This window comes from Nicotiana sylvestris, chromosome 6 (assembly GCF_000393655.2).
Source record: "Nicotiana sylvestris chromosome 6, ASM39365v2, whole genome shotgun sequence".
NCBI classification, from domain to species: Eukaryota; Viridiplantae; Streptophyta; class Magnoliopsida; order Solanales; family Solanaceae; genus Nicotiana; species Nicotiana sylvestris.
This window is the reverse complement of record NC_091062.1, coordinates 1,005,499-1,293,856: the sequence shown is the minus strand read 5'-3', so window position 1 is coordinate 1,293,856 and position 288,358 is coordinate 1,005,499. Positions and strand designations below refer to the sequence as shown.

At 36.6% G+C, this 288,358-nt stretch overlaps 8 protein-coding genes, 1 long non-coding RNA gene and 1 pseudogene across 10 annotated transcripts; 5 read left to right on the top strand and 5 right to left on the bottom strand.

Annotated features, from left to right (window-relative positions):
- Positions 1 to 9,413: 9,413 nt before the first annotated feature.
- Positions 9,414 to 14,671, top strand: LOC104225596 (homeobox protein knotted-1-like LET12). 2 transcript variants are annotated; one of them, XM_009777436.2, is made up of 6 exons: positions 9,414 to 9,910; positions 11,550 to 11,670; positions 12,607 to 12,806; positions 13,240 to 13,371; positions 14,246 to 14,382; positions 14,467 to 14,671. In XM_009777436.2, exons 1-6 carry the CDS (start codon positions 9,506 to 9,508, stop codon positions 14,501 to 14,503), a joined length of 1,032 nt encoding a protein of 343 aa, XP_009775738.1. In that variant the 5' UTR covers positions 9,414 to 9,505; the 3' UTR covers positions 14,504 to 14,671. The 2 variants fall into 2 exon arrangements, with proteins under 2 accessions (XP_009775738.1, XP_009775739.1); XM_009777437.2 differs by having other exon boundaries at positions 14,472 to 14,629.
- A 13,533-nt stretch (positions 14,672 to 28,204) lies between these two features.
- LOC104225597 (uncharacterized) lies at positions 28,205 to 31,422 on the bottom strand. The gene is made up of 2 exons (XR_710638.2): positions 29,554 to 31,422; positions 28,205 to 29,431 (listed from the first exon to the last, which is right to left on the bottom strand). It is a non-coding gene; the product is annotated as an uncharacterized lncRNA (long non-coding RNA).
- A 52,540-nt stretch (positions 31,423 to 83,962) lies between these two features.
- Positions 83,963 to 87,454, top strand: LOC104230827 (probable E3 ubiquitin-protein ligase RHY1A). Its single transcript, XM_009783720.2, has 3 exons — positions 83,963 to 84,344; positions 85,543 to 85,658; positions 86,941 to 87,454. Exons 1-3 carry the CDS (start codon positions 84,192 to 84,194, stop codon positions 87,254 to 87,256), a joined length of 585 nt encoding a protein of 194 aa, XP_009782022.1. The 5' UTR covers positions 83,963 to 84,191; the 3' UTR covers positions 87,257 to 87,454.
- Positions 87,455 to 100,664: 13,210 nt separating this feature from the next.
- On the top strand, positions 100,665 to 103,343 carry LOC104215435 (putative glycerol-3-phosphate transporter 5). The gene is made up of 2 exons (XM_009765253.2): positions 100,665 to 101,930; positions 102,427 to 103,343. The coding sequence occupies exons 1-2, from the start codon at positions 100,976 to 100,978 to the stop codon at positions 102,969 to 102,971; spliced, it is 1,500 nt and encodes a 499-aa protein (XP_009763555.1). The 5' UTR covers positions 100,665 to 100,975; the 3' UTR covers positions 102,972 to 103,343.
- Positions 103,344 to 104,568: 1,225 nt separating this feature from the next.
- On the bottom strand, positions 104,569 to 254,029 carry LOC138870097 (uncharacterized; annotated as a pseudogene).
- LOC104222161 (probable protein phosphatase 2C 27) lies at positions 106,673 to 111,172 on the bottom strand. The gene is made up of 4 exons (XM_009773354.2): positions 110,603 to 111,172; positions 109,042 to 109,245; positions 107,878 to 108,089; positions 106,673 to 107,519 (listed from the first exon to the last, which is right to left on the bottom strand). Exons 1-4 carry the CDS (start codon positions 110,780 to 110,782, stop codon positions 106,961 to 106,963), a joined length of 1,155 nt encoding a protein of 384 aa, XP_009771656.1. The 5' UTR covers positions 110,783 to 111,172; the 3' UTR covers positions 106,673 to 106,960.
- On the top strand, positions 172,950 to 175,954 carry LOC104222163 (protein RGF1 INDUCIBLE TRANSCRIPTION FACTOR 1). Its single transcript, XM_009773355.2, has 4 exons — positions 172,950 to 173,074; positions 173,212 to 173,457; positions 173,939 to 174,076; positions 175,591 to 175,954. Exons 1-4 carry the CDS (start codon positions 173,072 to 173,074, stop codon positions 175,939 to 175,941), a joined length of 738 nt encoding a protein of 245 aa, XP_009771657.1. The 5' UTR covers positions 172,950 to 173,071; the 3' UTR covers positions 175,942 to 175,954.
- LOC104222164 (heptahelical transmembrane protein 2-like) lies at positions 179,095 to 182,575 on the bottom strand. The gene is made up of 4 exons (XM_009773356.2): positions 182,206 to 182,575; positions 182,026 to 182,118; positions 181,881 to 181,941; positions 179,095 to 180,013 (listed from the first exon to the last, which is right to left on the bottom strand). Exons 1-4 carry the CDS (start codon positions 182,442 to 182,444, stop codon positions 179,336 to 179,338), a joined length of 1,071 nt encoding a protein of 356 aa, XP_009771658.1. The 5' UTR covers positions 182,445 to 182,575; the 3' UTR covers positions 179,095 to 179,335.
- Positions 193,074 to 197,149, top strand: LOC104240376 (AP2-like ethylene-responsive transcription factor At1g79700). The gene is made up of 8 exons (XM_070150121.1): positions 193,074 to 193,246; positions 194,157 to 194,239; positions 194,352 to 194,360; positions 194,474 to 194,562; positions 194,685 to 194,758; positions 194,890 to 194,940; positions 195,035 to 195,081; positions 196,572 to 197,149. The coding sequence occupies exons 1-8, from the start codon at positions 193,074 to 193,076 to the stop codon at positions 197,147 to 197,149; spliced, it is 1,104 nt and encodes a 367-aa protein (XP_070006222.1).
- Positions 254,030 to 259,559: 5,530 nt separating the features above from the next.
- LOC138870096 (NAC domain-containing protein 2-like) lies at positions 259,560 to 261,476 on the bottom strand. The gene is made up of 3 exons (XM_070147684.1): positions 261,326 to 261,476; positions 260,351 to 260,643; positions 259,560 to 260,255 (listed from the first exon to the last, which is right to left on the bottom strand). The coding sequence occupies exons 1-3, from the start codon at positions 261,474 to 261,476 to the stop codon at positions 259,560 to 259,562; spliced, it is 1,140 nt and encodes a 379-aa protein (XP_070003785.1).
- Between the last annotated feature and the right edge of the window lie 26,882 nt (positions 261,477 to 288,358).

The window sequence follows — 288,358 nt, the reverse complement described above, 5'->3', positions numbered from 1 at the left end:
TAACCTGAAATTTTTTCTCGCTGAAGACATTGCGTACTCTTTTCAAATGCAACCAAACTGTAAGCTTGCACAACAAAAATGAGTGATTTGTACTTTAGCAGTATATAAAATAGTCCAAGAGCTTTTTTTATTCCTATGAAAAAATCACATTTCAAATATGTCATACAATAATGAAAGTCTAAATTCAGACCAAGGATTATTGAAGGTTGGAGTATTTTTCAGTGTGTTTCTTGGAATATGGATGAGGTGCTGGAGAAGACAAGCAAGTTGTTCTGTTATGCCTAACTTGTTTACATCGACTGCATTTGGTAGACTTCAATGGTACTGATTTAGTCGCAGGGATATGCCTCTTATTTTTTCTTCTTCCTTGTAAAATCTCTATATCGGGAGGTTTTGTGATCTCAGATTGTACATTTTGTGGTATATCCCATGATTTTTGATCTCCCACGGTATTCACATGTCCTTCATATATTTTCAACCATGTTTCCTTGAATACCAATTTGAGTAGTAATCAGATTTCTGCAAATATCTCTTATTAATAGCAACAATTGCATGTGGACATGGCAATTCATCAAGTCGGAATTCCAGGCAGTCACAAGTTCTCTTCTTTAAGTCCACAATGAATTCTATTCCTTCACTATTTATTCTAAACAACATTGAATCAAGGTTGAACACCTAACAAGGAATAAAAAATTAAGATAAACTATATTAGTGTATTGTTGCTTCAAAAAGAAAAAGTATGAAGTTTTTTAAATGTAAGCAGTAAATCACTGCAACAAATATAAAAAGCTGAAGTTAATAAATATGCTCACAAACATTTTGCAAGCCAAGTCCATCTTCTTAGTCATCTCTTCTTTAGCCCATATTGATACTCTGTGAAAAGTTTCATTTGCCTTTTTTCTCCGTTCGTAAAACCACTCTCCCAACTTTTCTTGGATGAAATCTAACATTCTTAAAATAGGCATTCCTCTCCCTTTTAGTAAAACGGAATTCATTAATTCTACCATGTTTGTTGTTAGCACATCATAACGTCGCCATGGGAACCACGATCGAGCCCATCTCTCTGGAGGCTCTTCTATTATGTAATTGTATGTTTTCTTGTCAACACTTTTAAGTTGGGATATTAACTGATTAAAATCTTCACGTTTGTATGACCTTGCAATACTTTGAAAAAGATTTATTACCGTGACTTTTGCATATCTTTGCTTTAATTTTTTTCTCAAAGTGATAGAGGCATCTATCATGGTGAGCTTCAGGAAAATTTTTTCTAATCCCATTTGCGATCGATTGGTTTCTATCTGACAAGAAAACCAGTTCACAACGGACTTGAATTGCTTTTCTCATTTCCTCAAAGAACCAAATGTATGCCTCATTGTTTTCTGAATCTGCTACACCAAAATATAGAGGAAAGATTTGATTGTTTGCATCATTTGATACAGCAACAAATAGAACACCAAGATATTTTGACTTTAAAAACGTCGCATCTACTGCAATAACGGGTCTATAGTAGGACCAACCAGCTACTGATGCCACAGGAGCAAAGAATAAATCTGTACAGTGAAACACAAAAAAAAATCATAAGGTGTGAAGTTTTTTCAAATAGGAACATTTGAAACTTCAGGCTGATGGTTCGTATTGCTTTGCTTACCTATTCTGCCCATCTCTTTTTATGCTTGTGTACGTTCCTGAGTTTTTGTGCACCATCATGTGTAGGTATGAAGGAAAAATCTGGTAGTTCTCTTCAGGTGTTCCCCTTATGCAAGCAATAGCTTTTTGAATAGCGGCGCCATGCCTTGTGATAACCAATGTTAATCCCAATTTTTTTTTCATTTCATTTTCTACAAAGGCTGGTGTGACCTCTATTTTTTTTGTCTCGAACATGTTCTATAATTTGTTCACTTATAAAATTTAATGTTGCATGCTTCTGATCTAATTTTCTTGCATCAACCGAGCATTTATAGTTGTTATGGTATTTTATCACCCTGAATATTGTGGTATTTTTTATTCTGGTAGCACGTACATTCCAACCACATTTGTCCATGATGCATTTTAGCTCGTATCTCTTTGAATATGATCTAACAGTAGTGAATTCAACTTTCTGGTTTATCTCCAAGCTGTAGAAAAATTTAGTCATATATTGTTTGTTCTCAAAAATTGATCCGACTCTTACTTCCTCAGCCAATGCGTCGTGCCTAAGTATTTTACATGGTGGAGATTCTTTAGCTTTCTCCTCACTCTTTTTCTTGATTTCTGAGAAGCACTAGAAGTTTCAGCAATTTCTTCAATTCTATCTGATGTTATCGGTATAAGCTCCATGTTTACTTCATCTTCGTTGTTGCTTATCATTGAAGAAAGTAACAAAAAACTTTGTTGGATTGTGTATTGGTTGCCAATTTGCATTATTAGCTGTCCTTCTTCTTCTTGGTCATCGACAAACTGGTATGAATTTATTGGAGGAACGAGTAATTGTTGCAGCATTATGTATTCTGAAGCAGCTGTAATGTTAGAAGGTTGTTGCTTGTTGTCTACTTCCATTATTGGCTGTCTTACTTCATGTTGATAATCAGCAAAAGGTTCTCAATCTATCGCATATGCAAGAGATTGTTTGAATGCTGCAGATTCGGAAGGTTGTATTTTTTTTATGACGAAATAGCAATTCTTGTAGGCTGAATCAGTTGTAAGCAAATGTATACAGGTACTGAGTTCTTCATCTGAAGTTACAAGCATTCCTTTGCTTGTATTTAGTTTGATATCAAACCATACTTTTAGTGAATATCTGGTTGAATCAGTATTTGCAACTTCACTAATTTTCTTCAGGAAAGTATTGAATGATATATGCTTATTAAGTAGAACAAGTTTTGTATCATGATTCAAGTATTTGAAATCAAGAGTCCACCTCCCATTGAAAGTTATAACAACGCAAACCGAACTCATTCTGCAGATTCATGTTTAGTGGCAAATATTAGGAAAGTGAACAGAAGAATTTTAGGTTGTTTGTGGTGAAGTTTTTACAAATGAACTAAATCACTTAAGCACCTTCTGCTGAAGTTTTTTGAAAAAAGATGTATGACATAATTAATGAATCCTGCACAGAAAACTTCAGCTTATTAAGTGCTGAAGTTTTTAGAAATAAACTAAATAATTTCAGCATATCAGCTGAAGTTTTTTTGAAAAAACTGTATGACAACTTTCATGAATCCAGGGAAAAAAACTTCAGCTCATTAAGTGTTGAAGTTTTAGAAATGAACTAAATAACTTCAGCACATTGGGCTAAAGTTTTAGCAAATGAATTCAACAAACTTGAGCATGTTTCAGCATTAATTGCATAGTATACATGAGTAAACATAACAAACACAATTAAAGTAGTAATTATATTGCATTTGGGTTATGTGTTAGTGTAATAATTATATTTTTATCACATTCATGCACGCTTTTCATTAGACAACGTTTAAAATTCCTCTTTGCCTTTTCATATACCTTGCAGAAGTTTTTTCGCCTATATAAGTACGCTATACCTTGCGAGTTTATTCACTCAAACACATATATTTTAGCAGATAAAATAAAAAAGGGAGAAAAATGGATGCTGTCATCAGGTAAATAGTTGACGAAATTAAGCAAGACATCATTGAGGCATTTGAGTTGAAGCTTGATGAGGTCATAGAGAAGTACGACAGGGAGCTGGAAGAAATCAACAACAAGCTTGATACGCTTGTGATGTTTGCAAGATTTGATTATCTTGCTGATGAAGATGCTCGTCCATCTGGGAGTGACGACGACGATGATGATGATGATATGGACGATTAGTTTTTCTTTTCTTTTTTTCTATAATCCTTTAACTAAAAGGATTATAATGTTATTTTGTACTTTATGTAATTTAATTTATCTTTTTGAATGTTTAATGAAATATTTTGTTTTTGTTTTAAGTTTTTTGTGTGTTTTTTTTAAATATTAATTTTATTCAAACTCGAAAAATAACAGAGGAAATGAACTAAATAACTTCAACAAGAATCAACAAAAACTAATTCAAAAATTAAGCATTTTTTGGTATGAAGTTTTTTCAAAAAATCATAATAAAATACATAGTGCAGGATGAAAACCTCAGCTCCCTTTGCTGAGTTTTCAAGCATGAACTAAAAATTCTTTTCAAACTTAGAAAATAACAGAGGAATTAACAAAAACTTATCCGAAAATTACATATTGCAGGATAAAATATTAAGTATTTTTAGCAGATGAGCTAAAAAAACTTCAGCATACAAAAAATTATTTGAAAAATGTTTTACATATTTCTGAAAATATAAGCATTTTTTGGTATGAAGTTTTTCCAAAAAATGATAATAAAATACATAATGTACGAGGAAAACTTCGGCTCCATTTGCTGAAGTTTTTAAAGATTAACTAAAAAACTTCAGCACCTACGCTTAAATTTTTGTGCAATATGTAATTTTAATTTATGTTTTTTTTAACCAGTGTAGGAGGAAAACTTCAGCTCGTTTTGCTGGAGTTTTTAAAGATTAACTAAAAAACTTCAGCATACTGAAGTTTTTTGTGCAATATGTAATTTTAATTTATGTTTTATTTTTCTTTACCCAGTGTAGGAGGAAAACTTTAGCTCGTATTGCTGAAGTTTTTAAAGAGTAACTAAAAAACTTTAGCACCTAATGCTGAAGTTTATGTGAAATATTAAATTTTAATTTATGTTTTATTTTTTACCCAGTGTAGAAGGAAAACTTCAGCTCATTTTGCTGAAGTTTTTAAAGATTAAACTAAAAAACTTCAGCACCTAAGCTGAAGTTTTTTGTGCAATATGTAATTTTAATTTATGTTTTTTTACCCAGTGTAGGAGGAAAACTTTAGCTCATATTGTTGAAGTTTTTAAAGATTTAACTAAAAAACTTCAGCACCTAATGCTGAAGTTTTTGTACAATATTGAATTTTAATTTATGTTTTATTTTTTACCCAGTGTAGGAGGAAAACTTCAACTCGTCTTGCTGATGTTTTTAAAGATTAACTAAAAAATTTCAGCACCTAATGCTGAAGTTTTTGTGCAATATTAAATTTTAATTTATGTTTTATTTTTTTTACCCAGTGTAGGAGGAAAACTTCAGCTCGTCTTGCTGAAGTTTTTAAAGATTAACTAAAAAACTTCATCACCTATGCTGAAGTTTTTTGTGCAATATGTAATTTTAATTTATGTTTTATTTTCTTTTACCCAGTGTAGGAGGAAAACTTCAGCAACGAGCTGAAGTTTATAAAGATTAACTAAAAAACTTCAGCACCTAATGTTGAAGTTTTTGTGCAATATGAAATTTTAATTTATGTTTTATTTTTTACCCAGTGTAGAAGGAAAACTTCAGCTCTTCTTGCTGAAGTTTTTAAAGATTAACTGAAAAACTTCAGCACCTATGCTGAAGTTTTGCTAACGATGTAAATACTTTAAAACTTCAGCTCGTTTTGCTGATTTTTTTTAATATAAAAACTCAACTTGTTTAGCAAATAAACCAAAATTTTCAGCATATTATGCAGTGGAAAACTTTAGCATATTTAAATTTGTCGGATTAAAATGTTAGAATTCAATGTCAAACAGATTTAGAATGCAAATTCAGCATATCAGTGAAGTTCGTCAAACAACTTCAATCAATCAATCAGAAAACATATATCATGAAATCAACCAATTTCAAAAACTATTTTGAATTCTGAAGATGAATTTAAATATTTACAAAATGGAATTTGAATCTGGTTCAAATCTGGTTTGCGAGAGGTGATCTGAGGAGAGACGGAGTGATGGAGGAGATACGGAGGCGATCTGGAATTTGAATCTGGTATGCTTGATGCATCTTTTATATGTTTTGGAAGGGGTATAATGGTCATATTATTACGAATTTTTTATTAGTTGGTTACGAAATCAATAGTTTTTAAAAATAGGGTATAAATTAAAAGGTGACATAATTATAGGGTATGACTGCAAATCGCTCGTTAATAGTCACTAAACAATAGTGATTTCTGAAAATTCGAAAAATGAGGCACGTGAATAAAGCCCAAAAAAAGGGGTATTTATTCTCAAATGTAAAAAACTTGTCATGTTTTGGACTCTATGCAAATGGACCAAGCTTGCAATATAACTGCAGGCCCATCATACCAAAATTTATGCTCCAATTTGGGAAGGTAATTTCTTAAGGGAAATTACCAGGTATGTCCATTTATAGGTAACTCATTACAAAAATTGGTCAATTGATAAAATATTACTAATATTAGTCAATTAGCTATTTGTAGCAAAAAAATATCAAAATTTTGCTTCATTTTAAGTGGGTGCTATTAGAATGATTGGGTATATCTTAAGGAGTTTGAATATCAGTTCTGCGAAGATTTGGTGAAGTGTTGAGGTGGTTTGAATTGAAAATTCGAAATAAAAACTGAATATGAAAAAAAAAATGATATGTGTATCACACTATGTATCATTTGTGTATCACATATGTATCATATTTGTATCGATTGTGTATCACATGTATATCCATGTATACCTATGTGTGAGATACATGTTTGATACATGTGTCGCAGAAGAATTTTTTGAACTAGATTTAATTACGAATTTTGATGCAAAACTAGTCCAAATCACCTTCAATCTTCCTCAAATTTTGTATATTGACTTATCTATATGTTTTCAATGAATTTCAACTATACCCATTAAAAAAAAATTGTTTAAATTTTTGGAATATTGTGTATATATATATATATTGTATTTTATCACCTTATTTGCTACCTCATCCATGAAATTTCCTTTTCGTCTTGCATCTAATGTTGCTAATCACGCTTAAAATATATGGAAGATGATTTTTGCATATGATTTTTTGAAAGAAAGGACCTTATTTATTTGTTTTTTCAATTTTTATATATGTTTGACTAGTTTTGATAAGTCTATGACTAATGGCTAGAGGTTGGTAAGTTTATTTGCGACATTTGTGTAAGTTTCCCATTTCTTACCGTGGTGTTGCATCAAAAACTTTATTTTTCTTCATATATCTTATTTTATACTTGCAGTTTAATTGAGAATTGAGATTCATCAACTATTAGTCTTCAACTAATAAAGAGTGAACATGAAATTAACGGATTGTATGTGTTCAACTTGACTAGCAAATGGTACGTTCTAGAAAAAAGAAAATAGTGAATTTCTTTTTTATTTTTATAACGTTGGTATCGGATAATTTTACCAGATATATGCTATCTTCTACCAGCACAAGTATCAAATAACTCTATCCATCAAAGCTTAAATATATGAAAAGAACGGAAAGAAGAAGCTCAATATTTACACTAAACCAAATAATTAGAGCGCGAAGATATATCATTTAACTATAATTAAATTATGAAAGCTGGTAAATATTTGCCCGCACCTAATAAGATGCAAAACTAAGCAAAAATGGAAAGTAGAGGTGTTATAATAATTGAGATGCTACTAAAATTTCAATATGCTAAAAGAAATTTCCATCACTATCCATTGATTAGAATAATTAAGCATTATAATACTTCAGCAAATCACAACCAGAAACGTTAACTCTTTAAAGAACAAAAAGACAAGCCGTCACTCCCATGTCTGATTTAAATAGCTAATGGCATTGTGGTCCTAATTCTTATTAATTAATAGTAATAATCTTTCTCATTATCTGATTGTCATTATTATCAAACATGATCTGTCAAGTTGCCGACGGCATTTATTTTAGAAGAATTAACCCAAATAATCGCTCATCCAATCATTAAACTAAAAATAATCGATTGAAATATAATATATGTATAATTTATATATATGGTTAAAAAAAGTAAACAATGAATATAGCCGATTATTCGTGTAAAAATCCCTTTATTTTACTATATAAAGTAGCATCAAAACAATAATAAAAAGGCATTGGTTGTAACAAACAGAAAGATTTGCTAAAAAATACGATATTGAAAGATATTATATATATACTATTCAAAGAAATAGTTATACAACATATAAGATGTTTTTTTTTTAATTTTTTCAGCTGATATTTTTGAATTCATGAAACTTTAATTAATCAAATGGAAAATCCGTATTTTCTTGAATATAACTAATTAGGTAGATAAGGTTAGTTGAAAAGAGGTGCCAAATGAGACTTAAACTCAAATGGTTAATTATTTAATTCATCTATTTCAAACACCAGCTGGTAGCTAGGTCATGATTTAATTATCATTGCTGGTGAAATTTCATATTATATTCGATTATTTGAAATAGTATTTGTGACTTTGTTATGACCAAATAATAGTATTAACCTTTTTAACTTATAGTATCTCAACTGAAATGTATGTCTAAATTACTACTCCTATCATCTAAAAATGTAACATTGTATATAAAAGTACTAGAAATTTTAAGTTTAAGTTTCACCGTTATTTTAGTTTTTATTAAAAATTTACAATATACTTCCTTCGTTTCAATTTATTTGTCTAATTTAGCTGGATATGAAATTTAAGCAAAAAAGAAGATTTTTAAAACTAACGGTTTTAAATATTTCATAATATTTGTGTGAACTTTTATAACTTATGCTTAAATCTGCCATAATATTTGTGTGGCCAAATTGATAAATATGTCATTCTTCTGAAACTAACTTGTAAGGAAATAATATGGTAAAAATAGCACGGTATAGCCAGTTTTCGAACTGGTCATTCAAAAATAGCCAGCGTTTACCAAGTTAATGAAAAATAACCACTATTTTGCTACAACAGAGACCGGTCCAGCATAATATACTAGAGTTCGGTGCACCTGTGTATGAACTCCAGCATATTATGCTGGACCGGTATACATTACTGGTTCCAGTATAATATACTGGATACTTGAGCACCGGTGCTCCAAACTCCAGTATATTATGCTGGACCGGTATACTTGCTGGAACTCCAGTATATTATGCTGAAGTTCTAGTGTACTTATGGTAGAATTCCATCATATTATGCTGGAGTTCCAGCATACTTATCCTGGAACTCCAGTATAATATGCTGGAGTTCAAGTATACTTATGCTAGAACTCCAGCATAATATACTGTCGTATTTTTCGGGTTTTGAACAGTGTTTTCGCTTAGATTTATCTTTACATGAAAAGTGGCTAACTTTCGATTACTTTTGAAACTGGACTATTTTTGAACAACCAATTGTAAATCTGGCTATTTTTGAATTTCTCCCAATAATATGGGGTATTATCACTTTTTAGCCTGCGCTAGAAATTATTTACATATGGTAGATGAAAAAGTATATAAAATTTGTATAATTTTTGTATATAACATACAATATATATATATATATATATATATATATATATATATTATTTTTCGGCTATTATTTTTATAGCGGCTATACATTGTCATTTTTTCAAATAAATATCATTCTTTTTTAGAGATACACGACTATTGTAGTAAACGTTTTTTCTTTATCTCTACGTTCTCTCTCACTTTCTTTATTATGTATGAAATGAGCAGACAACTGTAAACAAAAGCTCTAACCATAAACCATGGCGTTTCAGGACCATTTTTCTCAAGAATTAGCTCTACAACAACACCAACAACAAAACGTCGACGACGACGTTTCGGATCAGTCGATGAGCTTCTCGATGAAGCTAAGTCAACAATATAGAGGAGAGAGGGTCGACGAGGTCAGTAACAACAACAACAATAATAATAATAATAATAATAACGACAGTTGGGAAAACGAGAAATATAAAGCGGATATTTTGAACCATCATTTGTGTGATCAATTGTTGTCGGCACACGTGGCTTGTCTGAGAATCGCGACGCCGGTGGACCAGTTGCCGAGGATCGACGAGCAGTTGACGGAGTCTCAGAATTCGGTGGCTAAGTACTATGTTGTTGGCCAAAGTCAACGGCCTATCGATGATAAAGACCTTGATCAATTTATGGTAATTAATTTTCTACTTTAAGCTCTCTTTGTTTAATTTCCATGTGTAAATGGATACGTTCTATATATTACCATCTGCATATGATTATATTATGATTTCATTGGGAAATTGGATGATGCAGTTTATATTTTTTTTCTCGTTGTTCCCAATGGAGGAGAGTTGGTGTAGGTTCGGTGTTGAGGTCGAAAATTAGGGTAGTGGATTAGTAGGTAGTTGAACGTTTTTTCTTTCAATACCAGTAGTTCTATTATTATTCTCGTATTTCCTTTTTCTAGATTTCTATTAATATCTGATATTGCTTCTGCTTCGATTTTATTATAATCTTGTTTGTTTAATTTTTTTGGTTAATGATTGGCTAATTCTGGAAAGTGTGTTTCAATCCTATATATTGAAGATTTTGATTGATTTTCTTTGAATAACTGAGAAATCCCTAAAGGTTAGCCGCTCATGAATCACATTAAGTAAATAATTATGGGCTCCCTTCTGTATACTTATTCATTTAATTACCATGCTTTTTATATGCGATAAAATTCAAACTCGTGACATATGCCTAATCCAAATATCACATCATGTGTTACACGCTTACTACTAGACTAAAGCTTCGAATTTTGGGGGGCAAGATTGTGGTTGAATTTGTAACTATTAGGGATGTACATGGACCGGGTTGTTTCGATTTTTATCAAAATCAAATCAAACCAACTATATCGGTTTGGATTGGTTCGATTTTGTCGGATTTTCGGGTTTTTCGGGTTTTTTGTTACTTAAATATTATTTCAACCTTACTTTGTTAAATTTTTATAAGTAAATATGTGTTTATTAAAAATATAAAAAAATTGACAAACGTTTATCTATTAAAATATTCTTATGAGAGAATTTTCTTAGTAACACATAATAATTATTTTTTTAGTCGTCTGAAAATAATGTTTCGTTGATTTACACTTTCAAGGTTAACCGAATTTAGTAATTAAATATAAAATTCAATATGATACCTAAATAATAATAATCACTTCACATTCGAAAAAGATATAACAATTTAATAGATCTTAACATATGATATGAATATGGAAGAATAAAGAGATTAACGCATTTGAGTAACACTTGATGAGAAAGTGATCATACAACCCATTATTTAAGGTTAATAAATATGGAGCACTTCATATATTATTAAATATTATATCCCGCAAGAGAATCCCAAATATTTTTAGACATTTTTAAAAGAAAATTCTATGTAAAATCTTAAAAGAATATATAAAATTTATATATTTATATGTCGGTTTGGTTCGAATTTTTTTACTAAATGCCAAACCAAATCAAACCATACCTAGTCGGTTTTTTTAATCGGTTTGGTTTGACTTTCCAGTTTGGTGCGGTTTTCCGGTTTGGTTTGTACACCCTTAATAACTATAGCTTTCTTTTATGTGATCTTCTAGTCATGTTATATTAGTCATTCATTAAAATTAGTAGCTTTTGCTTGAGGTTTACCTCTAGGTTTAAGAATGTTTTTATCTTTGTTAAGTCTGATATGATAACCTGATAAATTAATAATATGCTATAATAAATTAAATTACAGTAATAGTATAAAAATTCTTTACACTGTCAATATATATAACTTAATCTATCTTGTTTTTTTGTGATGTAGACACATTATGTTCTGCTGCTCTCTTCCTTTAAAGAGCAACTGCAACAACATGTTCGTGTCCATGCAATGGAAGCAGTCATGGCTTGTTGGGAGATTGATCAATCTCTACAAAACTTAACTGGTCACACAATATTCTCTACTCTATTTTTTTTTCAAATTTCTCCTACTGCCGTCAAATCTCTTTATAATAGTCTCATTTGTTCAGAATACTTTTGGATGTTATAACGAAGTGCTGTTATATAGAACATATATTATAACATAAGATGAAAATTGATTGCGGAAAAGCTTGACTTTTATAGTGAAGTATTTTTATATAGGGATGTTGTTATAGAGAGGTCTGACTGTATAACTAGCCTATCTCACTTGTTACTTGATATTTTGATGAAATACTCATCACCTATATTAAAAGTTCACGCGTTATTGGAATTATTGCCTGAGCCAAAAATTTTATTAAGGGGTGTCAGAATATATAAATGAATCATATAAATAAAAATAAATTTAATTTGTAACCTAGCTAAATATCATAACTTTCCGGCAAAGGAGTGTTAATTGACACCCCTTAATATAAGGTGGCTCCGTCACTGACTAAAATAGAGGGAAAAGAAAAACTCTTCTCCATCTTTTCAACCATTACATACACATGTGGCAAAGGTAGAGCGTAGATGCATTTTATATTTTTCGGATTCAACTGAATTCAATATTTTCATTATAGAATAATATTTATAGATATATTTCATATATTAATATGTTTTTTTAAGATCCTATGTTTTCAAAGAGTCTTTAACCCTGTTAGAGATTCTGATGCCAGTAAGAAACATCAAGAACTTCCACTACCTTTCATTTTTATTTTTAACTTAAATGGAGAGCGTAGTTTAGTAAAGATTCTTATAGCCGCCCCAACTTGTTTGTTGTATTAAAGTCTAAACTCATAATTTCATAAGTAAAATAAATTCAATATTAAAAACCTAATGATTAAATTCGTCAAGTTTGACTTCTAGATCCATTTTTGTGTCAATTTTGAATGGTAGAGTGATGATTGGATATGATTTGCCAACAGGGGTAGGACCAGGAGAAGGTACAGGTGCAACTATGTCAGACGATGATGATGACCAAACAGAAAGTGAGACAAACACAAACTGTTATAATGGAGTTTTAGATGTATCAGATAGCACTGGTTTTGGTCCTCTTGTACCTACTGAAAGTGAGAGGTTCTTAATGGAACGTGTGAGGCAAGAATTGAAACAGGAATTCAAACAGGTAAAGAATCATAAACTGGCTCTGTACAATGATTTGTTAGTGTGAGAATTTAAGACGGATTCTACAGGTTTAATTGAACCCATTGCTTTCGACTCGAGTTATGTTCACATACGAAAATAGAGTTCGATTAAAATGTATACATATAATAACATCACACTCGTCAGCTACCGAAGCTTTAGAACAATAGTAAAGTCGTCTCCGTATGATCACGGACTCGCGTCGTGAAATGATCAGCCACTACTGATGCTTGCATCAGTGTATGCTGTCTATATCACGCTTTCTTGGAGTGCATTCCTTTCCTGAACCTTGCGTAAATATGAATGCTTCGTGAATCAGACTGCCCCTTTTTTATATTTCTTCTATCTATTAATTCTAAATTTCGAATACGCCTCTATCTGTTAACTACAATTAGTTTCCTCTTTTTTCTTTTTAGGGTTACAAGGAAAAGATTGTTGACATTAGAGAAGAAATTTTACGCAAAAGAAGAGCAGGAAAGCTGCCTGGTGACACTACATCTGCCTTGAAAGCTTGGTGGAAGTCACATTCCAAGTGGCCTTATCCTACAGTAAGTACACTGTAATTCTTCATAATTAGTTTGATATAGTAATACAACAACAACATACCTAGTATAATTCCGTTTAGTGAGGTCTGGAGAGGGTAGTGTGTACGCAGACCTTACCCCTACTTTATGGAGGTAGAGAGACTGTTTCCAATAGACCCTCGGCTCAGGCAAGCATATCTATCACAATAATAACAAGAAAACAAGACGGGACAACACCGGAAGACCACGTAAAAGTAGCATACATAACAAGATAGTAAGATAATCGAAATGCAAAAAAATGACAGGTATTCAAATAAGCCTACTGTCAACAAAATGTGAGAGTAAGTAACACTACCGATATGAATAATCTAGACTAACTAACCTACTATCCTAATCTTCGATCTCTTTACCTTCCTATTACAGGTCATGCATGTCCTCGGTCAGCTGTAGCTGCGCCATGTCATGCCTAATCACCTCATCCCAACTCTTCTTCGGCCTACCTCTATCTCTCCTAAGTCCCTCCAATGTCAACCTCTCATACCTCCTTACCGGAACGTCTGCGTGCTTCTCTTCCTCACATGTCCAAACCATCTAAGCCGTGCTTCCCCATTCTTATCCTCAATAGGGCCACACCCACCTTGTCCCGAATAATTTCATTCCTAATTCTATCTAATCTGATGTGCCCACGTATCATTGATATTATAAGTTACATGATGTTATAGGTCAACCTTCGTTTCTTGATAGTGTATAAATTTTGACACGTTAAATTAACCTATAACATCATGTAATTCTTCATAATAAGTCAAATATGGTATTAAATTGCACTGATAGACCAAAAGATTCTTTGTATTAATCCTTTATAACATTTATTCACTATATGGGAACAAAACTATATTAGGAGGAAGATAAAGCAAAGTTAGTGCAAGAGACAGGGTTGCAACTAAAACAGGTCAACAATTGGTTCATCAACCAAAGGAAAAGGAATTGGCACACTACTCCATCATCATCTTCTACACAGAAAAGCAAACGAAAGAGGTAGGATGATTCACTTACTGTTATAACTTTATCATATTCTTTACAAAGTTTATACTTGCTAATTTTGGTTTTTGGTAAAAGTAGTGCAGGTGAAAAATCAAGGAATGATCACTTTTCATGACGGGGAACACGAACTCAAAAAATGTATTTGGTACAATGGAAGTCATTTTATGTACTGACTGTCACAAAACTTAGACCGTACTATATCGTATACTTTTAAAATCAAATTTTTTTATAAAAAGATATGTGTATCAATTAGAAGTGCAGCCGGTGTCTTTATCTGGATCTAGACCAATGTATTATAGGTTTTGCAATTTTGGATGCTTCAATTGCTCATTTTTTAAATAGAACCAGTTGCAGATTATGAATAGATCATCCAAGTATCTCTTTTCATGGTCTCTATGTCAAGAAAGGGTCCTTGACGTAACTGGTAAAGTTATTATTATGTGTGTATTAGTGAAAAATAGACTCGTCGCGTGGGTCTATTAAATGGCGACACATATCAACAAAGTTTGGAGAAAAGTGAAAAATGACTTGTAAAGATGATATGTGAAACACCCCCGGGACCAAACATACTCGTACCGTGCCTGTTAGCCTTGGAATTGATCATCATAAAACAGCCCGGATCAGGTGCGGGAGAATATCTCATAATTACAAATGAGGAAGGAATCAATTAATCCCGGATTATATGGGATTTACCATCATTACACCATTAGTTACAAATCAATTATATAACGTACAATAAATGCAATAAATAATTGTAACGATCAGAACAAGGCAATCAATTACAAGATTGACTCAACAGGCACGTGATTAACTCATCAGTTACGGAATTCCAGCATTTACACACCTGATACAAATCTTCCAAAAGTAACAGATGGATTGAGTAAATGCTCATAATGGACCCATAATTCAAGGAGAATAGTTACTCAGATTTAGCCGAAATCAAATTTCAATCTCTAAAACTAAAATGGACCTTTGGATCATTACGTGCTTATGCTCAAAACGGCAAAAATCTTCCAAAAACTCTTCCAAAACTTATCCGAGCCTCATGTGACCCCGACTAAACATGCCAACACAGCCCATAACATCATTCAAACTTTTTCCAATCAATACAACACCTCAAACAACATCAAAACCATCAATTCACATCGAATTCAAGCCTAAGTTTTCCAAAAACTTCCGAAACACGCATTTGATCAAAAACCCGACCAAATCACCTCCGAATGACATGAAATTTTGCACACACATCCCAAATCACATAATGAATCTACAAAAACTTTCGGAATTCCATTCCGACCCTTGGATCAAAATCTCACCTATCAACCGGAAATCGCTAAAATACTACTTTCGCCAATTCAAGCCAAATTCCACACCGGACCTCCAAAACCAATTTCGATCGCGCTCCTAAGTCATTAATCACCTAATGGAGTTAGACAAATCATAAAATTTCTGATCCGAGATCATTTACACATAAGTCAACTCTTGGTCAAACCTTTCAAATTCAAAGCTTTCAACTGAGATTATTCTTTCAAATTCATTCCGATTTTCCTGAAAACCAAAACCAACGATCTACATCAGTCATAATACATAACACGGGGCAAGTCATGCCCGAGAACTGGAGATCAAAGCGTAAAAGCTCAAAACGACTGGTCGGGTCGTTACAGAATAGTACCTAAAGCAGAAAAGGAACTGCAGGTATTTAACGGGGCTAATCCAGGAACATGGACTCTATTTACTAATGGCTCCTCGAATGTAAAAGGAGCGGGTTTAGGCATTGTTCTAATCCCACCTTCGGGAGAAACTATAAGGCAGTCAATAAAATGCCATCTCATTATTAACAATGAAGCAGAATATGAAGCTGTGATTGCAGGTTTGGAATTGGCATGAGATCTCGGAATAGTACAGATTATTCAAGAGTGACTCGCAACTTGTAGTTAATCAAATGCAGGGACTTATATAGCCAGAGAGGCGAGGATATAGCAATGCTTAGAAAAGGCATGAGAATTAATCAGACAATTCCAATCTTGGAAAATCATGCAAATATCCAGGGAGCAAAATGATGAAGTAGACGCGCTAGCTAATCTCGCATCTGCTGCAGAAGCAACAAATGAACAGAATGCTTCCGTAATACATTTGTTTCATTCGGCACTCGATCAGGACAAAAATGAGGTAAATTTCAACAATTTAACTTGGGATTGGAGAAACGAGATCGTTAATTTTTTGCAGTACGGGATTCTACCTGAAGATAAGAAAAAGGCTCAGCCACTTCGACGAAAAGTTGCCCGTTATTGTTTGGATCGAGGCAACCTATATCGAAAGATGTTCGATGGACCTTTAGCGAGGTGTCTCGGACCTTTTCAAATAGAGTATGTGATAAGAGAAGTACATGAGGGACACTATGAAAATCACGCAGGAGGAAGATCCTTGGTAAAACCTCTAATTAGAGCATGATACTATTGGCCAAAGATGCAAGAAGATGCGGAAAGCTTTGTGGCCAAATGTGATAAATGCCAACGAAATGGTAACAACATGCATCGCCCAGCAGAGTTATTACATCCGGTTATTGCACCATGGCCTTTTATAAAATGGGGGATCGATATCGTGGGTCCACTACAATAAGCCAAAGGAAAGGTACGATTTTTACTAGTACTAACCGATTATTTTACCAAGTGGGTAGAAGTCGGTGCCTTCAAACATGTGAGGGAAAAAGAAGTCAAGGATTTCATTTGGCGAAACATCATATGCAGGTTTGGAGTTCCAAAAGAGATCGTATGTGATAACGGCCCGCAATTCATAGGTGCGAAATCATAGAATTCTTTTAGAGTTGGCAGATTAAAAGAATAACTTCAACACCTTATCATCCTGTGGATAATGGACAAGCTGAATTGACAAACAAGGTTATTATATATAACTTGAAGAAAAGATTAGAGGAGTCAAAAGGTAAGTGGCCAGAAGTGTTACCGGGAGTTTTATGGGCTTACCGCACGACATCGAAATCAAGTACGGGTGAGACTCTATTTTCACTTGTGTATGCTGCTGAAACATTAATCCTAGTTGAGATAGGAGAACCAAGCACGAGATACACCCAAGCAACCGATGAATCAAATGAGGAAGAGATGCGAATAAATCTCGATTTGCTTAAAGAAAGGAGAGAAGCAGCTCAGAAACAAATTATCGAGCGATATTACAATCGGAAAGCTCACCTTAGATACTTCAAGATTGGGGACTTCGTACTCAAAAAAAATTCCAATCGTCAAAAGCGGCCAATGCAGGAAAGTTGAGTCCAAATTGAGAAGGACCTTACAAAATTCGAGGTATTGCTGGAAAGGGTGCATATGAGTTGGAAACAATGGACGGTAAAGTACTCCCATCAAATTGGAATGCTGTTCATTTGAAGAAGTACTACTTCTAAAAGAAATACCTCGGGTCAGGTATCACTTAATTGCGATTTTTTTGTACAGTTAAAATTATAATAATAATTTTAGATGATAGGAAAAAAGTAAGCCCACACAAAATGATGGTATTAGACCTGAAAGACACGCAGATGCAAAATTATTCCTGGTCTAGGGTTACAACCTTTCTAATGGAAATAAAGGATTAAGAAGTCATCATCTAATATATATATATATATATATACCTCCTAGTCCCGTATATGTTTCCTTTTCAGGAAATAGACCACATGGAAGGAATAATAAAGTGCTCGAGATTTCATACTTCAAAACTCTAACACTTGGGGGACTATATATATGGAAGGCAAAAAAGACTAGAAATGTCAGAATTCGAGTCAAGCCTGAGGCAATCTACCCAACAAATTGAAAGTTAAGAGCAAATCAAGAGCCAAAAACACAAGCCTGATTCAAAAACCTATGATGAAGTATACACTCGCAGATGTAAATTACAAAATCTTACGAGTATCTAGGTTAAAGGCAATATTTAGTCGTGGGTTGCAAGATATACCCTTGAATTTTGTAAAATTTGTTATAAAGAAAGCAGTTATGAAAGAGTTGTAGATGTTATTTGAATACATATAAAGTATACAGTTTGAAAGTTCAAGAATACAAAACTTCCTCAAATTATTCAAAGAAATATATATGCTCCTGCTTCTTCTTTCGTATGTTTACACCAATATGAAGTTGAGACGTCTTCTTCATTAAGTGTCGTTTAGAAAAGGGCCCTCTTTTATAATTCATGCTTATTCAAAAAAGTCACGGAGCATTGACGCAATTTTAATGCAAAGTTAAATAAAAGAGAGTGAAAAAAAAACCTAGACATTAAAATAGGCGTAAAATAAAGCCAAAATTTATATATCAAACTTTGCAAACATAAGGCAAACATTTGTCTTCAAACCCCAAAACAAGACAGGGGTAAACCAACCGATTATTGACAAAAGGAACATAAGCGGTGAAGTTGTCATCTGAATCTTTAAGTTTTGCACTCTTTTCTCCTTCGTCCGGTTATTGGGTTTTTCGGCAAGGTTTTTAATGAGGCAGAGGCAAGGATGAAAACGATAAAATCTTTCACTTCTCGGTCACATCACAGTGAGTAACTGAAAAGTGGGGGGACTATCTGTATTACTGAAAAATAGACTCGCCACATGGCTTTTTTAAATGGTGACACGTGTCAGCAAATTTTGGAGAAAAGTGAAGAATGACATGTAAAGATGATATGTGAAACAACCCCGGGACCGAACATACTCGTACCGTGCATGTTAGCCTCGGAACTGATCATCATAAAATAGCCTGGATCAGTTGCGAGAGAATATCTCATAATTACAAATAAAGAAGGAATCAATTAATCCCGGATTATATGGGATTTACCATCATTACACCATTAGTTACAAATCAATTATGTAACGTACAATAAATACGATAAATAATTGTAATGGTCAGAACATGGCAATCAATTACAAGATTGACTCAACAAGCACGGGATTAACTCATCAGTTATGGAATTAACTCATCGGGTATAAATTTAACTCATCAGTTACGGAATTAACTCATTAGTTACAGAATTCCAGCATTTACACAGCTGATACAAGTCTTCCAAAAGCAACAGATGGATTGAGTAAATGCTCATAATGGACCCATAATTCAAGGAGAATAGTTACTTAGATTTAAATAGATATACTTTTACGACCATCAGGGGAATCTAATTTTCTTCTCTATAATTCTATACATTGTAATTAATAGCATCTTGCTTCCAAGTTAGCCATAGTTTGGCCCTTCAAGCTATGTTCAGCTCATTATCCTATCAAGGATCATTCAATAAGAATTCTTTCTTCTCTGCTTTATTTTTATTATATTATCTGTCACTGAATTTATTTTCTACTTCTCTATCACATTGTATTAGCAAAACTTTATATCATTCGGATTAAATTGGTTGTTTGTGTCCCGTCATATAAAATTATTGCTATGATCTTGAAAACTATTTTTGGGTTATACAATCTAACCAGGAGGTCACGGATTCGAGCCGTGGAAATAGCATCTTACAAAAATACATGGTAAGATGCGTAGAATAGACCCTTATAGTCCAGCCTTCCCTGGACTCGCACATAAAGGTGTCAAAGGGGTGGGCCGAGTCGGTCCGGGCCGAGAATAAAAGTGACCGGCCGGTCACTAAATCGGGCCAGTTACTGGTTTTTCCATACCGGGATTAACGGGTCCGGCCCATCCGTGTAAAAATTGAATCGGAACGGTTATGGGTCTAAGGAGCTGGGCCGGGTTTATGTAATTTTTTTTGGTATTTTGTATAACTATCATAATTTATATTAATACAAAGTAAAAATATAAAACAAATAAACAATCTTATAAAAAGAGTGTTTGAATAAAGGATGCAGAGGCTTTAAATTTTAAAATCCTTGTATTTGAAAAAGTTCATTACGAATTTAAGATAGTACAATGAACATAGAAAAAATATAACTTATAGTATAAATCTTATACTGGACACTAGAGTGTTATAATAACTTGACATATAAAGATCAAGTTTCAAAGGCTTTCATAGTTTCATTTTAAATTTTCATTGCATAATAATATTTCAAATTAATCTAACAAACTAAAATATTAAGCATAAATACGTCTAATAATTTTAAAATAACATAATTGTTTCAAATCAACTTAAATATAAATTTCTGGAGGACGCTCAAGACAACTCTTCATATGCCTCTTTAAATAACCTGTGCTCACCCACTTTAGACGAAGATTTAAGACTCGACCACAGTTCTTGCACTTTACTTTGTGAACTTCTTCATTTTTTTACCACCTCAAAGTGTTCCCAAACATATGAGCGCACTCTAGAAGTACAGTGCATGATATAACTTGAATTGAGAATTTGAGTTTGAGAAATGAGAAGTGAGTGAAGAAATAAAAAAGGAGAGGTGTATTTATAGTTTTTCAAAAGGCTAAATTAGTAATTACCTAAAGCGTTATTATTAAAAAAAAAAAAGCACCCAAAAAGGGTTATTCTTGCAAAATATATGTTGGCAACGGTCAAATTGGAAGTTGACCGTTGCCAATGGTCAAATGGATTTTTTTTTAAAAAAAATTTAGAAAATATTTGTTGAATCGGTCCGGACCGGGCCGGTTAACCGATTCAACAGTGTTTTTCCTTGATCGGGTTTGACCGATCCGATTAACCAGTAAGAAAAATATAAACGTCCCAACCCCCTAAACTCCCAAACCCAATCCTACCCGCCCTCCTACCATCGGTCCGGGTTAATATCAATCTGGGCCGGTTCGAAAATGAGTCAACCCAGCCCGTTAAACACATTTACTCGCGCATAATGTGAAGTTAGTGTACCATGCTGCCCTTTTTATGATCTCATGATTAAATAGTGTACACTTTACAAGAATGAAGCTTATCCATTTAAGTGGAAGTTGCTTTCATATCTTAACTTTTGTGTTTCAGATTTTAAAACGATAGTTGATTTCCTGTGCTATGCTTTTTTGCCGTTGGGATAGGACACAATAAGATCTCGTATATAGTAACACTAAGCTCGTATTTATGCAGATAGTAATTAATGCTTTCACAATTTTACTTATTTTGTGTTGCTTACAATCAGGATGAATTTAACACCCTTAGCTAAAAAATTATACTTTTTCTCTCCACGCTTATAATATAGTAATACAAATTACTTTTTTAACATTATTTGATTAGTACTTGGTTCATAATATTAGTTTGACTAGTGCATTAATTAAATAAAATTGGAACAAAATATGATACTCCTAATAATGATTGAAAAAAATTAAATTTATAGGGAGAAAATTCACGTGAAATTATTAGTAGGAAAATTGTATAAGCTCAATATAACGATGATATCAAACATTTTAAATTTTCTTGTAATAGAAGGGTGTCACATGATATTGGAGTTATCATTTTAAATTTCTCGTGATAGTAATTAATGCTTGCACAATTTTTACTTATCTTGTGTTGCTTTATTAGGGATGAATATAACACTCTTAGCCAAAAAATTATATTGTTTCTTAATGAAATTCCTCTCTGTGCTTAATTAAAATTATAATTACTTTTTTTCACTATTTAAGTATGGGGTTCATAATATTGTATGACAAGTGCATTAAATAAATAATATTGGAATAAAATATTATACTCCTAATAATGATTGAAAAAAATCAAATTTATAGAGAAAAAAAATCACGTGAAAATATTAATACGAAAGTTGTATAGGCTCAATAGAACAATGATATCAAACATTTTAAATTTCTCGTAATAGAAAAATGTCATATAAAATTGGAGCTATTATCTTTAGCTCATACGTACTAATACTTTTTTTTTTCTTTTTTCCGAGCTATAAATCAATAATAAAAATTTCCTTATAATAAACCATCTCTTTTTTGACTAGTACTAGTAATAGGGACAGCGAACCTAGATGAGAAATTACACAAAAACCCATCTTCTTCAACACGAGCTCCATCATCAAAATTCAAAGCATAACTTTGAGCATCATATTGAAATTGGGTTTTATTTGATTTCTTCAATTTGCAGTATATTCCAATTTTCTTTACCAAATTCTTCATAATCTTGATCTTTTTTACTAGCCATGACTCTTTTTGCTCTAGCAAAGACCTGCTGTAAATTTCATGGGCTTGGACCCAATTGAAGCTAGAAAACTTTAAACAATCACACGACCCACACCCAGTTGGAGAAGATGACGAATAGTCTTCGTAAATATTGCCATTTTTGTGGCCTTCTTGTTTGTGCTCTGCTATGGGAGTATAACTATTCATGATATTGAATGGATAGGATTCTTGCTCTGACGGGAGGTTTTGGTTTCGAACCCTGGTTATAAAAAAAAATTCCGTTAGAAAGCGCTTTCCCTGTAGGATTCTTGGCTTTTAACAAGAGGTCTTGGTTTTTGAACTCTAGTTATAAAAAAAATCTGTTAGAAAGCGCTTTCCCGTAGGATTCTTGGCTTTTAACAAGAGGTCTTGGTTTTTGAACTCTAGTTATAAAAAAAATCTGTTAGAAAGCGCTTTCCCGTAGGATTCTTGGCTTTTAACAAGAGGTCTTGGTTTTTGAACTCTGGTTATAAAAAAAATTCTGCTAGAAAGCGCTTTCCCTATAAGATTCTTGGCTTTTAATGAGAGATCTTGGTTTAAACCCTAATTATGAAAAAAAATTCTGGTAGGAAATGCTTCTGCTATAATAAACCTTACGTAGTGCGGATATGAATTAATCAGATCTAAAGCGGATAACGAATATCGAGCGAGAAATGAGAATAATATTTATGTGTACGAAGGAGGAGAAGGATGAGAAGTAGAGAATGAATGGGTGTTTACTTATAATGTATTTGTAAGTGCGTGTGCAATGTGTGTGTGAAAGGAAAAGGGGAGTGAGAAGAGGGCAAGTGGCTGCAAAAGGAAGATTAGAGAAATAAATAAACCAATAAGATTTAGGAGAATAATTTCTTGTATTTATATAAGCAAAATCTAATAGGAAAAGGATTGATATTTCCTTATCCACATAAATAAAGGAAAGGGGTATTAATATAAACAAGGAGTAAAAGGAAGGTTCCCTTTTAATCTCAGCAAAATTTAATATGCAAAAAGATATTTGTTTCATATTCACATCAATAAAGGAAACGGGTGTAGGTTAAAGAGTAATATAAATACAATTTATGTTAGTTGAATAGCATTTTTAGATGTTTTCCAAAAAATTAAAAAGGTCATTATATTTTGATTGTGTTTATATTGGAAAAAATAAACACAGTCAAAATATAATGACCTTTTTAATTTTTCGGAAAAGGTCTAAATAAATGACATTCAACTAACATAAATATCCGTTAAAAGGTCGCCCTATTTATGCCACTAATGTTATACTTTTGGCATATTTATGTCATTGTCTATTAACCGTTTCATTTTCTGGTTTTTACCTAATAAGAATTAATTTTTCGACCCCATCTTTGCCACATGCCTTTATATTACTGGTTCTTCTTTACTTGACCCTACATTTCTTTTAACCCTGATTATGCATAATTAACCATGCCCAACCCGATAAAATCCAGCCATCTTTTAACCCAACCCCTAATTCCTTGTCACGATCCAAAATCCAACTAGTCGTGATAGCACCTAACCCAACCCGCTAGGTAAGCTAATTAATAACTATCCAATTTAATGAGTTTTTTTAGACAAATAAATGATAAAATAACTGAACCTTAATACTTTTCCCAAGGACCAATAGTACAAATCATGAGTTTCTAAGATTTAGATTTTTACAAATTAAATTGAAATAAACACAACATCGGTTTCAAATAAATACAAATCATTGAACACTGATCTCATCGGGTCGTGACAAGGAATTAGGGGTTGGGTTAAAAGATGGTTGAATTTTATCGGGTTGGGCATGCTTAATTATACATAATCAGGGTTAAAAGAAACGTAGAGTCAAGTAAAGAAGAACCAGTAATATAAAGACACATGACAAAGGTGGGGTCGAAAAATTAATTCTTATTATTTAAAAATCAAAAAATGGAACTGTTAGTCGACAATGACATAAATAGGCCAAAGTATGACGTTACTGCATAAATATGCCAAAAGTATAACGCTGGTGGCATGAATAGGACGACCTTTAACGGATGGCATAGATATGTCATTTATGTTCGTAAGTGACATTTTTTTTTAAAACTATTTGGTATTCATAAGTCAAAACTCACTAGTACGATTAATTCAATTTCGTACCACTTCAAGAGTAACCAAAAATTATTTTATTTCATAAATTCGAACCTGAAATCTCTGAATAAATACCTTGTCTTCTCCCGGCCGCCAAAAATATCTTATCCGTTAGGTATAGTAATTGAAACAGTGTTGTGGCTCTGAATGTCGCGTCCACAACGTGTGGAATGATAAAACATGCTTTATTTCTTTGTTGGATCCACTTGATTTAGAATTAATTTTATCATAAGGACAACAAAAATGAAAAGACATATAAAATCTTTATCAACACTCATTTTAATTAAAATAACTTGATACAATATATTATTTAACTTACATATTAAAAGTCTTTTTTAATATTTTAATTCCCATACTCAATTGAATGCCTTCGTATGAAATGAATTGGGATTACTATTTTAAGTCTTGTTCTTTTTTTTTCCCCCTCAATTTTTCCTTTTTGTATGTGAGTTTTTTTGGGGGGGAAGGGGGATGATTGGGTCTAAAATCGTGTACATTTTTTTCCTGGAACCCCAAGAAAACCTGCAGTCGCCAGGGACGGATCTACATGGTTCTTTATGGGTGCTCAAGCACCCACTAACTTTAACAAGATTTGGTAAATTTGTATAGGCAATTATAAAAATATTTAGATAAAAATTGAGTGAGCATCCATAACAAAACTCATTTTTCCTCTTCTTTCAGAATTCTTATCGGTGAGCACCCACAACTTTAAAATTCTGGATTTGTCACTGGCAATCGCTATAGTATCTGCCCTTCGGGTGAGTACTTCGTGCGCATTGGATAAACCTCACACTATATAATAGCCTGCAAACTATTTATGGAATGTAAATCGCATTAGACAATTCCTGCGTGACGGGCTTAGACCCTAGAATAGTGTACATTGATGTTTGCTTTTATAATCAAGACATTGAACTGATACTAATCAAGTCATTCATTAAGTAAAGTGTACTGTGAATTATGCCATATGCACATCATGATGCTGACTAATGCCCACCTTCATCCAAATATATGCTAGCTATTCTTTTGTGTAGGGTGTACACGAACCGGGTTAGTTTGGTTTTTATCAAAATCATATCAAACAAATTATATCGGTTTGGATTGGTTCGGTTTTGTCGAGTTTTCGGGTTTTCAGATTTTTTGTTACTTACATATAATTTCAATTTTACTTTGTTAAATATTTGATAAGTAAATATCTATTTAGTAAAAATATAAAAAATTGGCAAATATATTACCGATTAAAATATTCTTATGGGAAAATTCTATTAGAAACACATAACAGTTATTTTTTTAGTCGTTTGACAATAATTTTTTGTTAATATACACTTTCAGGTTAACCGAATTTAGTAATTAAACATAAAAATCAATATGATACCTAAATATTAATAATCAATTCACATTCGAAAAAGATATAAGAATCTAATAGTTTTAACATATGATATTAATATAGTAGAACAAAGAGATAGACGCATTTCAGTAACACTTGATAAAGTGATCATACAACCCATTATTTAAGGTCAATAAATATGGAGCACTTCATATTCTATTAAAATTTATATCCGGCAAGAGAATCTCAAATATTTCTAGATATTTTTTAAAGAAAATTCTATATAAAATCTTAAAAATATATATAAAAATTATATTTTTATATGTCGAGTTGGTTCGGATTTTTTTTACTCAATACCAAACCAAGTCGGATTTTTTAATCGGTTTGGTTTGACTTTTCGATTTGGCACGATTTTTCGATTCGATTTGTACACCCCTCCTTTTGTGTAATCTAATACTGAATCTTTTACTTTCTCTTTCTTTTTGTTTTTCCCTTTTTGCCGACAAAAAACAACATACTAGTGATCTTACAAAAAGTATGAGTCATATGCAAGTCATATTCTTATCCAATGACAGAGTCTACTATGGTCTTATATTTAAAAAGAAAAAAGAAAAAAAAAGAGGGAATTCTCTTTTGACCTCTTTAGCAGAAATACTGCAATGCGCGATTACCATCTTTACCAAACAATCTTTGTATTGCGATTTATACAATGATACTAGTCTTGCAAAGCCCGTGCTAAGCCCGGGCCCAAGATCACGGCAATAAAGTCCATAATATAATAATAATAATAATAATAATTTATTACGTTTTTAAGCATAACATTCGCTTCTTAACCATTTATTATTCTTTATTTATATTTTCTAATCATCTCATTAGATAATATATTAGAAGAAATATTTACAAAAAAGCAAGTGTACTAAGGAATAAGCAGATATCAAAGGGACAAAGGTAACTTGATATTATGTAACATAATTTAAAGTATGAAAAATGATTCTAAATGGACAATAATCATAGATTAAAGAAGATATTTTAATATTTTATGAATTTGTGAGTATATAATTTATAATTAGATGTAGAAATAAAGAAGATATTGTAATAGATTATTTTAGTATATATTGATTAACTATTCATAATTTCATATAACCATAGTTTATGCGAGAAAAAATATATTGATTAAAGTCTAGGTTTTGATGAAATTCATAAAGATCCAAATTCATTAAAACAAAGTCCAAAAATTACTTAGTTTGTCATTAACTCATAAATGATTTATTTTAAAAGAAAATTTCGCTGCCCAATCAATTAAGGATTATATAATTTCTGACAAATTAAATTATATATATACCTTTGTTTCGATAGCATGTAACCATCAGCCGTATTTAATAAATGTGAGATTACAAGTTGATCACTTGCTAAGAACCTCTCCATTTTCTTCTGTTCTATCCCACTTAATTAAGTAAATTGGATAAAATTTAAATATTTTTTCATTTTATTTTCAAGATTCTAATCTATTAATTTTTAAAAAGTTTTAAAATTTATTTTTCTATTGTATAATTGTGTTAAATCACTAAATCTAAATTTATATTTTCAAAATAATTTTTTTATTAAAAATAAGATCGAAGAGAATTCAATTATAATTTTAGAAATACTAAGAAAATTTGATCGGCAGAGTACTCTCCTCATATCAAATGAGTTCTTCAAGGTTATTGTTATTAGCATTTTAGATTTATCTTTGAGCATAATTATTCTTCACTAATAATTTTTCAAGCATTTTAAGGCTCAAAGTTTATAATATTTACCAAATTAAATATAGGAATCTAAGCAAAAAAAGAAATAAAGTAGGGGCAAAAAACTTATTGATAAATACTTCACCTGTAAAAAATTAGGTTAAAGAGCTATGTATTACCAAAATAGGTTTGAGAGTATCTTGATTTATTGAAAATATACTTTAGTATATACAGTAATAAGATACTTTAGTATATACTTTAGTAACTAAGAACTACAAAACTCTTTACATGGTCCCTTATATATAGTAGTAATAAACCATAAAACAAAAAATAAAATTGACTTTAAAAAATAAGATCAGGACCTAGAAGTAATTAATTGAAAAGTTCACATTTCATTGAAATTTTTTGTCAGGACTACCAATTCTGTCCATACACTAATTCGAACCGTGGTTCAAACAAAATGATGATAATTATGTAGAAAAGAATAAAGAAAGAAACCATTACTCACCAAATTTTAAACCGCGCCAGTGAATATTCAAACCTAATATTAAAAAAAACTACCAAAACAAAATTCAACTCCCTCTATACCATTGAATTAAGAGCTCCATCTATTAAACTACTGTTTTCCAATAATAAAAGACGACAGTAGGAATTATTCGAAAACATTATTTAGCTGAATCTCTCTGCAGCAGTCCATAATCTCAAGCAGCATTAAACCAGCAAAGAAGAACATGCCTTTGTTAGGGAGCATTCGGATTTAGTCGGGCCCCAATGAGGGTACCAAACACCGGATGGATTATGGAAGACAAAAAAAAAAGGCTTTTGACGAAACTAAAATACTAGCAGGTGGATAACTCTACTATGAAGATGAAATACATGCCAAATTCAGCAAACAGAAATTTCAAATCAAAATTCAACATGTTGCTGAATTCTGAGTTAATACAACCCAAACAAGAAATAGAGAGGTAATAACCTTGTTAAGGTTACAATTTTGTACACTTACCTCTATTTCACTTACAAATGATAACCTTAACAAGGTAAAAGTAGAAAAGAAAAGAAAGTAGAAAAACAAAAATACAAGATTTTTAAGATCAAATTTATGTACAGAATCAAACACAAACGTGTCATTTTACCTCCACAGAGTGCTATGTCTCATAGGAAGAAACTGATTAAGGAAACAAGTTTCTTCTGGAGGCTCTTTAACATGCCACAGAATTTATGGTCACAAGTCCTCATTGGTAAGTACTGCAACCCCATTGAAACTACATTTAGTAGATTGCAAACCAGCACCGTACCTCGGCTATTTGGAATAACATCCAAATATTATATCTATGGCCCCTTAAATATCCAAGATCATAACCTAATGGTCAGTAGCATGATAGATAATGGAAAATGGTTGCTCTCAGTCTCTCCTTTGAGCTACCTCATGAACTTCTACAGGCTATATACAACATTTGTCCTCCCTTTATCCGGAAAAACAAGATTCACTACTACGTCTGCCAGAACCATGATAGAACCAACAGTCTCTTCTTGCAAGGATTTCATGGATTTGGAAACAAGATACTCAAAATAATATTAAATTTTTCCTATGGGTTTGTTATCATATAAATAACCAATGCCCAGTATGTCACATGGACCTGGAAAATACTATCCATATTTTCTCTTACCTGCCATATTGCCCAGCAGTCATGCCTGACATTTCCCCAAAATAGAAAATTCCCAGAATCACTGGTTAAATGTCATCAAGGATATTAATTACCAACCGACCAACGCAACTTCTACACTTGGAAGGAATTGTTTCCCTTCTCCTATGGTATCTATGGAGAAACAGAAAGAACAACCATTATAATAATCTTGATAACATAGAAAATGTGCATATGAGAGCTGCGGAATTTAAGCTGCTAACTGAGAATGAATGAATGCACAAGTCTATACTAACCTTTTAGGTAAGATAGCATCCACCACTAGCTGGGTTTTTGTTTTCTTTTGAGAAAGGTAGCAATTTGGATTGATAATAAAATCAGCACCAGTTCAGTGCTGATAACTGTATGTACAACTCAAAACGAGCAAAAGAAGAACACTTGATGTAACAGTTATTTACAAGCTACCTATTAAATCTATCAGGTCTCCTACATCATCCAAAAATTCCTGTTTACACCAAAAATAAAACAAGGAGAGACAATCCATCTTAATCTTGTGAATGGAACTGCTTTTGTCCGCTAGCTGGATATTTTTAACTTAATGTAGATGGAGTAGCGAAGGGACATCTAAACAAAGGAGGCATTGGCGGAGTAATCAGGAATAACAGAGGAGCCTGGTTGTTAGGCTATTACAGTAGTCTACCCGAATCAAATCATACACAAGCTGAAAGTTCAAAATATAGTAATGCTTGACGGTAGGTTGCTGATGAGCCAGCTGGGGAGGGGGAAATCGAGCATAGCTTTCTAGAACAAAATGCAGTAGCAGACATACTGGCTAAGGAAGGAATTAAGGGGGTAAATCATTTTGTTTTCGTGCACCTACCAGCTCCACCTCATTTTGTACTAAATAGTTTAGAAGCAGATAGGAAAGGAGCAACTTCTGCTAGAAATATTTCTGCATTTACTTGTAATATTTTGTCCCGCATGACATACTACTATGCTCTAGAAAGCATAAACTCTCCAGTATGTACTAGATTTAACTAGTTATCAGTAATATATTTCTCCCTTTTACCAAGAAAAAGAAAGAAAGAATATATATATAATATATATATATATAGAGAGAGAGAGAGAGAGAGACCCCTAAGTGTTTCAAAAACTACCAAAACCAAGAGCTATTGAACTATAGGCTTCTGTCTATCAAATATAAAAGAAGATATAGGAATAATTTCAGAGCATTATTTAGCTGAATCTAGCAGTCCATAAGCTCAATTAGTATTAACCACTAAAGAAAAATACTAGCATTTAAACCAAAATACCTGATAAATAAATCAAAAAAGGAGCCTCTTTAACCAAAGTAAAATGGCAGGTGGATGACAGGGTAATTCTATGACAATTTACAGGTGAAATTTACTTGAATATGAAATTCTATGACAAATTCTGCAAAAAGAAAAAATTTCAAAATCAAAATTCAATATGTCACTGAATTTTGAGTTCTTTCTCCCCCTAATTTTCTACAAGCCAAACAGCAATAGAGGTAATATACAAACAATCTCGCATACGCAAGAAGGTATAAAAAGGGCAAAAAGGCAAGATTTTTACGATTAAAATTTAACCTATGTACAAAATCAACCTCAACTGTAATAAAAAAGAGCAGAAAAGGTAAAATTACTGCTAATAAAAAACACTCACTATTACTACGCATAAATTACTTTAACTAGCAGCAGTAACTTCTCTCACAGACATCGGTTTCACAGGCGGGGAAGGAGGGAGTCGAGAAGTGAAATTACCCAAAGGGGTTTCTTCATCATCAAACCCATCTTCAAAATTAAGCGCATAACTCAACGGATCATAACGGAACTGATCAGTTGAGGAGTGTTGTCTCTTGTGCCGGTTCGATCCAAAGTTGAAAACCATTAAAACCTTGTCTTTAAAATTCGGGAGGTTATTGGGTTCCCAAATCAGCGACGGATTCTCATCGGAGGATGACGGCGGTGGTGGAGGAGAAGGGTGGCGGTGAGGAAAACAACAGGAGAAGCAAAAGGAGTTCTTCAACTTTTGCTTCAGAGATGGAGCTGAATTGGGTATAGAGAAAGGATGATTTTCGTCCATAGGAGGAAATTTGAGATTTGAGAGTGAAAATAAAGGAGAAATTGAGGGGTTTTACACAGTTTTTGTAGAGAATTTTTTTTAACTATACCGAGGTACTTTTACTTTTCCTTTTTTTAACGACAAAATTACATAATAATGCACTCCATAAGTTGATCTTGCAATATTTTAGCTCACTTAAGGGTCGTTAATTATAATAATAATGTAATAATATTGAATATGGTGTATTAATAATGTTGGTATTAGTTATGCTGGTATTAGTTATGCTTATATATTTCTTATCCATTGTTTGGTTTGATGTATTAAAGTATTGCACAATTTCTAAAAAAATTGCTTGTTTACAAAAATACCCTCAAAACTAGTCCATCACTCAAATTTTTTAAAAGAAACATATGTTGAGAAATATTTTTATATGAAAAAGTTTAAAAAAATTATTTTATTTATCTACCTATATTGTAAAATAGAACTAAATATTTATTTATAAAAAAGAAAATATGCTAAGTATTTATTTATTTACTAGAAATATAATTTTATTTCTCACTATTTGAATTATTTTAAACTTGCATTAATATAATAACTAGCATATTTTAATCAAGCATAAATTTTAAAGGATAATTTTGTCTTTAACTAAGCTAATACATGCATTAAAACTCATTGCATTGCTAATACCATGGTTTTTTATGCATTAGTTATGCATAGGATAATACCAAATAGGATGTATAACTAATGCTTGCATAACTAATGCATAAGTTCAAAATGTCTACCAAACAAGGTATTATTAATACACAAAGCTAATGCAAGCATTATTTTATCTAATGGATCCTACCAAACGACCCCTTACAAGTTTGCAAATGTGTAGCCAAATATCAATAAGTTTAGATCTAACTTTTTCCCCCCCTTTTTTTTTATTCTCTATATCTTCAAGCGTGAAATATTTCCATTCTCCTTTTTCCTCAAGTTTCTACATACCTATCACAACTACGAAAATTCACAAACAGATGCGAGAAATCTAAAATCTCATCTTCTTTAATGCTAATCTTGTTAGTTTTTAATATGATTTTGTGAGAAATTTAGAGTGGGTATCGTTTGAACTTATTAAAATTACTTTAAGTAGACTGTATACAAAGTTTGAAGTTATTTAGTGGAGATTTGGAATAGTCTTAATCAAGAATTGCAAGTTAAAATTGTACAAAAAATTCATCAGAGATGCTTATATACTTTTATACAATATTATACACTTTTATACAAAGAGGTATATTATATATATAGTTGTATAAAAGTGTATAAAAATGTATAAGCATAGTAGTGAAAATGTTAGTGATACACCATGTATATAGGTGTAGCAGTTGAAGAAGAAGAAGAAGAAGAAGAAGAAGAAGAAGAAGAAGAAGAAATGTGAGAAATCCACCAAATACATGTAGATAATGTATTAGCCTTGTATAAAATAATGTATAAGAGGTGTTTATACACGATTATACATTACTTATACATTATTATACAAATGAATCCTATCAATGGAGCTTCACTGGTTCTTCTTCTTCTTTGGGTATCTTTTAAAATTCAACTCAAATCTACCTCAAATCTGCTTCAAATCACTTCAAATTTGAGTTTTGACCTCCCCTTGACGATGTCAATCAATTGGGCCAACACCCAATCCAAACAACTAACAAAATCGAAAAATCCAATTTCTGAAATTGAAGCTTCGAATGACCTTTAATGGTGACACCAAAAATAATAATTCTCTTAAGTGGTATATTTTCTTCTCATCTTAATAGTGATTATCAACTTTGAATCTGGAAGGAGAATTGAAGAATATATATAATGGTAGAGAAATTTTGGGGTGCAAAGTCGTGAAAGAGGAAGAAAAAGAACGAAGAAAAGAAAAAAATAATTAAATAGGGTAGGCTAACTGGTGAAAAATAATTTTCAGATTATGTACAACCTGGGTCATATCAGATAAGGACTTCAAACGTGGGCCATTTTTTGATGGACTGTTGGGCCAAGTGACAAGGAGCGTAATTCCCCCCTTTTTAATTGCAGAATCTTATTTAATTCAGTTGACATGAATTACCCCTGGTAGAAGTACTAGTTACGTTTGACCCGTGCTGCGCCCGGGCCCAATTTTTACGTTGAATTTTTCTTGTTACAGGCAAATTAGCTAATGTATAAGTTTAAATTTTACTCAAAATTATTTTTCCTGCATAATAATTAATTGTATCTGGTGCAAAAAAATTATTCTCAGGTCTGCAGTCAATATAAATTAACAAATTGTAGCATCTTTGAAGCTTCTTTTAACAATTCATTTATTTTTTTTCTTTTAAATTATAAAGTAAGCTTATGGAGTTGTCGATATGATGTGAAAAATGAGTTGAAACAAACGAATATAAGATATTTTTCTAATAATCAAGTGTAACATTTCCTTCTGTGATTTTCTATTGAACTTTTTTTCATATTAAACCAAATAAAAGCCTTAAGTTCCTTACAGGTATCCATAGAACTGACAAAAAAATTGACCTTTATTTTCACTATCGATATCCATCAAATATGAACATTTGGTAGTAATTTTATTATCTATAAAATTACCTGACATGTGAGTGAAAACATTAAATTCTCTGTTATGCAAATTGCAAATATTTTTCCGAACTTTTTCTAACTTTACACTTAGAATTAAACTGTAGTATTAATCTAGTACATACACCATATGAAGGTAAAAATATTTTTGGATGTACGTGTAATTTTCGCAATTATTGTTAGTCCTAATTAATTTGTTGCATCTTAACGTTTCAACTCCACTTTTATTGACATGTGCAAAACCAGAATTTAGTGCATCTAATTTATGTTAAGTATTTATTTTTGGGACTCCTAAATGACATTGGAACATCAACAGAGAGGTTCGTGAATAGATTGGCTATTGATTGGGAAAGATCAATGGAAGATAGACAAAATACTCTTTAATAATCAAACTTCAAGGCAGAAGAATTCCTCACCAAATACTGAAACAAAAAATTCAGGCCTTATGGAAAATCGGTGATCATATACCTCTAATTGACCTAGGCAATGACTACTACATTGTTAAACTTCAAAAAGAGGAGACCATGAACCATATCCTACAAACAGGACCATGGTTTATCTATGGCAATTTTCTATCTATTCAGAGATGGGAACCCAACTTTGTGGCGTCAGAATCTAACAATCCTTCACAACAGTCTGGGTTAGACTCCCTCAACTCCCTATTGAGTTCTACGATGGAGAAATACTAAAGAGAATAGGTGGTGCTATAGGAAGGCTACTGAGGATAGATGCCTGCACATCCTCTTCATTGAGAGGACGATATGCTAGGTTATGCATTGAAATCCCTATCGAAGAGCCTGTAAAGAAACATATCTTCATAGACACCCACAAATAAAGCATTCAATACGAAGCTGATCATTTTCTCTGCAAAACTTGTGGAAAACTAGGCCATAAATCCACCTCCTGTGCACAAATAATTTCTCCAACAAAAGATAATACTCCCTTACCAACAGACATATCTTCAAAGGAAAATCAAAAAATTGTTCCACCACAAGAGGAAGAATGGTCCACGGTCCCGTTCACAAGGAGCAGAAAGCCCAGGACCAAAAAATCAAGCGAGGTCCTTGAAAAATCCCAGGAAGCAGGTAATAATGTTAAAATGTTCAATGCATCGACAGGTAAGTATATTATAACTCAAAAATTAAAATATTTGCCTAAGTCTTCTAGCAACATTTCCTCCATTAATAATCAATCTTATTCATATCTCCCAATGACCTTCCCAAAACAGGTAACTAATAACCTCCTTAATATTAAAAATAGATTCTCATCTATTAATAATTCCCAGCAAGAGGATTTGGAACAGAACCCGGTTTTAGAGAATACCACCACCACATATACTCAAAAAACCACCAGTATCTCCTCAAAAACCACTAGTAACCAGTGCATAAACCGGACACAAGAGACAAGAAAAATCTTAGAAAATCCCTTCTCACTAAAAGACAAAGATGTTAATAACCTATCAATATTTCCTAATGATTCTACTAACCAATCAGAACATAACCATAACCCCGCTCAAATATTATCTATGACTGGCCAGCTAACCCCCCTAACAACCTAATCAACCAATTAATCGATAACCCTATTATGCATGCGGACGTCCACTCGTCCAACCAAACGAACTCATTGAGACAAATGTCTCAAACTCTAATACACGTGCCTAATCATACGCATGCTATCAATTCTATTAAACTAAACACGCTAAACCCTTCAGATGCCATGCAAATTGAAGAAATCATTACCCCTACATCTGCTCCCAACTCCTTATATCAACCTCACCATTCTCTCAAATATGCCAAGACTCACTTTAGGTCACCAAAGGAGGAGGTACAGGTTGATTCAAATCCTAAGGAACCATCATACTGCAGCGATGGAAAATCTCCCCCTTTTCCCTCCTCAACTTCCAAACATGCCAGTGATCTATGCTCAACCCCCTTCCTCAGGATCACCACCCAACTTCCTAGATAGAATTAGGGCTAATGGGCAGGGGAGTATCTCTCCAACTCAACATCAATGGGCAGGAGAATTTCATTGTGATCCAGAATCCTTAATTCCTAGCTCAACTAGTTTCCGAGGGCCTTCACCTAGCAATGAGCCAACTACATGAATCACATCTGGGTGAACAATATAATGCAACCACTGGCACCAGGCATGAACAACAACCTGGTCCATGCCATAGAGCCCAGTGGAATTTGCCACTCAACTACAACCAGAACCCTTACCTACCTCAGAACATGGGGTTGGACCTTCCATTCTTCCCACCTCAAGAGATCACTGCTCTCAACCCTATCCTAATGAACTGGGATCCACTCTTGAACAACATGCAACCTCAAGTGCCAATAAACTTAGGTCCTATGAACCAGGAAGTCCCACCTCCTCAGATGAATCAAAACCTAGGAAATCCAGTGGAGGAGGGAATAGAAGAAGAAGTCAACTTAGTGGGGGAATTATTGGTAGAATCCACAAACCTAGACGAAGTAAAGGTCTATCTCTTCGAGGAAATGCAGGAGAAGAGGCTCATTCTAGCCTGTCCAGTTTCACTATTCAAGTTCACAATGGACATGCGTCCACCACAAGACCTAACAGTGGGGAAGATTGCAATGATACTAGTACCATCCCTGAGGAGGAACCCAATCTTCCCCCAAGGGAGTCAATGGTCAGCTACAACCCCTACCCCAGGCCATGAATCGTGCTAAAATTTTTATCATTTGGAACATCGGGGGGGGGGACAATGATGAATTCAAAAGGAATTTCCATGATCTAATAGCTAATCATCATCCATGCAAGGTAGCATTACTTGAGACTAGGATGACAAACCATGGCAGTATTATGCATGAGTTTGGCTTCTCCGACATGATTGAGGTTCCTGCCGAAGGTCAATCAGGAGGGAATGGTTGTTCTATAGGATGCAAGCCTTGTATCTGTGAATAATTTCATCAAAAGAAACAACGAGATCCATGCACTGATAGAGGTACATCCTATCTGTCATAAATGGTTATTTTTCACTATATATGCTAGCTCGGTCACCTCTAATAGAAATATCATGTGGGATAATATTTCTAATATTTTTTATAATTACAAAGATGCTTGGCTTCTAGGGGGTGATTTAAATGATATGTTAGTTGCAAATGGTAAATGGGGAGGGAACCCTATAAATAAGAGAAGAGCTGCAAAAATTTTGTCAAAAATTAATTATTGCAAACTAATGATTTAGGATTTAAAAGCTGTAAATATACGTGGTCTACCCACACTAAAAATATTAGTGATCGTATTATGGAGCGATTAGATAAAATTTTTGCTAATGGTAAATGGGTGGAGCTTTTTCCCAATGCTTCCATAATTCACCTTCCAAAAACTCATTCGGACCACCACCCTGTTCTCATTAATCTAATCCCCAAAGTAGAAGAGTCTCTCCACAAGCCTTTTAGATTAGAAAGCTACTAGAGTGGACATCCCGAATTTGGGAAAATAGTGGAAGAATGTTGGCATAACAATAGCTTTATTGAGGCTTCTAACACCTTTAAACATCGTATAACTAACTGGAGCAAAATTACTTTTGGTGATCTTTTTAAAAAGAAAAGGAAAATTTTGGCCACACTTAATGGGATACAAAATTCCAGCTCTTATGGCTATAGCAATTTGAAACCTCTCTTAAAACTGACTATAATAGTATTCTTAGGATGGAAGAAGATTATTGAAAAATGAGGTCTAAAATAAATTGGCTTAATGAGGGCGACTCAAATACAAAGTTCTTCCACATTAGTGCTACTAATAATAGAAAGAGAAACGAAATTATTTACTTCAAGGACCCTTATGGTAATTGGATTGATGATCCAAAACAAATTATGGAACACACTCATTCCTACTTCCAAGATATTTTCTCTACTAGCCATAACTATTCAGACTGGTCCTCTATTAAAAATGATACCCCTAGTCGTCATCAAATAGATTTATCAACCCTTGATACTAACATATCCCCAGTAGAAATAAAAAATGCTATTTTTTCATTCAAACCTTTTAAATCCCCAGGGCCAGATGGTTTACATCCGTTCTTTTTTCAAAAACACTGCCTTCCCTTAAATCTTCAGTAACTTAGCTTATATGACAATCCTTCGAAACTGGGAAACATCCTGATGGCATAAATGACACTTACCTATGCCTTATCCCAAAAATCCCCAATGCAAACAATCTGAAAAAATTTCGACCTATTGGACTATGTAACACCGTCTATAAATCTATTACTAAAATAATTGCAAATAGACTTAGGACCTTCCTAGAAAGGTTGATTAGTCCTCACCAAGTTAGTTTTATTAACGGACGACGTACTTGTAACAATACTATCATAATCCAGGAACTTATTGTCACACCTCCTTTTTACCTACACCCCGTAGAAGGGAGTATATAAAGGGAGTTTTTTCCAACTTAAAATGACAATCAAAACGGAATTATTTATTTATTAAATTTCAGAGTCGCCACTTGGGATAATTTTATGGTGTCCCAAGTCACAGGTTCAAATCCCGAATCGAGGAAAAGATTGACTCTGTATTATAGTCCGCGAACCAGAAATTCGGGTAAGGAATTCTGTTAATCCGGGAGAAGGTGTTATGCATTACCAAGTTCCGTGGTTCTAGCACGGTCGCTCAACTGTTATAATCGGCCTATTATATGATTTTAAATACTTTTGAACCTATGTGCATTTTTACTCTTAAAACCGCTTTTATTCATTTTTAGGATGATTTCAGCGTTATTTAAAATATATTTCGAACCGCGTCACATAAATGCACCCGCAGTCCACAACACATTTTATCTAACGTAGAGATTTGGATTTGGGTCACATAAATGTGCGCCCGAGTTTAGAAAGGTAAATTATTAGAATGACGCGCCTAAAGCAACTACGGGTTTGCAACTTCGCGAGGGCCATGGAAATTCAATTAGATGGCAAGCCTCGAATTCTAAGGATTAAAACAAAATTAATTAAGCGAGGGCCATGCAATTGTCAAATTATTTGGCACGGCGCACCCTAATTCTAATTTTTAAACAAAAGAAAGAATTCAAATTACCTTTGGAGGGCCACAACTATTTATGTTATTTAACTAGCTCACCTCAATTTATTTAAAAATAAAATCTAATTAAGCTCGGGAGGGCCATGATTGTTTTTACTAATCAACATGGCACAACCCCAAATGACTACAAAGACTTTGCTAAAAAAACCAATGAAACCAAAGTTGAAATTAACTGGGAGTTTAAAATTATGACTAAGTGAGGTCCAATGACGTAGCGGAATCACCATGGCACAAAGTGTTGGGCCCTGCAACAAATTTTGTTTGAGCCCAAGCGGAGAGCCCAGATCTCATGAGGCCTGCTCAAGTCAAAGCTCGAATGGTCTCATTTCGAGCCCGGGTACTAGCAGTAAGCAATTTAGATTTGAAATATAGAGTGACAAGAAAGTCCAAACATCACATATCCAAGAATTCGATATTGAACAACCCCAAAATCCGAACTAACAATTACTAGACATCGAAACATTGATGATAATTGAACAGACAATTGTTCCAAGCCATTTTTAGTTCCAACACATTCGTGTGCTAATCCATGAAATACTATGAATTAGCTACTACTGAAACTTGTAAGACTAAAATAAACATGCTCATTTCTGAATTTTCACATTCAAGCCAATCGATTAAACATTTCAAACTTTTACACCATTTAAACTAAAATCACTCACATGCTATTTGACAATACATCAGCAGTATCCTGATTACCCTTAGCATTTTTAACCCCCACTCAAACATGAGATTAACACCCAAAATAACGATTACTCATCTTTATCCAAGGATGAAACAACCTCACTACATTTTTAACCTACTCGAAGTCCTTAATGCAACATTCCAACAGTCCGAAATTCAATTACATCATGAAAACTTGGCTAATCAAACAGAGACCAACTAAACGACATTATGAACAGATGACTAAACACATAAACATCATGAAAGATCAGTACTGCCTTTATTCCATCTTCAAATTGAAATCTACATCATGAAGGATTTAGAATTTATACCTGGAGATTAAAAGGAAAGAGATGAAGAAACAGTAACAGCAACAGAACAATAGCTTTAACAAACCAGTTCAAACCAGGAATTTAAGATGAAACAGTAACAAAAGTAACCCCAATCGAGCTGGGACTACATCAACTTCAAACCAAGCTTTTTAAAATCCAAATTCAAACCATTTCCATATCAACTGAATCCAAATTATCTCAGAACTGAACAAATCAAAGCCTACTAAAAATGCAATGGAACAGTACAAGCGCTCAACTATTTGTATTTTTCAGATTTTTTTTTCTCTCCCGTCCTGCCTTGAAAGGCAAGAAAAGGTACCTTTATAGGCAAAAGAATAGGGCATCATTCAAGAATTAGTTTTTACCTCTTAGTCCCTTTCCAATTTTGTTTTTTTTTAACTTAGAAATCCGTAGCTAATTTTCCTTTTTGCTTAACTACCCCTAAGGTAATTATCAAACTATCAACATAGACCCTTCCCACCCTGCTTCATGGAAGCTTCCTAGTTAGTTACAAAGAGATTCCCCTGCCCAATTACCCCAAATTACCCCTAATTCTTCATTATTTACCCCTGGACCTCAAATGGGTCATGAGTCAATGACCCAAAGGCTCAGGTCCAATTGAATATATCAGATGAACCTAAAGCCCAAACCAAAGGGGTCAGGAATCAAGCTAAATCACTGATAAATAGAAAAAAGAAAAATTCAAGTGATTTCAACACTCAGATATAGACCAACAGGTAATGAATTTCAAATTAAGCCCAATCATGCTAAATCGAAGTGAGAATTTAACCGCAGTCCATCTTAAGCTACTTAACAAAAATGTTCATGATTAACTGAAGGAAACAAAGACAACAGAAAAACTTCGCAAAAAAAATCTGAAAATCCAGCCAACTAAACGAACACTAATATAACCAGAAAACTGAAACCAAAAGCGGAGAATTCCTAACAACTTCCTAGTCAAGAACAGAAAGACAAAGAAAGGGGGAAACAGAACGTCACATGCAACTAAACAAATTGAAAAAGAAGAGCAATGATGCATTAAAAGGAAAATAAAGAAACCGGAACAATACCTAAACTGATCAAATGCAGACTTAAAAAAACCCTCGACGGATCTTTCGATTTCTTAACCGGAATAGAACCTAACCGTGTGTTTTTATGCAAAAACACACGATTATCGTCTATTACGATCCTGAATCTTCAAATAGGCACGCTGATTTGGACTTGGGATTTTAGGATTGTCTCTTCAAATCAAGATTCGAGGACTTCCAGGGTAATTCGAGGGAAGTGAAGTGGATATTTGGAATGAGGGGAGGAAGGGGGTTTTAGGATGTTAATTTGGTGGCATTTGGGGTAGGCGCCGCCACCGGATGGCGATGGGAATTCAGGGCGCCTGGCTAGGGTTCTTGGAGTGGTCTCTGAGATACAGGGGAGTGAGGGAGACGATATAGGGGGTAGTGGAGTTCAGACACTTTTATATTTAATATCCCCCACTTCTGAGCCGTTAGATCTCAAAACCTCGACGACTGAGATTAAGGTTGCACGGAATGGGGTCGTTTGGTCTTGAGGGGAGACGGATCGGGTCAGGGGATGGGTATTAGGCTGGGACAGGCGGGTTTGGACGAATATTTGATGGGTAACATTTGGGCTCCAAACCAACGGCCCAAATCTGATTCTCATATCATTTTAATTCCTCATCATTTTTTCACAAATTCTTTTTTCTTCCTTTTCCAAAATTAAATTAAAATCTAAATTAATTCCTAGAATCTAATTAACCTAAAAAAATACTAATTAGACCTAAATGATAATTAACACAACTAACAAATTAAAAGGAAAATAACTAAAATCAAAATTAACATTAAAATGAGTGAAATAACTATTTTTTGTGATTTTTTCATTTTTATAAAACAAATAATTAATTAATTAATTAATCCTTAAATGTTAAATTAAATCCTAAATGCAAATGTACCTATTTTGTATTTTTCATTAATTAAACAAAAATAAAAATGCACAGACAAATGCAAACAATTATCAGAAAATGCCACAAAATCCACAAAAATTGAAAATAATGAAAAGAAATTATTTTGTTTTGAATTTATGGGAGTAATTCATATAGGACAAATATAACATGCTCACAGCTGCCCCTCTTTGCCCGGAAACACGAAGAGTTTTCGTGCAAAGATAAAATGAGCGGATACGAGCGATTTTTGCCCATTTGAATACTCCGTGGGAAGCATTTTGAAAGATTTTACCGCACCCTGCTTCCGAGGTTGCCTACATATCCTTGGCTGAAAAGGAATCAGGTCAGTGTAGTTCTGGAATGTCTGGTAGCTGGGACTACCATGAAGCTATGATTTCACTGTTGCTGCTGCTGTTACTGCTTACTGAACCCCTTATTACACCTTGTCAAAATAAAAAGAAGCTAGACTAAGCTATGATCTATGCATTACGAAATCCTATCTATATCTTCAAACTTGCTCTTGCGGTTCTTGTTGACTTGTATTCTCCTGGTGGAATCCCTTTGTTGCCGCCTTGAATTATAATTTGAGATGTTTCCTTTTCTCCAGGTGGATGTCTGACTGTCAACTACACTTTGAGATATTTTTCTTTTCTCCATGTGGACGCTTGACTACTGAACTTTAAATGTATTCCCTGCTCTCCAGGCGGGATCCTGACTTCAACAAAATAGACAAAAGCAAAGAAAATTTTTGCCCCCGTTTGGGTATCTGGGCACACATGTAAGTGTAAAACGGATCACATTACCAAATATCAATAAGGACTTGAAAGCTAAAACTTGAATTGTACTCCCTTGTTCTCCAGGCGGGCTCCTGACTGCTGACTTGAAATGTGTTCCCTGCTCTCCAAGCGGGCTCCTGACTACTAACTTGAAATGTATTCCCTGCTCTCCAGGCGGGCTCCTGACTGCTAACTTGAAATGTATTCCCTGCTCTCCAGGCGGGCTCCTGACTGCTAACTTGGAATATATTCCCTACTCTCCAGGAGGGCTCCTGACTGCTGACTTGAAATGTATTCCCTGCTCTCCAGGCGGGCTCCTGACTTCAGCGAAATAGACAAAAACAAAGAAAATTTTTCTGCCCCGGTTTGGTGGCTGGGCACAGATGTGAGTGTAAAACTACATCATGTTATCAAGTATTACTAAGAATTTGAAAGCTAGGTCCCATTATCCAGGAGGGTACTGAAAACTCCTAGCTAAATGATGGCTTTTAAAAATCTAAATTATATCTTCTAAAGGTGTGACTCTTGCTAAATCTTGTTATCTGAGAAGGTCTTAAAACTACATCCCATTATTTAGGGGGGTCCTGAAAGTCAAACATCAAGTGTTATCTTAAGAGTGACAACTTTTACGGCTGAATTATACTACCCTATTGCAAAACTTACGCTAAATGTTGTTATCTAATTGAAATCTTAAAATAAGTCCCATTATTCAGGAGGGTCCTGGAAACTCCTAATTGAATCTTATCTCGAACATGCAAACTTCTAAACCTGCTTATATTCCTTTGGGATACATTTATGCTTGATTATGCTATTTTTGAACTTTACACTAGGTCTCATTTTCCAGGAGGGTTCTGAAAATAAAAAATCAAACCTGTTTGGTGACCGCCTTTCTCCACGGAGGGTTTCTCCGAAACAACCGAAATTTCCTGCCCCTGTTTTAATCAAAGAAAAATTTTGTCAGTTTAAAATGTGGTAGTTAGTTTACGACATTCTTGCTGAAGGTCTCTCCGCTGCATTGTTTGTTTTGACTGGCTTCCCCAAACTGGCCCGGAACCGCTTAACTTTTCGACTGATTTTCAAACCTCCATGACTTTGGATTACCCGAGTGTTCTATTCCCGAACCGTTGTTTCACACCTCTGACCCCCTTTAACTGAACCTCTGCATCTCCTATGAAATTACTAAATCATTCTACCGATAGAACTTTTGCTGGCACTTTATCCCACTTTACATCATGCTATCTTTGGTATGCTCTGGCCGCATCGTGCTTTGCAATCTTGAAGCTGGTAGTGAGCTTTGAAATTCCTTCTTATTTGCTTAAAGAGTACTGACATTGGGAACATCTAAGAGAAGTAAACCCAAAAGAAATGAAATGCAATGACTTTCAAAGTTAAGGATAAGAAAATCCAAAACTGGAAGACTATCTGAAAAGGAAAAAGAAAAGAGACTTATCTGAGTAGAGTAGCTGGCACCAATAATCATGACATGCACTTCGGATTAATCGGCCCAGTTTGTCCAACCAACCAACCTTTCGTTGCTATACTTTGTTGTCCCAGAATTTTCATAACCTGATTTCTTCACCCAAAATCCTGACCTTGTTCATCCTGCAGTGCCTTGAAAGATTTTCACCAGCATATCTCTCTCATTCGTTCATCTGTCAACTCACTTTCGCCTCAAGGTGCCCATGAGGGTTTTCACCAATAAGACTCTCTCATTTTTATTTCTCTCTGCTCCTGTCGCCTTACGGTGCCCGTGGGGGTTTTCACCAATAAGACTCTCTCATTTTCATTATTTTTCTGGTTGGACTAGAGTGTTGCTCCTGATATGAATTACCTCTCCTTGCTTGACTTGGCATCTCTCGAAAACTGATCGGAAGGTCTTTCTTTGGACCGTAACGTGGACTTTTGGATAGGGTTAAAAAGATAGGATATCAAAGGCTCAAAACAATTTACATGGATTCAAAATTACAATTTTCGGAATCAGATTTCTTACAACAACTACAACTTCTGCCCCAGTTTCTTGCTTGGGGACTTTTGGATTTTTATTTTGATGAGATCGAACCGTGAGGCTGCCTACGTATCCTTAAAAAGAATCAGGTTGAACGTAGTTCATGACATATGAATTACTTTGTTGTTGTGATTTTCTCTTTTCTCTTTCTTTTCTTTCTCTTTTTTGCTTTCTTTTTCTCTTTTTGTTGTTTTTCTTCTCTCTTTTTTTCTTTTCATTCTTTTCTTTCTCTTTTCTTTCTCCTTTTTTTTCTTTTTTTTTTTTGATTTTCATTTTTCTTCTCTCCCTTTTCGTTCTTTTCTTTTCTCCTTTTCCTTTACTTATCTTTCACACTTGTGTTTCTGATCTTTGCTACTGATTCCGAAAGAGGGGTATGAAAGAAAATAAACAAGGCTCAAAGGGGTAACGAAGGATAAGGTGTTTAGATAGCAGAACAAAATGCCTTCGTCATTCCAATCTTCAAAACATGCCAAGTACAAACAACACAATTAAACAAACCAAGGAAAACATTCGTAACATCTTTTGATTGCGCCAGACTTGATGACCATATCCACACATTCGCTTTCTACATATGTTACATACAAAGCACCATTGGACAACACTCTCACTCTCACTACCACGAATGGCCCCCTACAAATTTGGGGCAAACTTGCCATTATCTTCACCCGATACAGCATGATGCATTTCAATAGTGTATTTTTATGTTCAATCTGCCCTAGTTTCACACAATTCGGGCTTGAAGTGATCTCAAAATGCCTTCACTTATTTCCCTCAAATGTCCCTACATTTTCAACATTGTTTTGTTGCTTCGTGACTAAACTGATTTTTAAAACCAGGTTGAGAATTACGCGTGCATATCATGTCACTAGAGTCAATCAGGAAAAGAACTATAAAAAGAAAAGGGAACTAAATGAAAATGACTAGAAATTACAGAAAACAAAAAATTGCATTTGATAGATGGTGAAAGGGTTTGAACAACAAAACAAACAAACTAAACTGGGGTCACAAACCTAGAACAAACCTAGACAACACTAGACGGGCTACTATGACTAAACAAATTAGGCAAATTAAAAGGATAAGAGGGTTTGAGTCACAAGACAATATCCGGATTACAACACTAAAATAACCCGGACAACAGAAATGATAACAAAATAAACCACCAAAACTCCTACCTAACTAACCAAGAAATGAGCGTCTTTCCAATTGTCAAACTCGACATCTTAGCCACTGAATTCCGCATCAACATTATTAGGACCCTCACAAACCTCGATCACATTGTTCTTAATAAATTACTTTTGGGTTCCCTTTGCTGGCTCGTTCTTAAGATCAACCTCTGATAGCACTGAAAACTTTGCAGCGCATGATATTCGAGGATCTCAGAAGAATTCTCATATTCCTTTTCAAAACAAATCATACTCACCATATGCATCTCATTACGAACAGGCGATGGACTTTGGCTAGTGTCTGCTGCATCTGGAGTTTGCACGACAATGTCACCTGCATCAATAAGCTTATGAATTGCTTTCTTCAGATTCCAATACTTCTCTATGTCATACCCCTGGGTATCTAGAGCAATATGCGCACCTTTGAGAAAAATCAAACTTCTTTGACAGATGGTTTGACATTTTTATATGAATCGGCTTCAACATGTCCAATTGCTTCAATTTTTGGAACAAACTGACATATGATTCTCCAATAGGGGTGAAAGCCTTTTCTTTTTTCAGCAACCTCTCATTCTTAAATGCTTGATTGGGCCGGAAACATGATCCAGGAGGTTTTCGGTAGGCTCATGGGGGTGGATAGTCATTTTGTGGAGCTGGGTACTGGGAAAGTGATGTACGATTTGGGAGTTTCATGGAGAGAAGTGGCATTGGGGAGGATCATCTGGCACACAAGGATATCCACAGGGATGATGTCGAGGCTGGAAGTGTTGATCGGGAAAGCCCATCGGATCATCTTTTCTGTTTCTCTTTCTTCTACCCAAGCTTACTGGGGTGTTCTGAATGTCTTTCGAACAACTCATGATTTTGCCTGACTTGATTCCCTCTTCCACTAGCTCCCTTATTTTTAACACATCTTTGAAAGGCTTTCCCAAGGCCGGGATCAAATAACTGAAGTATGTGGGCCCCTGGGCTTGTAGGAAAAGCTCAACCATTTCTTCTTCACCAATCGGGGTATTGGCTCGAGCAGCTTACTCCCTCCATCTGAGCCCAAACTCCCTAAAGCTTTCCTCCGGCTTCTTTTCCATTTTAGATAGGGAGGAGCGGTCTGGGGTAACACCTGATCTGTATTGAAAGTATCGAACAAAATCTTGAGCCATGTCACCTAATGTAGGCCACTTACCAACATCTTGACGATTATGCCATTCCAAAGCTGCCCCAGTCAGGCTCTCACTGAAGTATGCCATCAACAAATCATCTTTCTCACCAACACTTCTCATTTCACCGCAATAATCCCTCAAATGGGCTACCGGATCTCCACACCCATCATACAGGTTAAATCTTGGCACTTTGAATCCCGCGGGCAGGCGAACGTCAGGGGACACAAATAGTTCTTTGTAAGCCATGCTACCCTGGTCTCCCCTTCCTTGTTTGTTCTTTAAGGATTGTTCTATGCCTTTCAGCCTCCTGGGTATCCCATCTCGGCCTTTTCTTCCTATGAACTCTTCATTTACAACATGAGGCCCATCTCGCGGACCTTGCTTGTATGAGTTGGGAACCTTGTGGGCAACCTATGAGGGGTAATATTGGGCATCATGAGCTTTGAGTGGGTGTTCATTGTTGGGGATGGTGGATAAGACTGGAGTGCAATTTTTGGGAAAGGTAATTGGAAGATGAGTGATGGATCTACTAGGGCAGTTGGGAAAGCCATGATAAGCGGGTGGATCTGGAGAGTATGGGGGATCATCTGGCACTGTGACTTGTGTTTGGGTAGGGGTAGCATTTAGGAAGCTAGGTGGTGGCGGGGGTGGTGCCTTCCCAGTCATCCAGGCCTGATACATGTCCGCCATGTGTTGTCTTAACATCCTCACCTCTTCAACCAACCCATTGTCCTGTTCAACCAATTGCTTTTGGGCACCTGTATCAACCAACTCAGTTTTGTTGTTGTCTGCCATTGCCTTTTGACTTTATGTTGTGGAGAGGAGTTACTACTTCGAGGACCACAAACCAACCACTTTTCTGCTATGAAGATATCAAAAGGAACAAAATGGGATCATCCCGTTAGCGTTAGGGCATTTAACACCAGAAATATCACATTGTGTGTAATGCACCTAGCAACAATTAATGGTTCTAGAATGACTTCGAGGGTCATAAGTTCACTTGGAATCATCTCAATCTGTCCATTTGAATCTTCTCTTTTCTTTTCTTTCCTCGCACTTCTTAGCTCGCTTATTTTATTTCCTCTTTTCTTTCTGATTGTCGCTCTTTTCTTCCTTCTCAATTCTCACCTCCCATAATTTCACCATCTTTTTCTCTCTTTTTTTCTTTTCTTTTAAAAAAATAAATAAAAATATGATTCGATCGAACCCTATGTAAGTTGCCTACGTATCATGACGCCGCATGAATCAGATCTTTGTGTAGTTCGGGAAGATCAGGAATAAAGGAAACAAACTGACGTTCTTTGTTTCTTTTTCTTTTTCTTTTCTTTTTACTTTAATGACTACTCTGCTGAAAAAAGAGAAATAAATGAAGCAAATCTTTTTTTTGAATTTTCTAAACTTAATGTTCTATAACCTATTTTAAACTCGAGCTTAACGGATTTTTTTTCCTTTTCTTTGAAACAAATACTCTATTAAGGAAAAACTCTAGAAGAGAAAGATATTTTTTGATTCCTTTTTTTAGGAAGAAAATCTAAAGAGTGAACCACAGAAAAATATTTAGAATTTTCATTTGATATTCTGATGCAAGGTTTCAAAACAAGCAATGAAAAAGATAAAACAAAATATTTTTGGATTTCAATTTTGATTACCTAAAGAAGAATTTCTAATGATAAATAAAGGATAAAGTATGTTTTTTTTCTATGTACAATATCCTAAAGTTCTAATGAAAATAAAAAGAATTTTTTTTTCATTTTTCACTAATTTTCCCAAGAAACACCTCAAAAGAAAATCTTTTTGGATTTTGGAATTAATACCTTAAAGAAGGATTTTAAAGAAGTACTAAAAGAAAATTCTTTTTTTTTTTGAATTTTGGTCCTAATATAGTAGAGGAAATATAAAAACAATTCATTTTAAGTCCTAGATATTAGTTGTCTAAAGGAAAAACAATCTCAAAGGAGAATTTTTTTATTTCTTATAACAAAAACGCAAAATTTCTTCTTTTTTTCCCCTGGATTTTCGACTTGTAACACATTTTCATATACACAATAAGAAATAGAATAACAAAAGGCTCGGTAAACTTAACCTGACTATTACAAACTCTAACATCCCTAAAAGACTAAATACGACTATACAGGACTAGAAAATAAAACAAAAACAATTGACTCAAAAACATAAAATGGCTCCTCGAGCAGCTCCTGAATGCAGTGATCCTGGGGTATCTGTCATGCTCAAACTCCAGTAAGTAGATCCACACCTGTATGAGAAAACTTAAACTAGCACTATGTGAGACAATAACATTCCCTAAGAAACATGCAAGACATGATTGAGGCTATTTTTGCAAAATGGCTTATTTGGCCAAAAAGTGATTAGAAGTACAAAATTTGGCTATGACCCCGCAAAGCCAAGAACCTAAGATTTATTAGGAAGACCGGACCCTATGTGGGTTGCCTACGTATCACGTCCCGAAAGACGAGAATCAGGTATGCGTAGTTCGGGCAGATAGGATACGGGCGAGAAATAAAAATAACAACTAATTTAGAGAAAATATGTTTTTTTTCTTTCTCTTTTTTTTTTGAAAAAAATGATGAAACATGTAAACTTTTTTTTTTTTATTTTCTTTTTCCCCTTTTTTGATTTTTTATTTTTGAAAAATGATGAAAAAGTACAAAAATCTTTTGAATTTTCCAAGCTCTTTTTTTTCTCTTAACAAAATGTAACAGAAAATATAATTAGGCCCCACTCGCTTTATCTTCACACTTCGCCGTCTCTTTTTCTTTCTTCTTTCTTTTTTTCATTGTTTTTTTTTCATTTCTTCATTTACCCTCAGCTATCATTGGTCCGCCAAATGACTCTTTTACCCTTGAATAAATGCAATATGTAGCACATAAGATGCATCAGGATGGTCTTTTATTTTTTGGGATATACCTGTCCTAGACGGACCCAACCCCTGTGTTGAGTCCCCTAAGTCAAGTGCACATGATACAAACAAGCGTTCCTACTAGGGATCCAACATGAAGCTGAGTTATTCTAGGTTCAAAACCTGGGTATTTGTTCTAGACTTGTGTACTCGAGCGGACAACTCGAGCCGAGGAGGGGGCTACGTACCGGGAACCAAAAGGTCATCCAACTTTGTAACTTGTCCGAGCCTCTTTCTTATTTCAAGGTATGACACTAACAGAAGGAGGAGTCACGCCAGCATGCACATCCCCGAAGATGAGAAGAGAATGGTTTCGTAGTAGTTTATATACAGTTCAGATAATATCAAAGCGGTAAAAAGTAACATTTAGCACATTAGGCCCAAACATGTAATTAAACCAGATAATAAATAAAGCCAACTATAACAATTATTCTAAGCTCGAATTCTGAACCCTGAACCAGAGATTCTGGGTTCGATCCCCAGCAGAGTCGTCAGAGCTGTCACACCTCCTTTTTACCTACACCCCGTAGAAGGGAGTATATAAGGGGAGTTTTTTCCAACTTAAAGTGATAATCGAAACGGGATTATTTATTTATTAAATTTCAGAGTCATCACTTGGGATAATTTTATGGTGTCCCAAGTCACAGGTTCAAATCCCGAATCGAGGAAAAGATTGACTCTGTATTATAGTCCGCGAACCAGAAATTCGGGTAAGGAATTCTGTTAATCCGGGAGAAGGTGTTATGCATTACCAAGTTCCGTGGTTCTAGCACGGTCACTCAACTGTTATAATCGGCCTATTATATGATTTTAAATACTTTTGAACCTATGTGCATTTTTACTCTTAAAACCGCTTTTATTCATTTTTAGGATGATTTCAGCGTTATTTAAAATATATTTCGAACCGCGTCACATAAATGCACCCGTAGTCCGCAACATATTTTATCTAACGTAGAGATTTTGATTTGGGTCACATAAATGTGTGCCCGAGTTTAGGAAGGTAAATTATTAGAATGACGCGCCTAAAGCAACTATGCGTTTGCAACTTCGCGAGGGCCATGGAAATTCAATTAGATGACACGCCTCGAATTCTAAGGATTAAAACAAAATTAATTAAGAGAGGGCCATGCAATTGTCAAATTGTTTGACACGGCGCACCCCAATACTAATTTTTAAACAAAAGAAAGAATTCAAATTACCTTTGGAGGGCCACAACTATTTATGTTATTTAACTGGCTCACCTAAATTTATTTAAAAATAAAATCTAATTAAGCTCGGGAGGGCCATGATTGGTTTTACTAATCAACACGGCAAGACCCAAATGACTACAAAAACTTTGCTAGAAAAAACCAATGAAACCAAAGTTGAAATTAACCGGGAGTTTAAAATTATGACTAAGTGAGGTCCAATGACGTAACGGAATCACCATGGCACAAAGTGCTGGGCCCTGCAACAAATTTTGTTTGATCCCAAGCGGAGAGCCCAGATCTCATGAGGCGTGATCAAGTCGAAGCTCGAATGGTCTCATTTCGAGCCCGGGTACTAGCAGTAAGCAATTTAGATTTGAAATATAGAGTGACAAGAAAGTCCAAACATCACAGATCCAAGAATTCGATATTGAACAACCCCAAAATCTGAACTAACAATTACTAGACATCGAAACATTGATGATAATTGAACACACAATTGTTCCAAGCCATTTTTAGTTCCAACACATTCGTGTGCTAATCCATGAAATACTATGAAATAGCTATTACTGAAACTTGTAAGACTAAAATAAACATGCTCATTTCTGAATTTCCACATTCAAGCCAATCGATTAAACATTTCAAACTTTTACACCATTTCTAAACTAAAATCACTCACATGCTATTTGACAATACATCAGCAATATCCTGATTACCCTTGGCATTTTTAACCCCCACTCAAACATGAGATTAACACTCAAAACAATGATTACTCATCTTTAGCCAAGGATGAAACAACCTCACTACATTTTTAACCTACTCGAAGCCCTTAATGCAACATTCCAATAGTCCGAAATTTAATTACATCATGAAAACTTGGCTAATCAAACAGAGACAAACTAAACGACATTATGAACAAATGACTAAACACATAAACATCATGAAAGATCAGTACTGCCTTTATTCCATCTGTGAGCACGTGATTTTTGCCCTATGAAGGAATTACTCCCAAAAAATTCAAAATAAAACAATTTTCCTTGGTGTGCAATTTTTTTTTTGGAATTTTTGTGGTATTTTTTAGATAATTATTCGCATTTGTCTGCGCATGTTTATTTGTTAAATTAATAAAAAATACAAATATATGTCGCATTTTCATTTAGGATTTAATCCTACAATTGTTAGTAATTAAGTTTGTTTTACAAAAAAAATGAAAAAATCATAAAATAAATGTACGTTGCATGTTTAGCATTTAAACGTCTAAATTGTGCGATTTTTGTCGTTAATTACTATTTAAATGTGCGATAATTATTTTTAGATTTAATTAGTTTTTTTTATAAGATAATTTAGTTTGTAATTTAATTTTAGAATTTTAGTTTTATTTATTAGGAAGTAAAAGAAAAGAGAGCAAAAATACAAAGAAAAATCAGATTGGGTCACTTCTTCAAATTTCAACCCCAGGCCCAAAAAATACCCAACCTTCCCCATGACCCGATCCGTTTTAAACCGGGTCGACCCAGTCCATAACCCAACACCCCTATTATCTTACATTTTCACAAAAAAGAAAACAAAAAAAAAAAACCTAAACCTAAAAACAAACAGCATCCGCCACCCCCCCTCATTTTCTTTCTTCTTCTTCAAGCTCCAAATGACCTCCATCCATGGCTGCCCCGTCTTCAGCTTCTTCGTCCCAAGCTTCATCTTCATCGTCAAACAACATCCGCCATTGATGAGCTCGTCAAGCTCCCATGGTTGTGCATCTTCTTCTCCTTCTTCTTCGTTGCGTCGTTGTTTCTTCTACTGCTACTGCATCTGCCATGGCTAGCTCCCTCACGTCCATAAACGACCAGCCCTGTCGTTGTTGCTTCATCTTCTTCGTCGCACCATGAACACCCAGCTCCAAACGACCATCATCGTCATGCCCAACAGCAACCACTGCTGCTGCTCCGCCGCTGCTGCCTGCTGCTGCTGCTCCGCCGCTGCTGCCTGCTGTAGCTGCTCCACCACTGCTGCTCCACCATGCTGTTGTTGCTCACTTGCTGCTACGTCCATCACGTTCAAGCAAACCCCATCGCCACTGCTTCGTCAACCAGCTTCACATCGCCATGGACGCCGCTGTTTCTTCTTCATCGAAGCCCAACTCCATCGCGCTACTGCTGCTCCGTTCACTGCTGTTGTCCGTTGCTTCTTTATTCAAAATCTTCGATGGTCCGTTCGGGGTCGTCTTCGGCGTCGATTTGTTTTGGTGCGGTAATCGCTTTCGGATGGATTTGTTTTCATTCAAGTTCTTCGTCGTCCGATCCGGTTAGTTGGTTTAAGTTTTGTTTCTGTCCGTAATTTGTTTAATATTTTTTGGATTTGAAATCAAATATGATTGATATTAACTTCATGTTCATCGTTTTTTTTTTATTTTCTTCAGTTTGTTTCATTCATTTTTCTTGTTTATTTTAGGTAGAAATTGATTAGTTAATTATAATGTTTTTAGATTTAAGTTGAAGATTCAATTAATTATTTTTCAGTTTGTTTTATTAATTTAAAAGGATTTAATGTTAATATAAAAGAATATTAGTTTAAATCGTTTGAATCCGTTGTTTGTTGTAGATTAAATTCGTGTTCATTTTGTTTAAAGTTAGTCTTTAATTTAGTTATTTAATGAGAAGTTATGTTTTGGTTTTTAATTTTTTTTGAATCATGTATCTTTGTTATAATTTTATTGGAGTTAATTAAAAAGATCAATTGATTATTTGAAGTTTAGTGATTTGAATATGTTTATTTGTTTTGTTTAAGCTTAATTCGAATTTGAATAAAACTTGCTTGTTATTGTTGTTGAAACTTTTCATTTATGTTCATACTTTGTTTGATTGTTCTTGAATCCGAAATTAGTATAAGTTTGATTTTCTTGTTTGTTGTTTATCATTTATGATTATTTCTTCAGTTTGCTTCATGATCTTGTTTAGTTTTAATATAGAAATTGTTGGTTGTAATGTTGTTAGATTTAATTTTAAGTTCAAATGATTATTTGAATTTAGAAATCTGAATATACATGTTTGTTGTTGTTGAATCTGAAAGTAGGTTTGTTTGTTGTTAAAAATATTGTTCAATCAAGATAATTTTAGTTGTTTCTTTGTTGTTCATCATTTAGTTTGAATTTGTTGTTAAAAATTTGTTTAGAAATTGGTCATATTTGTTGTATTTTGGGTTGAAATTAATTAGGTGAATTGGTTATAGCTGATGGGGTAGTTTGGTAATTTGCAGTACGTTCAGGGGTAAAATGGTAATTTCAGTAAGGGCAGAGGGGTATTTTTGAAATTAAAATTCTGAATAATTATTTATTTTGAGTGTTATTTCCATTAAAATTAAGATAATATTAAAATAATCAATAATGGAGGGACAAGATATAATGGTGGGGAATAATGCATTTGTTTAATATAAGCATGGAGGACAAGATATAATGAGGTATTTGTTTAATAAAGTGGGGGACAAAACAATAGGTAGTGGGATTAAAAGAGGGATGAGTGGAAGATAGTGAGTTTTAATTTATTTTTTTTTAATGCTGAAAGATGTTAATAAAAGGAAGGACTTGATCAGATTTTGAAAGGTGGAGACAGATAGGGAGAGAGAGAAAAAAAAGAGTTGAATATTTAAGAGAGAAAGAAAAATTCCGAAAAATATTAAAACTTTTAAGAAAAAAAGAAAAGAAAAAAAATACAAATAAAAAAAGGAGCTGGAAATTAGAAGAGAGAGTAGCACACACCTGATAAATATTCTGATATACGGGTTTAGAAATTAAGGGTTAAACATTAATTAGCCTTTCAAATCTGAAAATTCCCTTGGTTTCTGTCCGTTGTTTGTTGTCGGTGTTTCTGGATTTTATTTTGATTTTCAAATCTGTCACTGGGATTTCTGTTGACTGGATTGCTGGTTATTATTATTGTTGCTGTGTTACGTACTACGTGGCTGACTTTCTTCTTCTTATATTGGCAATATCAGGTACACAACTGTAATTTTGGCATTTTGTAAGCTGAAATGAAGAATGGAATGTTAAATTTCTAATTTAGTTTTAATCTTTTTTTTAATTGTATTTAGATTATTTTATGTATTATCATTCTGTAAATCATTGTCATTTGGCATAACTAGACATGTTGTAGCGTATATTAAACAATGCCTTAACCTGATTATTAGGTAGTATATATTTAAGCCTGTTCATTACTGATTAAACTGTCTAATAATTAGAGCGAGAAGAAAATAACGTAAAAAATGACTTTATTGAATCAGTTTGGCAAAATTGATTAAGTTCCTTATTTATAAGGGTTTTAGCATCACTAACCTTAAGTTATTCGAAATCATGTAGCTAAATTTAGATGAAACAGGAATTTTTTGATTTTGCGAATCAAGTATTATAACATGATTTGAATTAAAACAAGGTTAGTTAAGGTTAAATTAATTAAATTTTAGAAATACGCATTAGTAATCAAGATTGTTTCTAATTCTCCGTAATTGTAAATAATTAATTTCAATAGCTCAAGTCATCTAACAATGTGAATTTAATCTAGATGGGATAATTAGTTTCTTTTAAAATATTATTTGACAATTCCATATTGTTTTTATAATTACATTTTTAGTGATATTTCATTTCGTTAGATATTTGTCTTAAACTAGTATTTAATACATTATTTTAAGTATGTAAAAAATTGATTTTTGTATTTATAGACAAGTTTAATAAAAAGAAATGTAGTCATTTTAAGATATTCATAAAATAAGAGAGGATTTCGCTAAAAATAAATAAATATAAACAATACAAAATTTGCAGGGTCCTCCAATCTTATTTATTTTTTTAAAAAATACTTAGATTCCGGGATGGGCCATTTAGTAAATTTCACAGTCCTACCTAATAGTATAATAACGCGTAGTATTTTGGCGCATATTTAATAAGGGTATTTTCTTAAACATGGGTGTGCATTTATGTAACCCAAATCCCAATCTTGGCAGAGTCAAAATGCGTCAACAAATCACGTGTACACTGGTTGTGACGTGGTTCGAGATGCGTTTTCACGACGTTGCAATTCTTGTATAAAATAATAAGAGGAATAATGATAAAAGCGGTTTAAAAGCTAAATTTGCATATAAGTTCTTAATTATTTAAAAAATCAGATAAATAAGCCAAATATAATAGTTGAACGACTGTGCTAGAACCACGGAACTCGGGAATGCCTAATACCTTCTCCCGGGTTAACAGAATTCCTTATCCGGATTTCTGGTTCGCAGACTATAATACAGAGTCATTCTTTTCCTCGATTCGGGATTAAAATTGGTGACTTGGGACACCCTAAATCTCCCAAGTGGCGACTCTGAAATAAATAAATAAATCCCGTTTCGATTATCCTTTAATTGGAAAAAACTCCTTCGCCCCTCGCGGGGCGGAAAAAGGAGGTGTGACACCATCTTTAAATTGAAATCTACATCATGAAGGATTCAGAATTTGTACCTGGAGATTAAAAGGAAAGAGGTGAAGAAACAGTAACAACAACAGAACAACAGCTTCAGCAAACCAGTTCAAACCAGGAATTTGAGATGAAACAGTAACAAAAGTAACCCCAATCGAGCTGGGACTACACCAACTTCAAACCAAGCTTTTTAAAATCCAAATTCAAACCATTTCCATATCAACTGAATCAAAATTATCTCAGAACTTAACAAATCAAAGCCTACTAAAAATGCAATGGAACAGTACAAGCGCTCAGCCGTTTGTATTTTTCAGATTTTTTTTCCTCTCCCTTCCTGCCTTGAAAGGCAAGAAAAGATACCTTTATAGGCAAGGGAATAGGGAAGCATTCAGGAATTAGTTTTTACCCCTTAGTCCCTTTCCAATTTTATTTTTGTAACTCAGAAATCCTTAGCTAATTTTTCTTTTTGCTTAACTACCCCTAAGGTAATTATCAAACTATCAACACGGCCCCCCCACCCTACTTCATGGAAGCTTCCTAGTTAGTTATAAAGAGATTCCCCTGCCCAATAACCCCAAATTACCCCCTAATCCTTCATTATTTACCCCTGGACCTCAAATGGGTCATGGGTCAATGACCCAAAGGCTCAGGTCCAAATGAATATATCAGATGAACCTAAAGCCCAAACCAAAAGGGTTAGGAATCAAGCTAAATAACTGACAAATAGAAAAAAGAAAAATTCAAGTGATTTCAACACTCAGATATGGACCAACAGGTAATGAATTTCAAATTAAGCCCAATCATGCTAAATCAAAGTGAGAATTTAACCGTAGTCCATCTTAAGCTACTTAACAAAAATGTTAATGATTAACAGAAGGAAACAAAGACAACAGAAAAACTTCGCAAAAAAAAAAACTGAAAATCCAGCCAATTAAACGAACACTAATATAACCAGAAAACTAAAATCAAAAGCGGAGAATTCCTAACAACTTCCTAGTCAAGAACAGAAAGACAAAGAAAGGGGAGAAACAGAACGTCACATGCAACTAAACAAATCGAAAAAGAAGAGCAATGATGCATTAAAAGGAAAATAAAGAAACCGGAACAATACCTAAACTGATCAAATGCAGACTTAAAAAAAAAACCCTCGACGGATCTTTCGATTTCTTGACCGGAATAGACCATAACCGTGTGTTTTTATGCAAAAACACACGATTATCGTCTATTACGATCCTGAATCTTCAAATAGGCACGCTGATTTGGACTTGGGATTTTAGGGTTGTCTCTTTAAATCAAGATTCGAGGACTTCCAGGGTGATTCGAGGGAAGTGAAGTGGATATTTGGAATGAGGGGAGGAAAGGGGTTTTAGGGTGTTAATTTGGTGGCATTTGGGGTAGGCGCCGCCACCGGATGGCGGTGGGAATTCAGGGCGGCTGGCTAGGATTCTTGGAGTGGTCTCTAAGATACAGGGGAGTGAGGGAGACGATATAGGGGGTAGTGGAATTCAGACACTTTTATATTTAATAGCCCCCACTTCTGATCTGTTAGATCTCAAAACCTCGACGACTGAGATTAAGTTTGCACGGAATGGGGTCGTTTGGTCTTGAGGGGAGACGAATCGGGTCAGGGGACGGGTATTGGGTTGGGACAGGCGGGTTTGGACGGATATTTTATGGGTAACATTTGGGCTCCGATCCAACGATCCAAATCTGATTCTCCTATCATTTTAATTCCCTTTCTTTTCATCATTTTTTCACAAATTCTTTTTTCTTCCTTTTCTAAAATTAAATTAAAATCTAAATTAATTCCTAGAATCTAATTAACCTAAAAAAAAATACTAATTAGACCTAAGTGATAATTAACACAACTAACAAATTAAAAGAAAAACAACTAAAATCAAAATTAACATTAAAAGGTGCGAAATAACTATTTTGTGATTTTTCCATTTTTATAAAATAACTAATTAATTAATCCTTAAATGTTAAATTAAATCCTAAATGCAAATGCACCTATTTTGTATTTTTTATTAATTAAACAAAAATAAAAATGCATAGACAAATGCAAACAGTTATCAGAAAATGCCACAAAATCCACAAAAATTGCAAATAATGAAAAGAAATTATTTTGTTTTGAATTTATGGGAGTAATTCATATAGGGCAAAAATCACGTGCTCACACTTATGTTAAAAATGCACAAGCAGTTAGGTACCAAGGCAAATATGGTCCTAAAAATTGATCTTGAAAAAGCTTTTGATCGATTAGAATGGTCTTTTATCTATAGGACTCTCTATTTTTTTTAAATTTCCTCCTAAGATCTCTACTCTCATTATGAGTTGCATAACAACTAGTAGAATATCTGTCCTTCTAAATGGTAGTAGAAGTAATTTTTTTACTCTGAGTAGAGGCATCAAACAAGGTGATCCTCTATCACCTTATATTTTTATATTATGTATGGAAATGTTATCCATCCATATAAATCACTATGTAGACATAGGATACTGGACACCTATATCAATGGGAAGTAACAAATATCAACTATCTCATCTCTTCTATGCAGATGATTTAACATTAATATGTAGAATTGATAAAAAATCTCCGACAACCATGCTTCAATGCCTTAATTATTTCTACAAATTATTTGGCCAACTAATCAACCTCAATAAGTCGAAATTGATAGTGTCCAGAAACTGCCCAAAACATACTTCCAAAGAGTTGGTTAAGCTTTTCAATATCAACACTAGCAAAAGCTTCTGAAAATATCTAGGATACCCCATCACTAACCACAAACCTAAGTCTTGAAGGGTAACTCTAGCTCGTGCCACTTTAAATAGTATGCCAAATCACAACATGCATTACAACTTCCTCCCCATAAAAATCCTCAACCACATTGACAAACTTCAGAGAAACTTCATCTGGGGATCGACCTTAACTGCTAAAAAAATTCATCTAGTAGCCTGGGATACAGTTACCAAAGATAAGTGTCATGGTGGGCTGGGTATTTGAGCTGCTAGGCATAAAAAATCAGTAAATTTGGCAAGTCTTACTTGGAGAATTATTCATAATGTTGATCGGCCATGGTCAAAGCTACTAACTTCTATATACGGCTCCAAAAGCAATTTTTACAACACTTCTTACGTATGGAAAAGTATTATTAAAGGCTGGTACATGTGTAGCAAAGGGTTAAAATGGATCCCTGGATCTTGTTCAAATCTTAATATTTGGGAGGCCAACTGGATCCCTAAGTCTCCGGAACTAAGAAAGGTTATTGTAGGTCCTCTTACAAAAAATAACTTTAATTTTTCGATAAAAGATATTTGGACTGAAGGTAAGTGGACGTTAGGGAAAATTCATTTCAATCTCCCCGTTGACACTACGAACTGCATTTTGACTCTTCAACCAAAGGTAGGGCACACTGACAAGATTACTTGGGACCTAACGGGGGATGGTAAGTTCACTACCAAAAGTTGCTACAACCTTATTACTCCCAGTACTCAATCGCCTATCGATTTTAGTTGGATTTGGGAGCTCAAATGCCCCCAACAAAATGAAGTTTCTTTTATGGAAATGTTGACACAATGAGCTACCCACTAGATCCTACCTTTCTTATATTGGTATGAACATAGATCTCATATGCCCAGTCTGTAAGAATGATAAGGAATCTATAGAACATATTTTTTTGCAGTGCAATGCAGTCAGGAACATCAGGAATAGGAATGGATTCAACTACAACCCAAATTCTGATAATTTACATTGGTTAGAAATCCTGCACAATTTGGACATCACTACACCCTCAACCCACCTATCATGAAAAGGTTACTATCTTTTTCGCCTATGGAGTATGTGGCTCAATATAAATAACAACAACCATCTAAACACCAATTACTATCTCAACCCCAATACTGCTATAGCCCTAGCTATAGAGTATCTTCTAATAACTGAGAAGGAAAAAACCACTGTTCCTACCCATGCAATCAAGATAGGTTGGCATAAACCCCCTCCCCACAGCTACAAACTTAATATTGATGGGGCCTTTAATGACAAAGAAAAAGTAGGAGGCCTAGGAGGTCTCTTTAGAGACCACAATGGTCATTGGTTATTAGGTTATCAACACAGATGCCCAGCAAGATCTCTACATGTAGAACTTCAAGCTCTTAAGGAGGGTTTCAAAATCGCCCTAATGAAGGGCTTCACCCCTTTGATCGTGGAAACAGATGCCACACGGGTAATAAATCTTTTAAAAGATGGCTGCATTACTCATGAAAAATCATTGACTCTTGCAGATTGTTAATGCTCCAGCTGAGGGAGCTGAGGATCATCTATAACTTTAGGGAAGGGAACATGGTAGCCCACAAGATGGCGAAGGAAGCGCTGAAGGAAGGAACTGAGTTCCAACTCTTGGACAACCCACCCTCTTATGTAATAAATAATCTAGCTTCTGATAGGGCTTCTTGTGTTTATTTTGTTAAAACTATGGCTGTGTCTGTTTGTGCCCAACTAGCCGAGTGGGGTAATTTGAACGTCCTTGAGACGTGCTACTATGTAGGTGATGTAATAGACGCTAACCGGTAGTATTAATATATTATTATCTCCTTTTGGTAAAAAAAAAAAAAAGTAATTATTCCTGGCATACGTTTTTATATTGGTCACGTACTAAAAAATATGTCTTATTAACATATTACGAAGTTGCGGTTATACAATATCTTCTAATTAATATGCGTTTTTAGTTTATTTTTTCGAGCCTACTATAATTTATCTTTAGTTACGTAAAAGATAAAAATTATAAACAAAAGAGGAGTAAATACAATTATGCAGGCAAAGTAAAAGAGAAAAAATACAACAACAACAACGACGACCTAGTATAATCCCACAAGTGGAGTCTGGGGAGGGTAATATGTACGCAGACCTTACCCCTATCCCAAAGGGTAAAGAGGCTGTTTCCAGGAGACCCTCGGCTCAAAAAAGCAACAGGAGCCGATATATTAGTACCATAAAAATGCATAATAAAATAACAACAATATAAGAGATATGAAATACAGAATACGAAATACGAAATAGATGGCTGGTACAGTAAAACTAGCAGGTAAAGCCCTACATCAATAGACGACCAATGACATTCTTAGTCTAACTCCTAACTGGCTAGTCTCACTCTATTGTGCTGTAGAAATATTCACAACTTTCCCTAACCTACAACCTTAATGCTCGACCTCCATAATTCCCTGTCAAGGGCCATGTCCTCAGTAATCCTAAGTCGCGTCATGTCCTGTCTGATCACCTCTCCCCAATACTTCTTAGGTCGCCCTCTACCTCTCCGCGTGCCCACTACAGCCAGTCGCTCACACCTCCTCACCGGTGCATCAGTGCTCCTCCTCTGAATGTGCCCGAACCATCTGAGTCTTACTTCCCGCATCTTGTCCTCCATGGGGGCCACACCCACCTTCTCTCGAATATCTTCATTCCTAATCTTATCCATCCTTGTATGCCCGCACATCCACCTCAACATCCTCATCTCTGCTACTTTCATCTTCTGGATGTGTGAGTTCTTTACCGGCCAACATTCAGTTCCATATAACATGGCAGGCCTAACCACTGCTCTATAAAACTTACCTTTTAGTAACGGTGACACTTTCTTGTACCTTCAAGATAATGAAGATAAACAAGGAGCTTGTGAAACATTACCCAACGACCAAAACCTCAATAGCTTATCCAGTTCAATAAAGGCTATACAATTATCTATCTCGGAAAAAGAAAGACTATACTCCACATGGAAATATTCACTAATCATAAAGCTCTTTGGAAAAAGAATTATGCATCACTATCTAAAATCAAAGATACAACATTTATGGAACCCAACAGAGCAATTCCCACTAATTGATCTGGGCTCTGACTATTACATAGTGAAATTTACAAAGGAGGAAAACATGAATAATGTCCTTAACAACGGGCCTTGGTTTGTTAACGGACACTTCCTCTCTGTGAAGAAATGGGAACCCAACTTTGTGGCTGCGAAAGCAAAACAAACGTATGCAGCTGTCTGGGTTCAATTGCCACAACTACCAACAGAATACTATGATGGAAATCTACTCAAACGTATAGGAAACTCATTGGGCACACTACTGAAGATCGATGCATGCACCAGCTCCACACTGAGGGGAAGATACGCTCGTCTATGTATCCAAGTTTCACTATAAGAACCAGTAACCACGTGCATTCAAATAAACTCTCACCTTCAACAAATTATCTATGAAGGGGAAGGTTTTCTTTGTAAGCTATGCGACAGATTAGGCCATACAAACATCCACTGCCCTCACCATCAACGAAGCACTCAACCAACGCTAGAATCACCACAGGACAAGGAGGCAGCAGGTCAAGCGACAAACGAAGGCATGGACAATCCACACCAAAGCCACCAAACCCTAAACAACAACATCTATGAATGGCACACAGTCTCATTCGCCAGGAGAAGGAATAAAAAGAGTCCAACACAGGAGGTAAGAAAAAACAACAAAGACAAATAATCTCCAAACTCTCCAGGTATGGCTGTTAACTTTTACCCAAGAGAACAAGGTACGTCTCCTAATCCTCTGGCTATGGCCTATAAACCTAAACCTAATAGGACTCGATTCAATTACCAGTATCTAAATTCTTATGATGTAAAACCCCACACGCCTCTATCATTAATTACAAATACAATCATGGAACCTCCCCCCAATACTGCTCCTACTAATTATCAAAAAATGAAATTACCCAATGAGCAATGTTTAACCAAATCCAATCAAATTGCAACCCTTTCTCTACCCAATATGGATTCTGAGAGTTTTGAGAAAACCATCACTTCTCACGCAGTCTCTAACCCTGTCACGCACCCTCCACCCCTTTCGATACAAATAAGAGAAAATAGTTCCAGCACTCAGCCACGTGGGACAAACGTGTCCCAGTCCAAAAATAAGACTGCCACTACTCAATTGTATAAAAATACATTGCCAAGTAAGCATCAACGTGTATCCTCAGGAAAAGTTGAACACTACCCCTCCAATATCTCCACCCCTCCTTGCCCATCACACTTGGCAAATTCCTTTGGCCAAGTAGACATGCAACTGGATTTCCCTTACCTGGACACCACCTCCAACATGCCAAGCTCCCCCAATACCAGCCCTAATATATTTTTAAACAAAGATTTGCAATCATTGTCTCCCCTAAATCCCTTCACATATCTTCTGATATTAACCAGCCCTCTCTCCCCCAAAATGCAATGCCAAAGCCAACTCATGCACACAACAACTCCTCATCTCCCTCACTCACGCTTTCATAGACTCACAACCATCACAATGAACAACCTCCCACCCCAACTAGCACACCACCAGTTGGTGTATGCAATACAAGCACTTCCTCCACTTCACCAACTTCAATCTTGGATCGAACAAGGAATCCAAGGTCAAGCTGTCTTCTTCACAATGGTGATAAATGGAGTGGAAGTTCTAATAATCATCCAAAATCCCAACTTCTTAGCACAATTGATAATAGAGGGAATGAGGCTCGCCATGGACAACTACATGAATCACATATGGTTGGCAAATATATTGGACCCACTAGCCCCAACGATTGCCACAGCACTATACCTCAACATGCAACATCAATGGAACTTGCCCCCACACTTCAACCCCTACTCAGTATGAACCAAATTTATGATCTCCCCTTCTTCCCTCCTCAGGAACTGCTGAATATCAACCCTTTGTTCTTCCCTTGGCAGCCCCAGCAGTTTCAATACCATGTCCAACCACAACAGGCTCCCATACAAATGAACCAACAACCTCCTCCTTCATCACAGGAACCAGAAGAGATCGATATAGTAGAAGAGATGCCACCCCCCGCGGGCTCGTTCACATAAATCTCAAGACTCAGAGACGCAAGCCTTATGATATTCCCGGAGAGAGGACAAAAAATACATCCTCAACTGTCCAGTTGCACTGACAAAGTGCTCATTCGATCTGCGTCCAGAGATGAACAGAGCTTTGGCCAAGTATGTAGTGGTAATGAGCCCAACCCTAAGGGGGAGCCAATTTCCTGTGAAGAAGAGTCGGAAAACTCTACACCCCCCTCCCCACCTTCCCCTCATGAATCGACCAACTAGTTTTATAGTTTGGAATACCAGGGGGGCCATAATGATGCCTTCAAACGAAACTTCAGAGAGCTTCTTACTACACACAAGCCATGCATGGTGGTTTTGCTTGAAACTAGGATGGAAAGCCATGTGGAACTCAAAGATGAATTCCACTTTGATGATTTCCTTGAAGTCCCTGCCCAAGGTAGGGCAGGTGAGATCTTGCTCATGTGGCTCACAAATATGGTCACTGTCACACACGTTAGGCAAACAGACCAAGAACTGCATGCTATGATCCAGGTATGGCCCAAACCCCTTTACATGGCTATTTAGTATTATCTACGCAAGTACCAACCTTAGCAAACGTAGACTCCTATGGGACTGTTTAGAAAATGTTGCTGACACTAATAGGGGTCCTTGGTTATTAGCAGGAGACTTTAATGAAGTTATTAATCAAGACGAAAAATGGGGGGGTCGGCTTATTAGTCGAGGTAGATCTCACAGCTTTTGGTCTTGTTTAAATAATTGTAATCTAATAGATTTAGGATTCAAAGGGAACCGCTATACTTGGTCTAATCATCGTAGAAGACGCAAGGGCTTAATCCTTGAATGCCTTGATAGATGTCACGCCAATGAGAAATAGCTTCAACAATACCCTAATGCCATAGTCACTCATCCCCCTAAAGTGCATTCAGACCACAACCCTCTCCTAATTAATACTAGTACTAAAAATTTTAGACCTACAAAGAAACAATTTAAATTAGAAAGCTTTTGGTGCTCTCACCCTGATTTCCATAATATTGTTCGGCAAAGTTGGCATCAAAACGACCTTCCACAAGCCACTGCCACTTTCCAAAATAATATAACTACTTGGAGTAATGCAACCTTTGGCAATATCTTCCGTTAAAAAAAGGAAAATCTTAGCTAGATTAGAAGGCATTCAAAATTCCTATTCTTACCCGACTAGCAATTTCCTCCAACATTTGGAAGCAGAACTCATTCGTGAGTTTAATAATATTCTACAACTAGAGGAAGACTATTGGAAAATTAGGTCACATGTTAATTAGCTAAACGAAGGAGACGCAAATACCAATTTCTTCCACCTATCTGTTATTAACAGAAGAAGAAAAAAATAGAATCTCCTTCTTCAAAGATGAAAAAGGCAATTGGATTACAGATCATAACCTATTGACCCAACACCTATTGACCCAACACACGCTCCATTACTTTCAATCCATCTTCACCACGGAACACACCTATAGCAACTGGAGTGATATCCTTAAGAGCCCCTCTAGCTACCACAAACTAAATCTATCACCTCTTGATACCCCCTCTCCACGACCAAGAGGTTATTCAAGCAGTATTCTCCTTCAAACCCTTTAAAGCACCGGGCCCAGATGGCCTCCACCTCTTCTTTTATCAAAAACACTGGCCCATAGTAGGAGAGTCTGTACTTACATACTGCCACCAAATTTTTAGATCACAAAAGGTTCCTGAAGCTCTCAATAAAACTTTATTATGCCTTATCCCGAAATTTAAGAATGCTAACAATTTAAAGAATTTTCGACCAATAAGGCTTTGTAACACAATTTATAAAGTTATTACGAAAGTCATCGTAAACCGTATTAAACCATTCTTGCCTGATCTCATTAGACCCTACCAATGCTCCTTCCTCAAAGGCAGAAGAGCAAGTGATAATGTTATCCTCGTTCAGGAAATCCTTAGACATGTTAAGCGCTCAAAAGGCAGTAAAGGCAAACTTATGCTAAAGATCGACCTTGAAAAGGCTTTTGACCGCATTGAATGGTCTTTTGTCTGTCGTACTCTTCACTTCTTCAAATTTTCCCCAAAGATCACCTCCCTCATTATGAACTGTATTACTAGCAGTAACATTGCTATTTTGGTCAACGACACAAAAACTAACTATTTTTCCCGTCAAGAGGCATCCATCAAGGCGACCCTTTGTCCCTCTACATTTTTATCATGTGCATGGAACTTCTCTCTACATATACTAACCACCAAGTAGACCTCCAACTCTTGGACCCTATCACTCTTAGTAATAAGAGACCCCAACTATCTCACTTATTCTTCGTAGACGACTTAACCTTCATGGCCAGTGCCAATCATAAGTCGATACACTCGATCCACAATAGCCTACGATACTTCTGCCACCTTTCGGGACAAAAAATCAATCCCACCAAATCCAAAGCTGTCTATTCCCCTCAATGCCATGAGGAGACTAAACAACTTGTCTTTCAACTCCTCAATATTAAAGCTACTGACAATTTTGGCAAGTACTTGGGCTTCCCAATACTCAATACAAAACCAAAGGCCTCCGATTTCCAATACATCATTGATAATATGAAAAATAGACTATCTAGTTGGCAAACAAATTTCCTTACACCAGCAGGAAGAGTCACCCTTGCTAAATCCACCTTAAATGCAATCCCAACATATGTCATGCAATACTTCCTCCTTCCAAAATCCATCTGCCACAAAATTGATAAAATTCAACGAGACTTCATTTGGGGGACCTTTCCCCAAAAAAGAGAATTCATTATATCAGCTGGGACGTGGTAACACTTCCAAAAAATCAAGGAGGACTGGGTCTTCATAAAGCCCATGACAAAAATATGGCCCTTCTAACGAGTCTCTCATGGCGTCCGTTTTTGAACCCTAAATCCCTTTGGGCACAAAAATTAATCAATAAATACACCCCTATACGGAACACTACCTCTCATTCTTTCATCTGGGCAAATGTTCTAAAAGGGGGAACGTATTGCATTAAGGGAATGGCTTGGACGCCTAGGACTAACTCCTCAATCGACATATGGAACTCAAGGTGGATCCCCCGATCCCCTCCACTTAGAGCAATTGTCCATGGCACCCTAACCCAAAATGAGCAAGACTTGAAACTCATGCACTTATGGAAAGATAATGAATGGGACGGGCGAAACTATCTTTCCAAATTCCCTGCGAGACTACCCTAAAAGCCTTAGCCACATCTATTCCGGCCTCTACTAGCGTTAAGGACACACCCTACTGGGCCCTCAACACCAATGACATGTTCACAGTTAAATCTGTTTACTCTCTCTTTCACACCAGCACCCCAATCCACTACAACTTCTACTGGATCTGGTCATAATAGGTTACTTACAAGAACGTACCTTCACCGCATAGGCCTAAATATAGAACCTATTTGCACCATTTGCAACACCACACAAGAAAATATCCACCATATATTCTTCGAATGCCCGGTAGCAATGAAATTTTGGTGAGACATGGGCCTGAACATTCAACAGCTACCATACCATGATGTCCACTGGCTACAACTCTTAAAGGATTTAAACATCTCGCTCCAGACTCACCATCTTGAATGGCTTGACTTCCTACCTTTTGCTCTATGGCATATTTGGGTTAATCGAAATCATAATTCCTTTGAAAACAAACGTTAGCTGTAACAGCCTGCAAGCTGATAAAGAAGCAGTACCTAAAGAAAAAATAGTTTCAGTTTCTGTATGTAGTAACTTGGCAAAGCTTGGAAATCAAAGTGTTCTTCATTTAGAAGACACCACTACTACCAGTACTTTTAACTTTGTAATGATGGCTCATAATAGAGCACCTGAAACAGTTTAGTAGTATCTATAAAATCATCCTATTAACCAAAAAAAAAATTATGATAGTTAAATTTTTGTATGTAGTGTCCAGTATAGTCCTAATTACAGGACAAATAGTAAAATTCAGTCATGTTTATCCAATTAACCAAGGGCTAAATAAATAAATTTTGGTTAAAATCTCAAATTATATTATTATTTTTTGGTTTATCTTAGTAGCACTATTACAATTTTCGACAAAAGAATTATTATTAGTTCTCTAATTAATTACGTTAAAATTCAAATTGTAAAATAAATAGTCAGATTAGTCCAAAGCAGAAAGGCATAATAGTCAAAGATGAAAAATATTTTATTAAGGAGCTACATTACGATAAATATTCATGAATCCTCTAACGAATATACAGAGAATCCCTAAGTGAAAATTGTGCGTGAATATTAGCCGTTGACATATCTATAAAAAGCTATGTATATTTTGTCGTTATCAACCTCTCTTTCTATGTAACATACATATTTCTAACGTGATATTTTTTTTAACAAAAAATCTTTATTTATTTTTGTCATAACAAATACACTCGTCATGTACTGATTTAGTATTCCACTGAAAAATCTTGTACATTCTTGAATTTTTTATTGAAAAAAACAAACAATTACACAATTAAATGCATACATAGTTGAAAAAATCAATGTATGTACTCAACGGAAAATGTAATATTCCACTACGAATATGCAAAAATTCCATTACAAATTTTAGTTTTATTTTTATAAAACAGTCATGTAACCTTATCTTGATCATGTATGCAAACGAATAATTTTATCCTTTTTAGTAAAAATTTAGAATGCAAAATTCATGTTGATGTATATAAAGATGCAAGTTCGGTGCAAGAAATAAGTAATTTTTTCAAGCCTGAAATCACCCACGAATATTTACATCAGGGTAGGCTACTTACATCACGGTCCCTTGGAATAGAAGCTTTCCCTGAATCCTGCATAAATACGGGATACTTTTTGCACCGAACTATTTTTTATATATTTTAAGTTATATTACTTGATCATGAAATATATAGCGTAAAAGGATACAATAAGGAAAGGCAAAAACTCGAATCCTTTCGGCCCTCGTCACAATTCTTAGTTTGAACTCAATTTATGTAACTGTTTTCTAAAAAATAAGTTATACTCCAAATGTGACATAGAATTATTCAAATAAATAAATAGAAATGTCAAATGATTTAATTTAGTCAGTTTATTAAAATAAGGGAAAAACGTCCGTGAAGGCCAAGTTACTGACAACTTTCCATTTTCTCTTCTACATTTGATTTATTGGTTATGTTTTGTACATTTGCTATATCAACTGTATTTTGTAAAACCAACTCAGTATCACACAGATGCTAATTAAATAGACACGTCGTCATAGAGAAAACAATAAAAAATAAGTTATTGGACTCTACCAAATTGTTTATCCAAAAAGATTACTAAAGGAAACAGCTAAAAGTTAGATCAACCTTAATTTACAATAATAGAAAGAGATCAATTTTAATTTACAAAAATGAGCTTTCTATTGTTCATAATGACATTTAGTAATATTACCTTAGAGAAAAAACATCTGCAATTTTAAGGATGGGAAGAGGTTCACGCTTAAGAAAGAAAAGTTTTGAGACCACATATGCTTAAATATAAGCGTTTATTATTCAAATGGTCACTCAATTGTCCGAATTACATAATAAAGTCATATTTTTTTTAATTTACAAAAAGGGCATTGGAAGAAAGACAGTCCGAAGTTGAAGAATAAGACCAAATATAATAATGGAAAGGCCATTATGGATTCAAATGTAGCTGATTGTGATGATTCAGACTTCTCATTAGTTACAACAGAGTCATCAACATCATCAGACATATGGTTGATGGACTCGGCTTGTAGCTATCATATGTGTCCCAACAGGGACTGGTTCGTGGATTTTCAAGAAGGAGAATATGGAATCATTCACACAGCGGATAACGGCCCTCTTACCTCATATGGGATTGGTTCAATACGATTAAGGAACCACGATGGAATGATCAGAACATTAACAGATGTTCGATATGTACCAAACTTGAAGAAAAATCTCATCTCTGTGGGAGCCCTAGAATCAAAAGGGTTCAAAATCATTGCAGAAAATGGAGTGATGAGAGTATGCTCAGGTGCACTAGTGGTAATGAAGGCTAATCGGAATAATAATAATATGTACCGCTATCGTGGCAGTACAGTTATTGGGACAGCGACAGTGACATCCAGTGATGACAAAGAAGCAGAAGCAACCAAGCTATGGCACATGCGCTTGGGACATGCTGGAGGAAAATCCTTGAAAACTCTATCAGATCAAGGATTGTTAAAAGGAGTAAAGGCTTGCAACTTGGAGTTTTGTGAGCATTGTGTTAAAGGGAAACAGACAAGGGTTAAATTTGGTACAGCGATCCATAATACTAAAGGCATTTTGGATTATGTACACTCTGATGTTTGGGGTCCTTCCAAAACACCTTCATTGGGTGGGAAGCACTATTTTGTAACCTTTGTTGATGATTTTTCCCGAAGAGTATGGGTGTATACAATGAAGAGCAAAGATGAAGTGTTGGGAATTTTTCTCAAATGGAAGACGATGGTGGAGAATCAAACAGGCAAGAGGATCAAGTGTATTCGCACAGACAATGGAGGTGAATACAAAAATGATCATTTCAATAAGGTCTGTCAAAATGATGGCATCGTCCGACACTTCACTGTCAGACATACACCACAACAGAATGGAGTGGCAGAACGTATGAACCGGACCTTGCTGGAGAAGGTACGGTGTATGTTGTCCAATACTGGCTTGGGCAAAGAATTTTGGGCTGAGACAGTTACATATGCATGCCACCTCATTAATCGCTTACCATCTGCTGCTATTGATGGCAAGACACCATTTGAAAAATGGTATGGAAAGCCTGCTGTAGATTATGACTCTTTGCACGTGTTTGGCTCAACTGCATATTATCATGTGACAGAGTCAAAATTGGATCCAAGGGCAAAGAAGGCTATTTTTATGGGAATTACTTCTGGAGTCAAAGGATATCGCTTATGGTGTCCTATGACAAAGAAAGTAATATTCAGCAGGGATGTTACCTTTGATGAATCTGCTATGGTAAATAAGGTAACAGAAGATACCAAACAAAATAAAGGTGCTTCTAAGCAGGTGGAGTTTGAGGGAAAATTTATTTTTCCTACACAAGAAGCAGAGGAGGAAACAAATGAAGATTACCCTCTGGAAGGAGAGCCAGTAGAGGAGATTCCAACTCAGGAACCTCAACAACAACTTGAATCAATAGCAACCAGCAGGCCAAAAAGAACAATAACGAAACCTGTTCGTCTCATAGAGACGGTTGCTTGTGCAACCTCAATTGTAGCTGATGATGTTCCTACCACTTATAAAGACGATGTCCAAAGTTCAGAAGAAGATAAGTGGAGGATTGTCATGAATGATGAAATACAGTCCCTTCATCAGAATCATACATGGAGATTGGCCAATCTCCCGAAGGGAAAGAAAGCAATTGGGTGCAAATGGGTATTTGCAAAGAAGGAAGGATTTCCTAACCAAGTAGATGTTCGCTACAAAGCAAGATTGGTGGCCAAAGGATATGCTCAAAAGGAGGGAATTGATTACAATGAAGTGTTTTCTCCAGTTGTAAAACATTCCTCCATTAGAATTATGTTGGCTTTGGTAGCACAATTGGATTTGGAACTAGTTCAGATGGATGTAAAAACTGCATTTTTACATGGAAACTTGGAGGAGGAAATCTACATGACTCAGCCAGAAGGATTCAAAGTTGCTGGAAAAGAAAATATGGTATGCAAACTTGAAAAATCGTTGTACGGATTGAAACAATCTTCTAGACAATGGTACAAGCGATTTGACGAGTTTATGTTGCGGCAAGGGTACAAGAGAAGCAAATACGATCATTGTGTGTATTTGCGCAAGCTTAAAGATGGTTCCTTTGTATATCTTCTCCTATATGTTGATGATATGTTGATAGCTTCCAAGAATTCGGAAGAAATTGATAAGTTGAAGATTCAACTGAAGAAGGAGTTCGAGATGAAGGATTTGGGTGAGGCAAAGAAAATTCTTGGCATGGAGATAATTAGAGATAGACGTTCAAAGAAACTCTGTTTATCTCAAAAGGAATATTTGAAGAGAGTACTTCAACGTTTTGGCATAGATGACAAGACTAAGCCAGTTAGTACTCCACTTGCTTCCCATTTTAAGCTAAGTACTACTATGTCGCCAATGGATGAAGCTGAACGAGAGTATATGTCAAAGGTACCATACACAAATGTTGTTGGTAGCTTGATGTATGCAATGGTTTGCACAAGGCCTGACATTTCACAAGCTGTTGGAGTTATTAGCAGATATATGCACAATCCAGGGAAGGAGCATTGGCAAGCTGTGAAGTGGATTCTACGGTATATTCATAATACTGTAGATGTCGGGTTAGTTTTTGAGCAGGAAGACAATCAGTCTGTAGTTGGATATTGTGACTCAGATTTTGCGGGTGATCTGGACAAACGAAGATCAACTACTGGTTATGTGTTTACTTTTGCAAAGGCACCAGTTAGTTGGAAGTCTACTTTGCAGTCAACAGTTGCTTTGTCTACAACAGAGGCAGAGTACATGGCTATTACAGAGGCTGTGAAAGAGGCAATTTGGCTTCAAGGATTGCTAAAGGAGCTTGGTGTTGAACAAAAAGGTATCACAATTTTTTGTGATAGTCAAAGTGCTATTCAATTAGCGAAGAACCAAGTTTATCATGCAAGGACGAAACACATTGATGTTCGGTATCATTTCGTACGAGAAATCATAGAAGAAGGTGGAGTCACGGTGAAGAAAATTCATACTACAGAGAATCCTGCTGATATGCTGACAAAGGTGGTGACTGCGGTCAAGTTTCAACATTGTTTGGATTTGATCAACATTGTTGAACACTGAAGATTGAAGATGAAGACACAACCAAAATTTGTTATTGAGAGAGAATTGAAAATGTGGAATTTTGCCAAGGTGGAGATTTGTTGAAGTTTGGCAAAATGCCAAAGTCCCACATTGGTTGGGAGTTAAGTTTGGGGGGGATTTTTCCCCTATAAAAGAAGGCCTAATGTTTAGGATTGAAACACACCTCTCATTTGCCTTCTCATCTGTTTAAGGCATTTGTATCTTCTCTCTTTAGTATTATTTCACTTGTATTTTGGAGTGGAATAAAATATTGGTTGTGTCCGAGGAGTAGGCAAAATTAGCCGAACCTCGTAAATTCTGGTGTTCCCTTTATTGTTGCTTTATTGTCTTATTTATTATTTGGTGGTTGTCATAATTTTTGGTATAGTAATTGTGACTTATTTACACTATATACATTTGGCTTCCGCAACGATGACATCAAAATATACGCAAAGAACCATACTATTGTGCAAGAAAAAACAAGAACTAGACTACCAATAACCAGTTAAGTAATGCGCTATATCACTGAAAATTGAGAATGCAACTTAACGTCCGTGAAGGCCAAGTTACTGACAACTTTCCATTTTCTCTTCTACATTTGATTCATTGGTTATGTTTTGTACATTTGCTATATCAACTGTATTTTGTAAAATCAACTCAGTATCACACAGAAGCTAATTAAATAGACACGTCGTCATAGAGAAAACAATAAAAAATAAGTTATTGGACTCTACCAAATTGTTTATCCAAAAAGATTACTAAAGGAAAAAGCTAAAAGTTAGATCAACCTTAATTTACAATAATAGAAAGAGATCAATTTTAATTTACAAAAATGAGCTTTTTATTGTTCATAATGACATTTAGTAATATTACCTTAGAGAAAAAACATATGCAATTTTAAGGATGGGAAGAGGTTCACGCTTAAGAAAGAAAAGTTTTGAGACCACATATACTTAAATATAAGCGTTCATTATTCAAATGGTCACTCAATTGTTCGAATTACATAATAAAATCATATTTCTTTTAATTGTAATATGAATATCACTTAACTATGCCTATACAGTACTCACGAGGTTACTCAATCATATTCTCAAATTTTTTGGTAGTCGAATATCTATTTTACCCTCTTAAGAACTTGAAATTTAATTTTGTACTTTTTAAATATTATGATATTTTTTCTCCTTTTAATCTATATTAGGGAATTACCTATAGGAAAAATAAATCATATATTTAAAAAATAAAAATATAAAATATTTTCAAGCCAATATAGTTATATTTTGTATTACATTAATGGAATATAATGTTTTAAAAGCATTCTCTTTCGTTTTCAATTGTGTAAATAAATTTTGGGGTTTTATTGGTACGAGCATATTATCCTAATTAATTTTGTGCTTAATCATTTTATTTTTCCAACATTATATATGCTTGATTTTTTGAATTTTTTACTTTATAATAAAATTTATATGTTTTTAGGTAAGTCCATAATATAGATTAAAAAGAAAAAAATTATCATATAATTAAAAAATTTAAAAAATAAATGCTAATAATTTGGAAGTTAAATAGGTATTTAGCAGTCAAAAAGTTAGAAAAATCCGGTTGAGTGACTTTTTGAGTGTTATATGTACAGTTAAGTGATTTTTGTGCTACAAACAAAAAAAAAACATGACTTTTACTAGGTAATTTTTGATAGTTGAATGGTCATTTAATAACAGACTCCCCAATCACAACGAAACTCTCTTTCAAAAAGAAAGAAATTTATTAACTAGTTTTATTAGCCAACCGTTAACTGAAGCTTACTAATCCAATTAAGCATAAAAGTTGTTAATTATTTGTATTACCTATTGGCAAAAAGGCCTTCTGGCCACTTAAATTTGCACCTATTTATCATTCCGATATATAAACGTAGACCTTTCCCATTTAAACACTTCTACTTCCCAAAAACACAACTAATAAACACCTCTTACAGAATGTGTTCCACAATCGCGATGACATGTATGACGGGTCACTGTTTAAGCTGTCACATACTCATTTTAAAAATAAATTTAGACATTTATAAGTCAAAATAGCACGGTATAGTCAGTTTTCGGACTGGTCATTCAAAAGTAGCCACCATTTACAAAGTCAACGAAAAATAGCCACTATTTTGCTGCAAAAAAGACCGGTCTCGCATAATATATGGGAGTCTGGTGCATCTGTTTACGAACTCCAGCATATTATGCTGGACCGATATACTTTGCTGACTCCTGTATAATATACGGGAGATTGAAGCATCGGTGCTCCAAACTCCAGTATATTATACTGGACATTTATACTTGCTGGAACTCCAGTATATTATGCTGGAGTTCTAGTGTACTTATGCTGGAGTTCCAACATAGTTATCCTGGAACTCCCGTATAATATGCTGGAGTTCAAGGATACTTATGCTGGAACTCCAGTATAATATACAGGCGTATTTTCCGTGTTTTGAACAGTGTTTTCGCTCAGATTTATCTTTACATGAAAAATGGCTAAATTTCGATTACTTTTGAAACTGAGCTATTTTTGAATGACCAGTCGTAAATCTGGTTATTTTAAATTTCTCCCCGTTTATAATTGTGGACCCTACTTCTGTTGTAAATCTGCGTCTGCTTCACCCGTTTTGCCCCATTTCCACAAGTTGCCACAAATGGCCACCACGGTAGTAAAAAGAACTTAGGAAAATCCAGAAATTTGAAATTCACACTCCAAAAATCATATATTTTAGATTCACATTACGGCAAGCCAAACCAAGGGCAAAGTATATTTTCTTACCCAGATTAGATGGTAAACAATAAATGTGAATATTCTTCATTATATTTTACTTATAAATCGTTTTTCTGATTTTAGATTTTAAAATTAAAACAATCATGTTCACACACGCTTCATAGGTGTGATTAACACTCACTTTGGCCACATCAGCTATGTCGTTGCCACATAAGCACGGTCAACGATGTTTAGATGGTTGAGTAGAAGTGTTTAAATGGGAAATGTGTACATTTATATACCTGAATGACAAATGAGTACAAGTTTAGATGGCCAGGAGGCCAATTTGCCTTACCCTATTTCATATGCGTAGTTTCATGTGTTATCAAAAATAATTTATTTTTCAATCGTTAATTTGTTAGTTTTAGGATTTTTGAACTTTTAATTAACAGAAAATGAGTGAACATAACCTTTACAATTTGAATAGAAGAACATCATTTCAAACATAAGTTAATTCTTAAAAATTAGAATTACCTATTTAAAACTGCATAAAATAAATCTGAATTGTGACGTATGGTTCTTTGCCTAACTTGTGTTGAATATTGATTGATTCTTGTAATGTTTCCTTCTCCAGCATGTAGGTTTACTTCATTATATATGCAAGTAAATTTTTATCAACTTTTAAAAAAAAAAATTTGTTATAAACATAGATGTGTACCTTATATATTATATTTATTTTTAAAAAAATTGCATTATTCAAATCTAGCTATAGTGTTTTAAAGAATTATAATTATAGGATTTTAAATGTAAAAGAATTTATAGTTATATGGAGTATTTTTTTTTTTACCAGATGCGAAGTAGTACTTACATAATTTGAATTAAGATAACAAAAGTTCCTAATATAATTGCATATGATCACTAACCGAATTAAGTATGATAACATGACAATAAAAGATATTTTTTTTTAATTTTAATTCAAAATTATCCTTATATATATATATATTTGACTAACATAGTCAAATATAGAATAAAGTTATCATATACTATCGATATTTATTAGTTTGCCATTTGGCTTAACTACATAATCAATTATATCTGGCAACTTTATAGCTTTATATTATATATATATATATATATATATATATATATATATATATATATATATATAGAGAGAGAGAGAGAGAGAGAGAGAGAGAGAGATTGGAGTAAAATAACATTTTCTGTTAATTAAAGGTTAAATATAATTAGTCAAATATCATCAGGAGTAAAATTGGAATAAATTAAACTCAACATCAAGATATTTATTTTTTTTTATAAAATATTTATGAGTTTTACTAATTTACTACTAGTATATGATTTTAGTAGGTTAATTTGTCTCTCTCTCTCTCTCTTTTAAAAAAGAACATTTTATGTGCACTCATTTTTTAAGTCTATTTTAGAAAAAAGGATAATGATTTTCTTTATTTGAAAGTAATTTAATTTGAAACTTTTTATTGTACTCTTAATGACGTTGTATAGTTATAGAAATATTATAATGTGTTTAAATTATAAATTTGTAAAAAAGAAAAAATTTCTTATTAACTTTCTGTTTAGTCGAGTACCGTCACATAAAATAAAATATAATATAATATATAATAAATTAGTTTGATCAATCTTTGTTGAGGCAATCTCAACTTGACGCAGATTTGACGAAATGGATAAGGCAACTTTTCTCGGAAAAACATTGCCTAAATTACCTAATTTCAGGCTTTTATTAGTTTATTTCTGTAATATCCCATTATTTTAAAACAAGGACACATTGATCATTTAACAAACTAATTAAGTTTTAAAAAAGGAAAAAAGAAAAACAAAGGGAAGTGAGATGCAAAAAAGGGCCTGGCAAAAAGTAAAAGAAGAAAAAAGGAGTTAAAGGGAAAGGGTACGCAGCAGACAACAGAGAAAAGGAATTTGGGTAAAATCCTAATATATATATATATAAAAAATAAAAATAAAAATAAAAAAAACTTTACAAAGAAGATAGAAGAAAAAGAAGGTTTTACTCTTGATGCTTGTTCATAATCCTTTTAGCGCAACCTCTTCTCTGGTTAAAAGGTTCACTTTCTTTCTACAATTTTGGTTGAATTATTTTTTTTTGTCTATGCAATCTTATTTGGTTAGAATTTTTTTTATAAGATTTAATGCCTATGAGAAATATTATGGAAAATTTATGTTATTTTCTGGTTTTGACAAATTGCTTAGAGTAGAAAAGAATGTCTCCTGGAAACAGCTTCTCTGTCCTTCGGGATAGAGGTAAGGTCTGCGTACATATTACCCTCCCCAGACCCCACTTGTGAAATTACACTGGGTTGTTGTTGCTTAGAGTAGAAAAGAGTCGTATGTAAAGAAAAAGGAAAGGGAAAAAAATAGTGTAGTAGTTTGGTTTCTGCTTAAATGGATATATATGTTGATTTTTATCAAATTTGAGATAAATTACTATATTAAGATTTAGTTTGGTATTTTCCTATAATGGAAAGAAATAAGAAACTTAAGGTGTTCTTATAATTACTATTAAACAATCTATTAGACTATAATGTAATAACAAAATTAATGTAATGATCCAAAATATCATTTTTAAATTAAATAATCATCTTGGTATTTTAAGACCTTGAAAAGCGCTATTAATCATTACTTGACTTGCGTGCACAGTCCGTATAATTTTCCGAAAGGTTTTTATGTGAAAAATGGATTAAAATGTGAATTAGAGCTTTAAAACTCAACTGAGTTAACTGCGGTCAACATTTTAAGCAAACGAATCTGGATCCGAGTTTTGACCATTCTGGTAGTTCCGTATCGTGATTTGAGACTTGGTCATATGCCCGAAATCGAATTCGGAGGTCCCTAGCTCAAATTATCGTCATTTAACGGAATCTAGAAATCTAAGGCTAAAGATTTCTTAAGTTTGACCGGAGATTTGACTTTAGAACAAATGACCCCGGAATGGAAGTTTGATGATTCCAATAGCTTCATTTGGTGATTTCGGACATAGGCGCATGTTTCGGATTTGGAAGTCCGTAGGACAATTCAGCACATTTTGGCGAAAGTTGAAAAATTGAAGATTTTTGGAAAGTTTGACCGAGAGTTGACTTTTTGATATCGGGGTCGAAATCCGATTCTGAAAATTGAAACAACTCCATTATGTTATTTATGACTTGTGTGCATAATTTGAAGTTATTCCGAATTAATTTGATATGTTTCGGCGCAAAATGTAGAAGTTGAAAGATTTGAAAACTCATAATTCAATTTGATGCGCGATTCATAATTTTGGATTTGTTTGACGTGGTTTGAAGCCTCGATTAAATTCGTATTATATTTTGGAACATGTTGATATAATTGGTTAAGCTCCCGAGGGCCTCGGGTAGATTTCGGAAGGTTAACGGAATGGATTTCGGACAAAAGAAGCTACTGGAATTTTCTGGTGCTGAAACTGTTTTTGGACAGCAATGGGTGCAATGGTGGAGCCTATTTTGGAAGCTTATATCTCGCAATTTATAAGGCATCCGCAAAATTGCAAAACATAAACGTTGTAGCCCTTTGATTCTATTTTCTAGAAATCTAATCCATTCATCATTTGGACATTTGTACAGAAAGTTATGGTCGGTCGAATGAAGGCCGGTAAACCTATTTTGTAATTTCCCAAGAAATTTCTGATGCAAGGAGCCTACTTTGGAAGCTTATATCTCAAAATCTATAAGGAATATGTATATTTGCAAAACATAAAAGTTGTAGTACTTTTATTCTAGTTTCCAAAAAGATAAACCATTCATCGTATAGAAAGTTATGATCGATTGAATAAGGGCTGGTAAAGCTATTTCCAGTGGACTTTTAGTGACGAAAATGGACTTTTAGTCACAGGTGGACGGAAACTTAAGGATCAAAAAATGCTCATTTCCTTCATTTCGTTTTGGATTTTTGGAGCACGGTTCTTGGGTGATTTTTAGGCGATTTTCATGTGAGAACATTGGGGTAAGTGTTCCTTATTCTATATTTATTATATTTCATGATTTCATACTCATTTACATCAAAAATTCATTAATTCATGGAAGAAAAATAAGATTTTTAGCAAATCTTCCAGTTATAAAAATTTAAGATTTGAAAGTCAATCTGATGTCGGAATTCGATAATTTTTGTATGGTTGAACTCGTATCGGAATGGGTTGTCGGATTTTATGAGTTTTGTCGGGTTCTGAGAGGTGGGCCTTATGGGCGATTTTTGAGTTTAATTTCGGATTTTAATTCGGAAAATTAGAAAATTCTTATGAAATTAATTCCTACGATTTGTATTGAGTATATTGAATTGTTCATTACTAGATTTGAAACTTTTAGACACGAATTCGCGAGTCAAAGATTTATTGGATTCTTGAATTTGGTTGCTAAGCGAGGTAAGTATCGTGATTAACCTTGACTTGAGGGAATATGATTTGTTTGCCTATTTGCTATAAGTTTAGATGTTGGGTGCAACGTATAGGTGAGATGACGAGTATCTATGTGTTGTTTTTGGGTAAAGCATGCAGGTGGGACTTGATATTTTGTAATTATTGCTTTCTTTGATCATGTTATTTATATTTAGACTAGTATTGTTAATTTGATCGCTTTTATCAAGTTTATGTATTTTTTTGGTGATAATTAAGTATCGAATTCAAAGTTGAGCTTGATATTGTAGAACCATATATTGAAGTAAGACTTGTTGATATTTCTATCTCTCTGTTGATATTGCTCATTGTTTGGGTGAGGAAGAGTGTAAAGTATGAAGGGTGATACCGTGCCATTTTATATTCATTATCATGTGAGGAAGAGTGTAAAACACGAAAGGTGATGTCGTGCCATTTTATATTCATTATCATGTGAGGAAGGGTGTAAAGTACGAAGGGTGATGCCGTGTCATTTCATATTCATTACCATGTGAGGAAGAGTGTAAAGCACGAAGGGCGATGCCGTGTCATTTTATATTCATTACCATGTGAGGAAGAGTATATAGCACAAAGGGTGATGTCGTGTCTCAGTTTTTGAGAGTTTTCTTTTCTAGGGCAAGTTTTTATGTTTTGGGGACGTAGGGGACGAAATGAGGCTAAAAAATGACTTCCCAGGTCGTCCACCGCGTCTCGGTTGGCTCGACCGTGGTAAATCGCTGAGACACTGCCTCGCTACCGCGGCCGCGGTAAAACGCGGCAGGACCGCGGTGGTTGCACACCTCTCTGTAAAACGGGCATAACATTTTGCACAAAGCTTTGTTTGGACTCTACAATATATCGTTGGAAAGATATTTCAAAGGCCTACAACTTTCATGCTTTGGGTGTTTCTAAATTCCTTACACATTTTCACTAAAACCTGCTGGAATACGAACTTTCTATAAACTTAGTCGATTTTGTCAAATCTTATGCACCTCACTTTCCATCTTGATTTTGAAATTACTATTTTCACCCATAATCATCCCGATGGGACTTCACATGATCAAAATATATCCTTACTACTCCTTTAACTCATTCATACCTAAGCCGAATTTTTACGGGGTGTTACACAAGGTTACTAATTATTTTCTCCCAGGACAGAACGAATTACACACTGGTGTAGTGGTACTTGGGAAAATTGAAGAGGGTAGTTTAATTTTCAGTTACACAACTGAAAAACGGATTGGATTTAATATTAATATTTATTTTAATATTAATATTTTGTTATTAAAATAAATATTTAATAATATTTCTGTTAATATTTTACTATTAACAAATAAATTTGGTCCAAAAAATTAATTAATCAATTGATCATTTGACCGAAGCGAAGCCGAGCGACGACGTCGCGAGGCTTGCCTTCTTCTCAACTCTTTAAGAGCTAGAAAAAGAGCAATTGCTTATATACCCATAAAAAACCTCTTCCTCTTCCAATATGGGACAATGTCCCTTCATCAAAGAGAGAATCTCAAATGAAACTCAAATATTTTATTTTCTCTCCATTTCTCATTCACCCTCTTTTAAGTATTAATATACTTTAAATCCCAACAGTTAGTGGGTGGATTATTAATGGTAGATATTTGTTTTGATTAATTGATAAAGTTATTATTGTTTGGATTGATATTAAGATGTTTGGTTGCTGATTTGAGATAGGAAAATTTTCGGATAATCCAAATATATGAAAAACTCTATCCGATAATACCGATAAGGCTTATTTAAATGCAGTTACTCTTACGTGTCGGTCATGATCCAACAAATAATAAATACAAGTGCAATCAATTAATCAAATCCTTCAAATATAAATTGTTCGCCTATAAATCATTCAAGTAATAATCTCTAAGATAATATATTTTTCAATAAATATATTTCGAATATATTTCCTTCAAATAAATATCTTTCAGATAAGCATCTTTCGATTATAATTCTTAGTGCCGGTCATGATCCTATGTGACAATTTCCTTTTCCACTTTTTGCCAAACTTTTTTCGAATTTCTCCACTGTCTTTTTTTAATGTTCTTGAAAAGCTACACTTTTAATTAAATATGATAAATTTGATAATGCAACTCAGCGTTGACTATGGTGATTATACCAATGAATTCAGCATAGAGGCAGTCGCACCTACCATTTATTTTTTTATTTTTTTTGTATACTAACTTGCTTACACAAATTAACACAATAATAACAATTGTTTCTCCATCGCAGTTTATTTAACAAGATTTCTTTTATTTTCTCATCCCAAAAGAATTCACACATTTTTATATGTATAAGTTCTTAATATTTGATTTCAGTTTTGCCTTAACCTTTAATAAATTTTGTGTCCACCTCACTTTACACATGTTAAAGTCGTGAATAATAAATCATATTCTGTAACTCCGTATCCAGTAAAATGAACAGGGATAAAGTAATAATAACATATTATAATTTATTTTATTACTCAATTCATCTTATTTTATGTTATCCTAATTGACTGGATACAAAATTAAAAATTAAAAAGAAAAAATAAAAAACTTTTATAATTTATAGTATCAAATACGCCTTACCTTTTGTACGGTTATAAAATTTTATTATCACAAATACAATAAAAATTACTATAAATTACATTAATTTAAAATTTAACAAATTGGAAAAAAAAATGATCACATAAACAGAAACAAATGGAGTACAAAAAGGTGTCTTGTAGAGCTACATCTCACATTTTTCCTATATCATTTTTTTTTTTGGCAATCTTGATGTTCGGGTCAATCTCGCATCTCGACTAATTATACAAGATATATACTATCTACCCGAGGTATCGATACAATGCAAATTGAAAAGAATTACTAATATATTTTTGCCTCACCTATGAACTTAAATCTCATGATCTTAATCATTTTATGAACTACCGGGTCATATATATATATATATATATATATATATATATATATATATATATATATCAAGGTGAATATAGGCTAGTGAGAATGAAGAAGTTCTCTATAAAAAGTAGGAACCCAACTTCACAGCAAGTGAAGCAACACAAACTAGATCAACAATGGATATACCTTCCACAGTTATCTACTGAGTTCTATGGAAAATCAAGAAAGAACAGCGCAGAAAGCAATGGACATAATTGGGAAATTCGTAGGAGATGGGACTGAAAGGTTGGGGAAATGCCATGTCACAGACTAGTTTATATTCATTTTTCTATATTAAATAAGTGGAAGGGGAGCTTTGGTGTAACTGATAAAGTTGCTGCCACGTGACCAGGAGGTCAGGGGTTCAATTCGTGGAAACAGTTTCTTATAGAAATGCAGGGTAAGGCTGCGTACAGTAGACCCTTGTGGTCCGACCCTTCCTCAGACCCCGCACATAGCGGGAACTTAGTGCACCGGACTGTCCTTTATATTAAATATGTGGAATGATGATAACTTATATATACTATAAAATGAGTAACATGAGTGGGGAATGCTTTTTGTATGCCAATAACTTTTAGGTCCTGAAATCTGCCAAGATTCAGAGCAAAGTTAAGACTTCTGCTTTTCAGGCGAGGGTACTATATTCTTTCTTTTTAATAGGGAAAATGAAAATGATGTTGACGTGTATCTTTATTGATTGTTATCATGTTCTGTAGCAAGAAACTGATCAGTATAAGCCAAGAACTTTCTTCTGTTTTATAACAGCAAATTGTCTGATTTTTTTCTGTTCTTGAGTTTGTGTAAAAATGGCTGGTATGCTTCCTGGTATTGAGCATGCTAGAAGGAGGAGATTTCATCAAAGAGGAAGTTGGTTGGATTCATCAAATACAAGGAGGTCCTCTTTTTGCATCTACACAAGCAACCATGATCAGTACCATCTTAGTTCAAGCTGTTCCAAGGTACTAGTAAATTCCTTTGACTACTACTGCTCCTTGTTAGTAGAAATTTTTTGTTTCCGTGTCACGTATAGGTATAGATTACATGTTCGAGCCGTGGAAGTAACCACTAATATTTGTATTAGGATAGACGGTCTATATCACACCTCATGTGGTACAACCCTTCTTTGGACACTGCATAAATGAGAAATGCTTTGCGCACCTGTTGTTTTATACTTCAATGTCACACAAGAGGGGAGGGTGATTTGTGTGGTGTCCAATTTTTACGTGTACAGATTATAGAAGAATTTGGTTCTTCTATATGTTCCTTATACTACTATTGCGGAAATAATATATGGGGAAAGTAAAGAACACAAGTATTTTTACGTAAAAACACCCGGTTCAAAAGGTAAAAAAAAAAATCACGATCTACTACTCTGTAGGATTTTCCCCAACACTTCACTAAATCACTGAGCCAAAACAGCATTTACAAAATTCTTTGTAAACCTAAGGATTACCTCTAATCCCGTTGTGGCAACCATCATCTAACTGTTGCGACAATTTCAAGTTAACTCTAACTTGAATACTCAGAGTACCTAATACAATTGTTTCTAGATAAAGTTGAAAGGTATAATTTGAAAATATCTACTTCAATGAAACTAGAATAAAAGACAGACACTTGGAACTGGTTCTTCTATCTGGTTCATGTAGCTTCAGGTTCGCACACTTGAATCCCACGAGAATTGCTTGCAAAATGCCTTGTTATTTTGTTCTCAACTCACGTTTAACTTCAGCTTTTGTGCATACCTAAAAAGTGAGAACATCCCGAAATATATAGAGTTAGTAAAATAGGAAATAACTGGAGTTTCAATGCTATACTCTTCCTTGTCGAGTTCCTTTGTCAATAATCAAAACAAACTCCACTTGGCCAACAACACCGGACTATTCATTTAATATTAGAAATAATTTACTAGTCAGATTAATCTGGATTTCTGTGCGTAGAGTCTACCAAAGAGTGAAACGCTCTTTACTAAGAATGGTTCTTCCTTTTCGGAGTTTGAGCTCGAAACCTCTAATTAACCGAGGAGGAATCTAACCCGGCTCACTAGTACTCTTGCCGGTGGTTGATAGAAAATTTTTGCAGCTGCATATTCAATATTTTATGTGGACAGAATAAGTTGATACTAATTCTTATGTCCTTATCTTAAAACTGAATTAACAGCAAAGAAGTGCAGCAAGCCATGTATACCAAGATGAGAAACTAGTTGAAATTGCTAGAGAAGCCAAGCAAAGGTTGGATGAAAAGCTAAGTGCACAATGGAAATCAGAAAAGAAGAGGTAAAAGTCCAAGTTTCCCCAACCCCTCTTTTTACCCTTTATCTACTTAAGCGGATAAATAATTTAAACTTGATGTGTTCAACATATTGTGCTAATGAAATATATGTTCAAAATTTGATTCTTGTAGTAAATTCAATACTAACTCTTTCACACATATATATATATATATATATTTATATTTCGTGTAGGGATGACAATAGGGCGGTGCGGGTTTAGACACATGCGGGGTGGTGCGGGTTTAGACACATGCGGGGTGGTGCGGGTGTAAACATATGTGGGTGTGGTACGGGTTAAAATAAAAAAAATTAAATCTATGCGGGTGCGGGTTTAAAAAATCATCAAAGAAGGAAACTCAACTTTTTGGCTTTCTAAAGATGAAATTGATTCCACGTAATATATTGAAGCAAAATAAAGTCTCATATTGTTTGAACTTTGAACCCAATGCTTGAACGTCAAGTTCTTATTTTTTTATGACAAGTTCTGATAATGTAATATCTAATACATAATTATTAATTACTAAATTATTTATAAGGTAATTAATGATGAGAAATTAATTGGTAATTCGATATTAATGTTACTTAACCTTCTATCACATGTCACAAACTCACAATTATATTAACGTATGAATATTACAATGTCAATGTATATATATTACTTAATCCTTATTATTATATATTATACAATCAACTACAATTCCACAGGGCATAAATATTACTCCACATTAAATTCTATGATAAATCGAAACACGAGATTTTAATATGTTAAGATCATGACTTGATCTTACGTACTCTTAGTAAATATAGTATATACAAAATTTTGATATGGTAAGATCATGACTTGATCTTTCTCTTAGTAAATTATAGTAATATATCTTATTTTCACTTTTCCCCCCTTTCATTCTTGCATATACATAAAAGCAAATTAATCAATAATCATTAGTCACAAATTTTCGTGATACAATTTGAAACGAATTGACAGTGGATACATTAGCTATGGCGAAAGATTTAAAACTAACAAAATGAAGAAAAACAGTTATGCGGGCTGGGGCGGGGCGGATGGACGCGGGTGTGGATGCGGGACGGGTGAACGCGGGTGCAATTGCAATGCTGGGCGGAGCGGGTTAAAATTTTGCGGGTTAAGAGAAAACCCGCACCCGCACCGCCCCGCACTGCTTGCCATCCCTAATTCCGTGTCAAAAATGTCAGATTCAGTTGAAGCGATCAGCCCATATTCATCTCACTTACCACTGATTGCATATTTTATTTGTTGCAATGGAATCCAGGAGTACAATCAATAATAGGCCACAAAGGCAAGGATTGGTGGAGATTAAGCCAATATTGGGGATGAGTGATTTGCATAAAGAAGTGTTTAGATTAAAGAAAAGTGTGTCAAAGAGGTTTATCAATTGGGCAAAGCTGGGGTGGAAGTCTTTATTAGAACAAGATGAATGTGCCATTTGCTTGGACCAATATAGGAAGAGGGACAACCTCATACAATTGTCTTGTGCCCACAAGTTCCATTCCAATTGTTTGGTGCCATGGCTTGAGTTTAATTCGCATTGTCCTTGTTGCAGAATGGAAATCTTCATGACCATTTGATAATCTTCTCTGTATCGTACCAATTTTATCGGATGTTCACAAAGGACGTCGTAACTATCTATTAAGTAGAAAAGAAACAAGGAAAAAGAGGCTGCATCTTTCTATTTCGTGCTCGAAACTTGTAAAATAGTAATATCAAAGCTTTCTTGTTGTCAAGTTTAGTGATGTTGAGTAATTGAGATATTTTGTATGCATAAATTGTGGACTTAATTAAGATATAGAATTTGATCATTTCTACTAACTATCAGTTAATTAACACTTGATGTTTATAGCTACTCTCAATCACTTAAATCAAATGAGCTCTATTTTGGCACAAGATCGATTTCCTAGGACGAAATAAATTCTATTTATTTCTATTATCAAGAACTGCATAACTTTTCCTATCTCAAAATATTTAAATTCAAAAATTTAAGAGAGCAATATCCGAAAATTCAAAGTTAGGTGAAGAGATAGTCATACTCCAAATTAGGGGTATACATGGACCGGGTTGATTCGGTTTTTATTAAAACCGAACCAAACAAACTATATCGGTTTGGATTGGTTCAGTTTTGTCGAGTTTTTCGGATTTTTGGGTTTTTTTTTATTACATGAATATTATTTCAATCTTACTTTGTTAAAATTATAGATAAAGCTTTGATAAGTGAATATATGTTTAGTAAATATGAAAAAAAATTGACAAACATATGATCTATTAAAATATTCTAATGGGAGAATTTTTTTAGTAACACATGATAGTTATTTTCTTAGTCGTCTAACAATAATTTTTCGTTAATTTACGCTTTCAAGGTTAATACATGAGAGGATCCCAAATATTTCTACATTTTCTAAAGAAAATTCACTATAAAGTTTTAAAAATATAAATAAAATCTATATATTTATATGTCGGTTTGGTTCAGATTTTTTTACTCAATACCAAACCAAGTCAAATCAAATCTAATCGGGTTTTTTAGTCGGTTTGGTTTAATTTTTCGATTTGGTGCAATTTTCCGGTTCGGTTTGAACACCCCTACTCCAAATTTCGTCATCTTTCTGAAACGGAGGAAACACTACTCTTTCATTATATTTTATACACGATAAAAAACACATTAATCTAACCATATTTAACTTTTACCTTTAAGTTTTAAACTGATTTATTAAAAGAACCGAGCTCAAAAAATACAAACTAGACTAGTTTATGCCGATTTAGTAGAGTAATTCCAACATGTCTTAAAGAGCTATTTACTTCTAAATGAGAAATATGATCCTATGAACCATATTTCCAGATTTTTAAGACTGATATAGCTTGCCTTAAAAAAAATACGAATTCATATTATCATATATAAAACTAATACCGGACTATAGATTAGTTTATACTTTGAACCAAATATTCTGACTTAAAAAACAATTAAAATCATAAGGAAATAAAATTTTAAAATCGATAAAAGAGGCAGATCACCAAAGATTGTGATGAAATAAATATAATTCTTATATTCGTAATTATAAGTCTAAGATTCGACATAATGAACGTTTCCTCTTTTAATAACGTTAGGCATTTCGAATCTGAATTAATCGTGTCTCAAAGTTGAGATAATATACTTCAAAAATTACAAGTCTAAGTGTGACGATCCGGCCAGTCGTCTCATGAGTTACCGCTTCATTTCCCCCGTTTCTACTTTATTATGCTTCGTTATTCGTATTTTATGTGATCGAGTTGAGTAGTTTGCGTTCGGAGAGGATTTGGTAAGAATGAGACACTTAGTCTCTTTTAAGAAGGTTTAAGTTGGAAAAGTCAACCTGATGTTGACTTATGAGTTAGAGGACTCGGATGTGAGTTCTGATGGTTCGTTTAGCTTCGGGGGTGATTTATGACTTATGAGTGTGATCGGAATTGGTTTTGGAGGTCCGGTGTAGAATTAGGCTTGAATTGACGATGTTAGTATTTTGGTGATTTCTGGTGGGTAGGTGAGATTTTGATCTGAGGGTCGGAATGAAATTCCGAGAGCTGATGTAGCTTCGTTATGTCATTTATGATGTGTGTGCAAAATTTCAGGCCATTCGGACGTGGTTTGGTTGCGTTTTTGATCGAAAGCGTATTTCGGAAGTTTTTAGAAAACTTAGGCTTGAATTCAATGTGAATTGATGGATTTGGTGTTGTTTGAGGTGTTTTGATGATTGGATCAAGTTTGAATGAGGTTTTAGGATATGTTGGTGCTTTTGGTTGAGGTCCCGGGAGCCTCGGGTGAGTTTCGGGTAGTCAATCGGACCACTTTTGAGTTTAGAAAGTTGCAGAAAAATTGATCTCAGCAGTTGCAACAATTTATCTCTTCGCGTTCGCATAAGGGTCCTCGCGTTCGCGAAGAGTAAGCAAAGGAAGGTGTGAAATTGGCCTTCGCGTTCGCGAGGCAGGCCACGCATTTGCGAAGGGGAGTGAGCTTGGTGTATTGCGTTCGCGAGGGGTACTGTCGCGTTCGCATAGAAGGATTCGAGTCAGGGGATTAGAAGTGAAATTGTGCTTCGCGTCCGCAGGTGTGATGTCGCGTTCGCGAAGGGTCGCCTAGGCAAAACATCGCGTTCGCGAGTCTTATGTCGCGATCGCGTAGAAGGAAAATCTGGTCAAGATAAGTTTTGCATCGCGAACGCGAGAGTTTGACCACGTTCGCGAAGAAGGAAAGTCAGAACTGGGCAGAAAGTTCATAAGTTATTTCATCCGTGATTTTGAGTTATTTTTCCACCATAGTTGATCATTTTGAGAGCTCTTTGAGGGAGATTGAAGATGGATTCAAGGAGAAGTGAATGGAGGTAAGATTTATGAACCTAAAACGTGATTCTACTGTGAAATTAACCTAGAAATTCATGGAACTTAAGCTAAAAATGGAAGAACTAAGGCTTGGGATTTTGAACTTTTGAATTGGGATTTGAAGGACCATTTGAGGTCGGATTTGAGAACTTTTGATATGTATGAACTCGTGGAAGGATAAGAAACCCATTGTTGTAAAATATTTTGAGTTTCGAAAAGTGGGCCCGGGGTTCGGGTTTTGCTATTTTCGGGATTTTTGATATTTTTCAATTGTTTTCGCTTGGGCTTTGTTCCCTTAGCATATTGTGACGTATTCGTTCTGCTTTTGGATAGATTCGACGCGCGTGGAGGCCATTTCGAGGGGCAACGACATCGCGAGCTAGAGTTGTAGCCGGTTCGAGGTGAGTAATGGTTGTAAATGATATCCTAAGGGTTTGAAACCCCGGATTGCACATCGTAGTGCTATATTGAGGTGAGACACGCGCTGGATGATGAGCGTGGGGTCTTTTACTACTGGGGATTGAGACTTGGTCCATCCCGACTGATGATTTTACCGCGTATTTGACTAAAACTTATTTGTTATCATCATGATTTGGGGCTAATTGCCATATTTGGGCTTCGTGCCAACTATTTGAACCCTTCGAGGATTTTGACTGATTTTTCCTCACTATACTTGTTAAAAATCATATCCTCGGTCATGTTTCTATCTGTTTTAAACGATTCGAGCCGGTTTTATCATACTATTCCTAAATGAGAGGAATTTCTGGGCCGAGATCCCTATCTTCTATTATTGTACCCGAGAGGCTGTGAGGTTAATGATTGAGAGGGGTTGAAAATCCAATGGTGAGGATATTATATATGTTATGGATCGGGCTGCACGCCGCAGTAATACTTATATGGATCGGGTTGCACGCCGCAACAATATAGCGCTTGGGCTGTAGGAGCCCCTCTGGAATCTGCACACCCCCAGTGAGCGCAGTCGACTATCTATATGGATCGGGCTGCACGCCGCATCGATGTACGGATTGGGCTGCACGCCCCATCGATGTAAGGATCGGGTTGCACGCTGCAACGCTTATTCTGATTTCTGTTATTATGAGAGATATGTGGGTCGAGAGTTGAGAATGAGCACTAAGTGATGAGAGTGAGCCCGAGGAGCTGATATTGTTCTGAGTGGTTGACACTGTGCCCGAGGGGTAGATTTCTACTTGTTATTTACCTGCTAAATTACCCGTTTTACCTGATTTAAAAAGATTTCACTTGACTTCTTCACTGATTTACTACTTTAAGTGATTTTTACTGCTTGATATAGAATTGCTTTGTGCCTTTACGTGTTTTCTTGCTTTCAGCCATTATTTATGATTATTACTCACTGAGTTGGAGTACTCACATTACTCCCTGCACTGTGTGTGCAGATACAGGCATCGCAGAGTCTGCTCTTGAATGTTGATCCTCTCAGTCCAGGCAGTGATTTCGGAGACTACGAGGTAGCTGTTGGCATCAGCAGCCCCCGTGCCTCCCTTATCTTATTATTTTCATGTCCTTGAACTTCTGTATCGGATTTCGTATCTAGTAGACTGGTATCCGGATTTATTAGTCGCTCATGACTTGTGACACCCCGGTTTGGGCTGTGTTAGAATGGTTTCTACTGTTGTTAATATTACTTCCGCAAAATATGGTTATTATATCATGTTTTAGAACTATTTATGGTATTTAACTATTTAAATGAGGTGTTCTGTTTTGGTCTGGCTGACCTTGTCTTCACGAGAGGCGTCATCACGACCGGGTTCGGGGTTAGGGTCGTGACAAGTTGGTATCAGAGCCTAGGTTACATAGGTCTCACGAGTCATGAGCGGATTTAGTAGAGTCTCGTGGATCCGTACAGAGATGTATGTATTTATCCTCGAGAGGCTGCAGAACCTTTTTAGGAAAAACTTCATATTCTTGAAATTCTTGTCGTGCGACCTTGTTGATCCGGAAACTAAACTTCTGTTATTCTTTTCTCTCACAGATGGTGAGGACGCGAGCTACCGGATGAGGTGGACGACCACCAGTGCCACCCACTGAGGCCACCAGAGGCCGTGGATGTAGTCATGGTCGTCGTAGAGGCAAAGCAGCGTGGGCAGCAACTGTTGATCCACTAGCTGCCCCAGCTCCGGATCAGGCTCCAGCAGTACCAGTTCAGGCACCAGTTGTGCCCATCGTGATCCCGGGTCTATAGGAGGCCTTGGCACAGATCTTGACAGTTTGCACTAGCTTGGCTCAGGCAGTTTCAGCCACTACAGCAGCAACAACTACTTCACAGGCCGAGGGAGGCAATTAGACCCCTGCTGCTCGCACACCTGAGCAGGTAGTGCAGGGAATACAAACACCGGGGGCACCTCCAGCCCAGCCGGTTGCACCAGCTCAGGAGTTTGTTGTGCTAGTTATGCCGGATTATGAGCAGCATCGTCTTGAGAGGTTTGGTAGACTCCAGCCTCCGTCATTCAGTGGTGCTGAGGGCGAGGATGCCCAGGGTTTTCTAGATAAGTGTCAGCGGATGCTCTGTACAACAGGGATTCTTGAGTCTAGTGGTGTGGAATTTACCACATTTCAGTTTATTAGGGCTGCCTTCACTTGGTAGGAGGCATATGAGAGGCGTAGGCCTGTGGGAGCAACGCCCCTCACTTGGCAGCAGTTCTCCACTCTCTTCTTGGAGAAGTATGTACCGCAGTCCCGCAGAGAGGAGCTGCGTACACAGTTTGAGTGGTTGTGACAAGGGGATATGACTGTGTCACAGTATGAGTCGAGGTTTTCTGAGTTGGCTCCTCATGTCGTTTGGATGGTTCCGACAGATCGTGAGAGGATCAGGAGATTTGTTGATGGCCTTAACTATCATCTCTGTATTCTTATGACCCGAGAGAGGGTGTTGGGTTCTACATTCAAGGAGATGGTTGATATCGCTCCCGAGATTGAGACGGTTCGCCGTCAGGATCGAGAGGAGATGAGGCCAAGAGGACTCGAGGATCGAGCAGTTATAGTGGTGCTCCTTCGAGGGGCCAGTTCCAGCATGGTAGAGGTCGTTCTTTTAGGCCCGCTCAGTCGGCCCGTCCAGAGTATCACGAGGCATCTTCGGGTCATGGTCATCATGGATCTCAGCGGGGCCAGTTATCACTCAGTGCCCTACCAGCCTAGAACTCATCACGTGCCCCATCAATCCAGGGTTCTTCCATGTCAGGTCCTTCTACTGGTCATTCCGATGCCAGGGGTTCCCTTCAGTCCCTATCTCCAGCACCGGGTAGTTGTTATGAGTGCAGAGAGTTTGGACATATGAGGAGGCAGTTCCCTCGACTTCGTGATGGTCAGATTTAGCAGAGGGGTCAGCCCTCGACTTCTGCTCTAGTTACTTCACCACCCGCCCAGCCAGCTAGGGGTGGGGGTCAGGCAGCCAGGGATCGCCCTAGAGGGGGAGGTCGATCAGGCAGTGGCCAGGCTCGTCTTTATGCTATTCCAGGCAGGAAGATGTTATTGCTTCAGATGCTGTCATTACAGGTATTGTTTTAGTCTGCCACAGAGATGCCTCTGTATTATTTGATCCTGATTCCACCTTTTCCTATGTGTTATCATACTTTGCTCGTTATTTGGGTACGCCCCTTGAGTTTCTTGTTTTACCTGTTCATGTATCTACCCCGGTGGGTAATACAGTTATTGTAAACCGTGTGTACCGGTCATGTGTGGTGACTTTTGGGGGTTTGGAGACCCGAGTAGATCTATTGCTATTGAGCATGGTGGATTTTGATGTCATTTTGGGCATGGATTGGCTATCTCCGTATCGTGCTATTCTAGACTATCATGCTAAGACAGTCACTTTGGCTATGCCGGGTGTACCGCGGATCGAGTGGCGTGGTATGACTGATTGTGTTCCTAGTAGAGTGATATCTTTCTTGAAGGCCCAGCGTATGGTTGGGAAGGGTTGCCTTTCATATTTAGAGTTTGTGAGGGATATGGGAGCTGAGGCTCCTAGCATTTATTCTGTTCCAGTTGTGAGGGATTTTCCCCATGTGTTTCCTGCAGATCTGTCGGGCATGCTACCGAACATGGATATTGATTTTGGTATTGACCTGGTGCCGGGCACTTAACCTATTTCTATTCCGCCATATTGTATGGCACCAGCGGAGTTGAAAGAATTGAAGGAGCAGCTTCAGGAACTCCTAGATAAAGGATTCATTTGGCCTAGTGTGTCACCTTGGGGTGCGCCAGTACTATTTGTGAAAAAGAAGGATGGCACCATGAGAATGTGCATTGATTATAGGCAATTGAACACGGTAACAATTAAGAACAAGTATCCCTTGCCTCGCATTGATGATCTATTTGACCAGCTTCAGGGAGCGAGAGTGTTCTCCATGATTGATCTCCGTTTGGGCTATCACCAGTTGAAGATCAGGGATTAAGATATTCTTAAGACTACTTTCAGGACCAGATATGGTCATTATGAGTTTCTTGTCATGTCTTTCGGGCTGACCAATGCCCCAGCAGCGTTCATGCATTTGATGAACAGTGTATTTCAGCCTTATCTGGATTCGTTCGTTATAGTATTCATTGATGATATTCTGGTGTACTCTTGTAGTCAGAAGGAGCACGCGGAGCTTTGAGGGTTGTATTGTAGAGATTGAGGGAGGAGAAGCTTTATGCAAAGTTCTCCAAGTGTGAATTTTGTCTTAGTTCAGTGGCTTTCTTGGGACACGTGGTGTCCAGCGAGCGTATTCAGGTTGATCCAAAGAAGATAGAGGCGGTTCAGAGTTGGCCCAGACCGTCCTCAGCCACAGAGATTCGTAGCTTTCTTGGGTTGGCAGGCTATTATCGTCGGTTTGTTCAGGGATTCTTATCTATCGCATCACCCTTGACCAAGTTGACTTAGAAGGGTGTTTCATTTGTATGGTCGGACAAGTGTGAAGAGAGCTTTCAGAAGCTCAAGACAACTTTGACCACAGCTCCAGTATTGGTTTTTCCATCATCTTCAGGTTCATACACCATATATTGTGATGCTTCAAGAGTTGGGATTGGTTGTGTATTGATGCAGGAGGGTAGAGTTATTGCTTATGTTTCTCGTCAGTTGAAGCCTCATAAATAGAACTACCCCGTTCATGATTTGGAGTTGGCTGCCATAGTTCATGCATTAAAGATTTGGAGGTATTATTTGTATGGCGTATCTTGTGAGGTATTCACCGATCATCACAGTCTTCAGCATTTATTCAAGTAAAAGGATCTTAATTTGAGGCAGTGTAGATGGTTGGAGTTGCTTAAGAATTATGATATCACTATATTGTACCATCCGGGGAAGGCCAACGTGGTGGTCGATGCTTTGAGCCGAAAGGCAGTGAGTATGGGGAGTTTGGCATATATTCCAGTTGGGGAGAGACCTCTTGCAGTTGATGTTCAGGCCTTGGCCAATCGGTTTATGAGATTAGATATTTCGGAGCCCAACCGGGTGTTGGCTTGTGTGGTTTCTCGGTCTTCCTTATATGATCGCATTAGAGGGCGCCAGTATGGTGATCCACATTTGCTTGTCCTTAAGGACAGAGTTCAACATGATGATGCTAGAGATGTGACTATTGGTGATGATGGGGTGTTGAGGATGCAGGGCCGGATTTGTGTGCCCAATGTGGATGGGCTTCGGGAGTTGATTCTGGAGGAGGCCCATAGCTCACGGTATTCTATTCATCCGGGTGTCGCGAAGATGTACCAGGATTTGAGGCAGCACTATTGGTGGAGAAGAATGAAGAAAGATATTGTGGGATTTGTAGCTCGGTGTCTCAATTGTCAGCAGGTGAAATATAAGCATTAGAGAACGGGTGGCTTGCTGCAACATATGGTTATTCCGGAGTGGAAGTGGGAGAGGATTACTATGGACTTTGTTGTTGGACTCCCATGGACTTTGAAGAAGTTTGATGCTATTTGGGTGATTTTGGATCGGCTAACCAAGTCTGCGCACTTCATTCCGGTGTGTACTACCTATTCTTCAGAGCGGTTGTAGGAATTTATATCCGGGAGATTATTCGGTTTCACGGTGTTCCGGTTTCCATCATCTCAAATAAAGGTACTCAGTTTACTTCGCACTTTTGGAGAGTCGTACAGAGAGAATTGGGTATTCAGGTGGAGTTGAGCACATCATTTCATCCTCAGATGGACGGGTAGTCCGAGCGTACTATTCAGATATTGGAGGACATTTTGCGAGCTTGTGTTATTGATTTCGGAGGTTCATGAGATGAGTTTCTACCGCTTGCAGAGTTTGCCTACAACAATATCTACCAGTCGCGTATTAAGATGGCTCTATATGAGGCTTTGTATGGGAGGCGGTGTAAATCTCCAGTTGGTTGGTTCGAGCCCGGCGTGGCTAGACTATTGGGGACAGATTTGGTTCAGGAGGCCTTAGAGAAGGTGAAGGTGATTCAGGAGAGGCTTCGTATAGCGCAGTCGCGTCAGAAGAGTTATGCGGACCGGAAGGTTCGAGATGTGTCCTACATGGTTAGTGAGAAGATCTTGCTGAAGGTGTCGCCCACGAAGGGTGTTATGAGATTTGGGAAGAAGGGAAAGTTGAGTCCGCGATTCATTGGTCCTTTCAAGGTGCTTCAGAGGATTGGGGAGATGGCTTATGAGCTCGCTTTGCCACCCAGCTTATCGAATGTGCATCCGATATTTCATGTTTCTATGCTCCAGAAGTATATTGGGGATCCGTCTCATATTTTGGACTTCATAACGGTTCAGTTGGATGATGATTTGACCTTTGATGTGGAGCTAGTAGATATTTTGGGTCGTCAGGTTCGAGGACGAACGTTTGTTTAAGTTGGGGAGGATGTGACGACCCGACCAGTCGTCTCATGAGTTACCGCTCTGTTTCCCCCATTTTTGCTTCATTATGCTTTATTATCCATGTTTATGTGATCAAGTTGAGTAGTTGGCGTTCAGAGTGGATTTGGTAAGAAATGAGACACTTAGTCTCTTTTAAGAAGGTTTAAGTTGGAAAAGTCAACCGGATGTTGACTTATGAGTTAGAGGGCTCGGATGTGAGTTCCAATGGTTCTTTTAGCTTCGGGATGATTTATGACTTAGGAGTGTGATTGGAATTCGTTTTGGAGGTCCGGTGTAGAATTATGCTTGAATTGGCGAAGTTAGTATTTTGGAGATTTCCGGTGGGTAGGTGAGATTTTGATTCAAGTGTCGGAATGAAATTCCAAGAGTTGCTGTAGCTTCGTTATGTCATTTGTGATGTGTGTGCAAAATTTTAGGTTATTCGGACGTGGTTTGGTTGTGTTTTTTATCGAAAGCGTATTTCGGAAGTTTTTAGAAAACTTAGGCTTGAATTCAATGTGAATTGATGGATTTGGTATTGTTTGAGGTGTTTTGATGATTGGAGCAAGTTTGAATAAGGTTTTAGGATGTGTTTGTGCTTTTGGTTGAGGTCCCGGGGGCCTCGGGTGACTTTCGGGTGGTCAATAGTTGCAGCAATTCATCTCTTCGCGTTCGCATAAGAGTCCTCGCGTTCGTAAAGAGTAAGCGGGGGAAAATGTGAAATTGGCCTTCGCGTTCGCATGGCAGACCATGCGTTCGCGAAGGGGAGTGAGCTAGGTGCATCGCGTTCGTGAGGGGTATTGTCGCGTTCGCATTGAAGGATTCGAGTCAGAGAATTAGAAGTGAAATTGTGCTTCGCGTCCGCAGGTGTGATGTCGCGTTCGGGAAGGGTCGCCTAGGCAAAACATCGCATTCACGAGTCCTATGTCGCGATCGCGTAGAAGGAAAATCTGGTCAAGATAAGTTGTGCATCGTGAACGCGAGAGTTTGACCGTGTTCGCAAAGAAGGAAAGTCAAAACTGGGCAGAAAGTTTAGAAGTTATTTCATCCGCGATTTTGAGTCATTTTTCCACCATAGTTGATCATTTTGAGAGCTTTTTGAGGGAGATTGAAGAGGGATTCAAGGAGAAGTGATTGGAGGTAAGATTTATGAACCTAAAACGTGATTCTATTGTGAAATTAACCTAGAAATTCATGGAACCTAAGCTAAAAATGGAAGAACTAGGGCTTGGGATTTTGAACTTTTGAATTGGTATTTGAAGGAGCATTTGAGGTCGGATTTTAGAACTTTTGATATGTATGAACTAGTGGAAGGATAAGGATTCCGTTGATGTAAAAATTTCTGAGTTTCGAGAAGTGGGTCCGGGGCTCGGGTTTTGCTATTTTCAGGATTTTTGATATTTTTCGATTGTTTTCGCTTAGGCTTTGTTCCCTTAGCATATTATGACGTATTCGTTCTGCTTTTGGATAGATTCGATGCGCGTGGAGGCCGATTCGAGGGGCAAAGGCGTCGCGGGTTAGAGTTGTAGCCGGTTCGAGGTGAGTAATAGTTGTAAATGATGTCCTGAGGGTTTGAAACCCCGGATTGCACATCGTAGTGCTATATTGAGGTGAGACATGCGCTGGATGATGAGCGTGGGGTCTTTTACTACCGAGAATTGAGACTTGGTCCGTCCCGAGTGATGATTTTACCGCGTATTTGACTGAAACTTATTTGTTATCATCATGATTTGGGGCTAATTGCCATATTTGGGCTTCGTGGCAACTATTTGAACCCTTCGGGGATTTTGACTAATTTATCCTCACTATACTTGTTAAAAATCATATCCTCGGTCATATTTCTATCTGTTTTAGACGATTCGAGCCGGCTTTATCATACTATTCCTAAATGAGAGGAATTTGTGGGTTGAGATCCCTATCTTCTATTATTGTGCCCGAGAGGCTGTGAGGTTAATGACTGAGAGGGATTGAAAACCCAATGGTGAGGATATTATATATGTTATGGATCGGGCTGCACGCCGCAACAATACTTATATGGATCGGGCTGCACGCCGCAACAATATAGCGCTTGGGCTGTAGGAGCCCCTCCAAAGTCTGCACATCCCTAGTGAGCGCAGTCGACTATCTATATAGATCGGGCTGCACGCCGCAGCGATGTACGGATCGGGCTGCACGCCGCAGCGATTATTCTGATTTCTGTTATTATGAGAGATATATGGGTCGAGAGCTGAGAATGAGCACTAAGTGATGAGAGTGAGCCCGAGGAGCTGATACTGTTCTGAGTGGTTGACACTGTGCCCGAGGGGTGGATTTTTACTTGTTATTTACTTGCTAAATTACCCATTTTACCTGATTTAAAGAGATTTCACTTGACTTCTTCATTGATTTACTGCTTTAAGTGATTTTTACTGCTTGATATAGAATTGTTTTGTGCTTTTACGTGTTTTCTTGCTTTCAACCATTATTTATGATTATTACTCACTAAGTTGGAGTACTCACATTACTCCTTGCATCGTGTGTGCAGATTCAGGCATCGCAGAGTCCGCTCCTGAGTGTTGATCCTCCCAGTCCAGGCAGTGATTTCGGAGATTACGAGGTAGCTATTGGCGTCAGCAGCCCCCCTGCCTCCCTTATCTTACTATTTTCATGTCCTTGAACTTATGTATCGGATTTCGTATCTAGTAGACTGGTATCCGAATTTATTAGTCGCTCATGACTTGTGACACCCCGTTTTGGGCTGTGTCGGGATGATTTCTACTATTGTTATCGTTACTTCCGCAAATTATGGTTATTATATCATGTTTTAGAACTATTTATGGTATTTAACTGTTTAAATGAGGTATTCTGTTTTGGTCTGGCTGGCCTTGTCTTCACGAGAGGCGCCATCACGACCAGGTTTGGGGTTAGGGTCGTGACACTAAGATTCGATATAATGAACATTTTGTCCTATACATCTTGTTTGGATGATTGTTACCTATTGTATTGTATCGTATTATTACTTTAAATATAATGTTTGTTTTGATTGTTACTTAAATTTTATTATATCGTATCATTAAATCTGACGTTACATAACGACGAAAAGTGTCACTTTGTGGAACAACGGATTTAGTGTGGTGACGTCGTTACCTTACTTTTTTCTCTCATATTGTCCTTCCTTATTATTAAATAATCATACTTTATCCTTTACCATACTCTTTTATATAATAATTCTTCTCCTTATCCTTTTTTTCTTAGTAATATTGCAAGTTTATTTTTTATATTATTGGTTCGTGACATCATGAAACGACGACAAACAATACAATCTATCCAAACGTTATATTCATCAACCCATAGGCGAATCTAGGATTTTTACAACATGAGTGCACCACTAAAAAAAAGGAAAAAATAAAGTATTAAGCATCAATTGATCCCCCTATAGATAAATAAATTAACATTCAACCTAGTGCACCATTGAACCCTTTTGGAGCATGGGTGCCAGCAAGTAATATTTTATCAATTTTAAAAAATATATGCATAAAATACCTAGTTTGGCCGAAAGAACATGTGTTCACGTGCCCCATACACTGAGTTATAGATATGCCCTTGCCGATTAACCAATACAGTATTATACAATACAACACGATATATTATGAAACGATATAATCACCTTAGACATTTCGAATCTGAATTAATCGGGTCCCAAATTAATACGTATATCATATACTTCAAACCCCCCCCCCCCCCCCAAAAAAAAAAAGAGAGAGATAGGGTGAAATATTGTTGTCGTAGGGGGTGGGTGGGTAGTGGGTGTTGGGGAGGGAGAGGGCAAAGGTTTGCATTTCGTGGGAGGTTCCCGGGAGGAAAGACAGTCAAAACTCCCAAATTCCTCATTCCTTAACTTCTACGACATAGAATCATTCAAACTTTTCGATCTGAACAAACATTGTCCTAAAAGAAGAAGAAGAAGAAAAATTCATAAACCCCCCTTTGCACAATTTCTTCTTCGTCTTCTTCTTCCAAAACCCTTTGCACAATTTCTCAGTAAATACATAAACCCATATACAAAACAAGACCCAAATCAGACAAAAAAAAAACACAAAAGATTGGATTTTTAAATCAATGAAATTAGAAAAAACATGATGGAACTCAAACCCCTTAATTTGGTTCCACCTAATAGACCCCCACCAGGTCTCAATTTCTTTCCAAACCTCAATCCACCACAAAAGACTTTAACTTTCCACAAATTTTTAGTCCTTTTTCTAACTTTTATAGCATATGCAGCTTTTCATGCCTCAAGAAAACCTCCAAGTATAGTAAAATCAGTTCTTGGACCTGAGATCAAAGCCCAAAATGGCACTAATGGGTGGGCCCCATTTGAGGGACCAAGTGGGCCCCACCGTTTAGGGGAGCTTGATCTTGCATTCTTGTTAGCATACTCAATTGGGATGTATTTTGCTGGACATATTGGTGATAATATTGATTTAAGGCTTTTCTTGACTGTTGGAATGGTTGGTAGTGGCATTTTGGTTATTGCTTTTGGTTTAGGTTATTTTCTTGATGTGCATTGGCTGTTATTTTTTGTAATTGTTCAGATTTTATGTGGGTTGTTTCAGTCTATTGGTTGGCCTTGTGTTGTGGCTGTAATTGGAAATTGGTTTGGGAAGGCTAAGAGGGGGTTGATAATGGGAGTTTGGAATTCAAATACCTCAGTTGGTAATATTATTGGTTCTTTAGTTGCTTCATCTGTATTGAGTTTTGGTTGGGGTTGGTCTTTTTTATTGCCCGGGATATTCATTTTGGTCGTGGCAGCGTTTGTGTATATGTTTCTTGTAGTGAGTCCTGATCATATCGGTTTAGAATTGGCTTCAAAGGAGATTGAGATGAATGTTGAGGGAGTTGCATTGGTTAGTTCAGAGACAGGTGAAACTGAAGAGGAGGGAGTCGTCGTCGAACCCGAAACTGAGGGTGCAATTGGGTTCTTGCAAGCTTGGAGGTTACCAGGAGTTGCACCCTATGCATTCTGCTTATTTTTCTCTAAGCTAGTGGCCTACACTTTTTTGTATTGGCTGCCCTTCTACTTAAGGCACACAGGTACTCATTTCGCCGAGCTTTTACTAGGAAAAACTACTTTTTGATGCTACTTGATTGAGTTGAGTATTGTTTCCATTTTGGTCGTTGACAACGCTAGCATCCGATTTTCTATATGAATAACTCGACTTGAATGATAAGAACTTGTTGTTGCTTTCCTTTTACACTGGAGTGTTTGAGATTGGAGATGCGCTTGGTTGTTTCATTGCATATTGTGTTTATTTGCTTATGCTAGACGAGCATAGGGGTAGCAAAGCCTTCGCTTGCTTAGTTTGGGGTTTGAAACGGTTATGGTGTTCAAAATCAGCTCTTAATATTCTGAGCTAATGATATTACATACAATTGCTCTGTTTATGAGTAAAGTCTTTCCCTTTTCTACATTGATGAGCCTAACAAAACCTCTTTTTTTTAAAATCTTATGTCATTTGTGAAAAAATTTAAGCTTCGTTTTAACCACTCCTACATGGGTTGCACACTTACAATTTTGTTGTTATTGCAGTTGTTGCTGGTGTGCAGCTATCTCACAAAAGTGCTGGGATCCTTTCGACAGTTTTTGATATTGGAGGAGTCGTTGGAGGGGTTTTGGCAGGGGTCACATCGGACATAATTGAAGCTCGTGGGGTTACTTCCATTATATTCTTGTTGTTATCAATGCCAGCCCTTCTTTTTTATCGCATATATGGGAGTGTATCTATGTTTACCAACATCGCTTTGATGCTCGTTTCTGGTGCACTTGTTAATGGTCCTTACTCCCTTATTACCACAGCAGTTGCAGCAGATCTTGGTACTCAGAGCGACATAAAGGGGAACTCTCGTGCATTAGCTACTGTGAGTGCAATTATAGACGCTACTGGTTCAGTTGGGGCAGCTCTTGGGCCACTTTTAGCAGGATATATTTCAACAAGAGGATGGAACAGTGTGTTTGTTATGCTAATTCTTTCAATATTCATTGCAAGCCTATTGTTAATCCCAATTGTGAAAAATGAGATTAAAGAAAAGCTGAGTGAGGGGAAATGGCTTTGGATCAGCATGATTAAAAGGTGACTCGGAACCTCTTGAAGGCAAAGCTACAAATACCTCTATTTGATTATGAAAATGGTTCACGATTTGAACCTTTGAAGTAGTGCAGGAGCCCCTATTTTTTTGTATAGAATCTTAAAGCTCTCTATAGAGAAATGAGGAATTCAACATTAGACTTCTGAAGCTGTCATTCGTATATGTCCTTTTCTGGATATCTCATTTTATATCTTTACAATTTTCACACAGAAGAGAGAATACTTATACAACTACTATTATTCTGTATAATTGAGCTGACTTTCGAGTATCATTTTTGTGCCTTTTGGGATTTCTTGTAGCAGAAGGTGTGAATGTATTGCTAGTCTCTTGAAACATATTGATGAAATAGTTTTCTCAGTCTCCTCTCTATTTATTTATTTAATTATTTATATATATGAGCTCTGCTAGGATTTGGTTTTTGTTGATTGATCTCAAAACTTAGTTTTGGTACTCTGTATTGATGGTGTAATGGTACGCTGTAAATGGCGGTCTAATTAGGATTGACGAAACCTCGGGCAACTCACTAGAAGGTGGTTTTTTTGTCATTCAATAGTGCAATGTGGGAAGCATTGATATGTTCTGCTCAATATCTCTATTTCCAAGTTTCATGCCCAGCTAATTGACTTGCAGTTCCTGTGTATATCCTGTAATGTGTTGTCAATTATGGTTTCTTGTGATTGTACCTCTATTTCCTGGATTTCTTTAGGATCATTAGTCACTTTAACTTGATAGCAGGTCAAGATCCTAAAATGTTGCTAAAGACAGTGTTTATATTGCCTCAAGTAAAGTTGCTCCAGTTGAAAGCAGATTTCTCTGTTGGCTCGCCTGGAAGTCTAGAAATAAAGGAAGCTTAACTGCTTCTGAAGATATCAGAGGGAGTTCATGCTCAGTCAAGAGAGATAGGAATATGACCAAAAAGGTACTCCTCAATTTATTTTGTTATCCTGGTTTTGGTATAAGCATGTTGTATATGCGTGTCAAATTGATTAATAAAAATGCTTAATTTTGATTATATTTTGGATCCACAAACAAGAGAGGGCTCGAAGTTGTTGGCTTAACAGCAACAAAGATGCAAGAAAAGCATACTTTGAGTCAAAGCTAATTTCTCTAGCGAGGCAATAGATGAGGAACATAGTACATACTGACTTTCAAAGATCTACAAGCAAAAAAGTCCGGTATTTTACTTCTCAAAGAAAGGTGTATATTATTACAAAACAACAATATGTACCTCTAATCTTGGTGAAAGCAGTTTACAAGAGGAAAAGAATGCTTACGCAGAGTCTGCAAAACCTCGTATTTGCTATTTGCATGTAACTACATTCAATTCATTGAATGCATTAAACAAATTAGTAAGCAAAAATAGAAATGAGAGCCTTGGCATAACTGGTAAAGTTGTTGCCATGTGACTAGGAGATTACGAGTTCGAGTCGTGGAAACAGCCTTTTGCAGAAATGCAGGGTAAGCCTGCAAACAATAGACCCTTGTGGTCCGGCCAAGCGGGAGCTTAGTGCACCGGGCTGCCCTTTTTAGTAAGCAAAAATAGACCTGCTTTTAAAAAAAAAAAACAATAAAACAAAATAGACCTGCTATGTAAATTAAGACAGAAATCTTATGTGCAAAATCTCTGCCAGTCTGCGTTTAGTTGAGCATGAGAAATCAAATTTTAATAAAGGTATTCAGGTTAGTTAAAGTTTCAGCGACAAAATACTATTGTTCTTGTTATCATTTAGTAGTTTACTTTAGCTTAGTTTAGTTTCTTTGGTAGATCAACAACAACAACAACAACAACAACCCAGTATAATCCCACTTAGTGGGGTCTGGGGAGGGTAGTGTGTACGCAGACCTTACCCCTACCCTGAGGTAGAAATGCTGTTTCCAAATAGACCCCCGACATCCTTCCCTCCAAGAACTTCCCACCTTGCTCTTGGGAGACTCGAACTCACAACCTTTCCAAATAGATCATTGTTCATTTATATTGGTCAACTATTTATCTCTGAGAGAAGGGGGTTTTCGTGATACTATTTTGCTAATATCATCTTCATGTTGTAAGAATAAATCTAATTTAGTTATGTATATGCAAGCCGGAAAGCAGGGAATAGCAGTTGGATACTGCCTGTATCTAACATTGGCAAACCAAGATGCAGTTACTGTCATCTCAGGAGCTGAGAACAAACTTGTTTCTACCTTATAAAGCAAATACATGCCCGTTTCATGCCCCTTTGACAAGTTCTAGCACATGGTCAAAGATGGTTGCAGGTGATATATGCGTAGGCAGGTCTTTATTGCAGTGCTATCTTAAGGCAGTGCCGTTCTGTTACAAAGCCATAGTAAATCTGTAATCATATAGTAGTATTTTTACTGCTCCTCTGACTATAAGCTTATGAATATATTGTAAAAGGAAAAAAACGAGGTGTTCTCTGCTTGTGGAATCTCGTTGAGAAAATGATAAGAATCTTTGTTTTTGTTTCAATACTTTAGTTGTGTACGATTTATAAAGCATTCAGAGTATGTATGATCATCTTTCTGCCCTTTTGGTATTTTCTACTGCTGATAGTTGCACGTATAGATGGATGTAATATTTTGATCACAAGTTTCATCCTGTTCTTCTCATGCACCTCTTGTGGAGCCTCGAGAGTTCGCGTAGATGAATTTAAATGGGGAACAAAGTTAGTGAGGATTCATTCAGTCAAGTCGATTCTAACTTGTTTGGCACTGAAGCGCAGTTGTTGTAGAGAGTCGAGAGGATGCCACTAAGGTCAAATATGCCTAGTTTCGTTTTGGGCATTGCTAAAAAACTATGGATGAAATAAAGAACACCTTCGTGTTAAATATGGTTAATACTTAACCGGTTTATGCGACAAAGTTAGAAACAAATATAGGCAAGAAGTTAAGAACAAACAAGAAAAATAATAGATAGTAGATGTTAGATATCTCTTTCTTTAACACATAGGAATATGTTTCTGTTCTGCTCACCTGATCCTCGAATGTATTTTAATGGTCCATGTAGTAACGACTCTATAACGTCTCTATACAACAACCAGTCTAAAAACCAAGTTTTTTTCGGAACCGATTTTCATGTAATATTACAACATATATCCTATATAATAGCACTTCACTATAACAACCAAAAATATCAGAACAAACGAACATGTTATAGGTAGGTTTGACTGTAGAAGAAAGCTGCTAAATTGATCAAGCAATATGAGCAAAAGCAAGAGCGTTTAAAGCATAATTGTTTCAAATTTCGTCTAAGCCTTTTGAGATTTAAACAAAGAAAATTTATCGGGGGAAATTCAAAAATAGTCAAATTTAAAAGTGGTCATGAAAAATAGCCACCGTTTAAAAAGTAATCGAAATTTAACCACTTTTCATGTAAAGATAAATCTAAACAAAAACACTGTTCAAAATCCGGAAAATATTCCAACATAATATACTGGAGTTCCAGTATAATATATCGGTTCAGCATAATATACTAGAAGTTCATACACAAGTGCTCCAATTTCCAGTATATTATGCCGGAATTTTTCGCATGTTGGAGTTCCAGCATAATATGTTGGAAGTTCATATACAGGTGCACCAATCTCCAGTATATTATGTTGGAACTTTTCGTGTTGCAGCAAAATACTGGCTATTTTTCAATTACGAGTCCGAAAACTGGCTAGTCCGTGCTATTTTTACAAATTTATTACTCATTGATAAATCTAAAGCTTATATTACCAGAAAATTGAAGTTCAGATATGTTCCCTTTAGTGTAAAGGGAGCATACAATTGAAGAATGATATATTTACAAAATTTTTGGTTCCTTGGCTTGCTCATTTCTCCCTCAAGCTTTATTCCTTCTGCTTGAATTCTAAATTGGAGCATTAAAAGGTAGAACATATCCTACCTCTGAGGTATGTACAATGTACTCCAGAAGAATGTAGTAACTGGCATTATACATTTCCTAATGCCCGAAGTGGTAACTGCACACGACAGCTCTACCCGTCGAGTAAAGATCTCAGGTTCTGAAGTCCTTCTGCAGATATACACTTCCTAATTCTTGATCTTTGGAATACAATAGGTGGTGGTGGTTCAGAGTAAAAACATACCATGACTACTGTTAAGTTGTCGATAGCACCACGTTTTTTGGCCTCGTCCACGACTTCCTTGCAGCATAATTTAGCGTTGTTATGTTCTTGCAGTCTCCTTCGAGCAAAATCCACTGCGTTTTGGCTTCTGAAAACATCCCATATTCCATCACTACCGATGATCAAGAACTCGTCCTCCTTTGTTAATGTAAGCAGCTTTAGTTCTGGTTCAGCACTCAATGGTCCACCCTTTTCGACTTCCTTTAGTCCCTTAATATGCCAGTCACCCAATGCCCGGGTCACGCCTAACTGTCCGTTCAAATAACCATCATCGACAAATCCACCCAAGGACTCGACACGTGTTCTTTCACTGACACAACAAGGTCTGTGATCCTTTGACATTTCTATAGCCAATCCACCTCGAGAGAGTACTGCTCGACAATCGCCAGCATTTGCCACGAGTAATGATCTGTCCATCAGATATTAGTTCAGAAAGAAGCTAAAATTAGATACAAATAACCAATGTAGACTAATGAAGATAAATTGGTAAGGAATAGGATAAAGAATGAATTTAACCAAAAAAATTCCCTACTCAAAGAACAATACACCTCAAAATGTCACCCTATGGAGTTATCAATATTTACTTAGATATGTGATACCATATGTCTAATGATCATATACCTAGGTAGTACTAGCAACAACCTAAAAAAGCTTCACGACACTAAGACATCGTGCTAGTTGATTGAAACATAAATTGGAAGTCAGGATTAAAGGAAAACAGTGAAAAGAAAATGAAAAGAAAATGAGATGAATGCATAGGAATCCACCTTCCAAATATCATAGCAGTGAGTGCAGTTGTGCCCGAGGACAAGTCAGAATCAGCGGAGCATGACTTGGCAAAAGCAGCATCTGTCTCCAAAAAAGATTTACTGACCACTTTCTCAAGTTTCAAAGGGAAATCTGCATCCTCAACAATGATTCTTGGTAAGAAGTCACGAACAAAGAGTGCTGCTCCCTTCCCACCATGGCCATCAAAGACCTGTCACTAAAACCATTTACATCAGTGGTCGCCTGGTCGGAGAATATCAGATGCTAGATGTGCTAAGAGTTTGTAGTAAACTTGGCTTATTATCTCTTTTCAATTCTTCTCCACTCCTCAGTCGGAAATCCTATTTTATATGAAAGAGATGTGTGATTCTTAATGAATAACTAGTATAATAATTAGACATTATATTTGGTCCTAAATAGGAAACTAATAAGATAAGCTACTTATACCCTGCAGGTCCAAGTGTGAGTTCCTATGCCACAAGCAAAGATGCTTAGACCTCCTGCACTTCAGCTGTTCAGCATATACATTTTCCAATACAAGTTCAAACTACAATGTGTCATGGTGTTTTTGATTCGCGGTGTTTTTAGTTGGACTACATTTCTGATCATTATGCTATCTCATCATTTGAGTAGAGTGGTCTCTTTGTCTCTTTTATGGTGCAAAGCAGTGACATGATCTGATAAGCACGACAGGAGAGCTCTAATTCATCAGTTGTCACTTACGGTTTTATACATTTGTTTGATAGTTAATAACTAATCCTGTACCATTTTGCAATAGCACAAGGCCAGCACCATGAAATCCGTAAGCGACATGTTTCATCTCACAACCCTGAGGAACAAGGCACTCCTTTGTAGTTTTTTCAGCCCTTTTGTGCAGCAACAACAACAAACCCAGTGTAATCCCACCAGTGGGGTCTCAGGAGGGTAGAGTGTATGCAGACCTCATCCCTACCTTAAGAATGTAGAGAGGCTATTTCTGGTAGACCCTCGGCTCAAGAAAGATAGAGAGGCTCTAACATTCTCATCAATATACAACCCATGTTCCCTACATCAATACCTAAACTAAATTTTATAGTAAGGAAAGATACAAATGCACCTACTAGTAAAATGAGAAAATTGCAAAGGATGAATATCATGATGCCAAACGAGTTTAAAGAACTTACTCCATAAAAAGAGACGGCCTCCTCCTCACCAAGAATACTTTGACCAAAATTCTTAGCCAGGTCCGCAATACAAATATGAGTATCTTCCATATCAAGACGACCTCCAATATCGGACCACTCTCCAGATCTAAGAGTAGGGAGGAATTTATTGGAGAGTATCTGCTTACGGTCTGCAATAGTTGTATCCTCAGAAATGCTTTCCATCTAGAGAACAAAAGGAAGAAAAAAGGAAATAAATCACTTATAACTCAATGAAGAAGTTCATAGCCACGCAACAATCAGCTTAGATGTTATATTGTTCAAGTGAACTTTCTATTTAGGATTAGTTTAGGAAACAATACCGAAGGAGCATAAGGACATGAAAATGTGTGATACTACTCAATAGTTTTACTGCAGGAACTCTCAAAGAAACACAAGATAAATGCAAATAAAGCAACTTCAATGATTTGCTACCTTATCGAAGAAGAAAAAACTTCATTGATTTACTATGTCACATAGCAAAAAAACCACGATTCTACAAATGTGCCACGGAGAATCCATATCATTCAAATTAGTTTCCAAAGGCAAAGATTTCCAAATTTCCTAATATCATCAAGAATATCCATTTACCGATAACTTTTCTACCAGAAAGATCGATAGCACTCTACAACAGATGAAAAGAATCTACCAAATCCATCTAATACAGGAGCCTCTCCGACCAGTCCCACACTTATAGCCTCTCCGACCAGTCCCACACTTGTTTTTTCTTAAAAGTACTTTTGGTGAGAAAAACACTTCTGTGCAGCAATTGCTGTTTGACCAAGCTTTTAGAAACTGCTCCGATGCGTCCCACACTTAACCAGGAGAAGAAAGGATACCAAGAATTGCAAATCACAAAAGATAAAGACCCATAGCTAATAAATAGACCATCTAATAAAAAAGAGTGAGGAAACCAAAAAAAAAAAAAAAAAAAAGGCTGATTACTAAGATAGCAACCAGTAGAAAAGCTTGACAGCCCCAAGCCACCAAAATAATAAACCATAATTGACAAACAACCCAATTATATTTCTTCAAAGTACATCTACAATAATAACTACACCAAAAAAGGAGAAAAAAAATCAGATCTTTGCAATTTGCTAGATTGACAAGAGTGATTTCGAGTCATCCCAAGAGCAAGTGGAGAGTTTTTGGAGGGAGTTATGCCGAGAGTCTATCGGAAACAGTATCTCTACCCTACGTCAGGGTAAGATATGCCTACACACTACCCTACCCGGACCCACTGGTGGGATTATACGGTGTTGTTGTTGTTGTTGCAATTTGCCAGATTATGGAACACTCCCAAATTGACCAAATTCATTATACAAAAAAAGCAACAGCTCTCAACATCCATTTGCAAACCAAAGAACAAATCTAAAGTATAACTACAACAACAGCTACACCTCAATCTCAAATTATCCATATAAGTGGAGATTAATGCATAAGTAGACCAGAAAACAAAATTATATAATATTGAAAAAATTCCAAAGCTACAAAATTTACAAGACCAATAATGGTAGTAATAATTAAAGAAAGAGATCCTTACTGGGAAAGAGTTTCTGATCACAGAAAAGCTAGAAGATGTGTTTTTTTCACAATTCTCTTTTTGGGTATTTCCCAATTCATCTTCTACTTGTAAAGATCCAATCTTTATATTCTCATCACTCTTTGAAATATCCAAATTCTCCATTTCCTCACTCACTTCCTCTGACTCTTGGACACACATTTCTTTTTTATCAGTTTTAGCAAACAAAAAAATAACCAAAATGTTTTTTTTTTTTTTTTTTTTTGGAGAATCAAATTGGAATTTTTTTCACTTTATTTCTGCAAGTTGAAAACTTTATGTAGCAGAGAATATATATATATATCAAGAATTGGAAATTGAGGAGAAGATTCTTGGAATATGTGAGGTGATGATAATTAATCTCAAGATTATATATATACTGTTTTAATGCAAAATAGTAATAATAATGTAGAAGAGAGACAAATGGAAACTTGAGTTTTCCAGATTTTTTCTAAGAAAAAGTGTGGTTATAGCTGTATTATTACTGTGAAAGCAATGAAACAGAAGGGGCTTTTTCTTTTTTGTTTTTGGAGGTTTTTAGGTGTAGATCTTTTTATTTCTCTTTTAATATTTGTTGGTTTTGCACCTACTTTATAGGAAACTTTGGGGTACTACTGGCTTCTTTTCCTGTTAACTAGTAGTAGTGCCCGCGCGGATGCGCGAATACTAATTATTGTCAAATATTTAAGTTATTTGGATTGTATGTAAATAATTTTAAAATCTACACTTTCTCAGTAAATATAGATAATAATTGGATATTAACTACATCAAAAAAGTTAATCATTTATTTTATTTTTCTTTTTTGATATCATTCTTACCAGTGTCATTGGATCCTAAAAATAGTCGGGAAGCAAAATAATAACTCATATTTATGGCAAAACAATCAAATGTTGAGACAATGAATGACTCAGACTTAACTCTTTTATTACTACTTGAATCTTATTTGGTGTGTTGATATCTCTTAAAAAATATTTCTTTCTTAAAATTTCAGTTTCTAAAACATTATTTTTCAATAATAATTATTTTTATAATAATGTAATTGAAAATATTATTCTTAATTCAAAACTTATTTTAGTTGGCTATCTAAAAATATATTTTAAAAAAAAGCTAGTGAATTTATTTAACTACATTTTGATATTTGACATTAACCATGTTAAATATCTGAGTTATTTAAATTATATGTAGATAACCTTAACATTTAAACCTTCTAAATAATTATAGATAATCGTCATATATTAATTAAGAAACACTACATAAAAAAGACAAACACTTTCTCAATTCTCGTAGTGATAATTTTATTTTTGCACTATTCTCATAAGTAGACAAGAGGGGTTGCTCTGATGGTAAGCAACCCCCACTTCCAACCGAGAGGTTGTGAGTTCGAGTCTCCCCAAGAGCAAGGTGGGATGTTCTTGGAGGGAAGGATGTCGGGGGTTTATTTGGAAACAGTCTCTCTACCCTAGGGTAGGGGTAAGGTCTGCGTACACACTACCCTCCCCAGACCCCACTAAGTGGGATTATACTGGGTTGTTGTTATTGTTGTTATTGTTGCACTATTCTCATAAGTGTCATTAGAACCTAAAATAGCTAAAAAGTGAAATAATAACTCATATTTATGGCAAAGCACAAAGTCTTTTTTTTTTGGTAATTAAAGATTTCTATTTACCAGGAAAAATATATACAAGAGAATTCAGAACCCATACATTCCATCATGCTATTCTATGCCCACATCCCTCCTTTATCTAAAACATATACATTTATCTATTACAAGGGTACCAATTAAGACTACTCATCCTTTCTTCTATATATTTGTGACTTCTGCAATGTAACTCTTGGATAATCTTCATACACACTGCTTCCCATCCCCTTGATTTTGCCTGAAAAATTCTCACATTTCGTTCCTGCCATACGTAGTACACTGTTGCAGCTAAGGCCATTTTGAAAAGTTCAGCCTTTGGAGTCTTCTTCCTGGTTATATTTACTGCTCATGCAAGTTCTTGCTCCCATCCCAAAACTCCCATATTCATTCCTTGCCAAACTAGTATCCTGCTCCATAGTGCTTTAGAGTATTCACACTCAAAGAACAAGTGTTGGATGCTCTCTTTCTCTGTTCTACAAAGTACACAATCTTCTTCTACATGCATGCCCCACTTCTGCAGCCTATCCCTCGTGTACAGTTTACCATGAGCTGTCAATGTTAGCATGAAGGTCCAGCGTGGGCAACCTAAATTCTGGCATACTGTCTTCTTTCATCTCACCTTGTCAAATGTTCCACGCAACCTGTGATATATAGTTTTGATGTTGCATTTCTTAGTTCTCCTTATTTCCTCATGATTAAAGCCAGCTTTCACGAGTGTCTCCTGAGCTTTGAGTATCTTCCCAACCATCCATGATGCTTGCTTCACCTGGATACCCCATACTTCCTTGCCTTTGATGTAGTAATTGTGAATCCATTGGATCCACAATTTGTTCTTTTCTCTGCACAGGTCCCAATAATGTTTACATACAGCTGCTTTATTCCATAGTGCTATATCAATTATGTTAAAGCCTCATGTTGTCTTAGGCATACATATCATTTCCCATGCTAGTAGGGCCTTTTTAGTTACATTGCTCTCACTTGTCCATAGGAAGCTTCTGCAGATTGCCTCTATTAACTTTGTGATTTTCTTTGGCAGCACAAAAATTTGTGCCCAGTAAGTCTAAACTGAGAATAGGACACTTTTAATGAGCTGGAATCTTCCAGCATAGGATAAGAACCTTGTTGTCCAGAATGTTATTCTGCCTACTATCTTCTCTACCAAAGGATGGCATTGTGCTATACTGATTCTCCTGGTGCTCAATGGGACTCCTAAATATCTCACAGGTAATTCTCCCTTTTGTATTCCCAGGAAGCTTATTATCTTCTCTTGGTCTTCTTGTGTAATCCCTCCACAGAATAAGGAACTTTTGTTTTTGTTAATCTTCAGTCCAGATGCTTGTGAGAACTCTTGAAAGCCATTATATAGTAGTTGGACTGACTTCAAATCTCCCCTGCAAAACAGTAAAAGGTCATCAGCAAATCCAAGTTGCAAGATTTGCATCTTTGCACACTTGGGGTGGTAATTAAAATCTGGATTGTAGTTGAGCATTTTCAGCCTCCTTGTCAGGTATTCCATGGCAAGCACAAACAGATAGGGGGACAGTGGATCTCCTTGCCTCAATCCTCTTCTTGCTTCAAAAGGTTTTATTTGGACTACATTAATCAGTATAGTATATGTGACTGTTCCTATGCAACTCATTATCCACCTTACAAACTTTGTTGGGAATGCTAAAGCATATAGCATTTATTCCATAAACTCCCACTCAATTGAGTCATAGGCTTTCTGCATGTCTAACTTCATCATACATCTTGGGGATACACCTTTCCTCCCATATCCTTTAACCAGCTTATGACTCAGAATAATATTGTCTGTGATAGCTCTCCCAGGTACAAATGCAGCCTGAGTATTATCTACCAAGTTATCCATTACACCCTACAGCCTTCTAGTTAATACTTTTGAAATCATCTTATAAACCACTGTGCAACATGAGATTGGTCTGAACTCCTTTATACTTGTAGGATTTTTTACTTTAGGAATAAGAGTAATAGCAGTACAGTTCACTGGTCTATACATTTGTGCAGTACAAAAAACTCCTCAACTGCTTGAGTAACCTCACCCCCTATAGTACCCCATGCTTTTTTGAAGAATACTTCATTAAAGCCATCATATCCTGAAGCCTTCATGTCACATATCTCTTTCAGAACCTCCCCTATTTCTTCCTTGGTTACCTGTCTTATCAGGTTCATTTGTTGTTCTCTGCTAAGGATTGTTCCCATTATGGTTACATTGGGGTTGATAGCTGGAATGGATTCAGTTTTGGATCCTAGGAGTCTCCTGTAATAATTAAGGATTTCTGCCTCTATTTCATCGTCAAGTACTAGTTGCCTACCCATATCTATTAACATCTGGATCCCATTAGTATTGTTCCTATGTTTCATTTGAACAAAAAAGTATCTTGAGTTGGAGTCTCCCAACTTCAGTCACTGCACCCTTGATTTTTGCTTATATACACTCTCCTCTATCATCATCCACTTTTCCAACTTTTGTTTCAACTCTTTCTCCTTTCCAATTAGCTCAGTATCTAGCATTTTGTTGCTCATATCCTCCTATATTGTATGCAGCTCATCTCTTGTCTTTTTGATTCTGTCTTCAATCCCCTTGTAGTGTTTTATGTTTATCTCCTTGCTCAACTCCTTAGTCTTCTTTAGTTTCTGCCAAACTGTTTCCATCTTTCCAAATTCCTTTCTTTCCTTCCAAGCCATTTCAACTTGTTGGATAAATAGAGGATGGTCAGCTATGCAGTTTAGGAATCTAAAAGTCCTGCTTTTCTTTGTCTGCAAATGTGTGATTATCAACTTCAAAGGAGAGTGATCTGATATTAGTGGCTCTAACACATGTATTCTCAAGCTTGGCGTGGTCATCATCCAATCTGCATTCACCAGTCCCCTATCTATCTTGATATATGTGTGATGATTAGTCCATGTATAGTCCCTTCCCACATACTGCAATTCATTCATTCATGTGTCCATCATGTATTCCTTTAAGTCTTTTACTTCTATATCCCGCACTTCAGTCCCATGTTGTCTATCTGTTACCTGTAGCACAGCATTGTAGTCCCCCATTGCAATCCAAGGTCCTTGCTGAGTGCTATTGATCTGTCTCAACTTTTGCCACAATGTTTTCCTGTCATTGATGGTATGAAGTCCATATACTGCTGTGAAACCAAAGCTGATTAGTTTTGATTTCACTCTAATCTGTCCATGAATAATCTGTTCATCCATATCACTAAGATTAAAAATGTAGATTCTAGGATCCCACAATACCCATATTCTTCCTTTATGCCCTGTTCTTGCATTTAAAATCCATTCCCAACCTGGAGCTATTTTTTTGATTATTTCTGTGGCCTTTATTTCTTTGACCCTATGTTCTACTAATGCTATAACAGCTTTATTGTTACCTCTAATGAATTCCTTTACTTCTTTCTGCTTGTAAACTTTATTTAATCCTCTTACATTCCAAGTAATTACACTCATACTGGAATAAAATAAGAATAGTGTAAATACCCCTGGTCTCCTTGGCTACTAGGTTGGCTATTACTTGCTTCTTCATTTCTTTGGTTATCCATCAAGCTCTGAAAATCATTAGTTTTGTCAACACTATGATCTTCATTTTGTTTAGTTTTGGCTGCTCTAGCTGCTGATTTGCCAACCACAGTAATCCATCATGCTTCCTTGCTTTGTAACTCCTCAGCTCTTTGTTCCAGTACTGCCCTCTTATTGTTTGAATTCTCTTGTGTCTGTTCATTTTCCTTTGCCATATTGCCTCTTTCTTTTCAGTTCTAACCCACATCATTTTGCCTTTAGTTATCTTCTTCTGCTGCACATTTCTTAGTTGCTGCATTGGCTTCTTATTTTCATCACATTCATGTATTATTTTCAAGCATTTACTGCAATACTTTGGCTCCCAATCATACTCCACTTCCTGGGCTAATTCCTTCCCCTTTGGATCCTATAACTTCACCAGCCTTGGAAGGGGCTTGGTGATGTCCATCTCTATAAGTAGTCTAGCATATGAAACTCGAACTCCTCCTGTAGTACACTCATCAGCATAAATGGAATTACCAAGGGCACTACCTATCTTACTTAGAGCAGTCATACTCCACCAGTTAATGGGTAGGTTTGGTAACTTAACCCATAATGGAATTGTTTTAACACTTCATCATGGAGATTGAAGTCCTCCGACCATGCCTTCATGATAATTGGCTTATTATTGATCGTGTGTGGCCCAAAATACAAGACTTGGTTCCTTTCCTCTATACTAGAGAATCGTATAATGAAGTAATCTTCGTTATGATAATAGATCTGTGGTTTCTTAGAATACTTACCCACTGAAGTCACAAATCTGCCCATAGCTCCTATAGTTGGGGAATCCCCTATCACATATATGACAATAGCATTCTTCCATTTCTCTGTCTCATGCTCTATGTCCTTAGCTTCAATTTTTACAATTTTTTCACCATTTTGCACGATTTGGGCATTATACTGAAGGTTCATACCCTTCATGGCCAATTTGTTTCCCCCACCACATTTGCCCAAGTTTTAGCCCTAGTTTCCTCCTGCTTGCCATCTTCTTTTGCTTTCTCTGCAGTACCATAGTTGCATGGTACTGTTCCATCAGTATACTTCTTAGTTGTTTGTTCCTTGCTTCCCACCTCATCTCCTCTAGCTTTAACTGCTATTGGAGCTGGCAAAGCACAAAGGTTGACACGATATAAACGGTTCTTTGATTACGACGTGACTCTTATATTACGACTTGAACTCTTATTTGGTATGGTTTTATCTTTCAAAAAAATTTTCTATTTTGAAATTTCAATTTCTAAAATTATATATATATATATATATATATATATATATATATATATATATATATATATATAATAATTATCTTTATAATGATGCAAGTGAAGATATTATCCTTAATTTAAAATTCACTTTAATCAGCTATCTAAAAATTTAAATATTTTTTTATTTTAGTATGACTCCACTTTAAGTTTATCGATATCTCTAGCCCCAGAATATGAATTTTTTATACTCTACATATACAAAAATTTTGTTCTTTGAATCATTAAATGTTAAATTAGTTGATTATTATTATAAAACCTTGCACATATTATCTTAAAATTGTCAAGTAGTTTATTTTTCGATACCATACTTGGTTTAACCTCAATGCAAACTACTCAAAGTGCATTCCAATCCAAATTCGAATATCATATCAGTTTGTTAGTAATAGTGACTTTTTAAAAATGACACATAATGTAAATTTTTAAAAATATTTGAAGATATCCTTATCTTATAATCTATGTATTTGAGTTGAAAAAAAATATATTTGGAATCGATGAGATTAATTTCAAATTTTTTATACTCAACAAAGATGAAGCGTAAGAAGAAATTTGTTGTCATCTTTTATTTCTCGTTTTTAGACCTTTCTAATATTTTTTTCAATATTTATTTTCTTTTATCTTATTTTTTATGTCATTATTTCTGTTGTTACAAAAAATTAATTTTCACTATAAAATGGTGAGTTTTAATAAAAATTGTGTACATATGAACTTTAATTATATTTTTAGTCTTTGGTTGAAATTATTTCATATTTTATTTTGGCTTTATCTAATCAGCCTAAATAGGTGCTTACCTGACCATTTAAATTAAAAAATTGAATAATGTGTAATTTATATATAATTCATATATAATATATGTATAATCGTGTGTTGTCGGTATATGATCTATTTATATTAGCTATAAAAAGTAAACAATGAATATGGCCGGATATTATGTAAATATTCCAGAAGATTTCGGCTTTTTGAGTTTATCCATGATATAACTTCTATTATAATAATTTTAAAACTCTCTACTAATGTTCAAAAATATCTTATCTTTTTATTATATTTGAATTAAAAAAAGTAAAGAGATTTTTTGAAATAATTTGTTTACATTTAAAAAAAATTCACGTCATGCCAATTTTTTCTTTATATATACTCTTTGTTACACTTAAAAGTCGTCATAGAAACTATCAATTAGAAAGCAATTTATCTCTTGTTGAGTTTGAAAAAAAAAACCTTTCACATAATCTAATGATTCAAAACTAATATTCTTCAACGAAAAAAATATTATACCCTTGCAATATTGGCTTGACTACAGCTAAATGAAGGGGTTTTAGCTTATACCCTTCAATTCCTTGAATATGCTAAATTGATTTTAATGATAGCAATTGTATAGCCAAAGTTTTGTTATTTGTTTGATGTCCATTTATGCAAATTGACTCTTCAAACAAATATTCTTCAAGAAGAAAAAAGAAACAATTTTTTTTTTTTTAATATTGACTGATTTTGTGATGTTTTGTTCTCCAGCATGTATGTTTACTTTATTATATATGTAAGTAAACTTTTATTTGGTTTTGTAAACTCTTTTTTGTTAATTAGATAAACATAGACGTGTACCTTATATATTATATTTATTTTAAAAGAATTTCGTTTTAGTTACAGTGTTTCAAAGAACTATACTTATAAGATTTTAATTATGAAATAGTTTTATAGTTATATGTCGAGTTTTTTTTGCTAGAGGCGAAGTAATATTTAAATAGTTATAAAAAATAACAAAAGTTCCTAACATGATTACATATGATCATTAACCGAATTAAGTATGATAACATGATAAAAAAAGATAAATTTTATTTTTAATTTAAATTCGAATTTTAGAACTTTATCTATAAATTCAAAATTATCTTTTAATTATCTTTTAATATACTATTCAAATTTATATATATATTTAATTAGTCATTGTCAAACTTAGGAAAGGAATATATATATTATTCTGTATTTCATCTGTATATACAGTCAAATTTCTTTATAATAACCTTGTTTGTTCCGATATTTTTTGGTTGTTATAGTAAAATGCTGTTATAGAGAATATATATTATAACATAACAAGAAAAATTGGTTCCAAAGAAAACTTGGCCGTTATAGTGAAGTATTGTTATAAATAAGAGGTCTGACTATATCATTATTTTTTTAACACATTTCCAGTACTTTAAATTATGAGCCCGTTTGGCCATGAAAAGTTTTTCACTTTTTTCAAAAAACAAATTCACTTTTTTTCGAAATAAGTGTTTGGCCATAAAAATTTTAATTTTCATTTGAAGAGAATTTTGGAATTTTTCGAAAATTTGAAATTCTCCAAAAAGTTATTTTTCAAAATTTTCACTCAGATCACTCACAAAATTTCAAAAACAACCCAAAATTATAATCATGTCCAAACACAACTCTAATTTTCAAATACCATTTTCACTTGAATATTTTTCGGAATTTTCTTGGAAAATACTTTATATAGTTGCATCTTACTAGGATTAAAGAAATATTTTGAGCACAAGTTATATATTTTGTTCTACGAAGATTTTACCGGGAAAAAAAATCCAAAAAACCCCGAATAACGAGAAAAACCGAGAAAAGTCGAGATTTAAAAATCCAAGTTGTATTGGTTTGGTTTGGTCTTTAGATTTAATAACCCGGCACAATTGGTTTGGTTTGATAATTATAAAATCCGAACCAACCCGATCTATATACATCCCTAGTACATATTATTACATTGTTTGATACCATTATCCTTATCATTGAACTGCTTAAACTCGATTATGTTATAATTTAAAATATTGCTTGGTTTTCACTTGTCGTATAATATTCGTTTTGAAGTCTCGACTAATCTAGATTTGTGTCGTGTAAAACCCATTAAGGAAAAAAAGCTCCTTGTCAAGATTTTTTGTATTCTCATAGCTCAAACCGGAAACCTTTGACTAAGAATATTATTTTACTTATTGTAAGATGTACAACACTCCAAAATACTCGAGTATTCTAATATTTCACAAGCAATAATTATGAAATGATGAATCAGGAAGCAATGATAAAAAAATGAAATTAAAAAAAACACAACCATATATAGATGGAGGAAGGAGGAAAAAGTAAAAATATCAAAATCTCTCTAGGAAAATAACAAAAACATATTTAAATATGTTTATTTGTTTGTAAATTAATGCACGTCAAGAAATGGAAGAGAAATAAGAAGTAGAAAATATAAGAAACAAAAGTTGATGAAAGTAGAGGAAGGGGATGATATACCTAACTAAATGAAACGTGTCTGCGATAAAACACGTGGTAAATTAAATCCATTTAAGACTTTTAGCATTTTAATTGAGTAATTTCAACTTACAATTTATTGTTGTTATTATTATTAAAGCCGGAACAATTAATTAATCCACAGTTATCTCCACATAATAAACGTGTACCATAGTATTTCATTGGAGTTGAACTCACATCATGACATATCTTGACAAAAGGTAAAAAAATCAAAAAATAAAAGAGGAAATCGAAAAAGTTCATTTTACTTGTTCTCTTTTTGGAGGGGGGGGGGGGCGCAAGGAACAACAACAACAACGACAACGATCCAGTATAATCCCACAATTGGGGTCTGGGGAGGGTAATATGTACGCAGACCTTACCCCTACCCCGAAGGGTAGAGAGGCTGTTTCCAGGAGACCCTCGACTCAAAAAAAGCAACAGGAGCCGATATATTAGTACCATAAAAAATGCATAATACAATAACAACAATATAAGAGATATGAAATACAGAATACGAAATACGAAATAAATGGCTGGTATAGTAAAAACTAGCAGGTAAAACCCTGCATCAATAGACGACCAATGACATTCTTAGTCTAACTCCTAACTAGCTAGTCTCACTCTAGTGTGCTGTAGAAATATTCGCAAAAGGAACACTTATATTTTTAATATCTGAGTTAATTTTAAGGTTAAATTAGGTCCAAAATCTATTTTCTCACATAATATTAGATTTTGACTCATTGTTCATGTTGTGCTAATGCTAAGCCGCACTTGTTAGGTTATTCCATGCCCCAAATGTCTGGTTTGACTTTGTCACATGGTGTTAGAATTCTCATCGACTAAGTGTAGGGGTAAGGTCAGATGGAGCCGAGGGTCTTTCGGAATCAACTTCTCTACTTCCTCGGGGTAGGGATAAAGTCTGCATCCACACTAGGGAGAAATTTAAAAATAGCCAGATTTATAACTGGTCATTCAAAAATAGCCCAGTTTCAAAAGTGATCGAAATTTAGCCACTTTTCATGTAAAGATAAATTTGAGCGAAAACACTGTTCAAAACCCAAAAAATACGCTCGTATATTATACTAGAGTTCCAGCATAAGTATGCTTGAACTCCAGCATATTATACGGGAGTTCCAGGATAACTATGTTGGAACTCCAGCATAAGTACACTAGAACTCCAGCATAATATACTGGAGTTCCAGCAAGTATAAATGTCCAGTATAATATACTGGAGTTTGGAGCACCGGTGCTCCAGTCTCCCGTATATTATACAGGAGTCAGCAAAGTATACCGGTCCAGCATAATATGCTGGAGTTCGTACATAGATGCACCGAACTTTCGTATATTATGCAGGATCGGTCTCTGTTGCAGCAAAATAGTGGTTATTTTTCATTGACTTCGTAAACCGTGACTATTTTTGAATGATCAGTCCGAAAATTGGCTATACCGTGCTATTTTAACTCCACACTATCATCCCGACCCATATCTCACTAGTGAGATTTTACTGAGTCGTTATTGTAAGTGTAATAGTTATAGCCATCCCCTAATATCATGATCTTTACATGATCCTCACCACTTGAACTATCATGGAGATTGAACTAGACGTAAGATTATTTTTTCGCAATCGTTTCTTTATCATGAAATAACAATTTAATAATCTAATAAAGAATAATATAAACGTTGGATAGTTGGTATATGTATACACACATCAACAGTTGCCTTAAGTTGTAAGAAAAGGAGATAGAGATTACTTAGTTTTATTTTATTTTTGAAATATGGCATTGAAGAAAATTGACTTTCTTGTTTGTTATGTCTTGGCAGCCACGTTACCCTTAATGGTTTTGACATAAATTATCGCAATTGGTTGTCATCATATGTGAACGTTTCTTCAATTGAATAAAAAAAAGGAATTAATGCCCGTTTGGACATAAGATTTTTTTTACCTTTTTTCTGAAGAATTATCACTTTTTTTCGAAATCAATGTTTGGCTATAAAATTTTTAATTTTCATTTGAAGGTGAATTTTGAAATTTTTCGAAAATTTGAAAAACTCCAAAAAGCTGTTTTTCAAATTTTCATTCAGATCACTCACAAAACTTCAAACAACCCAAAATATATTCATGTCCAAACACAACTCTAATTTTCAAATAACATTTTTACTTGAATTTTTTTTTCCCTTTTTTGGATTTTACAATTCTTCTGTCCAAACGCCCACTAAAGAATATCTTAAGAAAGCTACATCTAAAAACCATTTATTTTTTCTAAGGTTCAAATTTATGCAAAATTTTTAATCTTGCTCCAACTGGGAAAAGGAATTCTCGTCAAAATTTTAATATTCTTATCGGATACCTTTAAACTGGATAATTATTGTATGTATTTGTTAAAGAAAGTAAAGTGTATAATGTTTCAGGAAAAATGGACGTATTAATTAAGTAAATATACGAGTTTTTTTTTTTTTTTTTTTTTTGTAATTTACCAAAAATGAAAACGAAATAGTAGTTGTAGACAAGTAGTGTTGCCCTTACTAAAAGTCATGACGATTAAATTAAGAGTCAAAATTTGCTAATTAGTTATTCCAATATAATTGTCAGTGTGAAAGCAATGGAAATGATGTAATATAAGATTTTCTCCATTATTGTTATGGGAAATTATTGGGCCACGAATTTGGGAAGGGATGTAATTAGCCATTTTATTTGTGTAACATGGAAAGACATGCCAATAAGCGTTAGTGATGGTCTGATGGAGCGGTAATTATTTCTTCATTCTTAATTATATATTTTAAATTCGAACTCTGAATATGAAGTCAAATTTATTAGAAAGTGCTTTACCTTATTTAGAATTTTTGGAGTGATTTCGAATTTAGTCGACCTCAATATAAATATCGAACACAAGGGAAACAAAAAGAAATGGAAGAGACAAGATACTTATTCTTTTTTCTTTCTTTTGATGATGAAAGAACATGACATAAGATTTTTTTTGGAACCGAAAAGGAAAAGATAGTGAGGCATAATTTTGAAAAGATAAAAGAAATAAAAGGAAATGCTTTCATGTTCGATGGTCCAAATAACAAAACCGAAAAGAAAGAAGATGATATCTTTTACTCACTCTTTTTTTTTTATTTCTCACCCGGTATTATAACGATCCGACCGATTGTTTTGAACTTTTGCACTTCGCTTGCCAATTCTCGGGCATGTCTAGCCCCGTGTGATGTATTATGACTTATGTAAATCGTCGGTTTTGGTTTTCAGAATAACCGGAATGAATTTTGAAGAACAGTTCTCAGTTTGAAGCTTAAAGTTTGAAAGGTTTGACCAAGATTTGACTTGTTAGTAGATGACCTCGGATTGAAATTTTTATGATTTGGTTAGCTTCGCTAGGTGATTGGGACTTAGGAGCGTGGTTGGAATGTGTTTTGAAGGTCCGGAATAGAGTTAGGCTTGAATTGGTGAAATTGAAATTTTGGCGTTTTCCGGTTGATAGGTGAGATTTTGATATAGGGGACGGAATGGAATTCCGGAAATTGGAGTAGGTCCGTTATGTCATTTGTGACGTGTGTGCAAAATTTCAGCTCATTTGGACGAGGTTTGACAGACTTTTTGATCGAAAGCGGAATTTGAAAGTTCTTGAAATTCTTAGGCTTGAATCCGATGTGATGTTGGTGTTTTGGTGTTGTTTTGAGCGTTCCGAAGGTTGGAACAAGTTTGAATGAGGTTATGGGATATGTTGGCATGTTTGGTTGAGGTCCCGAGGGCCTCGGGTGAGTTTCGGGTGATTAAACGGATCAAATTCTTGTTTTGAAAGTTGCAGATTTCTTCAAATTAGTGTTGTAGAGTTTTGCTCTTCGTGTTCGCGAAGAGATGTTGAGTGAGGTAGGCCAGTTGCCCTTCGCGTTCGCGATGTTGGTCCTGCATTCGCGAAGGTTGAGTCTGATTGAGCATCGCGTTCGCGACTGAGGTAACGCGTTCGCGTAGGCTAAGCTGAGTAAGGCATCGCATTCGCATTCGCGTAAGAGGAAATTTGAGCTATGAATTATTTGTGCTTACGCGAGGCTTTGACCGCGTTCGCGAAGAAGGAATTTTTGGCCTGAGCAGAATTTTTAAATAGCCATTGTCCGCGATTTTGGGTCTAACTTTCACCATTTTTGAGCGATTTTGGAGCTTTTTTAGAAGAATTGAAGAGGGAATCAAAGGAAAACACTTGGAGGTAAGATTTTTGAACTCAATACTCGATCCTATGTTGATTCTTACTTGTTTAAACATGAAATATGTGGGGAATTAGGGCTTGAATTTGGAAAGTGTAAATTGGAAATTTGAGGGGTCATTTGAGGTCCGATTTTGATGTTCTTGGTATGTATAGACTCGTGGGAGGATGATGATTCTATTGATATAATTTTTATTGGATTTCGAGACGTGGTCCTGGGGGCCGGGTTTGACCAATTTCGGAATTTTTGAGTTAATTCGATTATTTTCGCTTGAGCTTTTTTCCTTTAGCATGTATTAATAATGTGGAACTGATTTTGATTAGATTCAGAGCAATTGGAGACTGATTCGAGAGGAAAAGGCACTGGGGGCTTGAGTTTTACCGGATAGAGGTCAGTAATGATTGTAAATGTTGTCCTGAGGATATGAAATCCCAGATTTCACATCGTTGTGCTATATTGAGGTGACACACACGCTAGATGACGAGCGTGGGGTCGTGCACTGCTGGGGATTCAGACTTAGTCCATCCCGAATGACTGTTTTACTGCGTATTTGATTGAAAACTGTTTGCTATCATCATGTTTTGGGCTGAATGCCATATTTGGGCCTCGTGCCAACTGTTTTAGACCCTTAGGGGAATTTTACTTTTATTCCTCACTGTTTAAACTTTATACTTGTACTCGGTCATGCTATAATCTATTGTTTTCATAACTCAGCCATTTTTACTCCATTTTTGACATTTTAAATGATATTTTTGGGTTGAGCATCATGTGTTACTGTTGTCCGAGTGGCTTGAGAGATTTCTGACTGAGTGAGGCCGAGGGCCTACGTTGTGAGGATATTATGGGATCGGGCTTCGCGTCGCAGCAGCGTGGTACCGATTTATGATTATGAGGCCGAGGGCCTGATTTGTTACGCCACGAGGTGGCTTGATATGAGGCCAAGAGCCTGTTTGATTATGCCACGGGATGACTTGATATTGTGCTTGGGCAGTAAGGGGCCCCTCCCGGAGTTTGTACACCCCTAGTGAGCGCGGGTACCATGAGGGAGAGATATATTGATTATGTCACGAGATGGCTTGATATGGCGCTTGGGTCGTAAGGGACCGCTCTAGGAGTCTGCACACCCCCAGTGAGCGCGGGTACCCAGTGTGATATGTGATATAACCCGAGGGGCTGATGTTGTTCCATGATATTGCCCAAGGGGCGGTTCTTGATTTATGTTATGCCCGAGGGGCTGATTACGAGTGATTGTGAGGTAGTCCGAGGGGCTGGTTCTGTTGATATTATGCCCAATGGGTGATTTATGATACATGTTTTGCCCAAGAGGCTGCTTACGTTTCTATTATGTTTACTCACTGTTTTATCACTCGTTTGAAACTATTGAAATTTCATTTTAAAAGGTTTTACCGGAACTGAGCATGATTTACGAAGTAAATGATTTCTGTACTGTGTTGGAACTATCTTGCCTTGTAGCATTTTGACATGGTTTACGTGTTTTCTTGCTGCTCAGCTTTCATTTACCTTTATTACTTACTGAGTTGGAGAACTCACATTACTCCCTGCACCTTATGTGCAGATTCAGGTATTTCTGAATCCGGTAGCGGGTGTTGATTGCTCAGAAGCAGAGTCATCGGAGTTTAACAAGGTAGTTGCCCGGCGTTTGCAGCATTGTTTTTCTCCCTCTTGTTTTTATTAGACTGTATTTAGTATATTTTCAGACTTTTCATTATATTCAGACCTTAGTAGGTGCTCGTGACTTATGACACCCCGATGTCGGGCTTGTATATTATTTCTGCACTGTTCATTTAGACTTACATTATGAAATATTTGTTTAATTAAAGGCTTAAAAATAATTCTTACTGATTAATAGTTAATTTGAGAGTTGTGTCGGCTGACCTAGTTTCACGATAGGTGCCATCACGACCGGGTCGGTTTTAGGGTCGTGACAATATCCGGTACCCATATTGAGCCCGACCAATCTGGATTCGCGTCGGGAAGTCCCACTTTGAGGGTAAAGCGTTTTTTTACAAAGGCAACTCCATAACCAAGAACTCGAAACCTCTGGTTAAGGATGAAGGAGTACTTACCACTCCACCACACACTACAAGAATCTATCTTTTAGTGCCGACCAAAGTCGCCACAAAATCATTAATTGTCGCCACTAAATGTTTACAGTATAGACTATGGAACTGCTGCAAGTACTTCCATTACTGAATGTTACTAGTGGAGACAACATGAGGTCGCCACAGAATGTACACATTTTGTGATGACCTTGTCGCTATAAAAACTAAATGTACTCGCCACAAGAAAGAGTTCTACCAGATGATTTTATTGAAGTCGCTACTGAAGAGTAACATTTAGTGGCGACTCAGTCGCAACAAAAACAATTAGTCATTAGTGGCAACTCTAATAGCGCTATTGTAGAGTGATATTTAGTGGCGACTTAGTTGCTACAAAAATAGTTAGCCATCAGTGGCAACTCTAATACCACTACTGAAGAGTTACATTTAGTGGCAACTTAGTTGCCACAAAAATAATTAATCATTAGCGGCAACTCTAATAACGCTACTGAATAGTGATTTTTTGTGGCAACTCTATATCGCTACTGAATAGTGATTTTTTGTGGCAACTGAAACTCACCATTAATATTACTTTAGTAGCAACTGAATACTAGAGTTTACATTAATATATAAGTTTAAGATCATCCAATAGTATTTAATAAACACCAAAAGAATTTCCTAAACCAAATACTAAACACATCCATTACTAAAAGTTCAGTTACATATATACCATGCAATACTTCATTTTCATTGTACGCATATACATATAATCAAATGCAAAATATTGAGTGCCTTAGCTTCAAGCTCCTCCCATATACACTACGTAATACATCATTGTCATTGTACGCATATACATATAACTAAAAAGCAAAATATTGAGTGCCTTGGCCTTAAGTTCCTCCGCATATGTACTACGTAATACTTCATTGTCATTGTAAGCATTTACATATAACCAAAAAGCAAAACATTGAGTGCCTTAGCTTCAAGCTCCTCTAGTATTTCCCCTTAGCTGCAATTGTGGCTGAGATGTCGCTCCAGACTGCTAGTGATAAGATCTCTTTATGTGCCTTTTCATTTCGTTATGGCAATTAGAAACACTTCTTCTACAAAGGGACAAATACATGAGCTACAACAGACCTTTAAGCACAACCACCTGCCTATTGTCAATTTAATGGGAAAAAAATTGTTGTGAATTTACTGGCAAAGATGAGGTTCATCTATTAAGCATGTTCGAAATTTAAAAATTTGTAAATCGCACACCGACCGAATAACCGATTAAATCGAAAACCGAACAATCGAAAAAAATATCAAGAAAAATGAAGACCCATAACACCTAACATCACATTTCACGGTTTTGAGTGAAATACCAAACATGCAATCATCAAAAGGTCTAAAATTTCAGAAAGAAGTTTTCAACTTACCAGCGAAAGAGCAGTAGACACTGAGAAAGAGCTTTAGGCGTTGGCTATTCAAGAAAAATTACTTATGATTCCAGCATATTTTCAAATGGGTTAGAGAAATTAAAGGTGAAATAGAAGAAATATTCATTCCCGCTAGCTGCATGTACCTAAAAACGTAATTGTAAAAACTGTTTTTGCATTTGGAGATTCAATTGTGGATCAAAAATCAAATCAAAATCAAATTAATCATACTTAAAAATCAAAATCAAAATCAAAATTAGGGATTTGCTACTACCCCAGTTATCTCTATAATCTAAGCATAAACCTAAAAACAAATCGAAAGCTACAACCTTAACAAGCACAGTAAAGAAGAACCCAGAATTATTTTTAGGATTTGTAGATTAATATTTAAAGACCAAAACCCCAAAAATCAGAAACAAAAGAAAATTAAGTAAAAAACTTACTTAATTTGAGAATATAAGTAAAGACTGATAAATTATCTATCTTAAAGTTTTATATTGCAAATATCGGCAACCACTTCAACGTTTTGCAGAAATCACTTGGCATGTCCCTTCTTCTTTTTAAGGTTTAGTTGTTATATGTAAATTTAAGTACAACTGGGGAAAATTAGTTTTAACAAACTTTTGATTCAGTCTTTAAGGTAGATACTTTCTCAGTCTTCACCGAAATCGAAAGCTCGGATCAGAAAAACCCACAATTATTTTTAGGATTCAAACACATACCTAATTTGAGAATATAATTTCTGATTAGGGCTTTTATCGGTTTACATTTAAAATATAAGGATAGATTCAAGAGATTTGGGGGAATTGGACGGATAATTTTTAATAAGAATGAGAGAAAACCCCTTTTGTTGAGAGAGATAGGAGGGAAGCTACAGAAGTATACGATGTTTCTTCTCTGTAAAGGTGTTTTTGTTTTCTTTCTTTGCCTTCTTTTTATTCAGTTAATGTTAAGTGGATTTTTTTTAATTATAGTAGCGACCTAGTCGCTCCAAAAGACCTACAGAAGTGATATTTTTTAAGTCGCTACTAAAATATTGGAGCTAAATTTTTGTTAATAGCGGGAACTAAAATTCAGGATTTAGTGGCATATATTATAGGCGACCTAAGAAAGTCGCTACTAAAAATAAACCTTTTGTAGTGACTTTTAAGAGTCGCCACAATAAATATGATATTTGTAGCAATAAATAAAGTCGCCACTAAATATTGCCACTAAAAGACAGATTTCTTGTAGTGACAACCATTGTTGGTCCTTTCACTCACTCCATTTCAAAAGAATGGTTTTATTATCATTTGAGGAATCAAAGTAAATATTCTTTATTTGCGTTTTAAAATATGCACACAACTTTTAAAGTACTCCAAATGCTTACTTCTAATGTTGGATTTTCAGCGCGAATTCAAATTTAATCGGATCCCAATATCAATGACACTAAGTGAAAAACCAAAGAAAAATAATCTAAATATTTTATTTTATCTAGATATTCAATATTTTTTATCTTAAATAAAATAAACTATAATAACGTAACCAGTGTAATCCCACAAGTATCTTATTTTAATATACACCAAAAATTATCTGTGAGGCTTTCAAGCGTCGAAGTGAAGATAAAATGAGAAAATGTCATTTGAGATGATTTGAGAGTCGAGCCTCACTTCCAAGGGTCTGCGTTCAGCCCTTTCCTATTTGCCCTGGTGATGGATGCCATAACGCATCATATTCAAGTTGAGGTGCCATGGTGCATGCTATTTGCTGATGACATAGTCCTAATTGACGAGACACGACGCGACGTCAATGCGAGGCTAGTGGTTTGGAGACATGCCCTTGAGTCTAAAGGTTTCAAGCTGAGCAGGACGAAGACGGAATACCTCGAGTGCAAATTTGGGGCCGAGCCGACGGAAGCAGGAGTGGAAGTGAGGCTCGACTCTCAAGTCATCCCTAAGAGGAGTAGTTTCAAGTACCTTGGGTCAGTTATTCAGGGGATCGGGGAGATCGACGAGGATGTCACACATCGTATAAGGGTGGGGTGGATTAAGTGGAGGTTAGCAACGGGAGTCTTGTGTGACAAGAAAGTGTCACCGTTACTAAAAGGTAAGTTTTATAGAGCAGTGGTTAGGCCTGTTATGTTGTATGAGGCCGAGTGTTGGCCGGTTAAAAATTCACACATCCAGAAGATGAAAGTAGCAGAGATGAGGATGCTGAGGTGGATGTGCGGGCATACAAAGATGGACAAGATTAGGAATGAAGATATTCGAGAGAAGGTGGGTGTGGCCTCCATGGAGGACAAGATGCGGGAAGCAAGACTCGGATGGTTCGAGCACACTCAGAGGAGGAGCACTGATGCAACAGTGAGGAGGTGTGCATGACTGGTTGTGGTGGGCACGAGGAGGGTAGAGGGAGACTTAAGAAGTATTGGGGGGAGGTGATCAGGCAGGACATGGCACAACTTAGTATTTCTGAGGACATGACCCTTGACAGGGAATTGTGGAGGTCGAGCATTAAGGTTGTAGGTTAGGGAAAGTTTGTGAATATTACTACAACGCACTAGAGGGAGACTAGCCATTTAGGAGTTAGACTTAGGATTCTACTGATCAGCTACTGATGCAGGGCTGTATCTGTTGGATATTAGTATACCTTACATCCTTTTCTCCATCCTTTTCGTATTTCCTATATTTCTTATATTGTTGTTATTTTGTTATTTTATATTATTTTATGTTATTTATTTTATGTTATTTACTATGAGTCTATTGATAGTACTAATATATTGTCTCTTGTTGCTCTCTTGAGCCGAGGGTCTCCTGGAAACAACCTCTCTGTCCCTCAGGGTAGAGGTAAGGTCTGCATACATATTACCCTCCCCAGACCCCACTTGTGGGATTATACTGGGATATTGTTGTTGTTGTTTGTCATTTGAGATGATTTGACATATCCTATGCCAACCTACAAATGTACGGTTCCATATGTGTGAAACTATAGTGAGTGGGTATTAAAAGAGAACGAGATAGATTTAAAATTACATAGAAAAAAGTTGTCTGACTAGATTGTATAATTTCTTGAAATCATTGCATATTTAGTTAAAGATGAGGCATAATAAAAAAAGATCCATATAAGTTATATCAACTAGTCGAGAATTATGTTTTAGCCTTATACATTGTTTTTGAACCTATTGCTTTTCTAGGAGTATTTTGACCTTGACAAAGAGTTATTTTCCATTAAAAACATAGAGAATTTTTAATTGTATTTATTTCTTATTATTTATTAAAATTTAACATATTTTCACTTTTATTTTTATTTAGTATGACAATAATTTAAATTGAGGTTAAATGAAGAAATTCGATCAGAATTCATATAATCAATCAAAACTTATTTAAGATTAAGATATAAATGTTGTTGGCCTTCTCTCATCAAACTCTATTACTTCATTTGTTGAATTCATATTACGTGACATTATTTCTTTAATCTCTTCCAAAAGAAATAATATTTTTTATACCGTACTTAATCAAATATTATCATATAAATTAGAACGAAAATGTATTTTTTATTTTTATATTTTTTATATCGTACCTAATTAAATATTATCACATAAATTAGAACGAAAAAGTATTTTTTATTTTTACTTTTTTTCTCCGAAGGAATGGAGGGTTTAGTTAATTAATATTATCTTGTCTTGTGCTCCCCATACCACAAAGCCTACGAGAATCAATAGCCACACGAATCAAGAATTGCGCATGGTCATAAAAGCACTAGCAACAAAAAGTTGACAACTTATTGATTCATTCTTAGAAGACAAATCAAGGTATCTTTGATACGATGTTATCAACTTGTTAATCTTGAAATTATAATTTTCCTTCTCTTTTACGTATCGTTTCATAATGTATCGTGTCGTATCGTATTGTATTGTAATATACTGTATCGTCTGATGAATATAATGTTTGGATGGATTGTGTTGTTTTACCGCCGTTTCATGGTATCACGCACCAATAATATGATGAATAAACTTGCAATATTATAAAGAAAATTATGATACGGTATATAAAAAGGTAAGGTAAATGGTAAAATAAAATTATTTAATAATAATGAAAGGTGAGATTGAGAGAAAAAGACAAGGTAACATCGCAACCACACCAAATCGGTCGTTATATAAAGTGGCACATTTCATCGTTACGTAACGATAGATTTAACGATACGATACAATAAAATTTAAGTAACAATCAAAACAAACATTGTATTTAAAGTAACAGTACGATACAATACAACAGGTAACAACCATCGAAACAAGCTGTTATTATTTTTGGGGTTTGTGAATCTAAAATTTATAAACTCTTATTAATCTTAGACTTAATCGATGATATACTCATTTTTTTTTATACCTTTTCTTAGTTGTTGCTATAGCGTGTCACGTACACTCCTTCACTATGAGCGAGATTGTATAACTAGGTGATTTTTTATTTTTTTAATTCTTTTGGAGATGGTATCTCCCCTCCTCTTCCCAAAAAAGTCCAATTAGAAAATAGAAAAAAGAAAAAAGGGGAATCTTTTTACAAGAAAGTAACTAAATGGATTAGATATTTGTTGTTACTTTTGTAACTAGATCGACTTATTTACATGTGCATCTCATTTGAAGGGAAAAGATCATATTAAGAGCCAAAAGACAAATTAAGGAAATTCCATTTTGGAAATTTAGTGAGTCCATTAAATTCTACAGGAATCTCTTTTTGTTGTATAAACTATGGTGAATGGTGGAAAATGCAGTTGATGGAACTTGGCGTGGCCTAATTTTGTCCCATTATTTTGGGCATCTAAAGCAAAAATATATGAATCTGGAATATCAAACCAAAAAAAAGTTACATAATTTATTTCTTTTGTGGACCTTTTGGCTTTTAGGTTTTCTTTCACAGATTCTATTGTGACTTTCATTATATTTCCTATACTATAGAACTACCAAATATAATGGTTGTTTTGTCCAAAATAGTCCTGCATACTTGTGAATGAACAAATTCATAATGTTAAAGTAGCTTACATAGTAGAAAATGACAAAACACAAACCAGACCATTGAATATAAGTTGCTAACGGAACGTGAACCCAGTGGCGAAACCAGAAATGTTTTCAACGGTATTCAATCTTGAAAGAACTAAAAAAAACTTTTCGACAAAGGGTGTTCAATATATATTTTATACATCTAAAATCAGTATTTTACTTATATACACAGTGTAAATTTTCGTAATATTTCGGTGAAGGGTGGTCAGTTGACCATCCTTTGTTAAAGATGGCTTCGCCCCTGCGTGAATCCAACTAGGATAAAAAAAATTGATTTAAAGTTCTACTGGATCCCCCCTCTTCCTGGTTACATTGGTACAAGCTAAATATTGATGGAGCCTTCAATAGGAATAATGCAACTTGTGGCTTAGGAGGTATTTTTAGAAATCGAGGTGGAGATTGGACCTTAGGGTTCACTTCAAAAATAAACTCAAGAACCCCAATCCACTCAGAACTCATGGCTCTACCAAGGACTTTGTATTGCTAAAGAAAGAAAACTATTTTCGTTGGAGATAGAGACTGACGCTACATAGGTAATTAAATTCATCAAAGAAGGATGCAAAACTTAGGACTCTATTATTTGCTCATGCAAGTTGCTTCTTTTGCAAATGGACATAGTGGTGATGCACCATAATTTCAGACAAGGAAATGAAGTAGCCCACATGGCAAAGCATACAGGAATCCTTTCAACCTTTAATAATATTGAACTTTTGTTTTTGCCTCCGCCCTTTGTTATGACGAGGATGTTGGCAAACAAGGGTGGACATATTTATGTAAAGACTTTCTCTATAACTATTTGTAGTCAACTAGCAAAAATTGGTAATCAACATGCTATGCATGGATTATCAACTACTACTAATCCCCCGGGTCAGACCTATTATAATCCGTAGTATTCTTTTTATGAAATAAATATCTAGTTAATTAAAAAGAACATGCTTGGACATGGAATGAGCTTATTAAAACCCTCTAGAGAAAGAAATAGTAAGTTCTTTTGTTGGTTTAAAGGTTTGATCTTAGAAAATTTTTGAGATTTCCAATTAAGTCTACATCTCTTTCAATGTCTCGTTGTGCTTTTCTTAAACGATTTTATGACTTTCTCCATCCGTGAAGTTATAACAAGTTCTTCACAAATTCAATGTGTGGGTAAGGTCTGCACCCACATTACTTTCTTGAGTCGAGGGTGGTCAATTGGAAATAATTTTTCTATCTTAGCGAGAGGTAGGGGTTAGATCTGCATACACATTATCCTCCCAAACCCCGCATTATAGAAATATAATATACTAGTATTGTTTGACCCAAAGTATAGATCTTGGTTCAACCAATTAGATTTAAATAAAGAAGTGTCAATTTTAGCTAATAATAATATCCAAAAGATAAGTTATCGATTTTATGACAGATAATGTGTATATTTGACCTTATAGTAATGAACATGAACAATAACATCAGTATTCAATGATCCAAAAAGACGAAAGATAGCATTAAATAATAATAAACAGCAAAGAATGACATCTAAGTAAATAAAAACGTGCGAGTCACCCAAAAAGGAGTGGGATCTATAGATGTTCTCTCTGATAATGAAGAATGATTGATGAGCCTTAGAATAATCACGTTGTTCTTAGATCAAGTGGAAAAGCTTAGACAAGAATCTTAATAAAAAGGTTATTTCTGTATACTTGTAGTGTGGTCAGATTCTCTCTATAAAGTCAATGTGTTTTCTTACAAGTGAATATATCGCGTCCCCTATCATTGTATCTCTTTATATTTGTAGGGTACATGTTCCTAGAAACCTTAATAGTACAGGTGCAGAGAATATCCACTAGAATATTCTCTTTCATGTCTTGTCTTAAAACTAGCTATTATAACTCTATCTAAGATGCTCGGCCTCGACCTTGATCTACAATGACTTCATGACCTTGATTTTGTTGACTCTTTGACTGTACCCTTCATCGCTCTGAGGCCCCTTCGACCTAGGGCAGATCGTTGTTCTCATCTTACTAATAGCATGTGGCGGCCGGTGAAGGCTATCATGGTGCTGACATTGCTTGCCTATATCAAAAATATTTTTTGGCCCATATAGTTAGTCCTTCCGCTTATCAAGATTGTCCTCGCGGTCGAGGTCGATATGTGGATAATGTTGTTTATTGTTGAGCTTATCGAGCTGGCTATACAAGTCGTGTTCGTCGTAACGATCAGGCAACGTGGCTCTCTGAGGGCCGTATATTTTGAATTCTTTGAATTTTCCGGGAAGTCTGTTTGAGTCATCTGGCCCAAGAGAAAGAGTGATGTCATGACGTCATGTGTCATGATAACGTTGTTTCCCGAGACTTTGCGTCAATTCACGTATGACCATTTATTGGTTCTGCCGTTTCGATCTTCGTACTAATAATGGCCTGCCGTTTCGATTCTGGTGCCCCCAAGCCTTATTAATAGGGGAGTGATTTGTTGATTTTGAAACTATTCCACATTCCTTCTACTTCATAAGTAGAGCTTCCTATTTTCCTTCGAAACCCCCTTTCACCTCTCTATTGCTTTCTCTACTTCTCTATCTCTTTCCACAGTAATGTCGGACCTCCCATCAGATATCCATATAGAATATCATTCTATCCCTTTAGATGTTGTTTTCCCTGACCAGGGAGAAGACGACAGAACTGCTATTGAGGAGGAAATCCATCCTACTGTATAGGAGATCGCACCATGATACCTCGATGCTAAACCCGACTTCCATAGGGCACCGGAAGTGATGACAGAGAGGTTTAAATATACGATGACGGTTGAACGATTAGCCAAATTCAAGTCTATGCTCGGCCTATCTGGTTACATGGATGTAGTCCCTACGGGCAACGATGAAGTTCAGTTTCATCGTCCCGGCTTTTGCACCCTTTACGTCTATCCGTTAATAATTGGCCATTCATTCCCTTTGCCGCCGTTAATAGAAGAGTTATTCCACTACTACAATGTATGTCCAGCGTATCTTGCCCCTTATATCTTTAAGGTGGTCAAAATTTTGACGAAATTCACTGAGTTGGCCGGTGTCGAGATAATATTAGGCCACCTGATCCTTCTCTTCGCCCATTATTTCTATCGAAGGACATTGCTCAATCTTTGCCATTGCGGGAGGGGGGGGAGGGGGAGGGGAGGGGAGGGGGATGGAAATGCTTGGTGGTAAGGATGGATGACAAGGCTAGTCGGCATTTCTGGCTTGACTATTTCTTTGTCAGGACAGAGGTCGTAGTGTCCGCCGCTGCTGGCTTCCCTGTGGCTTGGAGCCCTACTCATAAGTGCTCATTTTTATTTTTAGCGTTTTCCTTACTGTGGATTGGTCAATCATATTTTCCTTTTCTGCAGCTACTGTTTGACCTCTCCATATGGTCGAGTTTTTCTCAAAGATTTAAGTCATTTCTTCCCTCGGTAGGTAACCTCTTCCCTGCCGTTGACACTATGGTCATTTCACCTATGTCTGTTCCCTTTGCTGATTTCTTCCTTTCCCATTTTTCTTTAGGTTCGGTCAGACTACGAGGAGGTCGAGATCCCCCACGCCCTCATTTCGGAAGAGGAGGGGCACTATGCCTTCAATCTCCGCCCCTACCTCGGCTATGACTGCTTCTACCTTCATTCCAATTCCACAGGTCATCGCTTCCACCTTTATTTTTGCTCCGACCATTGAGACTATTGCCCCTCCTCTATATTCACTCACCTCCTCCATATTCACTCATTGGCGAGGACGGTGAGTATTCACCCAACGACGGGGATCTTCAACCTTGAAAAAAGAGGTTTGTGGATATGGTTAACGGATTTACTCTGGTCGTTAATGCGGTGGAAGGGACTTCTCATTGCATGAGACAACGATGATTTTTGTAAGTGATGATGTTGAACCAAGTATTGAGGATCCGAGGCTGGTGGAAGCTGATGTAGGCGTGTATCTGCATTCCGAAGGGATGAAGACCGAGGGGGCGACTGTTGACAGCTATGAACTTTCACAATGAGAGGAGGCTTCAACCTCTTATAAAGACGTAGATGCTTCTTTGCCTACTGAATATAGGGGAAAAAGTGTTGCTGAAGAGGGCTACGAGTCAGGTTCCTATGTCGACTTAGATAACCTAAGAATGATCGACGAGGGGCTCACCCAGCTTAAGGTAAGGTTGGAGGGGGTTCGAGAACTATCACGATCCCGATAGATCGTGACTTGTTGGTGGATACTGAAGAGATAATCCCTTCCCTCGGCCCTCTCTGTTCTGATGTTGAGGGTAAGTCCCTCAAGGAGATAACTAACAATGCCTTGTCGAGGAGCATCGCCGGCCTTGCTCTCAGGGTAAGTATTGTCATATGATTCCTACCTAACTCTTTAGAACATTCCAAGTTCTAACCCTTTATTTTTGTTTGCATATGGTGATTCTGGAAGTTGAGAGCGCCCGAAGGGAGAAAAGGCGCAAAGAGATCTTTATGAAGCTTAAAACGAAATACACCGAGTTCCCCAAAAAGCACCGAGATCTCTGAAGTCAGATTCAAGAGGGCGGCGATGTGCAGGCTCTGAGGGAATATTTGCAAAAAGATGGACGAGAAGCTGGTGCAGGTAATAGAGAAGTGCAGCATCCTTAAATGGACGTTGAGAAGTAGGGAGGATGAGTTTGAGGTTAGTAGGGGTGTAGAGGCCTGATGCAGTGATCTTTAAGACCAAGTGGTTGAGTTGAGAGGACAACTTGATGAGTGTCACTTTCAGTTGTAAACCCTAAGAAGCCACCTTATCGAGAAGCAGGAGGAGCTCGATAAGGAAAAGTCCTCTCATTTGGATGCGCGGAGGAAGGCGGAGATCTTCGAGTTGGCGAATAAGACTCTTCGACCCGAGCTGGAAAATGATCAATCAACAGTGAGGGCCAAGGGAGACTCGCTTGAGAAGAGGATCGGGGAGCTGGAAAAGGAGAACTCCAACCTTCATGATCGAATAACTGCTCTAGAGGCCGAGAAGGCTCAACTGCTTGCACGGTCGTCCTCTTCCAATACTTCTGATTTTCCCAATGTACCTCGGGAGTTATGCGAATAGTGGATCCATAGTGAGGCCTGATTAGATGTGTTTCGCGATTTGCATGCAGCGGGCTCCATTTTTTAGGCTACCTTTAAGGATGCCTCGTGAAGCTGGGTCGCCTGTGGATATGATCTCGCCGCACCTCACCCTGACGAAGAGGATGGGAAAGATGTCATAGACCGGCTTGAGGAGGATTCCTGGTATGATACTGTTTATCCTTAGGGCGAAGGTGGTGAGGATGCCGGGGATCGAGATAATGAGGGCACAGGGGCCGTGATGGCGAGGGCCAATAGTCTTTTTTTTAGAATATTTTGTATATTTTTGCTGGCGTCTTTAAGAGCCCTTGTAATGAACTCTTTATGAATGTTTAAGTTTTTTTCTGCGCATTCTTCCATACCTGCCACTTGTTTCTGCACTTATATACTTTGCTTTTGTTGTTTGCTTGTTATGATTTATGCTTTTATTATTGTTGTTGTCTTCTAGTTGGTCGTAGCCTTGTTGACGACTATTTATGGGCCATATCTGTCCATTGTTTATATAGGTCAGGTGTGCCTCTTTATTTAGATTTGGCTGATAGGTGTTGTTTGAACTTGGTTGATTTTGATTTTTTTGTCAAGTTGTGGCCGAGGGCCGGTAGGTGGTTGTTCGAACTGGGTTGAACTTAACCTTTCCTTAGATCGTGGGCTGAGGTCCCGTAGGTGTTACAAGAACTCGGTTGAACTTAACTTTTGTTAAGTCACGGTCAAGGGAAGATAGGTATTGTTCGCGCTGGGTTGAACTTAACCTTTGTTAAGGTGCGGCCAAGGGCCGCTACGTGTTTGATCGAGCTGGGTCAAACTTAACCTTTATTAAGTTGCGTCTGAGGGTCGATAGGTGTTATTCGACCTGGGTCGAACTTAACCTTTGTTAAGGTGTGGCTGAGGGCCGATAGGTGTTGTTCGAGCTGGGTCGAACTTAACCTTTTTAAGGTGCATCTGAGGCTAATAGGTATTGTTTGAGCTAGGTCGAACTTAAACCTTGTTAAGGTGCGGCCGAAGGCCGATAGGTGTTGTTCAAGTTGGGTCAAACTTAACCTTAACACAAAAGGTGTTCTAATAAATGTAAGTTTATTATTACTTTGATATTGTTGCTTTAATTACATGATTGGAGAAAGTTACAGATTTTGGCTGGCATTCCACTCTTAGTCTATCTAGTCCCTTCATTGTTCGACTTAGAGAGTATTGAGGAGTTGGGCAATGAAAGAGAAAAATAGTCCCTCTCTCGCATACTTAGACTCGACGTGTCCTTTTTGTCGCATTGTCAAAAACCTCTTTTAGAAAACTCTAATAGGACAAAACTCAAGTGAGGGAAAAAGAGTACGACTTGGGGCGCCTCTTCCTTTTGGAAGTTGAATTATTTGAGGTGGATGATGTTCCAATTGTTCAGTATTCCTTCCATCGTCTCTAATTTGAATGAACCCTTGTTTTCTTTGGCTATAATTTTGTACGGGTCATCCCAGTTTGTTCCTAGTTTGCCTTCCCATGGATCTCTATTTGCTTGAGTTTTGGCTTTAAGTATGTAGTCTCCGACTTTGAGCGGCTGAATCTTTGCTTTGTTGTTGTAGTAACATTCTGCTTGGTGCTTTTGGACGACCATCCTTATGTATGCCATATCTCTTCGTTCATCGATCTCATCGAGTTCCTGCCTTCTACTCTCATCATTACTAGTATCCCTTTCGTGGGAGTACCTTAGGTTGGGTTCTCCGACTTTGACTTTTATGACTGCTTTGGTCCCATAGACTAGAGAGTAAGGTGTCTTTCTTATGCTCGTCTTCAGGGAGGTTCTATACACCTATAATACTTATGGGAGTATTTCCGGCCACAGTCCCTTGGCGTATTCGAGCTTTTTTTCATGATATTTAATGTGGACTTATTGGAGGTTTTCGTCTGCCCGTTACCCGCCGGTGATACGGTATTGAGAGTATTTTCTTAATATGCCATTTCTCGAATAACTTCACGGTTTTCTTTCCCGTGAACTGCAGTCTATTATCGGTGATCTCCTTGGGTAGGCCGAATCAGCAGATGATGTTTCTCCATATGAAGGTGATCAACTCTTGTTCGCATATTTGGGAGAAAGCTCCTACTTCTACCCAATTAGAGAGAAATAGTTAGTTAAAATAAAAAGGAATCGTACATTACCTTACCCTGTTGGAAGGGGGCCTACGATGTCCATTCCTTACATGATGAACGGCTACGGAAAGGTGAATGAGTGGAGACGTTTGCATGCTTGGTAATTATTGGGGGCATATTTCTGGCATTGCTCGCATTTCTTCACAAATTTTAAGGCGCTTTTTTTCATAGCGGGCTAGTAGACTTTGCCCGTATGCGACACCTAACGAGTGCTCGATCATCAAAATGAGCGCCACAATGGCCTCCATGGACTTCTTCGAGGATGCGCTAGGTTCAGTTTGGGCCTAAGCATTTCTCTAGAGGGTAACTGTATGTCCTCTTGTATTGGTCTCATGGAAGAGGTTGTATTTGGCTACCTGTGTTCTGAGTTTTTTGGCTTCTTTCTTGTCGTTTGGGAGTGTGCCATCCTACAAGTAGGCGATGATACAATTACGCTAATCCCAGGTTAAATTTACAGATCTTACCTCGATTTGATCTAGCGATGAGTTGAGGAGGTGGACTATACTTTTATCCCTAGTTGTGAGGATTTTGGTGGCTGCGGCCAATTTGGCGAGGCCATCTACTTCAATATTCTACACATGCGGGTTATGGTCTAGCTGGTATTCGTCGAACTTGGGCAACAGCTTATCGATTTCAGTCTGATACATTTACAACCTTTGTTATTTGATATGAAAAGTCCCTATGACTTGGTTGACTACGAGCTAGGAATCTAAACGGAGTTTTAACCGCTTCGCCCCATATTTGAATGCTAGTCTCAATCCTACGTTTACGGCCTAATACTCGGCCTTGTTTTTAGTCATATCTGGGCATCTTATAGACTAGCTAATTACTTTGTCGGTAGGGACCTCGAGTATGAGTCCCATTCCGGATCCGGAAATGTTGGATGCATCGTTGGTGTATAGGACCTAGAGGTCTTGCGCTTGGAAAGAAGCTTGGGCAACTTCCTTCTTGACCTCATGCATTATTTTTGCACTGAAGTCTGCGACGAATACAGTAAGCACTTACGACTTTATCACTATTCGCGACTGATATGTGATATCGTGCTCGCTTAGCTCGGTGGACCGCTTGGCTAGCCTCCCTAATAATTCGGGTTTATGTAAGATGCCTCTCAGGAAAATTGGCAACGACTGAGATAGGATGGCACTGGAAATAGGGCCTAAACTTTCGTGAAGTTATGACGAGTGCCAAGGCCAATTTCTCGAGGTACGGGTACCTCATCTCGGTATTGATGAGTGTTTTGCTAATGTAATAAATGGGAGATTGCATATCTCTACTTTCTCGGATTATGACTGCACTTACTGCGACTTCGGAGATGGCCAGGTAGACAAGAAGATGAGGTGATGGCATATACGCCTTCAGTTCTCACAGAGCTTGTACGCACTCGGGCATCCACTCGATATCGTTATCATTTTTTAGTACACTGAAGAATTTGTGACATCTGTTAGATGACCGCGATATGAATCTCAATAGGGCGGTGATTCGACCAGTCAACCTATGGACTTGCTTTTGGGTAGTCAGGACTTTCGGTATCCCTTCGATAACTATGATTTGGTCTCAGTTGACTTCAATCCCCCGTTGCGACATTAAGAAACCCAAAAATTTTCCCGAGGCTACGCCAAAAATGCATTTATCCGGGTTTAGTTTCATTCCGTACCGTCTCAATATGTCGAAAGCTTCCTTTAGATGGTCGATATGGTCCTCCGCCTTTACGGATTTGACCAACATGTCGTCGATGTATACCTCCATGGTCATGCCGAGTTGATCTTTGAACATTTTTGTGACCAATCTTTAATAGGTAGCCCCAACTTTTTTCAGCCCAAATGTCATGACTCTATAATTATATGTTCCTCGATGGGTGATGAACGTGGTTTTCTCCTGGTCCTCCTCTTCTACAAATATCTGATTATAGCTTGAGTACGCGTCCAAAAAAATCAATAGCTCGTGCGCGACCGTTGCGTCGATGAGTTGGCCGATATGTGGTAATGAGAACGAATCATTCGGGTGCATGCTTTGTTCCAGTCCATGAAGTCTACACACATCCGCCATTTTCCATTTTTCTTTTTGACCATCACTACACTGAAGATCCACTTGGGGTATTTAGACTCTCTGATGGAGCCATTTTCTGATAGCTTCTCCACCTCCTTATGGACGACATCATTAATTGCGAGGTTGAATTTTTGTCTGACCTGCCTTACTGAGGGGTAGAGAGGATCGACATTTAGTTTGTGTATGGCGATCTCCTTGGGGATGCCCGATATATATGCATGGTTGAAGGCAAACAAATCCGCATTAGCTATTAAGAATTGATTAAATTTACCTGGTTCTCGAAGTTTACAACTGATGTAAGCCTTTTTGCTAGAGTCGCTAGGGGCTAGTTGGACGGGGTCTACGTCCTCTATAGTTGAGTCTGCTGCTTCAACCATTTCGGGATCCACGATGACGTCCCTGGTGTCTTGTTGTGTTGACCTCGACCCTATTGATTGCTATGCCTCTTTCTCCTTGTCTTTATTCTGTTGGGTTATCGTGTTGTCTAAGGCGATGCGGTAGCATTCCCAAGATATGCGTTGTTCTCCTTGTATGTTGAATATCTCCCAAGGTGTTGGGAATTTTATTACTTGGTACAAGCTGGAGGGGGCGGCTCTCATGGGATGTATCCATGGTCGTCTTACTATGGCATGCGGTGCCCTAGTCCATGATGTGGAACATTGTCTCCAGAGTTATACCGCCAGCCAAGATGGGGAGTGTAATTTCATCTGACGTCGTTCAACTATATTATAAAAATCGGTTAGTGTGATATAGCGCGACACTATCTTGTCCTCGAGTCTCATCTGGGCGAGGACTCGGGGATGGTTAATGCACGCTCTACTCCCGTTGTCTACCATGATACATTTGGCATCAGTATCTAAGATTCTTAAAGTAATGATGGGAGCATCATTATGAGGGAATACTTTCTTCGAATCTGTCATACCGTTCGTAGGTAAACCCTTTGAGCTTTTGAGTGGCGGCGAATTTGACGCAATTGATGGAGGCATCTTCGCTGTCGCCAATGATCATGTTGATATTGCGAGTTGGTGACGGCGGCTTCGGCGAGCCTTGGCTTTCACGATCGTTGGTGAAGTTATTTCTTCCCTTATCGCTCAATAACTCTTTGAGGTGTCCCTGCTGCAATATGTTCAAAACTTCTTGCCTGAGGGCGATGCAATCTTTTGTCTTGTGTCCACGCTCCTGGTGGAATTCGCAGAGGGCGTCAAATTTTCTAGTGCTCAGGTCACCTCATCTTTGGTAGCTACTTCACCTTCTTTTGAGTTTTTCCAAGGCATAGACTATTTCTGTAGGTGATGCACAAAAATTGTGAGCAGACAATTATGGGGCATACCTCTCTCACTCCGGTGAGTCCCCATCCACGACCTTGGTAGGCCTTCATCATAGCAGAAAGAGGGCGGGGCAAGGTTCCTGACGTATGGCTGATGTTGTTATCTGTTCGGTCATGAGATCAGGTGATCTCTCCTTATTTTATCTCTTCGTTCTTTCCTGGGCTCGGCTTTTACCGAGACGAGCCATCGAGTTGGTCTATTGAGGTCGTCATTATCTGCTCGGACTTCGGCATAGTAAGAATTGTGGATTTCCTCCCAAGTGGTTGGAGGATACTTCATTAACCGACTGAGCAATTTTATTGTCGCTCTTGAACCCTCTCTACTCAACCTGTTTTGAAAGGCTGCAACTTTCATCCCTTCAGTCATGTTTGGTAGGGTCATCCTTACCCTATTGAATCAGGTGAGAAAGCCCTTCGGTCCCTCTCCCAAGGACTGCTTGATGGTGAAAATGTCATTTACTCTTGATTCGACTATCTTATCCCTATCATGTGCTGTCATGAAGTTATCGGCCATTTTCTTAAAAATTTCTATGTAGTGGGTTAGTAGCTGTGGGTACCATGTTAACGCCCCTCATGTAAGGGTTTCACCAAACTTCTTCAGTAAAATAGAGGACACTTGTTCCTTGGTGAGGTCATTGCCCTTCACGACAGTGATATAATGATTTAAGTGATCTTCGGGGTCGGTTGTTCCATCATATATCCTGAGATACGATGGTATTTTGAAGGTCTTTGGTATGGTATGCGGGGCTGCTTCCTCGCTATACGGTTGCTCTACAAATCTACCGGCGTCCCTCTTTGGCAGTAGCTTAGGGGCGCCTGGTATCTTTTTGGCTCATTCTTGATGTTCTTTCATTTGATCTTTGAGCATTTTATTTTCATTCTCCATTTATTCTATCCTCTTTAGAACAATAATGAGGATGTTGTCACCTATATTGTTAGTTACATTGTGACTCATACCTGGTATGGGAGGGTCGGGTTGGTTGCCCTGATCGTCTGCTCGTTGCACTGTATGGGTTCTTATGGTCTCTGTGGTCGTGCATGGAGCAGGTTTTTTGAGCACGCTTGCTAGCGTATCATTCAACCATGCTTCTAGGAGCTTTTTCATGGCCAGAGGCGCACCCTCTCCTGTGGATGTGGAGGCCCCTTTTCCATATGGTTCTGTTATGCTGCAGTGGGGGGGAGGGAGGTGAACTCTCGCGCCTGGGAGAGGCAGTGGGTGTCACATCGTCGCCTAGCATTTCATAGCTCTTGTTGATAGGATTCATGAGGTTGCCAAGGAAGTCACTTGTCACTTTAGTCATATCTCCTTGGTTACCTGCCATGTAGGTTTCTATACGTGCAGAGAAAGAGAAAGATCTTGTGGTTTGTTGGGTTAGTGACTTACGTGAGTTGTAGATCTAAAGGAAACTAAAAAATAAGCTGAAAAGTCTCCACAAGCAGCGCCAAACTGTTTGACCCAAAATATAGATCATGGTTTAACCAATTAGATTTAAATAAAAAAGAGTCAATTTTAGCTAATAATAATATCCAAAAGATAAGGTTATCGGTTTTATGACAACTAATATGTATATTTGACCGAATAGTAATGAATATGAGCAAAAATAACAGTATTCAATGATCCAAAAAGAAGGAAGATAGTATTAAATAACAGTAAATAGCAATAAATGACATTTAAGTAAATAAAAATATGTGAATCACCCGAAAAGAGTGAGATTTGTGGATATTCTCTCTGGCAATGAAGAATGATTGATGAGCCTTAGAATACTCAAGTTGTTCTTGGATAAAGTGGAAACGCTTAGACAAGAATCTTAGTAAAAAGGTTATTTTCGTATGCTTGTAGTGTGGTCAGATTCTCTCTATAAAGTCAATGTGTTTTCTTACAAGTGAATATCTTACGTTCCCTATCATTGTGTCTCTTTCTATTTGTAAAGAACATGTTTCTCGAAACCTTAATAGTAAAGGTGCAGAGAATATCCACTAAAATATTCTCTTTAATGTCATATCTTAAAAGTAGCCGTTATAACTCTATATAAGATGCTCGTCCTCGACCTTGATCTATGATGGCTTCACGACCTTAGCTTTATTGACTATTTGATCGCACCCTTCATCGCTCCGAAGCCCCTTTGATGATAGGCCATAATTGCAAATTTTAGTCGCTTATTACACTCTAATTTACTGTACTTTAATTGAGTTTGAGTTTTAATCGCTAGTGTTTTGCACAAAATATGTGTTTTATGCCTTGTAGGAGTGATTCCAAGTTATGTAGATATTATGGAATGAATTCAAGTGATTTGGACCTATGAAGTCTGAGTAAAAGCCCAAGGAATTAAGCTGGCATCGTGTTCAGGGATCAACGGATGATAGTTAAGAACGAACGAAGAATCGAGTGGGCATACGGTGCATTGTCTAGTAAAATGCACATAACCTTTTTCTCAGAACTCCATTTGGGCTCCACAATATATCGTTGCAAATCTATTTGAAAGGGTTTCATGTTTTGCATTTTCGCAAATTCTCAATACCATGACGCATGGAGCGGTGTAGCGTGCGCCACGCCTTTGAAATTTTCTCGCAGTCCATCAGAATCAGCTCTCTGAACTTCCCCACAAGCACATAGCATAGTGCGGCGCGCTTGTGCAAATTTTACAGAGCCAAGTCCTATTTCACGCAGGAAAGGGTGTTTCGTTTGGGCCCGACCTATCATGACCCGAATTTTTCACCCTCGGGAGTCATGATGGCGCCTACTCGTGGAAGCTAGGCAAGCCGAATATTATAAAATCATTGCCCTTTTTATTAAACATGTTCAATAATTTAAAATAATAAGTTATTAAACAGTGGAATAAATTAAATAACCAGAAATGCGGACGACGAAAACTTAATAATTCAGCCAAACACTGCTACATAATCTGAAGTACAATACTACCTAGAATTTGGTGTCACAAGTCACGGACTATCTAAGAATACTACAAATAAGGTCTGAACGGAAATACATAAGTCTGTCTCTGAATAAGTAAAAACAGAAAGAGAAAAGATAGGACGAGACGCTAAGGCCCGCGGACGTCTACAGGACTACCTCGGGTCGTTTGAGTGGACCGAAGACAGCACCCTTACTTCGGTCCAAACGCTCCGGTATTAATATCTGCACACAGTGCATAGTGTAGTATCAGCACAACCAACCCCATGTGTTGGTAAGTGCCTAGCCTAACCTCGACGAAGTAGTGACGAGGCTAGGAGCAGACTACCAAATAAACCTGTGCAGTTAAATCATATACAACGGAAATAAAAGCAGATAATTACAGCTAAAGTTGGGCGGGAGAAACATGCTGCGAGGAGTAACAGATAACAACAAAATAACAGTAGAAAAATATAAGGAACGCTATAAATCAATTACCAGCAAAAGATAAGGAAATAAGGAAAACAAGTACACATGTAATACAGTTGCAGGCATGCAACCCGCTCCCATTTCACATATTACCGTTGCAGGCGTGCAATCCGCTCCCATTTCATATATTACTATTGCAGGTGTGCAACCCGCTCCCATTTCATATCTTACTGTTGCAGGCGTGCAACCCGCTCCCTTTTCATATATTACCGTTGCAAGCTTGCAACCCAATCCCATTTCATATCTTACCGTTGCAGGCATGCAACCTGCTCCCATTTCATTTATCAACACCAATCATAAAAGAATCTCGGCAACGGAACAATAGTATAACAACAACATCCCGACAACGGAACAATAGTATAACAACAACATCCCGGCAAGGGAACAATAATGTATCAACAATATCCCGACAAGGGAACAATAGTATAAAACAACATTCCGGGAAGGGAACAATAATATTACAACAACATCCTGGTAAGGGAACAATAATATCACAACAACATCCCGACAAGGGAACAATAATATAGTTCTTATATGAAGCAGGAATAAACCACAACGGAGTCATAAAATTACAATACAAGACTCACGGGCATGCTTGACACCGATGTATAGTACTCGTCACCATTCCTATACATCGTACTCCACAGTTAACACGTAGCAATTAAGACTAGACTCCTAATCCCTCAAGCTAAGGTTAGACCAAACACTTACCTCAAACTTCCACGGCCAACTCAAGCCTCAAACACCGCTTTTCCTTTAGAATTCGCCTCCAAATTACTTGTATCTAGTCCAAATTAATTTAACAACATCAATAAATGCTAAATAATTCAATCTCAATGCTAAATTATAGGTTTTCTATCATTTTCTCCAAAAAGTCAAAAATTGACCCCAAGCCCACTTGGTCAAAACACAATGTTCGGACCAAAACCCGATCATCCATTCGCCTACGAGCCCGAATATGTAATTAGTTTCGGAATCTGACCCCAAAATGAGGTCTAAATTCCAATTATTCAACAAGCCTTAACTCTACCTAAATCCCCAATTTTCTACCCTTAAGAACATGATTTAGGCCTAGAAATCTAATGGGTATTAATGAAAATTGAAGAAAACAAGTCTAAGAACACATACCTATGGTTTTGTGGTGAAATCCCACTTAAAAATTGCCCAAGTTCGAGTTTAAGTGAAAAAGTTATGAAGTTTTGAAGAAATCACGTTTTGCTACTGTTTTAAAATAATTAGACAGGGAACCTATACGTTCGCACCCAATTGAATGCGTTCGCATAGGGTAAGGGGGGATGGGCATTGCAATCACGGGACAGGGAGTGCTATCGCATAGAGGAAAAATAGGTTTCCCTTCCCCAGGCCTAGTTAACTCAGTGCAATAGCGTGAAAAGCCTTGCGTTCGCATAGAACAAATGGTGACCCCCAGAATTAACTCTACGCGATTGCAGAAGTTGTTATGCGATCGCGTAGCATAAAATAGGGTCCCCTGAGACTACACTATGTGACCGCGAACCTACCTATGCGAGCGCATAGCACAAAAATCTGGACACCAGCAAACTGCAAAAATACCAGATTTTCTAAGTCCAAAAACACTCTGACGCCTATCCGATACTCAGTCGAGCCCTCGGGGCTCCAAATCAAACATGAACAAAACCTCAAAAACATACTACGGACTTACTCGTGCAATCAAATCGCCAAAATAACATCTTAAACAACGAATTTAGCATAGAAATCTAAGAAAAATCTCAAAACTTTCAAAGTATCAAATTTCACAACTACGGGTCCGAATCACATCAAACGACTTCCATTTCTTACCAACTTTCACAGACGCATCTTAAATGCCACATTGAACCTGTACCGGGCTCCGAAACCAAAATACCGGCCCGATACCATAAATTTCAAATATAATCAAATTTCCAAAAACTCTTATATTTTAAGTAAAACAATTTCTTTCAAAAATTCATTTCTCGGGCTTGGGACCTCGGAATTCGATTTCGGGCATACGACCAAGTCTCATATTTTCTTACGGACCCTCCAGGACCGTCAAATCACAGATCTGAGTCCGTTTACCCAAAATATTGACCGAAGTCAACTTAAATTCAATTTTAAAGGCCAAATTAACATTTTTATCACATTTCCACATAAAGGCGTTCCGAATATATGCCCGGACCATGCATGCAAATAGAGATGAGGAAAAAGGAGACTTCTAAGGCCTCAAAATACAAAATTTACTCGTAAATCAAGTGATGACCCAAACACGACCCTAGTTGGTATAAATATATATATAACGCTATTTTTGAGACTTTTGACAGATCTTAGACCTAGGGAGACCATTTTGGAGAGGAGATGTGGGGCAACACACACCACGCTTGGAGGAGGCTTCTAACTAATTTTTCTTCTCTTCTCTTCCTTTAATCTCATAGTTTATTAGTTCTAGAATTGTGGGGTGCTACATGAACATTGTAGTTTGAAGCTTGAATTCTTCTTATTATTTTATCATATTGGTTTATTTATTCAATCTTGTGCTTAATTATTTGATTGCTTGATTACCAATTGAATACTATCTACAAATCTAGGATTGAACTAGAGAAAGGAAATTCTAGATTGCATATAAGATTGAGTAGAGCAAGATCTTAACTCTGAGGGGGAGGGGGAGGATTTGCGATTAGGATAGGAATATACCTAATCGCCTTGCTTGGTTAGTATACAGGAATTATTAATGCATTCTTGTTAAATCTAATTCCATAGGAATATAGGCATTAGATTAGCTTGAATAGGCGAGTTGTACTTCGGGAGAAGGCTACGAGTAATATTAACCCTGTCAACCAATAAACCAGATAAATTAATTAGATGATTTAAGTGAAAAACTCAACGAGATTGTTAGCTAACCCATAGCTCTAGAATATTCACTCACATCGAATTCATCTCTATAATTCGCTAACTTGTTTTCTTTAATCTCTTAGTTTACTACTCTAGATTATCTTTAGTTAAATATTCATACTTTAGAATTCGCTTGAATAGATTAATTGTTTTGGTTTAATTTAGTTGATAGTTAATCACAAGTCCCCGTGGATACGATATCTGGACTTACAATCCTATATTACTTGTTGATGATAGGCTATAATTGTATATTTTAGTCGCTAATTACACTCTAATTTACTGCACTTTTATTGAGTTTGAGCTTTAATCGCTAGCGTTTTGCACTAAATATGTGTTTTATGTGCTATAGGAGCGATTTCGATCTATGTAGGCGTTATGGAATAAAATTGATTGATTTGAAGCCTTTAATTCTGAGTTAAAGGCAAAGGAACCAAGCCGAGATCATTTTCGGGGATCAACGGATGATAGTTAAGAAGGACACGGAGAATCGAGCGGGCATACGGTGCATTATCTAGTAAAATGTATATAACTTTTTGCTCAGAACTGCGCTTGTGCTCCACAATATATCGTTGGAAAGCTATTTGAAAGGGCTACAACTTTTATCTTTTGCGTTTCTGCAAATTACCATTATCGCGGCGCATGAGGAGCCACATGGTGCGGCACGCCTGTACAAATTTACAGAGCCAGAGTCCTATTTCGTGCAAGAAAGGGTGTTTCGTCTGGGCCCGACCCTACTTTGTATAAATACATATAAAAATGCTATTTTGAGGACTTTTGACACATTTTAGAACTAGGAAGAGCACAAAGTCGTCGTGGAGGCCGGGTTTCATCTTTTCGTCAACCAAACTTAGTAATATTTATATTTCTTTGTATGATTTGTTGTTTTGCCACCATGTCTATGTGGAGCTAAACTTCACGTTCTAGGTTTGTGGTTCTTTCATGACTATTGTTATTCGGATATTGATTTTGATTTCTTAGTTTATCATATTGATTTATTTATTTAATCTTGCGCTTAATTATTTAATTGCTTGATCACCAATAGAATACTATCTACGAATCTAGAGTTGAACTCGAAAGTGGGAATTCTAGATTGCATATAGGATTGAGTAGAGCAAGTTCATGAACCTGGGCATCAGAGAATGGATTCGCGGTTAGGATAGACATATACCTAATCGCGTTGCTTGGTTGATTTACAGAAATTATAAATGCGTTCTTGTTGATTCTAACTTCGTAGACATATAGGCATTAGGTTAGCTTGAATAGGCGAGTAAGAACTCGACAGATTCTTATGAGCACTATTAACCCTGTTAACCAATAAACTAGATAAATTAGTTAGCCAATTCAATTGAAGAATACAAGAGGAATGTTAGATAGCTCATAACCCTAGATCGTTTTCATTACATTGATAACATAAAAATCTGCTCTTCCTCTGTTCAAAAGTTCATTATTTATATTTATTTATTTAATTAGTTTAGAATCAAATACTTCTAGGTTTAATTCTTGTTTAGATAATTAGGAGAGTCTAATTTAGTTAATAGTTAATCACAAGTCTTCGTGGGGTTGACATCCGACTTTTAGTCACTTTATTACTTGACGACCGCGTATACTTGCATGTGCGTTTGGGAGCAACACTTGTCGACCACGTATACTTGCGTGTGCATTTGAGAGCAACAAGTTTTTGGCACCGTTGCAGGGACTTAGAAATTAACTATTCAACTAGATTGGATTTCTACTTTTTGCCTATTCAAGTTTTTATTTTTTTTATTTTTAACTTAGTTTAATATTTTATTATCTTTGTTGACATGGCATCTTAGAATGATAATTGGTCGAATATTGGTTATTCTTATTATGGTGATCCTTGTATATATTGTGGAGGACCACACTTAGGGCAAAATTGTGCATCTCAATCTGATGTGTGGAATTTTTGTTGTGTGTGATTGTCAAGGTGGCCATTGGGATGGTTGTTCTAATTCTTATTATCCTTCTCAGAGTTCTTATTATAATATTTCTAATAATGTTTATGAGTTTGATAGGAGCAATGAAGTGGAGGATATGGAAAGCGTGGCTCGTATTATGGGCATGATGAGGCAAGTAGCCGAGCAACAGGACATGATGATGAGGCAAGTAATTGAGCAACAAGATGAACATCGAAAGGCTATACAAAGAATTAGTGCAACAATCATGAGAATGAAGGCCGAGGCGAAGGAAGTGGCTGAAGAGAGCGAGTTCCCACCAGAAGATAATTTTGAAGAAGCAAATATAGTGAGCCAATCTTGGCTAGATGAACAAGCTCAACTGATAAAATCTCATGAGTTTCTCCGTGATGGTCTTTCAAATATAACAAAACAACTGATAGAAGGAAGAACTGAGATCAGGCAAGAGATAGACCAATTTAGCTTAGAAATCCATGACCTGCATGATCAATTGAATAAAAAGGTTGAGGCGTCTAATGCCTTACAACCAATTTTTGTGGATACTGGCTAGCTTGAGGAGCGGAAAGAGGAACTTCAACTATTCGACCAAAATATTATTAATGATGCCAAGGTTGACGAAGAGTGCAAAATAAAGGATGTCAAAAATAATGCAATTTTGGAGTTGGAGCACATCATTCTAAACACTTTTCAACATTGTGTTTAGTTGGTGATATGAGAATTGATCCAGTCGAGCATATGGAGGAGTCAATGGATGACGAACAAAGTGTTTATATTCTAAAATTTGCCATACCAAGGAGGCAAAACGACATTCTTTACTTAAGGGCCAAGAAGTGCAAGATGCGATATCTATTGCTTGGTTCCTTTATTTTTACACCACTGCCCTAGGAACGTGACAAAATAATTGATGCAAAATTGGGGGCGCAATTCATATCCTCAAAGTAGAAGGAAAAGTGGTGAAAGTGATAGCTTCGTGCCGCGACGTTAAATCAAGCGCTTGTTGGGAGGCAACCCATTTTTACTGTTTTCTTTTAGTTTTATTTTTTCTTATTATTGTTGTAGTATTTGTTTTTGTTTTGTAGGATTATAAAAATAAGAAGTGTAGCCATTGAAAGAGTGCAAAAGCGAGTTAGATGGTAAGAACTAAGTGTGAGGTACTCGCACAAAGGACCCTACTTGGGGGACGTCTGAGTACCCGTGAGCCGCTATTGCTTCGGCCTTTGGCCTTTCTGGGAGTTTATTGTCCACCCTTGTTATTGTTTTGCTTTATTTGTACATTGAGGATACTGCACTCTTTTAAGTGTGGGAGGGAGAATTCTCTATATGATTAGTAGTGTGTGGAAAAAAAATGTTAACTTCTTAATTGTGATTTCGTAGTTGTGTAGTAATTGTGTAGTATTTTAGTAGCTATGAAAAAGATACAAATCGAAAATATATATATATAGAAAATTGGACTTTTCCCGACGATGGATCTCCTAGACAATTTTCTTGAGGGATTTAACTCTAAAGAAAAAGGACAAAAATATTTTCTTTGTAGGTAGTGTAGCCATTCTCCCTTGGTTTTTTTGTTGCCGCGGTTCTTTTTAAAGGGTTTTGTTTGAATCGGTTGTAGTTAGTTTGATTTTTTTAGAAGTAGAAAATCTTGTGCTATGTTTTGAATTCAAGCAATGTCTTTTAACTATGTCATGCCTTGAGAAGTGAGTACTTTGGTGGTAATGCTTAGGCTCAGTTTTTGACTCTTGTATAAGTACCTTAAATTGTATGATCTTAACTTTGCTTAACTTTTTTGACTAGAGTGTCTTGATGAGTCCAATCCTGAGTGAGTTATGTATCATGTGTGTGTAAGGTTTTGTATTATTCTGTGCATTGCATTTGAGGTCTAGAACGTGCCCCGTGTGTTTGCAAAGCGAATTAGTAGTTTTGTTCAGTCTTGAAAGTGATATAGGTGTTTATTTGTTGAGCCATATATATATTTTACCCGTCTAATTATTATGTATCATAGTTAACCCCTTTGAGCCTGTAATCCTGTTTCTTTGGCAACTACATTACAAGCCTTACTCATTTGTTTGAATTAACTATCTATTTGAACATTTTCATCTCTCATGAGCACTTGAATTGTTATGAACTTTGTAAAAGTTAAAGTGTATGGTGGTTGGTTTGGCTTTTGAGTGGAACTAATGAAATAAAGAGAAAGGTGCAGTATTTTTCAGGAAAAAAAAGCAAGAGCCACTTGAAAAGAGAAAAAGAAAAGAAAAAAAATATTTGTATTGTGTGCAGATATGCACTGACAAGTGGTAACTCTTGATGTAATTGTGCTTAAAGAAGTGGGGAGTCAATATATATTGATATAAAGGAGGAGTTATGGTTTGACATAAGTATGAGGTTTTAAATGTTAAAGTGTATGCATTAAAGTGCTTTGGGATATGTAGTCACTATTATATCTAAATGTATCCTACCCGGCCCGGAGCCTACATTACAACCAAATAAAGTCCTACTTGATCCTAGACAGAATGAGATCGATTAGTAGAGTAGTACACTACGGACAAGCCTATGGTGCATCTTTTGTGGCATATGAATGTTATTTCTGAGAGTGGATGAATTCTTTCTATCTTGAGTTCCTAATTGTTCTTAATTCGTATTGTATGTGGAACTACTCTCTTTTGTTGTGTGAGGTAACTTGATTCATGAAGGAAAGGTAATGTCAGTGACCTCTATATTAGAGTAAGCGGGTGAGTTGTGAATAATGTGTGGTACTTGTGAGTCAAATCTTGAGGTGAAGATGTTACTCTTTTGTGCTTAGTCTATTTTAAATATTTTTGGTGTGATGAGTTAGGAGAATTGTTTAAAAATGTCGCATCTATATAAAGAGTAGTTTGATTGCTCGAGGACGAGAAATGGTTTAAGTGTGGGGTGTTGATGATCGGCTATAATTGCATATTTTAGTCGCTTATTACACTCTAATTTACTGCATTTTAATTGAGTTTGAGCTTTAATCGCTAGTGTTTTGCACTAAATATGTGTTTTATGCCTTGTAAGAGTGATTTCGAGCTATGTAGATATTATGGAATAAATTCAAGTGATTTGGAGCTTTGAAATCTGAGTAAAAGTCCAAAGAATTAAGACGGGATCGTGTTCGGGGATCAACGGATGATAGTTAAGAAAGAAATGAAGAATCGAGCGGGCATACGGCGCATTGTCTAGTAAAATGCACATAACTTTTTGCTAGAACTCCGTTTGGATTCCACAATATATCGTTGGAAAGCTATTTGAATGGGTTACAACTTTTATGTTTTGCATTTTCGCAAACTCTCAATATCGTGGTGCATGGAGCGGCGCAGCGTGTGCCGCGCGTTTTGAATTTTCCTGCAGTCCGTCAGAATCAGCTCTCTGAACTTCCCCACAAGCACACAGCACAGTGTGGCGTAGCATGCAGCAGCATGTACAAATTTTACAGAGCCAAGTCCTATTTTGCGCAGGAAAGGGTGTTTCGTTTGGACCCGACCCTACTTGGTATAAATGCATATAAAAATGCTATTTTTGGGACTTTTGACAGATCTTAGACCTAGGGAGACTATTTTGGAGAGGAGACGTGGGGGAACACACACCACGCTTGGAGGAGGCTTCTAACTAGTTTTTCTTCTCTTCTCTTCCTTTAATCTCATAGTTTATTAGTTCTAGAATTGTGGGGTGCTACATGAACGTTGTAGTTTGAAGCTTGAATTATTCTTATTATTTTATCATATTGGTTTATTTATTCAATCTTGTGCTTAATTATTTGATTGCTTGATCACCAATTGAATACTATCTACGAATCTAGGATTGAACTCGGGAGAGGGAATTCTAGATTGCATATAAGATTGAGTAGAGCAAGATCTTAACTCTGAGGGAGAGGGGGCGATTTGCGATTAGGATAGGAATATACCTAATCGCCTTGCTTGGTTACTATACATGAATTATCAATGCATTCTTGTTAATTCTAATTTCATAGGAACATAGGCATTAGATTAGCTTGAATAGACGAGTTGTACTTCGCGAGAAGACTACGAGCAATATTAACCCTATCAACCAATAAACCAGATAAATTAATTAGACGATTTAAGTGTAAAATTCAACGGGATTGTTAGTTAACCCATAGCTCTAGAATATTCACTCACATCGAATTTGTCTCTATAATTCGCCAACTTGTTTTGTTTAATCTCCCAGTTTACTACTCTAGATTATCTTTAGTTAAATATTCATGCTTTACAATTCACTTGAATAGATTAATTGTTTTGGTTTAATTTAGTTGATAGTTAATCACAAGTCCTTGTGGGTGCGATATCTGGACTTACAATCCTATATTACTTGTCTACCACATATACTTGGGTGTGCGTTTGGGAGCAACAAGTTTTTGGCAATGGCATCTTGGAATGATAGTTAAGATCTTGAATTAAGAGGTACCCACAAAATAGTTAGAAGAGCAACAAAAGAGGGAATTCTAGATTGCATATAATTCGTCTCTGTGGGGGTTTTGTGGATATTCTCTGACAACGAAGAATGATTGATGAGCCTTAGAATACTTAAGTTATTCTTGGATCAAGTGGAAAAGTTTAGATAAGAATCTTAGTGAAAAGATTAATTTTGTATGCTTGTAGTGTGGTCAGATTCTCTCTATAAAGTCAATGTGTTTTCTTACAAGTGAATATCTCATGTCCCCTATCATTGTGTCTCTTTCTATTTGTAAAGAACATGTTCCAAGAAACCCTAATAGTACAGGTGCAGAGAATCCACTAGAATATTCTCTTTAATGTCCTATCTTAAAAGTAGTCGTTATAACTCTATCTAAGATACTCGACCTCGTCCTTAATCTATGATAACTTCACGACCTTAGTCTTTATTGACTCTTCGACCACACCCTTCATCGCTCCAAGGCCCCTTCCACCTAGGGCAGATCTTTGTTCTCACCTTGCTGATAGCACGTGGCGGCCGATGAAGGCTATCACGGTGCTAACGTGGCCTGCCTATATCAAAGATATTTTTTGGCCCATATATGTATCTTCTTCTTCTTCTTTTTTGTTGTTATTGTTGTTATATATCCAAGATATACTTAGATAAAATGATACTGTACGAAATAAACAATAACTATATTGTGTTTAGTGATGGTTAAGTGCTTTTAAGTTTTTTCTTATGCGATCACTTATTTAAAAGCTTAAGCGTTAGAAAGAGTACATTATTAGTTGTTTAATTATGCATTTAACACGCCTCATCTCATGTTTGCTTGATTTTTTTCAAGGGTCAAACACGTTAAAATTCTTTTTGATAATGGGTGACATCAAATCTCAAACTCAAGACCTCTGTTGTTCTGACATGATGTGTAATGTGTATGACAGTCCCATAATCCCTTCTAAAACTTTAAATTGTTAGAAAAATTATACTTTATTTAATGTGTTCAATATGCCCTTCACAATTTCGATACACTAAATAGATTTATTTGTTATACTAATGATTTATTTTTATCATGCTCATTGTTCAGTTAACAATCTTAATATGACCTTGATACTTTGCACTATTTTATAGGTTAAAAGGGCTACTTAACCCCCCCCCCCCACCCCACCACCACACACACACAAAAATAAACCACCCCAAGTGATTATGACTCAATCATCATCAGCCAATAGTGTAAAAATATACATATGATATTTTATGTACAAAATCTTCCTAATCCTAAAAGAAGGGCAGCATTTATGTATATTGTCGCAACTCCTCCCATTCTTTTTTGATATTAAGATTACAAATCTCACATTTTAAGGAGGCTTACCTGTAAATATTTTTTAATTATTTAATAGCATAAAAAATTCTTTAAACTTACTATATATATAACTTAAACTCATAATTTATATTAGTTTTAATAGTTTCTTTAAGTGAAAACCTACCTTTATTCGGGTTGTGGTAGAACTAGAAGTAGAGGTGGTTTTTGTCATAAGTTTCCTATTTCTTCATGAAAACAGTAGATCAAGTACAACTAGATCAACAATATAATGAAAATTCATTCAAATTGATGAAGCAATTTGAACAAGTTAAGATTAATATTGTTAGAATACATGGACATGGATTTCAATCTTTTCGAAATCCAACGAATAATTCTAGCAAAAGGAAAAAAGGAGAAAAAGGACCCTTAAAATCAAGTAATTTCTTAAGAAAACAAAAAATGGGAAATCTTCTAGCTACTAGAAAGTAATAATTCTATATTTTAGTAAACTAATGGTGTCTAGGTCTATGTCTTCTTGGCCCATAATAATCTTCATGAATACTTGGTAACCAATGCTGTGATTTCTTGGCTACTCTTGAAAGTCTTCTTATCATGGTACTTGATGATGAACAATGGCCATTTTTGCAAAGAGTATTAACTTCTCCAAAAACTCCACTACTTCCTGTCAAAGCATTTTCCTGCATAGTCAAAAGAAAATATTGTTGAAATACAATATAAATACGTAAATTAAAGTGTACTCTCTTTTAGGCCCTGTTTGTGCTTGTCCATAATTTTTTTTTTCTTTTTGTGCATGAAATTTTGCAAGTTTTTGAAAAAAATCGAAAATGATTTTTCAAAAAAGACATCTTTTTCAAAATTTTCAGAAAACCTTTTTCCCACTCGCAAAATTGCAACATTTTTTCAAGTAAAATGCATGTCCAGACATAATTTCAAATTTAAAATACCATTTATTAGCTTAACTCCTAATATTACTTTTTTTCAAAAAATATAATTTTTATATTCAAACGCTTACTTAGTTTTAAGGTGAGATGATCATACAAAGGCAAGAGATCTTGGATTCAAATCTCATCAGCACCCAAAAAGTAAAAATATTCAACAAAAAGTCATGTTGAAACTTTTCAATAAAATGATCATAAATATTCAACAAATATTTAAACTAAAATTCCAAAATGTAAGTTGTACTCTCACCTGTAATTTATGAATAGTAGCTGAGAGATGTCCTTTCTTTAAGTGTCTACCTTGTGTTTCATGGGCAATAGTTGATAAAAATAAAAATAAAAGTAGAAGAACTTGTCTCATCTCAAGAATAGTAGAAACCCTACAGAGATTTTCAGACAATGAGAATAATAGTAAAAGCTGACAGAATTGGAACTCTCTTAAGGAATATATAGATGAAGAAGTGAGTTTCTGTTTGTTTCTACTTCAAAATCTTCAAGATATATAGTATTAGGGTTAGAATGGTGAGTGATAACAAATGGAAATGGTTTAATATATATATATATATATATATATATATATATATATACAAAGAAGAAGGTCAAAGTCTGGGGGACCATAAAAAGAGTTCCTTGAACATGGTATATTTTATTGAGACATAGAGCTCTCTTCAATTAATATATTTTGTTCTTTTTAGTGAAAAGTGGGCACATATGATTGATAGGAGAGTTTTGCTAATCAACTAGGTTTATAGTATATCTTTCATTCTAAACAAGAGGTTTCAGGTTCGAACTTAGGGTACAAAGTCGTTTTTGTTAGGGAATTTATTTTGTAATATAAGACTTTTCGACAACAACAACAATAACATGCCGGTATATTTTCACATTATAGAATATGAGGAAAGTAATATATATATAAACTTTATCCTTTCTTTGTGGAGGTAAAAGTACCATTTTCGATACGAATACTGAACACCAAATATAAAAAAACAATACCCCAACATGACAACTCGTTGAAAATGGAAAGAAGTGTAAAAGTGCTCTCTTCTTTTGTTATATTTTGATCAATACTCCGACATTTGAAAGTGTGCTAGGCTATGATGTCTTTCCCTTGTTAGTTTGTCTACTCCAAAAACAAAACAAAAAAGCTTAGTGGATGATAGTTACCAACTAGTAGCCACTAAATTAGATGAATACTTTTTAATATGAGTTTTTTCTATTTTTAATTTTGAATTCTGTTCTCTTATTATTCTTGGAAATGAATTAAAGGATCGAAGGAGGTGGAAATATGATATTTCCTCAGTTTCAAAAAGATTATCACAATTTTCTTATTAGTTTATTTTAAAAAGATCGGTACCTTTCAATATTTTCTGAATAAAAAACATTTATAACCACACATATTATGACAGACCACAAGTTTCAAAAAATTTACTGTCACACAAAAGCTATGACTTGTTTAAAATCATATATCTCAAAAGTTTTTTCTTCTTTATTAAAGTTTGTACCAAGTCAAACTAAGACAATATTTCTAAAACGGAGGGAATAATAAGAATCAAACAAATTTGTGTATGAGGTTAAGATTCTTAAATACATTTCTAGTGTAATATTTTTGTGTAATTCGTACAATAAAATCAGAATTTATTGTAGTTTGCCAGATGACTTTTCATTTTACTTACAAGTATGTAATGATAGCACTATTTGTGTCAATCTTTCAATTGTCTTGCTTGATGTGCCAAAAGATAGCCAGCCTTTAATTGATCCTTATTTTTTGACATAGCTCACATCAATGAACCTATTTTCTTTTTGGTCATTCAAAAAAAAAATGATCTATTTCTAAATTTGGTAACAATTTAGCTTAAACTTACAATTCTACCTTTAATGAAAAGCTTTTATAACCACACAAATACTCTGTGCCCATTTATAACTTGTTTAAGACCATAAATTCCAAAAGTTTTATTTTTTCTTAAACTTCGTGCCCATTTAAACAGGTTCACATAAACTGAAACGGATGGAGTAATAATCTTTGTTGTGTCTAAGTTATACAATGATAGTGATAGAAATATATCAAATGGACATTTACTAAAGGATTTGGACAAGACATGTATTTGACAGGATACACATTTCAATATGTACTGTTTTTCTTTCTTTAAATAATTTGTTTTGCGTTAATTTTCCATCGTGATCATTATAGCATACGGAGAAATATCATTTTTATATATGTGAAAAATATCATTTTTATGGTATTGCAAATTTTCTTTCAAATTGAAGCGCTTATTGCACTTAACTTGAAAAGAGTATTGTTAAAATTAAAAGATTTTGATATACATGTTGTTAACAATTATCAACAGACAAAGAAACATTTTGATATTTTTTTTCTAGGAACTGAGAGAAAATATTGGACCACTGAAATAATTAAGCCAATTTAATTATTTTGGGACATGTTTTAGGCAAGAAACATCAACTATGCAATCTAGTGTGGGAAATAGCTAGCTTAAAACTTAAAGTTTCACAGTTGAATAGATCTAGGGGGCTTTTGGATATAAGAATTGTGAAATTTCAAAAATAACTCAATTTTTTTAAAGTGAAAATGGTATTTGAAGAGTTGTGCTTGGATATGAATACAATTTAGAGTAGTTTTTGAATTTTTGCAAGTGATTTAAAGTGAAAATTTTAAAAAAAATAGATTTTTGAAGTTTTTCAAATTTTTCAAAAGTCCCGAAATTCATCTTCAAGTGAAATTTGAAAATTTTCATCGTCAAACACTGATTCCAAAAAGAGTGAAAATTTTCCAAAAAAAAAATGAATTTTGGCCAAACGGGCCCCTAGACTCACTATTTGGTGAACTAATTAGTTAGTAATGTCTTTAAGAAGTTTATATAGTAATGTCTAGTCTAGAAGATAAACACTTGGGCAAAGTATGATTAAGGAGAATTTTGAGGGAAAATTAAAAGTGCAATATGTTTTTTACCTCGTTAAAAATGGGGAAATATACACTTTAGAGAGATTGATGCGGTAATTGAAAATAGCTACAGTTTCAAAGTATTCAAAATTTAGCCACTTTTCATATAAAGATAAATTTGAACGAAAACAATGTTCAAAATCCGAAAAGTATTCCAGCATAATATACTAGAGTTCGAATTTTTTACATGTGAACTTCCGGTATAATATACTGGAGTTCCAGCATAATATGCTAGAAGTTCATATGCAGATGCTCTAAGTATATTATGCTGGAACTTTCCGTGTGCTGGAGTTCCAGCATAATATGCTGGAAGTTCATATACAGGTGCACCAATCTCCAGTATATTATGCTGGAACTTTTCGTGTTGCAGCAAAATAGTGACTATTTTTCAATGACTTTGCAAATACTGGCTATTTTTCAATTACCAGTCCGAAAACTGACTAACCCGTGCTATTTTCACAAAATGACAATGTATAGCCTCTCTCAAAATAATAGCCAATATATATATATATATAGACGGACAACTATTTTGGGTTAATACTTCTAATTTATACAAATGGCACACTGGCACACTTGATCAATGGCCACTCCTATAGACATATTTACATGGCCCATTTGGTCAAGAAGTGGCTCCATTTCGTTTCGGAAACTTTGTGTAATTAAGGAGGGTGATTTGCAAAAAAAGGATATTTTGGGTGTCACTCTTGATTTTTTGACTCCGCTTATTTTATGGGCGAAACTTTAAATTTAATAAATATTACCTCTTGCTTGCATCATGGACAATATTTTTGACTTTAAATATTCGCCCACGGTGGAAGCGGAAGTAAAAAAATCAAGATCATTCATTTTCAAGGCTATTAGGTATAATTTCCTGAATTATAAGGAGGTCTTAATTGATGGTTGAATTTGCAATACCTTCCAAATAGTCGACTAGATTGAGATAAGTTGTCAGAAAGTAGTTTTGATGACCATATTTATGAGAAAAAATCCTTTAAAAATGTTTCATATTAAAGAAAATGAGTGGTGAGATGCAAGAATGAATGAGATAAAAGAATAATTCCACGTATGGTCACGGAATATTATAACAATAAAATCAAGAAAATTATTTTTCGTCACATGTAAAGGTAAATGTATCTCAATCTTGTAAAAAATTTTATGTGTCCACAAGATTTTAAAAATTATACTCCCTTCGGTCCATAATAAGTGACCAATTTACTTTTTTATTTTTGTTCAAAATAAGTATCCATTTATATAATCAAAAAAAAAAATCAATTTATTTTTCCAAAATTACCCTTACGTATATATCCCTAAAAAGTCATTTACTCCTCACATTTGAGAAGAGAAGTAGGTGCTACTATAACTACTATGCTGCAATATTTAATTAAAGATAGTTTAGTCACACTAACTAATTTTATTTAGAATTTAGTATTTCTTTAATGGGCGTGCCCAAAGCAAATTGGTCATTTATTATGGACCGAAGAGCGTAATATTTCTGGTTAGGTAGGATGCACGAGAGTTGCTGAGAATACACACTCCTGGTACTCAAATTATAGTAACCCCCCCCCCCAACCCAAGATCAAATTATAGTATATTCTTTGGTTTCTAGTTGCACCGGCATGAGGATTCTATATTGGGAAGAAAGAAGATAAAAATAGAAATTAGAGCTTGAGTCATGTGGAGAAGGCAATTTTAAAAATATATGTTTATTTTCGAACAGAACATTATTTTCAGAGATCTCCCCTCGTGTGCCTCAAATGCTGATTCATCCTTTTTGTTCCTTATCAATCTTTGACCTTTGACCAGCTCAAAATTGCTGTAAATTTATATAGTTTTAAGCTCATTTGCTAGAATATTGTATGATGATGCCTTTTACGGTCGTAAAATGAGCTCGTTTTTAGGAGTGCATTGACAACAATTTTTAGAGTAACTTTTGTTAATTAAAAGTGAATAAAATTATGAGCATATATCATTAAGTTAAATTGATCTATAAAATTATTAACAATTTTTAGAGTTTAACTTTTGTTAATTAAATCGGGACTTTGGGTATTGTAGGCGTATAAAAGTTGAGGAGGTAAAGGGGGCTATGCGTAAGATGAGCAGGGAAAGAGCGATCGGGTCAGATGAAATTCTGGTGGAATTTTGGAAGAGCGTGGGTAGGGCAGCGGGTTTGGAATGACTAACTGGGTTATTCGATGTCATTTTTAAGACGAAGAGGATGCCTGAGGAATGGAGATGGAGTATGATGATCCTATTATATAAGAACAAGGATGATATCAAAAATTGTAATAATTATCGGGGCATCAAGCTACTGAGTCATACTATGAAAGCATGTGAGAGGGTGGTAGAGCGGAGGGTGAGGAAGATTGTATCTATCTCAGAGAACCAATTCGGATTTATGCCGGGGCGCTCAACTACAGAAGCCATTCACCTTGTTAGGAGGTTGATGGAGCAGTATAGGGAGAGAAAGCGGAATTTACATATGGTGTTCATCGACTTAGAGAAGGCATATGATAAAGTGGCGAGAGAGGTGTTATGGAGATGTTTGGAGGTTAGCAGCATTCCTGTTGCATACATTAGGGCTATTCAAGACACGTACGATGGTGCTAAGACTCGGGTTAGGACAGTGAAAGGTGACTTCGAACACTTTACGGTTGTGATGGGGTTGCATCAGGGGTCAGCCTTTAGCCTATTTCTTTTTGCCCTGGCAATCGACGCGCTGACGCAACACATTCAAGGGGAAGTACCATGGTGCATGTTGTTTGTATATGACATTATACTGATTGACGAGACGCGAGGTGGTGTTAACGAGAGGTTGGAGGTTTGGAGGCAAACTCTGGAGTCTAAAGATTTCAAGTTGCACAGTACCAAAACAGAATACTTGGAGTGCAAATTCAGTAGCGCGACTCAGGTAGTGGACGACGATGTGAGGCTTGATTCACAAGTCATTCCTATGAGAGAAAGTTTCAAGTACCTTGGGTCTGCTATACAAAGGAATGGGGAGACCGACAAGGATGTCACACATCGTATTGGGGTGGGATTGATGAAATTGAGGCTTGCTTCCGTTGTTCTGTGTGATAAGAATGTGCCACCAAAAACTTAAAGGTAAGTTAGAGCGGTGGTCAAATCGACTATGCTATATGGGGCGGAGTGTTGGCCAGTCAAGAACTCCCATTACAGAAGATGAATGTGGCTGAAATGAGCACGTTGAGATGGATGTGCGGGTATACCAGGTTGGATAGGATTAGAAATGAAGTTATCCAGGACAAGGTTGTCGTGGCTCCTGTGGAGGATAAGATGCAGGAGGCGAGACTTAGATGGTCCGCGCATGTAAAGAGGAGAGACTCTGATGCTCCGGTGAGGAGGTGTGAGATGCTGGTGTTGGAGGGCTAACAGAGAGGTAAAGGCATGTCGAAAAATTATTGGGGTGAGGTGATTAGGCGAGATATGGCGTTGCTCCAGCTGATTGAGGATATGACCATAGATAGGAAGATGTGGAGGTTGAGAATAAAGGTAGAGGGTTAGGTAGCCGAGTGTTGTCCTTGTTTGTCACAGTAGCTTTGATACATCTCTTAATGTCGTTCCGATACTTCTTTCTTTTCCAAGATTGCTGTTATTACTTATTGCTTTATTCTACCAGCGGCTGTCGATTGATAGGCAACCCTATCTCTATTCAGAAGGAGTGGAAATTTCAGACTGACTTAATATGAGCTCAGCGCTAAGAGAGTTTTCATCGGTTGTGACGTTTACGAAGGGTCAACCCCTCGGATTTTTTAGTTCTTGGCCTCTATTCACACTGATTCAAAGGTTTTAGATGGGATGGATATAAGAGTTTTTATTGCTGCCTTGTTTCGCTTTTCTGTTTGCATTACTTAATATTAGTTTTGTATATTCGATTTGGTTATCAGGTTAGCTTACTTGTTATTACCCCTTCCCTTTTTCCTCCCGGAGCCGAGAGTTTTCCGGAAATAGCCTCTGCCCTTTTAAAGTTTGTGTACACTTTACTTTCCCCAGACTACACTGAGTTTGTTGTTGTTGTTGTAATAACAGACGTGAATATATATATATATATATATATATATATATATATATATATATATATCATATAGTTCTGTTGATAGTTATTGGGTGTATGTGAACAAAGTCCCACATGCAAAGTAGAAAAGAAAAATAAATTACTTAAAATGAGTTGGATACTCTTAATGGTGTGAGGCCTCTTGGAGAAAATCGTGCGGGCTTGGCCTAAAACAGACAATATCACATCATGTTAAGAGTATCTTTAGGCCGTTTTAGCCCAACAATAGTCTTCTTGAGTCGGTGGTCTATCGAAATCAGTCTCTCTATCCAGACCCCACTCATGGGATTATACTAGTTTGTTGTTAGTTTTGTTGATAGTTGTTTGAACAATAGTGCTAACCATAGCACCTCCTTTGTAATGATGCATATTAACTATATATATTATACATCTTTTTAATTAATAATATAGAAATAGGAAGTCGGAGGACATGATAAGGATAAGTACAAGGGGGTGTCTTTGAAGGACTATGATCTTGATTAACCACGGGAGAATTAGTTACTGCGGTACTAACTACTAAGTTAAGGCTTGCATGAGAATGTAGTAAAGTTGAGTTAGTTGATACATCAACATTGGTGCTAGTAGTAGTTATAGTACTTGTATCGAGATAGCCACATGGATTTCGTTTGTTGAGTTTGGAAAATAAGGTGTATATTCACCAAGTCATTTTGAAACGAACAAATAACAAAGGACATGAAGGTATATTTAGCCTTTTTCTCATTCTTTTTTTTTAGTAACTCCCTATATTTATCCTAAAGATTCAGCTAATAGACATAGTGCTGACAATATAATTCGGGGAAGCTTTGGTGAGATGGGTTTTTAATAGGAAATAATGTTGTATAGCCGCTCTCAAAATAATATGCGAATATATATATATATATATATATATATATATATATGTTTTATATGTTATTTACAAAAATTATACAAAATTTTATATATTTTTTTGGCTACCCAATATAAATAGTTTTTGACACAGGCTAAAAGTGAAATTTGCCTTTGTTTGGTTCAAAATCAAAATATTCAAATTTCTATCTTGGGATTAAAATCGGAACTATAACATGGATAATTTATTCCATCTTTTATATGGGATAAATTATATACAAAAATTATGAATAGCTGAAGGAATTTTTTTTATTTATCAAAGACTAATGTACAAAAGTTACTATTATAAGGGCTTTTTTGTTTTACTTTGCTGTAAAGTCTCAAACCCCAAGATAACCTCTCGGTTAAAGCATAAAAGGGTGCAAGAAACAAGGGCTTTTCTTAAAATTAGCAAAAAAGAGTACGCATTAATTAATCAGGTCATTTGTTTGTCTAACTAGTGCTTCATGAGTTGTGTTTGTCTATCTAATTAAACCTAATTAATATTAGCAAAATAAGTCCAATTCATTATATGAATAAAAAGATATAGTGAGAGAAGAAAACAAGCATGAGAACACGAAAGTTGTCCCTAATATGAAAGTGAAATTGGAGTGAAAGTCGGCCCTAAGCAGAATTCAAAGACTGATCAAATCCAATTCTAATTTGGATATAAAAGTTAAGTTTAATCATTGAAAGCTGAGACTAAGCTCTCCCTTGGTCATAGAATTTGGGAGTTTTTTTTAAATATCTATTTGTTTATATATTTTAACCGTTTTTTTGGCAGATCTTGAAAATAAAATCTTCAAATCCCAAAAATAATTCTAGAGTAATTTTTGAAATTTTCTATTCACAAAACTTCAAATCCTTTTCAAGTAAAAATATATGTCCAAACACAATTTTAATTGTCAAAACCATTTTTCATCTCATTTTCAAAAGCTCATTTTTTCGAATTTTAACCAAATCTATGTCCAAACTGTTAGGGATATAACAGATATGCCCTAGATCCAATCTCATATTTGATGATTTGAACATATTTTTGTGAACACTATTCGATATAAAAATATATGACATTCTTTTATCATAGTTATTATTAATTGTTTGATTAATTTGATAAGGTCCTTGATTAAATTTTGAGACTTGTCATCGTGATAGAGATAATGATAATGAGAGCAAAGTCTCTTACAATTTAATCTAAATTTGTTCTTGATCGTAGTATTATTAATTTGGACATTAGTAATCCAGTTAGATCAATATTTATGTGATCGTCTTTATGGGATAAAGATTAGTTGATCTCATTAACTAAATCACATAGATAGATGATGCATATAGAGATATGATCATTGAACCGACTCATTGGATAATTCCTAATGGTTAGAATTACCATAAACTGTCAATAGGATATTTTCTTGAAGAATGTGATGTAAGAATTTCCTTTGACCTAAGATCGTCATAGCAATTGACAACTTATTTGTTGTGCTTTAATACTAGACATCTATGGCCATAGGGCGATAGTTGAAAGGATATTGGGTACGATTGAATGCTTGTAGAATTAGTGATTGATCAAGATGGAATCTGTCAACTCTTGATAATGAGTTTAAGCTCCATGTTGTCATGAATTATAAATGACCAAATTAAGACCTTGGTCAGAGCAATTGAACGAAAGAAGAAAAGAGTTTCTTAGGTCATTCAATGGTCGATTATATTTGACATAAATACATAGTTGGTCGCCTATAAGGATTTGACAGTTGAACCACATCCTAGGGTGATCTAGAGCTATAAGGACAGAAGAAATTACTACATTATTCTTTAGTTTATATGCCATATATCCAATCTCATATTTGATGATTTGAACATATTTTTGTGAACGTTATTCGATATAAAAATATATGGCATTCTTTTATCATAGTTATTATTAATTGTTTGATTAATTTGATAAGGTCCTTAATTAAATTTTGAGACTTGTCATCGTGATAGAGATCATGATAATGAGAGCAAAGTCTCTTACAATTTAATCTAAATTTGTTCTTGATCGTAGGATTATTAATTTGGACATTAGTAATTCAGTTAGATCAATATTTATGTGATCGTCTTTATGAGATAAAGATTAGTTGATCTCATTAATTAAATCAAATAGACAGATGATGCATATAGAGATATGGTCATTGAACCGACTCATTGGATAATTTCTAATAGTAAGAATTACCATAAACTGTCAATAGAATATTCTCTTGAAGAATGTGATGTAAGAATTTCCTTTGACCTGAGATCGTCATAGTAATTGACAACTTATTTGTTGTGCTTTAATACTAGACACCTATGGCCCTAGGGCGATAGTTGAAAGGATATTGGGTACGATTGAATACTTGTAGAATTAGTGATTAATCAAGATGGAATCTGTCAACTCTTGGTAATGAGTTTAAGCTCCATGTTGTCATGAATTATAAACGATCAAATTAAGACCTTGGCCAGAGCAATTGAATGAAAGAAGAAAAGAGTTTCTTAGGTCATTCAATGGTCGATTATATTTGACATGAACACATAGTTGGTTGCCTATTAGAATTTGACAGTTGAACCATATCCTAGGTGATCCAGAGCTATAAGGACAGAAGAAATTACTACATTATTCTTCTACTGGTTCTTGAGAGTAAATTATATACTTCATGTTATCCGGTCGTTAAGGAGTGTTGCTAGACGCCACCCTTGATTAGTATATTAATGTGATCAATTTACTACCGGCTTAGTATTGAACCTATGGGGTCGCACACTAACGAGTGTTCTGATCTTTGCTAAAGGGTTAATTACTTTATTATTTGATAATTAAATTAAAGAATTTAATTGGTCAAATAAATTTAGTTATTAGTCCAAATGAAATATTATTATATTCTTTGCTGCACAAAGATTATAATTAATATTGTGAACGAATTGAAGTTTTCTATTTGGAATAGAAAATTAGATTATATCTCTTGGTTGAAATATATATGTGATATATATAATATAAAATAATATTAATTTATATAAAGGTTATATATATATAATATTAGTTAATTTATAATTTATATAAAGGTTATATATATAATATTAGTTAATTTACCAATTTGGAATTGGAAAGGTAAAGTCCACAAAGGACGTATAAATTAAATCCAACGTTAATTTGGATTCACGAGAATCCAACTTTGACAATGGTTCGGCAGTCACGTTTTCGTTAAGACGTGATTTCCAATTTTCCATAAAATTTGATTGAAGTTTATTTTTGGAATAAACTTTTACCCTAAGAAAATTATTACCTCACCCAAATAGAAAAAGGGTTTATAGATTATGCTATATAAAGGGTGATGGAGAAAATTTGCCGCGTTGTTAATTCTTGAGAAGAAAAACCACTTTGTGAAAGTGAGAGTGCAACACAAGTTAAGAGAGGAAATACAATTACAAGAAAAGTGTTTCTTGTTCTTCTAACATTGAGTTGAGATTTTTGAGAAAAATTTCAATACAATATTTCGTTCAATTTTGTTCGTGGGTTTCATTGATCAAAGAGTTGATAGCAAGGGTCGGTCTCGGTGTGAATACGCATAGAGTCTTTGCACTATCGAAGAATTTGAAACGAGACTTTCTTCATCAGGTACGTCTTAGATCCGATCTATTGACATGTAAATAAATCTTAAACACGAAAAAATCTGCCTAGAATTATTATTGTCTTCCGCTGTGTGTTATGAACATCTATACGCAATCTTTCACAAACGCTAGCTAAGTTAATTCTTCTTAAAGCCATTAAGTCCGAATTTCACAAGTAAATATATGGTTGCTTAAAAAATGTTTAAAAGTTCAGAGGCAAACCAATTTTACTATTACTTGTTGGGTTGTTTCCCCAACTTTCTCGTGGACTTTCGACTGCTGATCATTTCAATCTTTCAGAAAAGCTTAACAAATAGTAAACTCAATTTCCAAAGCAGGAGAGGATAAGAAAACTCTATCACTAATATATCTCTTGAGTGGCTATAATTCTTCCACAATTGCATCATTTTGATCTGCACGAATATTAAAAATCCATGCGATTATTCAGCCAATGGACGGTAACTTTTGGCCTTGCATTTGGATTATGGTTACGTTCACAAGGGGTAGAGTGCTTTCTACCAAATATTTCTTCATTTTTAGGGTTCTAATTTGAGACCTTTAATTTAAGGTGAAGAAATTTCAACTATTTCATCGCACCCCTCTTATGTTTAATTAATAAGTGGCTAAAGCGGATGCAAAGTTAGAATTTAAAATTTATCAAATTTTTATAGTAATCTTATAGTTAATATACAATAATAACTAGAGACACGTGACTTCATAATCAGGGGCGGCTCTAAAAGCTTGGCCGGTGAGGCTATTGCCTTAGGCCCCCAAAATTTGAAGGCCCCAAATTTACTTAATCTCTTATTAATATGACTACTATACTATAAATAATTATTATAAAGAAAAGCGTTATAGTATATTTTTTTGTTATTTGATTGAGGTTATTTTATACCAATAAGTTCATAAATTAGGATAATTTTCACACTCATTAATTAGTATATTTGCTTCACTTTTCAATTTTAATTTTATCCTTTTTATATAGGAATTAAGACACACACATATATATATCGACAACATAATGAATTTCATTTACATCTTCTTTGAAACTACATGAATACAAAAGCATTCATGCACAGGTTTTCTTTGAGTGTAATTCAACATATTATATTAGGTTATTTATAATTAATTTTAGATATTCACCAATAAGTGCTACTAATTAATAGAATAAATTATAATTATCGTTTAAATTGATTAGAATGAGTAGATATTTTTAACAAAATATGTTATTACGTTATGTAAGTTTATTTCTTTTTCTTGATTATGATGATAGCCAAATCAAAATTTTCACTTTGAGTTCTGGACCTCAACATCCGATAATCCACCACTTTATTCTTTGTGCTCTTCTTCCCCCCCCCCTCCCCCCTTTTTTTTAAATTCACTATTTTTTGTCTCAAATGATTAATTTGTTGTTTAGAAAATAAATTTTATTGCTAGTGTAAAATTTTTAGAAATTAAATTCAAAGGTCTCTCGATACGGATTTGCCTTAGGCCACAAGTACTCTTGAGCCGCCCTTGTTCATTACATATAAGCTAGGACCGTCCCATCTTTATACAAATAGTCGGCCGGATCACTGTTACTTTTGATAGCCGGTATGCATATATGATACACTGATTATGCATATTTTTTCATATATTATACATTCGTTGTCTATTTTTAATTTAAACGGTTGGGTACGCGGCTGTTTATATTTTTTTTTAAAAATCGTTTTTAAAGTTGACAGAAATATATTCTTTGACTTGCCTAGCGAAGACAAGATGCTAGGTTGCTCCGACCTAATTTACCAAGATACGAGAATCAAAGGACAAAATGAAGTGCTACAAAAAGCAAAAAATAACATTTAAGGCAGCTCATTCAAGAAGAGTTCCATTAATTTAGGGTTTAAGCTCTCAACACAAGGAGATTGACAATTTTTTGTTTATGAAGACATGGGAACAGAGCCCACGTTCTCAGGATTATAAAGAGTTTAAATTTTATGTGTAAAATATATTTTATAATTTATTAGGTAAATATTTTTGATAAATATTAATTGATTATCTGGTAAATATGATAACTTACTTGCTATAATAAGTTAAAATTCATTAATAGTGTAAAAATTATTATACTGCCAATGTATATAACTTAAATCCTAATATAAATAAATAAAATTTATATTCACTCTGATAGTATAATTAAAATTTCACAGAATCAACACAACTAAACTTGGGCTAACAGGTTATTTGCCTTATCATTCTGGTAACTAATTTCACTTATTATGGATAGGTAACTCCAAATACCTTAAAGTGGAGAGAAATTTAAAAATAGCGAGATTTACAAGCGATCATTCAAAAATGACCATAGTTTCAAAAGTAATCGAAATTTAGCCACTTTTCATGTAAAGATAAATCTGAACGAAAATACTATTGAAAATCTGGAAAAATACTCAAGTATAATATACTGGAATTCCTGTATAATATACTGGAACTCCAGTATATTATACTAGAGTTCCAGTATAATATACCGCTCCAGCATAATTTACTAGAGATTGGAGCATCAGTGCTCCAATCTCCAGTATATTATACTGGAACTTTCCGCGTGTTAGAGTTCCAGCATAATATGCTGGAAGTTTATATACAGGTGCACCGATCTCCAGTATATTATGCTAGAACTTTCCGTATTGCAGTAAAATAGAGGCTATTTTTCAATGATTTTGCAAACGTTGGCTATTTTAGAATGACCAGCCCGAAAACTGGTTAGCCCGTGCTATTTTTACTTTAAAGTGACTTGACACTGTACAAATTTCTACCCTATCCATGCATAAAAGTTTAATCTTATATAAACTACAATTGAACCTATAGACAAAATGTTGTGTATGTACCCAAGTAATAATATATTTCATTTCCTCTCTAGTGATTCTTAATAATATATTTCATTTCTCCTCTTGTGATTCTCCTTAAATACACTAATATCCATAACATAGTTTCTCTCTTTCTCCAATCAAGGCTGAACAAGCTATTGTCCATTGCTTAAGTGGTGAGACTTGAGAGAATAAGTTTTTATGTGATTATTATGGTAAGCTTTTGGTTCCAATTCTTCACCTTCTATATATGTAAAATAGAATTATTCCTTTACATAACACTTTTGCTAGCTCCTTAATTAAGTTTATTTATCAAGATCTACTAATTAATTATGATATATAATGTTTTTAGGGAATTAAGAAGCCATCTTGGTTGGAAGCTCTTTACGTGGAGAAATTCTTTGTTCCATGTTCTATTCATGAAAGTGCAAAGAAGAATGAGAAGAATGTTTGTTGTTTGGATTGTTGCATAAGTATTTGTCCTCATTGTGTGACTTCTCATCGTTTCCACAGATTACTTCAAATTAGACGTTATGTATATCATGAAGTTGTTCGACTTGAAGATTTAGAGAACCTTATTGATTGCTCCAATATTCAGGTAGTTATTCTGCAAGAAACTTGTTTTATTTTTATTTTTTATTTATTATTTGATAATTATGGTGTCCGAGCCAGCTTATACGTACCTCGACTAATTTTATGGGGTACCTTCTACCTCCCCACCAGTGCAAGTATAAGGTAACTCTATTCAAGGGCGGTGCTAGAAGTCCGGTTAATTACGGGTTCGGCCGAACTCAATAGCTTTTGCTCAAACAGTGTATGTGTGTTAAGAAATTCATTAAATATATACATATATTAAGTTTAGAACCCATTTATTAGCACTTGAAGTCTTCGTTCTAAACTTCAGACCCCATAAAGTTGAAATTCTGGTTCGGCTTCTAAGTATATGTCCACTAAAATTTGAATAAATAGGAGAATTATCTAGTGTTTTTGCCTCCGTTGAATGCTTTATTTTGCTAGCTTTTGTTAATAATGTTGTTGATTGTTGGATTTTCTGATAGTTTAGTTTGTAATTGTACAAGGCATATACAATAAACAATGCTAAGGTGGTTTTTATCAAGAAAAGGCCTCAAAATAGGCAATTCAAGGGAGGAAATTATTGCACTTCTTGTGATAGGAGTCTTCAAGAACCATACATCCATTGCTCTCTGGGGTGCAAGGTAAATAATTTTCGTTAATCTTAAGAATTTTTGTGTTTTGGGTTTTAACCATAGGTACTCATATCTACTTAATCAATTTTTTATCATAATTGTTTTCCTAACAAATATACTTAATACATGTTATACATGCAATTAGGTTAGAGTTCTTCGCTTAGTTGAACTTAGTTGACAGCCTCCAAGCATTAAATAAATATTGAGGTAATTTCACTTCTTGCCCCTCTAATATTTGTAATTAGATTTTGGTCCTTGTGATATTTCGCTAAGCATATTAACCTTGAATTATCTAAAAAGGTATGTGTTTGGTCCCATTACATAGGAAATGTGCTATATTACCCGATCAAATATGGAGTAACATCATTAAATAGTCTAATAGGAGTAGTTAGTAATTCGTTAAATTTTTAAAGATTCACAAGCAAAAGAATGGAATTTATTAAAAGATTAAATGTGCTTAACCAGGTATCAAAAGGACCAAAATAAGTAGGCGCTTGGACATAAAATTTGTAATTTTTGAAAAAAAATAGTATTTGAAGTTAAGTTAAAAATTGATACTTGGGATTTGAAATTATGTTTGCATATTCATTTCATTTGAAAAAATATTAAAGTTTTGTGGGGATTTTTTTTTTAAAAAAATATTTTCGAAAAAATTCTATTTTTTTTTTAAAATTTCATGCACAAACACATTTTTTTAAAAAAGTTCGAAATAAAATTTTTTTTTATGGACAAACGGGGTCCTAATTTGTCGATAATCCAAAGACTAAAAGCACCATATTTCCGTAGTGATTTCACGAAATAAATTAAGAATGAGATGTTATAGACTTATAAGATTGAAGTTTACAAATTATAGGAACAACAAATTTATTACTTAATTGTTGGTTGACAAAAGCTTTGTTTGTCATGATCAGGTAGAGTCATAGACATATTTCCATGGTTCAGAAATCCACATAACTAGTCATCACTGTCCATGTTACTTTATTTAAGTTTTTCTCAACTAAATATTTATAAAATATACATTAAAAATGACAAAAAAAAAAGGAATTACAAAAGCTGAGTGCAGGGAAGGGGAGCTATTCAATTATTCATGACATACGTTGGGAGCAATAGAAACTAGAATTTTACCTGATTTATTGCAGAGTTCAAACAAAATTACCTGGTTTACTAGATCAGATTAAAAAAATTAAAAAAATATATATACGGGGCGGGGCGGTTAAAAACAGAAAATTTTGTTTTGCGGGGCGGGGCGGGGCAGGTTGGAGTCTTCGCGGGTGTGCGCGGGTGTGCCCCGCAACCGCACCGCCCCGCACCGTTTGCCATCCCTAAATTTATAGGAACAACATATTGTTATTTTTTCCCCAACTGAGGAGGATGTATATTGTTTCCACACTTCCCCTCCAGCGTCACTCGAACCCAGAACTTAACGATCGTGGGTGAAAGTGCTTTACCAACTGAGCGAGCCTCACTTGTTGACAACATATTATTAATTGTTGGTTGACAATAACTTTGTTTGTCATGATCAGGTAGAGTTTGTGCTAAAGCACAACAAGGACCTTTCTCCATTTCTAAGGAAATGCACAACTCTACAACTTAGTCCAGACTTCTTTATCCCTCAAGACATGGCTGACGATGACATGGCGAACGAGACAGCTCATTCAACGGTCGTGGACAACGACGAGCCCTGGGGCTCGTCGTCGTCGGGCTCGGGTTCAGAGAACATGAGCTTTCCCTGCACTGAGTTTGTAAGGAAGAAGAGAAGTGGAATGCATGTATGTGGAAGAACAGCTAATAATTATAAGGATATTACAGAGGAGGACATGGCTACTAGTATGAGTAGAAGAAAAGGCATTCCTCAAAGATCTCCATTGTGTTAGGGTTTAGTAGTATATTAACTTGGTTTCAAATATTAGTTGTTTTGTCAACCTAAATTTGTTTTAAAATAATATTACTTCTTTTTCTTCAAATCTCCTTATTATTTGAATAAATGAAGTTTTAATCAAGTGAGACGTTTAAGAAGAAATAAAGGATAATTTAGACAATCATCATGCCTATTGCGAGACTCAAGTAATGGGCTGGGAATGGTTTCATGGGGTCGGAGTTATATTCGAACATGACGCTTATTTGATGAGTATGGTTAAAAATAAAAGTAAAGTTGCATTAATGCTAGCTCCCATAACTTTTGACATGATTATAATAAACGCTTGATCTAACAATATAACATTTTATACTTTCTTTTTCGTACCTCATTATTCAGTTTTTTTTTTCTTGACTCGATGATCATGCTACCCCCCCCCCCCTTCTCAGGTACATATGCACAGTCATTTAAATTTTGATGTTAATTAATTACTTGGTTGGAGTGCTTTGTCTTAATTGCACCACGTGATTCCCTCTTCCTATTTCTTCTTTTTTCTTGTTTGGTGATTTTAAATTTCCAACATCATATAATAGTAGTTTGAATTGTCAATTTGGAATCTTGTGTTGTTTACACCGACCGTTTTATTCAAATAATCGACAGTTTGAGGTTAAATTCTTTAGCACTAGACGTAGTTTAAGTACTCATTAAGCTAGACAAACAAGATCTTCCAAAATAGCTAGGCATCAAAATATCACATATATATAGACTCATAAGAAGACAATATAATTTAATATGTGGTAGTATGTTAGTAATTTTTTCACAACTCGAGAAAATAATAGTGTAATCTCATTGAAAAACACAATTAAGGATTTGGGATTTGGGACACGCATCATTTCCTTAATTGTTTTTCTCCTACTCCTAAAAGGTTTCCAAAATTTAAACCCATAGACATTAGGATTTAGGATATTCATAAGGTTACTCCGATTCCTATAAAGTTTTTAAATCAACTTCTTATATTATAGTATATATATATATATATAGCCCCTTGATTGTCATCTTCCTTCTATAATCTCACTGGCAATAACATTCAAGTCATCACCCTACAAAAAATGCCAAATCTCATCGCTGTTTTCTTCGTGGTGTTCATCATTTTGGTTGTTTTGTTATATTTTTACGAGTTGATAACCCATTCGGGTTTAAATAATGGAGTAACACAACAACGTGAATTAGCACCAGGAGCAGAAAGTGGTCGTTATGTGACAACAGAAAGAGCTCGGGCAATAAATAAATCAGGTGTTGAAGTAGTGATTGATATTCCTGATGAAATTAAAGGTACAAACAGTGACTGCTGTATCTGCTTAGGAGAATTTGATGAACAAGAAGATGATGATGATGATATGAGCGAAGTGATACTTGTTGCTTGCTGTCATAGGTTTCATGCTGCTTGTATTACTCCTTGGTTATTAGTACCAGAAAACGAGACATGTCCCTTTTGCCGTACTTATGTTACTGCTCTCGTGCATATGGTCGAGCTTGAAGATTTAATCAAGACTAACAATTACTATACATATATATGAATTGTAGGTTAGGGGAAACTTGTGAATATTTCTACAGCACAATAGAGTGAGACTAGCCAGTTAGGAGTTAGACTAAGAATGTCATTGGTCGTCTATTGATGCAGGGCTTTACTTGCTAGTTGTACTATACCAACCATCTATTTCGTATTTCGTATTCTGTATTTCATATCTCTTATATTGTTTGTATTTTATTATGCATTTTATGGTACTAATATATCGGCTCCTGTTGCTTTTTTTGAGCCGAGGGTCTCCTGGAAACAGCCTCTCTACCCTTCGGGGTAGGGGTAAGATCTGCGTACATATTACCCTCCCCAGACCCCACTTGTGGAATTATATTGGGTCGTTGTTGTTGTTGTATATATGAATTGTAGTAGCAATTCAATGCAACGAGCAAGTGAATAACTACCAACGAAGGGAAAGGAAAACCTAAAAGTACTCCTCTTATCCCGATCTGTACGATCTTATTCTAATATACTACTACTTTGTTGAATATCAGAGAAAGAAACTTTTAATGTCATCATAATTATGTAAAGTGACAATACAATAGATATTATGATAAAACCAAGGGAATGCCTTCGTCATTCCTTTGCTTTTTTATGCTTTCTCTTTTAGGAGGATAGTCTGCAAATCTCACCAACCATACATGAAAAGAAAATATTTGAGCTCCTCTATCTTTAAATTTGCTTATAACGTCTAGGGGTAGCAAATGAGCGGGTTGATCTGAATTTGAGCGGGTCAAGACATGTTAGGTTAATAAATGGGTCATTTGCTAACCCAATTCAAAGTGTACTTGGGCTAAGATGGATTGAGTCATAACCAACTTGACCCATGTTTTAGAACCATGCTCATCTTGCATAAAAAAGCCTGTGTAAACTACAAAATATTGCGTGGGTGGGGGTAGGCGGTAGGGTGTAGGGTGGGTGGGTGGTGCAGAAAAATTAAAAATAAAAAAAAAATTGAGGGGGTTAGGGGATAGGTGGTGCAGAAAAATGCAGAAAAAAGTTTGTGAGGGGTGTTTTGCGGGGGGGGGGGGGGGTGTAGGGTGGGTGAGTGGTGCAGAAAAACAATAAAACAGAAAATTGAAAATACAATAAAAAAGAAGTAAAATTGGGACAACTAAGTAAATTTCTTGATAAGTTGGATTGAGATCTCTTTGTTTTGGGTGAGTTTCATGGATTATATTTGGGCTTCTTAATGAATCAGAATGAGCTATAAAAAATAATGGGTTAACTTGGGCTTAGTCCAAATAGACCCATGAGATAAAATGTTTGTAGCCCAACACATTAATTTTTGGGCAGATTGAACGGGTTTGAGCTCAAATTGCCACCCCTAATAACGTCATTGTACACATATAACCCCGAATTCTCGATTATGATAAAAATTCCAAATAATTTGTATAGCAGTTATTCCAAGGTAGTCACTATATCAACCATTATCTCTTAATTCCAAGGTAGTTGGAAATCTTCAACGTCTAGCTATTTCCCTTCATTTTACCAACCATTTCATTCGAATACTCTATAATTTGAGGCTAAATTCTCTAGCACTAGAGGTAGTTTAGGTACTCATTAGCTAGGCAAACAAGGTCTTACAAGATAGCAAGGCATCAAATATCACGTATATATGGATCACTCAATAAGAATCCATGGTACAACGACATATATGTTTCTGTAAGATACGAAGACAACAGTATGAGAACTATCAATGTTATTGATGTACCTAAACTGCTTCTAATTAATAGAAATGGTAAAGCATATTTGCTGAAAATCAATATAGTGATATCTTCTTGATCCTGTTAGAAGCTAGAGTAATCAAGTTTCTGAGTTGGGAATGCCTTAGCTATCCAAGAATACCTGCATTGCACGGTGGCAATCCTCGACGCCAGTCCATAATAACTAGAGTTGCAATGCTATGTGCAAGGGCTGCTGCAACGACGAGTATATGGAATATTTGATGGCTGTGTCCAAAAAGGTCAAATGCACCTGGTTTCCATCTCTCTGGAAACCTCGTAATGTAGAAAACTGCTCCAGCAGCATACAAAAGGCCCATGGCGATCTCGTAGACAAGAGCCACGAGTACTTGTGGATGATGAAAATAGAGGGAAACAGCATGTGCTGCTGGAATCACACCTGAGAAACCCATAGCAAGAAACAGAGCTGCCCTGAATGATCTGAAATGACCAGAGGTGACAGCCGGGGCGAAAAGGGTGATAATGACTAGGATACCAACTATAGTAATGGATGTTAAGTAAAAGAAACGCCAGTATGGTTGACAGCAGAAAGTGTAATATATGGGAGCAAAGAAAGAGCAGATGATCATGATAGAAATTCCAGAGTAATCGAGACGCCAGAAGAAGAGGGTGAATTTATGCGAGTGGCAAGCAAATAGGTGAGAGACAGAGCTGAAGATCAAACAGACCATTGCCCCTCCTAAGAAAACAAACCAAGGCCATATGTCAACTTCATAACCATCTCCATATAGAAATGATGGGTTTGAGATCTGCCTAGTATAAGGATCCTGCAAATCAGAAATCAAATTTGATAATGAGATGATGCTTAGTATCTTATGTGCAGCTTAACATTTGCATAAACACAAACAGAATTTCCAAAAATCTGATAAAGGTCAAGATGCATCACTTCTTTCCCCTCAACACTGTTATATTGGGCACAGTCAGACAACATCGAAGTGTTCTGCTTTTACAACAAACTCTTAGAAAATATGCAGTATTAGTAGGTTCTCGCAGCAAAAAGCTCCATTATTTCCTGCACGAACCGTGTTTTATGTCCCAGAAAAAGAGTCCCCTTTATGATCTCACTATTATTATTGAACAAAACAACTCTGTTTACTAGTCTAGCATATTGGATTCATAAAACAGCTAGCCAAGAAAGTTACAGTCCATTCACATTCATGAAACTTTCTGACATTGAATCAAATTTGTTAGAAACAAAATCTTTTTGACAAAGATCAGATTCCTTTCCATGTTTTAGGAAAGAATGGTATCTGACTCCTCAGGACTCTCTTAACTGAAATTGAGACTCTCTTTTGTAAGTTGTAACTACCTACCACATCAAGAATCCAAAGTAAGTTAATATAAGACTTCATTTGACCTGGCATTCAACACTGATATAAGAACTTAAGTTGGTGCAACACCACCACTAACCGGCTTAGTTGAAATCAAAGATTTATTATGGCAGAACCAAAATAAGGTAATGTCTCTCAATCATTCGAAGGGGAGCTTTGAAACAATGGTAAAGTTGACTCTGTGTTACCTATAGGTCACGGGTTTGAATCAGTCATTGACAGTGGCGGAGGCAGGATCTCCACGAAGGGGGTTCAAAATTGTTTTTGTAGCTAGTGGGAATTGAACACATGACCTTATGTAGATTTTGAACCCCCTTGACCACTAAACTACACTTTTGGATTGTGTTAAAGGGTGTTCAAAACTTAATATATAGAGATAAAAAACAGAATTTGCCTTATATATACAGTGTAATTTTTCGACGATGCGCCCCCCTAAATCCGCCCCTGGTCATTGATGCTTGCATCAGGGTAGACTGCCTATATCACACCCTTTGAGGTGTTGTCCTTCTTTAAAATCTGCATGAACGCGGAGTATTTCGTGCACCAAACTGGCTCTCAATCATCCCTTAGTGTTTTTTTAATTATCTTTCTCCTCTCACCAACCATACTACTCCTAGTTGACAAACCAAATCAAGTCACTCCACAAATATTTTACCTATCAATCAGGTAAAAAACATTGGCTTTGGAAATGGTGTTCAGGTACTACTATATGTTTGTACCTTGTCACCATTTCCAATGACCTCATTTTGCTGACTCTTTAGTCAAACTATATGGACCCTCAATCAATTCCTTGATTGTCGCAGTGTCAGTATTAGATTAAAGTAAGACATTATTCAACTTAATTGAGGAAAAAAATTCCAAAAGCTTCACCCATATTTTACTCCTATTTAAGAGCAATACAAAATTAAACTAAAGGAATTATAGCCTTCTTTCCTCGTTTGGAGACTAATACACAAATTGTCAACCATTTCAACGAAACGAAACTCAATCTGAAAATTTTCCACGAAAGATATAAACATAAAAAAAATTCGCATAAATTCACCACATAAAAATCTTAAATACGATAAATAAATAATCGAATACGATTTATATCAAACTATTTTTCCCAAAAATAAGAAGAAGTTTATTTAAACGGGCCCAGGTGTCGAATAAAAATTTATTGCGTATCTCAGCTCTATTTCTTAAAATTTCTAAAAGTAGGGACCCACCACAAAACCAACCTTTTCGCTTAGTGTTGTCATCTCAAGTCTTTTAAACTAAAAATATGTGATTTAATAAAAAAAAAGTAACGGCGAAAACTCACCGGAAAAGAATCAGTTGACCCATTTCTCTTCATTGTCATCCACCGTCCTTCTCCCGCCGGTCTGTTTAGGATACAGTACTATCTTTTTACCAATGTATCAAATGACAAAAAAGGACTAAAGAAGTTCAAAATTACGAAAACGAACCTGGAAAAACCAGCAAGCAAATTCTCTATTGTCGTCATCTCCGTCAAGGTCATTACCGTCAAAATCACAAATACCAGAAATCCTCCCAAATGCCTATAAAAATTTATAAAAATAAGATTAATATAACTCGAAATGAATGAAATTCAAATGAAATTGAAGAGAAATTTTTGAATTACATACGTCCAAATATTGAGAGTTTCATTGTGCAAAGAGAAGAGACTGAGAGCGGTATCCTTAAGAGGCCATTCACAGCGGTAATAGTCTCTGATAAACTCGTTATCTTTAAGATACGCCGGTAATTCTTCGTATTTCACCAATTTACGCTTCAATTTCTTATTATTAGTCTTCATTCCGACCGATTCAGTATGCTCTACGTTTCCGATTTTCAAGCTCTTCTTCTTAGTTCCTCTGCTTTTCATGTTATGAAATTCCGGCGAAGTTTCGCCGGAAAATTGCAGTTGATCTCTTATCGGCGGCGATGTCAAGAAAGGTGATTTCTTGTTTCTTGTGATTTCTAACTAACTGTTAGCAACGAGCTGGAAATTTGATGGACGTGACTTCCACTCAACAACTTTTCTACTTATATCAAACTGACAGTTGTAAAATAAGTTGATTCACATATACAAGAGAGCACAAATAATAAAAATGAGCAAATACGTAGTAGTATTAAATAAATATCATGTATTTTTTTGCTATTAAATTTTTAACCTAAAAAAGTTTCAGTAGAAGGTACAAATAGGACATATAAAAATGATAAAATGAGAAAATGTCGATTTAAATGTTTTGGTCATATCCAACGTGGAGACAAGAGGGGTTGCTCTGATGGTAAGCAACCCCCACTTCCAATCGAGAGGTTGTGAGTTCGACACTCCCCAAGAGCAAGGTGGGAAGTTCTTGGAAGGAAGGATGCCAGGGGTCTATTTGGGTTAGGATAGGGGTAAGGTATGCGTACACACACAACTCAGAGAAAGGAGATGAGAAGCATAGTCTTGAGCCGAAGCTTCAACATAATTTGTATATCCCCCGTTCTACCCGTTAGTCCTGATTAAATAGTTGCTAATTGGGCCTGGATCCCAACTTAATCTTTGTGAAGGTCTTTTGGTCCTATTTCTCGGCTCAATAGCTGCTTGTTTGCAGGTATCCATATTGGGCTGGGGTTGGTTCATAACAATACTCCCGTCCCTCAATAAGAACCTTGTCCTCAAGGTTCGACTCGAGAATAGTGTTAGTAGAGTGCCCCCGCCAAGTGCAACCAAGCCCAACTGTGCTTTGGTGAGTAGTATGTTCAGAAGTTCCATGATAGTTATTGCCTTGCAAAACACATATCCTTGTGACAAAGAGCAACAACATATCATCTCGGAAAACTCCATGAACTGCTTGAGTGTAATAGCAACTTCACAAAGTGGAAAACCAAAGCATCTAGGAAATACAAATTTGCTCTTGACAAAGACCATAAAGCTCCAACGAGAAGTTGTTGCACATTGTCTTGGTCCTTTTTTCCTTAGTCCATAACTTGGAGCAATATGCAAACTGGAGAAGCAACTTTTTCAATGAACCTTCAACTGCAATTTTATCCATAATCCTTAAGCATATGCTGTCATAAACTCTTAGAACTCCACAAATTATAGACAGCTTGAATTCCAGAAGACCCTTGCTCAAGTTTCTCACGCCTTGTAGCGGCAAACCTCCTGAAACACCATTGTAGATGTAATTTGACCAAAGCAATGTGTCCTTTAGCATATTCAACATAGTAAACCAGCTAAGAAATGCTCTATAATTCATAGGTACATCAAATTCTAAGGCACTAAAGTATGAATCCATCACTTGTCCTACTTTGGCTAGCATACTCTTCTCTGTCATAGCTCGTGAAGCACACAAAGCATGAGATTTGATGACATATACTCTTTGACAGTAAGACTCATGAACTTGGTTGCAGATCACACTAGCCTCTAAAAAAGTACCTAAACAAATTTGAAGCAGCCAAATAACAGGCTCCATTTTATCAGCATAATGGACGGCAACTAAAGAAACCTTTCTTGAACTCTTTATCCGACCCAATAAGTTGACACGTCCAAGAGAAAACAACAGTTCCCTATTAGCACATATATCACATTGTCCCACTGGTGCATTGAATTGCTCCATAAGTTGAGTACTAACACCCTCAAAAAGACACATCAATGAATTCTCTACAGGCCCCCCTAGTAACTTGTAAGATGCGCAAGAAGTTTTAAAAGTACCATAACTTTCGATACCCATGTCAACTCCACCTACACACTCGTAAGCATACAAATTTGCAATTAAACCTCTACTTCTTTTAAAAACTCCTTCCAACATTTCTACTGCATCTGATGCAATATTTAAATATTCTTTCGCAATAGACGCACAACCTAAACTATTCTGCCCAGTGTCGAGCCAATTGTCCAAAGAAACATAAAATGGAACAATCCAAAGTACGGCATCAAACTCCAAATGGTAATATGTGCATGCCCCTATATGATAACAGTCATAAGTCTCAAATCTATGGCAATCATCCAAAGTGATACCACTTTGCAGAGGAAGTACTTGACCAATACGAAACTTCTCATGCAGAAGTGCAAATCGTACTTTCAGAGCGCCCTCCTCGAGATAGGATGAGGCCAGAAGTAATGACTTTAGCATCTGATTGCTCAGTATCAAACACCTTGGAACAACAACCATATGACATTTTGTCGAACATCTGGGCTTCGATCTTTGTGGAATATTCCCTGGTTGCAGCCAAGTGACTTTTCGGCGATTCGCAGTAAAATGTTCCCAATCCGCCAATTGCTTGTTCCGGAAAAGCCATTGGTACCACTTCAAAGCTTCTCCGTCGAGATAGGATGAGGCCAGAAGTAACTTGTTGTTTTCTGACATTCCGTAGAATTTAAAGTATCGTTCAGCCTGAGAAATCCATAATTCTGGATTCTCGCCACAGAATCGTCGAAATTCCAGCCGAGTAGGCTTACTCGTTTCAACGTTTCCTACCAACTCATGTAACAATGAACGAATTTCAGCAATCACGATCTTAATTGAATCTTCGTTAGTTCGACATATTTGGTCCTCCATTGAAGACCTCTGGATGAAAGCACCAATGTAACAATACCGAAATTCCTCACTATATAATAAGAACTGGAACACTGATTACAATCTTGAGATATCAATTGCAACACTCAAACTACTATAATGAAATTAAGTAACTAAGAATAGAGATAAGAATGATGATGCGAAACAGAACTCAGAGAAGGAGATGAGAAGCATAGTCTTAGAGCCGAAGCTTCAACATAATTTGTATATCCCGTTCTACCCGTTAGTCCTTTTTAAATAGTTGCTAATTGGGCCTGGATCCCAACTCAATCTTTGTGAAGGTCTTTTGGTCCTATTTCTCGGCCCAATAGTTGCTTGTTTGCAGATATTCATATTGGGCCGAGGCTGGTTCATAACATAGAGACTAATTTATAAAGAGGTACTTTATATACAAAGGGGTAAAAGTGTAAATATAGAAATTCTTAATAGGTTAACAATTTATCCGATAAGGAAATTGAGTAATCCGCCCCAAACCGTTAAACCGTTAGTTATAAGATTTCAATTCGTTCAATTACCCCGATAACCCAATACCAATAGGTCAATTTTTGCAGTTAGATTAACGATTATGGTTCGATTTTGAATACCCTAATTTCGAGTTCTCATTATTAGTGGGATTTAAAATTCGAAACAAAAAAGTTAATGCTTCTTCTTCATCCCCCCCCCAAAACCCCAAATTCTGCGAGTTCTGAACTTATGATTATATATTAATGGGATTTGTAAAGTACTTTATTGTCTTATGCTATGATGTCAAAGAGATTTATCACATCAAAGTTCAAAAGTATAACTATCTTATATATTCATATTCTTGAAAGTTAGACTAGCAATATAACAATGTAATATTGTCATACATTTTGAAATGTCGGAAAATGAAATTTTTGTCATATAAATTGAAACAGATAAAGTACTTACTATTATCAATTTAATTTGACCGATGAAATGTGGAACAATTCTTTCTAAAGCTAAATACCATAAGCTTTTATATGTAGTAATGTACACACAGAGTGACAATGTTAACAATTAAGGTTCAACACTTACATTCCTCCTCCCCATATTTTCCTACTTTTTGAGACAGTTTTTTTTTGTATAATCGAGGAATCCCCGAGGGCAGGTGGTGTGAGATAGTTTTCTTGTATAACCGAAGAATCCCCTAAGGCCGGTGGTGCTGGTTCAAAACTCAATAGAAAATGGGCTCGTCCCTTTATCTTTCTTCACTTAAATATCAACTTTTATCTGCAACAAGGTTATTTTTTCAAATAGAGTTATCACATACAATGCTTTAGTTAAAACCAATATAACCATTTCAAAACACAACCACAAATTGCCCTCACAAAAATCCCCATTTAAAATTTGCCTTAAAAGTGCCACAAGCAATTCATCAAATCCTATAGCTAATACATTAACCATCTCTTTAGTAACAATATATCGGTTGAATTTTCACATAGTCAAGCAACTTTACAAACAATTCATCAACAATCTATAGTAAATGTGTACCTCGTGAATTTTTAATGCGAGGTATATTTTGGCTATATTTTAAATAGGCTTCCTTAAAGTGGCTATCTAGATGCACACGTAAGAGTAGTAAAACCCAAAAGATAGGAAATGGGCTAATTCAGAAATGTGAAAAAGGCCGGCCCATCTCAACCAAATAGTAACCAGAAATAGGGGGGAAATTAAAAAATAGACAGATTTACAAGGGTCATTCAAAAATAGCCACAATTTCAAAAGTAATCGAAATTTAGGCACTTTTCACGTAAAGATAAATCTGCACGAAAACACTGTTCAAAATCTGGAAAAATACTTCAGTATAATATACTAGAGTTCCAGTATACTAATGCTGGAATTCCAGTATAATATAATGGAGATTATACTGGAACTTTCGGCGTGTTGGAGTTCCAACATAATATGCTGGAAGTTCATATACAAGTGCACCGATCTGTATATTATGCTGGATCTCCAACACGCGAAAAGTTCCAGCATAATATGCTGGAAATTCATACACAGGTGCACCGATCTTCAGTATATTATGTTGGAACTTTCCGTGTTGCAGCAAAATAATAGCTATTTTTGAATGACTTTGCAAACGCTGACTATTTTTGAATGACCAGTCCGAAAACTGGCTAACCCGTACTATTTTTACGAAATAAGGTGCTAACGTATTTTTGGGATATATTATGTGAAGAAGAATTAATCCAAATAGCCGCCCACCTAACCGCTTAAACTAAAATTAGCCGGTGCAGGTATAATATATGTATAATTTATGTATTATATATGTATAATTGCCTATATTCAATGTATAAACTATGTATATGGCTAGAAAAAGTAAATAATCAATATGGTCGGCTATTTGTGTAAAGACCCCCAAAGGTTGATTGATTGATGTTAAAGCAGGATATAGGACTTGCAACATGAGCAAAGCTAAATTGAATACAAATAACTTCATATTTTTCTAGACCTAATTGACCTTCTTCGTGTCAAATAGCTTGTCTACGTTATTTTCCAATTTTTTTTTATTTAAAAGAACGTTTTCTGTGTGTTTATCTTAATTAACTTTCATGTTGGCAAAATACCACAGTGGAGGATAATAAAAATTTGACATTTGCCAAGTATAGTAGGCAGGGACGACGAAGCCATATGGTCATAAGGGTGGTCAATTGACCACCCTTCGTCGAAAAATTACATTGTATATAGGTAAAGTATTACGTTTTAGAGATATATAACACATATTGAACATTCTTTGTCGGAATTTTTTTTTTACTTCTTTCAAATTTGAACATCCTTAGAGAAATTTCTAGCTTCGGCACTGATAATAGGTGGGCTCTGTGTCTACAAAATAATGACCTCTACACGAGTGGCATTACATTATAATTAACATAATCACTCCACTAATACAATTATCCAAGTGTTTCCATATATTAAGACAAAAAACATCTATTAATCTTAAGCATTTATTCAAGAGAACTCTTCAAGCAATAGTATCTAACATTATTGAACAAATACTTTGTTATATATATGATCCATTCTGTTAGATATTCTTTTTAATTCATACTCACGTCAGTCAATACAAAGAAATTAGAAGATATGCGAATGGATTGAGAAATGAGAAATACACTTCAAAGTATATCTTGCAAAAAGATAGAGATATATAGTGGATAAAAATTAGAATTGACATCAGCTTTTGGATAAAGATTGATGTCTAAATTTTTGTTGCTTTTCCTAGCTCATGCAATAATATAAATTTGAATCGACGGGATGGATATGATCCTGCCACCCTTAACCAGAGAGAACTTTGGTTCAAATTTTCGGAATGAAAAAAATATTAATATAGAACAATTTTTCTTTTAATGAGCCTTACGCGACGCAAATTCGAACTAGTTAGGGGCCCAAAATCTGGTGAGTAATAAACCAAAAAATGGCTTTTTCACTTTTAACCCGCGCAAGAAGCTATTTACATTCGAACTAGATAGCCGACAAAGTGTATAAAATTTGTATAATTTTTGTATACAACATACATAATGTATATATTTTTTCGGTTATTATTTTAAGAGTGACTATACAGTTTCGTCATCCCCAAAAAAAGTCGTTTTCCATCGACTCTGGACCTATTTGATTGGCTAATTAAGAAAATGTGCAAATAGTCAGAATCAGAATGAAACTTAAATATCATAGCTTAACTTAATTAGCTTTAAAATCTTTTTGGCGCTAATGAGATGTCTTATGTAATGTTTTGTTAATTAATCTTATACGAAATAAGAAAATATCTAATAATTTGACAAGTTGCAATTTGATGCATAGATTGAGGACAATCGCCAATTATTAACTGAAGTTGGGCAAGAAAAGAGTATTGCACCTTTAACTTCAAATCGAGCACTTTGTAATTTTCTTCAAACGTAATTTCCATTTTTGACTATTTTCTTTCTTATCATGTTAAATATATATTAATGGACGTTTTTCTTGTGATATTGGTAATATGTTCTATGAAAAAATAAAAATATCTGTTCAATTACTGCAACGGTTTATACATTTGGATATGTATTATGAATACCAAATACTGGCTTATAAAGAAAATAAATAAGGAAGAACTTTCAGTTTGTCCAAATCATTTTAACTTGTTAAAATAACATGGGCTAGCCAGTTTTTGGACTGGTCATTCAAAAATAGCTAGCGTTTGCCAATTCATTGAAAAATAACAACTATTTTGCTGTAATAGAGACTGGTCCAACATAATGTACTGGAGTTCGGTGCATCTGTGTATGAACTTCTAGCATATTATGCTGGATCGGTATACTTTGTTGGCTCTAGTATAATATACTGGAATTCCAACAAAGTATATTGGAACTCCAGTATAATATACTGGAACTCCAGTATAACTACAAAGATTATTGTAGTTATATTATGCTGGAGTATTTTTCGGATTTTGAACCGTGTTTTTGTTCAAATTTATCTTTACATAAAAAGTGACTAAATTTTGATGACTTTTGAAACAGTAACTATTTTTAAATGACCACAATTATAAATCTGAATATTTTTGAATTTCTTCCTTTTTAACTTCAATTGGAGAACCCAAAGCCTTAAATATCATCAGGTTTAGTTAGTGTTCGAATAAAAATAAAGTACTAATTAATAATTTATACTATATCCTTAGCATGCAGAATCTTCGACGAAACCTTTTAAAGTTCAAAGAATAAGCGAAATCAATAAAAAAATTACAGGAGCCTTATTAATTTGGGTGTCCAAATGAAAATGAATAGTGATAGGCCATTAAGACAATTCAGAGAAAAATTAACTCCAATAATCTTTGTCATATGTATATAGAGGTTGAAATCAGGACTCGAAATTTATGGATTTTAAATTTGCTATTTGATTCTTCTTAATCCAACGACCCAGGCTATCAGATTTATATATTATTTAGGTACTGGGTTCACCATCAAATATTTATACATATTTAATGAATTTCATAATCAAAAGAACTTGTTACGACCCAAAATCTCACATGTCGTGATGACGCCTATTGTGGTACAAAGCAATCCTCAACTCAACATCTCAACATAGTAGAACTTTAAAATAAAGGCGGAAGCAGTTAATATTAAATAAAACCTTTAAGAATAGAATATAACTCCAAAAGTACTAAACAATCCATCCCCAAAACCTGGTGTCAGTGAGTGCATGAGCATCTAAATGATAACAACATCCGACTGATAAAACACTGTCTGAAAATATAGAACAGTAGAATATGAAAGGAAAGGAGAGTCAAGGTCAGCGAACGTCATGCAACTACCTCAATAGTCTCCTGAGTCTGACTCCTCAATCAGCAACCGCCGTGACCAGAAGTGTCTAGATCTGTACACGAGGTACAGGGGGTAACGTGAGTACACCAACTCAGTAAGTAACAGAAATAAATAAGGAACTGAGAAGTAGTGACGAGCTATGCAAATACAGTTATCTCAATAACTTTCAAATAAGAGTAGTCATATTTTCAATTTAACAGTTTAAATCACATCAGTACATACTCAATAAACCAAATATTAAATTTGACTGAGCATTAAATAATATCTGCCAATAATTTTCAAAATAGTGATATGACATCTGCGATGCAACAGTAATGAAGTAAATGTATTTTCTCAGAATAACAGTCACTCTGTCCTCCCATTCACTCCAACCTCAGAATCACTCATTCCTCACATTCACTCATTCCTCTTAGTCGCTTAGCACTCGACACTCGACACTCACACTCAATAGGTACCTGCGCTCACTGGGGGTGTGTACAGACTCCGGAGGGGCTCCTTCAGCCCAAGCGCTATAGCAAGCCACCTCATGGCATAAATCACTCAGGCTCTCGGCCTCACTCAATCATAAATCAGTAACAACATGCTGCGGCGTGCAGCCCGATCCCATAAATATCCTCACAGATCAGGCCTTTGGCCTCACTCAGTCATAAATCAGTAACAACATGCTGCGGCGTGCAGCCCGATCCCATAAATATCCTCACCGATCAGGCCCTTGGCCTCACTCAGTCATCAATCTCTCCAGTCTCTCGGGCTCTCAAAAATCATATAAACAACCCAAACAGAGGTAATGTCATGTATCAACAATGAACAGCAAGAGACAAAGGCATAATAAGCAAGAAAAATTATGACTGAGTACAAAACAACAATTAAAAGCTAATTGAGTAAGTACACAACCTCATAGGTCTCAACAGTGATCACATAAGGCCTAAACATGATTTCTAACATGAAGTACAGTCAATTTCTATGAAAACAGATAGAACATGTATTAAATAGTAGGCCAATTAATTCCACAGTCTCGCGGGACGGACCAAGTCACAATCCTTACGGTGCACGCTCACACACCCGTCACCTAGCATGTGCATCACCTCCAAAATAGTCATACGACACAATGCCCGAGGTTTCATACCCTCAGGACCAAATTTATAACCGTTACTTACCTTAATCCGAGAAAAAATCCTACTCCGAAATGCCTTTGCCTCTCGAATCGGCCTCCAATCGACTCGAATCTAGCCATAGTTAATTCAATTCAGTCAATATTAATTATAGGAATTAATTCCGTATGAAAATACAAATTTTCCAACAAAATCCAAAATTTAACTCAAAATTGCTTGTGGGGCCCACGTCTCGGAATCCGACGAAACTCACAAAATCCGACAACCCATTCAGCCACGAGTCCAACCACACCAAAATTACAAAATTCCGATAACGATTCGGCCTCCAAATCTTCAAATTTTATTTTCAAATCCCTAGGTCTAAACCCCCAATTTACACATCAAAAACATGTAATCTAGTCGGATTATTCGATGATAATTCAATATTATGGAGTAGAAATGATCACAAGTGACTTACCTCAAGATTTCCTATAATTTCTTGCTCAAAAATCGCCCCAAGCCGTGTTCTTTCACTAAAAAAAGGTCAAAATGAGCTAAAAAAACAGAAACAACATTAAAAACCCGATTCTAGTCGCTAAAAGTCAATTCTCGTCGCTAAAAGTGGTCAAATCTGGTCGCTAAAGGTGCACACCAAATCTGTTGCACCAACAGTCTTTAATTTCACTAAAAAGGCTCTAACTCCATCATACGAACTCGGAATTCGATGATTCTTGTTCCTATGAGTCACAAATAATAATACAAACATAGTCCTTCAATCAAAACTCAATTCAGAGCTCATTTGCTCAGTGAGATTCTCATTTCGCTCGTTAAACAATTAACTCATGTTTCGCGTTAAAAACTCAATCGCGACTTGATGAAATTAGACCAAACTTTCCAGATCACTCCTATAATTCATTATCAAAATCCCGAGTCTCGAAATCAAATTTCGATCTCTATAACTAAAAATGGACCTTTGAATCATTACATGCTTATGCTCAAAACGCCAAAATCTTCCAAAAACTCTTCCAAAATTTACAAGCCAATTACAAGCTTCTTTACATCGTTAGAATACAGCAGTTAAAGTCATTTCTTAAAAAAGATAACATATCTTAAGAAAATGGAAGTGCAAGTCCAATATAAACCAAAAACATTGTTACATACTAAAAGACAGTGTAAAAAATGAAATTACATTATTAAATTTAGAAAATCTTAAGCATATTGAATATTACATATAACACTGTTCCATACATAAATGCAAAAATAGCACAAACCACAAAAGCAAGTTAAGACAAGTAGGAAAAAATCATGCAGGCCACATTAAGACGGCAACAAAAAAACATCTCATATATTGCCGGCTATTTTCTTAACTTGACAGCACAACATTTTCTAATACATTAATTCCCTCTTAAAAATTATCATCATCTTTAACTAATTAAATAATTAGGAAAATCAATAAACTAACAAAATCTTAAATTTTAATTAGACATATATCCTTTATAAGTCCTCTTCATTGGAAGACTTAGTCATTCCATTGACAGAGTCATTATATTGCTTTCAAATATAACTTTTAATGGCGAAGTTATCACAACAAAATCAAAGGAACAGTTCAAACAATATTAGTAATAATGCAAATACTAATATTATTACTACAAATGGTTCAGTTCTTAAGGTGAAAAGAACTAGAAAAACTGTTCCTAGAGATTCTCCTCCTCAACGTAGCTCCATTTATCGTGGAGTCACCAGGTTTTTTTTTTTCTTGAATTTTCTCATGCATGTGTAAATTATATTGTATTTTCATGTAAATTTCTTGATTTTGGTGTATTTGGTACGACGGAAAATACTTTTTGAGAAATGTTCTCCGTTATTTGTTCGGTTGTCAAAACATTACTTTTCAGGGAAATTATTTATCACCAAAAAGAGGAAAATGAATTTCTCTTTTTTAGAAGGAAGTTATTTTCTTTCACGATTATCACAAATCTTAACTTTATATTATCGTTTTAATACATATTTCCGATTTTCTAATATTATTATCAATTTTAATAATGTTTTTTTTGAATTTTTTTACTCTCCAATCGAACACTGTGGCATGCATGTGAATTATTTTATATCTTCATGCAAAGTCCTTGATTTTGTTAATTAAATTATTGAATCCAAAACTCATGTCTTAATTAAGCACGAGAGATTTTTGTTCAAATTTTGTTGGATGAGATACTTTACCGAGGAAGTAGGGTTGTTACCTATTGTATTGTATTGTATCGTTACTTTAAAAATAATATTTGTTTTGATTGTTACTTAAATTTTATTGTATCGTATCATTAAACTCGTCGTTACGTAACAATAAAATGTGTCATTTTATGTAACGACCGATTTAGTATAGTCGCGTCGTTACCTTGTCTTTTTCTCTCAATCTCACCCTTCATTATTCTTAAATATTTTTATTTTATCATTTACGTACTATCCCGTATCATAACTTTTCTTATAATACTGTAAGTTTATTCTTCATATTGCTAGTGCGTAATATCATGAAACGATGACAAACGATACAATTTATCCAAACATTGTATTCATCGAACGATACAGTACAATACAATAAAGTACGATACGATACATTATGAAAAATATGTAAGGTTCCGAAAAATGTTTATTGATTCAGGCATCGATGGACGGGTAGATATGAAGCTCATTTATGGGATAAGAATTGCTGGAATGAATCTCAGAACAAGAAAGGAAGACAAGGTTCATAATCTTGAATCTTTTCCCACCATTAAATTATTTATTTCTTTTTAAGAGTTGATAATTTTAATTGTTTTTTTTTTTTTCGAAATGGGACTCTCCTGGGGAAATGCAGTTTATCTAGGTAAGTACCATGGCCAAAATTTCTTGATTTTATTATTCAAAATAATATAAATTATCTCCTTTTATTTGGTAAAGGAATAAATGTTGGTTTAAAATATGGTAATTTTTCTATAGGTGCTTATGATGATGAAGGAACAGCTGCTCATGCTTATGATTTGGCTGCACTTAAATACTGGGGAAGTGAGACCATTCTTAATTTTCCGGTAATAACTCTTCTTAATTAATTAAAATCCGTTTAAGCTTACTATATATAATTAGTTATCCACAAAACTAATATATAAAAAATAAAAAAAATGAAGCTACTGATATTCATTAATTCTTTTAGCTATCAACTTATGAAAAAGAAATCATAGAAATGGAGGGTCAGTCCAGAGAAGAATATATTGGATCATTGAGAAGGTAAGTTTATTGAATAATAAATGTTTTGAATTTCTTTTTAAAGAAAAAAAGAGAGGTTTTTTTTTTTCTTCTGCTATTTATTTGCATAAATAACCCATTGACGTAATATGGGTGAGTTCCCAACACTGCAGGAAAAGCAGTGGATTCTCTAGAGGAGTTTCCAAATATCGTGGAGTAGCAAGGTTTACCAAATAAATAAAACATTTGACACTTAATTTGCATTATTATTTATTCTTTGTTCCTAAAATATTTATGTAATTATGCGTGATTTAACAGACATCACCATAATGGAAGATGGGAAGCTCGAATTGGCAGAGTTTTCGGCAACAAGTACCTTTATCTCGGAACATACGGCACGTAACTTGAATTTCTCTATAACAATCTCGTTCGTTTCGATATTTTTTAAAAATTAGTTCCAAAAGAATGGATATTATAAAGAAGTTGTATTGTTGGTAATTCCTTAGAGTTATCTTGTAAATGATTGATTTTTTTCTAGTATTAGTATATAAAAATTAAAAAAAATGAGTGACAAAAGCACTGACTTATGTGATAAGCCTATGGTGTTAAGAGGTTTTCAAAAGTGATTTAGGCATTAGTAATTTAAAAAACGAAAGAACTAAGAAAAGTTTGTCCTATTTTTTTATTTATTATTATAAATTAGGATGGATGTGTGGGCACATTAGGATGGATAAGATTAGAAATGATGATATTCGGGAGAAATAGCATGTGGCTCCCATTGATGACAAGATGCGGGAAGCGAGACTCAGATGGTTCGGGTATGTTTAGAGGAGAAGCCCAGATGCTCCGGTACGAAGGTGTGAGCGGCTAGTCGTGGAGGGCACGAGAAGAGGTAGAGGACGGCCTAAGAAGTATTGGGGAGAGGTGATCAGACAGGATATGGTGAGGCTTCAGATTTCCGAGGACATGACACTTGATAGGAAAATGCGGAGGTCGAATATTAGGGTTGTAGGTTATGAGGTAGTTGTGTCTTGCCTTACTTCGTACCATTATAGCACTAGTCTGGTAGGGTTTTTGTCTAAGATAGCTAGTGGCAATATTGTGTCTTACTATTTCGCTTTCTAGTGCATGACCTATTTACTAGCTATCGCTTTTGCTTTGCATCTTTCTTCTGGAGTGCATGTTGTTTCTATTTTCCTATGATTTCTGTGGTGATACTAATATTGTCTCCTTTTGTTCTTTTCTCCTTTTGTTTTCTTGAGCCGAGGTTCTTTCGGAAACATCATCTCTATTCATTTGGGGTAGGGGTAAAGTTTGCGTACACACTAACCTCCCCAGACTCCATTAGTGAAATTTTATTGGGTTGTTGTTATTATTGTTGTTGTTATTATAACAAGGGCGCAACATGCATATCTATAGAGCTTATTCTATTTGGCGTTTGTGTTAAAATCAATTTTATTATTCTGATACACTAATTTTAATGTCTTCTTCAGAAATACCAAGCAAATAAAAACACATTAACTAGATAAAGATTAAAGAATTTGTCATAGTCGTACCTTTGTTAGATTCCCCCAAGTCATCCCTAGAGGCGAAATCAAGATTTTTAGCTTGTGTTCTGGATCATAATTTTTTTTGCTTACTTGAATTTTTCAACAAAAATGTAGAATTTATTCTTAGTCTATTTCGTTACGAAATGTAGAATTTAAGTTCTGCCAAACCTGTAATTATACATTGGCTTCCCGTCTCACACCTTCCTAAATCGCAATTCCGACCATAAAAAAAAAAAGCTTATTATATAAAACTTCTTAATATTTTGCTAAATTCCATATCTAATTGTTCTTTTTTGTTTTTTCAGCTACACAAGAAGAGGCTGCAACTGCATATGATATGGCAGCTATTGAATATCGTGGACTTAATGCTGTGACAAATTTTGACCTTAGCCGTTACATCAAATGGCTAAAACCTAACAACAACAATACCATTGATCAACCAAACCCTAATGTTGAAACTAATATGATTCCAACTCCAAATCATAGTATTGGATCAACCTCGACCACGACCACGACCACCTCTGCCTCTACCTCTGCCTCTACGACTCTAATTTATTCCCACTTTCAACTTACCTCGAATACCACCATCCCCGATGTCTCGGTAACTCAAACTCAGCCACCTTCTGCCACGTCAGCCCTCGGGCTATTACTCCAATCTACAAAATTCAAGGAAATGATGGAAATGACAGTGGCAACTGAGTGCCCCCCTGAACCTGTTGAGTTTTCTGATCCACCACAAAGTACTTTCCCCGAGGATATAAAAACTTATTTTGACACTCAAGAATTCGGTAATTTTGGTCATGACCAAGGAGAGGATATGAATATTTTTAATGAGATCAACTCCTTCATGCAGCCACTTTTGCAATTTGATTTTAATGCTTAAGTAGTCCAGAAAAATTGATATATATCAGATCAATTTTCTTAAAAATATGTTGCTTATAAGGAGATAATGGGAAATTCTTACATAGGAAGTGTTCATATCAATATTCCATCCAATTACTGAGAAGGAGCTTCTCATTTGGCTGATAAACACTTCCTATTTAAGTATTTTCCAAATGTGATTTAGGTATTTGTTTAGGAGAGTATGTATTGGCTATTGGGACAATTTATTGTAGATAGATGAAATAAAAGTTTACATTAACATTTGTTGTTCTTTTCTCATTCGAATAAAATAAATATAGTGATTTCTTTCTCATGTTTACTTGACTCATTTGCATGTCTATGTTTAGAATTACCAAAATTATATAGTGTTGGTAATATATGGAGTAACACTATTTTTCAATTAGTTTGTTCTAAAAGGATTGATAACTTTCTATATCGGGAAATTGTTTAATATTAATTTTTCGTTTTAATTACAGCGTTGAGACAATGAATCGAGTCGATTTGTATTTCCTTATATCATATGTTATTTTGCAGAGACATTGATCTCGAGTTTTTAATTTATCGATTTCATTTGTATCTTTCATGGGACTGAAGATCAATAAAAAAATAATATGAAAAATTGGTAAATAAAATACACGAGACATTAAAGGGTCATTTTTCGAGGATATGACCTCCCATGACCATTTACAGTTTAAACCATGGAAAATGATCTCACAAAGATCTCAATTGTTTTATTTATCTATCTCATATATATGTTATTTTTACTAATCTCCTGTAGAAAGGATTGTATAACTTACGTAATATTTGTAATGAGCCACAAAGTTAAATTGGGCAAAGATCACTTTTAATCCGCAGCCGAAACTATTTACATCTTGTAGCCGCAAGGTATATAAATTTCGACCATAGACTTTGCCGCTTCTTGGGCCATTTCGACAAACGACGACTTGGGAACTCTTCCCCTAGTAATATCTTGGCTTAAATATTCTAAAGATAGATTTTGACCTATATAGTTATCTTTTTTTTTTCTTTTTTCTAATAGATGATTTCTTTTTCTTGAACCTGATATTTAGACATAGAGTATTACTACATACAAACCCTAACTATTACATTATTCTCTATTTTCGAACAAAAGATTGTCCAAATTAACTTTGTAATTGGTAACGTGATAATTGCGTACTAATCCAAATCATATATTAAGTTAGATTACGAAAAAAACTTTGCGGTATTAATACACAGTACTTCCCCCTAGCTCCCCATTATATCTCAAAACATAAAACATCTCAGTACAAACCGTATTCTAGGGTTTCTAAAAAATTCTTGCATTACTATGGCTATGGCTATAACAGATAATGGCTATGAATGGAAGAAAAAATTGCCACCAGGCGTCAGATTCAAGCCAACGGATGAAGAACTGAATGTATATCTGAGAATTAAGAGTAGCAATGGTGAAATTCTACCTGGAATTATCAATGAGCTTGATATTTATAAGTATGGCCCTAAGGAGCTATCTGGTATATTTTCCTAACCCTAGATATTACAATTTCACAACTTTTCTTGAAGACTATTGTTGATCAAGAATGATAATTTTCTGTGCTAATGAATTGAGTTTCTTAGATTTTTCTTCTTGTTGTTGAGTTCATATTATTTTATCTTTGTATTATCCGAACTTGATCAAGTTTGTTCTTTGTTATAGTTCAGTCAATTCATACCCTTGTGTTAGTCTCGTATATATTAGCCCTTGCCATTAACAAAGCTCTAACATGAAATTAGTCGAGTACTCCACGCAGAGGCGGAGCCATAATTTAAAGACAATGGGTTCGGAATTCTTTTTCTTCTAAATTACTGGATTCTAAATTAATAATTTATATATATTCAATAAATTTTTAAAGGCAAATATAAAGTTTGGATTAAAGCTACTGGTTCGCCGAACTCGCGTTCAAAGCTCTAGCTTCGCCCCTGACTCCATGTGTCCAAATTCTTCGACACGTACCCTTTGGTTGGTGTCAGGAGTCAAGGGCAAAAAACAAAACTTTTTTCTAATGATTATTAAACCAAAACCTTGTGGTTCGGCCCCGAATTCCGCACATAGCGGGAGCTTAGTGCACGAGGCTTTCCTAAGAATTGTTGTCGAGAATGATCTTAATTGGTGTACTAATCTGAGTTTCTTTTTTATTTTTTTGGTATTAGGGTTTGCTATTAAACATAGCGAAGGACGTATGTACTTCTTTACTCCATTAACAAATAAGTATGAAAATGGAAAGAAAATCCAGAGAAAGATATATTCTGATGAAGGGTTTTGGAAAGCCTCACAAGCACGTAGTGATCATAGGGAGAAGAATGGAGCTATCATTGGAACAAAAACTAACCTTGTTTACTATGAATATAAAGGTCAAAAGAAATCCAAAGGCACAAAAACTTCTTGGCTTATGCAGGAGTTTAGATTACCAGAAAATCATCATCCTCGTCCACTATTCAATGGGGTAACTTTCTTTCTCTTGCTTTCAATTCTTTTCAATTTTCTTTTAGTATGCAGTTGGAATTTTCATAATTTTGGATCTTTTCTTTCTTTTTGTAGACAATGAATGAGCTAATAATTTGTGTGATCTACGATAATGGCAGAGTGAAGGATGATGACCAAGTAGTTATATTGACACAATGTAATCATCATATTCCTCCACAAACTCCAAACCCTAACCTTCCATTCAACCAAAATTTTGATCAATCACCATATACTTTTCCCATCCACCATAATCCTAATGATATCTCTCATCATGATAATAGTTCCCAGGAAACTCCAAATTCCTACTCTGATTTTGTTACCAATCATGTCCCTCTCCAACAATACCAACCTCAAATTACTAGCGACGTAATTGCAGTCGGCAAAGGGTGGCCAATTGAGCAGTCTTCACCGAAAAATAATACCGAAATTGCAAACATTTCAACCATGTACCAAGATTTACCTCCACTACCCTATTATGATACTATGGAAAATCTTAGCACTTTTTCTTCCATTTCTCAAAACTCTTATTTAGATGGTTTTGATCCATCCATATATCTCAATTTTGATAATATTAATGCTTATATGGGGGATGAAATAGGTAGTGATATTTCAAATGATATTGCTGATTTTGGTCCTTGGCCTTCCTCAAGCTACTCAACAATGTTGTTCACTGGAAGTTGTTCGTATAGTTCCGATGCTGACCAAAATAAATTGGAAACAAATGACACCCCAATTTCTCAAGGTAATCAGAATTCTTCAAGTGATAGCCAAGATAAGCAGCTAAAGATGAAGAAGATCAAAATATAGAGGCTTAAATTAGATGTCATAGGTCATAATGGAGTATTTTCACATATGTAATTTGTTGTGTTCTCTTATTTTATGCACACTTTTTTGCGTATTAAATGTGACACTCTAATGAGTTGTCAATCGTAGGTAGTATTAGTTTGATTCTACCTTGGATGAAATTAATAATATTTTCTTTTGTTCTTATGGCCTTTAATTTGCCAATTCTATCTTGATTGAAATTGAACCGTAGTTACTATTATTGTTTTCGACTTTGTCCTCAAAGGCACTGACTTCTGTAGACATTTAATGCTGAAGTAGTAATAATTTGAAAAAAAATTGCAATCCCAGAACTTGGGGATATTAAAACTGAAAAGGAAATCAAACAACAAAATTAAAAGTGGATAGAGAATGATAGATATTTATTCGCATTAGTGTTTTAGATCAAATAAAAAATTTAAGTCACTTAAAATATATGTATGAAATATACATATTTTACACTCATTGATTTACAAATAATTGTCCAAGAGCAAATGATCCCTTTATATACTTCTCCTGGTGCCATTCACTGTCAATTATACAAATTTCCAGAATTCCAGGGAAGGTACAATTTTTTTTTTTTAAATTATAATTGTAGTACAATTTTAAGTAGTGATATTTCCAATTTGAGGCATACATAAACCAACCTTGCAACTATTATTCTCGTTAGGTCAAGAAATCTTGAAGGAAATTTCCTAAAGCATTGTAAGGAAATTTCCTAAACAAAAGGAAAAAGATGCAGAAAATTAGCAACAAATTAAATCACTCCCAACACGGAGAAAACCAAAATGCAAACATATTTTAAAATAGTTTAAGTTATATGTACTAATATATGTAAAAAATTATTATTTTCACAATTAGATTAGTTAAAATGAAACTATAGGTAAATCTTTATGACAAGCATTAATTGATATAACATAAGTAAGTGGACTATAAACCATGAGATTCCAAGGTTCAAACTTCAGGTGAAGCAAAAACCTGATTAGATGAATTCTTTTTATTTGTCCAAGCTTTGATAGGCAGAGCTATTTGTTGGGTCATTATCTACATGCTCATCTATTGCATATCCTAGATCCACAAATCAAGGAGTATAATCATTCGATCTGATTTATTAGTTTTTGTTTAAATAATATATTTGATGGTCTATCGGAAACAACCTCTCTATTTCTCTAGGCAGGAGTTAAGGTTTGCGTACATACTACCCTCCCCATACCCCACATGTAAGATTATACTGGGTATGTTGTTGTTGTCGTCGTCTTTCTAAGGATTCATACACTCAAGTTGGAAAAATTCTTCTTTGTCTTCTTATTGTGAAAATGGAGGGAAGCCAATTCAGTTATTAAGACTTGAAATTATCTTTTTAGAATTGAGAATTCACAAAGTCAAAATCGTGCAAATTATAGAATAATTTTTCCTTTTTTGTGTGTATTTTTTTTTTGAATGAGAAAATCATTGAACAAGGACAAAAAGAAATGTAAAGTTGCTGCATAATCAAAATTTACACCGTATTTTTCACTAGAATAAAATCAAGATAAAGATGATATAGATAAATATTGGTACCGTGAAAGAAGATTGAGCCGTCCCCGCCAATATCACCACCACAAACCACCGCCTTTCGCCGCCAACCACCACAATCATATATCAAATACACAACAAAGCAGAAAAATAAGTACAAAGAACAAAATGTGAACTCTAGAATCCAATAAGGAGATGGAAAAGCAAGCCATTTGCAACTGCATTAGCTTTCCAAACATCTTCTTGATTGCTGCAAAATCAAAATCCACTTGAACCTTCCTCTTATTGAACATTGTTTTGGCTCCACAAGTTTCTTGACTTCTACCACCACAAAAATACATAAATTTAGCAGGCGCGGAGCTAGCATGAGAAATACTGGTTCAGGACCTAGTAATACTGGTGCAACCCTGTATATTTGTTGAGAAATCTATGCATAATATATATATATATATATATAAACTCAGAACTCATAAACTTCAAATTCAAGTTCCGCCTCTACCTAGGAAAAGATTAAGAATATATTCTTGAAACCCACCTTCAAGAATTTAGTGGGTTTTTATTTTGTGTTGCATTTTTGTTTCTAACGAAAGATGAAGTTGAACCGAGAAAGGTTTTAAAAAAAAACAAACTCTGGTTGAAAATCAAAAGAAAGCAGCTTAAGGTGATAGTTTTAGAACAAATGGGAGAACTAGCTTTCTGTATATGTATATCTTGTCTACCTCAGCTTTTACTGCTCGCCTCAACTCCTAGTAATGTAATGAAGCTGAGCAAATGAAATATGACTTTGAAATAATAAAAGTTCGGATGTAAATTTATTATTTTTTTTGGTAGTTTCTAAAAATAGTTGTCTCAAATTATTTGTCATTTAAAAATTCAAGTATAAATTAATTATTTTTTTCCTATTCTACCATTAATATTAATTATATTCTTGAATACTACAAATACCTTAATTATGAATAAGTAATAAAAGAGAAATGTCACGACCCGAATTTTCCACCGTCGGGACCGTGATAGCGCCTAACATTGTACTCGCTAGGCAAGCCAACGTTACTGAATATTTCACCTTTTTCCTTTATCGTTTAATAATTAAAGCTTAACAAAAGTAAATATGCGGAAATAAATGTGGAAGAACACAGTTTAAAAGATTATCTTCATGCTAATAACGAAAACCGAAATAAATTCCACCCAGAGCTGGTGTCACAACTCATGAACAGTCTACGAATACTACAAATAATAGTCTGAACGAAAAGTTTACATCTATCTCGAAAGTGGATAAAACAGAAATGAAGTAGGATAGAAGGGGATGCCAAGGCTTGCGGACGTCTGCAAGACTACCTTGGGTCTCCGGAATGCAGCAACAACAACCAATCTCTCGATCAGCCACTAGCTCCGAAATCTGCACAAGAAGAGCAGAGTGCAATATCAGTACAACCGACCTCATGTACTGGTAAGTGTCGAGCTTAACCTCGACGAAGTAGTGACGGGGCTACGGCGGGGCATCGCAACATATACAACCTGCAACAATTTATACTAAAACGGAAAGGAAATGCAGAATGAAATATAACAGAAACTTGTATTAAATAAATACGGAAACCAGCTGTTCTACCAGTACTCAGCTATAACCAATCCTTAGGGAGTTTCAACATCTCAGTAATGAACTTCAGCATAAATGAATACTAAAACAATAACTATGTGGCGTGCATCCCGATCCCACTATATAGACAATAACAATATCAATATTCACCCTTATTACTCCTTGTTGCGGCGTGCAACCTGATTCCACCAGTCCACCCTTATTACTCCTCATCACATATCACCCATATTCCTCCTGTTGCGGCGTGCAACCCGATCCCACCTATCTACCTTATTCCCCCTTGTTGCGGTGTGCAACCCGATCCCGATATATATATCAGCACCAATCACAAAAATAAAAACAAATGTTTCACAATTTAACTCAAATCCTCCACAATACTTATACCTTAATCCACACAATGAAATATCACTACGATTATGAAACTTCACCAGTGTAAACTACTTAGAGAGACCAACCAAGGTGTACCATAATGCACCAATAAACCAATATAAGCCAACAGGGTAATAAAACAAAACTATGAAATAATTAAATACTTCAATAAAGAGAACAACAATTAATATGAAGCAATTAAACATGGAAACATTTATGAGTAAGAAGCAATTAAAGCAGGAGAGCAATATATAAGGAAACAGGGAAGGGAACAAGCAAAAACGATAATTTGGTGGCGCATAGGTACTCGTCACCGCACCTATACGCCACACAAATAGAATTTCACATAGCAAATAAGTCGGGGATCAAGTCAAGGTTAGACCAAACATTTACCTCAAGTCAACGGGTATTTCAAAGCTCAATTACCATTTTACCTCTCGATTCTATCCCCAATTCACTCGTATCTAGTCATAATTAACTTAATAACATCAATAAATGCTAAATAACTCAACTCCAATGCATAATTATAGGTTTTCTAACATTTTTTTAAAAAACTCAAAAACCCGACCCCGGGCCCGCTTGGTCCAAACTCAAAATTCGGACCAAAACTCGATTACCCATTCACCCCGAGCCTGGATTTACAATTAATTTTGGATTCCAACCTCAAATTGAGGTCTAAATCCCCAATTTATAAAAATCCCTAATTCTACCCAAACCCCCAATTTTTACCATAGAAATCTTAAATTTTTAGTTGAAAAATCATGAAATGTGATGGAAAAATGAAAGAAAATAGGTTAGGATCACTTACCAAAGTTTTGGGGAAGATTTTGTCTTTTGAGAATCGCCTCTAGGATTTTAGGATTTGAAAAATGTGAAGAATAGGTGAAAATCCCGTCCAAGTTTCATTTTGAATAGTTGCAAATGTCGCATTTGCGACCAGAGCTTCGCAATTGCGAAGCTCGCAAATGCGAGACAGGCATCACAAATGCAAACCTGACAGTGATCGCAATTACGAACCCTGACCTCGCATTTGCGAGGTCTAAAGCCTGCAACTCAGCTGAAGCATACCAGTAATCTCCTAAGTTCAAAAATCACTCTGTAGCCTATCCAAAACTCACCCGAGCACTCGGGGCTCCAAACCAACCATGCATACAAGTCTTAAAACATCATATGAACTTGCTCGCGCGATCAAATTGCCAAAATAACATCTAGAACTATGAATTCAACACCAAAACTCATGAAATTTTCAAGATAGTTCAAAATTTCTATTTTCTCAACCAATGGTCCGAATTACATCAAATCTCATCCGTTTTCCACCAAATTTCACAGATGGGATCTAAATACCATTGCAGACCTGTATCGGGCTCCGGAATCAAAATATGGGCCTGATACCAACAAGATCAAATCTTATTCAATTTTCAAAAACCATTATATTTTTTGTTAAATAATTTTTTTCAAAAATTCATTTTCCGGGCTAGGGACCTCAGAATTCGATTCCGGGCATACGTCCAGGTCCCATATTTTACTACGGACCCTCCGGGACTGTCAAAATACGGGTTCGGATTTGTTTACCCAAAATGTTGACCGAAATCAACTAAAATCATCTTTTTAAGCCAAATATCATTATTTCTTAAAAAAACAATTTCACAAAAAAGTTTTCAGGCATCGCGCTCGGACTGCGCACGCAAATCGAAAAGAGATAAAAGGAAGTTTTCAAGGCCTCATAACACGGAAACGGATTCTAAAACAAAAGATGACCTTTTGGGTCATCACAAGAAATTATATCTTAAGACATAATTAAGGGTAAAATAGTATAAATCTTTCCTATTTAAAGTACTTCTTAAGGGGCGTGTAAAAGATAATTATGACAGATAATATGAGACAGAGAGAGTAATAATATATAATTGCAAATTAACTTCTCTCTCTATTTCAATTTATGTGAATTTATTCGACTGGACACGAAGTTTAAGAAGAAAAAAAAAAGACTTTTGAACTTGTGATATAAATGAGGCACATATTTTTTGTATAACTATAAATTATTATTTTAAAGTAAATTATTTTCAAATGTCAAAATGAATTTTTTTTTCACATATCAAAAAGGAAATATATTAAAAAATGAATAAGACAAAACAAATTTGATACCAAATTTTAAAGTGACTTTAAATTCTGGTCAAACCCTCACCCACAACTTCCCAAACAACCAAACAAAACATGGATTGCAAATCCAACTTGTCAACCTCCTAAAGAAAATACCACCCTCTGTAGTTCCCTATACAAACTACAAAGCCATACTACATCTGAGTAAAAGTAGAGGAGACTGAAGATTTAAGAGGAACCCTTTTTCAACTCCAAGGTTCACTGTTGCCCCAAAAGTGCAGTTCCCGTTTTAGCTAGATTTGTGCAAGCCATGTTTGAATTATTTTTGTCTTTATTAATATTAATAACTAGATGACCTTTGTATCCTCTCAAGATCATTCTTGGAGCCACTTATTAGAGCAAGGCACATTAATCTACATTTCTTTATCGAAAAATTATACCGTATAGTTAGATAAAATTATTTTTTATATAAATATATTATATGTTGAATACCTTTAGTTTCTTCGTATGATCAATTTTTATATTTTATCATCTCCCAACAAAAATCTTGGTTTCGCCATTGCTCAAGTGTCCTGTTCCTATGTTTAACTTAGTGCAGATTGAATTGTTATCCGAGCTTGTATTGTGAAAAGTCACTAGTTGGTACCTCCTTTTATGAGGAGATAATGATATTTTTTATGGTTATTAAGATATATGTCTCTGTGTATGTTTTGTGTTAGGATAATTTATATAGTATTTGAAAAAAAATATTGATGATATTTTGCTTTTGAAAGTTGTGGCCTATTGATTAACTGGATCGATGGCCTGTGACATGTGGGCCGTGGAGAGTTCAAGCAGCTACAGAAGTCCAGTAGGCCCAAACACTGGCCCATGTAAGCTTTTCATATTGAGAAGTGAAGTGTAAATTTCAGTACACTGACATCTAAAGGAAAGTACTTTCAAAAGGTTGACAACGTACATATATACAAGAAAATTCAGTAGGTCCGTTGAGATCGTCCTCGTCAGCGCTCACCTCGGCACAATAAGCGTTATGTATTTCTTCCCATGTGGTGGGAGGGTACTTTATTAGTCTACTCAACAGATTTTTGGTTACCCTCGACCCGCTCCTGTTTAGCCCGTTTTGGAAAGCCGCTACTGTCATTCCCTCTGATACGTTTGGGAGGGTCATTCTCATTCTGTTGAACCGGGCGAGGAAATCCCTGAGCCCTTCGCCAGGTGACTGTCTGATGGCGAATATGTCATTCACCTTGGCTTCCGCTTTCTTCGATCCTGCATGGCAGTGACAAATTTGTCGGCCATTTCTTCAAATATCTGTATCGACGTTGCGGGTAGTTGCGAGTACCATGTTAATGCTTGAATGTTTTTGGTATAGCATGTGGCGCGGCCTCGTCGCTATACAGTTGTTCCACAAACCGGCTGGCGTCCCGCTTTGGTAGGAGTTTTGGGGCGCCTGATATCTTATCTACCCTTTCTTGATGCTCTATAATTTGGTCGCGAAGTGCTTTGTTCTCGTACTCCATCTCCTCCATTTTTCTAAGGATGGCAGCGAGGGCGTCGTTACCTGCATCATTAACAGAATGAGCGATACCTGTCGAGGGGGCTAGGTGTGTTGCTCATTGGTTGTTGTGGCGATGTCAATTCGCACGCCTTCTCTGCTCGCCATCTAGGCGGATTTGTCGAGTATACTATTCAGTGTACTCATTAGCCATGCTTCTAGTAACATTTTACAGCCGGTGGGGCTTCTTCTGTTGTGGACGTAGAGACACCCTTCCCTTGAGAAGCGATAACGCTGCCGTGAGGAGGGGGTGAGTCACTTCGCCTAGGTGAGGCATTTCGTGTCACGTTCTCCTCGTCTTCTCCGTGAGTTTCAGTGATGGTGTTTAGGAGATTAATAGTAAGGCCTGCCACTGCTTTTAGCCTTTCTTCTCCATTTCCTGCCATGTTAGATTATGCAAGTAGGGGAAAGAAAGTCCTGTATTTTGCTATTAGTATATTTATGTAGATCGAGAAAGACTATGATTTTGACTAGAAAGTTCCCACAGACGGCACCAAATTATTTGACCAAAAAGTATAGTATTTTTTGTTAAACTAATTAAATGATAACTGAGGTGAAAGGTGAATCCTAGTCAAGCATAATAATTCTTAGATCTAGCCTAGAGTTTGGGTGGTACCATTTACCTAGTGCCCAAAGTCGTGCATTTAATCATTAAATGCATACTTTAGAGAATAAATGAAGAATGAATGATGAGCAATAAATATGAAAAATGGTAATAAATGTAAATAGGAAAAATTCACCCAAATATCAAATGAGGTGGAAGATTCTTCCTTCTGACAACGAGATGTGGCAGTAAACAAGAATATAAACTATGCTTTCTTGGATCATGTGAATGAAAGGGGAGAATAATGGATAAAATCAATCACTATGGAAAGGTGAACTTTGTATTTTGTTTCAAGGGTCAACTTCTTACAATAGTTTTCTTTTGAATGAATCTCATGTGCCCCATTTTCTTCTCCTTATCTTTCTATTTATATGGGATATTCTCTAAAAATCCTAAAAATTACAACAAAGGGAATATCCAAGAGAATATTCCTGTCACTAGTTCCAAGACTACACTAGTCGTTATTCCTACTCTTCGCTACTTGACCTCGACCTCTACGACTCGCTCAGCGACTGATCGTTATGGTGTTTTGGTCGACCTCGGCCTATCCACCTAAATCGTAACACGGTCTTTTCACCTTACGATCTTCCTATGCCCAACTTTCTCAGTAAGATTTTGACCCATACAATTAGTACCAACGCTTGTCAGGGTCACCTTCTGGTCGGCCCCGATGAACGAAACTTTTTAGTCGGCGATTTGTGAAGAAATTTTTTGCGTGGTGATCAAGTGGAGGTGTCTACTGCCGAAGTAATGACATGTCGCTTTGAGATTCGTGGGTCATGGGGTTGGTGTATGATGACATCATTACGCATGCGTCATCATTGTGCATCTTCCCGATGCGTTGCCTCGTTCCTCAAGTCCTTATCATTTCGATTCTAGGGCCACTAGCGGTTGCTTGTATCGATTCGAATGCCCCTGAGGTCTATAAATCAAGAGGGAAAAACTTCTCAAAGAAACGTTTGCACTCTTCTAGTTTCCTCAGCCCTGCACTTGCTTCCTTTTCTCCTTCTTGTGTTCTTGCTTCCTGTAATTGTTGCCATTTCCACCCTTTCTTCTTTTTCTGTCCCCTCGTATACACATCATCAGAAAATGGTTACCGTGATTCCCAACGCTGAGATAATTTCTGACCCTACTCCATTATCGGTGGCCATGCCTTTTGGTGGAGAAGAACCAGCGGCGGTAAAGGATGAAAGCTTTCCCACTGTGGAAGAGATCATTCCTCGTAACCCTACTTCCAGGTCTGACTTCTCTAAGGAACCCACCCTTGAACCAAGTCTGCGAAGTCGGAGACGAAGGCAAAACATCTTGCCGGCGTTAGGGCCAAATACGGCATTCCAGCCCATGTTGACCTAGTTTCGGCCAGAGACGACATGATTCAAGATCACAGGCCTGGGTATTGTGTGTTTACGCCTACCCATTCCATATAGGCTATTCTCTTGCTCTTTTGCCATTGGCCGAGGAGTTCTGCCGCTACTGCCGTATCTACCCGGCACAGCTCTCTCCCTACCTTTACAAGATCTGTCTTATGTTGGCGAAGTTTGCGGAGCTCGCAGGCTACGAAGCCTCTATCCGCCATCTTCTGCATCTTTTCGGGCCGAGCTTCCATAGGGGAACAATGATTCACTGCCTCCATTCTAGAACCAAAGGGTTGGTGGCAGGGATGCTTGATAGGACAAACCGCGGTTTTGGGCCCATTATTTCTTCGTTAAAACCGAGCACATGGTGGTAAACCCTAGCAACTTTCCTAAACAATGGAATTTTGCTCGTAAATATCGTTATTTGGAATACGTTCTTCTCTTCTCTTCGTGATTCGTGGCTTGTTGCGTCGTTTTTCCCTTTGCACCTGAGAGGCATCCTCCATCTTGGTCGCCAATATCAGTGATTGGGTGGCTCGCATTTTGCCCCACACCGTGGGAATCCGTGACTGGGATTCCTTCAACAAGAGATTCGGGCTCAAGCCCTCGACCGATAAGTCAGGTTTAGCCCTTATAACTATTTCGCTTTTGCTGTGGTGCATGATTTTTTGCCGTTTGCGGTTTTCCTTTGATGCTAGGTCAGAGAATTTCTAAGAAGGTAAAGGCTCCTATCCCCACATTTCGTTAGGCGGTCGCTTTGGCTACGATGCAGTTCGTGTTGGTCGAGTCTGTGCGAAATACTTCTTCCAAGACTCTGGTATTAAGCAAGCCTAGTCATCAGACGGCCACTGCTTTAGTGGAGATCCAGCTTGCCCGGTGGTTCATTTAGTGGACGAATCTTCCCCTAGTGAGGAAGAAGCGGTGCCATTGAAGAGGCGATAAGTGGAGACCGTGGTTGCACCCAAACGGGCCATGATCATGGATGTGGAGGTGACGTGTACTTCAACCGCGGGGATTGCTCCCCCACCGGAGATCACCGCAGAAGCTAGGTCATTAGAGATGGTGGAGGCCACTGCGAAAATGGAAACATCGGGGCCAACCGAGGTTGGCTCATCATCTATTGGTGGTATAGGAAAAACGGTCACCGTAGAGGATGACGGGTCTGGTTCTAATATCGACCTCGAGGAGGTACGGACTTTCGAGGAGAGATTTACTCGAGTGGATATGAGGACCGACGGGTCCACTCGAAATATTGTCATCCCCGTGGATTTTAACTTGTTAGTCAACTCGGAGAGTGTGGTTCTAACTTTGGCCCCTCTATGCGTGGAGCCTGAGAACAGGACCTTGCAGACGCTAAAGGATGCGGACCTGTTGTTAGGCATTTTTGGAATGGCCCTGCGAGTAAGTCCCTTTTTAGCGTTTTAATTTCTTCTTCCTTTTACGTTATTTATCTTTGATGGCCCTTCTTCATCTATTTTTTATCAGACCCTTATCTTGGAGATTGATAGTGTCGTTGGGAGGAGAAAAGGACGAGACTCTACAAGAAGATGGAGTCAAAATACAGAGAGTATCGTACCAAGCACAAAGCCCTGGTCTGTATGCTTGGTGAGGACGCTTTGTTCCCAACCCTCCGTGACGATATGAGGCAGAAGGGTGAGGAGTTGAAGGCGAAGGATGACGAGTTGAAGGAGAAGGATGACGATCTTATGAGAATTATCGGCAGGTGCAGTGAGCTTAAAGAGATGTTAAGGACCAAGAATGTGATCTCAAGGTGAGCAAGGGGATCATAGCTGAGTGCGTTGACCTCCAAGCTCAGGTGACGTCTTTAGGGGCTGAGCTTGAGTATAGCACAACTGTTGTTAATGGCTTAAAGGACGAGCTGGATGCCAAAGCTGCGGAGTTGGAGGGAGTTAAGAGAGCTAGATCGGTTGTTGTGGCGGAGGCGGTGGCTCTAGCGGGCACCCTCCGCGTCTTCAGATCAGAGCGGGCTAGTGAAGCAGAGACCTTTGCTCTTAAAGAGGCAAGGCTCGAAGAGCGGATAGGCGGACTGGAAGGAGACGTTAAGGATTTGAATGAGCAGATAATTGTCCTTAAGGCCTAGAAAGCGACAGCAGGCTCAACCGTCTATCTCTCACGCTTCCACTTACCCCAATGTCCCACAAGACTTGTACAAGAAATTGGTCCATGTTTTGGATCATCTTGACATATATATAGGCTTGACAGTAGCCGAGAAAGCCTCTGAGGTGGAGTTTGAGGATGCTCTTGTTAAGGCACGTGCAGCTCGTGCCGCTTGCGGCTATCACCCCGGCACGCCTGGGATGGATGATGACGAGGAAGATTTGGATGAGATTGTGCCTGATGCTTGGTACGAAGACGAGTACTTAAGGCGAGGATAGAGATGGTGCTGCCAGGCCAGGTGGTGAATGTGGCGATGGCACAGGCGGAGATGATGCAGTGTGATTTTCTTGTACTTAATTTTTTGCTCTTTTCTCTTTTTTTTGGAGGGGGGGTCTTTTTGTCCCTTTGTAAGATATTCTCTATTTTGGAATGGAATGCTTATTGTCTTTTTGTTGTATGTTTTTGGCACTTTTCATTTTTCTTCGTATGCCCTTTCCTTTGGAAGAGTTCCTGACTTAGTTGATGCGACCAAGGTCGAATGTCAATTAATTCGAGTGAGGTTGAATGCTAGTTGATTCGAACAAGGTCGAATGTTAATAAATATTGAACGAAGTCGAATGTTAGTGAATTCGAATGGAGTCGAATGTGAGTTGATTCGAATGAGTTCGAATGTGAATCGATTCGAGCGAGGTTGAATGTTTGGCCCCTTAAGTGATTCAGACAAGGTCAAATGTAAATAAATTCGAGCGAGGTCGAATGTGAGTCGATTCCAGCGAGGTCAAATGTTTGGCCCCTTAAGTGATTCAGACGAGGTCGAATGTAAATAAATTCGAGCGAGGTCGAATGTGAGTCGATTTGAGCGAGGTCGAATGTTTGACTCTTTAAGTGATACGAACGAGGTCGAATGTAAATAAATTCGAGCGAGGTCGAATGTGAGTCGATTTGAGCAAGGTCAAATATTTGATTCTTTAAGTGATTCGAATGAGGTCGAATGTAAATAAATTCGAGTAAACCCAATTGGGACAAAACTCGGGTAAGGTAAAAAAGAGTACGACTCGGGAGACGTCTGTCTTTAGAAGTTGAAGTATTTGAGGTGAGCGACTTTCCAATTGTTTGGTAGTAATTTTCCTTCCATTTTTTCCAGCTGTAATGACCTTTGCTTGTTGTCGTCGTGATTTTGTACATGCCATCCCAATTGGTTCCCAGTTTGACTTCTCGTGGGTCTTTACTTGCTTGTGTTTTGTCTTTGAGTACGTAGTCCCCGATTTTAAGTGGCCTAATTTTGGCTTTTTTGTTGTAGTACCGCTCTGCCTGTTGTTTTTGAGCTATCATTCTTATGTAGGCTGTGAGCACGTAATTTTTGTCCTATATATGAATTACTCCCATAAATTCAAAAAACAAAATAACTTCCTTTTATTTGGAATCTTTTGAGGATTTCGTGGCATTTTTTGTTAATTATTTGCATTTGTGTCACGACCCGGATTTCCCACCTTCGAGGGTCGTGATGGCGCCTACGAATAGGAGCTAGGCAAGCCAACTTAAATTACTTCCCATTTAACCCATATTCTCTTTCCATAATTATCAACATGTAATAAAGGCAACACAATTAAAATTTCAAGCGGAAGTCTTACTTATGTAAAAACTGAATAGAAATGCGAAAAGTTTAACAAGATCCTCTACCCAAGATTGGTGTCACAATGCTCACGAACTTCTAAGATTACTAAATACAATCGTTTGAAAGAAAATTATAATCTGTTTTTTCGGTGCAAAAAATAACAAACTGAATAGAGAGAGAGAGACTCTGGGCATGCGGACGTCAGCAAGACTACCTCGGTGTCTCTGGACTGAAGGACTGCTCCCGATTTACTACTGTTGTCCAAAGGTTGCTCCAACTCCGTGATCTGTGCAAAAGAGCACAGAGTGTAGCATCAGCACAACCGACCCCGTGTGTTGTAAGTGTCTGGCCTAACCCCGGCGAAGTAGTGACGAGGCTAGGACCAGACTCCAGATAAACCTGTGCAGATATATATATATATATATATATATACATACGAGTGCAACGGAAAAACATAATATATATATATATATATATATATATATATATATATATATATATATATACGAGTGCAACGGAAAAATAGCGGAAAGTAAACAATTAAAGATGGGAGGGGGAAACATGCTTATGGGGATGACAGATAAAAACAGAATATCAGGAATAATAAGGGAAACTACATTTGCTTACTTCTAACACAGAATAAGGGAAAACAAACCACTTTCATTTGTTTCAGTTTCCTCTTGTTGCAGGCGTGCAACCAGATCCCATTTCATCATATCTTGTGGTAGGCGTACCACCCGCTCCCATTTCATCACTTCTAGTGGTAGGCGTACCGCCCGCTCCCATTTCATTATATCTTGTGGTAGGCATACCACCTGCTCCCATTTCATCATATCTTGTGGTAGGCATACCACCCGCTCCCATTTCATCATATCTTGTAGTAGGCGTACCACCCGCTCCCATTTCATTTCATAACATTGTGGTAGGCGTACCACCCGCTTCCATTTCATTCCATCACAATATCACAAGAGAAATCCCGACAAGGGAGCAAGATAATATAATAAGTTTCCCGGCAAGGGAACAAGATAATATAAGAAATTTCCCGGCAAGGGAACAAGATATCAAATCAACTGTCCCAGCAAGGGAGGTCCAGCTATAACCAATTTATTCAATTTCTACTTAACACAATTAATACAAATACTCAATCATAATATTTACTTGCTCAGTTTCAAAGATCTTCAATCAAGTTCTCATAAGCATTAATTAAGAATACAATAATTTAGCAATTTAGGACTCACGGTCATGCTCGACCCCCAACGTATAGATACTCGTCACCATGCCTATACGTCGGACACAACACAAAGCAAGTAGAAAGTAAGACTCAACTCCTAATCCCTCAAGCTAGAGTTAGACCGAACACTTACCTCGAATGCTCCAAACTCAACTCAAGCCTCTAGTATGGCTTTATCCCTCGAATTCAGCTCCAACTCAGTCAAATCTATACAATAATGACTTCATAATATCAATATAAGCTAAACAAATCAAACCCAATGCCTAAATATAGATTTCTAAGCTTTCTACCCAAAATTCCAAAAATCAACCCCGGGCCCGCTTGGTCAAAACACAAGGTTCGAACCAAATTCATATCACCCATTCCCCCACAAGCCCGAATATATAATTTGTTTTCAAATTCGACCCCAAAACGAGGTCTAAATCAAGAAAAAGTAAAAAGCCCTAACTCTACCCAAAACCCCTAATTTCTACTTTGATTTCATGATTTAGGTCTAGGATTTCAGTAATTAATGAAGGAGAGTGAAGGAAAGAGGTGGGAAATTACTTACCCAAAAGATCTTGATGAAGAAGAGCTTCAAAAATCGCCCCTAGAGCTTGGAGAAGACAAGTTTTATGAAAAATGGTAGAACTCCCGTAATGGGCCTGTTTTGGACTTTTAAAATAACTGGACGGATTTGCCCTATGCGATCGCGGGAAAGGGAATGCGATCGCATAGGGTAAGGTAGGCTGGTCACTGCGATCGCGGGATGACGAGTGCGATCGCATAGAGGCTAAAGTGGGGCTGGGCCTTTTGTGAATTGTGATCGCAGAAGGGGGTGTGAGATCACATAGAATGAGTTTGCAGAGGTACGCGATCGCATGGCCTATAACGCTATCGCATAAAACAAAACTGGGCAACTCCAAAAATAACTCTATGCGATCGCAGACATACCTATGCGATCGCATAGAAGAAAATGACTGGGCACTGACTACAGAAATTCTGCAACATTTCCTAAGGCCAAAACACCCCAAACCGCCTCCGAATCAATCCCAGCCCTCAAGGCTCCTAACCAAACATACACACTAACTCAATAATACCCTACGAACTTGCTCGAGCGATCAAATTGCCAAAATAACATCAAAATCAATGAATCAAATCTCAAAATCATCATTTTTCATTCTAGTTTCGTAAACTCTCAACTTTAGATATTTAGGTCCGAAACACGTCAAACGACGTCCGATTTCAACCAAATTTCACAAAAAGTGCTTAAACCACATATAAGACCTGTACCGGGCGCCAGAACCAAAATACGGGCCAGATACCATCACTTTCTAATCAAGTTTCATTTTCATTTTTCTTAAATATTTTCAAAAAACAATTTTACTCAAAAATTCATTTTTCGGGCCTAGGACCTCGGAATTCGATTTCGGGCATACGCCCAAGTCCCATATTTTCCTACGGACCTCCTGGGACCGTCAAATCACGGGTCCGAGTCCGTTTACCCAAAATGCTGACCGAAGTCAAATTTATTCATTTTAATATCAAAACTTAGCAAGTTTTCACAGAATTTCATATTTGAGCTCCCAGCTACGCGCCTGAACTATGCACGCAAATCGAGGCGACTGTAAATGAGGTTTTCAAGGCCTCGGAAGCTCGGAATGGATGAGAAAAACGGTGATGACCCCCTTTGGGTCGTCACATTCTCCACCTCTCAAACAACCGTTTGTCCTCTAACGGACAAAAGAAAGAAGTACCTGAGTCGGGAAATAGATGAGGATAACGGCTCCGCATATCGAACTCGGACTCCCAGGTCGATGCCTCAGGAGGCTGACCTCACCACTGAACATGCACGGAAGAAAAACGCTTCGACCTCAACTGTCGAACCTGCCGGTCTAGAATAGCCACCGGCTCCTCCTCATAAGATAAGTCCTTGTCCTACTGGACAGTGCTAAAATCTAACACGTGGGATGGATGCCGTGATATTTCTGAAGTATGGATACATGAAACACTGGATGTACGGCTGATAAGCTCGGTGGCAATGCAATTCTATAAGCCACCTCTCCCACTCGATCAAGAATCTCAAATGGACCAATAAACCTAGGGCTAAGCTTGCCCTTCTTCCCAAATCTCATCACGCCCTTCATAGGCGACACCCGGAGCAATACCCGCTCACCCACCATGAAAGCCACATCTCGAACCTTACGATCTGCATAGCTCTTTTGCCTGGACTGAGCTGTATGAAGCCTATCCTGGATGATCCTGACCTTGTCCAAGGCCTCCTGAACCAAATCCGTACCCAATAACCGAGCCTCCCCCTGCTCAAACCATCCAACCGGGGATCGACATCGCCTACCATACAAAGCCTTATAAGGAGATATCTGGATACTCGACTGGTAGCTGTTGTTGTAGGCAAACTCTGCTAAAGGCAAGAACTGATTCCACGAACCTCCAAAGTCAATGACACAAGCTCGGAGCATATCCTCCAATATCTGAATAGTCCGCTCAGACTGCCCGTCCGTCTGAGGATGAAATGTTGTACTCAACTCAACCTGGTGCCTAACTCTCGCTGGACTGCTTTCCAGAAACGCGAGGTAAACTGCGTACCTCAGTCCGAGATGATAGATACCGGCACACCATGAAGGCGAACAATCTCCCGGATATAAATCTCAGCTAACCTCTAGGATGAATAGGAGACTGCCACAGGAATGAAATGCGCTGACTTGGTCAGCCTATCAACAATGACCCAAACTGCGTCGAACTTCCTCCGAGTCTGCGGGAGCCCAACAACGAAGTCCATAGTGATCGGCTCCCACTTCCACTCGGGAAGCTCAATCCTCTGAAATAAACCACCAGGCCTCTGTGCTTATACTTAACCTGCTGACAGTTCAAACATCGAGCCATGTATGCAACTATATCCTTCTTCGTCCTACGCCACCAATAGTGCTGCCTTTGATCCTGATACATCTTCGCGGTGCCCGGGTGAATAGAATACCGAGAACTATGGGCCTCCGCTAAGATCAACTCTCGAATCCCATCAACATTGGGCACACAAACTCGCCCCTGCAATCTCAAAACACTGTCATCACCTAAAGTCACCTTCTTGGCATCTCCACGCTGCACCGTATCTCTAAGGATACACAAATGGGGATCATCAAACTGCCGATCACGAATACGCTCCCATAACGAAGAGCGAACGACCGTGCAAGCTAACACTCTGCTAGGCTCAGAAATATCCAACCTCACAAGACGATTGGCCAAGGCCTGAACATCCAAAGCAAGCAATCTCGGGCTGACTGGAATATAAGTAAGACTACCCATTCTGGCGGACTTCCTACTCAATGCATCAGCCACCACATTGGCCTTTCCCGGGTGATACAAGATAGTAATATCATAATCCTTCAACAACTCTAACTACCTCATCTGCCTCAAATTCAACTCTTTCTTCTTGAACAGGTATCGAAGACTCTTGTGATCAGTGTAAACCTCACACGTCACACCATATAGATAATGCCTCCAGATCTTCAAAGCATGAACAATAGCTGCCAACTCCAAATCATGCACTGGATAGTTCTTCTCATGAACCTTCAACTGCCTCGAAGCATAGGCGATGACCTTTCCATCCTGCATCAACACTACACCAAGTCCAATACGAGATGCATCACAATAGACTATATAAGGCCCTGAACCTGTGGAAAAAACCAATACCGGTGCCATAGTCAAAGCTGTCTTGAGCTTCTGAAAGCTCGCCTCACACTCGTCCGACCATCTGAACTGGGCACCCTTCTGGGTCAACCTGGTCATCGAGGCTGCAATAGATGAGAACCCCTCTACGAACCGACGATAGTAGCCTGCCAATCCCAAGAAACTCCGAATCTCTGTAGTTGATGTTGGTCGAGGCTAGTTCTTGACTGCCTCAATATTCTTTGGATCAACCTGAATATCCTCTGCTGATACAACATGACCCAGAAATGCAACTGAGCTCAACCAGAACTCGCACTTAGAGAACTTAGCATATAACTGACTATCTTTCAGAGTCTGAAGAACCATTCTAAGGTGCTACTCGTGCTCCTCCTGGCTGCGGGAGTATATCAGAATATCATCAATAAAGACTATCACGAACAAGTCCAAATAAGGTCTGAACACTCGGTTCATCAAATCTATAAAGGCTGCTGGGGAATTGGTCAACCCAAATGACATAATCAAGAACTCATAATGTCCGTACCGAGTGCGGAATGCTGTCTTAGGGACATCAGATGCCCTAATCCTCAACTGATGGTAGCCAGATCTCAAGTCAATCTTTGAAAATACCTTGGCACCCTGAAGCTGATCGAACAAATCATCAATCATCGGCAGTGGATACTTATTCTTAATTGTAACCTTGTTCAATTGCCGGTAATCAATGCACATTCTCATCGAACCATCCTTTTTCTTTACAAACAGAACCGGCGCACCCCAAGTTGATACGCTAGGTCTAATGAAACCGTTCTCAAGCAAGTCTTTCAACTGGTCTTTCAACTCTTTCAACTCTGACGGGGCTATGCGATATGGCAGAATAGAAATGGGCTGAGTGCCCAGAGCCAAATCGATGCAGAAATCAATATTCCTATCGGGTGGCATACCCGAAAAGTCTGAAGGGAAAACCTCAGGAAACTCACGAACCACGGGCATAGAATAAATAGAGGGGACCTCAGCACTAGAATCACGAACATAAGCCAAATAGGCCAAATACCCCTTCTCGACCATATGTCGAGCCTTCACATACGAAATAACACTGCGGGTAGAATGACCAGGAGTCCCTTCCACTCTAAACAGGTCAAATTTGATAAGGCTAAAGTCATAGTCTTGGCATAACAATCCAAGATCGCATGATACGGGGACAACCAATCCATCCCTAATATAAAGTCGAAATCCACTATGTCTAAGAGCAACAAATCAACATGGGTCTCAAGACCCCTAAACACCATAATACAGGAATGATGAACTTGGTCAACCACTATAGAATCACCCACCAGTGTAGATACATTTACAGGAATATTCAAGGCCTCACTAGGCATAACCAAGTAGGGTGCAAAATAGGACGACACATATGAATACGTAGATCCAGGGTCAAATAGCACTGAAGCATCTCTATCACAGACCAGAATAGTACCTGTAATAACAACATCGGATGACTCAGCCTCTGGCATGGCTGGCAAAGTATAACATCAGGGCTGGGCCCCACCTCCCTGAATCACATCCCTGGGACGATCAGCTTCTGGCTGACCCCTACCTCTAGCGGTCTGAGCTCTACCTCTATGACCTCTACCTCCACCTCTATGTCCTCTACCCCTACGTCTAGCTGGCTGGGCTGGCTGTGGAGCAACTAGTGCCTGAATCATAGGACAAGGACCCTTCTGCTGAGAACTACCCGAAGCTCGAGTGCAATACCTGTCAATGTGCCTCATATCTCCACACGTGAAACAAGCCCTCGGCTGCTAGGGATGACGGCCCTGGAAACTTTGGAGTGGTGGTGCACTGATAGGTGTTGATGGTGAACTGTAAGGCTGCTAGTCTAAATAATGCAACTGAGAACCACGACCACCTGAAGTACCATGAGATACCTGGAGAGCTACTAAAAGGTCCTAGGAGGATGGCACCTACCATACGAATCTCTACCTCCAGACGAGGTACCACTGAATCTGCCTGAATGATGGGGCCTCTTATCCGACCCATGACCACCTCCCTATGATAGAACCATCTCAACTCTGCGGGCCACATTGGCCGCCTCCTGAAAAGTGATCTCACTCCCAGTCTCCCTAGCCATCTAAAGACGAATCGGCTGAATCAAACCATTAATAAACCTCCTCACACTCTCCCTCTCGGGGGGGGAGTATGACAATAGCATGGCGAGCTAGATCAATGAACCGGGTCTCGTATTGAGTGACTGTTATAGAGCTTTGCTAGAGGCGCTCGAACTGCCTGCGAAGAGCCTCCCTCTGAGTGACTGGGAGAAACTTCTCCAAAAATAACTCTACAAACTGGTCCCAAGTCAAAGACGGCGACCCTGCTGGTTTGGCTAAGCAATAGTCCCTCCACTAAGTCTTGGCGGATCCAGATAGACGAAAGGTGGCAAAATCGACCCCATTGGTCTCCACAACACCCATGTTCCGAAGAACCTCGTGGCAGCTATACAAGAAATCCTGGGGATCCTCTGAAGAAGCACCGCTGAATGTGGTAGTGAATAACTTGGTGAATCAATCCAATCTCCATAGTGCATCGGCGGACATAGCCGCACCATTGCCGGTCTGAGCCGTTGTACCCGGCTGAACTGCCACTACTGGCTGAACCACCAGAACCTGAACTTGGGGAGCTACCTACTCCGGAGTACGTGTAGCAGGAGTCTGAACCCCTCCTCCAGCTTGAGAAGTGGTTGGTGCTACTAGAAGCAAACCAGCTCGAGTGACGCTCTCCATGAGGCCTACCAAATTGACCAAAGTGTCCTGAAGAACCGGGGTGGCAATGAAACCCTCTGGGACCTGAGCTAGTCCCACCAGGGCTGCTGGAGCTGGAACCTCCTCATCATAATCAACAAGAGGCTCCACCTCTGGGACTGCTGCTGGGGGCTGAGCTCTGCCCTTGCCTCGGCCTCTGGCACATCCTCGGCCTCGCCCTCTACCCCTAATAGGATCTGCTGATGGGGGCTCGGGCTGCTGAGCGGTAGATGAAAAATCGCGTGTTCTCGCCATCTACAAAAGAACAGAGTAGAAATTCAATCAGTATTGGGGAAACAGAACCGCACGACAAGAAAGAACAAATGTGAAGTTTTCCTAACTTAGTAGCCTCTGCGGGATAAATATAGACGTCTCCATACCGATCCCTCAGACTCTACCGAGCTTGTTCGTAAGTTGTGAGACCTAAGTAACCTAGTGCTCTGATACCAACTTGTCACGACCCGGATTTCCCACCTTCGGGGGTCGTGATGGAGCCTACTAATAGGAGCTAGGCAAGCCAACTTAAATTACTTCCCATTTAACCCACATTCTCATTCCATAATTATCAATATGTAAAAAAGGCAACATAATTAAAATTTCAAGCGGAAGTCTTACTTATATAAAAACTGTATAGAAATGCGAAAAGTTTAACAAGATCCTCTACCCAAGATTGGTGTCACAATGCTCACGAACTTCTAAGATTACTAAATACAATCGTTTGAAAGAAAATTATAATCTGTTTTTTCGATGCAAAAGATAACAAACTGAATAAAGAGAGAGAGACTTCGGGCCTGCGGACGTCAGCAAGGCTACCTCGGTGAATCTGGACTGAAGGCCTGCTCCCGATCTACTGTTGCTGTCCAAAGGCTGCTCCATCTCCGTGATCTGTGCAAAAGAGCACAGAGTGTAGCATCAGCACAATCGACCCCATGTGCTAGTAAGAGTCTAGCCTAACCCCGGCAAAGTAGTGACGAGGCTAGGACCAGACTCCAAATAAATATATATATATATATATATATATATATATATATATATATATATATATATATATATATATATACGAGTGCAACAGAAAAACAGCGGAAAGTAAATAATTAAAGCTGGGAGGGGGAAACATGCTTATGGGGATGACAAATAAAAACAGAATATCAAGAATAATAAGGGAAACTACATTTGCTTACTTCTAACACAGAATAAGGGAAAACAAACCACTTTCATTTGTTTCAGTTTCCTCTTGTTGCAGGCGTGCAACCCGATCCCATTTCATCATATCTTGTGGTAGGCGTACCACCCGCTCCCATTTTATCACTTCTCGTGGTTGGTGTACCACTCGCTCCCATTTCATCATATCTTGTGATAGGCGTACCACCCGCTCCCATTTCATCATATCTTGTGGTATGCGTGCCACCCACTCCCATTTCATTATATCTTGTGGTAGGCGTACCACCCGCTCCCATTTCATTTCATAACTTGTGGTAGGCGTACCACCTGCTCCCATTTCATTCCATCACAATATCACAAGAGAAATCCCGACAAGGGAGCAAAATAATATAATAAGTTTCCTGGCAAGGGAACAAGATAATATAACAAATTTCCCGGCAAGGGAACAAGATCATATAATAAATTTCCCGGCAAAGGGAACAAGATATCAAATCAACTGTCCCAACAAGGGAGGTCCAACTATAACCAATTTATTCAATTTCTACTTAACACAATTAATACAAATACTCAATCATAACATTTACTTGCTCAGTTTCAAAGATCTTCATTCAAGTTCTCATAAGCATTAATTAAGAATACAATAATTTAGCAATTTAGGACTCACGGTCATGCTTGACCCCCAATGTATAGATACTCGTCACCATGCCTATACGTCAGACACAACACAAAGCAAGTTGCAAGTAAGACTCAACTCCTAATCCCCCAAGCTAGAGTTAGACCAAACACTTACCTCGAATGCTCCAAACTCAACTCAAGCCTCTAGTATGGCTTTATCCCTCGAATTCGGCTCCAACTCAGTCAAATCTATACAATAATGACTTCATAATATCAATATAAGCTAAACAAATCAAACCCAATGCCTAAATATAGATTTCTAAGTTTTCTTCCCAAAATTTCAAAAACAACCTCGGGCCCGCTGGTCAAAACACGAGGTTCGAACCAAATTCATATCACCCATTCCCCCATGATCCCGAATATATAATTTGTTTTCAAATTCAACGGTCTAAATCAAGAAAAAGTAAAAAGCCCTAACTCTACCCAAAACCCCTAATTTCTACTTTGATTTCATGATTTAGGTCTAGGATTTCAGTAATTAATGAAGGACAGTGAAGGAAATAGGTGCGAAATTACTTACCCAAAAGATCTTGATGAAGAAGAGCTTCAAAAATCGCCCCTAGAGCTTGGAGAAGACAAGTTTTATGAAAAATGGTAGAACTCCCATAATGGGTCTATTTTGGACTTTTAAAATAACTGGGCGAATTTGCCCTATGCGATCGCGGGAAAGGGAATGCGATCGCATAAGGTAAGGTAGGCTGGTCACTGCGATCGCGGGATGACGAGTGCGATCGCATAGAGGCCAAAGTGGGGCTGGGCCTTGTCTGAATTGCGATCGCAGAAGGGGGTGTGCGATCGCATAGAATGAGTTTGCAGAGGCACGCGATTATGACAACCCAAAGGGGTCATCACCGTAATTATTCCTTGTTCCGTGCTTCCGAGGCCTTGAAAACCTCGCTTTTAGTTGCCTCGATTTGCGTGCGTAGTCCGGACGCTTAGCCGGAAAGCTTTTATGTTGAAATATGGGAATTTTGTAAAACATTTGATGAATTTTGATATTAATATGCATAATATTGAAAATTGAGAAGAAAATTGATCAGAAAACTGTGGTATCGGGCTCGTATTTTGGTTCCGACGCCCGGTACGAGTCTTAAATATGTTTTAAGCACTATCTGTAAAGTTTGGCTAAAAACGGACGTCATATGACGTGTTTCGGACTTAAAATGGGGAATTTGAGTTTTTAAAAAATGTAGGTTCACGTGTTGCAGGCCCAGCGCGGCCGCAGCCATTTCCGCGCTGACAGCCACGCTGCCACGGTGCTTTTCTGTGCGGTCCGCGTGGTGGGGTTCAGAGGGGGTAGCCAGGTCGACCAGCGCGGCCGCGCACCAAATCAGTGCGGTCCGCGCTGGGTGGGTTCAGAGAAAGCCCACTTCTTCCCTCCTCGACGCGGCCGCTGTACATTTCTGCGCGGTCCGCACCAGCTCCCAGCAAAATGTATAAATTCGGGATTTTCAGTCATTTTTCCACTTTTCAAAAACCCAAAACCTATGTGTCGATTTTCCCAACAACTTTTCTTTTTCAAAACGATTAGTAAGTGATTTCTAACTTAATTTCTTTATTTCTTAACATCTTTTAACATGATTTCAACTTCAAATCAAAGATTTTCACGGGGAAAATTGGGTGTTTTGGGTAGAACCTATGTTTTCTACAAGCTGAGAAGTTGGACCTCAATTTGGGGTCCGATTTAAAAACAAATCATATATTTGGATTCATGGGGGAATGGGTAACCGGGTTTTGGTCCGAACCTCGAGTTTCGACCACGTGGGTCCGGGGGTATTTTTGACCTTTTTGGGAAAAACCTTGAAAAATCTATTTTCATGCATTGGGGATGATTCATTTAGTAATTATTAATGTGATTAAGTAACTTATGACTAGATTCGAGCGGATTGGTGGTGGAATCAAGAGGTAAAGCTATACTAGAAGCGTGAGTTGAGTTTGGAGCATTCGAGGTAAGTGTTTGTTCTAACTTTGGCTTGAGGGAATAGGATTAGGATGTTATTTGCTACTTGCTAATGTGGAGTACGGTGTATAGGCATGGTGACGGTTATCTATGCACCGGAGTCTAGCATGACCGTGAGTCTTAATTGCTTTTAATTCGAATAATGTGACATAAGCTCCTTGTTTATTTGATGAGTTTCATATAATGTGAACGGTTGAGGTAGAATTGTGACTGGTGTACTTTGGAGCGTTAGCTCGAACCTGAATGTGGTAGTTGAGGAAGAATGATTTAAAAAGAGAATGTGTTGTGAAATGTGGTAGTTGAGGAGGAATGATTTAAAAAGAGAATGTGTTGTGAATACTCCCTTGCCGGGATGTGTAGACTGATATATATATTCTCCCTTGTCGGGATATTTTGGGTTGTTAGCTGTACCCTTGCCGGGTTAAAGGTATTGAGTTGTTATTCTCCCCTGAAGGGTCTACTATATGAAGTCAGATATTATGAACTATATTATGGGATCGTGTGGCACGCCGTCCACCTATATATTATTAAAAGGGATCGTGTGGCACGCCGTCCACTTATATATGATATGAATTGGGATCGTGTGGCATGCCGTCCACTTGGTTATTGGCCTCCGTTGCCGGTGACATATTGTGCACTGTGATAAATATGAGATGGGAACGGGTGGTACGCCTACCACGTGGTATATGGAAATAGGGATCGTGTGGCACGCCGTCCACCTATATATTGTTAAAAGGGATTGTGTGGCACGCCGTCCACTTATATACTATATTATGGGATTGTGTGGCACGCCGTCCACTTATATATGATATTATGGGATCGTGTGGCACGCCGTCTACTTATATATGATATTATGGGATCGTGTGGCACGCCGTCTACTTATATATGATATTATGGGATCGTGTGACATGCCGTCCACTATATATATATATATTTATATCATGGAAACCGGAGTTTCTTCTGTTTATTTCCGATGTTTTATTCTTATCTGTTACTCCCCGATAGCATGTCCCCTCCCAGCTTTACTTTGTATTATCTTGTTATTCTTTTCTTGCACTTGTATATATATATATATATATATATATATATATATATATATATATATATATATATATATATATATATATCTGTACAGGTTAATTGTGGTAGGTCCTGTCTAGACTCGTCACTACTTTGCCGGGGTTAGGCCAGGCACTTACTAGCACATGGGGTTGGTTGTGCTGATGCTATACTCTGTGCATTTTTGTGCACAGATCAGGGAGCAGCTTACAGACCACAGCAGTAGGATTTCTGGGAGCTATCTTCAGTCTAGGGACTCTCGAGGTAGCCTAGCTGGCGTTCGCAGGCCGAAGTCCCTTGCCATGTTTTTTTTTGGTTTGCTCATCTTGTATCAGACAAACATGATGTATTTCCTTTCAGACACTGTTTGTAGTATTCTGTAGTAGTCCGTGAGCTAGTGACACCATACCCTGGGTAGTGATGTGTATTAAACTTCCGCACTTTTGGTTTTCAGTTGTTTTAAAATTTAAAGTCTTTCGCATAAATTTTGTCTCGTTTATTATATTGTTTGAAAGAAAGCAGGAAAGGTATTTTAAATATTTGGCTTGCCTAGCTCCGATAGTAGGCGCCATCACGACACCCGATGGTGGGAAATCCGGGTCGTGACAAGTTGGTATCAGAGCTCTAGGTTACATAGGTCTCACAACTCACGGACAAGCTCAGTAGAGTCTGAGGGATCGGTACGGAGACGTCTGTATTTATCCCGCAGAGGCTACTGAGTTAGGAAAACTTCACCTTGTTCATTCTTGTCGTGCGATTCTATTTCTCAAGTACTGATTGTCTCTTCACTCTGTTCTTTTGCAGATGGCGAGAACGCGTTCTTCCTCTTCTACCGCGCAGCAGCCCGAGACCCCAGCAGTAGCTCTTATTAGGGGCAGAGGGCAAGGCCGAGGCCGTGCCAGAGGAAGAGGTCAGGGCAGAGCTCAGCCCCAAGTAGCAGTCCCAGAGGTGGAGCCTCATATTGACTATGACGAGGAGGTTCCAGCTCCAGTAGCTCCAGTGGGCCCAGCTCAGGTCCCAGAGGGTTTCATAGCCACTCCAGTGCTTCAGGACGATTTGGTTCGATTGGTAGGCTTTATGGAGGGCATTTCTAGAGCGGGTTTGCTTCCCGTAGCGCCAGCCACGTCTCAGGCTGGGGGAGGAGTTCAGACTCCTGCTACTCATACTCTAGATCCGGTAGCTCCTCTGGCATATGCTCCATCAGTTTAGCCAGTTGTAGCGGTTCAGCGAGGTATTGCGGCTCAGCCCAGTGATGGTACGGCTATGTCCGCAGATGCTCTATGGAGGCTAGATCGGTTCACTAGGCTCTTCACTACCACATATAGTGGCACACCTTCAGAGGATGCCCAGAATTTTATATGCAGTTGTCATTAGGTTCTTCGGACCATGCGTATTTTGGAGACCAATGGGGTCGACTTCACCACTTTTTGCCTAGCAGGATCTACTAAGACTTGGTGGAGAGATTTCTGTTTAGCCAGGCCAGCAGGGTCGCCATCATTGACCTGGGATCAGTTTTCAGAGTTATTTCTGGGGAAGTTTCTCCCAGTTACTCAGCGGGATGCCCTTCGCAGGCAGTTTGAGCGTCTCCAGCAGGGTTCTATGTCAGTTACCCAGTATGAGACATAGTTTATTGATCTTGCACGCCATGCCATTGTGATACTCCCCACCGAGAGAGAGAGGGTGCGGAGGTTTGTTGATGGGTTGGTTCAGCCGATCCGTGTTCAGATGGCCATGAGTGCCAGGAGTGAGATTACATTTCAGGAGGCGGCAGATGGTGCCCGCCAGATAGAGCTGGCACTTTCTCAGGGAGGTGTTCATGGGTCTGATAAGAGGCCCCGTCATTCTGGTAGATTCAGTGGTACCTCGTCTGGAGGTAGGGATTCTTATGGTAGAGGCCATCCTTCAAGTCCCTTTCAGTCAGCTCTCCAGGCTTCTCATGGTACACTAGGTGGCCGTGGTTCCCAGCCGCGGTATTCTGACCAGCAGCTCTTCAGTTCACCAGCAACACCTATCAGTGCACCACCACTTCGTTATTCTCAGCAGCCGAGGGCTTGTTATACTTGCGGCGATGTGAGTCACATTGCCAGATATTGCCCTCGAGCTCCCATCAGCTCGCAACAGCAGATCGTCCCAGGGATATGATTCAGGGAGGTGGGCCCCAGCCCCGTTGTTATGCTTTGCCAGCCAGGCCAGAGGCTGAGTCATTAGATGCTGTGATTACAGGTACTATTCTAGTCTGTGATAGGGATGCTTCTGTGCTATTTGATCCTGGATCTACGTATTCATACGTGTCATCCTATTTTGCACCCTATATGGTTATGCCTAGTGAGGCCTTGAGTATTCCTGTATATGTGTCTACACCAGTGGGGGATTTTATAGTGGTGGACCGGGTTCATCGTTCATGTGTTGTGGTATTCAGGGGTCTTGAGACCCGTGTTGACTTGTTGCTCTTGGATATGGTGGATTTCAACATCATATTAGGGATGGATTGGTTGTCCCCGCATCATGCGATCTTGGATTGTCATGCCAAGACCGTGACCTTAGCCTTACCGGATTTTCCCCGTTTAGAATGGAGAGGGTCTCCTGGTCATTCTACTCATAGCGTTATTTCTTATGTGAAGGCTCGACGCAAAGTCGAGAAGGGGTGTCTAGCTTATCTGGCTTATGTTCGCGACTCCAGCGCTGAGGTCCCGTCTATTGATTCTGTTCCTATTTTTCGGGAGATTCCCAAGATTTTCCCTTCAGACCTGCCGGGCATGCCACCCGACAGGGATATCAATTTTTGTATTGATCTGGCGCCGGGCACTCAGCCCATTTCCATTCTGTCGTATCGTATGACGCCGCCCGAGTTGAAAGAGTTAAAGGACCAGCTTTAGGATTTGCTTGAGAAGGGTTTCATTAGACCTAGTGTTTCGCCGTGGGGTACACCAGTGCTATTTGTGAAGAAGAAGGATGGCTCGATGAGGATGTGCATTGATTACCGGCAATTGAACAAGGTGACAATTAAGAACAAGTATCCACTGCCAAGGATCGACGATTTATTCGACCAGCTTCAGGGTGCGAGGGTGTTTTCAAAGATAGATTTGAGATCTGGCTACCACCAGTTGAGGATTAGGGCGTCTGATGTCCCTAAGACAGCATTTTGCACTCGGTGTGGGCACTATGAGTTTTTAGTCATGTCATTTGGATTGACTAATGCCCCAGCAGCGTTCATGGAGTTGATGAACCGAGTGTTCAGACCTTATTTGGACTTGTTCGTGATAGTCTTCATTGACGATATTCTTATATACTCCCGCAGTCAGGAGGAGCATGAGCAGCACCTCAGAGTGGTCCTTCAGACCCTAAAGGATAGTCAGTTGTATGCTAAGTTCTCAAAGTGCGAGTTTTGGTTGAGTTCGGTCGCATTCCTGGGTCATGTCGTATCAACAACAGGTATTCAGGTAGACCCGAAGAAGATAGAGGCTGTCAAGAGCTAGCCTCGACCAGCTTCAGCTACGGAGATTCGGAGTTTCCTGAGGTTAGCAGGTTACTACCGTCATTTCGTGGAGGGGTTTTCATCCATTGCAGCCCCTATGACCAGATTGACCCAGAAGGGTGCCCAGTTCAGGTGGTTAGACGAGTGTGAGGCGAGCTTTCAGAAGCTCAAGATGGATCTGACTACGACACCGGTATTGGTTTTGCCCACAGGTTCAGGGCCTTATACAGTTTATTATGATGCTTCCCGTATTGGGCTTGGTGCAGTATTGATGCAGGAAGGCAAAGTCATTGCTTATGCTTCGAGGCAGTTGAAGATCCACGAGAAGAATTATCCGGTTCATGATCTCGAGTTGGCAGCCATTGTTCATGCCTTGAAGATCTGGAGGCATTACTTATATGGCGTGACGTGTGAGGTTTATACTGATCACAAGAGCCTTCAGTATCTGTTCAAGCAGAAAGAGTTGAATTTGAGGCAGATGAGGTGGTTAGAGTTGCTGAAGGATTATGATGTTACTATCTTATATCACTCGGGAAAGGCCAATGTGGTGGCCGATGCCTTGAGTAGGAAGTCAGCCAGTATGGGCAGTCTTGCTTATATTCCGGTCGATGAGAAACTGTTTGCTTTGGACGTTCAGGCTTTGGCCAATCAGTTTGTGAGGTTGGACATTTCTGAGCCTAGTCGAGTATTAGCTTGCACAGTCGCTCGTTCTTCGTTATTGGAGCGTATCCGTGATCGGCAATTCGATGATCCCCAGTTGTGTGTCTTGAGAGACACGTGTAGCATGGAGGTGCCAAGAAAGTAACCTTAGATGAGGATGGTGTATTGAGATTGCAGGGGCGAGTTTGTGTGCCCAATGTTGACGGGATTCGAGAGTTGATCTTAGCGGAGGCCCACAGTTCTCGGTATTTTATTCACCCGGGCGCCGTGAAGATGTATCAGGATTTGAGGCAGCACTATTGGTGGCGCAGAATGAAGAAAGACATTGTTGCGTATGTGGCTCGTTGTTTGAACTGTCAGCAGGTTAAGTACGAGCATCAGAGGCCCGATGGTTTATTTTAGAAGATTGAGCTTCCCGAGTGGAAGTGGGAGAGGATTACTATAGATTTTATTACCGGACTTTCGATGACTCGAAAGAAGTTTGATGCGGTTTGGGTTATTGTGGATAGGCTGACCAAGTCAGCGCATTTTGTTCCGGTTGCCACCACCTATTCGTCCGAGAGATTAGCTGAGATTTATATCAGGGAGATCGTTCGCCTTCATGGGGTGCCTATATCTATCATTTCAGACCGGGGTCCACAGTTTACCTCGCATTTCTGGAGAGCGGTTCAGCAAGAGTTGGGCACTCAGGTTCAGTTGAGTACGACATTTCATCCCCAGACGGACGGTCAGTCCGAAACCCAGGGACCTTTGTCATCGTTGGTTTTTATGAATGGCACAATGGCACCTCCCATGGTGCATGCAGTGTCTTCCCCATGCAGTACGACATCTTGTCTGTCCCATTCAAACTTGACCATTTGATGCAATATGGATGGCACTGCTTTGGCCGCGTGGATCCACGGTCGTCCCAACAAAAGGTTATAAGATACCGCGGCATCCAATACCTGGAACTCCATAGTAAACTCGACCGGGCCGATGGTCAACTCGAGTATAATATCCCCCACGGTGTCTGTTCCACTTCCGTCAAATCCTCGGACGCAAACGCTGTTCTTGTGGATTCTATCATGGTCAATCTTCAACTGGTTCAGTGTGGATAATGGACAAATATTGGCACTTGAACCGTTATCCACCAACGCCCGAGTAACTGCCGAATCTTCACATTTGACAGTCAAGTAGAGAGCTTTATTATGTTCCTTTCCCTTCACTGGCAAGTCGTCATCAGAGAACGTTACCCTGTTTACCTCAAAAATTTTGTTGGCAATCGTTTCAAGGTGGTTCACTGAAATTTCTTTGGGAACATGAGCTTCATTTAGTATCTTCATCAGGGTCCGGCGATGCTCGTCCGAATGGATCAATAGTGATAACAACGAGATCTGGGCCGGTGTTTTCTTCAATTGTTCGACAACGGAATAATTATGCACTTTCATCTTTTTCAGGAATTCCTCCGCCTCTTCTTCTGACACGGGTTTCTTTGTTACTGCTGGGTTGGACCTTCTCAACTATACGGGAGTAAAACACCGTCCCGATCGAGTCAGTCCCTGCGCCTCACAACTATCCTCCTCCACTTGCTTTCCCTTGTACATTACCACTGCCTTTTCATACTTCCAAGGCACAGCCTTGCTATCAATCACTGGCAATCGGACTACCGGCTTTATGATGATCAGTTCCCTGTAGACCCTTTTCACAACAACTACGGGTGCAGATGATGCTCCCGATACTACCAACTTGGCTGGCTCTGGTTTCTTTGTAGCGGTGGATGGATTCTTCCCTAATATCACCACTGGCTTGACATCTTCCCCCTTCAACTGTACCCCTGCTTCCCCACCGGTCGATTTTTCTTTCGGAGTGGCACGGATCATCATCACTGTCTGTGAGGGTTTCGTTGGCTCCCCTCCTTCGTGCACAAGCTCGATCATGTGGGCTTCGTGGTGCGTTGGCAATGGTTTCTGGTTAATGTTGGGTGCCTCCAGTGCCTGTACCTCGATCTTGTTGGTATCAATAAGATCTTGTATCGCATGTTTCAGCCTCCAACATTTCTCGGTATCATGTCCGGGAGCTCCCGCACAATATTCACATCTTATCGAGTGATCCATATTTTGGGGTAAGTGATTTGGCAACCTAGGCTCAACAGGATTTAATAAACCCAAATGCCTTAATTTGTGGAACAAGGCAGTATAAGTTTCTCCTAACTCAGTAAAGGTTCTTTGCCTCTGCAGCCTTTCATTTCTGAAAGCCGTATTTCCCCTGAAACCTGTCCCTAGAGGGTTCCTGTAGGCTCTTGGCGGTGGATAGGTGTTTTGTGGTGGTGGGTAGGTATTATGTGGAGGTGGGTATGTATTGTGGGGAGCTGGCGCGCGCCATTGCGGGCAAGCCGGGGGTTGAGTATATGTCTGGGCTTGATGGACGGAGAAATGTTGTTCTTGTGGTAGGTAGTAGGGTTGTGGAGGGTAATTTGGAATGTGTGGGTAGTTTAGATGATGAGGTCTGGGTTGGTAATGAGGGGAAGGACCTCTAGATCTGGACCAATTGCCTGCCTCTATTGTCGTGACCTCTTCTCTCCTTTTTTTTCCGAACGCACCTCCCGTGCCGCTCTAAATGGCCTGAGTGGTTGCCTTAATTGCCGAGTAACTCAGGATCTTATTGGACTTAAGCCCCTCTTCTATCATACCTCCCATTTTCACCACTTCGTTGAAGGATTTGCCAACTGACGTCACCAAGTGACTGAAGTAAGTTGGCTCTAGAGTTTGTAGAAAGTAATCTACCATTTCTCCCTCTCTCATTGGAGGATCAACTCTGGCTGCCTGTTCTCTCCATCGGAACCCAAATTCCCGGAAGCTCTCCCCAGGTTTCTTCTCAAGCTTTAGCAATGTGAGACGGTCTGGGACTATCTCAAGGTTGTATTGGAAGTGTCCTGCGAAAGCCTGTGCCATATCATCCCAGGTGTACCACCTGCTCGGATCTTGTCTTGTATACCACTCCAATGCCGACCTGCTCAAACTCTGGCCAAAGTAAGCTATCAGCAGCTCATCTTTGCCCCCCGCTCCCCTCATCTTGCTACAAAAGCCCCGTAGATGTGCCATAGGATTGCCATGCCCTTCGTATAAATCAAATTTGGGCATCTTGAACCCTGCTGGTAATTGGACGTCAGGGAAAGGGCATAGATCCTTGTAAGCCACGCTGACCTGGTTGCCTAACCCGTGCATGTTCCTGAAGGACTGCTCCAGGCTTTTAACTTTTCGCATCACCTCATCCTGCTCTGGGCTCTTAGCCGGCTTTTCAATCTCCGTCGGGACCACAAAGTGAGGATTATAGGTATGTGGCTCGGGTGCTTTGAATGTGAGTTCAGGGGGGTAATATTGTGCATTATGAGCTTGAAACAATGGCTCACTAGACGATCTGTGCAATGAAGCTGGGGGAGGCACCACAAAGATGGGAACATTTGGTGGAGGAGGATTCTGATTAGGTGGTGGAGCTTGGGGATCATAGGCCTCTCCTCCCTGATAGTAGTGATGGCTTGGGAAACTTGTTGAAGGGCCGGGAGAGGGGTATTCCGGCGTGTGTCCTGGTAGGAGAGTAGGAGTAACGGGTAGTTCAGGCCCTTTTTGGGCTCTAGCTAAGGCTATCTGCATTTCATTCATTTCCATCCTTATCTTTTCTATTTTTCCATGGCCTCCTTCAACATCTGATTTGTCGTCTTTTCCGACTCAACACTGTTGTCTGAGCCAGTCATGCTTTCTGGTATGTACCCTTTTGATCTTGTTTGATAATGGTACGGTGCTAGTACGCTTTAACAAACTAACTGGTATAGATTGGAAAAACAACAAACTTGTCAGTGTTAGAGTCTTAACAGATATTGTAATTGCACGTTGGGGGATGCAATGTTCTTAGGCAGTTAACCATTTCTAATATGCTTTTGCTCTGACCGCATGCATCATCCCGACTTATTTTATTTGTGCCTCTTTCGAGTGTTTCAGAGACCTCTCTTTTATTCTTCTCTCTCTCCCTTTTCAATTACGGTCGAATCCTATGGAGATTGCCTACGTATCGTGACCCCGCACGAATCAGACCAGGCGTAGTTCGTGCAAGGAAAATTTTCAATTTTTCATTACTTAAAACAAACTATGACAAACTAAAACCCTTTTTTGCAGAAAGAAAATAACAAACACAAACTAAGTTCAAATACAAGTTCCAATACTACAGAAATACTTTGGCGCGAAAAGACAACGGACAGACAAACCACAAGCTAAAAAATAGAGAAATACAGACATGAATTACGCATACTCTAAAGCTTCAAATATGGGTGCCCGCGGGGCATCACTCGGCCTTGCCGCGGGCCTCGGTTCCAAATCCTTTTTGAGTTGCTCTAATTCATTCATGGTCCGCTTCACATAGATTAGCATGGCTGAGACAAAAGTAGTAGGGGTCATGTCCTCACAAGCTCGACATCTTCTGAAAATGGCGCGAGCAATAGCTCCAATCCTGTCTCTTGCTTGCTTCTTTTCTATAAGCAGGCGTTTTATCTGATTACTGCATGTCTTTAACGCCTGAGAATCCTGCATATGCTGATTCTGCAGTTGCTGCACTTCTACTTCCATTTGGGCCAACAGGTCGTAACCGTGTCTGCTTTCCATTTGGAAATCCTCAGCCTGCTTAACTGCTTTACCCTCAAGTGTAGCCACCTTTCTCTCCATATTGGAAACAGTTTTCTCGTGGTTCCGTTTCAATTGATTCAAGTATCGGCGACGTTTATCTGCTCTCGTAGCCCACTGTGCTTTGAGTTCTGCCCTGACATTTTCAGACCTTTCCAACCTATCCCGATATCCCGTGACTTCATTTTTTAGCCCTTTTATCAATTGCTCATCTGATCGACTCCTCGGTTGTTTATCAACGGCCATTCTAGATTTCCAGATTTGGGCCCTAAGTGTTTCGTTTTCCCGGGTCAATCTATTCTTTTCACCCTGATCCGCACCAATTTGCGCGCCGTTCTCAAATTTCAGACTTTCAACCTGTTGCTTCAACTTACCAATTTCCGCTTTATAACCTTCTTCTCTTGCCAGCCAATCCCATTGTGCTTGAGATGATTCAGTGAAATCTTGGACGTGGGGCCTTTTGGCGGGACTCTGCGGAATCAAGAACCTTTTTCCAAACCAAGCATTGTACTTAGGGTCTACATTGCCCTTAGCCCGATCTCGCACTATGGTTTTGGGCTCGAGGAACCTACATCGATTCCAGATTTCACGGATTTTTCCTTCAAGAAAGACATCTTTTGGGCCTAGTTCAATCACTTGCTTGCTTAAATTTTCGTCATTGTGCACAGTTTGAAACCTTCCCAGTGGACGCAAGACCCTGTAAGGGGCATAAGGTTGGATGCTTCGAACTCCCATTAAGAGGATGTAGGGAACTTCAGCTGAAGTATATATAGCTTCTGTATCAGGAAGCCACCCTAGGGTCCACTCGATTTTGTCAGCAGTTAATGATCTCAAAAACGATAGCCAAGCCTCTTTTCCTTCGGGGAACTCAATGCCTGTTAACCAAGTCCCAAATTCTTCAATACAGCTCAATCCCGTCAGTCCATAATTTATGTACCCAACTCGATGGCAAAGGTGTTCCTTCATCCACAATTGCAGCAACAAGTTACAACCTTGAAAGAACTTCCTTCCCTCTCGGCATATAGTTAAAGCTCGATAGATTTCAGCTACGATTAAAGGAACCACTGTGTCGTTGACTCGTTTGGTCGCAACATCCAACATTCCAGCAAGGCCGGTCTCTATGTGACCGTCTTCCCGAGGGCAAACCACAACTCCCATGAAAGCTACCATAAAAGCTAGAACCCGTCTGGCCTCCCATTTGTCTTTGTTTCCAGCGTGAGTCAAACCAAGTTTGGGCTCTTCGAAGCCTCGAGAGTTACCATAGCGCCGATACAAAAACTGAAATATGCAATACCCGGCTGCTAACTTCTCTTCCTGGGCATTCCGGCTGATACTTAACAAGTCCAAGAATTTGTGTGGCGTTACCGGCCTTGGTGCCAAAGGATAAAGAGTTCTGAAATTTGGGCTGAGACCCGCATAACCTACCATTTCCTCCAAGGTGGGTGTAAGTTCAAAATCAGAAAATCGGAATATGTTGTGTGCAGGATCCCAAAAAGGTACCAGCGCCTCAATAACGTCCACCTTCGGCTCAACATCCAATAAACCGACGAGGCCACCCAAAATTTTTATCACTGCCTTTCTGCTATCGGCTTCTAAATCATTCCACCAAATGTGGAGCTGCAGAGGGATCTCTTTAAGGGCCGTGAAGGGTTTATTTTCGGTCGTGCTCATCCTGCACATTTATTAAGGTGATTTAGTCAAAAGGGAAAACCTATATTTGACTAAAATATAAAACAAAACTTCTTTTCCATTTTTTCTAATTTTAAAGAAAAGAAAGACTGGTTTTCCGAACACGGCCTTTCAGCGCTTCATGAACAAAGATTTTAAGGCTGTGAGGGTTGACTGGTCAGAAAAATTCAAAAAACAAAAATGACCGCTTGATGTAAATTTTAGCCTTCCGGTGCCCCTTTCGGGAGCATTTGGCTACTCTTAACAAAACAGCGTCACCCGACTCATTTATGATGAAATTAAAATTCTGACATTTTGGCTATTTCTGCAAAAGGGGAGGTTGGACCCGATTAGGGCTGCCTACGTATCTCACATCCGGTGAGAATCAAACCAACGTAGTTCGCCAGATAAACTAACTAATTTTTGAAAACAAACATATTTTTTTCCTTTTTCTTTTATAGCAAAAGAAACTATTTTTCCTTTCCGTTTTTTTTTTGAAAACAATGCAAACTAAAATAAAGGACTCTTTTCTACACACTTTCTGTTTTTTTGGGTAAACAAACAATTTTAAAAAGTTAACTATTTTTTTTTTTCAAAATTTCGGCAGAGTTCTGACAGTACTTGGACACTGGTTTTTTCTAAATTAATCATCTAACTCTCCACTTGCTATTTTTCTCAATTTTTCTCCAAAATTTTCTAACATTCCCCTAGATTCAGAAGCCGGTCAACATGCGGGTTCGAAACGAATAAATGCACAAAGCGTAAGTAGGATGCATCAGGATGGTCTTTTCTGTTTCAAGTTGCTATTCCTAGACGGACCCAACCCCTGTGTTGAGTCCCCTAGGTCAAAAATGCACATGATGCAGATAAGCGTTCCTACTAGGGATCCGGCATGAAGTTGAGTTATTCTAGGTTCAGAACCTGGGTGTTTGTTTTAGACCTGGCTTACCAGAGCGGACAGCTCGAGCCGAGGGGGGGCAGCGTACCGGGGATACAGAAGCTCAACCCGGCTTTGCAACTTATCCGAACCTCGTTCTAAAAATGGGATTGACTCTAAACAGAAAATAAGTCACACAAGTGCACCCTTCTTCATGATTTAGAAGACTCAGAGAGGAGATGGGTTTCGGCACAGTTTATATACATTTCACAAAATATCAAAGTGGTAAAAGCATCATTTTGCATATTAAGCACAGATCATATGAGAATATCAGATAATAAAGTCAAAATACAACAATTTATTAAGCTCGATTTTCTAACCATGAACCGGTAGTTCTGGGTATATCGTCCCCAGCAGAGTCGCCAGAGCTGTCACACCTCATTTAGGCTCGCACCGCAAGGGCGCAGAGAGAGTTTTTCCAATTAAAGGACAATCGAAACGGGGTTTGTTTATTTATTTCAGAGTCGCCACTTGGGAGATTTAGGGTGTCCCAAGTCACCAATTTAATCCCGAATCAAGGAAAAGAATGACTCTGTATTACAGTCCGCGAACCAGAAATCCGGATAAGGAATTCTGTTAACCCGGGAGAAGGTGTTAGGCATTCCCGAGTTCCGTGGTTCTAGCACGGTCGCTCAACTGTCATATTCGGCTTGTTTATCTGATTTTATACAATTATGAGCTAATGTGCAAGTTTTAACTTTTAACCGCTTTCGTCATTATTTATATATTTTTTCAAGAATTGCAACATCATGGAAATACATCTCCAACCACGTCACATCAATGCACCCGTGGTTGTTGGCACATTTCAACTCTGTTGAGATTTGGATTTGGGTCACATAAATGTGCACCCGAGTTTTAAGAAAATTAAATTATTAAAAGGCGTGCCTAAAGCGACTAGCGTATCATTTACTTTGGGTAGGGCCGTGAAATTTTGCTAAACGGTCCATCCCGAAGTCTAAGCAATTTTAAAGCAAATATTTACCGAGGGCCCCACAATTTTGTATTTTTATTCGGTGAGGCTCATCTCATTTATTTTTTAAATGGACAATCCTAAAATGACTACATTTTTCTATTAAAATTAGTCTCTAAAATAAAGAAAGAAAATCCTAATTAATTAGGAGCTTTCAAAAAATTAAGAAAACGTAACATACTAATTGCTAGATTAAGACAAATATTAATGGAAAGGAATTTTACTAAAAAAAAATCGAAATTATAAATAAAATAAGAAATTCGACAACTAATATTCAAAAGAAATCAAATATAGCTAGATTGAAGCTCGCATTGTTATATAAAAAAAACTATTGGAATTAATTATTCACAACCATTTGAAACTAGATTTAACCATAATTACTAAAGCTTATTAGAAAGTTTATTAAACTTAAACATTATCTAGTCTTGTTTGGCCTTAACTAAATTTAGCTACCCATTCATGATTAACCTACTGTTGACCATATTAAAACCTTCATAGCTAGTGAATTAACCCGTTTTGCCAAGCTGATTCACTAAAGACCAACTTATGTTATTTTCCTCTTATTCCAATTATTAAACAGTAATACATGAAATAGCCTAAATACAATCAGTAAAAGAAACGAAGAAAAAGCGAAATTAGAACTTCAAAGTTCCATTCTTCATATGTATTCATGCTTTCACATTTTCAGCTTACAATATCGACAAGGTTATAGCCATGTACCTGATATTGAATACAAGAGAAGAGGATGATGAGAATCAGCAGCAGTAGTAACAATACAGCACAGCAACAACAGTCAAGCAACACAGGAATAAACCAGTAACAGAGTTTGCAAACCGGCGGAGTAGTAACCCAAGAAAGAAGCTTCAAGCTTCAATGAAACAATAACAATTAATGCTGATTTCAAACAATGAAGGAAAATAGAAGATTTTTTTTCCAGTTTTGTTCTCTCTCTCCCTGTTCTCTTTTTTTTTTTCTCTAAGTGTTAAATGAGTCCTCTTATACCCAAAGCAAGACTCCCTTTTTCTTTTTACCTCTTTACTTTTTCCCCAATATTCTTCTACTTTGTATAACTTTTAACCTTTTATTATTACCTATACTATTTCTTATTTTTAACTTAAGTAAAAGTAGTCAACACGGATCCCACGGTTCCCTCTTTTTGAATGGTCAAAGAAGACCTCATCATTATCCCCTTTTCTTTTTACTTTACATCATTATGTCTTGTCCCCCACTAACATATGTCTTGTCCCCCACTATAATATTTTAATATTATTAAGCCTAGTGGACGGAGCACTTCAAATTAAATAAATCTACAATTGGTTAATTCCCGTATTACCCCTAAAACTACTGTTACTGGCCTGATTCAAAAATCTGTTCAAACTTCAAACATTGTCTAAAAACTAAAATCCAATTAACAGTTATAACCAATTTACCTAATCAATTAACCAAAATATAGTAGCTATAACCAATCTTTAATCCAATTCAATCAACAAATTCAAATTAAACGATGAACAACAAAGAAACAACCGGAATTATTTTGACTGAACAATATTTTAAACAACATCCTATTTTCAGATTCAACAACAATAACAAACAAACATGTTCAAATTACTGAGTTTAAATTCAAATTAAGCTTGAACGGAACAAATAAACAGATTCAAATCACTAAATTAAATAACCAATTGAACCTCAAACTAAATCTAACAATATTACAATCAAAACGAAAGATTCAAGTTATCAAACTAACATATTTTTATATTAAAACTAAATCTTTTTAAATGAATAAAAACAAACTAAAGAAATAATTAATTGAACTTCAACTTAAATCTAACAATATTATAATTAAACTAACAAAAAAAATAAACTAGAACAAATGAAACAACCTGAAGCAATAATCAAGAAACGATAAACACGAACAAAAACAAGAATCAAACATCTACTAATTTTAGATCCGAGAATATCAAACAAAATATGGACAGAAACGAAACTTAAACCCACTAACCGGATCGGAACGACGATGAACTCGAACGAAAACAAATCTGCCCGGAAACAATTATCGCACCAAAATAATTCGACGCCGAAGACGACCACGAACGGACGATTCATGACTGGAAGATCTCGTCTAATGAGGTCGATACGTGAGGGTGATGTGCGATGAAGAAGACGAAGCAGTAGAGCAGCCATGGATGTGGTGAAGCAGTAGCAGCTGCTACTACTGAACATGTTGGGCAGTCAGTCGATGAAGGAGCTGGTGGTCATCTGTTTCAGGTGTGTCGTTTGGTGGTTGTCCATGGCGGCGTGGCAGAAGCAGCAGAAGCGACTGGAGAGCTGGATGAAGCAGCAGCAGCAAAAGCGAGCTAGTTGTTGGGTCGTCCATGGTGAGAGGATGGTCGTCGACGATGGACTGTTTTGATTTGACGGAGCTGCTGGTTCGACTGAAGGTTTTCCGGCGACGTGACGACGACAAAGAAGGTGAAGCCTGGCAGCTCGCGCAATGGCTGCTGGAGCTTGACGAAGAAGAAAAGGCAGCAACCATGGCGACACAGTAGGGTCGTTTGGTTGAAGACGACGAAGACTGTGTGTGTGTATGTGTTGCTGTGTGTGTGTGTGTGTTGCTATATGTGTGTGTGTAGCTATAGGGGGCAGCCATGGGAGGGGTTCCTGGTGAAGCTTGGAGAAGAAGAAGAGAGGGGGGGCGGATGGTTAGGTCTTATTTTAGGGTTTTTTTTTTGAAATGAAAGATAGGGAGATAGGGGTGTTGGGTTTTTGGGGTTATGGATTGGGTCGACCCGGTTTGAAATGGACCGGGTCGTAGGGGAAGGTTAGGTATCCTTGGGCCTGTGGTTTAAAATTGAAGAAGAGGCCCAATCCGATTTTCGTCTATTTTTTGTTCTCTTTTCTTTCACTTATTGATAAAACTAAAATGTATGAAATTAAATTATAAAAACCAAAATTATCTTAAAATACTAATTAACTTCTAATAATAATTATCACCCAAAATTAAATATCAATAAAATAAAATCACACAATTTGGACATTAAATGCTAGAAATGCAAAAGATGCCTATTTTTGTAATTTTTTCATTTTGTAAAACAAACTTAATTACTCCTAATTGTAGAATTACATATTAAATGCAAATGTGACATATTTTTATATTTTTTATTAGTTTAACACATTAACAAGCACAGGCAAAAATACAAATAATTATCAAAAAAATGTCACGAAAATTCAAAAATTGTACACAAAGGAAAATTATTTTATTTTGAATTTTTTGGGAGTAATCCTCATACAGGGCAAAAATCACGTGCTCACACTCTTTGAGGTTGGGTACGATATGATGATGATGATTCCCACAGAGGCAAATGTTTTAAAAAGTTTATGTATATATATGTATTATGCATTTCATATCATATCCCCTAGAGGCACTCAGATGTTACGGGTTGTATCTCCTCTATCTCTCTCTTTACATTATTGTTCTTGTTTATGCTTTCCTGCCTAACATACTCGGTACTTTATTCATACTGACGTCCCTTTTGCCTGGGGACGCTGCGTTTCATTCCCACAGATCCCGATTGATAGGTTGACAGTCCTCCTAGTAGGCTATCAGCTCAGCGAAGGTGTTGTGCACTCCACTTGCTCCGGAGTTGCCTATTTGGTCAGAATACTTTGGATATGTATTGATTGGTATGGCGGGGACCTGTCCCGACCTTTATGATTTTATGTACTCTTAGAGGCTTGTAGACAGATGTCAAGTGTATGGATAATTGTATGGCCTTGTCGGCCTATGTTTCGAGTTTACTAATGGTTATGTCGACCTTATAGGCCCGTATGTCACATATATTAGTTTGTATATCATGTTAGGTCTTCATATGTTGAGTATTCCCTTATGTTTTATTTTTGTTATCTCATGACGGGTTTTCTGTCTCATTTACTCATGATAACATGATAAGAAAGATATGTTACGTTGGTACTCGGTTGAGTAAGGCACCGGGTGCCCGTCACGGCCCTTCGGTTTGGGTCGTGACAGTAGTGACGAGGCTAAGGTGCGGCGTTTACAACATAACTTGCATACAGTATATAATAAAGCAAAAGAAAGTACGGAACGAAATGGAATAGTAACTTGTAATAAGATAATTACGGAACTCAATTATCTTGCCAGTACTCAGCTATAACCAATCCTTAAGAGAGTTACATTGCTATAGAATAGAATCATGGTAGAGGAAAAAATACATAAACAACAAAATGATGCGGCGCGCATCCCGATCCCTCCATAGAATCAGTAATAATATGAACATTCACCCTTATTACCCTTTGTTGCGGCGTGCAAACCAATCCCACTAATCCACCCTTATTACTCCTCAATATATCACACTTATTCCTCCTGTTGCGGCGTGCAAGCCGATCCTACATGTCCACCCTTATTGCTCCTTATTGCGGCGCGCAACCCGATCCCACCAGACAATCACATTTCACCCTTATTCCTCTTGTTATGGTGTGCAACCCCATCCCACCATGTCAGCACAATAAGGACAAGTATTTCACAATTTAGCTCAAATCATCCACAACATTTATGCCTCAACCAAATCAAATGGAAATCTATACAATTATGAAATCTCATCAATTATTACTACACAACGAGACCAACCAAAATAGTATCATGAAACATCAATAAACCAACTTAAACCAATAATATAATACAATGAAACTACGGAATAATTAATATCTTCAATAAAGAAAATTACATCTAACAAGAAGCAATTAGACATGGAAGCATTAATAAGCATATAACATCTAAGATAGGAAGATAATATATTGGGAACGGGGAAGGGAACAAGCTAAACAAATAATTTGGTGGCGCATAGGTACTCGTCACCACACCTATACGCCACATACATGGAATTTCACATAGCAACTAAGACGGGGATCCCTAATCCCTCGAGTCAAGGTTAGACCAAACACTTACCTCAATCCAACGGCCAATTCAAAGCTCAATTACCATTTTACCTCTTGATTCTACCTCCAATCTACTCGTATCAAGTCATAATTAACTTAATAACATTAATTATTGCTAAAGACATCAATTCCAATGCATAATTATAGATTTTCCAATATTTTTCCCAAAAAGTCGAAAAGCGACCTCGAGCCTGCTTGGTCAAAACCCAAAATGTGGACCAAAACCCGATTACCCATTCACCCCCGAGCCCGGATATACAATTGGTTTTGGAATTCGACCTCAATTTGAGGTCTAAATCACCAAAATTTTAAATTCTTAAGTTCTACCCGAAAATCCCCAATTCCACCATGAAAAACCCTAGATTCTAGGATGAAATCTTGTGAAAAGAAGTAAAAGATTGAAAGAAATGAGTTAATAAACATTTATCTATGATTTGGGGAAGAACTAGCCTTTGGAAAATCGCCTCTTGAAGTTTAGGTTTTGAAAAATGGGAGAATGAATAAAAAATCATGTCTAATTCCAAAGTCATCAATGTAGATATCGCATTTGCGACCTGAGCTTCGCATTGAGAAGCTCGCAAATGCGAAGGAGCCATCGCAAATGCGAAGCCCTTCACAGTCCTGCTACCTTCGCGAATGTGAGGAAAATGTTGCCTTTGCGAACACTGTTCCTCATAAATGCGAGTAAAAGATCACATTTGCGATCATACCCTTCCCAGACTCCCTTCGCAAATGTGAAGGAAAGTTCGCAATTGCGAACATAGGCTGGCCCAACTTCTCTTCCCATTTGTGATGAAAAGATCGCAAATGCGACCTCAATAGTGATCGCAAATGCGAACCCTGACCTCGCATTTGCGAGGTTTGAGGCCTGCAACACAGCTGAAGCACACCAGTTATTTTTCTTAAGTCCAAAACGCTCCGTAGCCTATCTGAAACTCACCCGAATCCTCGGGGCTCCAAACCAAACATGCACACAAGTCTTAAAACATCATACGAATTTGCTCATGCGATCAAATCGCCAAAATAACACCTAGAAATATGAATTTAGCACCAAATTGCATGAAATTTTCAAGATAGTTTCAAAACTTCTATTTTCTCAACCAAAGGTCCGAATCACGTCAAATCAATTTCGTTTTTCACCAAATTTCACATATAAGATTTAAATATCATAACTGACCTGTACCGGGCTCTGAAACCAAAATACGGGCCCGATACCAACAAGATCAAATCCTTATTATTACATTTTCAGTCTTATCAATTTCCTTCAAAAATTCATTTCTCAGGCTAGGGATCCCAGGATTCAATTCCGGGCATACACCCAGGTCCCATATTTTACTACGGACCTCCGAGACCATCGAAATATGGGTCCTGGTCCGTTTACCCAAAACATTGATCGAAGTCAACAAAAGTCAACTTTTTAGGCCAAAAATCATCATTTCACAAATTTTTCACATAAGGGCTTTCCGGATACACGCCCGGACTGTACATGCAAATCGAGGAGAGATAAAATAAGATTTTTAAGGCCTTAAAACACATATTCGAGTTCTAAAATAGAAGATGACCCTTTGGGTCATCACAATTTTTGAGGGAGGAATTTATAGAAGGGGTTAAGGAATTTATTACGCATGTAATGTCACTTGAACCGTTTCGAATTGGAGGTTTGATCATGTGTCCTTGTGTGAAGTGCAAGTGTTTGCATTTTTTTGGACCGGAGGATGTTAAGACTCATCTTTATAAAAAAAGGTTTATGGATAATTATTTTGTATGGACTAGTCATAGAGAGGTTGATGGTACTGATGGTGTATTTCATAACATAATAGTTGGTGAAATTAGTAGGCCGGTGGAGAATAGCGTTCAACATCTTAGATACCATGAAATGGTTGCAGATTCTTTAGGGATGCACTTTGATTTTGAAACCCGTGAAAGTGTTGAACAACCTCCTAACAAAGAGGCAAAATATTTTTATGAACAGTTAGAAGCCGCTAGTCGTCCACTAAGACAAGGGAATATGCACTCTCAGTTGTCTGTTGCGGTTAGATTATTAAGTATCAAATCAGATACTAATATTTCTCAAGTAGGAATGGATTCTTTCATTGGCCTTGTGAGTGAACTAGTTGACCCAGCTTTCAACATACCTGAAGATTTCTATAAGGCTAAAAGATTGGTTTCTAAGTTAGGACTCCCGTCTATGAGAATCAATTATTGTGAAGATGGTTGCATATTGTATTATAAGGGTGATGCAGATTTAGAAAGTTATAAATTTTATGAAAAACCCCGTTTTAGGCGGTTTTCTAGCGGGAAGAATTCTGTTGTGAAGTTGATGCATTATTTACCTCTTATTCCTAGATTAAAGAGGTTGTACACATCGATGAGTTCTTCTCCTCTTATGAGATGACACTATGAAAATATAAGGCCGCCCAGTGTTATGTGTCATCCTTCAAATGGGAAAGCTTGGAAGCATTTTGATAGGACGTAATCGGATTATGCAAGTGAACCGAAAATGTTCGGTTGGGTTTGTGTGTTGATGGTTTCATGCCATTTTCTGTTTTTGCAACACTATATTCATGCTGGCCGATCTTTATTACGCCATATAATCTTCCGCCTAAAATGTGTATGACTAGTCCATATATTTTTTAAAATTGTGCTATTCCCAGTCCCCGCAATCCAAAGAGTTTGATTGATATATATTTGCAACCTTTAATTGATGAGCTTAAACAGGTGTGGTATGATGGAGTTGAGACATATGATATATCAACTAAGCAAAATTTCAACTTGCGTGCTAATTTAATGTGGACCATTAACGATTTTCCTGTGTATGGAATGTTTTATGGGTGGATGACTGCCTGAAAGTTAGCATGTCCTTACTGCATGGAAAATGGTAAAGCGTTCACTTTAAGACATGGCCGAAAGTAGTCATGGTTTGATTGTCATCGTCAGTCCTTGCCGATTGATCATGAGTTCAGAAGGATGAAGAATGCATTCAAAAAGAATATAGTTGAACTTGATTTGCCGCCTCTAATTTATTCAGGTGAGGAAATTTGGGAGAGGGTTCAGAATTTCACTAAAGTTACCGAGTCCCCACCTTATAGATTTTCTGGATATGGTGTTACTCATAACTGGACAAAACAGAGCATATTTTGGGAGTTGCCATATTGGAAGGATAATCTTCTCCGACACAATCTTGATGTCATGCATATTTAGAAGAACTATTTTGACAATTTGTTCAACATAGTGATGGATGATAAGAATAAGACAAAAGATAACCCGAAAGCTAGACTGGACTTACAAGAATATTGCAGACGACCTGAATTACATTTGCACTGGGAACAATGGTAAGGTGTTCAAGCCCAAGGCCAGCTACACATTCACTTTGGAACAAAGACGACAGATTTGTGAGTGGGTTACAAACCTAAAGATGCCCGAGGGCTATGCATCGAACCTGGGAAAACGTGCCAATATGGTTGAGGGAAAGCTGACTCATATGAAAAGTCATGGTTGTCATATATTCACGGAAACCTTAATCCCTATTGCATTTTGTGGATTGCCTGAAAATATATGGAAACTCATCACAGAGATAAGTTTGTTCTTCAAAGACTTATGTTCTACCACATTAAGGAAAGAAAACCTATTTCAAATAAATTGAAACATTACTGTAATCAGTAATAAGCTAGAAAGAATTTTTTCATGTGGTTTCTTTGATATGATGGAACACCTTCCAATTCACCTTGTACACGAGGCACGACTTGGAGGCCCGGCTCAATGCAGGTGGATGTATCCATTCGAGAGGTAATGATCAAATCTTGATTTATTCTTGTAATTTTCTTTAACGTAATCGTCTAATATGACAATGTGCAAGTGTAAACGATTTGTTAAACAGAGGAATAGGACTGAAGGATCCATATGTGAAGCCTATCTTGCAAAGGAAACTGACCATTTGTTTTCTTACTACTTTGACAGTCATGTGCCATGTGCTAGAAATAGGCCCAATCGGCATAATATGGTGATTGATATTGATCCATTATATCCACCTATGTCCATATTCAATCAACCAGGCCGAGGTTCTAAAGATCGAACAAAAAAGGGCCTAAGTAATATGGAGTACAAATCAGCTTCAAATCATGTGTTGCTAAATTGTCCGGAAGTTCAACCCTTTCTTAAGTAAGTGTTGACGTAAGATTAATTTATTTGGGCTACTCATTAATTTGGTTGATGCAACTAACAAATAATTTTCAATACGTCGCTGAGTGACTTCATGAGTCAATTTGGTCATGGTGCTATATATTTGTCATGACCCGGATTTTCCACTGTCGGGATCGTGATGGCGCCTACTTTTAGGATGCTAGGCAAGCCAACAGATAAAGATCTAACACGCTAACTGTTATCCAAATCAATAAATCATAATAATTTAAACCAAAACAAGGTAATGAAGTGCGCAAATTTATAACAATCTAAACACTAATACACGACTACCCAAAATCTGGTGTCACAATCCATGAACTTCTAAGAGTTACTGATAACTAAGGATTCTAGCCTATTTTATGCTCCTTTTTGCTTGAGTTTTGGATTAAAAGTGCGTACAAGTATTCCCGAAAACTAACTTAATGTGCTTGTTTGCAGTGTTTGGTCAAAAAGAAACAAGAAAGTCAAAACCAACTCATAAAGGAGTGAAACCTGCACAAGTTCAAAGGCTGAGGCAAAGGAGCGCTGACAACGAAGAATCAAGCATGGACTCAGAGGGTCTACCGCTGAGGCAGTCTTTTTTACGCTCTCAGCGGTGGCAAAGTTCAGAGAGCTGCATTTTTGGCCTAACAAGTCACTGCTGCCCGCGGTGAAATTGAGCGGCATCGGTCATTTTATCACCCTCAGCGGAAGTCAAAGTTCAGAGAGCCATAAGTAGAGCTAAAAGATGAAGACCGTGGTCCGCGATGGCTTTTGCGCGGCCGCGGTAGTCTTAGCGCTGCAGCGGTCCATTTTTCGCTATCAGCGGAACCTCCGTAGGGGCAATTTTGTCCATGAAAATTTAGTTGTGTATAAATAGTTTTTTTTTTAGATTTTTAGGACATATGTTGTTTAGAGAGCACATATACCGCCGTTTTTAGCCTTTTTAAGCAATTTTAGAGCTTTGTTAACCATTAATCTTAGATTCTTCTTTTGTAATTACATTTTATGGTTTATATTTCATCTAAATCTTTAGTTTCTTCTTTGATTATGAGTAGCTAAACCCATTAGCTAGGGTTGTGGCTCAACCATAGTGTAGGTATTTAATGGGTCTTCAATTTTAGGGCTTAAATGTTTATGGGTGAATGATAGTTGGCCTGATTTATGCTTTAAATATTGAATTAGTGGTTGCAAACACTGATTTGTGTCTTTTTGACTTAGGCTCTTCTTCAGAAAGAGAGACTAAGTGTAGGAAATTCAGGCAAACAAGGAATTGGGGTGCATTCAAGAGATTGATAACCCCAATTAAAGGGTTAAACCTAGAGATAGTAATACCCGACTTGAGCTAATTTTGATTGCATTGTTTGAACACCCAATTGGGAAATGCAGTTTATCTAGGTAAGTGCCAAGGCTAAAATTTCTTGATTTTATTATTCAAAATAATAAGTATTAATTATCTCCTTTCATTTGGTAAAGGAATAAATGTTGATTTAAAATATGGTATTTTTCTATAGGTGCTTATGATGATGAAGGAGCAGCTGCTCATGCTTATGATTTGGCTGCACTTAAATACTGGTGAAGTGAGACCATTCTTAATTTTCCGGTAATTAACTCATCTAATTAATATCCTTTGAAACATAGTACTGCAGTTTTTCACACAAAAATATATTTAAAAAATAAAAATAAATAAATGAAGGTACTGATATTGATTTATTCTATTAGCTATCAGCTTATGAAAAGGAAATCATAGAAATGGAGGGTCAGTCCAGGGAAGAATATATTGGATCTTTGAGAAGGTAAGTTGAATAGTGAATGTTATTTCTCTTTCACTAGAAATTAAAAGTTTTTTTTTTTTAATTTCCAGGTTATTTATTTGCACAATTCATTAGCATAATATTGATGAGTACCAAAATTGTAGGAAGAGCAGTGGATTCTCAAGAGGAATTTCGAAAAATCGTGGAGTAGCAAGGTACCAAAATATTTTGGCATTTTTGTTTTTGTCACATCTAGTTCAAGCTATATCGTGTAAAATTGACACATACATAAAAAGTATAAACACTTTGACTTTAGTTCTTGGATTCGTTACAAAAAAGAGAGGCAGAAATTATTGTTGAGACACATATTTATTACGTAAGTAATTAAAAGTTCACTTTCTTTAATAGTTTATCATTTTAGATGAGCTAATAACACATTTCAACAAGCCGCATGAGCGCGTATCACACATAATACAATTACATAAATACAAGTATGCTCTCTCTAGGTATGACCACATAATTCAACAAGTTTAATTACGTATTTTGAAGTTTTCTCCTTGAGAAACCAAGATAGAAATTCAACTCTAGAAATGCATGTTATATCTGAGTTGCATCTGCAGAGTAAGTGTTCCCTCCGTCTCAAATTATTTGTCATATTTCTATTTTGTACGTTCCTTAAGAAATATTAAATAATTTTTTTTTGTGACTATTTTACATATATTTATGTCTTAAGATATAATCTCTTCACTTAATACTTATTCATAATTGAGGTGTTTTTAGCATTGAAGGAAATTTATTCTTTGTTCTGATATCTTCACCTCATGTCAATGAACAGACATCATCGTAATGGAAGATGGGAAGCACGAATAGGCAGAGTTTTTGGCAATAAGTACCTTTACCTCGGAACATACGGTAAGTATCACTAAACATTTCCATATATAGAAACACGTACATTTCCTAATATAAATTCATTCTAAAGGATTTAATTACATTCACCAACACTACTATTTTCACAGACAGTCAACGCTTTAAAATTTCCGATCGATTTTTGTCGGTACATATTTGCGACCATTTTTCCGACCAACTAAAATCGATCGGAATTAGATCGAAAATTATCAATTTCTGACCGATTTTGGTCGGAAATAATGGACAGAATTGCAGTGTTTTTCAGTAGTGGTGATTTATAAGTGAGATCTGGGGAGGGTAGTTTGTACTCAAACCTTACCCCTACCCCGAAGGGGTAGAGAAGCTGTTTCCGAAAGACCCTCGGCTCAAGATAATAAAAAGAAGACAAAAGGAGAGGAGGCGTTAGGGCATAAGAATTGTAAAATTCCAAAAAATGGTGAAAAAAAATTTCATGTAAAAATAATATTTGAAATTTAGAGTTGTGTTTGGACATAAATTTCAGTTTGGGTTGTTTTTAAAGTTGTATGAGTGATTTGAGTGAAAATTTTGAAAAACACCTTTTTGGAGTTTTCAAATTTTCAAGAATTTCCAAAATGCATCTTCAAGTGAAAATTGAAAATTGTATTAATAAACGCTGATTTCGGAAAAAAGTGAAATTTTTTATAAAAAAGGATTTTTTTATTTTTTTTTGTCCAAAAGGGCTCTTAAATATAACTTTATTTCTAAGAGTGACACTTCCACATCACAACCTTTGGTATCCGTTCATACTAACTCTCAGCCTTAAGGAGGTTATTTTAGTATGTACACTGTTCCAATAATTGACTACACAATTGTTATCTCAAACTACAAGCCAATCAACTTTTACTATTTAAAGATAATATCTACACTAGAATAGAAAAAATGCAATATTTGGACTTCTTGAGTTTTTACTCTCCCCACACAATATCATGCTTTCATATCTCTAATTATTTTTATCCAAACCAAAAGAAAAAGAGCAAAAATAACTTTGTGGGGTCACCATTTTACTTAATTTTAAGGGGTCGTTTGATAGGGTATATTAGGAAAAATAATATATATATATATATATATATATATATATATATATATATAAACTTTAGTATTATTAATTTCTTATTTGGTTATACATTATATTCGATATTATTCTTATATATAACAAATCATGACATTAACAATATTATAGTTTTTAATACATGGCTAAGTATGTATAAAGACATAACTACATTTTTAAAATCTTTAATACACCAAACTAAACAATCTATAAAAATAATTTTAACATTACAAATACACTCTATTTAGTAATATTCTTATACGACCAAACAAACAACCCCTAGAAATTGGGTTATAAAATTCTGACTAAAGAGTCAACAAAATCAGGTTATTGGGAAAAGCAGCTAATAAGTTACTCCTCCAAGAAAGCCACAACAAATGAAACGAATGTTAGGCTAGAAAAACATTGTATTAATTACGATGGAGTTTATGTTAGAACTTCAGTATAATATATTAGAGTTTCGGTTAGTATACCGGTCCAGCATAATATACTGGAGTTTGGAGCATTAGTGCTTCAGTCTCCAGTATATTATATTGGAGCCAACAAAGTATACCGGTCTAATATAATATACTGGAGTTCGTATACAGGTGCACCGAAATCCAGTATTATGCTGGATCGATCTCTGTTGCAGCAAAATAGTAGTTATTATTTATTAACTTGGTAAACACTGACTATTTTTGAATGATCAATCCGAAAACTGATTATACCGCGCTATTTTTACATTCTACTTTGTTTTGTTCATTTATTTCCATTCTTCTTTAATCCATCTAATATGGTGAATTGGTGATAGTCTCGAGACACCAAAAAAAGAATAAATAAAAAAGTAAACAGTCCTTGAAATTGATGCCTGTTTGATCAGTGTGTCAGGCCCTCTCTCTTAAAATACTTGTACTCTATATATAATACAGTATACCTATACACCCCCAAAGCTGCAATTTCACAGTTTGAGTTAGCATTTACGTTAATACTAATAAGTTTTTAAAGGCCTATTTTAAAAGAGATAACTTATTTTTATGATGATATATTATTAATCGGTGTGTTAAACTAGAAAAAAAAAAGTCAAGTCAAAACTCATTCCGGAAGATATTGAATCTGAATTTCTGCCAGCTTCTTGAATGTGCAACATCAGCTTCTTGAGCAGCGGACGAACCAAAATTTTTGTTAGGAGATGTCAAAATATAAAAATTGATCATACAACAATCACCCAGTATAATTCAACAAGTGGGGTTTAGGGAGGATAGGATGAACGCAGCCTCACTCCTACCCTGGAAATGCAGGGAGACTCTTTCCGATAGACCCTCGGCTAAAGAAGGTAAAAGAAGCCCTAATATCAAGTAATAGCAATACAAGTAATTAGAAAACTAAATCGATGATAGCAACAGAGAATATGAAAGGGGTACCGATAACAAGTAATAACAAAATAATATATTTAGATAAATAAATCCAAGGCAGCACACGAGAATATGAATGAAGTACTGCTAGTGAACTACGGAATTACAGATGACAAGTAATAACGGAACAAGACATGGAAAAAAAAAAGAAGAAAAAAAGGTACCATACTAGCACTAATACAATCGAACTAGACAAGACAAGATAAACGCACGACTACCTACTAATCTTCTACCCTAATCTTCAACCTCCACACACTTTTATCTAGGGTCATGTCCTCAGTCAGCTCAAGCCGCTCCATGTCCCGCCTGATCACCTTTCCCCAAGACTTCTTTGGCCTACCTCTACCTCTCCTCTCACCTCCCAAGGTCAACCTCTCGCATCTCCTGACTGGGATATCTGTGCTTCTCCTCTTAACATCCCCGAACCATCTCAACTTTGCCTCAAGCATCTTTGTCTCCAGATGGACCACTCCCACCTTGTCCCGAATAACTTCATTCCTAATTCTATCCAACCTAGTATGCCCACACATCCATCTCAACATCCTCATTTCTGCAACTTTCATCTGCTGGACATGGGACTTTTGACTGGCCAACACTCTGCCCCATACAACATAGTCGGTTTAACCACTACCTTATAGAACTTACCCTTAAGCTTCAACGGCACATTCTTATCACACAAGACACAAGAAGCAAGCCTCCACTTCATCCACCCTGCTCCGATACGGTGTGTGACATCCTCATCTATCTCCCCATTCTTCTTAATTACAGATCCCAGATATTTGAAACTCTCTCTCCTGGGAATGACTTGCGTATCGAGTTTCACATCCCCATCTGCCTCCTGGGTAACACCACTGAACTTGCACTCCAATTATTTTGTCTTGATCCTACTCAACTTGAAACCCTTAGAATTTAGAGTATATCTCCAGATCTCCAGACCTCCAGCCTCTCCAACTTGATCATACGAAGAAGCTAAAAATATTCAACATATAATATATATAAAAATAATTTTATTTAACTATACGGTATAATTTTTCCGATAAAGGAATGTGAATTAATACGCCTTGCTCTAATAGGTGGCTCCAAGAATAATCTAGAGACGATACAAAGGTCATTTAATTATTAATATTAATAAAGGCTAAAGAAAGGAAATAAAAATAAAACAAACATAGCTTGCGCAAAATCTAGCTAAAATGGGAAATGAACTTTTGGGGCAACAGTGAACCGTGGAGGTGAAAAAGGGCTCCTATGCTTTTACTCAGATCAGATGTATGGCTTTGCATAGGGAACTACAGAGGGTGGTGTTTTGTCTAGGAGGTTGACAAGTTGGATTTTAGAGGCAGTCCATGCTTTGTTTTGTTGTTTTTTTTTGGTTTTTCATCTGGTATGTGGTACCCGACTAAATCTAGATTAGCATCGGAAAATTCCACATTGGAGGGTAAAATGCTTCCTAACAAAGGCGACTCCATACTTAGAGTTCGAACCCAAAATCTCTGATTATGGATGAAAGAATATTTACCATTCCACCACAACCTTTATTTTGTTGTTTGGGAAGTTGTGGGGTGAAGGTTTGTCCAGAATTTAAAGTAACTTTAAAATTTGGTGTCAAACTCATGGTTTGTCTTAGTTTATTTGCAATTATATATTAATAATTAATATAAATTTAAAATCTAACCAAAAATAGAGTACATCCGAACTTTTATTATTTCAAGTCATATTTCAGGCAAACAGTCAAAGCTAAGGTAGACAAAATATACATATAAAGAAGGCAAGTTCTTCATTTGTCCTAAACTGTCACTTAAGCTGCTTCCTTTTTTCTCCTATTCCAGGTGTCCAATTAGTACTACAACAGCTGAAAGAAGTTTTCGTTTTGATTTTTATAATTGGCTACATATAAAGCATATGTTACCATTTTCTATCAGAGGTTTTTTACTTTCTCGGTTCCACTTCATCTTTCATTTGAAACAAAAATGCACCACAAAATAAAAAAAAACCCATAAATTCTTGAAGATGGGTTTCAAGAATATATTCTTGATCTTTTCTTAGGTTGAGGTGGAATTTGAATTTGAAGTTTATGAGTTCTGAATATGAAGTTTTCGAGTTTTGAGTTTATTAGATATATTATGCATAGATTTCTCAATAAATATAGGGTTTGGACCAATATTACTAGGTTCTGATCAAGTACTTCTCATGCTAGATCTGCCCTTGGTTATAAGTTTATACATTTTTGTGGTGGTTCAAGTCAAGAAACTTGTGGAGCCAAAACAATGTTCTATATGAGGAAGGTTCAAGTGGATTTTGATTTTGCAGCAATCAAGATATTTGGAAAGCTAATGCAGATGCAAATGGCTTGCTTTTCACATTTTGTTCTTTGCACTTATTTTTCTGTTTTGGTGTGTATTTGATTTTTTATTGTGGTGTTTAATTTGGCGGCGAAAGGCGGTGGTTTGTGGTGGTGATATTGGCGGGGACGGCTCAATCTTCTTTCACGGTACCAATATTTATCTATATCATCTTTATCTTGATTTTATCTAGTGAAAAATACATTGTAAATGTTTATTATGCAGCAGCATTACATTTCTTTTTGTCGTTGTTCAATGATTTTCTCATTCTATAAAAAATACAACCAAAAAGGAAAAAAAATTTCTATGTTTTGCTGTTTTGCACGATTTTGGCTTTGTGAGTTCTGCATTCTAGTAGTTCTTATTTTATAATAACTTCCATTAATGCAATCAATTTTTTTTTTTCAATTCTCTTTTTTGTTCTCTCAATTGCTTTGACATTGGGTTTCTCTTACGGCACTAACAATCTAGTCTAACGTACTGAGAGTACTTGAGTTAGCGAATAGTAACTATACAGATATCGGTTGCATAGACTTACGTCGCCCTTCCAAGGAATCTTAGGGAGGCACTGCATAATAGTTGATTTTATATATATATATATATAAAATAGATTTCTTAACATAAATACATAATTTGAGTGAATATACTCCTTAATTTGTGGATCTTGGATGTACAATAGATGAACATGTAGATAATGACCCAACATAAGCTAGTAGCCATGCAAATTACTAGTTTTAGACTTGTTAGAATAGGATAACAAAGTAGCACTAACATAGGCTATTTTCATAAATGTACATTTACAAACATAAACACAAATAGTGTACTGTGTTTGTACATCTGTATGGAAGGGGACAGGTCAGGGAAATAGTACTAAGGCGTTGGGGACTTTGGGTCAAAAGTTAAAAAAGGGGATGACCTCGTTGCTTCTAATTCTATCATCACAGTCATGCTTAAATTCTGTGTTTTTCAATATTTTCTTATAAATTTAAGTTATACAATATAGTGATAATATAAATATCTACTTTTGATAATCGTGATGTTCGGACTAATTTACGCACATTTCAATTAGTTTCACATAATAGCTGCACCTTCCACGGACTCAAATATTAGATAATTTTATTTACTAAGACTTTGAACAAATAGAAAGAAATTATCTAATCATGTTTTTCCTTTAGCTGGACCCGAAAATCTCATGGTTCATATAGTCCACTTATTATTTTAATTATGATATTATACCAATTAATGTTTGTTATAAGAAGGGCAGCCCGGTGCACTAAAAATCTTATATTTATAAATCTTATGACAAACATTAAAAAGAGCAGCCTAGTGCACTAAGATCCCGTTATGTGCGGGGTTCGGGGAAGGACTGGACTACAAGGATCTATTATGCGCAGCCTTATCTTGCAAAAATACACGGTAAGGTTGCATACAATAGACCCTTGCGGTCTGGTCCTTCCCCAGATCCCGCTACATAGAGGGAGCTTAGTGCATTGAGTTGCCTTTTTTAATGTTTGTCATAAGATTTGTAATCATAAGATTTATTACATAAATTAGTACACATAACTTAAACTTTTTTTTAAAATGTGTTTTGCATTTCGGTTTTCCCGTGGACGTGAATTTGGGAGTGATTTGTTGCTAATTTTCCGCATCTTTTTCCTTTTGTTTAGGAAATTTCCTTACAATGCTTTAGGAAATTTCCTTCATGGTTCTTGACCTAATGAGAATAATAGTTGCGAGGTTGGTTTAAGTGTGCCTCAAGTTGGAAATATCACTAGTTAAAATTGTATTGATAGTTAGTGGGCATTTGGACATAAGAATTTTAAAATTTTGAAAAAATTTAAGTGAAAATGGTAGTTGAAAATTAGAGTTGTGTTTGGACATAAATATATTTTTTTGTTGTTTTTAAATTTTTGTGAGTGATATAAGTAAAAATTTTGAAAAACAGTTTTTTAGATTTTTTTTCAAATTTTCAAAAAATTCCAAAACCATCTTCAAGTAAAAATTAAAAATTTTATGGCCAAATACTAATTTTTAAGAAAAAATAAAAAAAGAGAAAAATTTCATGAACAAACGGGCTCTTAATGTACCAAGAGATTGGAAAAAAGTTATGTTTAAAATATAAAGGGATTATCTGCTATACTTAAAAACTTATTTTATATCAAATTAATGAATGCAAGATACATATATTTAATACATCATGTTAAGTGATTTGAATTGTTATATGATCTAGAACACCAACGCAAATAAGTATTTGTCATGTTCTATCCACAGGGCCAAAGATAGACACTCGGTCCCATCGGGCTAGAATCCGAGATCCGAATATCCGTCCTCGAGAATATTGAGTCCATGATCCTGGAATTAATCCTGACTTTGAATGAGCTTGAGGTAACGTTGTCGGTGTAACCCATAGAAGATCGAAATAATATAAGGCCCAAATATCCATAATCGGCCGGATCTTGCGGCGGGATTCTCGGCACGTATCAATAATAAATCAGGAGATTTTTATCTATTATAGAATTGTACCTAAAGTAGCTAGGGTTCCTCCGCTATATAAAGGGGGCTTGATCACTTATAAAACACATTGTAACACGCATTCCAAAGCAATATATTATTTTTTTTCACTAAACTCTTATTTTATTTGTGTCCTGATATCGATCGAAGTTCATCCAATTCAAGGGTGGCTAACCTCCCAAACTGTTCAATTCGTATTGTTTGATTTTATTTTATCACTGTATATTTCAATTGCAATTCAATTCATCGATGTGCTAAGTTAATTCATGTATCCTTAAAACCATTTACAAATTTAACTGTTATCCGATTTTGAGGGTAAACGTACCCCAGTTCAGTCAACCATGTCAATTATTTTTAGTATCATTGTTTGACCAAAAAGTATAAAACTTTTTGTTAAACTAATTAAATAAAAAGATGAGGGGCTAATCCTAGATAAAGATAATAAACTTGGATCTAAAATAAATTTATGCAGATAACGTGAGACCACGTAAAAAAAAAATTTAATGCAATACACATTAAATGTTATGGCCATTAATGGTATGAAGATAATGATAAGCAATAAATACAATAAATGATACTAAATGTAAATAGAGAGAATGATTCACCCAATATTGAATGAGGTGGATGATTCCTTTTTCTGACAATGATATAAGATTAATGATTATGGGAATATTGGATAGTTTCTCCAAACTGATGTGAGAAATGTGGATAAACAACCAATCGAATCTCTTTGGAAAAGCAATGTTTGTATTTTACTCGAGAGTCAACTTTTCAAGAGAGTTCTTATCCTATAGAATATTACATGCCCTTCATCTTCTCTCTACATTTCTATTTATATGGGACATACCCTTAATCTGACCTAAAGTATACACACAAAGAATATTCAATGGAATATTCTCCCAAGTATCTTATTACAAAACTAGTCGTTATCATTGACTTAAACATTTGACCTCGACCATAACCAACAGCTCGGCAGTGAATTCCTTTAATCATTTATGCGACCTCGACCCAATGGCCTCTTAATAATTTCTCCTCGTGCCGGGTTTCCTTGGTCAGATTTTGACCCATACAGTCGTAGCACAGGTGCTTAATGAAATTTTTTAAAACGGAACTCATGCAAAATGGAAAAAATAAAAAGAGAACAATTTGTTTTTCTTTGTTCTTATTTTTCTTGTAACCAAATTAAGAAAAACAGACCGAGATATGTGAAGTAAATAATTGACCCGCAATTTTAATACCCTTTTTTTTTTTTTTTTTTGGTGCACTCAATTTTAATATCCTACCTCTCTTTTCTGAGTACTGAAAAGTATAATTGCCATAGTAGATATAAAATTACTACAGAAGTCGGTGCCTTTGAGGATAGACTAGATTTGATAGCAATAAGTATTTGTCAGAGTCAGGCAGGCCCAGCATTTATTGTTGATTTTACAATCCACAGTAGAACTGTGAACAATTCATTTCTAATACTATCAAAAAATTAAATAAATTATAACTATATGCTGAATGGACCTGGCATTGTTGCAGACTGAATTCATATCGTTTCTGTAGAATCAATAGTAGATTATAGTGATATGCCAGTGACTTTTAGCCCGTTTGGCTAAGCTGGAAAAATTAGCTTATTTTGATAAGTATTTTTTTTTAAGATTACTTCTCACAAAAGTACTTTTGACGAGAAGCAATTTGTGTTTGACTAATTAGTTTGAAAAGCACTTCTGAACAGCAATTAGTATTTGGCCAAGCTTTAAAAACTACTTCTAAGTGTATTTTTTTTCAAAAGTGTTTCTCAAAAAAGTACTTTTAGAGAGAAGTTACTTTTTTCTGCTTCTCCGAAACTGCTTCTGTTTCTCCTCAAAAACACTTTTTTTCCTTCCAAAAGCTTGACCAAACACCTCAATTTTTGGCCAAAAATACTTTTTGCAAAAAAAAAAAAAAAACTTAGCCAAACAGGCTATTAGTATGCTATATTAGACCGATAGAACTTTAAATTAAACCGATGGAATTTTTTTCCAAAATTGGAAGAAGAAAGTCAAAAACAATATAATATTAATAACCACCCTTCAATTTCAACTAACATAGAATTAGCAAAGGCCATAAGAACAAATGAAAACATTATTAACTACGCCTTAGTCTCAACCAAGGTAGAATCAAACTAATACTGCCTACGACTGACTGACAATAACTCATCAAAGTGTCACATTTAATACGCAAAAAAGTGTGCATAAAATAAGAGAACACAACAAATTACATATGTGAAAATACTCCATTCTGACCTATGACATCTAATTTAAGCCTCTATAATTTGATCTTCTTCATCTTTGGCTGCTTATCTTGGCTACCACTTGAAGAATTCTGATTACCTTGAGAAATTGGAGTGACGTTTGTTTCCAATTTATTTTGGTCAGCATCGGAACTATACGAACAACTTCCAGTGAACAACATTGTTGAGTAGCTTGAGGAAGGCCAAGGACCAAAATCAGCAATATCATTTGAAATATCACTACCTATTTCATCCCCCATATAAGCACTAATATTATCAAAATTGAGATATATGGACGGATCAAATCCATCTAAATCAGAGTTTTGAGAAATGGAGGAAAAAGTGCCAAGATTTTCCATAGCATCATAATAGGGTAGTGGAGGTAAATTTTGGTACATGGTTGAAATGTTTGAAGTTTCGGTATTATTTTCTGGTGAAGACTGAACTGACCATCCTTTGCCGACTGCAATTACATCGCTAGTAATTTTAACAAAACCAGAGTTGGAATTTGGAGTTTCCTGGGAACTATTATCATGATGAGATATATAATTAGGATTATGGTGGATGGGAAAAGTATATGGTGATTGATCAAAATTTTGGTTGAATGGAAGGTTAGGGTTTGGAGTTTGTGGTGGAATATGATGATTACATTGTGTCAACATAACTACTTGGTCATCATCCTTCACTCTGCCATTATCGTAGATCACACAAATTATTAGCTCATTCATTGTCTACAAAAAGAAAGAAAAGATCCAAAATTATGAAAATTCCAACTGCATACTAAAAGAAAATTGAAAAGAATTGAAAGCAAGAGAAAGAAAGTTACCCCATTGAATAGTGGACGAGGATGATGATTTTCTGGTAATCTAAACTCCTGCATAAGCCAAGAAGTTTTTGTGCCTTTGGATTTCTTTTGACCTTTATATTCATAGTAAACAAGGTTAGTTTTTGTTCCAATGATAGCTCCATTCTTCTCCCTATGATCACTACGTGCTTGTGAGGCTTTCCAAAACCCTTCATCAGAATATATCTTTCTCTGGATTTTCTTTCCATTTTCATACTTATTTGTTAATGGAGTAAAGAAGTACATACGTCCTTCGCTATGTTTAATAGCAAACCCTAACACCCAAAAAAAAAAAATCTCAGATTAGTATACCAATATCATTCTTGAACAATAATTATTAGGAAAACAAAGTTAAATATTATCATGTACAACTCGAAATTGAGCAACTTTTCCCCGTTAGACTTTTGGTTTAATAATCATTAGAAAAAAAGTTTCGGTTTTTGCCCTTGACCCCTGACGCCAACCAGAGGGTACGTGTCGAAGAATTTGGACACATGGAGTCAGGGGCGGGGCTAGAGCTCCGGACACGAGTTCAGCGAACCCAGTAGCTTTAATCCAAATTCTATATTTGTCTTTAAAAATTTATTGAATATATACAAATTATTAATTTAGAACCCAGTAACTTAGAATTAGTAATAGAATCCCGAACCCATTATCTTTAAATTATGGCTCCGCCACTGCGTGGAGTACTCGACCAATTTCATGTTAGAGCTTTGTTAATGGCAAGGGCTATATACGAGACAGTTTGTTAACAAAAGGGTATGAATGGACTAAACTATAACAGAGAACAAACTTGATCATCAAGTTCGGATAATACAAAGATAAATTAATATGAACTCAACAACAAGAAGAAAAATCTAAGAAACTCAATTTAGTACACAAAATTATCATTCGTGATCAACAATAGTCTTCAAGAAAAGTTGTGTAATTGTAATAGCTAGGGTTAGGAAAATATACCAGATAGCTCTTTAGGGTCATACTTATAAATATCAAGCTCATTGATAATTCTCAGATATGAATTCAGTTCTTCATCCGTCGGCTTGAATCTGACGCCTTGTGGCAATTTTTTCTTCCATTCATATCCGTTATCTGTTGTAGCCATAGCCATATCAATGCAAGAATTTTTTTAGAAACCCTAGAATACGGATTGTAGTGAGTTGTTTTATGTTTTGAGATATAATGGGGAGCTAGGGGGAAGTACTGTGTATTAATACCGCTAAGTTTTTTCGTAATCTAACTTAATATATGATTTGGATTAGTACGCAATTATCTCGTTACCAATTATAACTTCATCTGTATGACTTATTACTAAGTTAATTTGGACAATCTTTTGTTCGAAAATAGACAATAATGTAATAGTTAGGGTTTGTATGTAGCAATACTCTATGTCTAAATATCAGGTTCAAGAAAAAGAAATCATCTATTAGTAAAAAAAAAAGGATAACTATATGGGTCAAAATCTATCGTTAGAATATTTAAGCCAAGATAGTACTAGGGGAAGAGTTCCCAAGTCGTCGTTTGTCGAAATGGCCCAAGAAGCGGCGAAGTATGTGGTCGAAATTTATACAGTTTGCAGCTACAAGATGTAAATAGTTTCGGATGCGGACTAAAAGTGATCTTTGCCCAATTTAAAGTCTCGTGTATTTTATTTACCAATTTTTCGTATTATTTTTTTAGTGATCTTCAGTCCCATGAAAGATACAAATGAATCGATAAATTAAAAACTCGAGATCAATATCTCTACAAATAACATATGATATAAGGAAATACAAATCGTCTTGATTCATTGTCTCAACACTGTAATTAAAACAAAAATTTAATATTAAACACGTTACCGATATAGAAAGTTTTCAATCCTTTTAAACAGACTAATTGAAAAATAGTGTTACTCCATATATTAACAACACTATATAATTATGGAAATTCCGAACATAGACGGGCAAACGAGTCAAGTAAACATGAGAAAGAAATCATTGTATTTATTTTATTCAAATGAGAAAAAAAAAACAAATGTTAATGTAAACTTTTATTTCATCTATCTACAATAAATTGTCCCAATAGCCAATGCATACTCTCCTAAACAAATACCTAAATCACATTTGGAAAATACTTAAATAGGAAGTGTTATCAGCCAAATGAGAAGCTCCTTCTCAGTAAGTGGATGGAATATTGATATGCACACTTCCTATGTAAGAATTTTCCATTATCTCCTCATCAGCTACATATTTTTTTCAAAAATATTGATCTGATATATCAATTTTTCTTGAGTAATTAAGCATCAAAATCAAATTGCAAAAGTGGCTGCATGAAGGAGTTGATCTCATTAAAAATATTCATATCCTCTCCTTGGTCATGACCAAAATTACCAAATTCTTGAATGTTAAAATAGGTTTTTATATCCTCAGGAAAATTACTTTGTAGTGGATCAGAAAATTCAACAGATTCGGGTGGCACTTAGCTGCCAATGTCATTTCCATCATTTCTTTGAATTTTGTAGACTGGAGCAATAGCCCGAGGGCTGACGTGGAAGAAGGTGGTCGGGTTTGAGATACCGAGGCATCGGGCATGGTGGTGTTCGAGGTAAGTTGGAAGTGGGAATAAATTAGAGTCGTAAAGGCAGAGGCAGAGGTGACCGTGGTCGTGGTCGATCCAATACTATGATTTGGAGTTGGGATCATATTAGTCAACATTAGGGTTTGGTTGATCAATGGTATTGTTGTTGTTAGGTTTTAGTAAAGGTGTTAAACGGGCTGGGTTGGACCGGTTCTGGACCGGCCCAGACTTGAAATCCGGAACCGGCCTGGACCAGTAATAGGGGGCTGGGCTGGCTGGGTAGGGGGTTTTGGGGGGGGGTTGGCTCGGTTTAGTTGGCCCAAATGGGTAACCGAAATCGGTTGAACCGGTAGAGTGAATAGTACCTCTTACCGGGTTAACCGGCCCGGACCGACCCGGTTCAAACGGCTATTTTTTTTTTAATTTTTCGAACTAGTGGCCCCACAGACCGTTGGCAACTGTCAGACCATGTTTTGGTCCGTTGGCCAACGGAAATATTGCACAAATAGCCTATTTTTTTTTAATTTTTAACCCTTTTTTAATTTACAAAACTAACCTTCTCTAAAACTATAGAATATGTTTAATGCTGCTAAAAGTTTTAATTTACAAAACTAACTTTGTCATTCGGAATTTGAAGTTTGAACTTTGAACAATGAAGTTCAAAATTGAAATACTTGCTTGACGTTTGTTCGTCATAACATTGGAATTGCCTAATCAAGTGCTCAATTTATTGTCGAATTCGGTGCACTCCCTCCAACTCTTTCTCTTATTTACTATTTTAATTGCATATTTAATTTTAGCTTATACTTTAATTTTTACAATATGTTTAATGCTGCTAAAAGAGCGTGTAAAAGAGTTACTGGTAGGGGTAATAAAAAAAGAGGTAGTCCTTCAGCATTTGGTAGTAATAGTAATAACCCATTATCATTTACACATGTTTCCGAATCATCGCCTAATGATAATTTAGATATAGATTATGAACAATTACAAGAAGATTTTGAAATAGAAGATAATGAAATAGGAATGGAAGATGAGATACCAGCTACACCTACTAGTGTTGGAGTTGGTAGTGTTAGGGTTGCTACAAGGGGTGGTGGTCGTGGCACTAGAAGTAGACCACATATGGCTCCGACTACTAATCGTAGAAAAAGAAGTAAGGTTTGGAATTTTTTTGAAATAATAGAAGGTATTGATAGAGTTAAATGCAAACTTTGTAAAGGTGATTTTAAACATTTGACCGGAGGAAATTTAGGGGCGACTGGGACGCTTAGGTTTGGAATTTTTTTGAAATAATAGAAGGTACTGATAGAGTTAAATGCAAACTTTGTAAAGGTGATTTTAAACATTTGACCGGAGGAAATTTAGGGGCGACTGGGACGCTTAGTAGACATACGAGAACTGAGCATCCCATAGAATGGGGCGCTGATGGTGATGGAAATCAAACAATTCTTAACCTTACTACTGGAGGTCTAGTGAAATATGATAAAATGAAGGATCGTGAGGAGTTAGCAAAATGATTGCTTTGAGTTGTCTACCTTTTTCTTTTGCTTCTTCATTATATCTTATTATGTATATTCAAAGGAATTACAATCCTTTATTTAAAGGTATCCCTAGAAGTACTTGTAGAGCTGATATCTTTAGACTTCATGGACAATATCAAATATACATACGTTATTTGTTTAGCCACCTTTCTTGTAGAGTTTGTCTAACTTCTGATATTGGCCATGCTGTTAATGAAAATGATTATTTGACAATTACATATCATTGGATAGATGATACTACTTGTATGCAAAAACGTATTATCGCTTTTAGATATGATGAAGATCAGAGCCATACTGCTGCGTTATAAGTAGTACTATTTGTGAAGTTGTTGAATTTTATAATATAAAGCAAAAAGTATTGTGTATGTCTTTTGATAATGCTTCTAACAATAATACCGCAATTTCAATATTAAAACTGCATTTGCAACCACCTCTTGATGAAAATTTTCATGTTAGGTGTGCATGTCATGTTTGTAATTTAATTATTAAAAGTGGCCTTGATTTATTTTCAACTGAGATTACTCATGTTAGAAGAGCAGTTGGTGTAATTCAAGGAAATAATAGACAATCTAGAATAAAGGAATTTAAGAATAAGTGTGTCCAGTATAACCTTAAACCCAGATTCATGCCAGACGAAATTGTTACTAGATGGAATTATACATATATATTTTTAAAATGTTGCTACAAATATAGATTCCCAATAACTGAAATTGCTAATGCGCATTGTACTGATCCAAATCGTATATTAACAACTAGTACTTGAGAGGTCATTAGTGATGTTGTTAAATTTTTACATAAATTTATACAACTACTGTTGAGTTTTCTGGAGCATATTACCCTACTGTTACTATGGCTTTAGTACATATAGCTGAAATTTCTTTTCTACTCTCTGAGTTTAAGAAGAAAGAAAAATATAAGGATGTTGTTGAAAAAATGCAAGCAAAATTCAAAAAAAATTCTTTCCAATTCTTCTGATTTACTTAATTGGTGCTGTTTTAAATCCTTCTATTAAGATGTCTGATTGTCCCCAATTAATGAATGCTTTATATACTTATATGGAGATTGGACCAACTGAAACCCCCGATTTATATACTTGTATGAACAAGCTAAATGAATATTTACAACAATTATACAATTATTATGCAAATGTAATTGATGATGCTGCTCTTAATGCAGGCAATGTTAATCCAACTATGTACTGTACCACTTCTGCTACTGTAGATGATGAAGAAGGCCTTGATAGTTTTAATATTTTTTCTACATTTTCTAACACTCAAACCAGTAGCAGGAACATTGATGAACTTCAATTCTACTTGCAGAAGCAAAAAGAGCCTCGCACAAAGGAATTTTCACCGTTGGGATGGTGGCATGAAAATGGAAAGCAATTTCCTGTTCTTTTCGCTATGGGTTGGGACGTGCTGAATGTGCCAATTTCTACTGTTGCATCGGAGAGTGCATTTAGCCAAGCAAGACAACAACTTGGAGACACCCGTCACTCATTGGGAAGCAATGCTTTGGAAGTTTTAGTATGTTTCAGAGATTGGATTAGATCGGAACAAAGAAATCAAGGACGTGAAGATTTTGATAGTCCAGAAGACGAGAAACTTGGAGATATATTAACACGTGGTAATCCATCCGAATTTAACACTCCAGAAGAAGGTCAATCAGTTCATATTGATTATGAAAAACTTTCTAAGGCAATGCAAAACCTTTGAATTTACTTATTGTTAAAAATGTAAATCTTTCAATTTGTAAGTTTGAATTATGAAATAAATGTAGCACTTGCAACAAGTGCATTTTTTCCCATCTTCCTTGTATTCTTTATGTTAATACTTTGTACTAATATAACCTACAATAGTTATACAAAATTCCAAAAAAAAATTTAAAAATACACTAAACCCGGCCCGGCCTGGCCCCCTCAACCCGTAACCCCAACGGTTCAATTTTTACCCGGATGAACACGAACCCGTTAAACCCGTTAAGAACCAACTCGAAACCGGCCCGGACCGTAACCCGTACGGGTTCAAAAAATAGTGGCCCGGCCCGGCTCACCGGTTTAACACCTTTAGGTTTTAGCCATTTGATGTAACGGCTAAGGTCAAAATTTATCACAGCATTCAGTCCACTATATTCAATAGCTGCCATATCATATGCAGTTGCAGCCTCTTCTTGTGTAGCTGAAAAAACAAAAGAAGAATAATCAATTAAGAGAATGTTGGATATAAGGTATGGGTTGTGGATCGCCCATGTGGACTGACCTGACCCGTTTTAAAAGAGATAAAACTTAAGGAGGTTACACGTAGGTTTTATTACTCCCAAAAACCACCACACGTTATTTTGAGAAACGTGAGAACGTAGAGTGGTGGTTATCATCGGTAGTTTCCTCTATGCCCCTTCTATATCTGTTCTACAGAAGAACTATTAGAGAGATAGTATGAAAACTCTTTTCTTCTCCTAACAAAAATCACATACAAAGAAAAGAAGGTTTTTAGTTTGTGAAATAAGCTTTGTTTCCTAGTAATTCAAAGTTCGACTTGAGGCAATTGTTTCGGTGGTGAGTTCAACAATTCTTCCGCTGTTCTCGCTCCGTGATTATTAAACTAACCATGACATCAGAACAATCGTTGTGTGTTCTATTATTTCGAATACACAGTACTTAAAAAAAGAGAGGATAAAACAGTTCAATTTCTTTTGTTGCTTTGGTAGAAAACTATTTACTGTTTTGTTGATAATTGCCATATGGATTAGAAATCTCATGTCCAAAAATTGGGCTTTTTTTTCTATGAATTTCTACCAATGAAGTAGTGATTGAAATATCGACTCTCAGAAGGGATACTCATAAATTTTGCCTTCACCGTAAGCGTCAGCACTTATAGTGCGCCACATACTTTTCTTTTAGGACTTAAAACTGAAGTTGTAAGTCTAAATTTTTTCTCGAAAGATAGCTTTTAGAATTTGTCTTTTAGACTTTCGAATGAAGTTTTGTACCCATCTTCACGTTATATTCACTGCAATATGCTTCTGGTTTGTGTGAATAACTGAATTTGTGGATTGATGTGTCATGAATTGATTAAAGTAATTTATTTTTTAAATAGATACATCATGACAGAAGTATAGAAACGTGAAATCATTGTAAGGATCATTACTATGAATGTTGCAGTGTGAATGTGGTTATAAATTCTTGAACTGTAAATCCAAAGTGTGCCAATAAAGAATGCAAAAACCTTTGGAGAATGGAGATATCTTCCCATTTAATTTTTGACCCCTTATTCAATTGAGTTGACGGCTTATTCTTTTACTTATTTAACCAACCAGTAGAGTAAATTAGTTACTCCTTAGATATATTGACATAAAATAGAATTGATATTAAAACCTATTATTGTATTAGGAGGAAACAGATTGTGTGCAAATATTGAATAGAAACAATATTGGAGTCAACTTCTTTAATTGTTTTTCCAATTTTCTATTCGGCGGTAAAATGTGGATATAGAATCAATGGCATGAAATTAACTGCAATAGAGTTTTTTTTCCCTTGGTTTTTAATATATTAAGAATTGACCTGTGTATAACTCCTGATTTCTCAAATAATTCTATTTTGGTTAGTCCTAATCCCTTAAATTAATAACCTTCTACTAGTAATTGTGATATGTGTTGTCATATTGAATAGTTGTAGCCGTTCTAACTGTTTCCTTGGTCCTATTTCAGATATGGCTGAAGAAGGACAAGTTCGAATTACTCCAAGTGGGAGTTCTCGAAGTCAAGGAAGAGGACAACGTAGAAGGGTACGTCGTCGTAGGACTTATTTCTATAATGATTCAGACTTGGAGCCTGAAGTCATCAGAAATGTCCCAAGAGCAAGGCAAAATGAGTTAAGGGATCGAAGGGCTGAACGAAGGGAAAGAGAAAAGAAATATAGGGAGTTTAAGGAATTTAAAATGGGCCCTGATATTTCCGTTCCTGAACATGTACACCTCTTTAAAATAAAAAGAGTTGAATTGACTAATTACGTAGAAATTACTGATTGGGAAGCATTAGCTATTTTAGCAGACTTTCTTCGAGAGCCTTGGGGTAAAATTTTAACTGAGATTTATCATGATGTTTGACCTAGTGCACCTTTTAGCGTATATGATCAAGAGTTAGTGTTAGATTGGTATATGGATGTCCTAGCAAACATGTAAATTATTATTATGTGTTTTATTTTAATGAAATTTATATTATGTTCTTTGTCTCACTAGTTACATACATTGTTTATTATTTCTTTTTGTAATGGATTGAGACATAAAATATGGACACACTAAGAAGTGATCTTAATATAAATTAAAAATATTTAGATATAGATGATGAATGGAAACGTAGTAACCGTTCGATTCTATACAAAATGTAGAATTAATATTATAATTAATTTTCTTGAGTGTGTAATCACATGCATAAATTAACTGAAGTAGATATTGATGAGTTAAACTTGTAATATTGTCTCTAATAACAGACATGCCATCAAAAAGTATCATTGCTGACTTGAACAAGGGTGACAAATTGAATGGTGAAAATTACGATATCTGGAGTCGTAAGATGTGGTATGTACTTGAAGAGCAAGATGCTCTTGAAAGTATTAACCATGTTATGAGTCACCCATATGAGGGTAACACTGCTCAACATATGAAGGATCTGGAAACTTACAATGTTTGGAAAAAGAAAGATTCCACTACACGTGGAATTATTGTAAGTTTAGTTGCTGATGATCTCATCCACGAATGTGAGCAATTTCCTACTGCTCAAGCCATGTGGACACATTTAAGAGAGCATATGGGGGTACGACTGTGACTTGCCTTCGATAGATGACAATAAAGTTTGACAAGTACAAAAAGCGTCATGATCACGGTGTCAAGCAACATCTAAAGGTGATGTCAAATATGATTTCTCAACTCAAAAGTGCTGGCCATGTTCTCTCTAATGAGTAGCAAGTTAAGGCAGTGATTCGGTCTCTTCCCAATAATTGGGAACATTTGAAGGTTAACTTGACCCATAATGATAGCATCAAAACTTTTGCTGATGTTGCCCGTCATGTGGAGCTTGAAGACGAGCGGTTTGGTGCTGCTAAAGTCGTACCTAATGCCTTTGTGGCAGAATCAAGTGGTACAAAGAGATCAAGCTTCAAGCGCAAGAAAAACTGGAAAAATGACAAAAAGGGTAAGGAGACCGGAGAAGGACCTTCCAAGAAAAGAAACAAGACAAATTCCAAGAAAGGAAAATAGTTCTACAAGAAGAAAGACAAGATCAAGATGAAGTGTTACAATTGCCAAGTTCCGGGGCATTTTGCTCGTGAGTGCACTGAGCCGAAAAAGGTAGCATTTTAAAATGCATCTCTTAGTGCTATATATGTTTCTAGCACTGTTTTACTAACTGAATCTTATCCTGTATGGATTGTAGACTCAGGGGCCACCGACCATGTGAGCCGCGATAGAGAAGCATTTTTAGAGTTTTGTCGAGTTTCACCTGGATCAAAGCATGTATATGTGGGAAATAATGCAAAGCTTGAAGTCAAAGGGATAGGAACTTGCAGAATGCACATGCGTGGAGGCCGATCTTTGATGTTGCATGATGTCCTATATATTCCAGAGATTCGACGGAACTTAGTATCTATGCCTGTTCTTCTAGATTTAGATTTCAATTTGAACTTTAGTCGCAGTGGTCTTAGAATTACTCAAGACAATGTTTTTTTTATGGTTTTGGACATAGTTATAATGGTTTTATTGTGTTAGATTGTAATCCTTCTACGTATAACTATTATATTGACCGTTCTGTTATGGCATATTATTCTAGTAACAATGATGTTGATGTTATTATATGGCATGCAAGATTAGGTCACATAGGGCAGGATCGAATGAGTAGATTGGCTAAGGAAGGACATCTAGATCCTTTCTCTAAAATTGAAATGCCAACTTGTGAAGGAAAGATTACACGCAAACCATTTGGAAAGGCTAAGAGAGCTGATTTTTCCATTGCAATTAATCCATTTTGATATCTGCGGTCCAATGAATGTGAGGGCTAGGTCTGGCGCTTTATATTTCATTACGTTCATTGATGATTTTACACGCTTTGGTTATGTCTATTTGATCTCTTATAAATCTGAAGCACTTGAATGTTTTAAGAAATATGTGAATGAAGTTAAAAATCAATTAGACAAAAGGATTAAGACTTTAAGAACCGATAGAGGGCGTGAATATCTTTTAAAAGAATTTGAAGGATTGTGCAATAAAAAGGGAATCACCAGACAGTTGACTATTCCATACACACCTCAACAAAATGGTGTAGTAGAAAGGAGGAATAGGACATTACTGGACATGATAAGGTTCATGATGGCGCATGAAAGTTTACCTATCTCCTTTTGGGGAGATGCGTTATTGACTGCAACCTACATATTGAACAGAGTGCCTTCTAAATCAGTTTTTTTCACTCCTTATGAGCTATGGACTAGTCATAAACTAAACTTAAAGGAATTACGACCTTGGGGTTGTTCTGCATATGTAAAAGATTCCTTTAGAAAGTTTGGTAAATTAGGTTCAAAAGGCAAAAAATGTATCTTTATAAGATATTCAGAACACTCCAAAGGGTATGTGTTCATTGGTGAATTAGATGATGGAAGTGTTACTGAGATTGAATCACGAGATGTCACATTTCTGGAAAATGATTTTCCAAAGAAGGGTGAGGTAAAGAATGGAGAGTCCCTTTATGAAATGTTGAACTCAGATAGTCAGCAAGTGTCTTCTAACACAGTTGATAATCAAATTGATCAAGATCTTATTCTTGATATGAGTGGAGTGGGAACTCTTAGTCCCAAAATCTTTCTGACGAACCTGAATTTCAACTACGAAAGAGTACCAGGAAAAATATACCCAAACATACTTATGAAATTGAAGATTATATTTTCTTGGTATCTCCTACAGAAATAGATGAGCCAAAGTCTGTGACTGAGGCTTTATCGAGCCCTGGAAAAGATGAGTGGATGAAAGCAATGAAAGAAGAATTAGAGTCCGAGAAAACCAACAAAGTCCGGGATCTAGTTGATCTTTCGCCTGGGTGTAGAACTATTGGGAACAAGTGGGTTCTCAAAGTTAAACGCAAAGCGGATGGGTCAATAGAAAGATACAAGGCACGATTGGTGGCAAAAGGCTTTACTCAAGAAGCTGGAATAGATTATGAGGAAACATTTTCACCAGTTGTGAAGTTTACATCAATTCTCTTACTTTTGGCTATTGTTGCACGTTTGGATTTAGAATTACATCAAATGGACGTGAAGACAACTTTTCTCAATGGAGAACTAAACGAAGAAATCTACATGTAACAACCTGTAGGCTTCATCGTTAAAGGCCAAGAAAAGAAGGTCTGTAAATTGAAAAGATCTATTTATGGCCTGAAGCAATCTTCAAGGCAATGGTATTTTAGATTTCACAAGGAGGTGATCTCATATGATTTCACCATGATCGATGAAGACCATTGCATTTATGTGAAGAAGTCCAATAGGATGTTTGTAATTCTTTATCTTTACGTGGACGATATTTTATTGGCCGGAAATAATTTGGAGTATTTGAAAACTATCAAGTCATTCGATGTGAAAGATGTGGGCGAGGCAGACTATATCCTTAAAGTTAAGATCCAAAGAGACCGTTCCAAAAAGTTATTGAGTCTATCTCAAGAACCTTATATAAAGAAAATTTTGAAGCGTTTTCTCATGAATGGTTGCAAATCCATGGATACTCCTATAGCGAAAGGTGAAACTTTAAGCCTTGAAATGTGTCCCAAGACTGAAAATGAAAAGGAAGACATGTATCGAGTTCCATATTCAAGTGCTGTCGGGAGCTTGATGTACGCTATGATGTGTACTCGCTCAGACATTTGTTATGTCGTAGGTCTGGTTAGCAGGTATCAATCCAATCCTGGACGAGATCATTGGAAAGCTGTGAAGAGAATTTTCAGATACATGAAGGGAACTGTAGATTATTCACTATGTTATAGTGGAAATGATTTATACTTGAGAGGATATACAGATGATGATTGGGCTGGTGATCAGAATGATAGAAAATCAACATCAAGTTATGTTTTCTTACTTAATGGTGGTGCTATATCATGGAAAAGTAAGAAACAAACCTGTACATTCCTTTCAATGATGGAAGCTGAGTCCGTGGCTTGTGCATCTGCAGTATAAGAAGCTGTTTGCTTGAAGAGATTCTTTGAGCATTTGGATATTACAAAGAACTCTTAGGGTTCCATGACTCTATATTGTGATAGTCAAGCGGCTATTGCATATACAAAAGATCCAAAGTATCACAGCAGACCAAACACATTGACATCGAGTATAACTTTGTAAGAGACATGGTAGCAAGTGGAGAGATAAATTTATAGTACATTCCTACACGAAGCATGATAGCTGATCCTTTTACAAAGGCGATATCTAGAGACCTGTTTGAGAAACATGTTATGGCTCTAGGTTTGCGAAGGATATGAACATATTTAAGTATTGTAAAATTATTTTAGTATTATAATATGCTCATCAATATTTGACTCTTGAATTTTGCTATATCTCGTATGCATGTGAGGAATATTTTGTTGATAAAGTGTGTCGAACAAGTTTCGACATTGGCTATCTCACACGAGCAATCGCCTCTTGCATTAAGAATCGTGAAGAGATGAGACCTTATAGACCTTGAATAATGCGGGGTTATATTTACTTGTAGAGGTCGTTCTTGATAGCTTACGAATTTCACTATTCGATTATGACTTGTTTTGTAAACCAGATACGATTTTCCCTAAGAAGATGGTTTGAGGATTATTGAACTGAGGAACTCGGGTTAGACACTTGAAGGTGTCTAGACCAAGATCTGTACGGTGTTGGATGATTAAAATAATAAGACACACACCCCAATATAAGGTGAGAATACCGTGACATGTGTTTCATACCACGTGTGCTATCGACCAATGGGATAATGAATCCCTGCTTCTTCATTGTGTGAGATCCCAAAGAAGTTACATTAACTTTTATTGGAATACCCTTTGATATTTTACTATTTCTTGAAGTGCCAATTGTAAGCACGTGATTTTTGCCCTATATGAGAAATACTCTCAAAAAATGCAAAATAAAATGATTTTCCTTGGTGTGCAATTTTGAGTACTTTTGTGATATTGTTAGATAATTATTTGTATTTGTCTGTGTTTGCTTATTTGTTAAATTAATAAAAAATATAAAAACATGTCACATTTTTGCATGTAGGATTTGATTCTACAATTGTTAGTAATTAATTTAGTTTTACAAAAATTAAAATTACAAAAATATGCATATTTTGCATTTTTAGCATTTAATGCCCAAATGAACAATTTTATGCTTAATTATTACTTAATTGTGCGTTAATTGTTATTGGTAGTTAATTTGCGCTTTTATAACTTAATTTAGTTCCTAATAATAATTTAAGTATTCTTATTATTTAGTTTTAGAAAATAAAAGAAGAAAAGATAACAAAAATACAAATAAAAATCGGATTGGGCCATTTCTTCAATTTTCAACCTCAGGCCCAAACAATTGTCCACGACCCAGTCCACTTCACATGGGTCGACCCTGTCCGCCCAATTAACCCAATCCATAACCCAACACCCCTATCTTGCATTTCAAAAAAAACAAAAACAAAACAAAACAAAACAAAAAAAAAAAAGGAAAAAAAAAGAAAAAAAGGAAAACCCTAAAGAAACCTAAACTATCCGCCCCCATCCCCTCTCATTCTCTCTTCCTCAAGCTCCCAAAACCCTCCCATGGCTTCCCCTTGCAGCTTCGTCCAAACGACCATGGCTACCCCATCTTTACCATTGTTAAACAACAACCAAAGCCGACCACAACACAAACACACACACGCCCAAAACTCGCTGGAAGTCGTTGATCCTCCAAGCGACCCTGCTGCCATTTGTTTCATTCCATTTGTTAAGCTCGAAGCTTGCTCGACATCCATGGCTGCTTCTACGTTCAGTCGTTAACCCTGCTGCTACGCAGTTGCTGCCTCGTCGTCGCTGCCTTCTCCGCCATTGCTGCACTTGCTGCTGCTAGCTTTTGCGACGACCATGGATGTCGATGCGTCTTCTCCATTGGTTGCTGTTGCGTCGTCTGCTCGAGCTGCTTCACCATGAACGACGACAAGCAGTCCGCCATGGCTGCTGTCACGACCCTCGTCGGAACTCGACCAGCTTTACTGTTTCTTCTTCCCCGGCGAACTGTTTCTGCTTCATCGTCATTAACTGCTTCTGCTTCCTTCATCGTCCCGTTTTGCTTCTGCTTCATCGTCCGGATTTTTTGCTACTGTCCCGTCCAACTTCTTCAGTTGCGTCTGCTCGTGTTCGTCATCGTTGGTTCGAGCTTTGGTCGAGGCTCGTCAAGTTCGTTGTTGGGTTAGTCGTTCGTTCGTCGTTGTTCATCTCCGGTTAGTAGATTTTTGAGTTTTATTTTTGTCCGTATTTTGTTTTGATATTTTCGAATCTAAAATCGGCAAATGTTTGTTTTGTTTATCGTTTGAATTAATTTTTAGTTCATGTTCATGTGTTGTTTGTTAAATTAATTTTTCAGATTTCAAATGAAAGATTAATTAATTGTTTTTCATATTTATTTCATGTTTGTATTGTTGTTTAAGTGAATATTTGTTAGTTTAATGTTTGTTAGATTCAAATTGAAATTTAATTGGTTATTTCTTCAATTTGGTTCATGTTGTTATGTATTTTCCAGAAATTATTAATGTTGTTTGAGTCATGTGAATCTGTCATGTTTGTTGCTAAAAATAGATTTAATTCATGTTCATCTTTGTTTGAAGTTCATGTTTAAATCTAGTGATTTAATGTGAGTTTATGTTTGTTTGTGATTTGTTGATTTAATTTGAATCATGCATATTGTTGCTTGTATTGTTGTGTTTTTGCTCATACATTCATGATCTAAATTAACTAGGATTGGTTCCCGATATGGTTAATTCATTCCATTGATTTTGAGTTGTGTTGTTCATCGTGTTCATATCATTGTTGTTGAAGATTGTTGAGAAATTGGTCATCTTGACTATATTTTGGTTGAGTTATGATTAAATTGATTGTTTAGAGCAGAAGGGTAATTTGGTAAATTGCATTGCATTCAGGGGTAGAATGGTAATTGCAATAATGTCAGAGGGGTAATTTGGTAATTAAACATTATTTTGATTCTTTATGTTAAGCATGGGGGACAAATATAATGGGATGGGGTTTTTGAGGTATTTGTTTAATATAATGGGGGACAAGACAAAACATAATGGGGAGGAATCTTGTACTTTTTTTAATATAGGCATGGGGGACAAATTGTAATGGGTTGGGAATGTGTTAGTTGTTTAATGTAGGCATGGGGGACAAAAGTTTAAAATAAAGAAAACATTATGTAGTGGGACAAAGCATGCCATTGGGGGAATAATTTTGGGGTTGGGAATTGAAGACTTGTCTTGCTATATATAGAGGACTATTCTTGACATTAAGGGGGGAGAACTTGAACCTTGAGAGGATTTTTTTTGGAGAGAAAAAAGAAGAGAGTTTTTAGAACTTGAATATTAAGAGATACTTGAGAGAGTTTGTGAGAGTAAAAGAGAAATCCAATTTGAACTTTCACTCGAATAATTTCTGTTTGCTTTTCTTCGAGTGTTATTCAAAAATCCGAAGCTACTGCATCTCGTGTCTTTTCTCTCTTCTGCTTTGACTGCGATTGTACTTTTTTCACTGCTGAGTTTTCAATCTGTCACTGGGTTATTCTACTGGTTGTTACTGGTTTTGCGGTGTTGCGGAACCTGCTGTTGCTGCGTTATTACTGTTGCTGACTCCTACTTTTTTGTTCTTGTACTGCTGTTTCCAGGTACACATTTGTACACTCTTGGCTTGAAGCGAAAAATGAAATATTAATCAGGCTCCTGTTCCTGTTGCATTCTTTTGTTTGGATCTGTGTTTGAATATTAATTTTCCTCTCTTCGCATAAAAATGTAGTCGATTAATTAATGAGTAATGAGGCTGCATATGTATGATTTCTTCATCTAATAATGCTAGTTTAAATTATTTGAAGAATAGTTAATTAGCTTTGATATAATTGTGTATTTATCTCATGTTCTAGCAAATAATAAAATGTGGAATGAAAGCAGTTTTTCCTTGTACAAACGCGATCGCGATTTTCCGTTCACATAAGCCGTAACTTAATAACTAATAAGTTGCGTTTTTCAGCATGTAAATAATTAGGAGATTTTTCTTTTATTTTAGAGACGAACTTAATAGAAAATGTAGTCGCTATAGGTTTATCCTTTTAAAATAAAAATGAGACGAGCCTCGCCAAATAAATCACAAACCGCCGGGGCCCTCAATAAAATACATAACCATTGACTAGACTTTGGATTTGGCCGTTTAATGAACCTTCACGGCCTCTTCCTAAAATAACAATACGTTAGACTCTTTAGGACGCGCCTTAATAAATCTTACCTTCTTAAACTCGGGTGCACATTTATGTGACCCAAATCCAATTCTCAACGGAGTCGAAATGTGTTTCTAATCACGGGTACATTGATTGTGACGTGGTTCGAGATGCGTGTCCATGACGTTGCAAATTCATTTTAAAAAAAATAAGAATGAGATGAGCCTCGCCAAATAAAATACAAATTGCGGGGCCCTCAGTAAATATTTGCTTTAAAAATTGTTTAGACTTCGGGATGGACCGTTTAGTAAAATTCCACGGTCCTACCCAAAATAAATACGCTAGTCGCTTTAGGCGCGCCTTTAATAATTTAATTTCCTTAAACTCGGGTGCACATTGATGTGACCCAAATCCAAATCTCAACGGAGTCAAAGTGTGTCGACGACCACGGGTACATTGATTGTAACGCGGTTCGAGATACATTTTCACAACGTTGCAATTCTTGATAAAAACAGTAAATGATAAAAGCGGTTAAAAGTTAAATTTTGCACATAAGTTCACACTTGTATAAAATCAGATAATCAAGCCGAATATAACAGTTGAGCGACCGTGCTAGAACCACGGAACTCGGGAATGCCTAACACCTTCTCCCGGGTTAACAGAATTCCTTATCCGGATTTCTGGTACGCAGACTGTAATATGGAGTCATTCTTTTCCTCGATTCGGGATTAAAATTGGTGACTTGGGACACCCTAAATCTCCCAAGTGGCGACTCTGAAATAATTAAACCAATCCCGTTTCGATTGTCCTTTAATTGGAAAAAACTCCCCTGCGCCCCTCGGGCGCGTAAAAAGGAGGTGTGACAGCTCTGGCGACTCTGCTGGGGATTTGGTGCCCAGAACCACTGGTTCAGGGTTAAGAATTCGAGCTTAAAATAATTGTTATTATTTGGCTTTATTTATTATCTGATTTTTACATGTTTGAGCCTAATGTGCTAAATGCTGCTTTTACCGCTTTGATATTATTTGGACTGTATATAAACTGTGCCGAAACCCTTCTCTTCTTACCTCCGGGGAGAAGCTCGCTGGTCGAGACTCCCTATTCTGTTAGTGTCAATACCCGAAATAAGAAAGAGGACGGATAAGTTACGAAGCCGGACGGCCTTTTGGTTCCCGGTAAGTTGCCCCTCCTCAACTCGAGTTGTCCGCTCGGGTACACTGTCTAGAACACTGACCCAGGTTTTTGAACCTAGTATAACAAAGCCACATGCCGGATCCCTAGTAGGAACGTTTATTTGCATCATGTGCATTTGACTTAGGGGACTCAACACAGGGGTTGGGTCCGTCTAGGACAAGCAACCTGAAAATAATAGACCATCTTTGGCATCCTATGTGCTACATGTTATATTTATTCAAGGGTGAATGAGTCATTTGGCGGACAAATGATATTTGCGGACAAATGACACTTCTTATCATGCTGATCACGTTAAATAAGAAAGTTGCACGATTTTTTATTAAGCATGCTATTATATTAATCAAAGCATGGGGAACATTTGTGGAATCCAAGAAGCCTTGGAATTCCCTATGTCCCCCACGCTTGCTTTTTGGGAAAGCACATGGGGAACATTTGTGGAATCCAAGAAGTCTTGGAATTCCCATATGTCCCCCACGCTTCATAGGTTGGGAAAAGCGCATGGGGAGCATTTGCGGAATCCAAGAAGTCTTGGAAATCGTTATGTCTCCCATGCCACATTTTTGAAAGAAATAATAAATATAAAAAATAAAATTACAAATAAAAACAAAGCATGAAAATTCAAAAAAGGATTTTGTATGTTGTCATCATTTTCCACATATAAGAAAATCGTGAAAAAAAAGGAGAAAATAACAGCATAGAAGTCCTAGTAGAGTCGAAACTCTGACGAAATTTTGAAAATAAAAAATGTCTTGTTAGTTTGTTATATTGAAAGCAAAGGAAAAATAAAAAAAAAAAAAAAGAGGTCATCATTGTTCTGTCTGGTTTTTTTAAAAAATATTAAAGAAAATAGTTTGTTTTGCCATTAAATGAAAATGAAAAAGAGTTTGGTTTTTTTTTAAAAAAAAATGTTTTATTTTTATTTTATTTCGCTTGTCTATGAAAATGCCAGAAATAAAAATAAAAAGAGTCCGGCGTTGAATGTGATTTTATTATTTGTTCCAAAAATAAGTATATATATAATCCAAAAAAAAATTCAAAAGAAAGTTCAAAATTCAAAAAGATAAAATAGATAAATAAAAATCCGAAAATATTTTGATTCTTCTTTAGAAAATTCAAAATTCAAAAATATTTTCTTCTTTTCTTTAGAATAAAAAAAAAAAAACGAAAATCCAAAAATATTAGTCTTTCTTTTAAAAAGAAAATCAATCAAAAAATAATATTTCCTTGCTTCTTTTAAAGTAGTTCTTTTAAACGGAAATTCAAAAAAAGAGTTAGTTCATCTGCTTATTATTATTTGCCTACTTATTCTTATTTGCCCGAACTACGCGGGTTTGATTCTCACCGGATGTGAGATACGTAGGCAACCCTCATCGGGTCCAACCCCACCGTTTTGCTAAAAAGCCAAAAAAAACAAATAATAATAATAATAACAAAAAATACATGTCAAATTTTAGTTTTTATCATAAAGAAGTCAGGTGACGCTGTTTTATCAAGACATAGCCGAATGTTCCCGAAAGGGACGCCGGAAGGCGGACTTTGCGTAAACAGCCACCTTTTAGGTCATGTTTTGGATTTGGTCCAATTGGCCCACACAGCCTTAAAAATCTTCGTCCCCGAGATGTTGAAAGGTCGTGCTTGCAATATTGAGTTTTCTAATTTGAAAAACGACAAAAGAGTCATAAATAAGTCAGGTGATGCTGTTTTGTCATAAAGAGCCGAATGTTCCCGAAAGGGACGCCGGAAGGCTGACTTGGCATAAACAGCCACCTTTGGGTCATTTTGAGATATGGACCCACACAGCCTTATAAATCTTCGTCCCCGAGGCGCTGAAGGGCCGTGTTTACAACGCCAAGTCTTTTATTGTAATTTTTAAAAGAAAAAAAATCAAAGAGTCAGCGGTCATGTGAATACCGTCTTTTGTCATAATAAGCCGAGCCAGCTTCGGCCGCGTCTTAAACCGTTCTTGCCGAAATAGCCTTAGAGTATCTTTCAGTTGTCGAAAGGTTATTTTCGTAAAAGAATGGACAAATTTGTAAAGTGTCATAAAATAATCCTCCCCGGCCTCAAAATTTATATGAAATTTGGAAGGGGCCACATTTGCAAAAAATAACCGTCTGGTTGCATTAGCAAATGGAAGAAGGAAGTTGGCCATTCTGTTTTTGAAGTTTGTAAAACTTTTGATTAAAATAGGCGGGTTGTTTGATTTTCAAGTTTGTAGGTCATCTTTAAACCTTTGAAACCCAGTTTGTTTTAATATGAAAGTGAAAAGAAAAAAATGTTCATTATTGTTTATTTTATTGGTCCGAACTACGCAAGGTCTGATTCATGCGGGGTCATGATACGTAGGCAATCTCCATAACATTCGACCACAGCAAAAAAAAAGAAATGAAAAAAAAAAAAAATGAAAAAAAATGAAAAAAGAAATGACAAAAAAAAGAATGAAAAAAGAAAAAAATGGAAAAAAAAGAATGAAAAAAGCGAAAAAAAAGAATAAAAAAAAAGAAAAACATCGAAAAAGAAAAAGAAAAAAATGTTGTTAATAATGAGGACCGACTGAGTCCATTCTAACCTGTTTGTTTCGCAAATAAAGTTAAGGTGGTTGGTTTGTGGTAAGCCGGACAATGACACCCAGAATCCTTTACTTGCACCTCATGATGCACACTCTGCGAGTATCAGGCCTGATGACAGAAGCACTCGAATCCTGTTGGAAACTTGTTGACGGAGATATGGAAGCTGGCAATGGTCTTGACAGTACTAATGCAAAGCTCAGTGGCTAAGATGCCAAGTTTGATAAAGTGGGAGGCCGCTCCGTTCCTTGGTTAACAAGAAAGAAGCGTGTGGTGGCTTATTTTGTGGTCATTTCTGTTGTTCAGATTATTAAGGTTGTAATTGGGATTTTGTCCTGTGTCAAACCTTCTTATCTTTCCATTTTGTCATGTCAATTTGTTTAAGTTTTGTCGAGGTTGTGTTAGGATTTTATTTTGGTTGTTTTGTTTGTTTTATTATTCAAATCATTTCGCCGGTAGTCTAATGCAAAGCCGGTCTTTTGTTAAGTTACAGTCGTCTTTTGTTTAGTCCTTTTATCATTTCATTCAATGCCGATTCTAGGGACATGTCATGCGCACACAGTTTGGGCCTAGTCTTTAAAGTTAATCATAAAATTCCGAAAAGGTGATCAAAGCATTTAAAGGAAATAAGAACGGTTTGAGATTATTTGGAGCCCGAGTCATGTGGAACTGGGGCAAGCAAAATATGAAGAAAACCGTTAAAAGCAAGATTCGCCAAATCGGCATGAGGGTCGTTCATGATAATGAGAGTGTCGCCCAACGGTGCTTTAGAAAGGACCAATGAAAAAGCAAACGTTGAATATAATTGTCAAGTCCAGCACCATCAGAAGAGACTACAAATTTAAAGTGTGTTGTTTGCACTTGGCATGTTTTGAAGACTGGAATGACGAAGGCATTTTGTTCTGCTACCCAAACACTTTTATCCTTCGTTACCCCCTTTGAGCCTTATTTATTTTTCTTTCATACCCCTCGTTCGGAATCAGTAGCAACGAAGAAAAAAAGAGAAAGAAAGAAAACAACAAAACGAAAAGAGAGAAAAAAAAGAGAAAAAGAAAAGAAAAGAAATTGATAACAAAGAGAAAAAAAATCAAATGAAAAGAGGAATTGGGAACTACGTTTGACCTGATTCCTCAAAGAGGATACGTAGGCGCTTCACGGCTCGGTCATAGTTTTGAAAAATGAAAAAAAAAAAACAATCAAAATATCCCCAAGCAAGAAACTGGGGCAAAAGTTGCGTTTGTTGTAAATAAATCTAATTCCGAAGGTTGTAATTAATAACCCGAAATCGATTCATTTTTGAGCCTTTAATACCCTTTCTTTCTAGCCCTATCCAAAACCCACATTACGGTCCAAAGAAAGACCTTCTGACCAGTCTTCAAAAGATGCCAAGTCAGACAAATAAGATTCTTACCGGCGAACATAACATTCTGTTTCCACAACAGAAAGGACTCTAATCTCCAACAAAAAGAGTCATGCCGGCAACACTCCAAATTCCCAGCTGGAAAGTGATACAAATGAGAGAGTCTTATTGGTGAAAACCTTCACAGACACCATAAGGCGATAAAAGCTGAGAGAAAACCAAAATGAGAGAGGCTTGATAGTGAAAACCCTTCGGGCACTACAAGTCGAATAAGAGTGAGAATCAGATGGGGAATCGCCAATTGAAGATCTTGAAAGAGGATTGACGGTAAAGGATAGGCCCCATATGCATGTCATGGCCATTAGAGTCGGCATCTGCATTTGATAGGGTTTTTATTTATAGTTTCTTTTGTTAAAAGAGTCATGTTTTTTCCTTTGTCTTTTTATTCTGTTCCCTTTTATCTTTTTTCTTTCATAGAAAAATCCCCAATAGAGTCTGTCTGGTCAGAACAAGTATGAAGTGACTTCGAATAGGCCATCAGCTTTCCAAAAATGAGATCTGACTAGTACATCCAAGGGGTATAGTCAGCAGGGAACAAACGCGAGGCCAGTGTCAATACAGATATCCCCAGCAAAAGGGAATTGACAGAAGGATTGACAAGCGTTATAAACCTCAAGGCCAAGGCCCATGGACAAAGCAAGGAAAGCAGTGAGCATGATTTGGCGAAATCCATACTAGACTAAAAGGTCGGGGAAATGCCAGTTTCCGAGCTATGCCACAAAAGAAGAGGGATATCCCCATCAGAAAGGGATTGTACCCAGCAAATAAAATCGTCCCCAACAAGTTGTGCAACGCAAAGCAAGGAAGGAAAAGAGGAAAAGCCATCCCGTTGGGAGTATCACAACCAACCACCATGTTTTAAACTAACAATTTTGTTTGATTTGAAACAGGTAAAGGAAATGGCATTGATGCCAGAACTGCAGGCCACAAGGGATATTATCAAACTGGGGCAGAAAATTTTCCTTCCATTTAGAAAATTTTTTGGAAGTCAGGTACCCCCAGCTGATAACATTTTACCCAACAGTGTTATCCCTAGCAGGTAAGTAAATAATTCCTCAACAGTGTTATCCCTAGCGGTTGCGAGGGGTCCAACACAAGGTTGGAAAGTCGGTATCCTCAGCGGTTAGACTTCAAAGGAGGAAGCTAATAATAATAATAATAATAATAAATAAATTAAAAAAAAAAAAAGAATAAATAATAAAAAATGGGGAAGGTAGAAAATGAAAATTCATCCCAATCCCCAGCAAGTATTCGAGGTAAGACATCTTCAAGTCTTAAGGATATTTTGGGTTCATCCGCCCTCAAATAGGATATGTCGGGTTCATCCGCCCTCAAATAGGATATGTCGGGTTCATCCGCCCTCAAATAGGATCTGTTGGGTTCATCCGCCCTCAAATAGGATATGTCGGGTTCATCCGCCCTCAAATAGGATCTGTCGGGTTCATCCGCCCTCAAATAGGATATGTCGGGTTCATCCGCCCTCAAATAGGATATGTCGGGTTCATCCGCCCTCAAATAGGATCTGTCGGGTTCATCCGCCCTCAAATAGGATATGTTGGGTTCATCCGCCCTCAAATAGGATATGTCGGGTTCATCCGCCCTCAAATAGGATATGTTGGGTTCATCCGCCCTCAAATAGGATCTGTCGGGTTCATCCGCCCTCAAATAGGATATGTTGGTTTCAGTCTTTTTATTTCAGGTTTTACAGACAGGCGCCCACCTGAATAACGAGAGGAATACATTTCTGTCTTTTCATTTCTGTTCTAGGTCACCCACCAGTATAATGCGGGAATACGCTTGTGTCTGTTCATTTCATATTCTAGGTCACCCACCAGTATAATGCGGGCATATCATTTTTCATATCTTTACAGCCAGGCGCCCACCTGTATAATGAGAGGAATACATTCAGTCTTTACTTTTAAGTGTTGAAGCCAGGCGCCCACCTGTATAATGAGAGGAATACATTCAGTCTTTACTTTTAAGTGTTGAAGCCAGGCGCCCACCTGTATAATGAGAGGAATACATTCAGTCTTTACTTTTAAGTGTTGAAGCCAGGCGCCCACCTGTATAATGAGAGGAATACATTCAGTCTTTACTTTTAAGTGTTGAAGCCAGGCGCCCACCTGTATAATGAGAGGCATAAATTCAGTCTTTACTTTTCAAGTGTTGAAATTGGGAGCCCGCCCAGATAACAGAGGCATAAATTCAGTCTTTTTATTTTCAAGTGTTGAAATTGGGAGCCCGCCCAGATAATAGAGGCATACATTCAGTCTTTACTTTCAAGTGTTGAAATTGGGAGCCCGCCCAGATAACAGAGGCATACATTCAGTTTTTTTACTTTTAAGTGTTGAAGTTGGGAGCCCGCCCATAATAACAGAGGAATACATTCAGTCTTTACTTTTAAGTATTGAAATTGGGAGCCCGCCCAGATAACAGAGGCATACATTCCACGTCTTTACCCATAGGAGATGCATTTCCTCCTAAGTTTTAGTTTTACCCATAGGAGATGCATTTCCTCCTAAGTTCAGTTTTACCATAGGAGACGCACTTCCTAAATTCAGTTCTACCAATAGGAGACGCACTTCCTAAATCCATTCACCAGTAGGAGACGCACTTCCTAAGTTCAGTTTTACCAATAGGAGACGCACTTCCTAAGTCCATTGTACCAATAGGAGACGCACTTCCTAAAAAGTTTCACAAGTAGGAGACGCACTTCCTAAAAAGTTTCACAAGTAGGAGACGCACTTCCTAAAATGTTTCACAAGTAGGAGACGCACTTCCTAAGCAAGTTTTATCAGTAGGAGATGCACTTCCTAAAATAAGTTTCACCAGTAGGAGGCGCACTTCCTAAGTTCAGTTTCACCATAGGAGACGCACTTCCTAAAATTATTTCACCAGTAGGAGACGCACTTCCTAAGCAAGTTTCACCAATAGGAGACGCACTTCCTAAGTTAGTTTCACCAATAGGAGACGCACTTCCTAAGTTTATTTCACCAATAGGAGACGCACTTCCTAGTTTCAGTTTCACCAATAGGAGACGCACTTCCTAAGTTTCAGTTTCACCAATAGGAGACGCACTTCCTAAGCAAGTTTCACCAATAGGAGACGCACTTCCTAAGTTTATTTCACCAATAGGAGACGCACTTCCTAAGTTTCAGTTTCACCAATAGGAGACGCACTTCCTAAGTTTATTTCACCAATAGGAGACGCACTTCCTAGTTTCAGTTTCACCAATAGGAGACGCACTTCCTAAGTTTCAGTTTCACCAATAGGAGACGCACTTCCTAAGCAAGTTTCACCAATAGGAGACGCACTTCCTAAGCAAGTTTCACCAATAGGAGACGCACTTCCTAAGCAAGTTTCACCAATAGGAGACGCACTTCCTAAGTTAATTTCACCGATAGGAGACGCACTTCCTAAGTTTATTTCACCAATAGGAGACGCACTTCCTGAGCAAGTTTCACCAGTAGGAGACGCACTTCCTAATTTGATTCATTTTAAGTTCGACCATAGGAGACACCATTCCTAGTCCAGTTTTTTGAAGTTTACCCGTAGGAGACGCACTTCCTAATCGAGATTTTATTCATAGGAGACGCACTTCCTAGTTCTAGTCACTGAAGTTTTCACCCTTAGGAGACGCACTTCCTAGTTTAGCTCATTCCGATTCAACCATAGAAGACACACTTTCTAGTTTGAGTCATTGAGGTTTTTATTTTAGCAGACACATTTGCTAGCAAGAGTTTTGGTTTTACTCATAGGAGATGCACATCCTAGCCTAGTCTTTAGTTTACTCTCATCATTGCATCAATAGTGTAAGTGAGTTACAAATTTTGCTAACAACTCATAAATCTTCCCAGTACAAACTGGTTAGGAAATTTTGTTTGTTTTGTTTGTTTTGATTGTCAGGGACCCGCCTGTAAAACGGAGGTTGTGGCGTGTTGAAGATAGAAGAAGTCATGAGTCCGCCTGTAGAACAGAAGAATATTTTTCAAGATCAAGTCAGAAGACAATAAAACAGAGGGTTACAGCAGGAATCCCCTACAGGAAACAATAAAAATCCCCAGCACCGGGAAGCAGAAGGTTGCAACAAGAGATCCTAGCACAAATTCAGGCGCGTGAGTCAAAAGGAAGGAAAAAGGCGTCTTGAAAAAAAAAAGCAGCTGGTGAACATTAAATCATGCCCAGCATAACAAGTTTGATGAAGAAAGCCATGTCCCCAGCGGACCGAGCAAAATGATGAAAACTGGTATTCAGAAAAGCAAATGGCCAGTATCATTCCAAAATTCAAGGAAGAAAAGCACCGGATGAAATACAAGCCGATAAGAAAGCAAGGCAACAGGAACAAATTTCAATCTAGCCTAGCTTCTTGTTTTATTTTTAAGCACGGTGTAATAAGGAGATCGGTAAGCAGTAATAGCAGCATGCAACAGCAGTAACATCGCAGTCCCACGGTAGTCCCAGCTACCAAAACTTCCCGAACTACATTAACCTGATTCCCCTTTAGCCAGGGATATGTAGGAAACCTTTGAAGCAAAGGTTCGGTTAAATCTTTTTTTAAAAAAAAAATGCTTCACACGGAGTACTCGGATGGGCAAAAATCGCTCGCTTTATCTTTGCACGAAAACCCTTCGTGTCTCCGGGCAAAGAGGGGCAGCTGTAAGCACGTGATTTTTGCCCTATATGAGAAATACTCTCAAAAAATGCAAAATAAAATGATTTTCCTTGGTGTGCAATTTTGAGTACTTTTGTGATATTGTTAGATAATTATTTGTATTTGTCTGTGTTTGCTTATTTGTTAAATTAATAAAAAATATAAAAACATGTCACATTTTTGCATGTAGGATTTGATTCTACAATTGTTAGTAATTAATTTAGTTTTACAAAAATTAAAATTACAAAAATATGCATATTTTGCATTTTTAGCATTTAATGCCCAAATGAACAATTTTATGCTTAATTATTACTTAATTGTGCGTTAATTGTTATTGGTAGTTAATTTGCGCTTTTATAACTTAATTTAGTTCCTAATAATAATTTAAGTATTCTTATTATTTAGTTTTAGAAAATAAAAGAAGAAAAGATAACAAAAATACAAATAAAAATCGGATTGGGCCATTTCTTCAATTTTCAACCTCAGGCCCAAACAATTGTCCACGACCCAGTCCACTTCACATGGGTCGACCCTGTCCGCCCAATTAACCCAATCCATAACCCAACACCCCTATCTTGCATTTCAAAAAAAACAAAAACAAAACAAAACAAAACAAAAAAAAAAAGGAAAAAAAAAGAAAAAAAGGAAAACCCTAAAGAAACCTAAACTATCCGCCCCCATCCCCTCTCATTCTCTCTTCCTCAAGCTCCCAAAACCCTCCCATGGCTTCCCCTTGCAGCTTCGTCCAAACGACCATGGCTACCCCATCTTTACCATTGTTAAACAACAACCAAAGCCGACCACAACACAAACACACACACGCCCAAAACTCGCTGGAAGTCGTTGATCCTCCAAGCGACCCTGCTGCCATTTGTTTCATTCCATTTGTTAAGCTCGAAGCTTGCTCGACATCCATGGCTGCTTCTACGTTCAGTCGTTAACCCTGCTGCTACGCAGTTGCTGCCTCGTCGTCGCTGCCTTCTCCGCCATTGCTGCACTTGCTGCTGCTAGCTTTTGCGACGACCATGGATGTCGATGCGTCTTCTCCATTGGTTGCTGTTGCGTCGTCTGCTCGAGCTGCTTCACCATGAACGACGACAAGCAGTCCGCCATGGCTGCTGTCACGACCCTCGTCGGAACTCGACCAGCTTTACTGTTTCTTCTTCCCCGGCGAACTGTTTCTGCTTCATCGTCATTAACTGCTTCTGCTTCCTTCATCGTCCCGTTTTGCTTCTGCTTCATCGTCCGGATTTTTTGCTACTGTCCCGTCCAACTTCTTCAGTTGCGTCTGCTCGTGTTCGTCATCGTTGGTTCGAGCTTTGGTCGAGGCTCGTCAAGTTCGTTGTTGGGTTAGTCGTTCGTTCGTCGTTGTTCATCTCCGGTTAGTAGATTTTTGAGTTTTATTTTTGTCCGTATTTTGTTTTGATATTTTCGAATCTAAAATCGGCAAATGTTTGTTTTGTTTATCGTTTGAATTAATTTTTAGTTCATGTTCATGTGTTGTTTGTTAAATTAATTTTTCAGATTTCAAATGAAAGATTAATTAATTGTTTTTCATATTTATTTCATGTTTGTATTGTTGTTTAAGTGAATATTTGTTAGTTTAATGTTTGTTAGATTCAAATTGAAAT

Excerpts from the sequence above, each read along its gene's own strand:
- LOC104222161 (XM_009773354.2), bottom strand. The coding sequence starts at position 110,782 with ATGTGTGTCCAAGAGTCAGAGGAAGTGAGTGAGGAAATGGAGAATTTG. Across the intron at positions 108,090-109,041 it reads AGGCCGTCTCTTTTTATGGA|GTCTTTGATGGCCATGGTGG; the intron begins GTAAGTTCTTTA and ends TTTTAGTGACAG. Across the intron at positions 107,520-107,877 it reads ACTGCTATGATATTTGGAAG|ATCATTACTCGTGGCAAATG; the intron begins GTGGATTCCTAT and ends TCTGATGGACAG.
- LOC104240376 (XM_070150121.1), top strand. The coding sequence starts at position 193,074 with ATGGCGAAGTTATCACAACAAAATCAAAGGAACAGTTCAAACAATATT. Across the intron at positions 194,563-194,684 it reads AGACCATTCTTAATTTTCCG|CTATCAACTTATGAAAAAGA; the intron begins GTAATAACTCTT and ends TAATTCTTTTAG. Across the intron at positions 195,082-196,571 it reads TCGAATTGGCAGAGTTTTCG|CTACACAAGAAGAGGCTGCA; the intron begins GCAACAAGTACC and ends TTGTTTTTTCAG.
- LOC104222164 (XM_009773356.2), bottom strand. The coding sequence starts at position 182,444 with ATGAAAAGCAGAGGAACTAAGAAGAAGAGCTTGAAAATCGGAAACGTA. Across the intron at positions 181,942-182,025 it reads TTGCTTGCTGGTTTTTCCAG|ACCGGCGGGAGAAGGACGGT; the intron begins GTTCGTTTTCGT and ends TATCCTAAACAG. Across the intron at positions 180,014-181,880 it reads GGTCAACTGATTCTTTTCCG|GATCCTTATACTAGGCAGAT; the intron begins GTGAGTTTTCGC and ends TCTGATTTGCAG.
- LOC104230827 (XM_009783720.2), top strand. The coding sequence starts at position 84,192 with ATGGCTGGTATGCTTCCTGGTATTGAGCATGCTAGAAGGAGGAGATTT. Across the intron at positions 84,345-85,542 it reads TTAGTTCAAGCTGTTCCAAG|CAAAGAAGTGCAGCAAGCCA; the intron begins GTACTAGTAAAT and ends CTGAATTAACAG. Across the intron at positions 85,659-86,940 it reads TGGAAATCAGAAAAGAAGAG|GAGTACAATCAATAATAGGC; the intron begins GTAAAAGTCCAA and ends AATGGAATCCAG.
- LOC104225596 (XM_009777436.2), top strand. The coding sequence starts at position 9,506 with ATGGCGTTTCAGGACCATTTTTCTCAAGAATTAGCTCTACAACAACAC. Across the intron at positions 9,911-11,549 it reads AAGACCTTGATCAATTTATG|ACACATTATGTTCTGCTGCT; the intron begins GTAATTAATTTT and ends TTTGTGATGTAG. Across the intron at positions 11,671-12,606 it reads ATCTCTACAAAACTTAACTG|GGGTAGGACCAGGAGAAGGT; the intron begins GTCACACAATAT and ends ATTTGCCAACAG.
- LOC104215435 (XM_009765253.2), top strand. The coding sequence starts at position 100,976 with ATGATGGAACTCAAACCCCTTAATTTGGTTCCACCTAATAGACCCCCA. Across the intron at positions 101,931-102,426 it reads CTTCTACTTAAGGCACACAG|TTGTTGCTGGTGTGCAGCTA; the intron begins GTACTCATTTCG and ends TTGTTATTGCAG.
- LOC104222163 (XM_009773355.2), top strand. Across the intron at positions 173,458-173,938 it reads TTGATTGCTCCAATATTCAG|GCATATACAATAAACAATGC; the intron begins GTAGTTATTCTG and ends TAATTGTACAAG. Across the intron at positions 174,077-175,590 it reads ATTGCTCTCTGGGGTGCAAG|GTAGAGTTTGTGCTAAAGCA; the intron begins GTAAATAATTTT and ends TGTCATGATCAG.
- LOC138870096 (XM_070147684.1), bottom strand. The coding sequence starts at position 261,476 with ATGGCTATGGCTACAACAGATAACGGATATGAATGGAAGAAAAAATTG. Across the intron at positions 260,644-261,325 it reads TGACCCTAAAGAGCTATCTG|GGTTTGCTATTAAACATAGC; the intron begins GTATATTTTCCT and ends TTTGGGTGTTAG. Across the intron at positions 260,256-260,350 it reads CTCGTCCACTATTCAATGGG|ACAATGAATGAGCTAATAAT; the intron begins GTAACTTTCTTT and ends TTCTTTTTGTAG.